We start from the raw sequence: 249,511 nt of genomic DNA on the forward strand, positions 1-249,511 counted from the left end.
TAGTTGAGGGCAGTCCTTGTTTAGAAAAATTTTAATCTCAGCCCCAAGCTCAAAAAGATTGCAAACTGATAATGATGGTAGGGCAAGTCAAAATATTCAGTGTCTATTTCTGATGAAAATTCCCAGAACTGACTATTTTTAAGGCTGTGAGAATGAACAAAGTTCATCACCATTGACATTACTGGTTCACGAATACATAACAGATTCAAATATTTTCCACAAAGTATCTGCCTGTGAATAATAAGATGAATAACTATAGGCTTTAAACACCTGAAACTTTCACAAGCTTTGTAAATTTGCCTATCTAAGCCTTTTTCTGCTCCACATATATTTTTATTACCATCGGTGGTAACATGTATTAGCAGATTCCATGTCAGGTTGTACTGAACTAATGTTTTCTCAGCTTCTTTTTAAATATTCTTGCCTCTAGTTGTCCCATGCAGACTATTCATAAAGTCTAATTCTTCAGTAATTGCAAACTCTACTTTGGCTTCCTGAATAAACAGCAACAACTGAGCAGTATTAGTAACATTTACTGATTTATCAAACCAAGGAAAATCACTTAGAATCATGTGACTTGTTTTTAGATTGATTACTGATATTTCTCCCAGTGTTTTCAAGTCTTTGAGCAACTGTTCTCACCGAAACACTAATTGTCTTTTTTTTTTCTTTAAGTAATCTCTACCTACATGCAATGTGGGGCTCAAACTCACAATCCTGAGATCAAGAGTCACTTTCTCCTCTGACTGAGCCAGCCAGGTGCCCCAATAAACACTAGTAGTCTTAAACACATTTTAGGTTTTGTGGGCCAAGAGGCAGAATTGTACATAGATTGTGAAGGTACTTGCTTTCTCTGTACTTATTTTTTAGTGATAAAAATAAAATTATTTGGGGGGGGGGACTACCATGTTTCCTTGCTTGACAAGGGTAAATCCCACCACAGTGGAATTCAGTTGTTAAATGAGTGGCCACTGCTACAGTTTGCTCATGTCATTTTTGTACAATCACCCATCAGCATGAAGGCCAGGGTATCCAAATGACTCGGTTTTCTTTTAATCCCACTAAGCCAACAATCACTTGCCATCACGCCAAAGCAGATAAATCACCAAAAACAGGCCAAGAAATGTTCATTGCCAGAGGGCTTCTTGTTGATTTAAGTGTGATATTTACATGGATTATAGTTCTCTAGCTTGGAGTCTATTTGCTATAGAAACCAACTTCATGAGCACGAGCTAGCAAATGTCTTCTAACACGACAATCACTTTTAATACAAACCCTTATTTGAACACACACCTTTAAACACATGGTTTTATTTTTTTTAAGATTTTATTTATTCATTTGAAACAAAAAGATACAGAGAGAGAGCATGAACAGGGGGAGAGGCAGAGGGAGAAGGAGAAGCAGACTCCCCACTGAGCTGGGAGCCCATCGCAGGCTGATCCCAGGACCTGGAGATCATGACCTAAGCTGAAGGTGGACGCTTAACCAGCTGAGCACACAGGGGCCCCTAAACACATGGCTTTCAACACCATTGTTTGCACACTCTGAAATGTATTTTTTTATCCCAACATTGTCATAAGCTAGGAAATAAAGAGGATTTCATTGTCACCGTGTGATTTTGCTAATGCTTAGTGGTAGTAGCTCCAAAGTTTATAAAAAAAACTTTGGAACTTCAGTCATGGACAGTCAGAAGACAGTCTTTCCCCCTCCACAGTGAAATAAGTCAGCATTTTTGGAAGCACTGTCCACATTGTTTGGGACCCCTCTACATTGCCACCGGATAAGGAGGGCTGAAACTTGTCTTTCAGCAGAAGGACTTTAGCTAGTAAGTATGAAAAGATTGCACTTCCTTTTCTCCTCTGTTAGCTGACACAGGACAGGAGGGCTGGGGGCTCTTTCTGATGCTCTGAAGATCCTTTCCGGGAAGCCCCTTCTGTGGGGATATCTTAGTGGATCATAAGGCTTGTCCAGTCTCCACACTTCATAAAGTTTTCCTTTATACGCCCATCTCATCAGCAGAGCTAGCCGGGAGGTTTAGGATTCTTACTCCGTACAGCTAGTGAGTGAGAAGTAAGGCCTCAAGCCAGGTCTTCGCGTGCCGTCTGGCCTTTCACGACAGCCACTTGATATAGGAAGGAGGTGGGGAAAGACACCTGAGTCTGGGCGGGGGCTGGGGATGAGGCACAATACGGACGCTGTCGACACACACCTCAGCTCCTGTGACATTTTGCGCAGGACCCGCCCGGACCGGGAATGACGCCCCCCTGCCCCCGTCAATTCCTAGTTATGCCATCATCCTCGTCACTGTGTAAGTACGGTGCATTCCCCGCCTCGGTGCACCGAGCTGCGTGAAGCCGGCTGCCAGCACTGCAGTTGCCCTTGGCGCCACCGCCGGGAGGCCGAGCAGCTGCGGCATGCGAGCCTCCCTCCGCTGCGAGTCCGGGGCTGCAGCCCCTCCGTTCTGCACACGACCCCGCGGGAGCCTGGGCGGCGCACCGAAGGCGCGTCTACGCGACCCGGGCCACCGGGGCCCCAGGGCGGCGCTCCCGCGGCGCGCTCGGCGGCGGGGTTGGGCTGGGAGGAGCTTGGGCGGGGCGGAGCCTGGACGGCGGGAGCCGCCGTGCGGGGCTGGCGCCCTCGGAGCGGCGCGCGGCGCGGTGGGGGTGTCCCGGGCGGGCCGCGCACAGATCCTGGGACCCTCGGACCCTCCGACGAGATGGTGCGTTCCTCGGGAGTGGGGAGCGGGGCCACTCCCCCAGGCGGCCCCGGCGAGGCACCCAGAGCCCCCACCCCGCCAGCGAAAAGGCGGGGGCAGTCAGGCCGCGCTGTCTCGTTAAGACCGTGTTCCAGCTAACACCGACGGTGAGTAACCTGGCCCCAGGTCCCGGGAGAAACCCCCGAGAGGGAAGGCGGATGAGAGTTCAGATCTCTGGGCGTGGAATTTGGGCAAGTTTTGAATGGCGGGAGCGGGAGGGGGGCACCCTGCTTTGAGCCACAGCCGCTAGGTACCTTGTAAATTTTAACAGGGCTCCTGGAGCAGGCGGTGAGACTAAGCAAGGCCAAATTTTAAAGGGAGGAGAGTCCCCCACCTGGCTTCAGCGTCCACACGGCATAGTCCTTCATAATCTCGGTAAGCCCGGTAACTTGTGGGGTGACTGCGAGAAGCTTCCGGCCTCGTGGTGGGTGGGGAGGCAGAGGATCCGACTACTACGGCTGTCAGGTGGCTTTGGGCCCTTGGTTCTTCGGGAACTCTCCTGGGCTGAGAGGTGGAGGCGTGCCTGCCTATGTGCCTGGCCCGTCGATGGGGCTTCCAGCCTTAGGACCTAAGAGAGCGTAGCGGGAAGCAGCGCGAGCAGGCTGGTGGCGCTGTGCCTCCCTGGCACCCACTGGGAGTTGCCCCACTGGCACGAGGGAGGAGAGACTGAGTGGTCTGATGACACAGGGTGAGCGGAATGAGGATTGTGAAGTCACAGGGGAAGTGGGATGCCATAGCTGGGGTTTGGGGCTGGCTGCCTGGCCAGAGGAAAGGTGTCCCCCAGGCAGATCAGTGCTTTCTGCCGCTGGAAGGGAGCCTCTGGGATCAGCAGGGCACACCTGGTGCCCATGGTGGACTGATGAGTCGGGTGAGGCCACCCTACCACAAGGGTCCCCCTCCCCCTCCTACACAGGAATGAAAACAGTGCTATGTCCATACTCTGGAAGCCTAAATACCACCCACACCATGTGGAAGGAAAGCAGAAAGACTGAGTGGCACATCCTGCTGACCCCCTTTCTCCCAAACCACCTCCTGGGCAGACCCTTGCTCTGTACAACCCCAGCTCTGTGAGCTTCCTGTTTCTCCTGAGTAGTTAACTTCCAGGATTTGGGGTTCCAGGGCTCTGGGGGATATGCACTGGAGAAAAAATGAATCCTGAAGATCACCACTGACTCCCACCCTCCTACTTCTCCAGATGCAGAGGCCTCCATGGCTGTGATAAGCCTTGTGTTCCTGGCAGTGATGTATGTTGTTCACCACCCCCTGATGGTCAGTGACCGCATGGACCTGGACACACTAGCCAGAAGTAGGCAGCTGGAGAAGCGGATGAGCGAGGAGATGCGCCAGTTGGAGATAGAGTTTGAAGAGAGAAAGCGAGCAGCTGAGCAGAAGCAGAAGGCAGAGAACTTCTGGAGAGGAGACACATCCAGTGATCAGTTAGTGCTAGGGAAGAAAGACATGGGCTGGCCGTTCCAGGCTGGTGGCCAGGAGGGGCCACTGAACTGGATGCTGGGAAACCTGTGGAATGCTGGCCTCTTTTGCCTTTTTCTCATCTTTGAGCTCCTGCGACAGAACATGCAGCATGAGCCGGCCTTTGATTCCAGCAGCGATGAGGAGGAGGAGGAAGTCCGTGTTGTGCCTGTCACCTCCTACAACTGGCTTACTGACTTCCCCTCGAGGGAGGCCCTGGAATCCTTTTACAAACACTCTGTCCAGAATGTCACCCGTGATCTGCCCTGCACCTGCGAGTTCGTGGAGAGCTTCGTGGACGACCTCATTGAGGCCTGTCGGGTGCTCAGCCGCCGGGAGGCTCACCCACAGCTGGAGGACTGCCTGGGCATTGGGGCTGCCTTTGAGAAATGGGGAACCCTCCACGAGACCCAGAAATTTGATATTCTGGTGCCCATTGTTCCCCCGCAGGGCACTATGTTTGTGCTGGAGATGAGGGATCCGGCCCTAGGCCGCCGCTGTGGCTGTGTGCTGGTGGAGTCGGAATGCGTGTGCAAGCGTGAGAAGCTTCTGGGGGACGTGCTGTGCCTGGTGCACCACCACAGGGATCACTCGGCCATCTTGAGCAAGTGTAGCAGCTCCATCAAGGTGGCTCTCTGCACCGGCTCCCACCTGGACGTGTGCAAGACGGTACAGTGGTTTCGGAACATGGTGGGCAATGCCTGGGCCCTTGTGGCCCACAAGTATGACTTTCAGCTCAGCCTCCCACCGTCTACCACCTCCTGCAAGCTCAGGCTGGACTACCGCTCAGGCCGCTTTCTCTCGATCCGCTTGGTCCTGGGGGTGCAACGGGAAGACACCTTGGTCTATCTGGTGAGTCAGGCTCCTGACCAGGAACAGCTCACCAGCGTGGACTGGCCCGAGTCCTTTGCAGCCTGTGAACACTTGTTCCTGAAGCTGGTAGGGCGTTTTGCTCCAGAGAACACCTGTCACCTCAAGTGCCTCCAGATCATCTTAAGTCTCCGGGACCTTCAGAGCTTACCCCAGGGAGCATCCCGTCCTGTCCTCACCTCTTACCACTTCAAAACAGCCCTCATGCACCTGTTGCTGCGGCTGCCTCTAACGGACTGGCAGCACAGCATGCTCTCCCAGCGGCTCCAGGACGTCCTTTGGTTCTTGGGCCGCGGCCTCCAGCAGAGGTCCCTCCACCATTTCCTCATTGGTAACACCTTCCTGCCCCTGACCATCCCGATCCCCAAGACATTTCGGAATGCTGAGCCCGTCAATCTCTTCCAACACCTGGTGCTAAACCCCACGGCGCACTCGCAGGCAGTGGAAGAATTCCACCACCTTCTGACCCAAGTGAAAACCCTACCCTGTGCCCCGTTGGCTGGGGCACATTAATGTAAAGGCCATTAAAAAGGGGGAGAAGGTATTTCTGATTCCTCAGGCTGCCGGACAGTTTACTTTTTCAGACACATCAGTGGTATGTGTGACCCTCACCTTGCCAGTGGGGGGGGGGGGGGCTGTGATAGATAAGACACTTTAAGGAGCACCTGAAGTGCTCATCAGGATGGGGTCCAACCTATAGGGCCTAATCTAGGGTGTGCCTTCTGAGGTTTTCTTCTCCTGACTTTTTGCATGACCCAAAGAGGGCCCAGGGAAACGGATGTTAGGGGGCGATCTCACAGCTAGAGTTGAGACCAGATGGGGGCTGTGAGGTATTTGTGTTCTGTATCAACACTGGAAGTGAAAGAGAACCAGAGAATACCTCCATTCCAGCTTATTCCTTTTTGTGAATGACTCTGAGCACATTCCTTGTAAACTGGTTTCCTTGTTGAATTGTTAGCTTAATTCACATCCAAGCTGATAGCACCAAGCATTTTATCCTAAATACTGTGAAGGTAACGTCTCGTACTTTAGGATCTAATTTTTCAGACCTTCTCTGTTTGAAGATATATCCAAGATGTTTATGTTCCATTTTCTCAATTTAGCCCTATTTTCCTATAGTATATGAAATAGAACATAATATAGCTCTTTTTATGCATCTGAAAGAAAACTCCAATACTACCCAAGCAGTTCATTAGCATTGATTCACAAATATGAAGTCAATGGTGATGTTTCATAATCGAGATAATGTATTTACTAAAATTAATGAAATAGTGTCTAACGAGCTTCTTGTGCCTGGAAGCAACGTTGCGGGGGGGGTGGTTTCTCAGATGAACAATTACCGTTTCTAAAGGGAGCCACTTGTTTGTCAAATGAAAAGAAGGTTTAGCCACCATGCGTGGCTGTGCTTTTTCTCAGTCTGTTATTGCCTTTGTATTCTTTTCAAAGATGACAAAGGGATTTTTTGAACTATGTTTGTGGTTTTGCAAAGTGGGGCCATCACAATCCAGGCCTGTTGCCAGGGTCAGACAGGAAGAGACTGTGGAGCAGTTCAGCTCTAAAAGAGTTGTGATTCTGGAGATAGGATTGGTGGATTTTTCCCTTCTTTCAAAATCCTGGGCATCCTGATGAGGAGGCTTAAGAAAAGTGACTATAGCTGTGGGTGTGGTTGTTTTGGAAAAACAATGCTGTTCCTGCCCTGCATGCCAGGAAGATCTGGGGACGAGAACCTGGCCCCACATTTAACTCAGTCGCAGGGGGGTTTAGATGGTGGCCTTGTGGGCTTTGGTTGTATCCACACCCTCCCCACAGCAAAAATAAATTACAAATTTATGTCCCAGGAGTTGATGCCAGTCAATATTTGAGACTCCAACTGCACAGTAATGGTTGTGTTCCCATGTTGTCTGCTGATACCTGCCAGGTACTGCTTTCAAGTTAAGATGCAGTGATGGTTGGTTCCATGCCAGTGGGATTTTGATGTTTTATAAACATCTATATTCTTTTTGTTTAGAAAATAATTTGCTGATGTTTTAGTTCCAAATCAATAAAGGACTCTATTTTGTGTGTCAGTTGGAATCGATGTAATAACACCCACAGAAGATCAGCATTCTCACGTGCCTATCCCCAGATGTTCCTGTTACCCTGACAGCTTCATCCAGTACATCCTGGTATTTCTTAATGCACCTTGAACCAGTCTGCCCGGAGGTTTCCCAGTGGCATGGCCAGGAGCCAGGAAAGAATAATTCAGAATGTCAAGGAACATCTAAGTTATTCATTCTCATGGTGCCCAAACCAAAATATTAGCCAATTTAAAAGATCTTAGTGGCTACAAAAAAAACCATGCATAACTGTAGAAGGCATAAATCTGTCAAGTAGAAAGGCAGTATTATGTTCTAGCACTCTGAGGTTTCTAGTCTAGTAAGAGGTAAGAAAACAGGAGTGGGCAGAAGACTACAAAGGGAATAGTCAGCGAAGCCTGGGTGCGGCCGAGGGTGTAAGAAAGAGTATAGAAAAAACAAGTAGTAATGGAAAGAACAGAGCTGTTGTGCTCTGGGAGTACTCTTACAATGAAAGGGGAAACTTCTCCAGATAATTTAGGAAGCTGAGCTTTATTCTAAAACAATTCCTGGCTGGCACCCAGGATATAACAGCAGTTATTGTAATGGGAATACTTCGCGTTCATCGAGCATTGCCAATGGTCCTAAATGCTTCACATCTGGTAACTCATTTAATCCTCACACCATAACTCCATGAAGTGGGTACTTTATCCCTTCCCTTTTTCCTATGAGGAAGCCGAGGCACAGAAACGGTACACCACTTCCTCCAAGGTCACATAGCTAGTAAAAGGCAGAGCCTGGAAGAAAGTACCTGTCCTCACAACCTTCCAGCATGGTCTTGGGAATATCAAGACATAGGGGTTAACATGCTTTGAAAAGCGAAAAGCACTATATTAATTTTAAGATAAAGGCGGTATGTCGTTTAGAAATTCTAGAAGACGGGTGCCTGGGTGGCTCAGTCGTTAAGCGTCTGCCTTTGGCCGAGGTTGTGATCCCAGGTCCTGGGATCGAGCCCTGCATTGGGCTCCCTGCTCGGCGGGAGCCTGCTTCTCCCTCTCTTCTCCCCCTGCTTGTGTTCCTTCTCTGGCTATCTCTCTCTGTCAAATAAATAAAATCTAAAAAAAGAAAAAAAAAGAAATTCTAGAAGACAGAAATTGTTGGTCTGTAGCCCAGTCTTTAGGTCAGGAATTTCGTATCACATACAAAAATTAAAGGCATTTGCTCAGAGGCCAAAATGAATGTAAAGCCATTTGAACTACATGCCTGTTGGCCCCCAGTGGCTCAATGGTTTATATCATGAACTACATTATGATAGAAGCCACCTGCAGGCTGGAAGATCTGGGAAAATTTGAATCCAGAAGTTTGTTCAGGTAGCCAACTGATAACAGTACTGCTCCTCACCTAAACTAAAGCTGTTTGCCATTCATTTTGGGGAAGTAGAATCTTGGTGAGGAGTGAAATGGGGAAAGGGAACGGCTCCGGCTTTTCTGGACGACAAGGAGTGGGGGAGTGGCTCGCTACTTTAGTTTTTGTACAGAGGAATTGAGTGCTGCATACCACTAATACCACTGATAAATCATTCAATTTTTTGGCACCCCCCACAGAACTAACCCCCCAAAAAACAAAGACAGCATTCAGAGCGCGTGGTGAATGAGCCGCCTGCAGGGGGTGGAGCTGGTTTTGTCCCAGCACAGGGAGCCCTAAGCAGTCAGCTCACGAGGAGCCGTTGTAACCACCAAACAGCCTCATGCCTCACCAGATGGGTCACCCAGCAGTCTTCCTCTGCAGGGACTTCCAAGCCAGTTCTTCAGGGGTTTCTGATTCAGTGCCACCTCCCACCCTCCCAACCCACACTGCTCCTCGTCGGTGCAGAGGATCACAACCACTCTCCTCAAATGCACTCAGCGCAGAGAAGGCAAGTGAGATAACAGGGACCCCAGTGTACACCGAGCCAATGGCCCCACAAGAGTTTAATCTGTTACCTAATTCCTCATAGAGCCCAGTGAAGGGGTATTATCGTGACTGTTTTATAAACGGAGAAGAAAAGGCGGCCCAGAGAGGTTCAGATGCCCAACCTGGGATTTAAACTTGTCTTCCGACTTCACTCATGCAATACATATTTAGTACTTGCTGTGTACGGGGCTAGCACTGGGCCCTGGGAAATCAATGGCGAGCAAAACACGGCTTCATCCTCATGCAGTTGACAATCTATGGAGGAGCTAGACGTGAAATAGTCATCCCAGTGGATGTAAAATTTCAACAGTGCCAAGTCCCACTAAAACCTCCAGTAAGGACACTTGAGTGTATCAGGGAAGGCCTCCCTGAGGAAGTGATGTGAGCTGAAACGTGACGGAAGCGAACTGGGCGAAGATGGGGATGAGGAGAGGATGTGCAGAGGCCTGTGGCGGGAGTGGGCAGGATGAGAGCGAGTCTGAAAGAAGGCCCAAGTGACCGGAGGGCAGGGAGCAAGGGAGGCAAGGTGCAAGATGAGGTCAGAGAGGCTGCAGGGCCCAGACCCTGCAGGGCCTCCCAGATCACTTTAGAAGTTCCCAGAGCAATGGAACTTTGGAATGGTTTGAGACTTTGGAAGGAACAAGTCAGATTGGTACTTATCAACTACCATACAAGGGCCCAATAAGAAGGGGGTCAGAGCAGGTGTGGGGCTGCAAGAAGGTAATATGGGTGAAAAAGAGATGCAGGGTTGAGATTCTTAGGAAGTGAAAAGAGCTCAACAATAGATTGTGTGTGGAGAATGAGGCATCCAGGATGGCTCCTGGGTGCTGATTTGGGTTCCTGGGTGGCTGGTAGAATTCACTGAGATGAAAAATGCTGTAAACCTGCTTTCTTTTCTCGATTCCACGCTGCCTTATGCTAAAGATTTGATGGTGGTCACTGGGAGAACAAGTTTGTGCAAAAGCAAATAGGCTTAAAAAAAATGGTTTTCAACAAAGGGTAGCACTTTTAGGTTGCCAAAATGACTGAGAGGCATTGATGGCATTTAGTGGACAAATGGTGTCCTACAAAGAGCCCCACATGTCAAGAATTGTTTCACCCTGAATGCCAATAGCACCCTTCAGGGGAAACACTGCATAAAATACCTGATGTGTGTTATAAGAAATGATAGGACGTTCTAGGGATATTTGGGGGAATTGCCCTGGCATTTCCTCCCACAATACAACTCTTGGTTGGGCAGGGGGCGCCTGGGTGGCTCAGTCGATTGAGCGTCTCCCTTCGGCATGGCGTATGATCCTGGGGTCCTGGGAATGAGGCTTGCCTTGGGCTCCTTGCTCAGCGGGGAGTCTGCTTCTTCCTCTCACTCTCCCTCTGTGCTCTCCCTTCCCTCTCTCTCAAATAATAAAATAAAATAAAATAAAATAAAATAAAATAAAAAACAATTCTTGGGATCAGATGAAGCAGAATGGAGAGGTGGCAAATTATGTCCATCTCATTTCTCACCCTAAGCTTTTCTTTGGTGTGGTGGGATATGTGGGGGTGAGGTGTGTGTGTGTGTGTCGGGGGGGGGGAGCAGATATCCAGGAAGCTCTTCACAAGAATCTGAATAAAAACGATGGCCTTTATTTAAAAATGTACATAAAACATTTTGCACCTGTCCTTCGCCTGCCTGGAATGTTCATTGTGCTGTTGGCTCCTTCTCACCTCCGTCCCACACCCCATCCCTCACTTTCTACCTCCACTTCTACCTCTGCCCTTACAGAACAGGTCGCTATGGGAAATTAACCTTGTTTCCTAGAAACCTGCCCTCCCTCCCATTAGAAAGTAAATTGCGTGAAAGCAGAGCCGACTCCCGTCCTGCTCCATGCGGAGTCCTTAGCGCCCAGTTCCACGTCTAACGCTCGAAAGGAGGCGGGGGTCAGTGGTCCATAGATCTCTACAGTCTACCCACAGGAGCAGAGCGGGAAGCCAGCGATTCCACACAGCACACACCAGCACAGCTCCGGACGTCCCTTTACAAACGGAGGACTGGGGCAGCTGCGCAGGCGCGCCTCTGGCCCCGCCCACGACTGACGTCACCGCGGCCGTTAAGGCGCTAAGGCTTCTCGGCGCGCAATTTAAAAACCAGCTCCGGAGAAGGAGGGCAAAATGGGACCTCCCTGCCCAGGTGAGGCTGGGTGGGTGGGTGGCGCCGCGGGAAGGCGTCGGCGTGAAGCGGTGCTCGGGGCGGGCAGGGTCGGCGGGCGGACCTGAGCGGGGGTACGGATATTTTCGGCCTAGTTGTTGGCCTTGCGCTCCGCTGGCCAAGGGGGAGGAAAGGCGCAGGGAGGAAGAGGCGGGAGGCGGGGAGGGGGTGGTGTGCCCCGCCAATCAGGACGCGGCTTGGGTCGGCGTCGGGAGTGCGCGTGGGGCGATCCCCCCTCTTCAGTCCCTTTCTCGTGGGCTCCTGCACCGTGCGGGATGTCTCTCCCTTGAAAGGTGGTTTTCCTGGGATGCATGTTAGTTCAGGGCCAAGAAAGCGTTGTGCTTACTGCAGAATGCTTAACACGCGTGCGCTTCTTTGTACAGTCATTCAACAAGCATTGAGCTCTCCCTTTGGGTCAAACCCACTGTCAGGTGCAGAGATACTGTAAAGAACAAAACAGACAAGATCCAGCCTTTTGGAGCTTGTATTTTATTTTTTTTAAGATTTTATTTATTTATTAGAGAGCATGAGCGGGAAGGAGAGGGAGAAGCAGGCTCCCCACTGAGCAAGGAGCCCGATGTGGGACTTGATCCGAGGACCCTGGGATCACGTCCTGAGCCGAAGACAGACGCTTAACCGACTGAGCCACCCAGGCATCACTTGGAGCTTGTATTCTAGTTGGAGAAACCGTAAACAAATGAAATAATTACAGATGAGGCTGAATGCCCTAATTGAGAACAGCAGAGTGAGGGGAGGGGCCCCTTCAGGTTGAGGATTCAAGGAAGATCTTAGAGCAGACTGGGGAACGTGTTCTAGGCAGAAGGAGCAAGTGCAAAAAAAGGGTAAGCAGGGGGCGCCTGGGTGGCTCAGTCGTTAAGACTGCCTTCGCCTCAGGTCATGGTCCCAGGGTCCTGGGATTGAGCCCCATATCCCTGCTCTCTGCTCGGCGGGAAGCCTGCTTCTCCGTCTCCCACTCCCCCTGCTTGTGTTTCCTCTCTCACTGTGTCTCTCTCTGTCAAATAAATAAAATCTTAAAAAAAGGGAGGGGCAAGCAGGAAAGAGCCTGGCTTGGGCTAGAACTAGGACATCATGACTGAACAGTGAGTGAGGCTGCTGAGGTAGGCAGGGCCTTGGTCTTGGTAAAAAGTTTGAAAATTTAGAGTTCTGTTTTGGACATGGTAAATGACTTAGGCAAGAGACAGGTGAAGGGGTCAGTAAACACTTGGATAAGAGTTTGACACTCAGAGAGTGATACGGGCCACTCAGGGAAGTGGTCCACAGACTCAAAATAAATTTGGACATCGTCATCATATAGATCATAAAACCATGGGAACAGGTGAGATCCCTAGGAAGAACCTGTAGAGAAGACACTCAGGACCAACATTTAGGAGCTAGACAGAGAAGGGAGAGCCTGAAAACTCTCTCAGAAGAGAGTGGTGTCATAGAAGCCAGGGGTGTTTCAAGAAGCACTTGAAGGGGTTGTCATCTGTTTCAGATGCTGCTGAATCTCAAGAGAGATGAGGCCTGAAAAGTAGCCAGTGGGTTTGGCAACATGGAGGTTGTAGGTGATTGTGTCAAGATAGTTTTCATAAAGTGGTGGGGATGATAGCCAGACCATAGGGGGTTGAAAAATGAATGGGAGAGAAGGAAGTAGATGTAGAAAGTGTCTTTGAGCTCAGTAACCATCTGAATGAGAGAAGTGAGAGAAAGAATATTCCAAGAATTGAAGCATGGCCTCTGATCCCCTCTTGAGTTTTCCTCTTAGACAAGTTCCTCCTTCAGTGCTTCCTGTTTCTGTTAAAGTCTCCTCTCAAGGTCCAGCTCCCCTCCTCTTGAAGTGCCTTCACCCAGATAGTAACAAGTCCTCTTGATTCAGTCTCTAAAAATGTCTCTTGCCTCCTTCCTTTCCATTCTTTCTTTTTCTTTTATTTTGACCTCAGCTGAGAGGTATGTTAGCCATACTCTTGAGCTTATGGGGAGCTATCAGGTGAACACGTGAAGTTCTTCCTTGTATTTTTTTTTTTATTTCCTTTTATCCCTATACACCACTTTTGTTCCCTACCCCTTACACGGGCAACCGTTTAGTGTTTATTGTGATCACTTTATTATTTTTTTAAGATTTTATTTATGAGAGAGATAGAGCATGGGGGGGAGGGGTACGGGGAGAGGGAGAGTGACAAGCAGACTCCCTGCTGAGTGCGGAGCCCAACTCCGGCTTGATCCCAGGACCCCCAAGATCATGACCTGAGCCACAGTCAGACACTTAACTAACTGAGCCATCCAGGTGCCCTTAGTTCCCTTTATTTTTAATGTGTTCCTATAAAATATGTGTTACATTGTGTTTTTTTTTTTCTTATCACCAATTCAGAACCAGCTGAGACACGCTTTCTTATTTCCATTTGGAGGAGAATGAGCAAATGCTTAGAGCATTTACTTGCTTAAAATTTCTCCAGCTACTGGGGTGCCTGGCTGGCTGCTCAGTCTGTAGAGCATGCGACTCTTGAACTCAGAATCATGAGTTCAAGCCCCACACTGGGTGTAGAGTTTACTGTAAAAAAAAAAAAAAAAAAAATTCTCCAGTTAGTAAGCGATGGACCTGGGGTTTGAAGCCAAGCCTTTTGATTCTTAAATCTGGAAATGTTCCCCCAAAGTCTCTCAGTTCCTTCATCTCTCTCCCAGTGATCTTATTTCTTGCCCTACCAAAATAGGCAATAGCCACTCATTACCATAGTCACACCCTAGACCTCGTCATTATCAGTAGCTATACCACTCTGTCATCTCAATTTTAAAAACCCCACTTCTCAGTACCACTCCTGTCTTTCCAACTCACTCCTTCTTGTTCCCTGACTCCAGTAACTCCATCTTTTGACCCAGCAGATGTATATTCTTTGCTTTTCCCTGGCCCTAATGTCTCTTGTGTCCTTGTTCCTTCCTTCCTTAGCTTACATTCCATGGTCCATTACTACAATCACTCCCTTTCATACACTCATAACCCCTTGCCCTCTTCTAGCCTGTTTATACTTGACAAAATCACAACCCTGATTAATTCCAATTCTGCCTACTCTGCCCTGGCCCCTGCTCACTCAGTGATCTCAAGAGAACCCTAAAGCTGCCCAGCAGTCATGCTTATTCCCTCATTCATCCACTCACCTTCTCCTAGATGACTATTCCATACCTTCCTTTCTCTCCCCAAATCTCCAGTACCTCCTTCCCCGGCCCTCACCCTTAGCTACTCAGTTTTTGGTTTTGATGGGCTTCTTATTTTACTAAGAAAAGCAGTCCGAAAGGAACATCCACAAGCGCACCATTGTATCTGCTCCCTGACCTGCATCTGTACCTCTGTTGTCTCGCTTCCTTCCTATTGCTGTGGGTGGGCTTTCAGTGATCTCAGGAAAGGCAGCCCCTTTTCCTGCTTGAGTGTATTGTTCAGCAACGTTTCCCCTTCTGTATGATCTCTGAATAATGCCCTCTCCTTGCCAGAGATGCCTGGTACCTGTGAATATGGTATTTAAGATGGTAAAAAGGACTTTATAGCTATGATTAAGTTAAGGACCTTGAGATGGGGAGACTATCTTGGATTATCTGGATGGGCCCAGTGCAATCACAGTGGCCCTCATAAGAGGGATGCAAGAGGTTCAGAGTCAGAGAAGGTGATGTAATGACAGAAACAAGAGGTTGAGGGGCGACTGGGTGGCTCAGTCCGTTAAGTGTCTGCCTTTGGCTCAGGTCATGATCCCGGGGATTGAGCCCCACATCGGGCTCCCTGCTCAGTGGGGAGTCTGCGTCTCCCTCTCCCTCTGCCCCTGTTCCTGCTGTCTGTCTCTCTCTCTCTCAAATAAATAAATAAAATCTTTAAAAAAAAGAAGCAGCAAGAGGTTGGAGTGATGGGAAGAAAGCAGGCAGCCTCTAGAAGCTGAAAAGGGCAGGGAAAGAGATTCTTTCCTAAAGCCTCCAAAAAGAACACAGCCCTGCTGACAGCTCGATTTTAAACTGACTCTAGGACTGCAAGAGAATACATTTGTATTGGTTTAAACCACTACATTTGTGGTAATTTGTTATAGCAGCAATAGGAAACTAATAAAATCTCTGCTTTATTTTTCTACCAAGCTGGGGTTTTTCCCATCTTAAAATTAATTCCTCAACCTCACTTCGCTTTCAACTGCTTCCCTCCCAATTTTGTCCTTCCTTTTCTGTAAGTCCTTGAAAACCTTTTCTCCATTTGCTGTCTCCAGTTTCTCTTCTTTCTGTTCGTTCTCTTCTCTGGAATCTATGCCCATTTGACTTTCTCCTGCCTCTGCTACTCTAGGAAAACTGTTGTTGTCAAGGTCACCAATAACCTCTAGGTTGTTAAATCCAATGATTGATTCTCAGTCCTTCCCTAATTTGACCTCATTGCACCCCTCATTAATTTGGCAAGGAAGCATCAGAAACCCATCCCCCGACAAAGAAACTTAAACTATAGAGGAATATTAGAGTTGGAAAAGATCTTGGTGGAAAACGTGCAGTGAACTTCCACCCTATGACAGCCCCCAAGCCCCACTTTAGACATAGGAAATATTCCGTGGCAGGTGTCCTGAGCAAGGGTTCTCTTCCCTCGCTGTCAGCCATAATCAATTGCTTTTCTTCAGAAATCCGTGGGCACCCCCACAGCGCCTCCTCACCTTCAGAACGGGTGTTCTCCATGTCCCTGCCCCGGAAGGCCCCTCTCAATACTCCTGGCACCCCCGTCCTTGAAGACTTTCCCCAGAATGATGACGAAAAGGAGCGGCTGCAGCGGCGGCGCTCGCGAGTCCTGGACCTGCAGTTCAGCGCAGACTCGCCTCACCTGCTGGCCTCCCCGTCCAGTAGGTGCGTGTGCCCTGGGCTGCCTCCGCGGGGTGGCCGCCCTAACGGGCGCCCAGCATCTCCACAATACCTCGTGGGTTCTGGGTCTGGATTTTGAAAAGTTAGAGTGGATCCTTGACAGAAGGTTTTGGTTTTGGTTTTCATTTAGGAATATTGACACTTCAGCCACGGTTCCTAAGTTTACAAACACACAGATTACAGAACATTACTCCACCTGTATCAAGCTGTCCACTGAAAATGTGAGTATCTGCTGATTATCAGTGAAGATTTTGCTACTTGATCACGAGGGAAGTCTAGCCTTCTTGATAATGTGGAGAACACGCAATTGATGGTAATTGTGTGCTTTTCCTCTCCAGCAACTCTTCTCAATGCTGATGTTTGTCAGTATGCTTTTACTGCGTTTTATGGGTCTTTGGTGCTCTTTCTGGCAGGTTGCCTGCCACCTGCAGTGTATCTGCAAAGGGAGTGTTGCTTAGGGGTTAATAATGTTAATAATGTGAGTTCTGGAGCGAGCCTGTGTTGGGATCCAGTCTCTGCCGTTCACAAGCTCTCTAGCCTTGGCAAGTCACCTGACCACTCTGCTGCAAGGTCCTCTTCCGTAAAATGGGAATGTGAATAGTCCCTGTCTTATAGAGTTGTTCTGAGGGTGACTGAGTCCCTTTGTGTGCAGTGCTTATAACAGGGTCTACACACGGTGAAAACTCAAGGAGTGTGCTGTCACTCTCTAGTTCTTGAGAATAAGGAGCTACGTGTATGGATTAGGCCGTGTCACCAAGTATTTATGGGAATTGATACATGTGGTGAGATGTGGGCCATTACTATGTAAAAACGTAGCTTCCTCTATTAGAGTAGCGTTATTTACATGAGCCTAGGCTGTCAATAACAAACCTTCCTGCACTTTTCTGTTTGCAGAAAATCACGACCAAGAATGCTTTTGGCTTGCACTTGATTGATTTCATGTCAGAGATTCTTAAACAGAAAGACACCGAACCGACCAACTTTAAAGTAAGAAGGCTGTTCACCTTCTCTTGCATCTGAATTTAATGATGGTTATTTCTAACATTGAGCACAGCACCATCACTGAATTCTGCAAATACATGAGAACCTTCCTTGTATGAGACATTTTATTAGCTTCTTTCCTTTCTTTCCTAAACTGATGAAATACGGAGAAGATAGCTTTCTGCTATATTTTGTTTATTCCATATCAGTTGTAGAGGAATCTTTGTCATTTTTTTCTTAAGAGCAAGTCAATATTTTATGAAGCTTGCTGTGTTTTGCCTGTTCAGCGTTTCCTCTTTATGCGTCCAGTGAGCAGAGCTCTGTTTGTTGGACTAGGTGGCTGCTGGCACTCTGGACGCCAGCACGAAGATCTATGCAGTGCGCGTGGATGCGGTCCATGCTGATGTCTACAGAGTCCTTGGGGGGCTGGGCAAAGACGCATCCTCTCCAGAAGAAGTAGAGAGCCATGATGCAGGTACATGGGTTGGGATCTGGATTCAAGGGGCTTTCTTAAGGGCATAGCAGGTAGTTATTTGGGTAGTATACTGGAATGAATGGAAGTCGTAAGAAATAGTCTCATTCGATTGAAGACATGAATGTTTTCAGAATAGTTTATGAGAAGATCCTTAGACCCTAGAATTGTTTTTCTTCGGAAAAGAGAAGGACCTTTTAGATCTTATTTAGGCAAGATTGAGTAAGCATCAAGTGGAGAATTTCTCGTTTGGGGGTGCTTTAGCAATTGACTTGTATTAGAAGCCAAATACTTCAGGTTTCTCCTGAAGCTGCAGATGAGATGTGCCTGTTACTTTGAGACAATGGCCCATTTCAGTTGTGATCGCTCTTTAGAGTTTTTGAGTTAATGTAAGTTCAGTTACATGCCCCAAAGCAGTCCTTGCAGTACTGAGTCTTATTTCTTCATTCAGATGGAAGGGCTACTGAAACAGGAACAACCCAAAAGGCTCAAAAGCCAAAGAAGAAACACTCCTACAAAACCATCGAGCAGAATGTAAACAACCTCAATGTCTCTGAAGCCGATCGGAAGTGTGAGGTGAGGAACTGTGTGCAGTGTGGTCTCTGACTAATTCAGAGCCTCAGTGGCTGAAACTTGGCAGGGCCACACCTGCCTTACTGGTATGTGCCTGCTTGGGCCTCATGGGAGTCAAATACATAAGTGGCATCTGCATTATCTTCCCTTAGCTTCACATTAAGACTCTAGGGTGTAAGTTCCTGCTTTTCCCACAATATTTCAGGATGATTGAGTAGAAAGAGATGGCACGTTACCGAGGACTCTGATCAATTAAACCATTAATTTTCTTTCCAGGAACATGCAGCAGAGATGATGAGAGCTAACATTTTTTGTGCATTTACTGGGCGCCCTGTGCTGCCCTAAGTCTGTGAGCCATGTGACCTCAATTAATCCTCACAACATCCTTGTTATATTTTCTGAGGAGGTTATCGAAGTACAAGGCTGTTAAGTAACTTGCCCCAAATGATGCAGCTTGTTAAGTAAGCTAGGATTTGAAGCTAAGTGGCCTGGCTCTAGAGTCCTTGCTCTAAACAGCTTTATGATCTGGCAAGTCCTAAGGAATTTCTACTTAAAGGAAGCCAGAGGCCTCATTTATCTTTAGCATAGTTAATTTAAAGCAACAGTGTTGGTATAAGCTTTTTAAGAATGTTGCTGTTACGGGGCACCTGGGTGGCTCAGTCGGTTAAGCGGCTGCCTTCAGCTCAGGTCATGATCCTGGGTTCCTGGGATTGAGCCCCACGTCCGGCTCCCTGCTCGGCGGAGAGCCTGCTTCTCCCTCTCCCTCTGCCTGCCACTCTGCCTCCTTGTGCTCTCTCTCCGTCTCTCTGTCAAATAAATAAATAAAATCTTAAAAAAAAAATGTTGCTGTTAAAAACAGTATCTCAGTGAATGTTCTTGTACATATTATCTTTGTGCTCTTCTGAGACTATATCCATAAGAACATTGAGTCATGGAATTTCCATTACCTTCAAAAACAGGTTGTACCAGCCTACTGTCCCACCAACAGTGGACTAGATTACTCCTTTCTCCTACCTCCACATTTGTAAATGGCAGTTAAGGTCAAGAGACTGGAATTGATCACCAAGGGAATGAGCGTATGTGGAAAAAGGACTGAGCCCTGGGATACCCCAATCTTAAGAGTTCAGAGAGCCAAAGAACAAACATCCAGTAGGTAGGAAAACCAAGAGAGTGTGGCACCCAAATGAGAAAGTGTCAGGGAGGAGAGAGTGATCAGCCATGCCAAAGTGGCAGCCTGGGGCCACTGGTCAGCTTGGAGAAGAGCCTATGGAGCTGAAACTCAGACCTTCAGGGAAGGGGTGCTGCTTGGCTGGCGCTAGTGTCCCTGAGTTTAGAGGGGCTCGTGCGCCCAGGACCCAGACCTCCGAGGAGGACATGCTGGTTGGTGCTGGTGTCTGTGAGGAGCATGTGATAAGGCTGGTTCTGTGAGTGTGAGAAAAAGTGCAATTTGAACTCAGTTAGTGCTACAGGTAGGGTAGGACCTGCTGCATCTGGGCTGAAGAAGCCCTGTTGGGTGACAGGAACAGGAAGGCTACAGAAAGAAGCAAGTCCCTTCTAGCCTTGCAGTCTCCCTCTAGTGCCCCCTATTGGTGGAGCCTACCAGAGAGCTGCTGGCAAAGCCCAGATGTGGTCCCAGAGCCAGCATCGCAGAGAGGCTGATAGGAAGGTAGGTTGGGGGCTGAGAGGCAATAGCTTAATAACTGGCAGAGAGGTAAAATGTCAGCATATCTACTTTCAAAAAGGTTTGGGGTGGGGAGGTGGAGAGGGAAAGCTAATATGCAGTGGGGAATCTAGGTAAAAGTTACACAGAGGTTCTTATTACTATTTCAGCACTTTTGTAAGCTTGAAATTTTTCATAATAATGGGGGCAATCACATGGCAAGAGAGGAATGAAGGCAGTATGGGCTGGTCTTTTGAAGAGTTTTGCTGTAAATTGGAACAGAGTAATGGGTGGCAAATGGAGGGGAACGTAAAGTCCAGAGGGTTTTCTTGTTTTTTGCTTTTTTAATGGGAGGATTACAGCATGTTTACTTGTTGATAGCAACAGTCTAGTGGAAAAGAGAGGAGAGTTGCTCGAGTGGCGTCCTTGAGCATGTGAGAAGGGAAGGGAAGGGGCAGCACCAGCAGAGCTTGGCTAAGGGACACCCATGGCTGGTGAGGGATGGGACGAGAGTGTGCACATGTGGGAGCTTCCACGTATTTCCTTCTGGTTGTGCCCCGCCTTGAAATAGGAAGCCAGAGCATCTACTGACTGAGTGTGGAGGAGGGAAGGTAAAGGTTTGAAGAGAAAAAAAAGTGGGAGGGTGGGTGAGCGAATGGACTGGGGAAGTATAGTTTGCTTGCCAGACAGCACTCAGGGTTGACCTGAGGGCCGTGGCAGATGGATTTAAAGTAAGGTCAGTCAGCGTAACTTTGTGTGTTTCTGCAGCCATGGTTAGTTAGCTGTGTTGGGTGTGAGCAGGAAGCGAGCAGAAAGTGGGATTGAACGCAGGATTGTGTTTTGCTGAGTCAGTGTACACAGCTAGAAAGGAGCACCGGAGTGAAGAGCACGTGCAAGGGAGTGGTTACCATCATTGCCTGTGGAACTTTGGCCAGGAAAAGAGGGGAGTGAGAGACAGCATAAAAGCCATATGAGCAGTGCGTTGTAGGGCATGGTGGGTCAAAGACTTCTTTGAGACAAGGTGTTGGCTGGAAAGATAGGAGGTGGTTGCCAGGGGCGCTTGGAGTTTGAGCATATGGAGAGGCTGTAGTCATGGTTCTGATTCAGTTCAGAGAACAGCCAAGGGATCTCTTGAAGTCCTGGGGTGGCATTCATGCTGGGATCTCTTGAAGTCCTGGGTTTTCAGGATGAAGCTCAAGACTATTGAAGGTGAGGATATCAAGGAACTGAGAGGCCAGAGTGTTGGGTGGATCGCTATATGGATAATGAAACCACTGAAAATTGGACAGCAATAAAGTTGGAGAATAATAGTGAGCCAAGAGCTAATATTAAAATCTTCCGAGAAGGGGGAAGACCTGGGGATTGGAAGGTGAGCGAAACACAGATGGGCAGAAGCTGGTGAGGTCTGACCTTACCGTGTTCAAAGCGGAGGGTTGTAGGACTTAGGAGGGAGACTAGTCTGGAAGTCGTGATGAGGAACAAGGAACTCCCCTCTCCCACATCTAGGCCAGTGGTCGGAGCGCTGTAGCGCTGGCCTGTGTGGAAGCCGTGTCCTCGGGCAGGCAGGGTTCCATTAGAGCAGTGCTCCTCAGCCTCTTGTCATTTTCTTCTCCCTTCAGGGCCTTTTTAGATCTTTTCTTCCTACCCCCTGCCCTTGAAACGAATGGTTGTGGAATAAGATTTTATCAGGTAGGGTTGAGGCTTGGAGAACCACAAGTCATTGTAATTTCTAAGATTTTTTTTCACCCTCCCCCCAAGAACCAGTTTTCACCTCCTTGAGAATGATATTGTCCCCAACTTAAAATGAATGAGTTAGGGGTGCCTGGGTGGCTCAGTCGGTTAAGTGTGTGCCTTCAGCTCAGGTCATGATCCCAGGGTCCTGGGATCGAGCCCTGCATTGGGCTTCTTGCTCAGTGGGGAGCCTGCTTTTCTCTCTGCCTGCCACTCCCCCTGCTTGTGTGCATGCTCTGTTTCTCTCTAACAAATAAATAAAAGCTTTAAAATGAACAAAAAATAAACTGAGTTAGAGCTTGTAGGTGGAGAGAAACTTCAAGAAAGAAGTGGGGAATATAGGGAATTTCTAGAGGGTCCTGGGGGGGGAAATATCCATTGTTAGGAGAGGGAGATGGGGGCCAAAGAGGTTTAGAGCCTGGGAAATGTAGAATTCTGGGGGGTCCTGGGTCTTTTATTTTTTATTTTTTAAAGATTTTATTTATTTATTTGACAGAGAGAGACACAGCAAGAGAAGGAACACAAGCAGGGGGGAATGGGAGAGGGAGAAGCAGGCTCCCTGAAGAGCAGGGAGCCCAATGCGGGGCTCCATCCCAGGACCCTGGGATCATGACCTGAGCCGAAGGCAGACGCTTAACGACTGACCCACCCAGGCGGCCCCTGGGTCTTTTATGTGTGACTAATAAATAAACTAAATAAAGGACAATGATGAGATTAGTCCTGGTGGCCTCGTGGCAGATGGTAGTTGGTAGAGATAGAGCACGCAGGGGGCTAGGAGTGAGGAGACTTGCCGGGTTCACTCTGAGTAATGGGGTAGTTCTGCTCTGGGCTTGCCTAATGGCTCCAGCCTGTGCTGGTGTGAGGACTGTGTGTGGATGGGCATGGAGGTGGGAACACTGAGGCCAAGGCTGGAGAGGGAGGGGGGAAACAAGGGTGGCAGGTACTTTGTGGGGAGGGAGTTGTATTTATCCGTATGTCAGCCTTGACCTTGGACAGTACCAGATTTGAAGGCAGCAGATGTAAATTTCAGATCCTGGTTCTGCTATCTTAGCTGTGTGGCCCCGGGAAAATGCTCTGAATTTCACTTTGTTAAACTGTAGAAACAGGTTAACACTAGTTCCATCCACATACGGGTTTTGTGGTGGTGTATCTATTCCTATTTATCTATGGCAATATGTTGTATACATCTGTACACATCTGAAGGGGAGCCATTTAATTCTCTCCCACCTTCCTTTCCCCTCCCCAATTCTCCATGTTTTTCCTCCTTCTTAGATAATCTGGGTATTAATTTCACTGTCATTCTTGCCTCTGCTTCTGGTTCTGAAGTGAAATGTCAGTTCAACAATATGGTTGGAAATTCTGTTTCCAGTCATCTTTTTTCCGACCAGATAGACCCAATTCTGGGGAGCCTGAGGAGGCTTGTACTAACTAGCCTTTCCCATTGTTCTAAAGAGAAAACGAGAGGGCAGGCAGCGCTGCTCCCTCTCATCCTGTGGCGGTCAGCCACAGTTATGCCAAATGAAACCACTAGTCTTGAAGAAACACTGAGTACCCCAATCCTAGAAAGCTTTTTTTTTTGCTCTGTAAGCTGCCATAAACTTGTAATAGCCCAAAGCCCAATTCGGAAGATAAACAAGAACAAAGGATTGTCAGAAACAAGAATTTGAAGTTTCAACTGTTTCTTGAACCTGTATTCTCTTGGAGATGGCATGGAGATGAGAAAGCAAATGTTCTGTGGGTGTGTCTAGACGAGTTGAGAATTCTTTTATTTGTGTATGAGCTGATCTGTTTTGGACACAGCTCTGTGTGTGCAAAATGTTTGCTGTCATAGGAGATTCCAAGCTGATTATTCTCCAGTTCTTTATACCACGAGAGCACAATGCAAGGAAGTTCAAGGCACATACTATAGGAAATCAGAGTGGGTGGAGGTCAGAGTTTATGAAAGAGGTGAAATTTGAACTGGGCCTTAAAGGCAAGGTAGGTATTTGTCAGATGGACCTTGCCAGGAAGGTGATTCTGGGCAGAGGCACAAGCAAAGGCCATGAAATAGGAAAGTTCTGGTTCTTTAAGGAGCTGGACAGTGTACAAGTTTGGCTAGAGGCCAGGATTTACTCACAAGGCTGAAACATGCAGTTTGTTGTGCACACACTCTCTCTCCGACAAATAAATAAAATCTTTAAAATAAAGAAAAATAATATAAAATGAATGAGTTAGAGCTGGTAGGTAGAGAGAACCTTCAAGAAAGAAGTGGGGAATATAGGGTCTCCTTTTAATGTTTCTCTTCTTGCTGTGGACCCTTGTTTCAAAAGGTTCACCTACCCAGGTGCCTGGCTGGCTCAGTGTGTAGAGCATGCAGTGCTTGATCTTGGGGTCATGAGCTCAAGCCCTGCGCTGGGTGTAGAGATTACTTAAAAAAAAAAAAAAAAAAAAAAAAAGACAAAAGGTTCATCTACCTAAACTATGCAGTCACCAATAGTTCATTTTCCCATCAAATAACTCAAAAATGTCAGTGAGATCTAATTTATATGAAAGAACCATTGTTTTCACATTGCATGATGTAATTCTAGACAAAAGCGAGGACAGTTACCTTAGTGTTTTCAGCTTTATTTTAGTGTTACAGTTTCTGTGTTGACTCTTTGAAATGCTGAGTTTTCACTAACTACCCACACAGGACCTCTCAGGGTGTGGGGCTTCAGGTGGGAAGCCAGTGCTGTGGTTGGCATTTGAGGAAGGGAATGGGAGTAACAACACTAGTATTTTTAGGATAGGAAATGGGAGCGACCAGAGACAAGGGTTAAATCAGGCGTGGGTTGTATTGGTGGCAACAGGGGTGAAGAAGGAAGGGGTAGATGGTAGAGATGTGCTGGGAGGGAGACCCACCAGGCTGTGTAACTGACTGCCTGAGGGTCAGGAGCCAGGGAGAACGTGGAGGTGACGTATGTGATACTCTGGGGCTGGAAGGATTCTGAGACGGGCTTATTGTGAAGGCGAGAAGAGAATCTCAGTTCTGGAGAGGTCAGGTTCAGAGCTAAGGGGGCCAGGAAAGAGCCAGAAGCCACATCTGTCTTCCTCCTTGAGGCCCCTTCTCTCCACAGTAGCTATGTCCTGAGAAATGAAGGAGACCTGTGAACCCAATACCTAATGTGTTTCCCATCCCAGGGCCGCTGGTAGAGTCAGGTGGCTTCTGACTCGTGCCTGTGTCTTGCTCTGTCCTTGTTCTAATGCACTGTGCCCCGGTCTGCTTTTGGGATTGCCGTCACCTGGCTGTGCCACTCCTGCTCCTCTTACAACCTGTCCCATCTTGTACCCATCCATCTAGTCCTGCTGACTCTGCCTGTCTTTCCCCTGAATCTCTTGGTTGTGTTCTCCAAATCTGTACAAATATTTCTGCCCAGAGTCATAATGGCATCTTGTGAACAGATCCATCACACAGGCTTTTTAAGTCCACAGAATTTGTGGTGATGGCATTCAACTGGGATAGCCATTGGAAAACAGTGACTTGTAGAAAGAGACCAGCAGAAGGGTACCGTCCATGTGGAATATAAACAGAATGACACAGTAGCAGCTCGTTCCCACTTACTGTGTACTTGAACGCTGTGCATTTATTCAGCTGACCACGCACAGGCTTCCTTTTCAATTGGTATCTGCTAGGATGGGATTTTATTGATCAGTTAGAAAGCCCTCCCCCTATTTCGATCACATGCAGAGATATTTCAGTTCAGCAGATAGAGCTGTGAATGAGCAGGGTCCAGTGAATGAGATTTTGTTTGCTTTGGCTGCATCCCGTAATTTGTCGGTTCTCTCTGTCTGTACGGTCAGGTCGATCCCATGTTTCAGAAGACAGCAGCCTCCTTTGACGAGTGCAGCACAGCAGGGGTGTTTCTCTCGACCCTCCACTGCCACGACTATAGAAGTGAGTTGCTCTTTCCTTCTGACGTGCAGACTCTGTCCACCGAAGAACCCCTGGAGCTGCCAGATTTAGGCTGGGTGGAAATGACAGATTTAAAAGGTGAGTACACATAATGCGCTTCACCAGAGCATTTCAGTCATCAGAGAAGTTTCCGTACAACCATGGGTTCCATAATACACCCATCGTGATGTTGCTTGTTTAAATTACCCAGAAGTTTCCTCTGGAATGCCACACTGGGTGTCCCCTTGGGAGAAACGGCCTTCTGTCCCTGTCAGTGGCATGGAGGCTAACAGCAGTAGCTAATGCTCGCCGCTGCTCTTGGTCCATATGTGCCACATCCCTCACGTGCCCCTGTTAGCAGCCAGCTCTCACAGTGACGTTTTAGGGCCCAGAGCCCGCTGGGAATGTCAGAGTCTGGACTTGGGCAAGGGGCTTTCATAGGCTTTTGTTGAGCCAGAGAGGCCTTGTTCTTATTTGTTAACCATTCCGGGGCATCCGGAGGAGGAGAGGGCATTGTGAGTTATTTTCAGACTCTACCTCGGTGGTCTGAGACTGGACCTGTCTTTTTTTTTTTTTTTTTTTTTAAGATTTTATTTATTTAGGGCGCCTGGGTGGCTCAGTTGGTTAAGCGACTGCCTTCGGCTCAGGTCATGATCCTGGAGTCCGGGGCGTCCCACATCGGGCTCCCTGCTCAGCAGGGAGTCTGCTTCTCCCTCTGACCCTCTTCCCTCTTGTGCTCTCTATCTCTCATTCTCTCTCTCTCAAATAAATAAATAAAATCTTTAAAAAAAAAGATTTTATTTATTTGTCAGAGAGAGAGAGCAAGTACAAGCAGGGGGAGCGGCAGGCAGAGGGGCAAGCAGATTTGCGGGACTCCATCCCAGGACCCTGAGATCATGACCTGAGGTGAAGGCAGCGCCTGACTGACTGAGCCCTCCAGGCGTCCCTGGACCTGTCCTTTTGTCAGCCCCTTTTACTGGCCTGGCAAGGGTTTTATTCCCCCTCCCATCCTACCCTCCACACCCCTCTGCGGGGATCGTCTGAGAATGTTGTGACCCCCGTGGGTGGCGGGAAGGCGAAGCTGCACTTGTGTGCGTCATTTTCCGTCATTTTCGTGTGTCGCATGAAATTGATCCTCTGCCTCCGGGACTACGCAGATGTTACAGGGCCTACTTTCCTCCTTTCCATTCTTGTCTAAATTCTTAGTACAAGTATTTGTGCTAACAGTCTCTTTTCGAAGTTTATGCTCTCAACTGGGACCTTAATTCTGTGAGGTAGCCAGTTTAGTTTAGGACTAAAATAAGTAACACTGCGTGATTGGTTGTGCAGTTAGTACACTTTAAGGGTTTTTGATTTCCCAACTCCAGCATAGGGCACGGAGTCCATTTCAGAGTCAAATGCCTGTGCATCAGGCTTCTGCCCTAATGTTTTACTAATTCTTGGAGTGCCAATGTGGAGCCTACCTCTAGAGTGGGTATGTTGTCTCCCCGGACAGAAGTCTATGATCTGGAGCTTGGCCACAAGCCAGCCTCTGCCACAGAACAGGGGATGACTGAGCCTCTCTATCGTGCTGCCCTGGTCACTCTGAGTGTGGGGTGGTTGCTCCCTCCGTACTCTTCTGCCCTCTCCTGTCTTCTCCAGCACCCATGCAGCAGTGTGTGGAGGACGGCCAGATCTGTCCCTCCCTGGCCGGGTTCCAGTTCACGAAATGGGACAGTGAGACACATAATGAGGTGAGTTCAACTTTTAGACTTCTGAGGGCTCGGCATTTGTCCAGCTGCTCGTGGTTTCAGTGACATGGCCCAAGACAAGTTCTGCCCAGTGAGAACCAAAACCGTGGCATCATTTTTATTTAGCCAGGAGTACGGAAAATATTTCCCTTGGCACTTCTGTAGGGACTAAAACCTGGGGCGTAGGAATGGAGGGTGAGGCAGCCCTGTCTTTCCTGGGTGCACATTTTTTTTTAATTGGCTATCCCCTTGAACATGGTTAATTCCAGGCCTTTGGTCTCAGGCTGCTGTCAGGCTCAAGGAATTTCCTGCTCTTCGGGGTTGAGTCCCTTGGCACAGAGTTTCCTGAGAATCTGTCATGTGTAAAGCTTTTCTCTGTATATTTTTAGCATGGCCCCCTTTAGCCTACTTACTACTATCACTTCCAGAATAAATGGTCTCCATGGAAAACTGTTTTCTCTAAACATGTAGTTAATGGATGCAGATTCCTGTTTCATGTTTTACGAAATGTGCCTAACGACAATACAGCTTCATCCTGTGCTGCACAATATAAACTTCCTCAGCGCTTTACTCTTGTGAGAACCTTGACTCTGGGGAGGGGGGAGGAGAAGCTGGAACCTGGGACTTAGGGCTGAGAAGGCACACCGAGGCAGGCTGTCACTCCAGCAGTGCCTGGGCTGGGATGGGTAGAACTAGAGAACCCTCTCTTTGTCCTCTCCAGTCTGTCTCTGCCCTGGTAGACAAGTTCAAGAAAAACGAGCAGGTGTTTGACATCAGCGCCGAGGTAGAGGAGAGTGACTGCGAGGACTTCCCTGATGGGCCCGTGGAGGACGACTTTGATGCGAACGATGAACCTGAGCACAGCGCCGCCGGGGATCACACCGAGTTCAGGAGCTGGAAGGAGCCCTGCCACGCTCAAAGCTGCCCGTAAGGTTCTCAGGGCCACCGAAGAGGTTCCCAGAGGAACTTTCTATTGGTTCTTAACAGATTTCCTGCTGGGAGAGTCTCATTTCATCTCCGAGATTGGCTAGCTTGGTGTGCTGGCCACGTTGTCCTTGCAGGCTGAGCCATTCCGACTCACGGTGAAATCATACTCACCTGTGAATGGTGGCTCAGCCACCTATTGGTGACATTGCAGGAGTTTATAAGGATAAAATTAAAATATGTAAAGTGCTGGAGAAAAATACCTGGAATATAGGAGCTACTTCGGTGGTGGCTGTTGTTACCACTTGCATTTTGGTAGCATGGAGCGTGCTTTTTCCACACGATGTGTAGTCTGGCTTTTGGCCACATCACTCCAGATCAGTTATAGACAGCAACAGGCTCATGTGTTGATTACAGAAACAAAGTGGCCCCTGCCTGAAAGGTCATGCAAAGAGGAGGGGCTGGGCAGTGTCGGGCTAACCAGATAGGCAGACCAGGGACAAGCAAAGCAGAGGAAACTAAATAAGCAGATAAAACCAAGCATGTTGGGCAGGAGGAAAGGTGGTAGAATGGGTCTTTAGCAATTTAAAATTTTTATTACTCTAGTAGACCTAGAAGAAAATCAGAACTTTGTTGGCCTTTATTATACATACTTAAGAGATTAGTACTATTTTAATTTTGAATACGATTTGGAAGCGGGATCCCATAATCCTGTGGCACCACGGGCCTCTAAAGGTGGTAAATAGGCTTGGGTGTAGGAGACGCCGTAAGACTGCGATGGACAGCCCCTCTGTTAACTCCTGTGCCTGTAACAATTTCGTATTCCTGGGATCGGGGATAGCCAAGCTGGTTTAGTATGGGGTAAAACCTTAGAAGTTGTCCAGGATAACTTGTCTGCTTGTGTGGGAAATGATTAGATTGATAATTCTACTCTCCTTCTACTTCTACTCTTCACACCTGAGTAGAAGTTGGCAGCTAAACATTTGGCACCTCTAGGCAAAGCTACCGTCAAGGCCCTTTGGCACCCTCCTTGCCTCTCCTGGTCGGTACCACTGATATACCTGCAGTTTTGTCCCTGTGCCCATTCTGTCTTCTACAGAGTGAGAAGTGGTAGGCAGGTTGGGAGGATGAGCTCTTTTAATGCATTTTCTTTTTTTTCTTTTTTAAATCTTATTTATTTATCTGACAGAGAGAGAGAGCGTGTACAAGCAGGGGGAGTGGCAGGCAGAGGGAGAAGCAGGCTCCCCACTGAGCAGGGAGCCCGATGTGGGACTCGATCCCAGGACCCTGGGATCATGACCTGAGCTGAAGGCAGACGCTGAACTGACTGAGCCACCCAGGTGCCCCTGGACTGAAAGGTCTTCAAGGGCTTCTCTAGGTCGAAGTGGGGTAGGGCAGTGCTGAATCATAAATGCCATTGTTCTGTAGGGTGCCCTATGTTATCGGTCCCTGGATGCCAACCCTTGGACCACTGTGTGCACCGTACGTTAACAAGGCCAGGCCTAACAGTGCTGTATGTCCCATGGCAGCTTGGGCGCATTGCTTCTTCCTGCAGCAGTGGCCCATGTGTGCTCTAGCCAGTCTCTGCAGGACAGGTGTTTGTTATGGTTAAAGACCTAGTCTGTGGTCCAGGCCCACACCACAGCCTGCTCCATGCATGCAGGAATGAGGCATTCTGCTATGTTCACGGAGCCAGCTGGGAGAAGACCTCTAACCTGCAGGTATTAATGTGGTGCTAACTGGTGCTACCTTGGAAGGGCCCTGTGGTTGGGGGGCAGGTAGAAGAAATAGTTCCCCCAGAGGGGATTAGAGAAGTTTGATGGAGGGGCAATTTGATGGAAAAATGAGGAGACTGGGAAGTAGGTTAGTTGTTGAGTTGGGGAGTTGGGACCAAGAGGGTGCCTGCCATGTAGCGTTGTGTATTGCAAGATAAAACAGCTGGAGTTCAAGCCTCAAGGGCCTTAGTGCCGCCCTGGCCCACAGATTCTCAGGGAATGGGAGCCAAGCTCTTTATAGCTTTGCCTATAAGTTCCCAATAAATTCACAGCCTGACTGCCAAAACAGAAGAGTATCTGTGAGAATTGAGCAGAGATTCCACTGAAGCCATCTTCTTTCTCCCTCTGGAGCTCACAGTGCAGTACAATTGTTACTTAGTAACATATGGGCATTCTACATACTAGAAATGTGAATTTTTTTCATATCTTCTAATTTTTAAAATTAGATTTTAGGGGCGCCTGGCCTGCTCAGTTGGTAGAGCATGTGACTTTTTTTTTTTTAAGATTTTATTTATTTCTTTGAGAGAGAGAGAAACAGCATGAGAGGGGAGAGGGTCAGAGGGAGAAGAAGGCTCCCCGCTGAGCCGGGAGCCCGATGTGGGACTCGATCCCAGGACTCCGGGATCATGACCTGAGCCGAAGGCAGTCGCTTAACCAACTGAGCCACCCAGGCGCCTGAGCATGTGACTCTTGATCTTGGGTTTGTAAGTTCGAGTCCCGCGTTGGGTGGAGGGATTACTTAAAAACCTTTAAAAAAATAATAAAATTGGGCGCCTGGGTGGCTCAGTTGGTTGAGCGACTGCCTTCGGCTCAGGTCATGATCCTGGAGTCCCGGGATTGAGTCCCGCACCAGGCTCCCTGTTCAGCAGGGAGTCTGCTTCTCCCTCTGACCCTCCCCCCTCTCATGTGCTCTCTATCTCATTCTCTCTCTCAAATAAATAAATAAATAAATCTTAAAAAAATAATAAATAAAAATAATAAAATTAAGTTTTAATTATACAATAAATAGACAAATACAGTTTCCTGGTTTTAAAATAAAGATTCTGTAGATAAAAGCAAAGTCCTCTTTTAAAGCTTTTTAACCTTATTCCACAAAGCTTGGTGTAAAGAGGATGTATATATATGGCTCAGTGTAGATGAAAAGCTGCTTGGTATCTGAGGTTTCCTTGTTACCTTTACCTTTAGAGGGCGGTATAGCAGCACTAATGTACTTTGTGATGCGTCAGGCCTTTAGGAGAAAGCTACCCGCACATACTAGGACGTTGCAGAAAGGTTGAAAAACCAAACCCAACTACCATGCTGGACTGGCCAGTTAGACTCTTCACACACAGCACAGAATAAAGCTAGGTGGCTTAACAGATTATAAGTGCCACCCCCAAATCAGTTAGGGGACAAATCAGAATAACATCTGTTCACTTTTAGTAGGCACTACAAGTGTTATTGGAGCCCTCACTTATGGAAGGGTGGTAAAGAAAGACTGAGAGATTATTGTCTTGTATGGCAGGAAGCCTTGTGTAAAGAAAGATCTTGAGGCTGATTCAGAAAATTGTGTCCTACTCCCAGCTCTGGCATTTTACCGACTGCAGTCGTACATAAAAACTTACTTCATCTCCAGGGCCCCTGGGTGGCTCAGTAGGTTCGAGTGTCTGCCTGCAGCTCAGGTCATGGTCCCGGAGTCCTGGGATTGAGCCCTGCCTGCGCCTCCCTCCTCAGCGGGGAGCCTGCTTCTCCCTCTGCTGCTACCCCCTCTCCTGTGCTCTCTCTTTCTCTCAAATAAATAAATAAAATTTAAAAACAAAACAAAACAACTTACTTTCTCTCTGCCACTCTTTCTTGTCTCTCAAATGAGTAAACTTGCATTTCATGAAGCACTTTAAAACCTTGTATAGCTATGATCATAATGTTATAGAATTAAGAGAAAAGCACTTTGATGAAGTAAAAACTAAGGAATTACTAAGATGAAATATTTATATTGAACTTACTCTTAGAAATGCTGCTCATCTGTGGAGAAGTGGGTAGGTAGAGTCCAATTTCGTCACATGCTGCTTTGCATGTAAATGGCATGATTGTGTTACGTATATTGACATGTACACAGTTGGACATGTAAAAACATTTCATGTGTGTTACAGGGAAGAAATGATTCCCCTTGGGGATGGAGACATTAGGACCATGTGCCCCCTTCTGTCCATGAAACCTGGAGAATATTCCTATTTTAGTCCTCGTACCATGTCGATGTGGGCTGGCCCGGATCACTGGCGCTTTAGACCCCGACTCAAACGTATGTACTTCTAAGTTTGAACGTATGTACTTCCACGCATGAACTTTAAGAGATAGTGTCGATGATCACCCAGTATCCACGTGACTTTGAACAGTGGCCATCTGTGGGAATGACCACAGGCTTATAAGGCAGAACTCTAGAACTCTGAAGGGCCATGCCAGCATTATGTGTTTTGCATTCTCTCTTTAAAAAGAAGGGATTAATTAGCATATTTTTAATTGTGTTTTGTTAGCAAGACCACAAATTATAAGTTAAGGATGAAACTAGGTGTATGGTTTGCTTTTCCTGATACTGTTACGCTCAGACAAAAATGCCGACATTTTTGCAGTTAAGATCTTGCAAAATGGGTACACAATATTATCCACAGAGGTGAACAGTGTTGACATTTGTCTTCATTTCTGCAGATGATGCTTCCTCCAAATCAGAGAACAAAAAGAAGAGTATAAAGAAAGATTTTGAATTAGACTTTGATGATGATATTGACTTTGATGTGTATTTTAAAAAAACAAAGGTTTGTGCTAGATTTATTAGCATTTATGCTTTCTTAAATTGTTCTTTTCACTCTTTTCAGATGTGATTTTTTTTAAAATTCATTACAAATTTAACTTTTAGAGTAAATGGATGGTTTCATTCTCCCTCAAACTCAAGAGGAATTGAGAAATAGTCCTAAACTCAGTGGCAGATAGAATCAGGTTTAGAATATGAATAATGTCTAGCAAAATCACTCTTTTACATAGAACTGGGAACTCTGACAGTAGACTAGTGCTGCCCAAATCCTTCCCGAGCTACTTAAAAAAATATATATGTTTTGACCATTCTTATTAAAGATGCCTATGGGCGCCCAGGTGGTTCAGTCGGTTAGGCATCTGACTCTTGATTTTGGCTCAGGTCATGATCTCAGGGTTGTGAGATTGAGCCCTGCATCAGGCTCTGTGCTCAGCCTGGATTCTTTCTCTCTTTCTCTCCCTTTGCCACCCTCCCACTCCCCCCTCACATGTGCTCTCTCGGTTTCTCTCTCTCTCAAAAAAAAAAAAAAAAAAAAAAAGCCTAAAAACTTGTTTTTAATTAATAGGCTTCTACTGTTCTGGCCAAGTCCACTTTGGAGAACCAGAATTGGAGAGCCACCACTCTTCCCACGGATTTCCTCTATGAGACTGATCATCTTGTCCAGCTGCATCTCAAACCAGGCACCAGGGTAAGACTGCTCCTTCGTTTCTCCAGGCTGCTGCTGTCGAACATGCTGGTAGCAAGGGAGGCATCAGATGGCTGGCAGTGTGACTGCCAGCCCGTGCCTTCGAGGAAAGGAGAGCACGTGGGGAGGCGCATGTGTTAGCCAGGGGCAGTTACCGGGGACATGTAGCCGGTGTAGCAAAGCTAAAGGGAAAGCTTATGGGATTGAGGCACGGTAAAGATTTGGAAATACTTTGGCTAGTGAGACTGCTGGGTGGCCGCTCAGGCTCCGTGCTGAAACGCTAGGGGGACAAACAGTCTTTCGTTGACGTTTTAACATGGTGATAGTTATTTCTTGATTCTCTCACTTTCTCATTGAAGTTGTGGATTCACTAGCCAGATGCTTTCCCCAGGCCACACGGCCTTCCTCATGATCAGGGTGTAGACACGAGCTCCACTGTGACTTGTGGAGTAACGTGAGTACCAAGCACTTGACCATGCAGTCCTCAGGGAGTTCCCTAATGCTGTGCCATCTTCCCGGGCTCCTACGAGGCTCCTCTGCTCCGATGAGCATCTAGACCACCAGGTGCTGGACCCCAGTCACGGTTCACTTCTGCCTGTGCCTCTTCTGGGGATGCTGGCAGCAAGCGGGTGTCACTGTTGCCAGGGTTACCAGGCAGTGGTTCCTGCTAAGTTCTGTTTTATCTGGACCTTCTGCTCATTTGCATTCCTGGGTGTTCTGGTCTTGTGGTGTCATAGACACAAACTTCAGTTTCCTCCTCCTTATGTTGCCTGTTTCTCTACGAGGACTTAATGATAATGTATACCATATTCACTATCTCCCATTGTTTTTATAAACCAACACTAATATATTTTTCTTTTTAATTAATACTGTTTACTTAACAGAAATACTCTTAAAAATGCAGAAAGAGTGCTTGCTTCGGCAGCACATATACTAAAAATGCAGAAAGAGGGGCGCCTGGATGGCTCATTTGGTTAAGGGTCTGCCGTCAGCTCAGGTCATGATCCCAGGGTCCTGGAATCGAGTCCCTCATCGGGCTCCTTGCTCAGCGGGAAGCCTGCTTCTCCTTCTGCCTTTGCCCCTCCCCCTGCTTGTGTTCTCTCTCTTTCTTTCTCTGACAAATAAAAATAAATAAATAAATAAATGAAATCTTTTTAAAAAATGCAGAAAGAGATGCAACGTTGCAGAAGTAGTAGAAACGATGGCTGCGGTCGGTGTTGGTTAGGTGCTAGCCCCTTCGTGTTCTAATGGGAAAACGGGGCCCTGCGGCAGAAGAGCAGGACAGTAGGACACTTCTACCAAACCTGCCCAGCCTGGAGCTGCTTTCTGTGGCCGCAAGCCACCACTCCCCCACCCCAGACCTTATAATGAGAATTTGAAAATTGTGGCCTTAGGTGGGAATTTGCATATTCATTAGGTCATTACGTTCCAGGGGTGGTTGGTTTTTTTTTGTTTTTTTGTTTTTTGTTTTTAGAGTTATCTCTTATAGAAGCAAGAACTTCTGCTTCTGATTGTCCATAGGGTCAAAGTCACCGTGTGTGGTAGGGCAGCCAGGCAGCAGGGGCTGGGGATCCCTGTCCTGCCAGCAGAGCTACACAGGGAAAATGACTATTAAACTCTGGAAACCCTGGAAATTAAATGCTGGGTTAATAAGCACTGTTTGGCCAGAGACCGTACAGATCAACCATCTAGTTTAATATTCTGATGGGGGATTCTTGTAGCAACCAGCTGATACATGAGGGGGTCGCGTCCCCTTCCTGAAACACTTCTTGTAGACTATGGACAATTTAGAGTATGCCTAAAGGAGAGTATCCTAAGTGGGGAGAGATTTAGAAATGGTGTCATATGAGGAACTGTGGAAGAAAGAGGACTTTTCTTAAGTCAATAAATACCTATTGTTGAATATTATTTTTGGACTTTTATTACAAAAACATTGTGAGGGCATTTTTTTTGGCTGCTTTTGGAGTATATCGTTGTGTTAAAATATTCAGTATGCCTCGTAAACTGTACATACCTTCAGCCTCACTTCCTTCACCCCAGAGACACACACCCCAGGTAAAAATCACTGGTAGAATGGCCAGCAAATATCTGAAGGAGTGTGGTCCCAGGCATTCCCAAAAGAGGAGGCAGACTTGTTCTGTGAGGCTCTGGAAGGCAGAACGAGGACCTGGGGGTGTAATGACAGGGAGAAGAGCTGGATGTTTCTCCCTTTAGCTATGTAGGGAGCAGTGATTGCCCCAGAAATGGGACACCAGCTGTCTGTGAATTAAAATCATGAGTGGGCTTTCTCTCAGAATTGTTTGAGCAGCAACAAGTTGACTTCTTTTCAGATAGCTATAGGCAGTTTTATTTTTAATGAACCCTTTTTCTTTTTTTTAATATAATTTTATTATTTTTTAATGAACCCTTTGTCAAATGAAGTTGTGTGCAGACCTAATTGCAAACCAGCTGCTCTGGTTTATTTGGGATGGATGGAGTCTCCAAGCCCTTCTACCCTGAGGCTTGCTCTAGAATGGAGCTGTGCATCTGAAGTTGTCAGGATTAGATGATTTCTCAAGGCCCTTAGAACTCTAAAATTCTATAATTCTAGGAGCTTGATCATAAGAACTAAGGTTATTATCCAACCTAGGTTAGAGCTGCTTTTCTAGAAATTGCTTTCTGCAGTTGTTCTTTCCTTCCTTCTAGTTACTTAAGATGGCCCAAGGCCAGAGAGCAGGAACTGAACATTATGAAGAAATTGGAGACTATGATTATAACAATCCTAACGACACCTCCAACTTTTGTCCTGGATTACAGGTAAAAGGAGAGAAGAGCTCTGTCCTTTTTCGTAAGTGGAAGAGCCTTTCCTGTTCCCCATCTGCTCTCTCTATATGGAGGAAGGCTGTAGGAAATTCTGAATCGGGGGTGGGGGGTGGGGGTTGCGGCTGCCTGCCCCGTCCCCCAGGCATCAGGAAATGGAGCAAAGCTGAGGAAACAGCCAAAACCTAGGCCTGCTTTACCTCGAGCCCTGTATGTGGAAAGCGAATGTTCATACTCCAACAAACCAATCAATGTCTTTAGCCTGTACAAAGCACTTATTTTGGCTATTTTGGGATTTCAGAGGAAAATACTCCTCTTGCTTTTAGGAGCTAATATTTTTGCCTAGGGAGACAGGACATGTAGACATGTGAAGATGGTGTGATCTGAAAGGGAAAAGCCGATGGGGTAGATTCAGGAGACCGGGCTTGTAGCTCTGATTTTGGTTCTTACGTTGTGAATTTGTACAAGCCACTCCCCATCTTTAGATCTTGGTTTAGACTAAATAATCTCACTATCCTTTTGGTGAGTATACTAATGAGATGGCAAATGTAAATAACAGGGGAAAAATACTAGGTCTCCTCTGTGTCCCTGTGGGGAGAGGGACAAGAACTGAAGAATAGTTTGTTCACCTTATCATCTTCCTTGGAGGAGAGTTGGGTTGTGAACTTTTAGTGAAAATCCAGACCTCTTGGAGAGTGCTTCTCACATTTTCAGGGGGTATAAGAATCACCCAGAGAGCCTGCTCAAAAACCAAAGTCCTGGGTCCCAGCCCAGAGATCTGACCATTCCTGCTAGGCTTGGTCCAAGAATGACTTTTTCACGGCTCCCAGGCATGGCTCCCACCCCCGCCGCCGGCTGGGGTCCCCTGGCACCTCTTGTGCTCACATTGGGTGAGGCATGTTGGTCAGATCTCTGGTGTTTTGGAAATGCTTCCCATAAAATGAAATCTTAAATTGGCTAGAAGCCAAAGGGGACACTGGCAGTTGTGATTATTCCTTCTAACTTGCTCTGGCGGTCTTAGTTAACAGATACCTTCTTCATAGAGTTTATGTATAACAGGAAGATCACTGGAGGCACCTAGGAGTCTATCCTAGGCTTGATTCATGTAATGAACTCTCGGGTACTCTGCTCTTAATGTGTAAATATGGAGTCTTTTTCAAGGATACTTCAAAGCCTCTCGGGCAGCTTCTGTCGAACTTGAAGAACTGTTTCCTTGCCCAGGCTGCTGACAGTGATTATGAAGAGTCGGATGACTTATTTGTGGGACCAGGTGGCACCTTTGACCTCACATCCTGCCATCCACCTAAGACAGTACAAGAGAATGGTGACGTGCCTGAAGTCCAAGGATTGGACATCACCACTTATGGGGAGTCAAATCTGGTAGCTGAGCCTCAGAAGGTAAAGGTGAAAGCCAAGGGACGCCTGGGTGGCTTAGTCGGTTAAGCGGCTGCCTTCGGCTCAGGTCATGATCCCAGGGCCCTGGGATTGAGTCCCACATCGGGCTCCTTGCTCAGCAGGGAATCTGCTTCTCCCTCTGCCTGCCACTCCCCCTGCTTGTACTCTCTCCCTCCCTCTCTCTCTCTCAAATCAATAAATAAAATCTAGAAAAAGAAAAGGTGAAAGCCAAGAATTATGTTAGATTGTTTGCCTGAGAACTATTTAATTTTCCTCCTGTATGAAAATCACATTGGTCTGGACTTGATTTTTTTTTTCTTTCTCGATTTTAACCTGTTGCTCTCCAAGTGGCTGACTTTTAAATAGGGCCATGTTGAGAATGAGCTGATGGCTAATTAAGTTTGTATGGAACTAGCCATCTCTTTAGAGATGGTGATAAACCATATGACTAGTGGTAAGGTATGTGTATGAAGGCTGCAGGCAGGGAAAATCAGTTTCTGTGCTGTTTCGGTGAGGCTAGCTATTTGGCTCTGGAAAATTTGGCCAGGGTCGCCTGGCTGGCTCAGTCCATGAAGCATGCGACTCTTGATGTCGGGGTTGTGTGTTCAAGCCCCATGTGGGGTTTAGAGATTACTTAAAAATAAAATATTAAAAAAAAAAGAAAGAAAGAAGGGGGGGAGGGAGGAAGGAAGGAAGGAAGGAAAGGAAGGGAAGGAAGGAAGGAAATAAATAAATCAATCTTGGCCAGATTCAGTTCATATGAAATGGTGATGCATTAAGCATCTGTCTGTCCGGCTTGGTGATTTCAAATATATTTGACCTATCTCTTTTACACTGGAATTCCAGGTTAGTCTTAATGTAGATTGCAGTTGATCAACAAGAATTTAGATTGAAATGAGGGACTCTATTTTGGTATATCCAAAGGAAGCTCTGTAACTCTGTTGATCAAACTAAACCAGATTCTTTATTTGAACTCCAGACTTTTGATTTTACAATGGGTTGGTGGTAAATGTTTCTTTATTTTGCTTTATTTTACTTTGTCACATATCTATTTCAGGTAAATAAAATTGAAATGCATTATGCCAAGACTGCCAAAAGGATGGACATGAAGAAGTTGAAGCAGAGCATGTGGAGTTTGCTGACAAAGTCCTCCAAGCAAGCAGACACAGAGGTAACATGCTCTGCTCACTCTCTAGGTGCCCAGCATGTGGGAGGGGAACGGCTCATGGTTAAGGCTCCAAGATCAATAGGGCAAATACAGGAAGCATTCATTCAGAAATACAAGGAAGATCTCACCCTTCTGAAAGCGAAATGAACCAAGTATATGAACAAAAGGTGATACAGATGGTAAACTAGTGCATGGGACATTATTCAGGCTTTCTGGTAATCACAAAATAGAAATCAAAGCATTTTATGCTGCTTTAAAATAGCCACTTTAGCAATTAATTAAACGGAGTTGAGGAAAAATTTGGAGTACACATTCACAGCTGGTGCAACTTAGGTTGATGAATGACTCTTTTGGAAAGCAAATTCTAACATCTCACATGCCGTAAAATGTCTAAGCCCTCTGATCTAATAGGGAAATGTCTTCTAAGTAGAAAAGTAGTAAAAAAGAAAATTATTTTGTTGTCAAATTGTCTCTTTCTCCTTCAGAACAAGGTGAAACGTTGACTAACTCTTTCCAACTAAATGGAACTCTCAGTTAACCAGAATCCTTCCATCCTCTCCTCTGGACCTCTTCTGCTCAGGCAGTGTTCTGAGCTTTCCAAACTCAACCTATTCTTTTAAACCTCCTCCTGCTGGCTGAGAAGTTAAAATCATGATTTGATTGAGGACCCTGAGTTGTATAGTCATGGATATCAGATAAAGCTTCAGTCATATTCATAAGGTTTTATCAACTAAAACTGAATAGTATACAAATGTAAGAGAAATGTGCTTTTTAAGAGGTAGGAAAAGGGTTCTACTTAAACTTTGAATTTAAATGACTTATAATACCTTGTTCTCCAGGGATTCTGGTTAATGAAGGATTTATTCTTTTTTTAAAAAAAGTCTTTTATCATGAAAATATTCATACAGGGCGCCTGGGTGGCTCAGTTGGTTAAACATCTAACTCTTAATTTGGGGTCAGGCCATGGTCTCAGGGTCCTGGGATCGAGCCCCGTGTCAGGCTCTACCCTCAGTGGGGAGTCTGTTTGAGGAGTCTCTCTCTCTCTGTCTCTCTCTGCCCCTCTTCCCACTCACGCATGCTCTCTCTCTCTCAAATAAATAAATCTTTTAAAAAAAAAGAAAGTATTCAAACATATTCCAAGTAGAGAGGGAATAGCATAGTGAACACCTACTTCCAGTAAGTACCACTGTTTTACCTCAACTGTCACGCATCCCATCCTGTCCCCCACCCCTCTCATCATGTACACGGTCTGGGTTATTTTATTGCAAATACCAAACACGATATCCTTTTTTTTTTTTTTGAGCATTGCCCTGAAACCATTTCTTTTTTTTTTTTCCCAGAGCAGATTTTTTATTGTTATGTTAATCACCATACATTACATCGTTAGTTCTTGATGTAGTGTTCCATGATTCATTGTTTGTGCATAACACCCAGCGCTCCACGCAGAACGTGCCCTCTTTAATACCCATCACCAGGCTAACCCATCCCCCCACCCCCCTCCCCTCTAGAACCCTCAGTTTGTTTTCCAGAGTCTCTCATGGTTCGTCTCCCCCTCCGATTTCGCCCCTTCATTCTTCCCCTCCTGCTATCTTCTTCTTTTCCTTTTTTCTTAACATATGTTGCATTATTAAACACGCCATCCTTTGATAACTGCTTGCCTGATAGGTGATGGATTCTGTGCTGTCCTTGGTTGTGTAGTCCAGTTGAAGCTATAAATGATCATGGCTTTTGTTATTTTGTATTTTTTTTTCTTCAGAGGAATCTAGAAGCCTCTTTGCAATTTTTCCTTTACTGGGATTATACTAGCCATTGACATCCACATTTACCATAACTTGGTAGTCAGTATCATGGTCCAGGGCTGAGGCACGGAGTTCAGTATCATGGTCCAAGGCTGAGGCATGGGTCCCCTTCAAGAGGTAACTTAGAAAATGTTTTGGTTTCATTCAGATGTAAACTTTTCAGAGATAGAACTTGGAAATTTATGTTGCTTTCTCAAAAGTGAACTGACTCTCAATGTCTGAATTGTCAATATCCTTCTGTTAGACAAACCACAGTGAAACTGGCAAAGAAGAGGACCCGGTGAAGGTGGCTGATGAGAAGATGCTCAGCGGGCTCACAAAGGACCTGCAGAAGAGGTACGTGCCAGTGAATGCAGGGGGCTCGCCACCCCTTCCTCTGAGCCCCGGCTGAGAGTGCTCTAGCCTGAGCTGCTAGTATGACAGACCCTTACACAGTCTGCTGTTCTAATATTTGGGGCAGTTTTTCTGTTTCTTCCTTGCATTGATAAATGAGTTCATATAGACCAATTTTTAAAAAGGCATTAAAAAAAAAGCATTTTGGGGCACCTGGGTGGCTCAGTTGGTTGGGCGACTGCCTTCGGCTTAGGTCATGATCCTGGAGTCCCGGGATCGAGTCCCTCATCGGGCTCCCTGCTCAGCGGGGAGTCTGCTTCTCCCTCTGACCCTCTTCCCTCTCGTGCTCCTATCTCTCATTCTCTCTCTCAAATAAATAAATAAAATCTTAAAAAAAAAAAAAGCATTTTTCTGCACCATTGGCTGGAATGGAACAAGTGATATTTTATTTCCAAATAAGAAACTGGAAAAACCTGCTTATAAAATGCACCTGAAATATTTCTTTGTTTCTCATTAGTTTGTTCACTGGACATGTGTATTCATAGTTGTTGAAAGAGCCTTTGTTCCTAGAACCACAGTGACCTAGCCAAATACTTGCCTCTTTGTTTTTCAGCCTGCCTCCTCTCATGGCTCAGAACCTCTCTATACCTCTGGCCTTTGCCTGTCTCCTACATTTAGCCAATGAAAAGGTAGGTAAATTTGGTAAGCATGGGAGTAATTCTTTATTCGTAGCAACCTGTTTGAGTTTTTTTATTAGATCTTTCATGGGCAACCTCATAGGACTTCTTAAATACAGTGACTTAAGCAGTACTTTCAACCCCAGAGGATAACCAGGCACTTAGAAGTATCTTAGAAAAAGGCCACTGAGGGGGGCCCCTGGGTGGCTTAGTCGTTAGGCATCTGCCTTCGGCTCAGGTCATGATCCCAGGGTCCTGGGATCGAACCCCGCATCGGGCTCCCTGCTCCGCGGAAAGCCTGCTTCTCCCTCTCCCACTCCCCCTGCTTGTGTTCCCTCTCTCGCTGTGTCTCTCTGTCAAATAAATAAAAAGAAAAAAATAATAATAATAAAAAAAGAAAAAGGTCATTGGGTATGATTAGCAATGAAAATAATGAGGAGGACCCAAATGGGAAATTTTAAGTGCTTTAAAAACTGATAGTGATCTGTCAGTTCCCAATTTCAAAACACAAAGCGTTTTGATATCATTGGGTGTCAAAGGCTTTAAAGGCCAAATCCTGCCAATGCTGAAGTCAAGACACATGGAAACGTGGTGGAGAACAGAGGGGACAGAGGAGGGCGAGAGGAAGACAGGTGCAGGCGGAGGGAGTCGTAAGACATGGAGGCAGTGGCCAGCCAAGCTGGACCACCAAGAGCTGTGAAGAAGGGCTTGGGACCAGAGTGCCTGTCACATCAGGAGGCAGGAGAAGTGCCAACCGTGACAGCGTCTCAGGCTCCACGGTGTGCCACGCCAGCAGCAGAGCTGAGCAGCTGTGGCAGTGATCAGTGCGACAGGCAGGGACCCATCTTGTCGAGAGTCTGCTGGTGCTACCCAGGAGGAAGCCCAGCGCAGCAGCCAGCCACAAGCCCGGACGTGGGGTGTCCTCTGTGTGCCCTAACGCAGAAGTTGGCACTGAAGTAGAGTGTCACTAGGCCTCACCGCTCTCGTGCACCACTGGTGTAGATTCTGACCTCCCCATGCCCGAGCTGAGAGGGGCCTCTTAGAGTGTGGCACCTGTCTGAACACCGAAGTGTGGTTTGAGAGGGTCGATCAGATTGTACTGAAATGCTAGCACAAACGGGGTGCTGTAGAAGTGCCCGGGATTTCCCATGTGCCCGTGTCTGACCTCTGGCCTCATGGTGAAAGTGATGCGGTGACGGTGTCCCAGGTCTGGCTTTGCTTGGACTGACTGCCAGGCCCAGAGGCGAGAGGGCCCCGTGTAGGATGGCCTGTGTAGCTGAGCTGTCGGCCTCTCCAAGCAGACCTGCCACTGCGAGGTCAGGGACCCCTTCTTCTAAGCTCGTGACCTCACTGAGGAAGAAGACAGTGTCCATTTGGCAGAAGCTAGTTTTGATTTTGGGTAGGGAAGCGACACGGAAGAGCCAGTGAGCCAGGACAAGTGCTGCACGTGTCTGGCTACGGGGCCGACCGCTGGGCCTGGGCATTCTCAGCTGAGGCATGAGCAGAACAGCCCAACTCCGCTCCTGTCAGGGAACCCTTGTGCATCAGAGCCACTCTGGGTGACTGTGACCCAGGAGCACTGAACTCACATGGATGCTGGGTGGAAGGCAGGAAGCACCAACGGCTGACTGGAGAGACCGTGTGTCCAGGTCAGAAGTCGTGAAGGCAAGGCTGGGGGCCATGCAGCCCCACCCGTGGTGGTGGGAGATGGTAGTGAGAACGCCTCCGTGTCATTCCTGACGCAGCCTAAATTACCTGATGTCAGAAGCAAACCAAATGAAGGAAGAATAACTAGGAGAAAAAAACGAATAAAAAGGTAATATTGTTATCATCCTGACAAGAAATCCACAAGTGGCTCTGAGGAGGATTCCCCATCGGAGGAGGAGGGCACACAAGCCATCCATCTCTCTGATATTCCGAAGTGTGACTGCCTGATGGCCTGGAATCTCACACCATCTTTATGGGTGTAGGTGCTGGTGAACTCTCCCACTGGGTGTGTTCTCCTAGCACACACAGGCTCCGAAAGCCTGGGTGTCTCTGAAGCTCAGAAACCCTTATCTTGAGTCCAGATTAAGAATGTTACTGACTTCACTCAATTGCACCAGTCTGAGAATCAGTGTTGCCCTGGGCTATGTGTCTCCACAGAAACCTGCCTCTCCCCGGTGAGAGAGCAGCTCTGTGGTCCTCACTGGTTCCCAAATAGACTGGGGCCAAGGAAACCTTGCTAAAAAGCATTAATGATTTTGTGGCCTCGCTGGGGTACATAATGTTCTGGCTCCAGCACAGCTCTGCTTCCCCCAACGGTGGGGCCGGGATTGTTCGTTTTGCCGTGATCAAGTGTGTCTTTAGGGGCCCAGAGTGCTCAGTGTTTGAAGGATGGGGAGATGCACCAGACCGGGAACCACTGGGCTCAGCACTGAGGCCATTACTGGGGCTTGGCTTTGGGCTATTTGAGAAAATTTGGCTGGTAACACTGGCCATGTCAATGACCATGATCATCAACAGGGATCTGTGGTAACTCAGAGCTTAGAGCCATCAAGAGAAATCTCATAATACTTAATACCAGAACATGAGTCTTTTTGTGGCCTTTTTCCCGGTCTTTCACTCCCATCTGGACTCTTCAGCGGCCACTTTGGTAATGAACTCCCCTGGGAAGTGCGGTGTGGTAGGGCTTGGGATGCAGTGATGGACGCAGGGTTGCATGGTACAACTGATTAGCCAGGCCGAACCCACTTGGAACCCAAGCTGCAGAAGTCACACTTGGGGGGCGGTGTGTGATTTCAGCTTTCCATCGTTAGCAGTACAGGAAGGTGCACCAGCAAGGGTAGGGCAGCTGCTGAGTGCTCGCGCCTTGTGCCTGCCTCCGGAGCCCAGTGAGGGGCGAGTGTGCTGGTGGCGAGCTTAGGCGAGCGAGTCTTCGGACAGTCGTTCATCCTGAGGGAAACAAGTGCCCAGATTGGTGGGGAATTCACGGGGTGGGAGTGGGGGTGTTAGGTGGAGAAGAGCTGCGAAGTAGGGAAAGGCCTGCGCAGGTGGGAGAGAAAGGGCGCTGTCATGGCCATCCCCAGGGCTGAGGTGATGGGCAGTGATGGGGAGGGCCTGGGGAAGGCCATGTGTGGACACGGTTAACAGGCATGTATTGTGTCTCCTGGTGGCCATCCACTTCTCTTAGCTCCTACCAGAGCATAGAGCTTCACTCTTGGGCCCTTTACAAAGAGAGGTTGTTTCCGGAACCAGGGCCAAGGAAGTCCTTGCTTTTTGCTTTTTTTCCCTGCAGTTGGCAAGGATTTGGAATTAGCTTTATCATGCAAATTATATTTGCTGTAACATAATTTTACTTACAGTCCTGGGGCAAAGCTCATATAAAGTCACTCCCCTTGATTAGAATCTGTGTTATGATTCTTGTATTTTCAGTATGCTAAAGTTCATGTGTTTGGTCTTCCTTCAGAATCTAAAGCTGGAAGGAATCGAGGACCTCTCCGACATTCTGGTGAGGCAAGGGGATTGAATTTGCCCGAGAAAAGTTGGCAGAAGGGGGCTCACCACTTCTTCAGTGACCAGGACGTCTCCGGTCTAGGTGCTGCCATGCGGCGGGCCTGTGGCAAGGCTGTAGCCCACTACCAAAGCACCAGCTGCTTTGTCTGTCGCTCTTTCCTTCTCGCCCTCACCATCTGGGCACCAGCACCCTGAAGCTTTGTCTGTGATTAAAGTTTTCTGCCCTCGGGTCACCACCTGGCAGGGAGGAGCTGGTGAGGATACTGTTCTCGATTAGGGAAACCTATATCCCTACTTTGTATCCATGTCTAGTTTTTGTCTCCTAAGTTGACCTTTGTTGTTTTCCACACTTTTGTGGAAAATAATTTCCCAGTAGGCACTGGTTGTCTTTAAACAGCTATCTAAGCCATGTACATAAAATACATCATATGTGCACTTACAAATGTATATATATTGGTATCCTTAAAATAAAATCATTCTGAATGATAACGCATGGCAAAATATTTGAGTACATTCTGGATAAGTTAGAGCTGGTCCTTTCCCTTAAGAGGGGATGCAGTCTTGTTAGCTAGACGATAGCCACGTGTCAGTAAAGGCAGGAAACACTTAAGGGCTGAGAGGATTTGTCTTGTAGCAGAGGAGAGGAGAGATGAACCACTGGCTGGAGGTCACATTTCCAGACTGGGTCCCTTGGACCAATGAATTCTGCTGGAGAATGATGTTAGTAAAAATTGCTAACCTTTGTTAAGTGACTCCTAAGTACCTTCTGTGGATTACTTCACCTAGCCTTCTTGGCATCACTGAGAGGAACATACTTTTATCACTCCCATTTTACAGAGAGAAATAGGTACTTCAAGGTAAAGGAACCTGCCTAAGGGCAGACAGCTGTCAGAGACCGACCTTGAACCAAGTAATGTGCTTCTAAAGTCTTCATTCTTAGCTACTGTGCTATATGCTGCTCAGATCATAGGCTGTGCTTGTAGATGTTGATCCAAGTAATTCTGTCCTTGGCAGGTCATGGGTCTCTCCCAGAGCACCCTGTCACCATTCATTAGGTAAATAGAGATCTTGGATCAGAGGCAGTGAAGTATATAATTGGAGATAACTCTTGATAATAAAGAACTTGCTTCTAAGCCAAAAACTGCACAAAACAAAACACATATCCCACAATGTGCTTCCCAAACTGTGCCCAAAATGTTACCTGCTCTGCTATATTGAGAGGGTAGACTTGTGAACGTGCTTTAATGGAAAAGGGGGTGATGCTGAGTGAGGATCCATACCTGTCCTGCTGGGGATGAAGCCTCCCACACCTTTCCCCGTGCCAGGTGAGTGCTGTTCCGCCTGCTCTGCTCTTACTCCTGGGAGTGCAACTAGCCAAGCCCGTGCCCTCTCTTGGTGCAGCACACAGCTCTCTCGTCCTGTTTCCCGGGGATGATTCTGTTCAGTAAAGCAAAGCAGAGTCTGTTTGCTCATGTGCTCATCAGGTAGACCAGATGCACTGTTCATATCTGACTAGAGAAGCAGAGTGCTCCTCTCTGGGTTCCACTGTCACCAAATTGCCTTGGATTCTTCCAACAGTCCTGAGTTCATCACATTTTATTCTTTTGGATAAAAACGATTTATAAAAGAAAAGGTTGTGGTTTCATTTGCATACCTTTGTAAGATTTCCACATGAGCATATCCTCAAATCAGGGATGAAAAGAAACACCTCTGTCAGATTAAATGGGACTGTATTGCATTTGTTTCTCTGTCATAGGATGTATAGAGCCTCGGTGGGTTGATATCTCTACATTGTTCATTCTGGATTAAGTTTCTCTTGTTTATGTTGTCCCTGCCCCATCTCTGCAATGATAATTCAGACTGTGTGGAGCTGCAGTGGGTGGTGGAGGTGGTTGAATTTCTAATGAAGATAAATTTCCTTTGTCCTTTGGGGATGGCTGACTGGAAAGTTCCCTTCTGGAGCTCTGCTAAACAAGATTTTTTTTTTTTTTTTTTTTAATTTCCCCAGGAAGGAAATAGAACAGTTTCCCAAATTTCCCTGCTTATCAGGAAGCTCTGGGAGCAAACTGTTCCAGATTTTCTGAATCCAAGCACAGAGTACTTTTTCATAACAGAAATCTTTTCCCTAACAATAGAGATTGTTTTCCCTGGATAAGGTTGAGTGGGATTCATTTACAACTGGGTTTTCCAAAGTGAAATCTGGTGACAGTTCCTTAGGAATTAAAAATACTGCAGAACCAGAGAACAGGGAGGCCATTCCCTGGAAGGAAGTGCTAAGGAATCAGAGCTGCCCTCCCTCTTCCTGCTGAAGGAGCGATCAGGACACAAAAATGTAATTGGAGGAGAGTGGGCACCTGAAGACCTAAAGGTGAAAAGTCCCCCTGTGCCAGGAAGAAATGTGGCCAGTGTGGGAAAAGAAATGAAGCCACTGGGGCTGAAATGCTCAGGTTCACCCGTAGATGTCCTTGGCAAAAACAGGAGCGAACTATTACTTTGTCAAAATGGAAGCCCCGTTCGGGACACCATCTCCTATTCTTACGGATAAACAAGAGCACTGAATTCAGGATATTGCCTTAAAAGTGTCCCTCTCTGTCTCCATCACCTCCTTTAAGATAAAGATGAGAGGAGCGCCTGGGTGGCTCCATCATTTAAGCGACCGCCTTTGGGTCATGATCGTGGAGTCCCGGGATCGAGTCCCACATCGAGTCCCACGTCGGGCTCCCTGCTCAGCAGGGAGTCTGCTTCTCCCTCTGACTCTTCCCGCCCCCCCCACGCTCTCTCAGATTCTCTCTCTCAATAAATAATTTTTTAAAAAAGATAAAGATGAGAGTTTCTGTAAAATAAAGGTGGGAGTTGTAACAGTGAGAGTCTAGTCAGGAGACGGAAACCTGTAACGTGAACCAAGAACTTAACAAAGAACTGTTGACTAGGTGTGTAGGGCATCTCAACTTATCAGGTAGCATCTACGGGAAGCAACCACCCCACGGCGGGAAAACAAAAGGAACCAAGAGCAAAACATCAAAAAGATTTCAAGAAGTCTCTGCAGTGCAGAAACTGCCCCCCAAGAGGAGGGGTGCTGCTCAGCTGGCGCTGGCGTCTGATGAAGGATGGGGTGTAGCTGGTTCTGCGCACGCGCATGCTGGAGGCTCTGCAAACTGCCGCTGTAGGAAGGAACTGCCCCCGCCCATACGAAGGAGAGCCGCTGGGGGTAGGGGGGCGCTCACAGGCTCGGGAAGCTGACAAGTGGGAGCAAGTGCTTTTTTCTCCAGCCCTGCAGTCTCCTTCACGTGCCTCCCCTTGGCATAACCTAACTGGAAGTGGCTGGCAGAGCAGAAATGTGGTTTGCAGGGTGGCCCAGAATAGAAGGTAGGTTTGGAGCTGAAGGATGATTACTTACTTCATAGCTGGCACAGGGGAGGTCTCATCACTAAGGATTCTAGAATCCTTCCTTACTATTTTTGTTTGAAATAATATTTATTTATATTTGTTCACCTATTTGCAGTAAGATGCTGGTAAATGTTCAACTGACTCTGAAGGTGAGGCCAGGGAGGCCTTGAGGAAGAGATTGTGGCCCATCTGCCTTGGAAGGGTCAAGACTGGCCAAAGGTGTTCTTGGCTGACAAAAGAGCAAAGGTGTGGAGTGGGGGAATGTACAAGCGTGGCGGGTACTATAGAGACTGAGGGTAAAACAGAAGAAATCTCCCCAAATTAGAGTGAAAATGCCAAGGGCCAGAAAAGAGTGGAGAGAAATGACAAGGGTTGCCAAGTAGGTCCCACATAGGACAATCAGGGGACCGAAAAAGAACAGAGAAAATGGAGAGGAGGAAATCATGCCGAAGAAGGAATAAAGCCTGTATCCTGTGGCTGGAGGACATGAGTTTTCAGACTGAGACTGAGTGTCCAGCACATGGATAAAAATGAACGGACACCAAGGTACTTTATCATAAAGTTTCAGAACACTCAGGACAGAGCATTCTACAAGTTTCAGGACAGAAACAGGTCACACAGGATCAGGAAGCAGGGTGTCAGCCTTCTCAGCATTGCACTAGAAGCAAGAAGATAAATGGTTTCCAAATCTAGACTTTTATACTTAGCCAAACTACTAAACTAGTGTGAGAGTAGAATAAAGACAGAGTTTGTGACATGCAGGGTTTTAAAAAATGACAACAGGGGCACCTGGGTGGCTCAGTCGGTTAAGCGTCTGCCTTCTGTTCAGGTCATGATCCCAGGGGTCCTGGGATCAAGCCCTGCATTGGGCTCCCCGCTCCGCAGGAGGCCTGCTTCTCCCTCTCCCTCTGCCTGCCGCTCTGCCTACTTGTGCTCTCTCTTATCTCTGTCAGATTAATAAATAAAATCTTAAAAAAAATAAACAATGACAACGAAAACCCCTCACATGTACCCTTTTCCAAGAAGCTGTATTTGTCCATACCACGACCCTGCTAGATGCCCAACTGCCCCGAACCTTGTGCTTCCAGGCCTCCTTTGTGGCCTCACCTGCCCAAGGCCTGCAGTAGCCCCAGAGACGCTCAGGGAAACTGAGGCCAGCCTCTGATGCAGGCATTCTGCTTTGACCTTCTTCTGCTGCCTCTATCTATTGGGACCATATTGCCCTCTCTTTGCATGGCAGGGTATTGTGTTGCTACTCATTTTTTCAAAACAGCAATATGTTGTTTCGAGATCATACATAAGTAGTAAGACTATGAAGAAAAGCAAGGGCCTGGCTAATAATAAAAAAAAAACTCAGGGAAGTGGTTATCTCTGGTGGGGAGGGGGGAGAAGAGCAATTGCAGAGGATCCTCAAGGGGCTTCTGAGCTACTGGTGTGATAGGCACGCTGCTGTGTGCTTTCTCTTCCTATTTCCTTGGCACATTGGTCTCTGGCAGGAATCAGCATTCCAAGCCTTCACTCAGCCTGCCCCAGCTGCTGGTATCTGCCCCTGAGAAGAGCTCACGTGTGGTGACCCTCCTCTCACCGGGCCCAGTCACAAGTGCATGACAAGTGCTGGGTCCATGCTCGTTGGCTTTTTAAAAAGTTGGTTGGATACACAGTTAAGAAGGCTACAGTGCCTCAGGGAAAAAATCACTGGGGCTTGGGATTTGGATTTTGTCCCAGCTGGCAGTCTGCGGCTTGGGGAGATTAACGGGCAGAGACTTGGAACTGTCAAGAGGAAAGAAAATCAGGGCCCAGAGAGGAAGGTGGGCAGGGGTGCGGTGAGATGCAGTGCAGACATGGCCTGTTTGCTCTTCCTCTCTTTTTCTTTGTTTCTTTATTTTAAAGTTTATTTAAGTAATCTCTATACCCAACATGGGGCTCCAACTCACACCCCCAAGATCAAGAGTTGCATGTTCTTCTGACTGAAGCAGCCAGGTGCCCCTGTTTTTTCTTTTAAAAGCTCTACTCTGCAATGGAAACTGGAGGGAATCGGATAGTAGGGAGGGGGAAGCCTAACAGAGGAGCTGCCCGGTACAAGGAGGAGACTCATCTTGTTACAACCGTCTGTCCTCCATCTGTGGCGGAAGCCAGTCCTTGAAACTGCAAGCCACCAGCTGCCTCGTTAGGAACGGATCCATCACAGAACCAGTATGAGCCGCACCTTGATGTGTGACTGGCTTTACAAGGAGTCTACCTTATATATAGTTAGGACATTATTTCATTTCTCAACAAGCCTATGGCAACTTGCACCCCAAAATGAGTTCTCAGGAGGCCCTGCAAATCAGTCACCCAGTGAGGTCACATACTTAGCCTAACACTGTGGCCCCAATACACAACATGCTGGCACAGCCACCCAACTTATAGCCGTACTACTGGATACGCCTAGTCCTGGCAAACTGTCATCTTCCATGTGAGGGCTGGAGTTTGGAGAAGAGCCAACAGCCATTCAGAACCAAGTTTTGGGTGGAAGGGCCATCAGCTAAGACCATTTATAATAAGAAAGCAAGGGTATGCCAAAGAATGAGACAGCTTTCCTGTGTTTGATCACAGACTGCCTCCAGACACGAAGTACTTCATAAACGCTTTTGAGAAATGCAGCTCTGTCGGACAGTCCTTTACCCTTACTATTTCCTGGTGGAGTTCTAGGTGCCCAGCACTCCTAAGGAGTGGGTAAGTCTATCTCAGTTCAACAGGGGATGCACCTGAGGCACTAAGAACTGACTTAAGAATACACAGCTAGGAAGGGGTGAAGCTGAGATTTGACCGCCAGCAGCCTGACACAAGAGTCCGTGCTTTTAACCACTACATCAAACTGCCTCCTGGTTAATACAAGGGCGTTGCCTCCTACGGCAAAGACCTGAAAGGGAGCAAAGCCTGTTTAGTGACGTACACCGGACGAATTAATTAGAAAATCAATCTTGTCACTACATGGTTAAATCTTAAACATTCATTTGCATAGAATGGTTTGTTTGCTGGTGCAGCCCTGGAACCTAGTGTGATGACTGGCACGGAGAGAATAAAATTTTGCTAAATGAAGAAGTAAAGGAATGGAGTAGTTCAAAAGTGTGCATGAGTGGGTGATCTGATGTTCTAGGCAAATGGAGAGGAAACTACCCTCTACCGAATCCCTTCTCCATGTAGGACATGGTGTTTACTGGGGTCATTCAATTTAGCCTCACTCGAACCCCAGAATGTGAATGTTCAATCCTAGATCAGGAGGCATTTCACCATCTGGTACGCAAGTTACCCGGGGCTTTTTGGTGCCCCAGCACTCCTCTTATCCAACCCCAAGAGTTCAGGCGACCTAAGGGCTTCCTGGACACACTAGAGACAATCACCAAGTCCCTTTGAATTTCGCTCACCTTTCTAACATTCCATTCCCCCTGCCTGTGTCACCCCTTTCAAGCACACCTCATTTCTTGCTCTGCCTCCTTCAATAGCCTCCCAGCTGTACTCCCTGCCTCTGCTACCCCCTACACCCCACTCTCTCACCTACACCTTACCTAGCACTATGGGAGTCACCTTTCTCCTGCCCAGCTCTGTGAGGAAGCCCCTATACAGAGGGTCTGGAATGAGACAGCCTAGCTTTGAGGTAGGTGAGGCCAGGCAAGTCAGTTATCTTCTCTGGGCCTCGATTTCTTCATTGCTAAAATGGTGGAAATATATTTAATAGGGCTTTATGGGGATTAAATGAGACCATGTATGCCAAAGTGGTACTTTGAAAATGCTTGCCATGTGATAAACAGTAAGTTTTTGCTTAATCTAGATGTTATTCCCTCTAATCAAACACCTGCTATAAAGCTGCAAAAAACAAACAGCCCTCCCCCAGAAATCTGTATGGCTTCCTATGGTCTCCTAGAATAAAGTAAAAACTCTTTACAATGGCATTATGTTTTCAAGAGATTCTAAATTTTATCTGTCCAAATTATATTGCATTGTTTCATATCTTACATTTGCCCTTCCCTCAACTGAATTGAGTTCCTAACAGTTCCTAGGACATGTTTTTGTCTTCCCACCTTCATACTTTGCTTCTTCTGTATTCCCTTGAAATCTCCCCCACTCCTTGCCGCTTCTGAAATCCTAGCCATCCTTTACGACTGTGAACTCTTGCTCATGCCCCTGGATCAAGTGACTTCTCTGATCTCCCTCAGCGCCCCCTTGTGGCGCTTACTGCACAGGTTTTTGTTTGTTTGTTTATTTTTGTTTTTTGGGGTTTTCTTTTTTGCTTTCTTTTGTTTTTGTTTTTTTAAGGAGCTAGAAGTTTACTGAATACCCTGCAATGGAGCAGCGGGCGGGACACAAAAGAGAGACTTTCTGACAGAGGCAGTGCTGGGGGGCTGTAATTAAGGGGGGAAGGTGAGGAGGTATGGGAACATACGGAATTTTCCTTTTTTGGTAACTTACAGATTTTTTAAAATTTATTTAATTTATTTTTTTAAAGATTTTATTTATTTATTTGACAGAGAGAGAGACAGACACAGAGAGGGAGAGACCGATAGAGCACAAGCAGGGGGAGCTGCAGGTAGAGGAAGAGGGAGAAGTGGGCTTTCTGCTTGCTCTCTGCTGAGCAGAGAGCCCTATGCCAGGCTTGATCCCAGGACCCCAGGATCATGACCCGAACCGAAGGCAGACGCGTAACTGACTGAGGCACCCAGGTGCGCCAGCTTTTTTTTTTTTTTTTTAATTTTAAGGGTTTATTTATTTGAGAGAGAGACAGAGAGAGTTGTGGGGGGTGCAGAGGGAGATGGAGAGAGATAATCTTGAGTAGACTCCCCGCTGCGCATGGAGTCTGATGTGGGGATCAACCTCACAACCTTGAGATCATGACCTGAGCCAAAACCAAGAGTTGGACGCTTAACTGACTGAGCCAGCCAGACACCCCCACACCCCCCACTTAGCTTTTTAATTGCAGTTACTGGTACATTTCATTTCTCCAAGACTATAACTTCTCGAAGGTTCTAACTGCATCTCGTTTTTCTCTGAGTTCCTAAAAGTGCTCACAAAGTTCAGTGCACATATAATATTTGAGAGGTTACTAAATGAAGTGACAGGTCTTGACGTACAGGAATGCAGGGCCCAGGAGGCTGGGTAACCCTGTGTCCAGGCCTGGCAGTAGGGAATATTGAATTCTCAATCTCTGGAGAGAGGCAGCACAATGGGCACACATAGACTGGAAGAAAATTAAAGCTGAATCCAATGTGGTAATGAACGCCCCCCACCAAGGGTCTGTACTTGTCAGGGTGCTTTGGGTCCTTCAGCTTCCTGGGGATAATCCTGTTAAAATTAACAACAACAACAACAACAACAAGGGGTGCCTGGGTGGCTCAGATGGTTGAGCATCTGCCTTCCGCTCGAGTTGTGGTCCCAGGGTCCTGGGATCAGGTCCCGCATCAGGTTCCCTGCTCTGCGAGGAGTCTGCTTCTCCTGCAGCTCCCCCTGCTTGTGCTCTCTCGCTCTCTCTGTAAAATAAGTAAATAAAATCTTAAAAAAAATAAGATGTATGATTCAGTGATTTTTAATTTGCATTCAGAGTTGTGCACCTATTCCCATAATCTAACTCTAAAACATTTCCATCACCCCAATGAGAAAACTTGTTCCCATGAGTAGTCACTCCCCATTCCTCCTCTGCTTCACGGATTTGCCCACAGCCCAGGCTTGACTGTGAACATGAATACTACTCCTCTAGAAACACAGAGCAGAATCCCTGAAATATTTTTCAGATTCTTTTGTGTCAGGTGGGTGAACCACAGGATGGCCACAAAATAAAAGTCAGTATTGAGGATTCAGATTAAATAACCTTCAGTGAGCCCCCACCTTGAGTCAGACAATTCACTGGTGCTTTTAAACACACTACCTCATTTAATCACAACACACATAGGGGGTAAGTTTTACTGCCTCATTTTAAGGATGACAAAATGATGCTCACCCAGAGAGACTAGGTAGCTAGCTACCTCAAAGTCACAAAGCCACTGAGGAGCAGAGCTGCTGCAAGGACTTTACCGTCCCTTGGAAGGCCCAGGTAGACAAAAACACTGTTAGGGCTGCAAACTACATGCCTACAGGGGCCAGGTATGAGAAAACGGGAGCAGTGGGAGGAGCATGTGTATCCTCTAAGAAGAGCAAGTTGCTGATCAGCACGAGGCAAGAAGGCCATGTAGGAATGAGGGTCTCATGTGGCCAGCATTCTGATTTCTCCATAGATGCTAAAAGTCCAGATTTTCCAAGAACTATCCCAATTTTTAAGTAAGGAGTCAATGGACAGCCAAACAAAATACCCCTGCAGGTCAAATTTGGCCCAGAGACTGCTATAGAGGATGAATTCCTTTGGCTTAATAGTATCTTCCCTTTCGTTCCTCTTTCAAAAGTGAACAGGCTCTAAGTGAGGTAACCGTTCAGCTCTGAGTTGCCATTCCATAGGTGAGAACTGGTTGGTTGATTGGGGTGGGAAGGCAGCGGTGTCTCCTGGCGCTGGGGCCTTTGCTGCTGAGGAAGAAATTAAGTCACTGCCTTCAGGGAGCTGTTCCTGCCAAGAGGGCAGCTGCCTGGGCTCTGCGAAGGAATGAGACAAGCATTTGGATGCAAATAGGAGGCCCCGGCCGGCCCAGAACAGGGTCTTGCTGACACGCGTGGGTTTTAGGTGGAAAAGGTAGGGGACAGAGTTTTCTTTTAATTGTTAAGTACAGAATTGAAACCCAAAGGATGATTATCGGTAATTCTCATACACACACTCTTAAATCGCTCGCTGGGTGCTTCCATTTCCCCAACTGGAAAAGGAGCTAGTTAGCACCCCTCGCCAGCACAGCTCACAGGACGGTGGCCAGAGTCAGAAAGAAACGGGCAGAAAAGCGCTTGGGTTAGGAGAGGGGGCTGAGCAGGCGGACGTTTCGCTACGATGTGAGGGGTCCTGGAAGCAATGCGACGATGGAAGCCTATCCACAGTGGGCCTGAAGTCGCAGGAGGTGGCCGGAACCCGAGTCGGGGATCACGGGATTCGCGGGGGGGGGGGGGGGGGGGGCCTCGGCCCCGCCCACCCCGCCCAGAAGGCGGTGGGTCCGCTCCGCACTTTCACCGGGACACGCCCCACTCACACTTCCGGCGTGTGACCCGGAAGCGGAAGGGGGCACGTTTCTTTCTCTCTCCTGTGCGTCAAACCTGCGTTGTTGCGGCCGGGCGGGAGCGGGCAGCAACGGCTTTTGGTAGCGTGTGGTAGGGGAGCGGAGCTCTGAGATCCCGGAGCAGCCGCGGCCATGGCGGATGTGACCGCCCGTAGCCTGCAGTACGAGTACAAGGCGGTACGTGTGGGCTCGCGGAAGGACCCAGGCTAGGGAACCCACTGGGGAGCGGGAGGCGGAGGGAGTTTTAGTCTGAAGGCCTGCAGGTGAACCACGAAAGCGGAGACGAAGGCAGATCCGGGCGAAGGTGGGGGTACACGACGACATGAATAAGCCCACTAGGGTCTAGGGCGGGCGGGATGGGCTAAGAGTTCTGCTAGGAGTGTTTGTTCCCTGTCCCCTCGGCGCCATACCCGCCCCCTTCTGTGTTACCCCCAGCGTGCCGACACTTTTCCCAGGTGTGGGTTATTGCGGGCAGTGTTAGGAGCAAGGATCGTTCAACTGATTTGATCGCTCTTTCCTCATGTGCAGTTGTGTGGCGCTCTTTCATTTTAAGGAAAATCTCTTATTCCGAATGTGCTTATCAGCACTTAGTTGCTGCATTTCTTACTATGATATCACTCCTGTGATACGGGAAGTGGCCCTAGTCGTGTCAGAGCTTGAGTAACATTGTGATCTTTTCAGAACTCCAATCTTGTGCTCCAAGCTGACCGCTCTCTCATTGACCGGACCCGCCGGGATGAACCCACGGGAGAGGTGCTGTCCCTGGTTGGGAAGTTGGAGGGCACCCGGATGGGAGATAAGGCTCAACGGACCAAACCACAGATGCAGGAGGAAAGAAGAGCTAAGTGAGTACCAAGGAGAAAATGATTTTTCTTGGGATCCAAAATCCACCGTTCCTTGAGTATTTGAGCAGTTTTTGCTGAAATGTTTGGTGCAAAATGAGACATCAGTGGCATTAAAACAACTTAATGAAGGTAAAAACAGAACATGAGATTTAAAAGGTTTTTTGGCCTCAGTATATGTACTGAAGTGAGAAATAAACTTTTATAAGGATTTTATTTATTTATTTATTTGGGAGACAGAGCAGGCGTAGGAGCAGAGGGAGAGGGACAGACTCCGTGCTGAGCGAGAGCCAACTCAGGGCTTGATCCCACGACTCTGAGATCATGACCTGAGCAAAAATCAAGAGTTTGACCTTTAACCAACTGAGCCACCCAGGCGCCCTGAGAAAACAACTTTTAGATCTTTTTCTAATGTATATATTTCTGGTCCATAGAGAGATCTTAATTTTCTCCACAGTATTTTCAAGACCCTCGCTATTCCCTGTGTCATTAACTCTTTTTCTTTCATTACAAACTTCCCACCCCTACTTCTTTCCTCTGCTGTTGCCCACTTCCTACTTATGTTGGTATAGACTAATATTCAAGCATCCATTGTATGAAAGGTTTTTGTTTTGTTGTTGTTGTTTTTCTTTTTGGAGGATATATTTCAAAACTTAAAGGATCATTGAAATTTACCTTATCTTTATATTTTTAAATCCCTGATATCTCTGTCTTTTTCTCCTCTCCCACGATGAAGTCTCAAAAATTGGTAGGCTCAGTTTTGATTAGTTATATTTGTTTTTTTTTTTTAATTTTATTTTTAAGTAATTTCTGCAACATGGGGCTTGAACCCACAACCCTAGGATCAAGAGTCTCATGCTCTTATCGACTGAGCCAGCCAGGCACCTCTTGATTAGATATATCTGAAATGAGTTAATACATCACTTGTCCTCCACTTTGCAGAGTATGGCTTCCTTTCCAGGTTTGTTATAATTTGTTGGTAATCAATGACAGTAGATTCTTTTGGGGCCTGTTTCTCTGGCTAGAAAAAGAAAATGTGTGTGAGCGGTGGCAAATCGAAATTTGATTATATAGTGTTGTCATGCCAAGTAAAAAGGGTTGTCCTTTTTCAAATGAATGAGGAGGCTGTCTCATTGCAACGTTTATTGCGTCTAGCGAGAGAATAACAAAGGATTCCCTTCCTGTTACTGTGTTCCCATAAAGATGGCCAAGTGGGAATCATTTGCTGAGGTACAGATTCATGTTTTTAAATAGTACGTGTGTCCGTGAAGCTGAGGAGAGGAGGGTAGGCTTGATTTAGTTTTGCCTTTTGGGGTGTAGGTTCTGCCTCTTAAACATCATGTGTTCATTAGGCGACGAAAGCGTGATGAGGACCGACACGACATTAACAAGATGAAGGGTTATACCCTGCTGTCCGAGGGCATCGATGAGATGGTGGGCATCATCTATAAGCCCAAGACTAAAGAGACCCGGGAGACCTATGAGGTGCTGCTCAGCTTCATCCAGGCTGCCCTTGGGGACCAGGTGAGGAAGCCAGAGGGTGAAGCTGCGTTTTTGGAGAGGGAAAGAGTCACAACTGGGAGGTACCAGCAGAACCTTGTCTGTGGATTTTCCTGTGTGGGCCATAGCAGTTTGTGGAAGTGGCTAGTATTTACTGAGCACTCACTTTATGTGGAATAATGTTTTATGTGCCTTCTCTCTGTCTGTCCTCACATTAGCTCTATGACTAGGTGCTGTTAATACTCATTTTCCATTTTACCGGTGACATATGTGGTGCAAAGAATAGTTAAGTAATTTTCCCACGTCACAGAGGTAGTATTTGGCAGGGCCACTCTATGAGCCTGGGTATTTTATATCTGGAATCCGTGCTTTTGACCATTATACATTTGTGATTAGATTAAGGGCCTTTATGAGTCTCAGAGGGTCTAGTAAGGATGAAGAATTACCAAAAGTTTGGTAAGCTAGAGGAGCACAGAGCAGTGTCTCTGTTGCCTGGAGAAATGGTCAGACTGTTGTGGAAGCTGGGTCCTATTTCCTGTGACCACCTACCTAATCTTTTTAAAAACAGGTGGATTTTCCTACAGTTGTGGCATTTTTTAAATTAATAGTAATGAAAATGGTCAGAAATGGTATTCAGGTTTTAAAGAGGTATGACTCTTCACATCCCATTTTTTTTTTTTTTAAGATTTTATTTATTTATTTAATTGACAGACATAGCGAGAGAGGGAACACAAGCAGGGGGAGTGGGAGAGGAAGAAGCAGGCTTCCTGCCGAGCAGGGAGCCCGATGCGGGGCTCGATCCCAGACCCTGGGACCATGACCTGAGCCGAAGGCAGTCGTTTAACCAACTGAGCCCCCCAGGTGCCCCTTCACATCCCATTCTTACATAAAGCTGGCAAGTGATGTTCTGTGTTTCGTTCTAAAAATTTTTCCCTTTTTTTTTGGCCACCAGCCACGTGATATCCTTTGTGGGGCAGCTGATGAAGTTCTCGCTGTCCTAAAGAATGAAAAGCTTCGGGACAAGGAAAGAAGAAAGGAGATTGACCTGCTGTTGGGTCAGACAGATGATACCAGATACCATGTGCTAGTGAACTTGGGCAAAAAGATCACAGACTATGGTGGAGACAAGGAAATCCAGAATATGGGTAACGGCTCTTTATGTCCATATCATATTAAGTGGTTGCTTTTGACCTCTAAACTTGATTTTCAAGCCTCAGTCATTAAAACCTCTGAATGTGTCCATGAGTTCCCGTAACCTGTTTGGTGTCTGAGGAGTTATGATCCATGAATCAGAGTCCCTGATAACAGCAGCTATTTCTTAGTCTTAAGACCTTTTGTATAGAACCTGGGGGAAAACTTGGGCAGAGCCTGTGTGGGGGTGGGTCGGGGGGTGCTCAGGTGGTTGAGCAGCCAGCGCAGGGCCATATCCAGGGTTGGCAGGTTGGAGAAGGCCTCAGCGGTGGCAGTATGGATGACTCTCTTATGTTAAGTGTCTTTGTCTGTGGGTTCTGAGACCATAGATGTATGCTGAGGATGGGCAAGTCAGGTAGTTGGGGAGGAATTAGCTCCATAGTGCCTCATTTCCCTAATTCCCTGTTGTCTTTTTCTAATCCCTTATTGTTGCAGATGACAACATTGATGAGACATACGGTGTGAATGTTCAGTTTGAGTCTGATGAGGAGGTGAGTGATAAAAGTAAACGGACCCAGTCTCTTGTTTTTTGAAATTGTTAAGGTGAGGGGACCACTTCTGGTATAAAGAAGCTCTCTAGCTTAAGCCAGATAAATTTTATGGTGTTGTATGGGTGTCAACTTTGGGCATAAATGTTATTTCGCTAAAAATTTGCTATGGTTATCTTTAGGGATTTATAAAGTAAGTTTACACTTGTAAATGTAAACGTATAATAATTTAAAACAAACCAAATAGATTAGTAAAAAGAAGGACAAAAAGTACAGTGTATACCTTCAATGAGCGGGTACACCACTATGTTTTATTCCATTTTAATCTTGTGAGAATTTTCCACTTTGCAGTACTGTGTCCTGCTGCCAGTTGCAAAAGCATGCATGTTGGCCCAAGAGCACGGCCATGTTATGTACATGGTTGTCTAAGTAACAGTTGCAGTAGCCCCTGAAATTTACCACCTAATCCGAATTCTTGAATATAACTAAACGGGAACAAATGGGACACTTGAAAAAATTTTCAGAGTTGCCTTAGAGTTCTCAGTGGGCGAGTGTGGCTCAGGTAAAGTGCCAGCCTCGAAATCTCATACACTAAGTAAGACAGGAAGTAGGGGTAGCACAAGAGTGTCAAAGGAAAGAGCCCCCAACTGGGAGCCACGAGATCTGAATTTTGGTCCTGTATCTTGGGCAGGCCATTTTGCTTGTTCCTCCATCTGCTGAATAAGATGCCTAAAGTAGATGACTGCTAAGCTGCTTCCTGCAGTGTAGTTAATAGGATTTTTTTTTTTTTTTAAGATTTATTTATTTTTTAGAGAGGGAGAGACAGCGCGAGTGGGAGGGCAGAGGGAGAGGTAGAGAGAATGTCAAGCAGACTCCATGCTGAGTGCAGAGCCCGACATGGGGCTTGATCCCAGGACCCTCAAGTTCATGACCAGAGCCAAAACCAGGAGTTGGATGGCTAGCTGACTGCACTACCCAGGCGCCCTGATGGGATTTTATTTGAGTTTCTTTTTACATAATCTCTACACCCAACGTGGGACTCGAATTCACAACCCTGAGATCAAGAGTTACATACTCTGCCGGCTGAGCCAGCCTTGTGCTCTTAAGTTTGTTGCTATTTAAAATCATAAAATCCTATTAACTGGGGATGCCTGGCTGGCTCAGTCGGTAGAGTATGTGACTCTTGATTTCAGAGTTGTAAGTTTGAGATCCACATTGGGTGCAGATTACTTAAAATCTTTTTTTTTTTCTTAAAGAGTATATTTATTTGAGAGAGAGAGACACAGCGAGAGAGGGAACACAAGCAGGGGAGTGGGAGAGGGAGAAGCAGGCTTCCCGAGGAGCAGGGAGCCCGATGTGGGGCTCAATCCCAGGGTCCTGGGACCATGACCTGAGCTGAAGGCAGACTTAACTGAGCCACCCAGGCATCCCTTAAAAATAAAATCTTAAAAAAAGTGGCAACAAAGTATAGAAGAGTGCTTTGCTTGTCGCATTCATTCATTTATCAAATGCTTACTAATTACCTGTTTGTAACATGATCCTGTGCTAAGTATTGAGTACTTACAGTGTGAGAGAGTGTGAATAAAGACAGCGGAGAGCAAGCCAAGTGGTCTCTACACCTCTGGATCACCGTGTGTTTTCCCAAGCATAGTTTCTGTATCATTCTTCCCTCCTGTTAACTGATAGCTCTGTTTTTTCATTTATTGATTGTGCATATACGAGAGAGACTGTGATCCAGTTGGTTGCCATTGTGGCAGCCTAAGGGAAGAAGCAGAAGAGAGAGTAGAAGCATCTAATGAATCCATGCCAAGTGGACTTAGAGTAATGAGATCATTCAATTACATGTACTCTGGAATAAGGCTGACCCTGGCTCCAGGAAGCTGTTGGTTTCTTCCTAGAGCCATTGTTCCAGCCATTGAGCTAATTTTAAAGGAATCAAGCAAGGGAGGGCGCCTGGGTGGGTCAGTTGGTTAAGCAACTGCCTTCAGCTCAGGTCATGATCCTGGAGTCCTGGGATCGAGTCCCGCATCAGGCTCCCTGCTCAGCAGGGAGTCTCCTTCTCCCTCTGACCCTCTTCCCTCTCGTGCTATCTCTCATTTCCTCTCTCTCTCAAATAAATAGATAAAAAAATCTTTAAAAAAAAAAAAAAAGAAAAGGAATCAAGGGAGAGGATCTGTGGTGATGTTAGGATCTCCTCCAAATCATGAATTGGGGTTGGACTGTTTCTTTAGGAAGGTGATGAAGATGTGTATGGGGAGGTTCGAGAAGAGGCATCTGATGATGACATGGAAGGGGACGAGGCTGTAGTGCGTTGCACCCTCTCGGCTAATGTAAGTACAGTTTGTTCTTGCCTGTTGCTGCAAGGCTAGGGGATTTCTGGGTGTAGCATTTGTTTCTCGTATGTAGGTCCTGTTATTTAACTTACCAAGCTGACCTTTTATAGGAGCCATAATAAACTTTCAACGTCTTGATTTTGTTAAGATTTCAGTCACTCATTCTCCTTCCCAAAGGCATGTGTTGATGAAATGTTAGTTTGGTGTGCTCCTGAATTCAGTATAAGAGGGTTTTTTTTTAAATTCTGGGAAGTCCTCAAAGGCTGGAAGGCTCTGGGTGGCAAGGAGAACTTTGTTGCAGGATGATGAGAAAGCAGTTGGGCCAGACGGAAACACGGCGTGAGCTAACTGCCCGGTTATTTCTGTAGCTTGTAGCCTCAGGGGAACTGATGAGTTCCAAGAAGAAGGATTTACACCCTCGGGATATTGATGCATTTTGGCTACAGAGGCAGCTCAGTCGCTTCTATGATGATGCCATTGTGTCACAGAAGAAGGCGGATGAAGTGTTGGAGATCTTGAAGGTACAGCCAGGGTGTCGTTTTGTTTTCATCGTATGTGTCTTAGCACATGGGACCGTAGAGGAAGCAGATGGCTGTGTCCTTGATCATGGCGTTACATTCTCTCTGCAGACAGCCAGTGATGATCGGGAATGTGAGAACCAGCTGGTCCTGCTCCTTGGTTTCAACACGTTCGATTTTATTAAAGTGTTGCGACAGCACAGGATGATGAGTGAGTATATGGTGGTCCCTTCTGGAGTGTATGCATGCATGTGTGCATGTGTGATGGAGACTCAGCTTCGGCGTCTGTTTTGGTTAACTTGCTTTCTATCCCAACCCCCTCCTTCTTACCTTCCCTTTCATCCTTTTGCTGTTGGCAGTTTTATACTGTACCTTACTGGCCAGTGCACAGAGTGAAGCGGAAAAGGAAAGGATCATGGGAAAGATGGAAGCTGATCCAGAACTCTCCAAGTTCCTCTACCAGCTCCACGAGACTGAAAAGGAAGATCTGATCCGGGTAAGGCCTGAGTTGTTTATCTGTCTGATTTCCGAGCTAGAGTGTTTGCTTTGGAGAAGAGACATCAATTAGAATATTGTAGCTTAGGGGTGCCTGGGTGGCTCAGTTGGTTGAGTGTCCGACTCTTGATTTCCGCTCAGGCCATGCTCCGCATGGTCGTGTGAGCTCGAGCCCTGCTTTGGGCTCTAAGCTGAGTGTGGAGCCTGCTTGGGATTCTCTCTCCCTCTGCCCCTCCCACTCATGTGCGCACTGTCTCTCTCCCTCTTAAAAAAAATTGTAGTGTAAAGCTGAATTCCTATTAGAAGAGGGGGTTGAGGGGCACCTGGGTGGCTCAGTTGGTTGGACATCTGCCTTTGGCTCGGGTCATGATCCCAGTGTCCTGGGATCGAGTCCTCAGTCGGGCTCTCCACTCAATGGGCAGTCTGCTTCTCCTTCTGCCCCTCCCCCTGCTTGTGTGCACTCTCTCTGTCTCTCTCTCTTGCTCTCTTTTTGTGAGCACCCTCTCTCTCAAATAAATAAGTAAAATCTTAAAAAAAAAGGGGTTGAAGTAGTAAAGTATTTCTCTGAATTCTTTGAGGTTTGTCACTGGTACAGATAGAATTAATGCATTCGCATTGGTGTGGTCAAGAGACTGCTGGCCTGCTGCTGTATTCACCAGCACCATGGGCCCTTCACGGTTGACACAGTAAATCATGGCATCTACTGAAAATGCAGGGATAGAGCACATGTTGGCTGAACACAGAACCCACACTTCTACCCTTAGGGTTAGCCTTGATGCTGAATTGTTAAATTTTGAAATTCCTGTGCTATGCATTGTCTTTTTTTTTTAAGAGGAAAGTATTTTTTGGAAGATTTTATTTATTCATGAGAATGCATGTGTGTGGGCATGAGTGGGGAGAGGGACAAGCAGACTCCCCACTGAGTGCAGAGCTCGATGTGGGGCTCGATCCCAGAACCCCTAGACCACAACCTGAGCTGAAGTCAGATGCTTAACCAACTGAGCCACCCAGACATACTTGCATTGTCCCTTTAAAGCTGTTTTCTTGCTTCCATCACTCTGGCGGTCCCCGTGGCAAAAAGGTCTGTCTTTGTGTTTTGGGACTTACTGGTCAGCATCTGTGAATCAAGCTTAGCTAAGCAGGGACTGAAAGGGACCAGAACCTACAATGGTGACGAATTGTTATTTTTTGTGCCTTTCCCCGTTATAGGAGGAAAGGTCCCGGAGAGAGCGAGTGCGTCAGTCCCGGATGGACACGGACTTGGAAACCATGGATCTGGACCAGGGTGGAGAGGTAAGTCTCAGGGTTATTTCCAAGGCGGTGCTGGCTGGGAAACTCATTTGTTCACCTTGCTCACTTTGGGTTTTTGTTTTTCATACTCCCAGGCACTGGCTCCACGGCAGGTTCTGGACTTGGAGGACCTGGTTTTTACCCAGGGGAGCCACTTTATGGCCAATAAACGTTGTCAGCTTCCTGATGGGTCCTTCCGTCGCCAGCGCAAGGGCTATGAAGAGGTGCATGTGCCTGCTCTGAAGCCCAAGCCCTTCGGTTCAGAGGAAGTGAGTGAATTGCTTTTCTCAGTTTTCTTCAGTTTCTTCAGTTTTTCCACCTCTCTTTCAGCTTGGATTTCATCCCATTGGCCAAAATGTGGCCTTGTCTCATCGATAGTTTATCCCTGACGTGGGAGCGGCTTCAGAGGTCCCCTGTTTTGATTGTGAGCCCTGGGACAGTAGTGAATCTCCTTCAGTGGAGAGTTACTGGCGGGGGGAGGACCGGAAGTACGGTCCTGGCCCTCCCACAGAAATGGCCTGCGCGAGGGTGCTGCCAGTGGGACGTGAATGGCATTTCTTTCTTCTAGCAACTGCTTCCAGTGGAGAAGCTGCCGAAGTATGCCCAGGCTGGATTTGAGGGCTTCAAAACCCTGAACCGGATCCAGAGTAAACTGTACCGTGCTGCTCTGGAGACAGATGAGAATCTGCTGCTGTGTGCCCCTACAGTAAGCACTGCCCTGACCGCTCTGCTCTTGTGCGCAGTGCTGGCTATTTTTGGTGGCAGGATTGTCCATCTTCACCCATGTTCCATCCTCCCCCCACCCCGAGTTCGTTCTTCTCTGATGGAAGAGATATTAAGTGGTCAGATACAATTCCCAGGACATGCTCTCGTGTCTGTTTTGGTGATAAGCCTGTGGAAGTGAGGGCAGGTGAACAGACCTCATCCTTGACCTCCATCTTAGGGTGCGGGAAAGACCAACGTGGCCCTGATGTGTATGCTCCGAGAGATCGGGAAACACATTAACATGGATGGCACTATCAACGTGGATGACTTCAAGATTATCTACATCGCTCCCATGAGATCTCTGGTACAGGAGATGGTGGGCAGTTTTGGAAAGGTAAGGGTGTAGAAAGGTATTGTGAATGGGCCTAGGGTGTTACTGCTCGTATTAGGCCATCCCTGGAATGCCTCCTGTGGTATTTTTCTTCTACTTCAAGGTGGAGCGTGACCCAAGTTCAGAGTGTTTCTGAAGCAAGACTATCCTGGATCGATCTTGGACTTTTGCACGGATTTAGCATCTAATTTTTTTTAACTCTCTCCATAGCAGTTATCATTTACGTTATTGAGGAACTTAAGAAACACTCGCGGGGAGCATGGTTGATAGTAGACCAGTGGTGGTTTTTTTTTTTTTTTTTAAGATTTTTTTATTTATTTGACACAGAGATGGCAAGAGCAGGAACACAAGCAAGGGGAGTGAGAGAGGGAGAAGCAGGCTTCCCGCCAAGCAGAGCAGGGAGTCCGATGTGGGGCTCGATCCCAGGACCCTGGGATCGTGACCTGATCCGAAGGCAGACGCTTAACGACTGAGCCACCCAGACGCCCTGACCTAGTAGTGTTTTATTCTAGGTCCTGTTATCTACAAGTTTCCATTTTCCCCTCTGGTCTGCAGACGCCCCACAGATCTTTGTCTGCTTCATTTGCCTAAGTGTAAACTTGATTTGTTTTACATATATGTGTTTGTAGGATCGATCTAATTCATTTGCTCTTTCCCTGTTGGGTTGATACCTCCTTCCAGTACCCTCTTCTCAGACTTCCCAAAGTGTGGTGGCAAGGCCGCCTTGCAGCATTTTTGTCTGATAATGCCTCTCCTCCACCTAGCGCCTGGCCACCTATGGCATCACTGTTGCAGAACTGACTGGTGACCACCAGCTGTGCAAGGAGGAGATCAGTGCCACTCAGATCATCGTCTGCACCCCCGAGAAGTGGGACATCATTACCCGTAAGGGTGGGGAGCGCACCTACACCCAGCTCGTCCGGCTCATCATTCTGGTGAGCAGGGAGTACTTGAGGACGTAGAGACCAGGCGTGGTTGAGGAGGGTTTGCTGGGATTTTTGTTTGTTTTTTTTAATATTTATTTATTTATTTGAGAGAGCAAGCAAGTGAGCCGGGGGGTGGGAGGCAGGGACAGAGTGGGAGAGAGAATCTCAAGCTGACCCGCCACGGGGTTGGATCTCATGACCCTGAGCTCATGACCTGAGCCAAAATCAAGAATCAGATGCTTAACCGACTGAGCTACTCAGGCGCCCTGGGTTTGCTGGGTTTTAACACTGACCATTTCTTCAGTGCTTTCCTCCAGTCTCTAGCCTGTATGATGACAGTTGTCAGCATTGCTGTTACCATTAAATGAGAATCTGCACCTAATTGAAGCATTTCCGAGGAGGCGCGTGGTGTTTGCCATGTTGTTATTCATGTCTTTTTTTGAATATAATGTCTTTTTTGAAATAAATGTAAATAGACATAACTAATTGTGTCTTCCCAGGATATTAAAGGGCTTTATAAATAAATAATCCATTCTCAGAGGGAATGAGTAAGGAGTTAGGATATTGTGTTCCATATGCAGAGAAGCACCCAGGCAAGGAGGACTTCGAGTCAGAGTGTAGTTTCTCTAAGTTGTCCGGGAGAGCAGGAAGGAGGCGTCGTGTGCTGATTTTCAGTATCCTCGAGCAGGGCTTGGCCAGCTGTGGCTACTGGTTTTGGAATACAGCCGTACCCGTTCATTTACTTATGGTTTACAGCTGCTTTTGTGCTGCAGCGACAGAATTAAGTACAATGGACTCTTGAACAACACAGGCTTGAACTGCATGGGTCCACTTATATGTTGATTTTTTAAAAATAAATACAGTACTGTGTGTTTTTTCCTTATAGTTTTTTTTTTAAAAAAAAACCAGTGTATATATTTAATATATTCATCACAAGGGCTCAACCAGAGACTTAATTTAAAAAACAAACAAAACAAAAATGACACCACAGCTTAAGATACAGAGTCCTAGACAGAAATGAAGAGAAAGACTATCTAAGGAGAAAATAAAAAGGCAACACAAGGAGAGAGCCTGGACAGTCGGGGATCTTGGCTGGAGACCTGCTTTGAGTAGGTTTCTTGCAGATACTTCTTCAAGGCTGTGGGATTATTCAGAGCTCGGCAGCATGCGTGTTCAAAGGACTATCAATGTTTGGTTCTCCTAGCAGGCTCTGGATGGGCAGCAGGATGGTCCTGACATCATACAGGGCAGGCCACTTGTCCTTCAGGATGTCCAGGCAGATGTTCCCCTGGGTGTCCACGTTGGGGTGGTAGCAGGGTGTGCGGAACTTCACCGTGGGCGCGTTGTAAGGGTAGCCACTGGGGAACTCCAGCGAGAGCTTACACCTCAGGTCTTCCTATACTGTGCCTGCTGCCCCATGGATGGTCCCCACCCATTTGAAAAGGTTTGTCGGATTCAGGGAAGGCAGAGATGCCTTTGTCACCAGCCATCATGAGGGTCATCAGCTCCTGCTGCAGCCTCTTGCCCGTGGGGCCCCGGGTGGCGGCGACACTGGTGGCAGCTGGGTCGCGGTTCTGGGAGGCCATCCCAGGCGGCGTGTGGAGGGAGACAGGAACTCGGAGAGCACGACTGCAACTCTCCTTATACTTCTAATAACCTTTTTTCAGCATATCTTATTGTAAGAATACAGTATATAAAACATGTATGAAATACATGTTAGTCAACTATTTATGTTGTTGTAAGGCTTCTGGTAAAGAGTAGGCTATTTGTAGTTAAGTTTTGGGGGAATCAAAGTTACAGGTAGATTCTCGACTGTGTGGGGCACCCCTAACCCCTGTGTTGTACAAGGGTCAGTTCTATTTGTAGCAGAGACTGTATGGCCCACAAGCCTAAAACACTGATTGTCTGGCCCTTTAAGTTTGCCAACCCCTGCTTTAGAGCCTTGCTAGTCAGATTCTTGTTATAAGTGCAGAGTCCCTGGCCCCATCCCGCACCTACTGAAATATAATTTTTTTTTAAAAGATTTTTATTTATTGAGAGTGAGCGTGAGCTGGGGGAGGGGCAGACAGGGAGAGAGAGAGAATCTCAAACAGACTCTGTGCTGAGCACGGAGCCCGATGCGGGGCTCGATCTTCTGACCCTGAGCTCATGACCTGAGCCGAAATCAAGAGTTGGGCGCTTAACTAAGCTACCCAGGTGCCCCATGATCTGCTTTTCAGTAAGATCCCCTGCTGCATGCTGTAATTCAAGTAGCACTGCCTTAGGCCATGTGAACTCATCCTTTGATTTATGATCTTTTGCAAGTACAAAGTAGTAAGGATGACTGCGCAGAGGTGAAGCCTTATTGGATATAAATACGGTCTGTTCAGAATCTCCATTTTCAGTAAAGAAATTTATCTTTGAGTGAAGTTATGAACTCGTTTACCTTAAGTATCAGATTTTCTTGCCATAAAGCATGTTTCACTAAACTAGCAACGTAGCTCAGTGGTCACAGCATGGTAATTTCTGGAGTATTTCCTAGTGCATGTTGTCTCACCCTTTGGGTTTCTCTTGCTTGGGATCCCTTTTCTTCCTTATTTGGCATATCCGGTATGTACTATAAGACGGGGCTATTCTCTGGAAAGAGGGCTACATTTTTCTGGTCCTAGAGGTAATTTGCGGCCCCCTTATTCCTTAGGATGAGATCCACCTTCTCCACGATGACAGAGGTCCTGTCTTAGAAGCTTTGGTGGCCAGGGCCATCCGAAACATTGAGATGACCCAGGAGGATGTCCGACTCATTGGTCTTAGTGCCACCCTCCCCAACTATGAAGATGTGGCTACCTTCCTGCGTGTCGATCCTGCCAAAGGCCTCTTCTACTTCGACAACAGGTATGAGAAAAAGTGGGAGAAGTTTAACCAGGGTCACCTTCCTGCTGCCCTTCCCCTTTTTGAAAGAGCTTTGTTGGATTGGGTATTAGAAGGGTCTTTGGGTTTTGATGTGCTGTGAATCCAGAAAGGAGTATCATTCCTGGGCAGTGAAAATGACTATTTCCTCAGTGTCCTATGCCAGAAGCCTCATTTGTCTAACTGTTGAACTTCTAGCTTCCGCCCAGTGCCTCTGGAACAGACTTATGTGGGTATCACGGAGAAAAAAGCTATCAAGCGTTTCCAGATCATGAATGAAATAGTCTATGAGAAAATCATGGAACATGCTGGAAAAAATCAGGTCTGTCTATGGTTTCCTGTTGAACTCTGTTGTTTTGAATTTTTGATTTATAATCAGGCAAGATTGACAGAAATAAAGAGAGAAGACACAACACAGATCACCAATATTAGAAATAAAATGGGATATTACTATAGAATCTATAGCCATTGAAAGGATAATAAAGGAATACTATGAACAACTTTACACGTAAATTTTGAGAACCTAGAAGAAATGGGCCAATTCCTCAAAAAGTACCAACTACCAAAAACTCAAGCCTAGATGGAATAGATAACCTGAATAGTCTCATAACCATTATAAGAAATTGAATTTGTAATTTAAAAACTCCCAAAAAAGAAATCCCCAGGTGCAGATAATCAGCCTGTCTCTCTGCATTATCAGGGATCCTTCCACAAAAGATTTGGGTGGCTGACACTAAAAATGTAACACAGTAAAAATAAAGATGAAAATTAAAAACTAGTGAAAGAGAGCATTTTACTAGAAAACATAATTTTTTAATTGAATACTGTTTAGTCAAGTACATCAAGATAAAAACTAAAAAAAGCAACAGGTAGTGTCCAAGATTTTTGTCTGATAAAAAGCATATGAATTTAAATGAAGAGACAAATCTTTTCTTGGCACTAAATACTTGGATGACTTTCCTACCAAATGGTACTAGTCTCCTTCTGAGACGTACTTCCTTAGTCCTTTTATAAAGTCTAGTGCCAATACAACATTTGAGCTGTTACTTTGCAGACACATTTCTCAGGTGGCTTAGAATCCTGTCATGTGCCTGAACACAAATTCGTAATTGAAATTCCTGAATTTGCATCCTTATTATATTTAACTGTGGTTTCAAAGATAGAGTGCTTAAGAGTTAGCTTAGTTTTCTGGCTACAGGACTCTGCCACTGTACTTTGTAGTTTCCTTTTTTTTAAAACATTTTATTTATTTATTTGAGAGAGGGAATGAGATAGAGCATGAGAAGGGGGGAGGGTCAGAGGGAGAACCAGACTCCCTGCTGAGCAGGGAGCCCGATGTAGGACTCGATCCTGGAACTCCAGGATCATGACCTGAGCCGAAGGGAGTCGCCCAACCAACTGAGCCACCCAGGCGCCCTGTACTTTGTAGTTCCATTCACGTAGGGTCTTGCCAGCTTGTGAGTCAGTATATGTTCCTGCCACTGCTCTTCTTCTACACCTCGGTTTCTCACCTCGTAATGGTGTAGCCTCTGCTTCCTGCTCCTGGTACCTCAGGGCCGTAGGAGGGACTGCGGTAGCTGTGTCTCTTGACTGTGGCCAACAGTGGTTTTTCTGTAGGTGCTGGTGTTCGTCCACTCCCGGAAGGAGACTGGGAAGACGGCCAGGGCCATCCGGGACATGTGCCTAGAGAAGGACACTCTGGGTCTGTTTCTGAGAGAGGGCTCAGCCTCCACAGAAGTCCTTCGGACAGAAGCTGAGCAGTGTAAGGTGAGGAGAGACAGTCCCAGTTCTCTATTCCTACCTGGTAACTGGCTCAATCCAGGGTTGTCCAGACTGCGTTGTGGGTGGTTATGTGGACTAGGTTAAGGGGCAGGGTCTCATTGAAGAGATCTACTTAGTTTCTGTAGAGTTCCCATGGCGAGGCTCACCTGCTCACCTGTTCTTTTTCTGTCCCACAGAACCTGGAGCTGAAGGATCTTCTGCCGTATGGCTTTGCTATTCATCATGCAGGCATGACCAGAGTTGACCGGACACTTGTAGAGGATCTTTTTGCTGATAAACACATTCAGGTGAGGGTGGGCAAAATGTAGGCTTCAGAAGACCTGAAACGTCAAATGCCATACGTTTGTGCCCAGTACTTTGTTTCTGGCTCGGAGGGTTTTGGTAGTACAGTAGATAGAACGTGCCCCCTCTCCCAGCTTTTTATGTACTGTGTGAGGGAAGGTGAGTGATTTAAGGAAATTGAGAAGTATGACGAAGCATTTTGGTGACTCCAGATACCGCAAAGCAGGGCCTTGTGAGGTTAGGACCTTGTTTGTTCTCTCTCAGAATAGGGTGTATTATTGTCTAGTAATCTTAAGTTGATTAATGTTCGTCTACGGTTTTGCCTGTTAAGTATCTCTAGAACTGTGAAATGTTAATTGTTGAATAGATGAGGAATCCAAGGATTCCTTCTTTATTCCAGTGTTACCTTGACAAGTGTGGGGCCCACTCAAGTCCTGCTAGAAGCTCTGAGATCGGTTTCCTAGAGGACTAGGCGATACTAATCCTCTGGTGGTAACATCTGATTTCCTTATTACCTTGCCTTGCTTCTGTAGGTCTTAGTTTCCACAGCAACGCTGGCTTGGGGTGTGAATCTCCCCGCACATACAGTCATCATCAAAGGAACCCAGGTGTACAGTCCAGAGAAGGGGCGCTGGACAGAACTAGGGGCACTGGACATTCTGCAGGTATAGAGCTTTTGAGGTTATTTTCAGTGGGGAAAAGTATCCTGTGTATGCAAGGGGGCCAAAAAGGTGGCAGATGGAAGGTGGGGTTCTGTAAAGAAGAAGCCTGGGAACAAATCCATAAGCTCTGTGACCACAGCCCTCTTGGTTTGCTCTCTCTTACCTAGATGCTCGGACGTGCTGGAAGACCCCAGTATGACACCAAGGGCGAAGGCATACTCATCACATCTCACGGGGAGCTGCAGTACTACCTGTCCCTCCTCAATCAACAACTTCCTATTGAGAGCCAGATGGTTTCGAAGTTGCCTGACATGCTTAATGCTGAAATCGTGCTGGGGAATGTGCAGAATGCCAAGGTAGGCAAGGGCTCTGCTTTTGGCGCTTCTTGCTTTCTCAGGAGAGGTCAAGGTACCAGGGTGGGATGGTCTCTGGGATGGTCTCTGGTGTGGTGCTGTGGGCCACTGGCATCCAGGGTCCTTCAACCCTGCGCCCCACATCTTCGATGTAAGTAGTTTCTTAGAAGCTTGTCAAGTCTGTGGCGGACGGTTCACCTTGTTACTGAGACTTCAGAAAGCACTCTCTGTCTCTTTAAAAATGAAATGTTAAAAATCTTCAGAAGACAACAAAATCCACATTCTTATAGTTGGGGATTAATTTCTAAGTGATCTATGGGAGCATTTCGTTTGGACATAAGTTCTCCATGCTAAGACCCACGAGCTATCTCTTGTAGGATGCGGTGAACTGGCTCGGCTATGCCTATTTGTATATCCGAATGCTCCGATCGCCAACCCTCTATGGCATCTCTCACGATGACCTCAAGGGGGATCCCCTGCTGGACCAGCGCCGACTGGATCTGGTTCATACTGCTGCCTTGATGCTGGATAAGAACAATCTGGTCAAGTATGACAAGAAGACAGGCAATTTCCAGGTGAGTGGGCTGAGGGATTGAGGCAAAGGTCTCAGTAAAAGTGGTAGCCCCAGGAGATAATTTTTCAAAATGCGTTCTTGATTTGGGTACTGCCCGTCTAATTGCCCTTTGCTTGGAACAGTAGAAAAACAGGTGCAATTGGACCACTGCTTTTGAATCTGGAAACTTTTCAAATGGCTTACCAGAGCCTGCCGGTACCTCTTTTCTGTCACTTTTGTCGAGGTGGCTAATTCAGCTGTCTTTTCTGTGTGGGTATCAGCTCACCATTGGCCAGGGTACTGCGCTCTCTTTCCTCATGTGCGTGGGCCAGGTGCTTGCGTTGCTGTGAGTTCGTCCAGTGGGCACCCGTTGTCCACAGTGAGAGTTTGGCCACTTGTTCTTTTTTTTTTTTTAAGATTTTATTTATTTATTTGAGAGAGAGAGAATGAGAGATAGAGAGCACGAGAGGGAAGAGAGTCAGAGGGAGAAGCAGACTCCCCGCTGAGCAGGGAGCCCGATGTGGGACTTGATCCCAGGACTCCAGGATCATGACCTGAGCCGAAGGCAGTCGCTTAACCAACTGAGCCACCCAGGCGCCCGAGGCCACTTGTTCTTAATCACCGTTGGATTGAGTGTTTCTTCTCTGTAGGTGACCGAGTTGGGCCGCATAGCCAGCCACTACTACATCACCAATGATACAGTACAGACCTACAACCAGCTGCTGAAGCCCACCCTGAGTGAGATTGAACTTTTCAGAGTCTTCTCCTTGTCCTCAGAGTTCAAGAACATCACTGTGAGGGAGGTGAGTCCCCATAGCATGTTGGGACAAGGGCTTGGTATTCCCTGCCGAGTTGCTGGATGGGTTCTCTCCTTGGTCCCCTGGCTTTTCCATGACATTTTCCCTTCTGGTGGCAGGAGGAGAAGCTGGAGCTGCAGAAGCTGCTAGAGCGGGTGCCCATCCCCGTGAAGGAGAGCATTGAGGAGCCCAGCGCGAAGGTGAGCACGCCCCCTGCTGGGGAGAAGGGGCGGTGGTTTTGTAATCTCCTAATTCGAGTTTGTGTTTGGTGACCTGCTCGGTTCTCCCAGTTTTTGCATCTTTCTCGTGTGTTCTTTTTATGTGGAGTAGTGATTATTTAATGCCTCTAAAGCAAGATCTTAGCTGGTATGGACTCCAGAATAGAAGTGTGATTCGCTTTCTTGGACTGGACTATTCAGTGATTGGCCACCTTCTGACCATCCTTGCTTTTTTCCAGATCAATGTGCTGCTCCAAGCCTTCATCTCGCAGCTGAAGTTGGAGGGCTTTGCGCTGATGGCGGACATGGTGTACGTCACTCAGGTGAGAGCTGAGTGATGCTGCCCGAAGAGACATTAACAGCTCATAGCCCTGTGCTGGTGTGTGTCTTGGAGAAAGGAGGCCTGACCCTAGTGAGGGGGAAAGAAGGCCAAGTTTTGCCCTAGTAGGCTCGTTGGTTGATGTGTGTCTGGTATAGCCACTCTGTTTCACTGACCTCGAGCATATGGAGAGGTAGGGCCGTGAGAGAGAGTGCTGGGGAGAGCCACGGACATGGTGTCTGCTTCCCTATGGAGAATGACTTCCCACTGTGGCTGCTGGGCTCAGATGTAAATCCAGAAATGGCAAAAGGCTCTTCGCTCTGCTTTGTTTTTACCTCTAAGGGCAAGTCACTAGCATCTTTACTCTTGCTAGACCCCTAAGTGCTAAGTGAGCCAAAGCTTTAAAATCATGCAGTGAGTATTAGGTTAAGATGTACAGTGAGCTCGAGCTGCACTTTTCTAACTATTTTGTGTTCAGCAAGCATCTACTATATAAAAGGGGAACAGTAATTACAGAGGGACTTTGTTTCTGAGCGGTGTGCCTAATTGCATCAGGCCTTCAGGTAATGAAGCCTTGTGTTGGGTGGCTTCATTAGGTCTGCGGATAGTGGGGACTTAACAGAGCGAATGCTTTCTCTTTCCCTAGTCGGCTGGCCGGTTGATGCGTGCCATCTTTGAAATTGTCTTGAACCGAGGTTGGGCGCAGCTTACAGACAAGACACTGAACCTCTGCAAGATGATTGACAAGCGCATGTAAGGGCCTGGGGCGCTGGAAGCTGGTCACCATGAGTTAAAGTCCCCAGGCTGAGGGCACCCTGGGGAAGCCTTGGGGTGCTCTTATCTCCAGCCCACTCATGAAATGGGACTTGCACTTTGGGTGGAGCCCCGGGGGTAGGGGGAAGGGGTGGGGAGTGATGGCTTTCAAGTGTCGTCGCTGGTGCAGTTTTGGATGCTTTCCATTAACGACTGTTTTGTGTGGTCACGGCTAACCTTTTGGAAGCCGCGGCGAGGGCAGTTTGTGACGCAAGGCACTGACAGTGATGTGTTTGTTCTGGCTAGGTGGCAGTCCATGTGTCCTCTGCGCCAGTTCCGGAAGCTCCCCGAGGAAGTAGTGAAGAAGATTGAGAAGAAGAACTTCCCCTTTGAGCGCCTGTATGACCTGAATCATAATGAGATAGGTATGTGGGAAACTCTCCTCTTTGTCCTGATTGCTCAGACATCTTTCTAAGCAGTTCCGAGGCCCGGTGCCCTCTTGGCCTGTGTCCGCTTCTCAGAGCCCACCGAAGTAACGAGGCCAGCTCTTGGTCTCGGGCCTTTGAAACCTCTGGGCTGCACTGTGCGTGAGGGGAGGAGTCTGCGCACTCGAGTGGAATGTGCCCCTCGCCCTCAGGGCCCGGTTTGCAGCCGTGCTTGGCAGGCTGGGCTGCAACCCAAGTACTCTCCTGTCCTCCTAGGGGAGCTTATCCGCATGCCGAAGATGGGGAAGACCATCCACAAGTACGTCCACCTCTTCCCCAAGTTGGAGTTGTCGGTGCACCTCCAGCCTATCACGCGCTCCACCCTGAAAGTGGAGCTGACCATCACGCCGGACTTCCAGTGGGATGAAAAGGTGAGGCCTTGCTCGGTGGAGGGCTTGCTTGCAGAGCGCTCCCTCCTGAGGAGAGCTGGATCGGAGCTGTGAGTCCACGCTGGCTCACGTTCTTTCACTTGTGCTTGTGTTGACAGGTTCACGGGTCATCAGAGGCATTCTGGATTCTGGTGGAGGATGTGGACAGTGAGGTGATACTCCACCATGAGTATTTTCTCCTCAAGGCCAAGTATGCCCAGGACGAGCACCTCATTACGTTCTTCGTGCCTGTCTTCGAACCACTGCCCCCTCAGTACTTCATCCGAGTGGTATCTGATCGCTGGCTCTGTGAGTGTGTTTCTATAGGCTTCCAGACGGGCAGGTCTCCCGGGGAATCATAAGAGTGTCTTGCCCTTTGTACTGGACTGGACTTTGGGGTCAAAGTGATACTATCTTCTGTTGCCTTGGGGTTTCCAGTGTGCATGGAGGGGCTCTGAGGGGCCATCAGGTAAAGGGAGGACTGCTCATGACCCCTCCCGTTTCTGTTCTGGCAGCTTGTGAGACCCAGCTGCCTGTCTCCTTCCGGCACCTGATCCTACCAGAGAAGTACCCACCTCCAACTGAGCTTCTGGACCTGCAGCCCTTGCCCGTGTCTGCCCTGAGAAACAGTGCTTTTGAGAGCCTTTACCAGGATAAGTTTCCTTTCTTCAACCCCATCCAGACCCAAGGTAGGCGTTTCCATCCCTAGGCAGTCATTTCCTTTGGGTGCCTTTTAAGGTCCCCTAGAGACAGATGTTTTCTGTGGCAAGAAGGACAGTAGGGTGCTCAGGGAGATGGAGCTCAGCAGAGCCGACTGTGGGAGCACCCCAGGACTTCTTCCCTTCTCAGGCCTTGGTTACTGTTCGATTTCCTTTGCTTTTCTTTTTCTAAAAGATTTTATTTATTTGACAGAGAAAGAAAGCATAAGCAGGGGAAGCAGCAGGCAGAGGGAGAGGGAGAAGCAGGCTCCCCACTGAACAGAGAGCCCGATGCGGGGCTTGAGCCCAGGACCCTGGGATCATGACCTGAGCTGAAGGCAGCCTCTTAACCGACTGAGCCACCCAGGCGCCCCTCCTTTGCTTTTCTGCACATGTCACTGGGGGGAGGGTCAGTAGAACAAGATCTTACCATGGTACATTGTTGTTTCTCAGGCTCAGGAGGCTGGATCCATGCCCCTGTTGCTCAAGTATTGAGCCAGCGTGTGCGGCATTGACGGAAGCTTTCTTCCTCTCATTGTTTTCAGTAACAGCCATGTTTACAGAGCGTGCCTGTTTTCTAAGTACCTTTGGCCGAGTACATCTGGGTGTTTCCTTTTTTGTGCCTCCCACCAACCCTGTGAGGGATTTACTGTTCATGGTACTACTATTAGTGTCCTGTTTTACAGATGAGGAAACTCGGCAGGGAGAGGCACCTCAGCTGAACCAGCTAATAAACAGAACTTGGACTTTAACCGGTCTTAATGTCAGGACTGAGGCTTTACGTTTTTTCTTTATTAGACCATTTCCAGGGACCAGAGGAGAGTGTGGGAGGGGCAGAGAAAGGTAGCCAGTTCCTTTTTGTTCTGCGTCCCGGTCCCTGAGAGGACCTGCAGAGAAGCACAGGATACTTGGCCTCCTTCCCTCTGCCATCCTGCAAATCTCTGTGCTACCTGAACTCTTGGTCCGGGCTCTTCCCCTGTTGCCTGTGTGTGAGAGGGAGAAAATGGGAGGAGAGGTGTAGTAGGCTGACTGCAGGTAGACCTTCGTGGTTGGCACTTGACAGCTGACTGGCTGAGTTTCTCCTGGTGGCCTCTGTTCTGAGAAGTGGTCTGAGTCTCTTCTCTCCTCGATGTCCCCCACCGCTGCTCTGCCGGCTTCCAGTGTTCAACACCGTCTACAACAGTGACGACAATGTGTTTGTGGGGGCCCCGACGGGCAGTGGGAAGACCATCTGTGCGGAGTTTGCCATCCTGCGGATGCTGCTGCAGAACTCAGAGGGGCGCTGTGTCTACATCACCCCCATGGAGGCTCTGGCGGAGCAGGTACGTGCTATGGTGTTATGTCATGTGTGAACTTGGCCAGAAGCTCTTTTCCTCTGAGCCCAGATTAGAATTCTCTAGGACCTTGAAATTTGCAGGGTCAGTGGCGGCAAGACTCAGTTTTCTTTAGTTGATGTCCTCAGTTTGTGTACTGAAGGAAGACACTACCATCCCTTAAAGGTTAATATGGGATTGTAAAGTAGTTGGAGATGTGCAGATCAACAAATCTCTCTGTCTTCTCAGGCTTGTCTCGTTAAAAGTGAAACGAGCCTGGCCTGATGTTTTTCTGCCCTTCCTGCATGCCAGGTGTACATGGACTGGTATGAGAAGTTCCAGGACAGGCTCAACAAGAAGGTGGTGCTCCTGACGGGGGAGACTAGCACAGACCTGAAACTTCTAGGCAAGGGCAATATCATCATCAGCACCCCTGAGAAGTGGGACATCCTTTCTCGGCGGTGGAAGCAGCGCAAGAATGTCCAGAACATCAACCTCTTCGTGGTGGATGAAGTTCACCTTATTGGGGGCGAGAATGGGGTATGGCTTGACTTTGAAGCACAGGAGAGGGGCTGTGGTTGGCTGAGTGGCCTTGGCATTGGGACTTAGTTTGGATCTGAGGCCAGAGACAAGGTGCTGCTTCTTCCAAGAGGGTTCTGCTTGTCACTTTATTCCAAAGGGACACTGTGAGACTGTTTTGGTAGTACTCTTGGTAAAGAGCGTTGCTTAGTGGAGATTGGCTGCCATGGAGGAGGCGGAACCAAAGATAGGAGAGCTCCTAATTAGAAGGAAGAGTTAGGTGGTCATTTCGAGGCGGTTGGGCCAGACGGAAAGGCTAACTCAGGGTGCAGGCTGGGAATGGGGTGCCTGGGCCTGGAGTGACATCCCCCCCACAATGTTCCAGCCTGTCTTAGAAGTGATCTGCTCCCGGATGCGCTACATCTCCTCCCAGATTGAGCGACCCATTCGCATTGTGGCACTTAGCTCCTCGCTCTCAAACGCTAAGGACGTGGCCCACTGGCTGGGGTGCAGTGCGACCTCTACTTTCAACTTCCACCCAAACGTGCGCCCCGTGCCCTTGGAGCTGCACATCCAGGTAGGGCCCGCTCTCCCCGCTCCTATGTGGCCTCGTGTCGGAGGACCAGCTCTCACTTCTGTCTCTTTGTTTCCTTCGGTCTCCAGGGCTTCAACATCAGCCACACACAAACCCGCCTGCTCTCCATGGCCAAGCCCGTGTACCACGCTATCACCAAACACTCTCCCAAGAAGCCGGTCATTGTTTTTGTTCCGTCCCGAAAGCAGACCCGCCTCACTGCCATCGACATTCTCACCACATGTGCGGCGGACATCCAGCGGCAGAGGTGGAGCCGGGTGGGGATGGGGTGGGAGGGGGGGAGTTGGGTCACTAAGGTGGGCTCACCATGAAGGGCATTCTGTTTATGAGGGTGGGGGTTAGCCCCATCGGGCTAGGGGCCGGCTGGCGGCACGGTTGGAAGGGCCTTGCCAGGGCTTGGAAGTGCTCTGAGCTGAATCCGTGTCCTTGCTGCCTAGGTTCTTGCACTGCACCGAGAAGGATCTGATCCCGTACTTGGAGAAGCTAAGTGACAGCACGCTCAAGGAAACACTGTTAAATGGGGTAGGCTACCTGCACGAGGGCCTCAGTCCCATGGAGCGACGCCTGGTGGAACAGCTCTTCAGCTCAGGTGAAAAGTCTTGTGGCCCAGAGGGAAGTTCTGTCTAAGAGTATCATAGGCGATGGGTACACAGCTTTAGGATGTGGGTGATGCTTCCTTCCAGCACTCTAATCGTCTTCAGAATACTTTCCTGATTATGTTTTCTCTTACCTTATTTAATCCTCTCAATAACCTTGTGATGTGAGTAGAATATCACATCTACTTGCTAGATGAGAAGACAGGCAGGCACGTAATGTATTACTTAAGAACCTGGTTTTCTAGACCAGGACCTTTGACCAGTAGACCTGGTTTTCCATCGATACCACACTCACCAAGGTTGTTAGACTTAGAGGTGTAGTAAATGCTAGAACTGAGTCTCATCTGGGTGGCCTGTGTGCTGCCGTCCCTTGTTGACCTGTGGCAGTGCACGGACACTGTTCGGTGGAGCTGCTTCTGCCACAGTCAGTTACTGGCGCTCTTTGATGCTCGAATCTATCCCTCACGGCTCAGTTTTGCTGCCGTGTACTGAGCCAGCCCAAGACTGAGGTGGCGTTAGCTCTTTCCGATCAGCAAGGCCAGTCTGTCAGGCAGACAGCTAAGCCTAGCTTTCCCTGGGCTTGGGATTCTGTTCCAGGATTACCCCACTTCCTATAGCATAGTGTCCTGAGCAGGGCATCAGCAGCATGGAGCCACCTCTTATGGTATCGTGTTAGTCCTTAGTCATTATGAGGGCTCTTTCCCAGCAGGCTTTGCTGTGAGTTCTGAAATGTAGCACGAGATAAGCCCCTCCTGCCCTCCTCCTGCACAGGAGACAAATCCTCCCAGGGAGCCCTGCACTCAGTCGTCTTCTCCTCTCTGCCGCTCAGGGGCCATCCAGGTGGTGGTAGCTTCTCGGAGTCTCTGCTGGGGCATGAATGTGGCTGCTCACCTGGTGATCATCATGGACACCCAGTACTACAATGGCAAGATTCATGCGTGAGTCTCACTGTGCTCTGCGTTAATGGGAACCTTCCTCCTAAAATGAATGTAACATCTGCAGATCCAGAAATGAAGGAAACGTGTTAAGGGAGATGAACAGCCAGCTGAGATTCCCCCATAGCCAGGTGTCTGAGAGTTTTTAGTCTTAGGACCTACACTCACTTTTGCTTCTGTGATTAGTCTGTCATATTTCAGCAAGTTGGAGAACCAGGAAAAGGTTTGGTTTTCTCAGAAAAAGCCTGACTGATTTCTTTTTTTTTTTAAGAATTTATTTATCTTTTTGAGAGAGAGAGCATGAGCAGGGGGAGCTGCAGGCAGAGGGAGAAGTAGGATCCCTGCGGAGCAGGGAGCCCGATGCGGGGCTCGATCCCGGGACCCTGGGATCATGACCCGAGCCGAAGGCAGACGCTTAACGACTGAGCCACCCAGGCGCCCCTTGAATGATTTAATTCTTACTAATATTTTTTTCTCAAAATGTAGATTTTTTTTTTCTCCCTGAAATGAGTGTTACTTATGGCCTATCTTTAATGTCTGAAATTCCTTTTAGGTTTAGATTTAAGTCAGGTGACTTGCTAACTCATGAAATACGCAGTTGTTTGGGAAGCTTGACTTACATATTTGATCCTTTATTAGGGAGTTACTCGCTTTTGGCATTCGCTGGGTTTGTAGCTTTGGTTCAGGGACCCTGAGCAGCAAAGTCCCAACTCTTACACTTGAAAACTACAGTGATCTAGAGATAAACAAGTGACATTAGTACCTGAGCACAAGTAGTCCTAACCACAGGGGTTAGCTGTAATTTGCCACTGTCTCCCATGTTCGCATTTTATTCTTAGACATCGAGGGAGTCCGCGCCTCCTGACTGTGGTCTCTGTATCGATGCACCTTTGTCACCTTTCCTCTCTTCTGTCCCCAGGTATGTGGATTACCCCATCTACGATGTGCTTCAGATGGTGGGGCATGCCAACCGCCCTTTGCAGGATGATGAGGGCCGCTGTGTTATCATGTGCCAGGGCTCCAAAAAGGTCAGTCCTGGCCTCGGGCACCCTCTTGAGATCCTGGGCCTCGGAGTAGAGTCTTTAATAGTTGTCTTTCCTTGTTTACATTCTTTTTATCAATTTCTGTTTATTTTCCACATTGCTTTTGTAATAAGCCTCACATGGAATTTTGTAGCCCTCTGTTTTTGCTGCTACTGTTGACTCCATGTGTTGAGGTCCTTACCTTCTGGCTGGTTCTTCAGGTACTGTTAGGCCTGCGTGACCTTCTATATCCCTGTTCCCATTGTAAGAATAACCAGGGATGCCGATGGGAACAGGCATACACACCCAACATTCCACTTACACAGACACCCAGCATTCCAGGTGCAGACCCAGTTCACCTTGTCGGTACAGTGATTTCTTCCACTGTTTTATTAGCTGTGTCTTTTGCGCAAGGGCCATTCCCTGTTGACTTGCCCTTGGCCCTCCTTTGTGACCATGTTGTCATTGATTCTTTGTTACTATCTCTCCTTTTCCAATCCGTAGGATTTCTTCAAAAAGTTCTTATATGAGCCATTGCCAGTAGAGTCCCATCTGGACCACTGTATGCACGACCACTTCAATGCTGAGATTGTCACCAAGACCATAGAGAACAAGCAGGACGCTGTGGACTACCTGACCTGGACCTTTCTGTACCGCCGCATGACCCAGAACCCCAATTACTACAATCTACAGGGTCAGTGGACTCGGGTGCACAGTGTCCTTTTGTGGTTCTCCTAGCCCTTGCCGGCCATCTCCTAGTGACTCCTTGCTTCTCTCACCTTCGCAGGCATCTCCCATCGTCACCTGTCTGACCACTTGTCTGAGCTCGTGGAGCAGACCCTGAGTGACTTGGAGCAGTCCAAGTGCATTAGCATTGAGGACGAGATGGATGTGGCACCCCTGAACCTGGGCATGATCGCTGCTTACTATTACATCAACTACACCACCATTGGTGAGGGGCCGGCAGGGAATGCTGTCTAGGGAGCCCAAGCTAAAGAAGTCTCTTGCAGGGGCCTGAAGCCCACTGGGATGAGCGAGCCCAGGCCTTCCAGTGCCCTGTGTGTGGGTCAGAGGGATGGATCGTAGGGTAGTGCAGGGGTAGGGTAGCCTAGGCAGTTAACTCTCCTCCCTCCTTCTTTTCTGACTCCTCCCCTTCCTCCTCCTCTTTGGCTGTCAGAGCTCTTCAGCATGTCCCTGAATGCCAAGACCAAGGTGCGAGGGCTTATTGAGATCATCTCCAATGCGGCGGAGTATGAGAACATTCCCATCCGGCACCATGAAGATAACCTCCTGCGGCAGGTGAGGACATCTTGGGCTCAGGACAACCTCTTTGGAGTTGAAAGTTGGCCTGTGTGCCCAGAGCACATAGTGTCCTTGTCACCACAGGAAGACCCCAGCACATCACCCACACATCTCTGTTTTGAAGGGTTGTGAACGTGGGGCAGGTGGTCCTTTGGGCCCCAGAGCTGTTTTCGGGCAGGGCCACATGTTCGTCACCAGCTGTTTTTCTTTCCCCTCCAGTTGGCTCAGAAGGTCCCCCACAAGCTGAATAACCCGAAGTTCAATGACCCGCACGTCAAGACCAACCTGCTTCTGCAGGCTCACCTGTCCCGCATGCAGCTGAGCGCTGAGCTGCAGTCGGATACGGAGGAAATCCTCAGCAAGGTAGGTGTGGGTGCCCGTATGGGGGTGGAGTGGAGGGGCCAGGGGTGGCCTATGAAGTAGCAGTTCCAAGCCTGCCTTCTCTTGCACTCCTACCCCTGTTCAGGCAATCCGGCTCATCCAGGCCTGTGTGGATGTCCTTTCCAGCAACGGGTGGCTTAGCCCTGCCCTGGCAGCGATGGAGCTGGCCCAGATGGTCACCCAAGCCATGTGGTCCAAGGACTCCTACCTGAAACAGTTGCCACACTTCACCTCAGAGCATATTAAACGGTGCACAGATAAGGTGAGCTGGGCCTGGACCTGGACGGTTGGGTGGCTGAGCCAAGTGTCCTGGGAGGTGGGGGCAGTTGAAGGGGCTGTTGGAGGTGAGTCACGGTAGGGGGTAGTTGGAGTTTCTCTGAGTGTCTCTGAGGGCGTTGCATACTGAGATACTAGAGAGCCTGATGGTTGCACAGTTGCAGGCTGTGTTCTTTCTGAAGCCATGTCTTTAGATGATCTGATAGCAGAGGAAGTAAAACTAGCAGCTGTTTGGAGCCAGGTTTCATTTGCTGTTAGTATGAGTTCTCCTTCCCTGACCTCCGAATTCCCCCTGCAGGGAGTGGAGAGCGTTTTTGACATCATGGAGATGGAAGATGAAGAACGAAATGCGCTGCTTCAGCTGTCTGACAGCCAGATTGCAGACGTGGCCCGCTTCTGCAACCGCTACCCGAACATCGAGCTTTCTTACGAGGTGGTGGATAAGGACGGCATCCGCAGGTGAGCCCGGGCCAGCCAGGTGCCCTGCCCCGGGGTCCCTGCTGGGCCCGGCATGACGGCGCACTCCGGCCCCCCTGCCACGGTGCTGACGCGCTGCCCTGCTCTTCTCCCCCACAGTGGCGGGCCGGTGGTGGTGCTGGTGCAGCTGGAGCGTGAGGAGGAAGTCACAGGCCCCGTGATCGCGCCTCTCTTTCCGCAGGTGGGTCCGGTAGCAGGACAGCAATAAAAACCAGATAGGAAGCTTCCTGAAATTTCCTCCTGAAAGACAGTCTGATATAACTAAGATTTTAAAACTGTCAAAGGTTATCTCAAATGAACTCCCATTTTTAAGTAGCAGTATGAGGTTTCTTCTGGAGGCCTCATCCGTTGGCTAGTGTTCAGAGTTCAAGGGTACATTGTCACTGGGGGAGGGAAATTTAGGGTAATGACAAGACACAAGGCCAAGAATTAATATTGGAGCCATGGGTGGTTTTGTTGTTGTTGTTTTTGCTTGAAAATTCCAGTGACTGGTCATTGTGACAATACAGTATTGTCAATCTCTAGGATTGTTAAGATGAATTTTCTTTAAATGGCTCCAGGTTAGTTGGGCTTTTCTAGTTGGTATTTCTCTTCCTTTCTCACTGCCATTTAACTCTTTGTCCGGTTACTTGGTTCTTTACCACCAGAAAGAAAATCTGATCCCTTATGTTAGAGAATAATTGAAGACTGAAAGCAGAAACCAGATGCACTGTAATGTTTCATTTTACAAACTAGTGGTTTAACAGGCTCTGGGGAAAGAGTGCTTTAAACTGGAATACTTGGACTTTCTGACAGGGGTGGTCTGCTTTGGATCCTGTCCACTGGCAGGCTCATGTCCAGGTCAGCATGTGTTGCTTATCTGGCATGGGTGCTTTTTATTTAAAAGGGTTTCTGAGGAACTCAGCTGCCAGGCCCCAAAGACTAGATCTCTAATAGTGGAATCTTGGCTTCATGGGCATGCACTGAATGTCAGGAGAAGGTATTTTGGAATAAATAAGGAAATGAGTCAGAACCAACAATGAGTTCATTACTTAAAAACGTTCATTTGAGATACCTTTTGATAGTTTCAAAATCTTAGTTATACCAAATTGTCTTTTAGGAGGAAGTTGTATTTTATTTTATTTCTTTTTTTTTTTTAAGATTTTATGTATTTATTTGACAGAGAGACACAGTGAGAGAGGGAACACAAGCAGGGGGAGTGGGAGAGGGAGAAGCAGGCTTCCCACGGAGCAAGGAGCCCGATGCGGGGCTTGATCCCAGGACCCTGGGATCATGACCTGAGCCTAAGGCAGACGCTTAATGACTAAGCCACCTGGGCACCCCTTTATTTTGTTTTCTAAAAGATGTATTTTTTAAAAAGATTTTATTTATTTTGAGAGAGCGTGAACATGAGCGATGGGGAAGCGCAAAGGGAGAGGGAGAAGCAAACTCCCCGCTGAGCAGGGTGTCCAGTGCGGGACTTGATCCCAGGACCCCAGGATCATGACCCGAGCTGAAGGCAGACACTTAACCGACTCAGCCACCCAGGTGCCCTTATTTATGTATTTTAGAGAGAACACGTATGCTGGCAGGGGAGGGGCAGAGGGAGAGAGAATCTCAGGTAGACTCCCTGCTGAGTGAGGAGCCCAACGGACATGAGTCTCGATCCCAGGACCCTGAGATCATGACCTGAGCTGCAATTAAGAGTTGGCCACTTAACTGAGCAGCCCAGGCACCTCCAGGAGGAAATTTTAGAAAGCTTTCTCTCTGGTTTTTGTTTCCTACTTTTATAACCATTCTCACGGTCTCATGGCCATCACTTTCTACATGCTGAAATTCTTGGCTTTTGGTCACTGCAGAAACGTGAAGAGGGCTGGTGGGTGGTGATCGGCGATGCCAAGTCCAATAGCCTCATCTCCATCAAGAGGCTGACCCTGCAGCAGAAGGCCAAGGTGAGTGAACACTGGCCCCAGGACTTGTTCTGAGATGGGGTCAGGGTGAGAATTCTTCCTCTTATGTCCATGCTCACCCTGACTTCTGCCTGCTTTCTCTAGGTGAAGCTTGACTTTGTGGCCCCAGCCACTGGTGCCCACAATTACACCCTGTATTTCATGAGTGATGCTTACATGGGATGTGACCAGGAATACAAATTCAGTGTGGACGTGAAGGAAGCAGAGACAGACAGTGACTCAGACTGAGTCCAGAGGCACTTACTCTTACAAACAGGAGAGAAGAATTGCACCTGAATCAGGAACATGTACAGTTACATGGGGACCAGGTCTGTTGGTGTGAGATCTGGCCAGTCAGTGCAGGTGCTGTCCTAGCCCCCTTCTACTACTAGGCCCTCTTACTGCCTTGCTGTCTAGACTTTGGATCCAGTGTCTGCAGGTGTCCTGTAAGCTGTCAAGCATAAACTATGTACAGCATTTTTAGGCATGTTCTGTGTAGTTCCTTTTGTCAAACAGTCTCATAAAATAACTTGGAAAAACCATTTGTCTTTGTAGTGTTTCCAAATTAGTTTCTTTTCTCTAACTAAGGCCCTTGGCCAAAAACATTTGGTTTTTTAGCCACTAAACTTGCTTATAATGAATACTTACGATGCATACTTCTAGAGAACAAGGCTGCTCTTTAGTTGGGCTGTCTCCTGCAGCCTTTCCAGTCAGTGTAGAGGAGGGAACAAGGTTAGATAGCTGTCAGATAGGAGCGCCTGGGTGGCTCAGTTGTTAAGCGTCTGCCTTCGGCTCAGGTCATGATCCCGGGTCCTGGGATCGAGCCCCACATCGGGCTCCCTGCTTGGCGGGGAGCCTGCTTCTCCCTCTCCCACTCCCCCTTGCTTGTGTTCCCTTTCTCGGGGTGTCTCTGTCAAATAAATAAATAAAATCTTTAAAAAACAAAAAAAGATAGCTGTCAGATTTATGCCCTTGTCTCCACCTCTCTTGTTACCCAGATATCAGCACTGTTAAACTAACACTGAGCTCGAGTCTCTCAGGATCTGCAGGGTTCCCTCCCATAAGGAGGCAGTACCGGAAAGGGGATTAAAATGCATGAGCTGGGTGTGGCCCAGTCTTGGTAAACCAGTTCTTTGCTCAGTGGCAGCAGTATCGTAGCCCGTGAGGTTTATCCAAGGAGCGATTATTGCTGATTGAAAACTCTTCCCAGTTCTGTGATCTAGATTTACAAAATTTCCTCTTCAAATTCTTGCCTTCTGTTATGTAGGAATAAATGTGCATAAAATTGGGAGATGATTTTCAAGCATTTCTCTAGGTCAGCAGTTTTCAAGTAATGGGATCTTAGGACCCCTTTTACACGACAAAAAATTAAGAACCCCAAAGATATTTTATCATCTTGGTTATATCTATTGATGTTTACTATCCTAAGGAGTAAAAGCAATGCATTTAAAAATTTTTTTAAAAGATTTTATTTAGGGACGCCTGGGTGGCTCAGTCGGTTAAGCGTCTACCTTCGGCTCAGGTCATGATCCTAGGGTCCTGGGATCGAGTCCCGCGTCGGGCTCCCTGCTCGGCGGGGAGCCTGCTTTTTCCTCTGCCTCTCTCTCTGTCTCTCATGAATAAATAAATAAAGTCTTTAAAAATAAATAAATAAATAATAAAAGATTTTATTTAGTTGAGAGAGCACAAGCAGGGGGAGCAGAAGAGGGAGAAGCAGGCTTCCCCACGGGCAGGGAGCCCAACTCGGGGCTTGATCCCAGGACCCTGGGACCATGACCTGAGCCAAAGGCAGATGCCCAACCGAGCTACCCAGGTGCCCCCAGAAAAGGGTTTTTAAAGCCTTTTCGGGTGATTAGCTATTTGATATTACACTGAGACTCCACAAGTGATAGTTTTTTTAAAGGCAATGCGGAATCTGAAACCCCATCAAATAAGCTTCAGTTAAAACTGCTGGTCTGGTGCCTGGGTGGTGCAGTCACTTAGGCATCTGACTTGGTTTCAGCTCAGGTCATGATCAGGGTCATGAGATAGAGCTCCACATTGGGCTCTGCTTGAGATTCTCTCCCTCTGTCCCTTCCGCTCATGCTCTCTAAAATCTTAAAAAACCCACTGGTCTTACACTTTTTACAACTTTATTTGAAAAAGAGAGCACAAGCAGGGGGAGTGGCAGGCAGAGGGAGAAGCAGGCTCACGGCTGAACAGGGAGCCCGATGTGGGGCTCGATCCCAGAACCCTGGGATCATGACCCGAGCAGAAGGCAGATGTTTAACCTACTGAGTCACCCAGGTACCCTCCCCCCCCCTTTAAAGATTTTTATTTGGTCTTACCCTTTTAATAAATTTCTTAACCGTGAATGAAAGATTTTATATCATGCATCAGTCATTTGGAAAATGTTGGTTCACTGATTTAGGCCTGTCTTCCAAATCTGTTGATACCACCAATCTCATCAGAAAAGTCTAAGCAAAGGGAAGATGTCAAGCTCATGGTGGCAATAAAAGTTTTCGAAAATTCTAATTTTTGCTTGAGAGCTTTATTTTTTCATTGGCAACACTACGAGTTTCCCTTGAAGTGAAAGACTCACTCCGTCCATCTCCCAGAAAACGTCTGCCAGATAAGCTGAGTCTAAGTAACGTAATTTGCTAGTGTTTTCAAGACGGGGCCACGACAGTTCAACTTGCATGACGGCTTCTCATCCAGTCTTGGTTGTGCGGGGGGCGGAAGGGCTTTCTCCTGCTTCCCACTGTCTGCATGTTAGCTCTTCTCAGAGGTCAGGATTTAACAGCTTGTAATTGGTTCTATCCAGGACATTTCTAAGCGAGGTGAGAGCAAGGCAGTGGAGACTGACCAGTAGTATGGGGTACCACTGCTTTGACTCCTGCCACAGCTGACCACGCAGGTCCCCTCAGAGGCCCTTGGGACCACACTCTGAGAGCCACTGCGCTAGGCACCGCCTCAGCTGTCTTTTCAAAATCTAAGGTGGTGATTTGTGTGGTATAAAAAATCAGGTGAAGGCTGTAGCTTTGGGGATGGTCCTCAAGTCAAAACCCATTTGGAAGTGACTTCCAGAAGACAATTTGAATGAGATCAAAGTGATAGCTTAAGGAGTGATTCTCTACCTTTTTTCATTATCATGCCCCTAGTGAGCCTTATTAGATGTCTTTTTGCTATCTGCCCATACTATGAAAATTTAATACTGGCGGTTCATTAGAGAGCCACAAATTATGGTCTCAAGATTTTTTTGCCCCCTACCCAAGAACTGATTTTCAGCCCCACTGAGAATGTATGGCCTATAGCCAGTAATAACTCCCTCTTAGGCTTCACACCCTTCCCCATTTATTTTTCAGCATTTCCAGTTGCCACCACAGCATGATGGCACAGAAGATACACAAGTTTCTAAGTTTCACAGTGTTTCACTGTGCAGAAGCATGTCTTACTTTAAGCCAGTCTACATTAAAAAATTTCCTTCAATACTGACTGAATGTCTTAAATGTAAGAATTTACCCAGAGATCAGGAAGGCAGGACCTACTTCTGAAAAGGACTCACCATGGAATTCTTTTAAGTTGTGAATGTCCTTATGAAATAGGACTTGGGACTCAGATGACCTATTTCTAGAAAGCTTCCTATTTCTGAAAAGCCTAAGATGTACCCCTTCTACACAGAGATATGGTGACTATAAATACTATATTCACCCCTCAAAATTGAACACTGTGCTCGCAAGCAAGCAAAATCTGTGGCATAACCACAACGCACTGATGTTCTGTAGCTCTTTACCAAGGGCCCCATGTCAGAGGAGGGGAAGAGTGAGTGGTTCTGTGGCTCTGCACTTCTACCCAAGTCTGAATGGAAGAGAGCCAAGTTAGACAAAGGTCAAGGATGCTCCTTCCAGGTTCCCTTGGGGCTGGGAAAGTCTTAGGACGTTTTCTGGGAAACCATGATTCTGTCCAAAGTCAAGGTGGCTCAGATGCCTTCTGGTCGCTGATACTTCCAGAAGGCCACCTCCCCGTCATCACTGCAGGAGGCCAGAAGCCCCTGCTCCTTAGGGTTCCAGGCCACACAGTTGACATCCTGGGAATGGGCCTGAGGCAAGTGGGCTGTCAGAGAGAAGGTGGGCTGCTGTGGATCTGAGCTGGGATCCTCCTCAAACACACGGATGGCATCATCCCCACAAGCTGTAGCCAGGGCCCCTGTCAGCTGACACCTGGGAGGAACATGTGCATCAGTGAGTATGCAGGCGGCTCCTCCCTCCCCAACCTGGCAAATTAGGCAAAAGAGATCAGTTCTACAGTCCTTGGGCAGCTCTTCCCAAACTGCAGGCCTCAGCTCAAAGTCTATCATTGACAAGCTTCCCTAACACACAGCCACAAACATCACCCCCTAATTCTTCAAGGGCTGCCATCTAGGTTAGGTTTCCCCAGGCAACCCAAAAACCTCCAAGATTCTGAACTGCACTTTTCTCACTTAGCATAAGCAGCTTCCCTTATTGCAAGTCATTCTCAACTATTTCTTTAAACAGTAATAGGCCGCTGAATTTTACCATACTTCCCCTAAGGCCACTTTTGTCATTCCCAAACGTTTGCTAATATAAGTAAAGCTTAGATGCACATCAACTATTTTCGTTGTTTAGGATTATTTCCTACGGACAGGTTCCTAGGACTGCCCTCTGATCACTCTCCTATATGAATGGTATGGCTTTTCCAGACTCCATAAGGGTAGAGTCAATATTACCAAACCATAAAAACTGCACCCATGAATCCAATTTCAATATTTCTGGATGTATGAGGCTGTGTGACCCCCCCCCTCCCTCCCCAACACAAGGCTGGTGCTGCCCTCACAGCCTGTGATCTTAAAGTAGGTACAGGCCTGGGTCTGTAAGTCTGTTTCCTGCTCCTGTGAACCTCAGGCCAGCTGGCCCTAGGCCAGCACGGTAGACAGTCTGCCTGATCGGAAGAAATGAGGGTGGCTTCCTCTCTATGTCCATGTACTCCCAAAGGTGGTAGAGAGAATCACGGGGTTTTGTCTTCTCTAAAATCTCTCCAAATGGGTGGGTGTGGGGATGGAGGTCTTACCAAGCAACGTCGTAAATGGTCCTGGAGTGGAAGCCTGACAAAGTGCAGATACATTTCCAGCTGGGGTCAGAGCCGCTGCATGCCACCCCTGCACAACAGACTTCTCTTGAGCCTCAGACATGTCTGTGTCCTGGGCACCTCAGGGGAGGAGCTCCTCAACTGCCCTCCCTCACCCCCACCTTCAATCATGAGGCCTCATTTTGTTCCTCTGTCCCCATCCATAGTGATCTGCCTTACATACTGTGGCTACACAGGGATTTTTACAACAGAATTGAGAAGGAAAGGTCCTGTTCTTTAAAAACTTTTTGCTGCAGACTATGTCTGACTAGTCAGCTTGCCTTTTAAGGCCACCAACCAACCCAACCAGCCACCCGACCCACCTTATTACTCCCCAAATCCTTTACATCCTATGCGCCATCTAAAGGAATCATGGTTCCTGGCATAAATCTAGGCTTTTGCACCTTCAGTGCCTTTGCTCATGCTGTTCTCTTTTCACCCAGAAGTCTCTTCTGTTAAATTCTTCTTGTGTTAAAACCCTATACACACTTTCAAGTTCGGATGAAATGGCTCTTCTTCCACACAGCCTTCCCTGATTCTCCAGCACTCGCTGGGGAGCCCTCTCATGGCACATCTCCCTTTCTACTCCAATCTGCTGTGATTCATCTATGTGTCTTAGACCCTTAGTAGACTGCAAACCTCATGAGAGGAGTCTCCTTTAGCTGATTGGCCCCTCACCTTGCTCGTTGTCCGGTGGATACTGTCGCCAGATACGCACGGTTCGGTCATCACTGCAAGATGCCAAGCGCTGGCCACTGGGGTCAAAGGCTAAGCTCCACACAGTGGATTCATGGCCTTCGAGGGTGGCACAGCACACCCAGTCATCCTCCTCCTCCCGGTAGAGCTTCACTGTGTCATCATAGCTTGCAGAGGCTAACAGCTGGGGGGGAGGGGGGCGAAACACAGCCCTTGTCTGTGTGGCTCAGGATGTGCCAATAGTTCCAATACCTCTCCCAGCTAGGACAGTCCCAGCGATCTGTCTCTATAAAGGGATTAATAATGTCTTTTGGTGGGCGCCTGGGTGGCTCAGTTGGTTAAGCGACTGCCTTCGGCTCAGGTCATGATCCTGGAGTCCCAGGATCGAGTCCCGCATCAGGCTCCCTGCTCAGCAGGGGGTCTGCTTCTCCCTCTGACCCTCCCCCGTCTCATGCTCTATCTCATTCTCTCTCAAATAAATAAAATCTTAAAAAAAAAAATAATGTCTTTTGGTCACAGATAGAGATCCCCATAAAAGTCAGGCTGAGGCTGAAGAGCAGAGGAAGACTGGGTACAACCCTCCACACCAAAATTCCTTCCCACCAAGAAATTTCACCTCACTCTTACCTCCTGGCTTGGGTGCCAAACCACATGCTTGACATCCTGTGTATGAGAGTTGAGGACACTGACACATTCATACTCATCTTCTTCATCAACTGTGGGAAGGAAAAAGAAAGGAGCCCACGAGCTATGTCAGGGACACAGAGGGGGATGTCTGTTCTCCGGCTCCCCACTGCATCTGGAAGGATCCAGACTCACCTTCCCAGACCCACACACTCTTATCTCGGCTGCAGGTGGCAAGGAGGTTGCCAGAAGGGGCCCAGGCCACTGACTTGACCTCATTTTCATGGCCCTCCAGAGTAGTTACACACTGTGAAAAGGGAAGAGGAACAAGAATTAAGCAACTAAGATCCCTGGTGTTCTTTTCATAGGTACAGCTGACCTAGCCCAGGTTGGCTCAAGTTCTTGAACCAGCCCTGGGGAGCAAAAAGGCAACAATCCTGCTCCCATCCAGCCTGGTTACCTCAAAGTCATCCTGGTTCTTTTTCCAAATGCAAGTGGTAGCATCGAAACTGGCAGAGGCCAGGTAATTGCCACAGGGAGACCAGGCCACCTTCCGCACAGTGCGCTGGTGGCCTTCAGAAAGGACAGATTTGCAGATCCAGCTGTCACCTAAAAGCAAAGGACAGACCAAGCTCTGGAGCTGGGTGCACAAGGTGCAGAAGCACTATCAATGCCGTTGGATAATGGGGATTAGTACCGGAGCCAAGCTGGAGCCAAGCTGGGCTTAATCGGTGTATTTATCAACATGCTTTCGGAAAGCTCTACTTCCTCTAAAGACATCCTTCTAAAACAAATCTGAGGAGTCACCTTCCTGATTTAAAACTGTCAATGGCTCCCAAATGCCCTCAGGATAAAATTTAAACTTCACATTGGGTCGCAAATTACTCTGCAGGCTACATTCCTACCACCCTTCTCTCCTTTTCCGGTCTCCTCCAGCCTATTGACGTTTTTGCTTCCAATACTTGCCGAATCCTTCGCCCAAAAAGTCGTTCCCAGAGTGGATAACGTCTAACTTGAAGGTGGCTTCTCCCTCCTTCCCCCTGGCCTGTAACCTCATTCCCGGGCGGCTTGCCCCAAAGGCTGCGCACTCCCTTGAGCCCGGCACCCACGCTACGCGCACGCTGAACCCTTGGCAGCAGGGGTCGTGCAGCGCGGCTGGGCCTGACCTTCCGTGCCCCAGATGCGGACTCTACGGTCACCACCGCACGACGCCAGCAGGGTTCCCGCGGGGTTCCAGGCCAAGAACCAGCAACGGGAGTCAGGGTGTGCCGGGACGCGACCCAGCAGCACCAGCGAGTCCTTCATGGCGGCCCAGAGCAGGGTGTGGAGGAGGTGGACAGAGGCGGCAGCGCCGACCGCGAGTCCACTGTGCAAACCCCGACGAAGCCCACTCTGGCCTCCGAAGGCCGTCGGATCCCGCCGCTTCCGCCCGAGGGCCCGGGTCGCCCTGGGAACTGAAGTGCCCGCGGCTGAGGCCGTGCTGCCCTCTGGGAGTTGTAGTCAGTTTACCCTCTCTGGCAGCAAGCACTGTGGGGCGGCCTCGGACTACCAGTCCCGTGAGGCCCTGCGCAGGGAGCCGGCGGCGCGCCCAGGCTGTGACGCGCGAGGGGGACGGGGCGGGGTGCCGGAGGAGGCGGAGGCAGAGGTGGAGGAAGCCGGAAGTGGATAGGGCCCGGGTCGGTCCGGGCGTTGCGGGTTTAGGGCCTGGGATCGCTCTGCCCCAGGCAGCTGCGGAGCCCGTGACGGAACGGAGCGGCGCCATACCGGCCCTGAGGCCTGCTGACCGGTGAGGAACAGGGGTCGGTGTGGGGGAGGGTCCTTTCTAGTTACAGATCGCACCCCAGAACACTGTTCCCAGTCCCGAATTCCCGATCCCCGCGGCCCAGTCTGGTCCTGGACCCCTCCGCACTCTCTCGCAGAGACTCTGGAGCCGGGTGTCTCTCGCATCGGTAGCCGATACTGGCGCTCCCACTCCGGTCTGCCCAGATCCTGGCCGGCTCGCAGCCCTCTCTGGGTCCCTGTTCCGCACCTCCGCAGAGCCATTCCAGGGACCCCCGTCCCCGCCCCCTCCCCCCCCCCGACTCCCTGCAGCCCTCCTGTCTGTGCTTGGCCCCAGGTCCCACCCCCTATTCTCCGGTGTGGGCCCTGACAGCGCTGTGTCGGCCTTCCCTTCTGTGAACCCAGCGCCTTGCTCTCCTCCCCGGGACAGGCAGGCTCAGCGCGCCCTGCGGAGGTCCGCGGCGACCAGCAGCGACCTCGGAGCGACGGCGGGCGGCCCCGGGCATGTACGCCCCCGGAGGCGCAGGGCTGCCCGGCGGGCGCCGGCGGAGGAGCCCGGGAGGCAGCGCTCTGCCCAAGCAGCCAGAGCGTAGCCTGGCCTCGGCTCTGCCGGGTGCCCTGTCCATCACGGCGCTGTGCACTGCCCTCGCGGAGCCTGCCTGGCTGCACATCCACGGTGGCACCTGTTCCCGCCAGGAGTTGGGGGTCTCCGACGTGCTGGGCTACGTGCACCCGGACCTGCTGAAAGGTGAGGGCGCTGCGCGCCGGCCCTCCTCTTTCTGAGCGATAGAGTCTTCTTGGCTGAGAGCGGAATGTGGTGCGGGCTGGAGCAGAGATAGCCAGGGGCAGGCCCTTGGCTTGAAGGAAACAACCCCATTCCTGCCTGGTGTTCATGCCCACCAGGTGGCTCTGTTTGGGGTCTGGCCTCTCATTAATTCTGATGTTATTCAGCCAAGGCACCTACTTCTCACGCCATGCTAATCTGGACTGCTGCTATTTTCGGATTCTGCCGGAGGAAGGGCGCTGTATATGGAGAACAGATAAGGGTGCTGCTAGGCATCACAATTAGCTGCCCCCTTCCAAGGAACCCATGGGATATAGGAAGGTTTCTTTAGGGCAGCCTGTTGAAGGGAGGAATAGGAAATTTTCATGTGGCTAGATTTTATATTTTGGAGTTCTGCTATAATTGGGTTTTTGCTAGAGAAAAAGGGAGTCTATGGCATTTTCGATAACCAGAAGCCAGTTTCATTGCCATTCAGTAAAACAATTGGAATTGGACTCTTGGAACCTTTACAAGTGGTCTTGACTGTGGTAAGGTTGCTTTGTTCGTCATCCTGCTTCCTAGCCAGGCAGGCAGAGCAAAGGAGAAAGGGACTGTTCTCTTTACTGGGCAGAGGGGGCCAGTATGGAGGTGGGAGTGGGAGTGCGGGGCTGTTCCAGGGAGCCCCATAGGTCATCCTGCCCAGCCCTGTCTCCAGTAATGAGAGGAAAGGCTGTGTGGTGTGAGGGCAGGACTGCACGTGCCTGGCTTCTACCCCCAGAATGGTCAGAGGACCCCAAGGAGCCTTTAGTAACAGCACAGTTTGTCACCCCCAAGGTCTTTTGAGACATTTATGAAGGTCTTTATATTTTCTCCCTGGACCACCTCTGGGCTGTGATGCATTTCAGATGTTTACTGCCGAATGTATCAGAAGCGTTAGGTATCTTCACATTGCCTCTTTAAGGATTCAGGCACTGGGATTTGGGGAAAAGGTCAAAGTCCCTTCTGTGCTTTGGATTATATACCACTTCTGCATGCCTGGTCTGAAAAACCCTAAGCTTGTAGCCTAATGTTGTCTTTCTCTAAGAGTTCTCTTGTTTTGCATCTCTCTTTGAGTTTTTAAGGCTCTAGGATAGTTTTGTAGAGAACAGGATGGGAGTGTCTAGTTTATTTCCAGATTTCACCATGATGATGGCCTTTGCTGGTTTGGCTCATTAAGATCCAAGTTATACACGCGATGATGGAGGCCTTGTGACATGCAGCTTTTGTCTGCCTGTGGCTGGTGGCAGAAAGGCCATCAAGCTTGTGTGGAGTCTGGATGGTTTTCCCTCAGCACGTTGCCTTGTTTGGAGCATAGCTGCTGCCTTTCCACCACCCCATCCGGGTCTTTGCCCTGGATCCCCTGCTGTTACAGTGTTTCAAGAATGTGGTATCACCTACAAACTGGGAGAGAGTTTATGGTGCTTCTCCCTTTCAAATCATTCCTGGGGAGGCTCACAAAATTCGTGTGTTGGAGGGACAGGCACTCTGATCCCATGTTCTTATTTCGGAGGTCCAGGAAGCTGTGGCTCAGAGAAGCAAAGTGATCTCTCCGGGGCCACAGAGCTGGGGGCATAGCTGAGGCTACTCACATCTGTTGACTCCAATGTAAAATGATGCTGTCTCATATGCTTTTAACCTTTGCTTTACTTCAGTGTCATAGAGAATGATTTCATGAGTATTCCACTTTGGAGTGCATCCTTGTCAAAGGCATTTGAAAAATAAAAATAAATTCTTCATGCAGGTTCTCCTTTGTTTATGTCTATATTTGCCCTTTTTAAGAACTTTTTTAAGCCAGATTTTGTTTTTTATAAAGCATGTTGCCTTAATCTTTACATTACATTTACTTATGTGTTTAGGGATCTTAACCCATGGATAGGTTTTTTTGTGTGTGTTTTTTTTTAAAGATTTTATTTATTTGAAGGGGGGAGGGGTAGAGGGAGAGGGACAAGCAGACTTCGCACTGACACGGTGCTCGGGCCCCACGGCCTGAGGTCATGACCTGATCCAAAGCCAAGAGTCAGACGCTCAACTGACTAAGCCACCCAGGCGCCCCAGTTCATGGGTAGTGTCAACCTGCTTTTCTGTGGCCATCTTCTTGGCTATGGCAAGCTGGGAACACACTGGTGTCCATTAATAAGAGAGGTGACAGACTATCACAAAACTATCACAAACTGTCACAGAAGAAGGCAAGGAATTAGGAGGTCTCCGATCGCTTCTCTTCTTCCTTTACTCTGTACCTGTTGGGTTTTTGCTACCCAGTGGGCCTTTAGACACAGGCTGTTCTGTGTGACTCTGTTGATCCTTAGGGCCTCACCCACGTCCTAACATGGAAGCCTGGGATATTCTCTATCTCGGGAGGGAGCAGAGCTTCGGGGGACAGATCTGATGGCAATAGATGCTACCAGAGGGAAAACAGACCTTATGAAGTCTCTGCAGGTGAAGGGGGTGGGCAGGGCTGGCAGGCCTTGGAGCAGTGCCTTCCATTGTGGGCCAGGCATTGAGTGCCAGGCATTGAGTGCCAGGCATTGTGCTAATAAGCACACTCCATGTCTGGCTTTAGTTTCTCCTGAATATCTTTACTTGGTAGGTGCTGTCCCCACCTCTGCTTCACAAAGGTCACAGGCTCAGGGAGGTCAGGTACCACGGGCTTGGAGGCACAGCTGGTGTGCGGGGTGGGGACCCCACTCTTACCATCGCACCTTAGCGCACTCTAGGTTTCTTTTTCCTTCTGTCAGAGCTGTCCAAGGCTTAGTATTTCCCCATCCTAGTGGAGTTTTTCTCACAAGCCCAGCCAAAGCTGTGCTTCTTAGCCCTCATTGCCTCAATATTCTGGCTCAAGTTGGTGAGCCTCAGGCAAAGCCGCTCACCCTCCTGCTGTCATATGCTGAGCCCCAGGAGGCTTTAGCAAATTCTGGCTCACAAGATTTGGTCCTGAATTCTTCTGCTCTCCAGGGGGTGCCTGCTTCTCACACAGCTCCTCACCCCAGGCCCAGGTCCAGAGATATGCTCGGACTGCTAGTGGCCCCAAGCAAGGGGGGGGGGGCAGATAATCGTTCCTTCTGAGCCCCAGTCCCTCTCTGTCAAGTGTGGCCAGCAAAGGGAAGCATCTTTGGAGAATGAGGAAGTTTGGGTTTTGAAGTCAATGAATCACAGTTGACAACAAGCCACTGGAAATGCAAGGCCCTTTCAGAAAGAGCCAGTGTGCCTGCTGGGTGGTGACTACTGCCGCTGACGCTTCAAACGCCTGCCCTGCCCGGCTGGGCCTGTCCCCAGAGGCAGCTCTCCTAGGGGCTGGTATCTGGGCTGATACCCAGCCAGGCACTAGAGGGCCCTGTTGGAGTCCTGTGTCAGAAACCTGTCTGGAAGGCAAAAAGTCACAGTGGGCTAGGCAGGTGGGATGGATGAGCGCTGAAAAGGATTTGGGCCATGGGGAAGGGTCTCTAACTCACAGGGACTCCAGTGAGGAGCAAAGGGAGGGAAGATGAGACAGAAGAGGGGAACTGCCCAGAAGCCACTTTACTCTTCCTGCCTGCAGCCTGTTTGGGTCAGCGGGGGGTGAGAGCAGTGGGCCAGTAGACAGGAAGAGCCAGCCAGGGCCTTCAAAACAAATCCAGCCCAGTGACTCACCAGTGACCTTGGGCAAAGTCAGTTCCTTGGGATCCTATTACACAGCAGCTGCCGTCTTCCCTGGTGACTGGAGGGGACAGTCAGCAATAATTACCAAAATAAACAGCACAACTGGAGAATAGGATGTGTGCTCTGTCTTACCAGAGTGTAGTACACTGCACTACTTGTCTGCACTTAAAATTAGGACCGTGCCCTGTGTGCCATTTCTTTCCACAAATAAAATAATACATACATAACAGTTGGGGATTTTGTTTCCCTTTAGCAGCCCTCGAGGTGGGGGATATTCGTTGTTCTCCCTGTGATACTGATGTCTGGCAGGGGGAAGAGAGAAATAGACATTGAGATCCTGACCCTAGGAGAGTCAGAGCTGGGTTCTGAGCGTGTCTGGGATAACTCTGCCTGGCTTCTCTGTGTGCTCTGAGACCCTCTGATGAGAGGCTGCCTGGGATGTGAGGCAGACCCCTGGGGTATCTACAAGCATCACTCCAAGGGAAGTTTATATTTGGCTTCCTCACCAAGCCTGAGGGTTCACTCACAGCTTTGGAGTGGAGAAAGGCAGTCATGTTGAAACAAAACCCATTTGAATTTTGGGTCAAAAGCTCCATCTCTGTACCACATCATCACTCTGGTGGGGCACACTCTTAGTCTGGCTTTAATGGGCTCTTTCCCTGGCCCACACTGGCTGATGTGTGCAGACGAAGTACCGGCGGCAGGAGGACAGGCACACCAGGGATGATGCAGCTGTGGTCCAGCTGTACCAGCCCCGTGCCAAGGGAGTGGGCTAGTGGCAGGCAGTATGGGCTCATTCCTGGCGTGGTGTGAGTTGACTATCAGCACACCCCCCTGTGTACGGGGAGCAGGTGTTAACAGCTTTCATTTGCTGGATGAGAGAGCAGGGCAGTTAAGTGACTTGCTCAAGGTAACATAGTTTGTGGTCCGTCTAGGATTTGTTGCCAAGTCCGGTGCCTTTCTGGTGTCCCCACTGCTTCTAAGAGCCAGATTCTGATGGCTGCAGAAGCCTAGACCATGCCACACAGGTTTTGCCCAGTAATTCCCAGTGTAAGTACTTTTCATGGCTTAATGATCCAAACCTTTCTTGCCTAGAAGAGGTTTCATGCTTCCAGCCCCTTAGTGAGCTCAGCAGCTGCTGGCTCTGAGGATGACTCTGACAGCATTCATATTAACTTTTGACCCTTCATTCAAATACAGCTCTTTAGGATTTGATTGATTATATCCATCAGGGAAAAATGAAACAGCGAACTCTGGTGCTTGGTGATTCCGAGCATCATGATGCAAGGGAGCCTGATGCGGGTTTGGCGTCTTAACTCTGCTTTGTGACCTGGCGGAGGTCACTTAACCTCCTGGACCCTCTGAGTCCTCATCTGAGCTGTGTGATGAATCCCCCAGAGTGGAGTGAGACTTAACTAAAATAACATTTTTTTTTTTTTAAGTAGGCTCCACGCGCAGTGTGGGGCTTGAACTCACGACCCTGAAATCAAGAATCACACACTGTACTGACTAAGCCAGCCAGGCGCCCCAACTGAAATAACATTTGACCTATCTGTGTGCACAGGCTATTCCTGGAGGGGTACACCAGAAAGGACCAACAATATTTGTCTCCTGGGAGGGGCAGTTGGACATTTGGAAAGGGAGGAATGTCCTCCCTGAAGCTTTTTATCATGTGCAAGTTTTCCTTATTGAAATAAGTGTATTATGAAACATAAGACACAGGAGTATATATAATTAATGTACATTTTTAAGGATGGTAATGAACATCCTGTACTCCCTCTGCAGCTGAAGAAAGTGTCTGAAGCCCTACTGTATTACTTTTGTCCATTAAAACTAATTGTTGGGGTGCCTGGGAGGTGCAGTGGGTTTACCTCCTATTCTTGGTTTTGGTTCAGGTTGTGATCTCAGGGTTCTGAGATTGGCCCCACATCGGGCTCCACGCTCAGTACAGAGTCTGCTTGGGACTCTCTCCCTCTGCCCCTCCCCCCGATGCACGCGCACTCTCTCTCTCATAAATAAATAAATCTTTGGGGGGAAAAAGGTAATTGTTAAAATTTAGTTGATTTTTAAGAACCACAATTAAAGCACCAGAGTAGCTGGCCACATTAAGTAACACTGCTGGAATCAGAACACAACCTGCTGCAACGCAGAGTGATGTAAGCCCTTACACCGCTCCCAAGTTATTCTTGGATGCGCTACAACACTCGTCCTGCCCCGTCCCTGCTACATGCCATGTGGAGCCCAAGATGAACTATCTCAGAGACCTTTAACAATATACAGATAAAGGCACAAAACCATGTCTGCCTCCAGGGGCTTTTCTTTCAGTGAGGCACGTGGGTTTCTAGACTCCTTCAGGCCAGCTGTCTTAGGCTCTGCAGGGCTGAGTTAAGTGAAGGCTGGCCCTGGTTGCTGGCAGAGCTAACGCGCAGGCGAGCCTCTTGGCCACGGACGATTTCCCAGGCTGGATGACTGGGCCCAAAACAGATGGTTAGCTGACAAGAGAGTGACAGATAGTTCTGGGGCAGCTTCATGGATGACCTGCAGCCAGATCAAGGCATATGAGTCCTGTGTGGGCTCAGCCAACATCTGCCTGGTGAATTATGAGCCTGAGGCAGGGAATGCATGCCGTCACAAAGCCCCAGAGTCTCTTGATACCTGGTCTGGTTCTTCAGTATGGGAGGCCAGACTCTGTCCAAGACCCAGTGATGTCAGTGTCCATTGGTTTGAGTCTGCTTTGTGGGGTTCAGGTCCTGTCTCTAGGTCCTTGGACTTTTCTTCAACAGTCTACTTTCTTCTAGGTCCAGGATCAGTGTTTCTTGGAACGTAGGGCTTGGCCCACCTGCATGGGAATTACCATGGACTGCTTGCTAAAATCTAGATTCCTAGGCCCTGCTTCAGGCCAAGAGCTCAGAATCTGCAGGGCCTGGAAACATGCTCTCAGCCAGCACCCCTGTGATTTTCATGCCCACTAGAGTGATGACCATGATCCCAGAGCCTCTCAACCTGAGATCAGGACTCAGGAAAGGAGCCTATAGTCTAAGTATTGCCAGCCCTTTCCAAATTTTCCTAAATCAGTTGACAACCCATGGCCTAAATGAAAGAAGAACTTGCCCACGGCTGGACTAGAGAAGAGTGGAAGTTAAGTCCCATTTCTCATTATCAAAGCTTAAAATGGTTTCTTTTTGGATCAGCCTTTATCCTGTGTGTTTCTGGGAGCGCTGGTAGTTTACATAGATATAAAACGGGACCGATAGTATTGTCTAGGTGAATTTTCTTTTAAAAAAGAAGAAGGTGGGGATACCTGGGTGGCTCAGTTGTTGGGCATCTGCCTTCAGCTTGGGTCATGATCCTGGGGTCCTGGGATCGAGCCCCGCATCAGGCTCCCTGCTCAGCGGGAGGCCTGCTTCTCCCTCTCCCGCTCCCCCGGCTTGTGTTCCCTCTCTCGCTGTGTCTCTCTCTGTCAAATCAATAAAATCTTTAAAAAAAAGAAGAAGGCGTTAAAAGTCTTAGAAGTTCGCTCTATGTGTCTGGAGGACGGTTATCATCCTGGGACCTCCCTTCTTCTTGACTCTGGGGATACTGAATGTTGGGTCACCTGTTTGAACATCTTCCTTTTTCTTGGTTCACTCCCTCATTGTGGTAGAGCATGCACCCCTCAGTGGCTTCACCCTCACTTTAGAAGGTATTGGGGGCTGTCAGTTTCTGGTCTGTCAGGCTTTTGTGGTGTAATCTAGTCACTTAGCTTTTCCCACTTTTGGCTTATACTTGGACTTATCTAGTCCATTGAGTCCGTTCTAAGTAGGTCCAACTCCTTTTAATTTCTAATTTCCAGAATTTTATTTTGACCCTTTTTTCTTTGTGTGGGTTTATGCCTTAATTTCTTTTTCCTTTTGTTTTAGTAGGGTGCAGGGAAGGAGAGCAGAAATAAATGTGAAAGTCTAGTCTACCATCTTTCAGAATTTATTCAGCACTTTTAATTATGTGTTCCTCTAAACTGCTTCAACTTCTTTCTGAACAAGGGACTGAATGAGTGACTGGATAGATAATCAGCATTAATCAGCCTCTGTGGCTATCTCAGATCAGAAGTCCATGGGCTTTTTCTGCCAGCCTAAAGCACGCTTTAGCAGAGTGGGCTAATATGCCAGGCTAATGGTCAGGGTCTTTACATATGGTTAGCAGAGGGTGGAGAGTATAAGGAAGTGGAGCCCTGCACTTAGGGTGATTTTGTTGGAAAGGGAAGAAGGACTCAAAGCACATGGGAACCTGTCTGCGGTTTGTCTCCTCTGCAGGCCAGCTGGGAGCAGGAGCTGAAACTGCGCCCCCCAGTACTCTCCTGGTTCCCCAGGACTGTGGTGGAGGGGGACCAGCTCTTCCCGGCGGGCCCGGCGGGAGGACTTCCTGCACCAGGGTGTCACTTGGGGCCCTGAAGATTTGGTTCTCCCCCTACAGATTTCTGCATGAATCCCCAGACAGTACTGCTCCTGCGGGTCATTGCTGCCTTCTGCTTCCTGGGCATCCTGTGTAGTCTCTCTGCGTTCCTCCTAGATGTCTTTGGGCCTAAGCATCCAGCTCTGAAGATCACCCGTCGCTATGCCTTTGCCCACATCCTTACCGGTAAGTGTGGGCCTGCTCGCCTTGGGGAAGGAACTGCCACAGGGCGGAGGCATCCTGTCTGTAGTTGCAGGTGGGGATGAAGGGGCTTCTGTGAGCGGACACCATTCCAGATGCTCATTTCAGCTCTAGCCTTTCACAAAGCAATGGACTGTGATAGCAGCTTGCTTCTTTCATTTGCACGTATGCCTGCCAGGACCACAAACCCACTCAACCCAGCTGTAGAGGGGGAATATTGTTAGTATTCCACAAGAAATCTCAGTGCTCTCTAGGAACTGCAGCTGAAGCTCAGCTGGGCTTATGGGGCCCAGAACGAGCAGGGAAGGAACCACGGTGTCTCACTGTGCCTCCCCCTGGAATACATGGTCTCATTGGATTCTCTCCTTCCTGCTTGTCTGCACACCACCTTTCTCTGCTTAGATGCAGCTTCTCCTCTCACTCATGACTGGGCTGGTGTGTTGATTTGACTTGTGGTGGTGCCAACTCCAGCCCCCAAACTGCATGACCTGGTCTGTCCCTTTCAAGCACCCAGGGACTTCTAGCAGCTTGGCATCCCAATTCCAAATTCTTGAGACAGACAGACTCTGGCCCAAAAGGAGTCAGGCATCTGGCCCTAGCCCCTGCGCCTGCCCGAGAATCCCATGGAGAAGAGAGCTCCCCATCACAATGTCTGGGACCAGGCAGGTTCTCTGAGAATGGGGTTTGGGGAGAGAGGCTCAGTTGGTTCTTTAAGCATCCTGACTGCAAGGTGCCTACTAACTCCCCTTCTCTGCTCTCTCTCTGTCCCCCAGTCCTGCAGTGTGCCACCGTCATCGGCTTTTCCTACTGGGCTTCTGAACTCATCCTGGCCCAGCAGCAGCAACATAAGAAGTACCATGGTTCCCAGGTCTATGTCACCTTCGCTGTTAGTTTCTACCTGGTGGCAGGAGCTGGTGGAGCCTCAATCCTGGCCACAGCAGCCAACCTCCTGCGCCACTACCCCACGGAGGAGGAGGAGCAGGCCCTGGAGCTGCTCTCCGAGATGGAGGAGAACGAGCCCTACCCAGCGGAGTATGAGGTCATCAACCAATTCCAGCCGCCCCCGGCCTACACACCCTAATGGCAGCCCAGGGCTTTCTTCTGCAGCAGCCCCTCCCCACTCTGCAGCGCCTCTCACACCCAGAGGAGCTCCTCTCCCCAGCAGGCCTCACTGGTAGGATCCTGACCATTTCACCAAACCTTCCCAGGAGAGACTCTGCCTTTAGGGTTGTTCATGTATCCCTGCTCTCGAAACCTGGGATTCACTGATTTTATATAATGCACTGTTTCCCCCTCTTGTCACCTTCCTGTCCCTTTGCGGTCACTAGTCATTACCAACCAGGGATGGCCATACAAATTTTCTCCCTTCATGGACCATAGCTTTGAGACTGGGACTTTCCCTGGGGAGCTGCTGACGATGGGCATTCCCAGGTAGAAGTGTCAGCAGGTCCAAAGGGAAAGGGGACTGGACCCTGTAGGCTCACTTCATAACAGTCAGTGTTGTCCCACTGCTCTAGCCCTGGACTGATCCCCACCCCCCCATTCCTACTTGGAGTGCCGCAGCTCCGGGCCGCCCGCTCCATGGAATTCTCTGCACTTTAGTCTTTGGACTTCCCATCATGTGTGTTCTGGTTTTACGGGAAGAAGGAATTGCTGTCGGGAAGCAGAGCGGTGCTCTCCCCGCCCTGCCCTTGCTTGGGTGGCTGGAGCCCAGGCAGGGAGAGTAGCAGCTGGTATGGGCCTGAGGCGCCCTGGTGCCCATAAAGGATCAGATGGAGGCGGGGAGCAAGTCTCCCTAGCCCCTTCACCTCTTAAAATGTGAGTGGTTTTAAAAGGAAAAAGCAAAACCAACCAACAGCAACAATACTCTTTTTAAACTAGTGACAAGACTGTTGTCATTTTTTCAGACATGTAGCCCATTCCTTTTGGCTCAGCAGTGTTTTGGGCCACAGCTCCCCCCACCCCAGGCAGCTCCTCCCCAAATCTCTCCCAGCAGAATGCAGCCTCTTCCCTTGCTCCCTCCCCAACAGGGACCCGGCTCCCTGGGCCCTTCCTGTGGAACCCAGAGCCCTGTCGGTTGGCCCCGAGGGGCCGAGGACGGTGGCCTGGCTGGCTGGCCAGCGTGGTGCTCCTCAGGACGGTGGCACTGAGATGTAACCTGGCCTCCGTGCAGGAACAGGAACCACAGCAGGGCAGGAAACCCGCCACTCTCCACACAGGAACTGCAACCAGTGGGGTCCCATTGTGTGAGATGTCAGAACCACCCTGTCAGACCAGCAGACCTGGCTGTGTCCCTCAGGCTCAGTGTGTCCCCTAGACTGTGACTTGGGGCAACATCTTGCTGCATGCCCCTCTTCTCTCCTCCAGTGTACTCTGGTCTTGCAGTGCGCTACTGGCTCTTCCTCGCCCAGCCATCACTCTGACCACCCCATTTGCCACACATGGCTCTGGGTCTGGCTGAATACTCAGCCCTGAGATCTGGGGCACAAAGTGGGAGAAACTTGAGAGACCTTCAGTGTGGATCCAGATGGCCAAGCTTCTTTGGAATCAGCGTCCAATGCTGAGCTGAAAAGCAGATTGGATCCCAGTTTCCTTTCACAGGCCAAAATAGGCAGAGCAAGATTGGAGAATGGGTACCACTGTTGAATTGTGGCTAGAAGGGGACTGTGTTGTCCCTCGTCCTTCTTCAGCTAGTCTGCCTGGGGATGTCTGGACAGATGCCTGTGTGGGAGGTGAAGACCATGTCTGTGCATGAGTGAGCGGCTGCCTGGAGTTCACTGTGATGCCAAAGTGTGTCCCAGGGTGACTCTCACACTCTTCCAGACTCTTCTCTTAGGCAAGAAAGACTGCAGTATGATACCTGAGCACAAAGCCAAGGAGCTAAATTAAGTCTTATGTCTGAGTTTGCCTTTGGCAGATCTCCAGGCTGTGGCCAGCTCTCTCTGACCGTGGGTATCTAAGCAGACAGACCAAGAGAGCGGGCACCAAACACGCATGCCAAAGTGACCAGTCATCTCATGAGGACCCAGACGTTCCACGTGATTCAGAACCCACTTTTTATTAGCTCCCCATACCTCTGGCCTTTCTCTTTTTCCCTGCCATCCTGACACTGATAGTTTGTCATATAAACTCCCCTGGTTGTTTTTTTTTTTCTAGAAAAAAAAAAAGCAAAACAAAACAAAAAAACAAATTACAAATAAGAATGTAAATGCCAATGGCTCCCTGTCATTTTTCTGTCACAATCTCCCTGATTTGGTTTGTTCCCTTCCTCTTAGAGAAGCAGGAGAAATTGATAAAGTGTGTAATTTAAAAAAAAAGGGGAGGGACTTGCATGTGGTTACTCCATGCAAGGCATTTTCATCTCTAAGACCCTCCTAATCCCGACAACTTCTATACTACTTCCAGGAGCAGTAGATGCCTCCAGCCCAAGTCCCTGACTTCAAACCCTGAGCTCCTCTCTGGAGCTCCTAGTTAGCTGCGGAAGAGAAAGCTGCTCCTGAACTCCAGCCATTGTGTGGGAAGAAACAGACTTCTTCAGAGCTAGGACTTGCAGAAGGAGCTGCATTTTCTTTTGAAACCACAGGGAATGATTACTTACAGGGAGAGGCATGTGAGTGGAGACAGTTCCAGGAATGTAACTTGTGGAAGAGCTCTTTAGTGTCCGTGCCTCTCATGGTTACCCACTTTCCCTTCCTTTAGCCGACACACTGGGCCCTGAGTGGATATCACGGTAGAAGAGTTTCAGGCTCCCTTTGAGGAGCAGCCCATTCAGGGGCTCTTTTTTTATTCTTTTGGAAGAGTATACATCTTTCTTGAGAGCTAGGAATGTGTTCTCTCTCATTTCATTTCAGTCATTTACAAATGGCGCCTTGTGTTGTATACAAGGCACCGCTAGGCCCCATGAGAAGAAACATGATGACCAGCGGCCCTGTCTCCAAGGATTTTATATTCTTAGTTCAGGAGATGGACTTGTTCACAAAAAGGCAGTGAAGTAAGTGGTCTAATGGACAGTTGGGGAAAGTGCTGTACCAAGAGGGGAGGCTGGTTGTGACCTGAGCGATTACGAAAGGCTTTGTGGAGGAGGAAGCTTAAGCCAGGCTTGCAGTGAGGGTTTGGAGGTAGGGTGTGGGGAACTCCCACTGAGGGAAGAGCAAGAGCAGAAGCACAACTGGAGGCCAGGCTGTGGTGAGAGAAGTGGTTAGCTGAGAGGGGCTCATGTAAGGCACCATAAGCAGTGGGGAATCCTGGACGGGTTTTGAGGAGAAAGGAGGGACCCAGGTGACAGCGTGGAGGAAGCTCAGCCTCGTACTGAGTGGAAGAGTCTGAGGGTATGGGAAACGGGAAGTGGTGTGGGGCCTGGGAGCTGGCAGAAGGGGAAGAAGGGAGCAGTCTCGGCCCCAGGGCCTGGCGTCTCACGGCATGGGAGGCAGAGCCGGCAGGGTGGGCCTAGAGGGGCTCACAGATGAGAAGATGCAGGATGTGAAGGGCAGCAAGGAGAGAACCTTGGGGAACCGAGGAAGAGGTGGTTGCATCTTGGGGAAGAGCAGTTTTCTTAAAATAAAAATAACTAGAGAATCTTTAGCTGACATCTCACCCACAGATGTCCACTCCATCAGCCACTAAATTCACAGGTCTCAAGATTCTGTGGGGAGACAAAGGAACGAATACACTTTTTGGCCCTTGGTTTCAAATAGCTTAACATCTCCCCTGCATTTTTTGTGGGAGTGGCATTTTATTTTATTTTTTTTAAGATTTTATTTATTCGAGAGAGCGTGCGAGCGAGCACAAGCAGGGGGAGCTGCAGAGGGAGAAGCAGGCTCCTCTCAGAGCAGGGACCCCGATGCGGGGCTCGATCCCAGGATCACGACCTGAGCTGAAGGCAGACGCTTACTGACTGAGCCACCCAGGGGCCCCGGGAGTGGCATTTTTAATGGGGGTTGGGAGGTGCATGGAGGGGAGAAAATTTCTCCTCTTTGAATGGGGTGCCCAAAGTGAAAGCACTGTCAGGGACACACTTTGAGAAGATATCAGTTCCTCACTTTGGGGAAAATGTGGTCTAAAGAGTTTGGTAACGAAAAACTTTAAAAAAGGGCGCCTGGGTGGCTCAGTCGTTGGGCGTCTGCCTTTGGCTCGGGTCGTGGTCCGAGGGTCCTGGGATCGAGCCCCGCATCGGGCTCCTTGCTCGGCGGGAGGCCTGCTTCTCCCTCTCCCACTCCCCCTGCTTGTGTTCCCTCTCTCGCTGTCAAATAAATAAATAAAATCTTAAAAAAAACCTAAACAACTTTAAAAGAGACATCTGCGATTCCATCTTATTTAAGGGTTGGTATGGCTCTGAGAATGGGGCTGAAGGCACAGGGCCTGTAGGCAGCCGTGTTTGAAAGCTTCCTGTTCTTTTTGTCTCCGTAGCAAAAATGGCAGCTAGCCCTGTAAAGGATCTTCCCTTCATGGTGACGTCTGACTAGACACTGTAGCTCAGTCCTCCACCTTGGTTTTACCTTCCTCTTGGGGTTCTCTCACCTAGATTTCTAGTGCCACCACTATTGCCAGGAAGTTTCCTCTGGAATAACCTTGGGGTGGTTAGGTGGGCTTTGTTTTAAAAAGGGGAAGCCTGTCCCTCTTCATTCTTTCCCACCTGTTTGCTTCTTTGTGCTCTAGTAGAGTGGTGAGAGAAATTTATATGTCCACTTGAACACATACACTATTATGTTGACAGGCTTTATGTCTTGTTTTTCACATTGTAAGTTCATTAGGACCAGGGGGTCTTGTTTCCTTATGCAGTGTTCACTCACCAAATACAGTGAACACAATGTGCTTTGTGAAGGATGCAAATTTATTAACAGCATACAGTCCTTGCCCTCAGGGGCCTTCCAGTCCAGCTGTCAGTAAAGAGGAAATCTCTAAGGCAGAGAGGCGCTTGATGCCCCTTGAGACTGTAATGGTCCAGGAAGGCTTCATGAAGGGGGAGAGACTTAGTATGGGCCTTGAAGAATGGGTAGGCTTTCATGAGAGAATAATGTAATCAGTGGTGTGAAAGCAGGAAAGAAAGGGACAGGCTTTGGGGGACAATGAGTGTTTTGAGCATTGGTGATAATCCACCGGAGGGGAGTGATAAGGTGGATGGACCCAACCCATGAGGTCCTGGAATGCAAAGGTATTGTCAGAATACTTAAAGCTGTAGGATACAGAACTCAACACAGAACTATCTTAATAGAATTTATTGTTTCCCATAAGTGAAAAGGTGACCTGACTGGATCCAGGCGTTCAAATGATGACGTCCCAACACTATTTCTCTCTCCCTCTCTCTGTTCTGCTCATGGACTCAGGCAGTCTCTCCCCAAAGGGGGTGAAGATGGCCAACAGCAGCCCTAGGCTCACACTAATCTCTTGTTTAAGGACTGGGATGAATCTCTTTTATCCAGGGGATTTTGATCTGGTTCTGGAAGAGCTGACCTGAGGTGTCTTTAGCCTGGTGGTTTCATATACAGCTCTATCCTTGATGACAAAAACAGATGCTTTCATGGATTGTTTCTAAGTTGTGAATTAAGGGAAACTGCCTGTTAGGAAAAGATTGCACATACGGATGAGTAAGTGGATGAATATTGTCAGTGCTTTCCGTTCTGAATAATAGATGAACAGAGCTTTGGGTTACATACCATTTTGAAGGGAAGAGAAGGCAATTACTGCCGCCTCTTGGCTTGACAGTTGGGAGTCCAGGGTTTGCATCAGACTCAGACAAGTTACTTTCCAAGTACTTGGGGAAAAGGGACCAAGGCATGGCATCAGAGCCTAATTAACTTATAGTAGGCCCATTTAATTCTCTGGGGAATGCCTAACCTCAGGTGTAATGCCTGAGAAATGATTTTTACCTATGCTGCTAAGTCAATAAATTGGTGCTTCCTACTTCTGCCAGATCCCCAAACCGGGAGAGATGATGTCCAGTGCAGGACCTGGGGCCTGCATGAGGAACCTGCCATGAGGAAGGGCAGATCAGAGGGCAAGGTTATCTGCGAAGGGATACCAGAGAAAATCATCTGGAGGGGAGTATGCAGTGTCCATAGCACTTTCCAGGCAGAGAGAGCCCATGACCTGACTTCCAGTACCAGTTCTCTGGACAGATATACTCTACTAAGCGTGATGACAGAGGCTCTTTCAGGTTGGGTCCCCTGGGCAGCAGACTGAGAGATGAAGATTAGCATGTGGTATTGGAGGTGCTCTCAGGTTCAACACGTATGGAGGAAGGGAAAGAAGTAGTCTTGGTTAGAGGGAGAAGTTCTGAAGCTGGGATGGCCTTTCGAGTTGTCCTGATTTGGGGTGAGGGAATCAGGCCTTTATATGCTAGCTTCAGCCAGTCACTGGATGCGTGCTGTCCCGAGAGGAAGGTGTTACCTTGGGTGAGGAAGTCTATCACCTGAGGGCAATTCCTGAAGAGGGTTGATAACTGAGGGCTGTTCGCCAACAATACTCAAAGTAGCAAGGGGCAAGAAGCCCTTCAGTCCTGAAGGTGGACTGGGATGGCATATCATGGTGTCCAATATTCCTTACGCCTACTACTCAGATCCACTTCTTTGTATAAGTTTTGGGAGTAGCTTGATTTTTCCGGGGGAAGCTGATGGTTAATGGGATGAGCCACATTTCCCACCACTACAGCTGGTCTTGAGCCCCCAACTGTTACCCTCCTCCTCTACCATTCATTTTAGGTGCTTCTCACCCTCAGGAAGCACCCCTGCTGAGCGCCTGGTCACCATGTCCTTTTCAGGCCTTGGCTGCTGCACTTCTCTATTTACTAGCAAAATTGAGCAAGGGTATAACAAAGAGACAGCCAGCTGGACTGTGTGGGTACCCAAAACATCTTCCTCTTTGCTCCTACTGTGTAACTGCAGCCTTGGCTCTTCCTGATAATCAGGGTCAATTACTGCTGCCAGGATGGTGACTCCTGCTTCTTGCCTGCTGGTCCCTTGGCATGAAGAGCTCAAAGTGCCTCGTGGCACTTGTAAATTAAAGTGCAGTGGGATTTTTGCTATAGCCCCTGATGAAAAGACTTCCACTTCGGGAACCAGGACTTCAAAACCCTCAAAGCTCAGACTTGCAGTGACAGAAATTCCCAATAGGATCACTGGGCTTAATGGTAAGTGAAGCCACTCCTACTTCCACCCCTTGCTCCCTGGACCTATCTATTCTTATTGGGACATAGCGCCATATTGACTATTGACAGAATGTACACTGTGTTGTGGAAGGTGGTATCCCATCCTTAGTTGGTACCATCTCTGTGCTGGAACCTCAGCTATGCCTTCACAGGCCATTCCTTCTCTCTGTTCTTGCTGGTATCAGGATGGTACAGACTGTGGTAAGGCCAGTGGATCCCATGGTCATGTGCCACTGTCCAGCCTCCAAGGCTGTGCAGTGGATCCTTTGGTTTAATGCATTTTTATGTGGGATCCTATGTCAATGGGTCAGACACTCAGTCAACACTGAAGATATTGGTGCTGGCTGAAGCCCCACAGACAGAAGAGGCAAACCACACCCAGAATGTAGTAATTCCAGTCAACATAAATTGATGCCATCTCCAGGGTGGAAAGTATCCAATGTTGTCAAGCACCTGGTTGCTCTCCTTGAGGAATACTGCCATTTGGGGGGTTCAGCATTGGATTCACTGCTGCAAGGCTAGGCATTCAGCAGTGGCATCAGCCTTTGTGAGTGGGAGCCCATGCTCTTGGGCCCATGTATTACTCCCATCCCTGCTACCATGGCTACTCCATTCACATGCCCATTGTGCTGGTACTAAGATGGCTGATAGCATCTGACATCAACTGGTGAGTCATTCTTTCTACTTGGTTGTTTAGTGCCTCTTTCATGGTAGATACTCTTGGGTGGGCATCTGCGTACTTCATGCCCACTCACAAAGTCCATCTAAATACATACCTCTCTCCCAGACCTTCTCATCCTTCATCTTTCTAATCTTTCTCCTGCCAGGTCCCCAGTCAACCAGCCAGGCCAACTGCCAGTCCATATATATTCTAACTATGGTTACGTTTCTTTCCACACCAAGTGAATGGCCAAGTGTACCACTGAGAGAATTTATTCATTGGGAGAATTTCCCTGGCCACTGTCCTTCAAGATCACCTCAGGGTAGGGCTACAGTACAGCCACAGTTCATTTTCTGCTTGTACCCACATACCATTCTGACCTACCTGCAAATCAAGTTTTGCTTTTTTTCCTCCTTTGTCACTTCCTATGCAGTCATACATACGGGCTGATGGAGAGGCTTTGGTCCAAAATGGTAGATGATATGGATGTCTAGGCCACCTGCTGGTATAGCTTACTTGTGCCTCTGATCCTGTTCATACCCAATTCTGGATGTACTACTTCCGTCTTACTAATGAACTATTGCTGGGCCTACTCAACGTTTGGTGGGTCTGAAAGGCAGAAGCTAACTTACATAAGACACACTCATGATGAAGAATTTTGGGTCAACTTAAAAATATACAAAGGGAATAAAGTTTTTCAACTTGTTCTGGAGATACACAAGCAAAAACAGTTTGTTGATAATAGATTGGAAGGGAGGTCAGGCTACAGAATACTGTTAGGGCCTAAACAAAAAAGCGGAAGAGAGAATGGTGTAGAACAAACTGATTTATAAAATTCTAAAGAGGAAGAATTGATAAGTGGGCACAGAAATGGAGACAGCAAGCTTATTTATGCCATTTTCTTAAACAAAATCATAGCTGTGGGAAGAAAGAGAAAGGTGGTATCTGGAAAGAGGAGGAGTTAAAAGTCTCTTTTTTTTTCCCAAAGCTTTTTTGAAGATGGACTTGTGTTTATGTACTGAAGGAAAAGAGGCAGTAGAGATGGAGAAAAATGGCCAGATTAGAGTGGCTCAGCTGGAGTTCCTGAGAATACATTTTGATAAACAAAACAAAAACAGGAAAAAAAAAAAACCCAAACCCCCAAACCAGCAGAAGAGCTAAGCTTTTAATCAACGGAAGGAAGACAGTAGGAAAGTTCAACCTCTTTCCCCATACCTCCTCACACCATTGAGAAAAGCCTGACTCAACAAAGCTTCAAATACTATTTTCTGTTATATACCCCTTCTCCTTGCTTGCTTTCAAGGGAAAATAAATATCAATAGGAATCCCCAGAGTAAAATCAGACAGTCTGGACAGGATAGATCTAAATTTCAGCTTCCAGTAAAGCTTAATTTTTTTCTCTTTTGGAGAAACACTTTTTATTAAGAACATCTACAACTGCTCAAATAGCTACAGTAAGAGTAAAATTTCTAAATGCATTATCTTGGAATGAGCACAATTCCTTTTTTATCAAGATGTCCTTTTACAATATTTTTTTCTTGTCCCTAAGGTATTAATATAACTAAAAAAATTAAGGAAACAATTTAGTGTAAGGTTCTCCTACTGGACATCGAACAGTTTCATTTTTGGGTTACAGAAAAATAATTTAATGTCCTTCGAGGTCATTTAGCCAGGGTGCTCATGGGTGGTGCGAAGTAGGTTTCAGGAGACCTGTTTACCTTCTCACGCTGTCACCTTTGAGTCAAGGGAGTCCGACAGCTACTAGCCGAAAAGGGGCATCTGCCCTAAGTAACTCCATTCTGCTGCCCTTTTACCAAGAGGCTTACGCATTTCCAGCCTACGACAGGCCACCTGCCCACGTAACTCTCTGGAAAGTGTCCTGAGCTCTAAGGATGCCACAACGGCCCACTCTAGCGACGTGGGGTTCGCGGAGAGATGAGTGCTAAGACTCCGATCCTCGGAGACTGTCTCGGTACCTTGCAGGAGAGCCACCTGGAGAGATCGAAGAAGGTGTTGATGGCAGCTACTTCTAGGTCTCAGCAGGGTGTCCATTCACCAAGGGCGTCTACACCGTCCCGCCCCCACCCTCCCCCCCAACCTGGCCACCCCCAGCACCCCGCAGAGGAAATGCCGAGACCCCATCCCACCCTACACTCAAATTACTAAAAGAGGCGACGCTCCCCCGTCTCTCAGACCAATAGAGCACCGCCTAGGAACCTAACCGGCACTCGGTCGCGCCCCTCCGCGGGGCGGGGCCGGGTGGCGGGAATATGGCGGGTCTGCGGGTCAATCTCAGGCGCCCTTGACTAGCTCTCTGGTGCGCCACCTACCTTGCTAGCCAGGGGCCCGGCACGCTGCGCGAAGGGGCTGGAAGGAGCGGTGACGAGTGCTTGGCAGCGCCAATCAGCACCGAGGAGCCCGGGCCGCGCCCAATCAGGACCCGGGCGGCCGCGAAGAGGGTAGGTTGTAGGCGAGCAGCGCATGTGGCGGACGCGGAAAGCTTGGGACCTCACCTGCTGCCGCGACTGAGCCGCCCACCTCGCTGCTTCCCAGGCGCTCTACACCACGATCCCTGGTGCCGGCTTGAGGACGCCAAGGAGGCAGGGGGCCAACGGGGCTGACCGGCGTCGGTCCGTCGGGTTCGCGGGCCGAGCCTACGAACGCCTCTTGGCAGAGGTTGCGGGGCCACCCCCGCTGCTGTGCCATGACCGACTCTCTCCGCAAAGGGGACTCTTCCTCAGCGGTTGCTGCAGAGAGAGATGAAAAGCCTCTTAGATCGTGAGACGAGTTCGGGGTCGGCCAGTTAGGGGCACTTGGCATCAGGCCGCCGCGCCTTCCCGGGCTCGTTCCTTTTGCCCTGTGAGGGAGGGAGGCCTAGTTCGCCTCCGGGCGCGCGGCGGGGCGGGGGGGGGTGGCAAGGCGGGGGTCTGGGCGGAGCGCGCGCAGACGGCATGTTCCTGCGGAGGCCGCCGGCCCTGGCCTCCTGGCTGGCGGGCGCGGCGGCGGCGGCGGGGCGCGGGGGGGCGCAGGGCGGGGGCCTGCTCGCCCTGCTGGCCAATCAGTGCCGCTTCGTGACGGGCCTGCGTGTGCGGCGCGCGCAGCAGATCGCGCAGCTGTACGGCCGCCTCTACTCGGAGAGCTCGCGCCGCGTCCTCCTCGGACGCCTTTGGCGCCGGCTGCGAGGCCGCCCTGGCCATGCCTCTGCCTTGATGGCGGCGCTCGCTGGCGTGTTCGTGTGGGATGAGGAGAGGATCCAGGAGGAGGAGCTGCAGAGGTGAGCCGTGCGGCGATGTCGTTTGTGTTCGCTGGGGTGGGGGCCGGTCAGGTTGGGAGGTTGGCACGTCGAACCCTGGGGCCTGCCTTTTGGCTCAGTGTCTCCCGTTTACCCGGTGGTACTTGAAGTGGCGTTGCAGTAACTTGATCCTGTTTTAGCAAATCACGTTTTTATTGCTTCTCTGTGTTAATTTCACTTGTCGGGCTAGAAATAACGAAGTATAGGTTAGCGTAGGAGGGAAGACTTTGAATAGGGAGCGTGACACTGAAGAAATAACGTTGTAAAAAATAAATTAGATATTGAAGGTAACCCATTGTTCACGTAATCTCTAACTCATCCAGAAAGGTGCAAACTCAAAATAGGTTTTAAATTTGACCTAAGGGTATGGTTACGCAATTACGAAATTACTTCATTCCTAGTGGGATTTCGTGAGAAATGCCGGGAGAGCTCCTTTGTTACCGTGACTCTTGTGGCTGGAAGGGATTTTTGTCTTCCTCAGATAAACCGGGGCCTCAGACATTTTAACTTGGCAAAAATTAGGTCAGATTTTTGCTGCTTTAGCTAGAACTTAGGAAATACTGTTTCATTAGCCTCTGAAATCACGCTGTCATCATCATCAAAACTTGTGTGAAAAAATGCAGTACCACTGATTGAATTTGTTAATCTGTGGTTTTAAATCTGAGCCCTTACAGTTTTCAAGTAATCTCATGATTTAGCTCTGATTTGATTTAGCTCACTTTACAGTGTCTCTCTTTCCTTTTAACCGATATTCCTAAACTGCTCTCCCCTCCTCCTAAATTTGTGTTTCCTAATAAAACTTTACAAAAATAGGTGGTTGGTCCTAGACTGGTTTTCTGATTCTTGCATTAGTAGATATTATTAGTATATAAATAAATAGAAAATTTACTAGTCACTAAATGTCCACCATGAGGATATAAATTTAAAATTATAACAATCTTATTCACAAAAATGTTAATATAATAAAGCATGATAGGGAGTTTGCCTAATTTCTGTTAGTATTTTGCAACTTGTCCATTGGTCTAATGAAACAGGCTTAGGTGTGAGAATATTTATGGGAGGAAAACTTTTAAATTAAATTATCAATTAACTTTGAATTTTCATTTTGTTTTTGATGATGAAATAGCCTTGTTCCACCGTAGTCAAGTTTGAGAGAAAAATTCCCAGGAAGTGGAGAAAGACCAGAAAAGGGCTCTACCTGGTGCAAAAGAGAGGGAAGATGGTTTTGGGTGGGAATGGAATAGTGTTGGGGGCCTAGGTGGTAGATGACATTCTTTGGCTTACTTCATGTGTTTTTATGGACAGTATATCCTGGAGCCTCCATTTAGTAGGTCTGCCATTAGCAGGAGCTAGAAAAAAAAACCGAGATAAAAAATGAATGTGGTAAACATTTGAGGCAGTAGTTACTACCCACTGTGGCAGAAACAGACCAGTTGATCACCAGGCCCCATGTTCATTCTATTTCCCTCTCTTACCTTTTTTGGCTGTCTCTGAAACTTAGGGGCAGTTCAAACATTTTTTATTCAAATCCAACTCCTGAAAAGGTATTGCTCTGTTAACCCACTTGGGAATATCATAAACACAGATTAAGGTCAGGCCCAACACATAAGGTGCCTTTTTGATCCTCCAGAGTTATTTAGCAAAGGCTTTCATTTACACTTCATTTTCCAGGTCAAGCCTGAATTCAGTCATATACTTAAGATTGGATGGTGTCCATTTTGCGGATTTTAAAAAAATGCTTGTTACCTTCTAGGGCGACAAATATGCTATTAACTGTATCTTGATTGTAAAGTGGTTCTGTGGGTTTCTCATGTTTCTAATATTTTGTCTTTTATTGAATAAAATATTTTGGATTCAGGTTAATTTTCTTTGCTTAAGTATTCAGTTTAGTTTAAAGGAGCCATTGGTGGGGCTCCTGGGTAGCTCAGTCGTTAAGCGTCTGCCTTTGGCTCAGGTCATGATCGAGCCCCCCCATATCAGGCTCCCTGCTCAGCCAGGAGCCTTCTTCTCCCTCTCCCACTACTCCTCCTTGTGTTCCCTCTCTCGCTGTCTTTCTCTCTGTGTCAAATAAATAAATAAAATCTTTAAGAAAAAAAAAAGCCATTGCTGAGGTTGTCATAGCTAGTTTAGAATATCTTTTTTTTTTTTTAAGATTTTTATTTATTTGAGAGCGAGCGAGCACGGGCAGGGGGAGGGGCAGAGTGAGAAGCAGGCTTCCTGCTGAGCAGGGAGCCCAACGCGGGGCTTGATCCCAAGACCCCAGGACCACGACCTGAGCCAAAGGCGGACACTCAACCGACTAAGCCACCCAGGGGCCCCTAGTTTAGAACATCTTAGATTTTGTTCTAGTGAAAGGATTTTGGGTGGCTTCCATAATGGAGCACAATTGAATGTGCCTCAGGACAAGTGCATTTTTTTTTTCCATTGTATAATAGAAGAAGAGCATGATTGTACCATGGCCACTAAATCACAGCATTTGGTTTTTCTGTGCTGTTTCTGTACCGTCTTGTCCTGGTACTCTCTTTGAATGTGTGCTTTAATGTGGTATGTGTTTTTTCTTGAGTACTATTCAGAATGAAAAGGAATAATCACTTTCAATTCTCTTGTGCTTAAGAACATCTTCACAAATAGAATCTCATTTATCTAGCAACAGCAAGAAAATTTGATAAAAGAAGTAATTTGTACAAAGTGACTTTGATTGATGGGGGCCAGGTGTAGAAATTGGGTCTTTTAATGGTTGGTCTAGGATTCTTACCCAATTGGTTTCACTTAAGTCAAATAGAGTAACTTTCAGTCACTATTTTTGGTACAGAATCACTCGTCCTGTGAGCCCACGGCAGATCTTACGGAAAAATACAATAGTAATTTTTTATTGTTTTGGAACATTAAAAAAAAATTACAGGAGGGGCGCCTGGGTGGCTCAGTGGGTTAAGCGTCTGCCTTCGGCCCAGGTCATGATCCCACGGTCCTGGAATTGAGTCCCACATGGGGCTCCTTGCTCAGAGGGGAGTCTGCTTCTCCCTCTGTCTTCCACTCCCCCTGCTTGTGCACGCTCGTATGTGTGTTCTCTCTCTGACAAATAAATGAATAAAATCTTTTTTTATTTTTTATTTTTTAAAGATTTTATTTACTAATTTGACAGAGAGACACAGTGAAGAGGGAACACAAGCAGGGGGAGAGGGAGAAGCAGGCTTCCCGCCGAGCAGGGAGCCCGATGCGGGGTTTGATCCCAGGACCCTGGGATCATGACCTGAGCCGAAGGCAGGTGCCCCAATAAATAAAATCTTAAAAAAAAAAAAGTTACAGGAACAAAAAGAGGAAGGAAGTTAAGAAATATGAAAGGCTAGGGGAAAATGTTCCATTAACCCCTCCTCTTTTTAAAAAAGTTACAGTCCATTGCTCCAGAAATTTGAGTAAATAAGTGCCAGTAAATTTCATAAAGAAAACTGTTTCCCATTTTTGTCTCTTCATGGCATTCAGAACAATTTTAACTTTTCAGTATGTTATTAAATGATCAACAAAAAATCCTTTTTCTTTTTTGCCACTGTCACTTAAAGATTTTTTTACTGACATATCCTTCGATCATCAGAACTACATAAAACCTGACGTGAATTTTTTATATTGTCTTCATTATTTTACCATTAACTAGTTGGCCCACAATTGCAGTGAACTAGCTGATGTCTTGTATTTTTTTTTTAAAAGATTTTATTTATTTATTTGATACACAGAGAGCGAGAGCGCACACAAGCAGGGGGAGCAGCAGAGGGAGAGGGAGAAGCAGGCTCACCAAGCAGGGACCCCGATACGGGGCTCGACCCCAGGACCCTGGGACCATGACCTGAGCCGAAGGCAGACGCTTAACGACTGAGCCACCCAGGCACCCTGATGTCTTGTATTTCTTATGTCTCATGACAGTTAAGTATTGAAAGTCCCTAACTTTGACAGTAATTTGGAATTTAGGGAAGGGATTATGTGAAATGAGGCAGTTGTCTTGCTGAAATTACCAGTTACAGGGATGGCTTCATTTGAATCATTTTGGACCTTTATATCAAACTCTCTATACTGATGTCAGGACCTCTTTCCTACATGAGCCAAAACTGGTTATACTTATTACTCTGTTTTAATAGTTTTATGCCTTCGGCTTCCATATCTTTAAGTCCAGCCTTTCTCACATATTGAGATGACTAGTTTTGGAGAAAGGGAAGCATTGGGTGTCTTTTCTTGATCCTCTTACTAATCCGCTGTTACTATTTGGGAATAATCTCTTTTGTCCTTTCTTATTATTTAAGTCTCAGATAACAAGGTTTAGACACCCACCCTGTCCAAACAGGATTTGGCACAGCAGGCTAAAGAGATGTACGGTGAGAAGTTTTCCTTCTTCCACATACATGCCCACTTTGGGCACCTGTGTGCTAATTATGTCTGTTATGTCAGCGTTTAGAAGTTGAGACCCTTCAAAGGTTGTTGAATCTGGGGACAAGAATCATTTGTATTTCATGATGCAGTCTTGGGCCAGCATTTAGACTGTGTTATTTCAAGAATGAATGTCATTCTTCACAGAACATTTTTCTCCCCCTCTGGGGACTTAGTCTCATAATTTTAATCAAGGCCACCTAGTGACGTTTAATTATATAGGAGAGGTTGATTAAGCAGTGGGTCTGAAGCTCTGTACCACCTCAGAAGGCCATTAAAAATATTGCATATAGTCATATAGTTTAATTTTCTTAAAATCTTATTACTATGTAATTTTATGAGTCCCTGATGTAATTTTATTTATTTTTTAAATATTTTATTTATTTATTTGACAGAGACAAAGCGAGCGAGGGAACACAAGCAGGGGGACTGGGAGAGGGAGAAGCAGACTTCCTGCTGAGCAGGGAGCCTGATGTGGGGCCAGATCCCAGGACCCTGGGATCATGACCTGAGCTGAAGGCAGGCACTTAACGACTGAGCCACCCAGGCGCCCCTCTGATGTAGTTTTAATAAGGCATTTCTCCCCTTCTTCATTATGTGATAAGAATGACATTCAAGGGTGGTCCTTAATTTTTATTGAAGAATGACTTACTAGTCCGGAAAAGTGTCATAAATTGGTGCCATGTGATGCCTGAATTGTTCTCTAAGCAAGTCTAGCTGTGGTTTTGCTTTTGCTTTCTCATGAAAGATCCTATTGTGTATTATGAAGTTCCTTCCCTATTTCTATATGTGTTTGCAGTGGTAGCAGTGAATCCTGTTTTGCAATTTTTAATTCAAATTAAATTTTTTAAAAAATGGTTAAACTTTTTTCATCAGAACATCAGTATAAATTGTATTGGCTAGGGTTCTTCATTGCAAATGAAGCTGATACTGGTTCACTTAAGCCGAAAGGCGTTAATCAAAGGGATTAATTAAAGGTGTTAGGTCACCCCAGGGCATTGACAAAAAGGCCAGAATACAGGTTGGCCAAGAGAACAGCCAAGACCTGCTATAGGGATAATCTCCTCAGGGCAGTGTTGCTGGTTTTGTTTTCCCTAGATTGGTTGCACTGCTGGACACTCAACTCCTTCAAAATCACTGAGAATAATCTCCAAAAGATCCTGTGCCTTGTATTATTTCCTCAAGATTCATACCCTCTACCAGAAGAGTCTAATTAACCTCACTTAAATTAGGTGCTGTGCTCTAACTGCTAGGGCTTGAGAGGGGCCTGTATCCCACCTATTTTGGGATTCTCCCGAATATGACAAGATTTTGGGCAGTCAAAATGTCCCCTGTATAAATATTTTCATCAAAGTCCACAAAGTTTAAAATTCAGAGAAATGGAATTTTAGAGCTAATAAAAACCTTCAAGAAATAATGTCCTAACTTTATAGGTGGAAAAAGTGAGGGCTTTACAGGTAGAATGACTTGCATAAGATGACACAGCCAGGGGGCGCCTGGGTGGCTCAGTCGCTAAGCGTCTGCCTTCGGCTCAGGTCATGATCCCAGGGTCCTGCGATTGAGCCCCACGTTGGGCTCCCTGCTCCGTGGGAAGCCTGCTTCTCCCTCTCCCGCTCCCCCCGCTTGTGTTCCCTCTCTTGCTGTCTCTCTCTCTCCCTCTCTCTCTCTGTCAAATAGATAGATAGATGATAGATAGATAGGTAGATAGATAGATAGATAGGATCACACAGCCAATTGGCAGAGCCAGGACTGGAACACAGATCTTTATAGTCACCATTACTTTGTGTTGCTCTAAACTTTTAATCTTGGGTTACCAGTATGACTTTGAATTTTTGGCTTTTAAAGTAATGTGTTAATGTAATCTTTCAATAAGGACTTGAATTATTGGGGCCTACTTTCATATTTACTCAATTTATTCAGTAAACATTTGAGTGCCTGATGTTTACCAGGTACTTGCTAGGAGCTGGAAATACAGATATGAAAGAGACTGATTCTGGGACATTAGGGAATTCATAGTTTAGTAAAGGAGGTAGATACAAAGATGGATTAATTATAATGTGATGTGTGTCTGTACAGAATAAAAGTAAATGTATATGGTCAACTCTGCCTGGAAGTTAACCTTGAACCTTATGTATTTTTGAAGGTTGAAGAGGAGTGGGCATTTCAGACACAGTATATTAGTAGTTAGTGTCTTCTTCAGTCTTGAATAGCAGGAGTTGTATGTGATAGCCAGCAATCTTTGTTTCCTAACTGCTATTTAAAGGTTAAGGGGAAAATACAAGCCATGTTTTTTTTGTTTTTAAGATTTTATTTATTTGAAAGAGGGAACGAGAGCACTCGTGTGTGTGAGGGGGTGGGCAGAGGGAGAGAGAATCTTTAGGCTCCATGTGGGTAAGGTTAAGATTCTCTCTCCCTCTCCCTCTGCCCACCCCCTCGTGCCCTCTCTCTCTTTGTTTTTTTAAAGATTTTATTTATTTATTTGACACAGAGAGAGACAGCGAGAGAGGAAACACAACAAGCAGGGGAAGTGGGAAAGGGAGAAGCAGGCTTCCCACCGAGCAGGGAGCCGGATGTGGGGCTCGATCCCAGGACCCTGGGATCATGACCTGAGCCGAAGGCAGTCGCTTAACCAACTGAGCCACCCAGGCGCCCCTCGTGCCCTCTCTTTAGAAAAAAAAAACAACTTAATGTTTCAGATATTTAAAAAGACTTTAACATGAATGTTACAAATGCACTTACATATTTTTTAAAGAGTTTATTTATTGATTTTAAAAGGAGAGAGAGCGCACATGCAGCAGAGGGGGAGGGAGAGGCTGGGACAAAGACGCCCAAGCAGACTCCCTGCTCAGTGCAGAGCCCTATGCAAGGCTCCATCTCAGGATGCTGAGATAATGATCTCAGTCAAACCAAGAGTTGGTTGCTTAACTGACTGAGCCACCCAAGCACCCCCAAATAGTTATATTTAAGAAATAAAATATAGGTAAAGCCTCCTCTCTACCTTTGCCCAGTTGAAATCTCCTCTGTCCCCCAGATTATCTATCCCAGTTAGTTGTATTGAATTCCTTTGTCTTTATATGTATACGTCCCTAAAAGGTATAAAACAACACAAAAATATATGGAATGTTTAATAATAATAAATATCTTGAATGTTTTAAAGCTTTAGGCAGTTCTGAACAAAATACTAACAAGTGGAATCCAGTAATATATAAAAAGGAATAGGAACAGTGGGATTTATTTTAGGAGAGCAAGGTTAGTTCATATAAAAATCGGTTTAATACTATACCTTAATAGAAAAGAGGACAAAAACCACACGGTCATCAGTATATGCAGAAAAGCATTTGACAGTCCAACCTCCTTTCATGATAAAAGAAAATAAAAAGCATTCAACAACTGGGAATAGAACGAAACTTCCTCAATTTGATAAAGGGCATCTACAAAAAACACAGCTAACATAGTTTAGTGATGAAAACCTAAAAGCTTTTCCCCTGAGATCAGGAATAAGACAAAGATGTCTGCTCTCACCACTTCTATTCAACATTGTACTCCATGTTTTTGCTAAAAACTGCAAAAGATCATTGCAAGAAATTTTAAAACACATAAATGGAAGATCTGTGTTCATGATTGGAAGACAATATTGTAAAGATAGCAATACTAGTCAAACTGATCTGTAAATTCAACACAGTCCCTGTCAGAATCTTAGCACACTATTTTGTGCCAATTGACAAGCTGATCCTGATACTTAGATGGAGATGAAAAAGACCCAGAATGGTCAAATCAGTCTTGAAAAAGGACAAAGTTGGAGGACTCACTCTTCCTGATATGAAAACTTAATAGCAAGCTATAGTAGTTCAGATGATACGGTACTGGCATAAGGATAGATCTATAAATTGTTGGAATAAAATTGAGAGTTTAGAAATAAACCCTTAAAACTTATGGCCAATTGATTTTCAATAAAAGTGCCAAGACAATTCAATGGGGAAACAATAGTCTTCAAATGGCACTGGGACAACTGGAGATGCACATGCAAAATAATGAGTTTAGACCCTCTACCTCACACCATACACAAAAATTAATTCAAAATGGATCAAAGTGTAAACTAATACTAAAACTCTTTTTTCTAATACTAAAATTCTTAGAAGAAAATAACAGATGTCAGTCCTTATGACTTTGGATTAGGAAGCGATGGGTTTCTTAGCTGTAACACAGAAACATAAGCAATCAAAAAGGTAGATGAATTGGACTTCATCAAAATTAAAGACTTGTTCATCAAGGGTCGCTATCAAAGTGAAAAGACAACCCACAGAATGGGAGAAAATATTTATAAATCATATCTGGTAAGGGACTATTATTCAGAGTATATAAAAACACTTTACGATTCAACAATAAAAAGACAACCCAATTTAAGAATAGGCAAAGATTTCAATAGCTATTTCTCCAAAGAAGATACACAGATGGCCAATAAGCACTTGAAAATATGCTCAGCATCATTAGTCACTGGGGAAATAAATCAAAGACCACAATGAGATATACTTCTCACACCCACTAGAATTGCTAGAATCAGATAGTTATTGTCTAATAACAAGTGTTGGCAAGGATGTGAAGCATTTGGAACCCTAATATATTGTTACGACTATAAAATGGGGCAGCTGCTTTGGAAAATAATTTGGCACTTCCTCAAAAGGTTAAACATAGAGTTGCTATGACCCAGCAAATCACTCTTGGGAACCTACTCAAGAGAAATGAAAACCTGTGTCTACATGAAAACTTCTATGCAAATGTTTATAGCGTTATTATTCATAATAGCCAAAAAGTAGAAACAACCTAAGTGCCCATCACCTGATGAATGGATAAACAAAATGTGATATATCCATTCAGTGAAATATTCAGCCAAAAAAAGAGGGAACAAAGTATACCATGAATCAACCTTGAAAATATGCTGAGTGAAAAAAGCCAGATACTAGAGACTATATATTGTATGATTCTCTTTATATGAATTGTCCAAAATAGGCAACTTCATAGAGACAGAAAATAGATTAGTGGTTGTCAGAGGTTATGGGGAGGCAGGACTAGGGAGTGACTGCTGATGGGTATAGGTTTTTGCGGGGGGATGGTGAAAATGTTCTGGAATTAGTGGTGATGGTTACACAACCTTGTGAGTATACTAAAAAACATTGACTTGTAAACTATAAAAGGATGATTCTTATGGAATGTGAATTACATTTTTAAAAGAGGGAAAATATGTAATTGTTTAAGTTTTATAATCAACCCTTGAGGTGTAGGTCTTGTTATTATCCTCATTTTAAAGATTAAGAATAGAGACTAAGGGGCGCCTGGGTGGCTCAGACGGTTAAGTGTCTGCCTTCGGCTCAGGTCATGATCTCGGGGTCCTGGGATCAAGTCCTGCATCGGGCTTCCTGCTCAGCGGGGAGCCTGCTTCTCCCTCTGCCTCTACTGGCTGCTTCCTCTGCTTGTGCTCTCTCTCTGTCAAAAATAAATTAAAAAAAAAAAGAATAGAGACTAAGTAGTGTTTTAGGTTAATGAATGTTGGACTGGGATTCAAACTCAGGAACTTGAGTTTTCACTACACTTTATACTGTTTTAAACCCACACCACTCTTTTTTTTTTTTTTTTAAGATTTTATTTCTTTATTTGAGAGAGAGCTCACACACACAAGCAGGGGGAGTGGCAGAGGGAGAGGGAGAAGCAGGCTCCCCATTGAACAGGGAGCCCGATGCAGGGCTTTATCCCAGAACCCTGAGATCATGACCTGAGCCAAAGGCAGACGCTTAATTAACTGAGCCACACAGGCACCCCAACTCACACCATTCTTACACAAGTCATTGTGTGGACAAGGATTGACTACAACCAGCTGCACCATTCCTTTTATTTTTCTTTTCGCAGATCCATTGATGAAATGAAACGGTTGGAGGAAATGTCACATATGTTTCAGTGCTCTGGAGTTGAATGCCACCCTCCAGAACCAAAATCACAGAGAGAAGGAAATGAAGATTCAGGGGGCAAAGAACAGCCATGGGAAATGGTGATGGATAAGAAACACTTTAAGCTCTGGCGGCGCCCTATTACAGGCACCCACCTTTACCGGTACAGAGGTGAGCCCAGCTTGGCTGCCTTGCAGGTGTTTTCTGTGATTGCCCAGATTTGCAGGACTTTTGTTCTTCATACTCTCTAAACTGTTCTGGTTGTTGCTCAGAAAATTTGCCATGGTTTCCTGTTTTTTGTTTTTCTTCTCCCAGATGACAAGCATCTCAGTGTCTTCATTACTATACTTTGCTGTAGGTTGTCTTTGTCTTACTTTGCTGCCCCAGTATGATGTCTAGTTTCTGAATCTGCCTTTAAGATCTGTCAGTACTCTATAATTGAAATGCAGTTAAGCGATAGGAATAAGGTGAGTGATGAGGGTGTGGCAGACATCTCTTGTTCTTTCTTGTCATTCTAGTTTTTGGAACCTACACAGATGTGACACCTCGGCAGTTCTTCAATGTTCAGGTGAGTACATTTTTCTTCTCGGATTTGGAGCTTCTAAGCCTAGAAATCCACTCAACTACTGTCCACATGAATAATTTCTTTGACTCAGAAGACATGGTTTCAGTACATCCATCTATCTCTGTACCCTTCATCTCATGTCAGATAACATCTGGGTAAACATTGGGCTTACCATTCTTTGTCCAGTGGGGATGAGACCAATTCTGTCCTCTCACAGGGCTGTTGGGAAGATTAAATAGAGGAATGTATTTGAGTGCTTTTAGTATATTTTATAAGGTTTTATAGTTATTTTCTTCTAAATAATTTTAAGGGCAGGTTACATATGTGGCCCTTTATTCCAAAATCCTTCAGTGTGTATTTCCTAAAGTTAGACATATTCTCTTAACCATGGTGTCATTATCAAAGTCTATAAATTTAACATGGATGCAGCTCTCAGTAATCTTCTGCTTGTATTCTGGTTTTTATCTGTTGACCCAATGATGTCCTTTGTAGCATTTTCCTCTTCAGTACAGATCCAGTCAGGATTTAGGAATCTGGAACATTTCCATAGTGAAGGTATTTATTTAGTAAAGATGAAGAGTATCTCTTCGAAGACTGCTTTCTTCCTTGGGAAACGTATGAAAAGGGGAGATGGGATCACCCAGAGTTCTATAAAAAAAATTATTTTCCTTCCTGGATATTTCACTGTTCTGTCAGGCTTTCTGGAACTAATTGATAATTGTAACACCCACTAGTAATACGCAGATGCACACTTCCCCCCAAGCACTGAATTTTACCAATTTATTTGGTTGGTTTCGATGTATATGATATGTCTTATTCTGAAATTCCCTACTTACCAGTCATGCTAGAAATTAAAAAATATGTTATTTGCATTTCTTTGTGTGAGGTGTCTGCTCATACTTGGGTATTTTTGTCTGTTTGAAACTTTAAAAAATTGTTTTGTCCTTACACATTTATATCATACCTATTGCATTTTCCTGAGACATGTCTATTACAGTATTTTTTTTCCTACGTTTTCCTTTGCTTTGTCTTATTTTAAGATTTTATTTATTTATTTGACAGAGAGAGACAGCGAGAGAGGGAACACAAGCAGGGGGAGTGGGAGAGGGAGAAGCAGGCCTCCTGCTGAGCAGGGAGTCTGATGAGGGGCACGATCCCAGGACCCTGGGACCATGACTTGAGCTGAAGGCAGACATTTAATGACTGAGCAACCCAGGTGCCCCCTTTTTTTTTTTTTTTTTAATATTAACTTTCAAGGTAATGCTATTGGTCTATAAGAAAGGATTTTAAAAGACTTATCTCTAGTAAACACAGCCCTGTCTTTCACATTTTGCCACTTTTAGCTCAGGTTACTGTTTCAGAATAAGGTCCTTGGGTCAGAGGTCCAAGCATCTGGAGAAACCTTCTGCAACTTTGTTTTGGATTACCTGGGTCTTCATATCTTTTCTCTTTCTGCAGCTGGATACAGAATATAGAAAAAAGTGGGATGCCCTGGTAATCAAGCTGGAAGTGATTGAGAGGGATGTGGTTAGTGGTTCTGAGGTTCTTCACTGGGTAACCCATTTTCCTGTGAGTATTTTTACTACTGTTTTTACTTTGATCACACCCATGTGGGGCATCACACTAATTCTGCCTATCCTCTTCTTTAGTATCCGATGTACTCCCGGGATTATGTTTATGTTCGACGGTATAGCGTGGATCAGGAAAACAATGTGATGGTGTTGGTGTCACGGTATGTGTGGTTACCTGTGGCTCCTGCTGAGTTACTTTAACTGTGTCCTTCATATATGTGTGGTGGGAGTTTGCATGTTCTCAGCGCCGTTATGAGTGATGCTAGGACCCCATCCATCCCAGCTAGAACATGAGTGGGCTGTGACTGGTGACCACAGTCTAGGAATATTGAAGGGATCTGTGTACGCTTTTCATTAAAGCATTTCTTTAGTTCTTAGTGTTGATAATTAAAAAAAGAAGTGCTCTTTTCTTCAACACGAAGCCTAATGAGCCAGGAATCACCAAGGAAACTCACTTTGTTTTTAGAACTTAGTCTGTATTAACTCATTTTAGTGACTCTTCTGTTTTATTTTAAAAATTAGAGCCAGCTTTTTAGATTTTCCTCTTAACTGTAGCTCTCATGCTGTTTTCTTATTTGTAGACATTACTAAGAGTTTCCTTAACTTTTCTCCTTACCAGTGCTGTGGAGCACCCTAGTGTTCCAGAGTCTCCAGAATTTGTAAGGGTCAGATCGTATGAATCCCAGATGGTTATCCGTCCCCACAAGTCATTTGATGAGGTGAGTTTTACATCGTCCAAGAGAGGATGTGTAGTGGCTTTGGGGTTTTCTCAAGGAATGCCTTTTGTGTGACCTGAGAAGGGCAGTGGTTCTCAAACTTGGCATGCATCAGAGTCTGCTGGAGCTTGTTAACATACAGTGCTTAGGTATGACCCAAGGCTGATGCTCCTGGTTTGGGAACCACTGCTCTAGGGTGATATACCTGGAAGATCCCCCAGGACAGAGTACTAACGACCCACTGACTCCCATTCATGGGAGAGACAGGAGAAAACTGGCCTGTGGTTAGCAGCATTCTTTAGGAACTGAAGGGAGCACCTTTTCCATCAAAATTTCACTACAGTGGGCAGAACACTTAAAACTTTTCTGGACTTTTGTTTCCTTATCTGTAAAATGAGAGGGTTAGACTAATCCTGTCAGTCTTCTTTAAAATTCTGTTGACCTTTCTTTGAGAAGAATATTTTTCTTCAACTTAGGGAGTGTTTTATTTATTTTTTTTAGCCAAATTGCTATTGAGTTTACATATTGATTCCACTGGTTGCTGTTTTTAGTTGTATTTCACTTTATAACTAAAGGCTTTGTTTTCTCCCCATTACTTTTGTTTTCATGGTGTATGAATTGTGTACTTTAGTATGGTTTTGTTTTCAACAAGTTGTTCTATTTATACTGCCTGAAGTGGGACTTTAAATGTGATAGAAATGGTGGTTCATTTCAGTCAGTGTGGTGTTTGACTCTCAACTGGGAGATCTGTGTGTTTACTTGTATAGTATTTTTAGAGCAGTGTTTTTCAAACCTCAAATTGCTCCCCATTAGTGGAAGACAAAACTATTTTAGCGCTTTATGACCAGCTTAAAAAAAGAGAATACATAGGATAGAAATCATCCGAGTGTAAGCATATTTCATGAGACTTTTGTTTAGTTAGATAAATATGTATGAATGTGTGTGTAGGAGGCTGAGAGAGAGAACTGGTTGCAGTGTAAAAAGTATTATTTACAGTGTGTCATAGTTAAAAATGTTTGAAAGTCCTTACTTTAGAAGATCGAAAAGAAGCAAGGTTACTGTCCATGGCTAGTCCCCTTTAGGAAGTGGAGCCTAGGTCCGGCTGGAGATAGTGTGGGAGGCAGACTTAGGCCTCACTTTTTTCCTTTATATTGCTTTTGAAATTTGGACCTTGTCCATTTATTTCCAATTGAAAAAACTGAATTGAGTTCCAGCATTGCTACCTTTAGAAATTGTGACCATGAAGCAGCTGAAGCATCGTTTCGCACCTAGCAGAGTGTGTTGCATCTAAGTAGGGATAAAATAAATAATTTTTCAGCTGAGGTGGGGGAACAGTAAGAGTTACCTATAAAATTCTTTTGGTATATTTGTGGCAAGCTCTTACGAAAAAGGTAAGATTTGAGTTGGTTCTTATGAAAAGGCAGACTGGATGGATAGAGGACAACAGGAAGTGTAGGGGACATGATATACCTAAGATCAAGACAGGAATGAGCCGTGAATATGTTCAGAGACTCACCACTTAGAAAGGACGGTTGAGATTAGCGAGGAGTGACTAATTACATTGACCATGTACAGAGAGTATTTGAAAACCAGGCAGCAGCATTTGGACTGCCAGATGGGATCCTTGAGCCAAGGTATGGTGTTTTTTTAACTTTTTATTAGGGAAAATTTGAAATATATATGAAAGATAAAGAAGTAGAATAGTATAATGAACCTTCTGTGTCCATCCCCAGCTCCAACAGTCATCAGTTCATGGCCGTACTTGTTTTATCTGTATCCTTTCTTGTTCCTTTTCCTGCTGTCCTGATTATTTTGAAGCAGTTTCTAGCTTCGCTATAGAAGAAGTTTTCTGTAGATACCTAAGTGTTTATCTTGAAGAGATTTTTGAAAACATAACCTCAGTGTCCTAATAATCCCTAATACCAAATAAGCTAGTTAGTGTTTGAATTTTCCCAATTGTCCATGAAATTTTTTTGAAGTTGGTTTATTAGAGTCTGGATCCAAATATGACCCAGACACTAAAATTTGTTCATACTATCTCTTGAGTCTTTTGAAGTCAGTAAGTTTTCCCTCTTTTTTTTTTTTTTTTTTTTGCCATTGTATTTGTTGAAGAAGCAGGGTTCTTTGTCCTTGATGATTGTGTGTGTCCCCATAGTATCCATAGTGTTATTTAACATGTTCTGTCCCCTGCTGTATTTCCTGGGTATTGGTAGTTATTGATGAAACCTAAGGCTTAAACAGATTCAGGTTGGTTGGTTGTTTTGGGCAAGATCACTTTATTGGAAAGCAGGTGATGTTTGATTGTCTCTTTCTTTGTGAATTTAGAAATTATTATTGATCAGATCCATTATTTCATTAGTGTTATAACAAAATGCTGATTCTGTAATTCATTTATTTCCACTTATTAAAGTACATTAAGGAAAAATTTTCTCACCGTTTGTTTTCCTTTAGTTTACTTAGGAAAGGGAAGTAAGAGAAATGGTTGATTTTTTTTTTTCTTTTATTTATGAGTTTGAAAATAATGAATTGGTTCTTTCAACCAGTGATCCTCCAAAGGTTAAGTTTTGTTTTTGTTTTGAAGAAGTAGCATTAGTCTTTGCTGTAGAAGAACCAGTAGAAGACTTCTATAGGTATATCAGTTTTTAACATGTTTGGTTAGTTCTAATCCATTACAGTTATTTTTTTTTTAAGATTATATTTATTTATTTAATTGACAGAGAGTGAGAGAGGGAACACAAGCAGGGGGAGTGGGAGAGGGAGGAGCAGGGAGCCCGATGTGGGGGGCTTGATCCCAGTTCCCTGGGATCATGACCTGAGCTGAAGGCAGTCGCTTAAGCAACTGAGCCACCCAGGCGCCCCATTACAGTTACACTTACTGAGACTCAAATTGCCCCAGTATTGGCCATTAGGAGCCTCCTTTTAACTGGCTTGTTCTTTTGACTTGACCTCAGGGGCTCTCTTGTTTCTGGTGTTAAAAGATATCCTAGGTTCATCCTAGGATACATGTAGTATGGTTTTAGCTGTAAACCTGGAAATTAGCATTTCTTTAGGGAGCCCTGGTTCCTTTTTAGAGGATGTCATTTAAATTAAACCAGGATTTGGTGGAGCATGTGACTCTTGATCTTGGGGTTGTAAGTTCAAGCGCCATGTTGGGTGTAGAGATTACTTAAAAATAAAATCTTTAGGGCGCCTAGGTGGCTCAGTCGGTTAAGCAACTGTCTTCGGCTCAGGTCATGATCCTGGAGTCCTGGGATCGAGTCCCACATCGGGCTCCCTGCTCAGTGGGGAGTCTCCTTCTCCCTCTGACCCTCTTCCCTCTTGTGCTCTCTATCTCTCATTCTCTCTCTCTCTCAAATAAATGAATAAAAAATCTTTAAAAAAAAAATCTTTAGGGGTGCCTGGGTGGCTCAGTTGGTTAAGTGTCTGACTCTTGATTTCGGCTCAGGTCGTGATCTCAGGGTCGTGAGATTTATCCTGGCGTCAGGCTCTGTGCTCAGCAGGGAGTCTACTTGAGATTCTCTCTCTCAGATAAGTAAATTTTAAAAAATAAAATAAAAAATCAAATCTTTAAAAATAAATACCAGAATTTGGCTTCTAGGAGTCCTCATAGCTACTGGCTTGCTCATTGTGTTTAGGCCTGAAGCTAGAACTAAGTAATAAATGTTGTTTATTTGTTTTAAGGATAAATCCTAAGTGCATGCTAATATTTTTAATTCATATTTCAGACTGGAGAGTTTTTAATTTGTATTTTATATCTTACATCTATCATCTTTTCCTGTGCTGGAAAATTCAACTCATCACCTGAGCATAACTACTCATCAGCTTTAACCTGAAATACACACACAACAGCCTCAGAATAATACCACCAAGATCACCAGTGATGGCGATTTAAAATTTGTATTTTTTTTTTATCCTTAGGATGTGTATGCAGTATACAAAATACTGTGTATTTTTTTTTTTTTTAAGATTTTTATTTATTTGACAGAGAAAGACACAGCGAGAGAGGGAACACAAGCAGGGGGAGTGGGAGAGGGAGAAGCAGGCTCTCTGCTGAGCAGGGAGGCTGATGTGGGGCTCGATCCCAGGACCCTGGGATAATGACTTGAGCCGAAGGCAGATGCTTAACGACTGAGCCACACAGCCCCCACCAAAATACTGAGTTTTAAAGTTACTTGAAATAGGTGCTGTCTTTGTGCTTTTTCCTGCTGATTCAGTTCATAGTTAGGTTCCTTGTTTTCCATTTTACTTTTGATTTTTGGATACTGCTTTTTAAATTTAATTTTGTTTTATTAAATTATGAAAAAAAACTTATGCTTCCAAAGTCAAATCTATAAAATAAGAACGATTCAGAGTGATTTTGCTTATATCCTTGTTCCTTCCTTCTTCCAATGGGTAATAATCATTTTTTGGTTTTATTTATTTATTATTTACCTACCTACCTACAGATTTTATTTATTTATTTGACAGAGAGAGAGGGAACACAAGCAGGGGGAGTGGGAGAGGGAGAAGCAGGCTTCCCGCAGAGCAGGGAGTCTAACGGGGGGCTTGATCCCAGTCCCCCCTGCTGTGTTCCCTCGCTCGCTGTCTCTCTGTCAAATAAATAAAAGCTTTAAAAAAAAAATAAAATACAAGCAGTGGTGGATGAGAACCCAGATCTCTTGACTTCCCAATCCAAGTGTTTTATGGGAAGAATAAAATCTTCCATATGTATTAACTCATTTACAGCCAGGCTTTGTGGTGGATAGTGTTAATGTTTCCACTGTACAGGTTTTACCTCTCCTTTCTTTTTTTTTTTCTTACGATTTTATTTATTTATTTGTCAGCACAAGCAGGGGGGCACGGCAGGCAGAGGGAGAAGCACGCTCGCCTCTGAGCAAGGAACCCAGCGCAGGACTCAGTCCCAGGACCCTGGGATCATCACCTGACCTGAAGGCAGATGCTTAACCAACTGAGCCACCTAGGCGCCCCTCTCCTTTCTCTTTACTTCCATAGTATTGATTCTGTATTGATTCTGTATCTCTGTTATGGCATCTATTCTGTCGATGCCATAAGCTCCTGAGGGCAGGGACTAGCACATTTTTGTTTGCTCTAAGTACCTAGCATACAGTGCCACACATGAGGCGGACATTTAAATACATGTTGAGTAAATGAATAAGAGATTAAACAATTCATTCAGGGGAAAAAGAAGATGGACTTTGGAGTAAAAGCATGGGAATTTAAAGTTGTAGTTCTGCCACGTGGAGTTGTGCCCAGTCTGCTTTAAAAAGTGCAGACATAAAAGTGGTTATCTCTTATCCCTTTCTGTGGAGCATAATTAGTTCAGATCTCTTGCGGGATCAAGACACCTGGAAATCTCTAATTCCTTGACCTTCACTGTAATAGGCAATGAGAGGGGTGAGCCAAAAAGAGTGGGTGCATAGGCCCTGTGGTCAGAATTTTGGGTTTATCTTGGCTGTCATTGAGTATGTAGGTGACCTTGGGCAAAGTTATTCTTTGTGCTGTTTCCTCCTTTGTAAAATGAGGTAACAGTACCTATGTTAGAGGATTGTCCCAAGTTGGAAGCAGTTCACTGTTAAGTGCTCTATAAATATTTGCTGTTATTAGTCATAGTAGTAGTAGGGTTTATACCGTTTTGGTAAAGATTAAGACCTTTAAACATTTGAGGGTATGTGTTGGAGTTTTCAGGAACATCCTACATTTGAAAATTCGCTGGAAGGACTCGTAGGACTCAGTATATAGTTGTACTCTTGAGATGTGTTCTCGTCATGTAGTAAGGATACACAGCTGCATCATAAGGGAAGAGGCAGGCAGAGTCTGTAGGAATCCATGTGTAGGCTTCCTCCTGCTCTCCTGTGAGAGGTCACACAGAGCACATTCTCCTTCCAGCAGCAAAAATGGAGCAACAAAGGGGCGCCTGGGTGACTCAGTCGTTAAGCGTCTGCCTTCAGCTCAGGTTACGATCCCAGGATCCTGGGATCGAGCCCCGCATTGGGCCCCCTGCTCAGTGGGAGGCCTGCTTCCCCCTCTCCCACTCCCCCTGCTTGTGTTCCCTCTCTCGCTGTGTCTCTCTCTGTCAAATAAATAAAATCTTTAAAAAATAAGAGCAACGTGTCTGCGATGTTTCTGCCCAGAGAAACCCATTAGAGGCTCAGCACCCAAGATTTTTATAGAGGGCTGGTCACGTAGGGATTCTCTACATAACATATACCAAAATCCCGGATGGCGCCAGAAAGAAAGCAGGTATTCAGCATAAACTGTAATGTTTGCATGAATAGAGAAGACACAGGGAGCCATTCTTACCAGTACACTGTTGACTGGGAATACTCTGGGAGCCAAGTTCCCCGATACCCCCTGAGGGTCAACCTTGCAGGCTGGCCTTTCTGTGGATAGCGACCTATGCGGTCTTCAGTATTAACTCTTTTTTTGCACAGGGTAAAAAAATGGCACTGCTGCCCCAGAATCAGATCATGATTATTCTGTGATACTGGATATGGAAGCTATGGTGGGTAATTCAAGTATCATTATTTTTGCTGTTTTTCTTTTCCAGAATGGCTTTGACTACTTGTTGACATACAGTGACAATCCCCAGACTGTGTTTCCTCGCTACTGCGTTAGCTGGATGGTTTCCAGTGGTGAGTGGGTACTTGTATACAGGCCCTGGAGCCTGGGTTGAGCATTTTGTTTTTCTCTAGCTCTAAATGGCAAGCAAGAGGATTAGTGCTTGTCTAATGGGAGCACTTCTGGGGAAATTAAACATCCTTCCAAATCCATTCTTGAATATTACAATGATATTGAAGCCTCTAGCTGGGCTTTGGAGGGATGAAAATTGTGGAATCCCAGAAAGCAGCATGTGCCCAGAAGGGAGTTTTGAGAACATTTGCTTAATTCCTTAAATATGGACTGTGTACATTAATGCACTTAATCATTTTTTCTTTTTAGATCCTGTTGGAGGCCATAAAATCTAGTGTAGAAAATGTGGTCGTTATAGGATAGTATTCTGGAAAAGGGGGCCACCATGTGTCTTGACAAAGGCTACACATCAAAGCTGTAACTGCACCTTTTCGTTCCAATTCCTTGCTTTAAAAAGCGTTCTTATGTGATTTTCTTTCTTCTGCTTCTCTGTAGGCAGCTTCTGATACCTCAGAGGGAGAATGGAGAGATTAGGTGTTCCTGTTTGATATTTGTCTAAATAAAATTGGCAGATATTTAGGCTATGCTACTGATAAGTGATATTTTAATCACCTAAAAGCCTTTGGGGATTTATTGGCTTGATTGGCACCCCTTTTCTGAGGATCTCAAAGGTCATGGATTGTTTTCATTTCCCATACATTTTGGGAGGCAACTATCACCTAGGTTGTCAATCAGGCTGTGATCTCTAGAAGAAGGAATTGGCTCCCTACCATGAAAGAAATAGGCCGTCTAATTTTGAGCCTACTGTTGGTTTGTATTTCAGCCTACCCAAATTTCCCCCTCTCCCACCAGGCATGCCAGATTTCCTGGAGAAGCTGCACATGGCCACTCTTAAAGCCAAGAACATGGAGATCAAAGTAAAGGACTATATCTCGTCTAAGCCTCTGGAAACCGGTAGTGAAGCCAAGGCTACCACCCCATCTTCCGAGCGGAAGAATGAGGGTAGTTGTGGCCCTGCCCGGATCGAGTACGCTTGAAGGGCTTTGGGATAAGAAGGGACAGGCTGCTTCTTAGCCCTGTCTCAGTCCCTTATCTGCTACAGAACAGGGACATGTATTTGAAGGCATCTGCTGTAACCACCAGGGCAAGATAACTCAGTAACTGGTGTCCAGTTTCATTCAGAGCCCTTATTGCTCTTTATCAAAACAGAAGGAGGCATCCATGGGGGCGTTGTCATATTCTCAGGCCAAGCATCTTGAAATTCAGTATTTCACCGAGCTAATCTGGAACAAACCTCACCTCAGGCCAGAAGGGGACAACTTTTTTTTGCTTCCTCTGAGTGGTTTCCTCTGCCAACGTTCCAGGTTCCACCATCGGTTCTGCAGCACTTGGGATTTCCTTCAGTTCTGAAGGTCCAACTGGAAAGTGCAGTTGGCTGGTTGAGTCTTCAGTGAGGGGTCACGGGGAGTGCTCTTGGTAACAGTTCTGGTGTTGAATGGGCGTGAGCTGTTGTTGGGCAGTGTAAGTGCCTTGTCCTCACCCTGCTTCTATCTTGGGGACGTCCGGTTTGTACCAGGAAATTTCTCTCTGCCTCTCAGTACCCACCCTATTGACTCGCCCTACCCAAAACAGTTTCCTTTGCATTGGTCAGTTCTTCTGTATTCATGGACTATATTAATTTGGATCATCGCCTCCTTCCTTAGAGCTCATTCACCAAGAACACTGGGAAATGAGTATTTCAGATGGTAGTTTTCTGTGTCATCAATGTTTTGATAGGGTTAATGGCAATTCTCAAAACATCACACTTTAGGTTTTTTTTTTTTTTTAACCTTTGTGTCAAGTAGGAATTGGGAAATGGAATAGGATTTCTCCGTGGTCCCACTGTACAGAAAACACCATTTTGATTCAGGCATTATTTTTCACACTTCAGGTTTGACTGGATGCTGAGGACTTGTCCATCTTGGAAGGCTAAAGGCAGAGCAGTGGGGATTGGGCCACTCCCTTGGAGCTCTCAGAGCTGTAGACAAGCCGTGTAAACAAATAGATGTAATCTTCCCCCAAATACTAATATAATGGGGATGTGGTTTATCTGATCCTCTTGTTCCTCTGAAAATTTTTTCTCCCTCTCTTCAGAGTTAAAATGAAAGCAAACTACACTGTTTGGATTAAGTCACAATCAGATGGTATCAGTTTGGCCTGGCTGATTTTGCTTTGGTCATGTTGCAATCTGACAGGAGAATAGGGATCAAGTTTTCAATACTCCCTCCTCTTTTTTCCCTAGAATTTAAATGGCTGGATTTTTCCCTACTTGCTACCCTTTTGTGTTGAAAGGGGGATCTAAACCTCAGACTGACTTAAAGCCCTTGACATTTTTGTTGCCTGTTAAGTTTTGTGCCAAGGAAATAACTGCATCCGTCTTTTCATGTCTTGCCTTCTCTGAGTGGTTGGCAGAACGGAAAGATATGTCGACCAGTCCCAGCTTCTTTTTCATGATCATTTCTCTCTTCTCATCCCCAGGACTTGACAGAAGCCAGGGAAAGTTTCCCCTGAACTTAGCACCTGTGATTGGTGGGGCATGGATGGGTGTGGGCAGAGTGTGTGAGTGCACAGGTGTTAATGAAGTGTGTGTTGCTCATGTTCTGATTTTTGGCAACTTGACTCTGTACTTGGGGTCAGTCACTTATGTCATTGTAATGATTTCACTTCTAACTGTGACATTTTTATCAAATGTGTGAATAAATATATAAAGATTGGTACAAAAGAGTGTTTGTGTTTGGACATGTGGTGGTGGGAAATCTTGTATATTGGACTAATTGTTTATTCCTGATCAGAAAGTTGAAAAGAGTGTTTCTACTCAGGGTTGGCTCGTGGAAGTAGCAGGGTGTGGTCTTCCTTGGTAGGGCTGACACACAACTAACCACTTTGCCTTGACCATGAGCCCTTTCCAGATGATCGGTTTAGCAACTGAAACCAAACCCATCTATTTCCATTTCCTTGTCTTGATATCCTTTGCTTTTAAAGAAGGATCAACTTGAGGAAATAGTGTTTGAGCTTTGCTGACAGTGAAACTTGGAAGGGAGCAAGGAAAGGAGAGGATTTGAGCAAGCCAGATCTAGGCTAGGAGGCCGACCAGGGCTCTGGCTGGAGAGGGAGGGTGGTGAGCTCACTCCACTTGACTTGGTGGGAAGTAGGGTCACACGGGCAGTTTTGCTAGAGTGTCAATTTGTTGCAAGGCAATTGATACATTAGAACTACTTTATAGAGCATAACCTGAATTTTGAGTTATGTGATTCTGCCTGTGGGAAACAGGTGAACACAAATGGACACCTGAACTATTAAAACTCTTTTCTCCAAATTGTTCTAAGATAACCACTGGAAAGCTGTCTTCTACTTGTAGGTTACTTGTTAGACGTTGTAATGCTTATGGGTGCACATGTGTCTGTATAACCTGAAATTTGGAAAGTTGGTTCTGGCCTCCGTCCTGCTACAGAGGCCCATGCACGTGGCTTCCCTGATGTGGTTCTCTAGGCTCTGTATTAACACTTCCACTGAGAAACATCTGAGTTCTGAAAGCAACATTTCCATTGTTGGACAGCTGTGTCTTTCAGGAAGTTCTTTACATGGAGACTAAATGTGCCACCTCATCGTCTACCAGTGGGTCAAGCGGGTCAAGCCCTGTCTTTGGAGCGACACAAGAAAAATGTTCCATGGGATAGTACTTCACATTCTTGAAGACAGTGCTCATGTGACCCTAACCTTTTCCCAGGCTTTATGTCACCAGCAGCTTCAAAAGTCCTCCCAACTCTGTTTTGAAAAATTAAAAGTAATAAAACCTTGTATACCCTTTCCCTACCACTGCTGGTTGTTAACTTGCTATGGTGTGTGCTTTGTCTTTATATATACACTTTGCTGTGGACTGAACTGTGTCTCCCTGATGCCCAATGTGATAGTGTTGGAGATGGGGCCTTTGGGTGATGAGATTTAGATGAGGTGGTGAGGGTGGAACCCTCCATGATGGGATTAATCCCTTTATAAGAAGACACACCAGAGGTTTGCTTGTTCTCCCTCTCCACCCTTGTGAGGACACAAGGAAGCTGTTGGCAAGCCAGGAGAGTGTTCTCACCAGGAACAGAATTGGGCAGCATCTTGATCTTAGCCTTTTAAGCCTCCCAAACCGTAAGAAATAAAGTTGTGTTGTTTAAACTACCCAGTCTATGGTATTTTGTTATGGTAGCCTGAGTAGTTTTCATGACTTTTTGAAATTAAGTTGCAGGGGCGCCTGGGTGGCTCAGTTGGTTAAGCGACTGCCTTCGGCTCAGGTCATGATCCTGGAGTCCCGGGATCGGGTCCCACATCGGGCTCCCTGCTTAGCGGGGAGTCTGCTTCTCCCTCTGACCCTCTTCCCTCTCATGCTATCTCTCATTCTCTCTCTCTCAAATAAATAAAATCTTAAAAAAAAATAAGTTGCAAACCACAATATTTCACCTCTAAACAGGAGTATGCTTTTTTACAATAATGATGTTCTTGTAACTATACTAACTAGTGGCACATAAGTAACATAAGTATCTAATATTCTTTGTTTTTTTTTTTTTTTAAGATTTTATTTATTTATTTGAGGCAGAATGAGAGAGAGAGAGAGCACATGAGAGGGGGGAGGGTCAAAGGGAGAAGCAGACTCCCTGCCGAGCAGGGAGCCCGATGCGGGACTCGATCCCAGGACTCCAGGATCATGACCTGAGCCGAAGGCAGTCGCTTAACCAACTGAGCCACCCAGGCGCCCTAATATTCTTTGTTTTTAATGTATTATTGTTTAGAGAGTATGAGTGGGAGGGGCAGAGGGAGAGAGTTTTAAGCAGACTCCACACAACGTGGAGCCCAATGTGGGGCTTCATCTCACATTCCTGAGATCATGACCTGAACTGAAACCAGAGTTGGATGCTTAATGGACTGTGCCACCCAGGGGTCCATTGATACCTAATTCAGTCCCTATTAAAATTTACCCAGTTGCCCCCCAAATGACTTGCAGCACCCCCCACCCCAAATCCAGGATCCAATTAAGTATGCTGTGTTGTGTTAGTAGCTAAGTCAACAGTCGTTTGTAATGTAGCTTCCTGGGTGCCTTCAGATAGTACGGTGTAGTGCAGTGTTTCTCAAACTTTGTACCTGGGAGCTTTGAAAATTCCTGTGCTGTGTTCTCACCCCAGACCAATTACATCAGTATTGCTGAGGGTGTAAGTATTGAATGTTAATGCAATCAAAAGATTTAAAAAAAATAGGCCACAGTCTCTCGATCTGCACACTTTGAATACAGGCTAAGATGTCATTAATTTGTCACCAGTCTTGTCACACTGTGGGCTTGGGCTTGGGCTCAGCTAATAATAGCCACCATTACTGAGCACTTGTGATGCTGGACACCGTGCCTCATGCTTTTGTGCAGAATCTCATCTAATCCTACCACAGCCCTGTGAGTATGTAGCTATCCTTGTTTCATAAGCAAGGAAATGACATCAGAGGTTAAGGAATTCTCTTGCTCAAGGACACACGGGAAGTGACAGCAGAAAGCAGACCTAGCTTTGAGCTCTCCAAAGACCCCTCTAGCAGCATGTCTTCACACTTAGGTTAGTTCCTCATAAATACTGTCAGGCTAGATTCCTTCCCAGGGTGGTTGACTTATTTTGGAACCTGGATCATAAGCTTTTTTCTTACCCATTGTTAAATTTTACATGGTTTAAGCTTCCTCCTTACCCACTAGTTCCACCATCCAATTGCTAATTGGTGGTGCTGTTACTTAAGAGTATCAGAAGCATAAACTTTCTTTCCTGGAAACTTGAGGATATATACCACTGCCATGACATATGGGTTAATATAAAGGGATAGGGTGGTATTCTTGTGGACATCTTGTAGCATTTTCTAAAAATGTTTAGTTAAAAAGTAACCAGTTTCTGTACTCAGCATGGTAGAACAGGAGTCGAAATTCCTTTCAGAATGTAAATATTCCTCATGAAATCTGAGAACTCTGATTTCTAATAAACTTGAAAGTAAAAAATTACAGCATGTGGATGGAAGTGATTTTTTTTCCCCTTAAAATTTTAAGTAATTGCAATGTGGGGCTTGATCCTAGGACCCTGAGATCATGACCTGAACTGAAATTAAAGAGTCAGCTGCTTAACCGACTGAGCCACCCAGGTGCCCCTGAAAGTGATCTTAATGTAAAATGTATTTGTTCCTACAAACCTCAGTGGGTACTTGATAGAGCATCATTCCAAAAGAACCCCCAGGCCACACAGTGTCACAGTTGCTTTTTAATAACCTCATGGTTGATTGTGGTCCACAAATGCACTTAAAATTTTTTTCAGGTAACTTCGAAATGATCTAACTAGCATCTACTTTTAAAGAGCCTAACCATATCTAAAAATGGTAGGGTGGCTGCTTAAAAGTACTAATATTGATGTTTCTATGGTTTATGCATTTTCTCGTATCTTAAGACTCTGCTGTGTGTGAGTTAGGATGACATTCAGCTTTGAGGAACAGAAACCCACAATCTGAAACAAAATGAATGTTCTCTTGTGAACATAGCCACTCCAGGGCTGGTATCATAGCTTTGCAGTCTCTCCAGACCCAGGCTCTTGCTGTCTTGTCCCACCTTCAACATATGGGGGTCATGCGATTGCTCCATCTGAATCTCTGACAGACCCGAGCATTGTGTTCTATTTCTGTCAATGTTTTTCCTAAAATGTGCCCAGGACCGGACCTGATTCTGTTCCCTGGCAGATGAACACTGTGAGGACAGACTGTGTCTGCTCATTGCCTGCTGAGTCCCCAGTGCCTCGGTGGGGCCTGCTCCAGTTCCAGCCATTGTGTGTGTGTTTTCCCAGTGGGAAGGAGAGCAGGGGAAAAGAGAATGTCCCTTCCCTTGAGGACACTTCCCAGAATGCCACACCGTTTCTGCATATAGACCAGTGGCCAGAATTTCATCAAAAGACCATACCAAGCTACTGAGAAATAGTCTATACATGGAGCAAGCATGTGCCCAGTTAAAATTCAGAGGTAATTTTGCTGAATCAAAGAAGGAGAGAATGGAAAGGTGGGGGACAATTGGCAGGCTGCCAAATTATAGCTAAAACAGACTTCAAAGACCCTGGATTATGGGACGCATGGGTGGTTCAGTCAGTTAAGCGTCTGCCTTCGGCTCAGGTCTTGATCCCAGGGTCCTGGGTTGGAGTCCCACATCGGGCTTCCTGCTCAGCTTTCCCTGCAGGGGGTTCTCTGCCCTGCTTCTCTGCCTGCCACTCCTCCTGCTTGCTCTCTGACAGAATAAGTAAATAATCAACCAGTCTTCAAAGACTGAATTCTGTTAAGGCAAAAATGCCAGTAAATAAAATCTTCAAAGACTGGATTCAGTTAAGGCAAAAATGCCAGTAGATATTCTGGTTTGCTAGGGCTGTCATAACCACAAATTGAGTGGCTTGAACAACAGAAGTGTACTGTCTCACAGTTTTGAAGGCTGGAAGTACAGGATCAAGGTGTCAGCAGGGTTGGTCCCTTCTGAGGGCCGTGAGGAAGAATCCGTTCCAGGCTTCTCTCCCAGCTTCTTGTGCTTGGTGGCGATCTGTGGCATTCTGTGGCTTGCAGATACACCCCAATCTCTGCCTTCATGTCCACATGGTGTTAATACACCCCAGTCTCTGCCTTCATGTCCACATGGTGTTATCCCTGTGTGCGCATGTCTATGTCCAAATTTCCCCTTTTTGTAAGGATACCAGTCACATTGGATTAGAGGCTCACTCAGTTCAAGTATAACCTCGTCTGTTTTTTTTTAATTATTTTTAAGTAATTTCTATACCCAACATGGGGCGCAAACTCAACCCCGAGCCAGCCAGGTGCCCCCTTTTAACTTTTTAAAAATATATCCTACCCCCAACGTGGGGCTTGAACGCACGACCCTGAGATGGAGAGTCACATGCTCTACCAACTGAGCCCGCCAGGTGTCCCTAGTATTGACCTGATCTTAACCTAATTAATCACATCTACAATGACAGTGTTTTGCAATATAAGGTCACATTCTGTGGTCTGGGGGCTAGGACTTCAACATACGAATTTTGAGGGGACACAATTCAATCTATAACAAGGGTAAATCACAGAGAACTCAATTTAAGAATCACTTTTCAAAAAAAAAAAAGCCCCGAATGGAATCTGGAAAGGCTTCAAAGCCTGGCCATGGTCACCCGTCCTGTAGCTTTCCTGTGGCAGCAGCAGGGGGCAGGGCTGCACCACCTGCTAGGGGCCTCTCCTCAGTTTGCCCTTAGCTGCTGTTTTACACCTAATACCCGACAGTTCATTGTGGGTCTATTTGGGCACCACTATCCCTCCCTCAAAGCTTTGATGGGCATCAAGGCCTATGAATAAATGAGAGAGGAAGTGGGTCAGATGACCACAACCCGTGTGGGTGTATATAGTAATTTGGTGGGAAGGGGAGGCTGAACGCAGGTGGGAGAGCCACAGGCTCCCCGCCTGATGCCCAGGGGTTTGTGCATGGGGGAGAGAGGGAGCCGGTGATAAAGAGACGGCAGTTTTGATTTGCTGTCCCCTACCTGACGGCCTTTCTGCTCCCGGTGGTCAGTCCAGCTCCCAGTGGAAGGAGGTAGGTCAGCACCTCCAGGGCCGGCCAGGGCTGGTGGGCTAAGCTGAGGACCCAGCCCTTTTGGTATAATTCCTGCATTTCCTCTTATAACGATTTTATTTTATTTTAAAGTTTTTATTTTAATTCCAGTTAGTTAACATGCAGTGTCATACTGGTTTCATCCTGTTATAATTCTTTGCTGTATTTCTATGCCTGGGAAGGAAGGCATGATACTCAGCAAGGGATTATTGAAGACCCACTATGTGCCTGATGACTTTCAAAAGATTTATGAAGCAGCTGGGGAGTCGACACTGAAGTAGACGGAATTAAATGGTCCAGCATGGAGGACCAAAGGAGTGGTCAGTTCGGTGTGGGGTGGGGGCAGGCCAGGCCGGGGTGAAGTGGGACTCCGCTCACGAGACCTGGGAACAGTCTGGAACCTATGTGTTGTGCTGATTCATCACTGAGAACATTCTTGACACTCTTCCAGATTTTTGCCCTCATATTCTTTTGTTTCCCAAAGTAATAATTATGTGATTAAAAAGGGAAAGCATTTATTTTATACATAAAACTATAAAAAATTATTTGTAATCCTTACATGCCAGAAAATCAATGTAGTTTTTCTATACTTATATCTGCATGTAACTTTTTTTTTGAAGTTTTCTCTAAGCATTTGTGCACATAGTCTGAAAAGTCACATCGTTCTTACTAAGCTTGTTATGAAACCCTCTACCGTACCATTCCCCCTCCTCCCAGGACAGCCAGGATCATCTCTCACAGGGATGATATTGTCCTTTTTTTCCAGGTCTCTAAATAATGTGCTATTATCACCACATACAGACTTTTAATTTTAGGCATTATATGAAAATTCCTCCCTCCCTCCTCCCTGCTCCACCCTTCCCATTTCCTCATCTCCCAAAGAAGTTATATCAAATTTTACAGCATTACCTAGCATTTTTGTTGTTCTGAGCATGAAAATGATATTCACAGGCGACAAGACACTACAACCACTTCTTTCTTGCACACCTCATTATTTTTGCCTAGAGGGAAAATGCTCATCTGCTTGATTTGTTGTGTTCTTTTCTTTTCTTAAGGTTTTATTTATTTATTTGACAGAGTGAGTGAGAGAGAGCATGAAGGGGGGGTGTGGGGCGAGGGGCAGAGGCAGAGGGAGAAGCAGATGCCCTGCGGAGCAGGGAGCCCGATGTGGGGCTCCATCTCAGGACCCTGGGATCATGACCTGAGCCGAAGGCAGACACTTAAGGACTGAGCCACCCAGGCGCCCCAGTTTGTTGTGTTCTTATCACAAATTCAGCCCCACCCTCTGTGCCAACTGTGAGCTCTTGATACTCAGCCAGAGTAGGTATTAACAGCTTCTCCTCCCAGGAGAGGGCTGAGCAGGAGGTGCAGCCCTAGGTGCCTACCTGGAGCTGGAAGATCTCCCTTTCCTTCCCCTTCTGCCTAGGATTCCTTCCATGTTCAGCCCCGTTCTCTGCATCCCATTCTTCCTTGGTCTTAATTTATTTTCCTCCTCGATTGTCAAAGGAGAACGGGTACACAAGAGGTAAAATTTTTCAGATCCTCACATGCGGGATAAATCAGCCGAGTACAGTAAGACCAGCTGGCAGTAGTTTTCCTTCAGAATTTCAGCCAAGTCTGAAGATGTTTTCATTCCTGATCTTTTAGCTGCGACGTGTAGCCTCCCGGCCTCTCCAAGCCCCCAAGCGTGTGAGATCTCTTCGTTCCTGGTATTATGTCTGACTTGTTTTTATCTAGTGTGCTATCAGTGGGCCCTCAATTGTAAATTCACGTCTTTCAATTCTGGAGAATTTTCTTGAATTATTTAATTTTCCTTCTCTCTTTTGGCCCTTTGCTATTCAAATGGCTGATCACCTAAATGTCCTCTCATTTTCTTATATTTTTTCTCCTGTTGTTTTTTTTTTTAAGATTTTATTTATTCATTTGACAGAGAGAGCACAAGCAGGGAGAGTGGGAGAGGGAGAGGCTCCCCCGTGAACAAGGAACCTGATGCAGGGCTCGATCCCAGGACGCTGGGACCATGACCTGAGCTGAAGGCAGACACTTATCCGACTGAGCCACCCAGGCACCCCTTTTTTCTCCTGTTATTCAACCATTTGTCTTCTTGCTCTTTTTTCTGAAAGTTTCCAACATCTTTATCTTCCAACCCTGATATGAGTTAATTTTTGCTTTCTTTTACTACCCAAGAGATCTGTTTTTGGAATGTTTACTTTTTGTAGTAACTGTCCTTTTATGGGTGCAGCATCTTTCCCCTCTAAGGATGTTAGTGATTTTTATTAATATTTTCTTCTTCCTACATACTTTGTTTTGTCTAAGTTGATTTTTCCTATTAGATCCCTCTCCTGCATGATAGAGGCATCCCTTGAATGGCTAAAAGCCACTGGTTGTTGGTTCATATTGAGAAACTCAGACTGGGACACTTGGGTGGCTCAGTCAGTTAAGCTTGGTTATCTCAGCTCAGATCTTGATCTCAGAGTAGTGAGTTCAAGCCCCGCATTGCGCTCCACACTGGGCTACTTTAAATAAATAAATAAATTGATTGATTGATTAAAAGAAACTTGTACTGGGGACTGTGAGCATGTGAGTGTTGGTAGCTGACTATTAACTTTATCTTAGGCCTGGCTGGGTTTCATACAGACCTTAGCTGGTTCTCATTCCAGCTCCTCTCTTTGCCCCACTCGGTGTCCCACTTATTCTGAGCCTTTTGGGGCTTCTGCTGTGTAAACAGGTTTGGCTCTTGTCCCTACTACTGACTAGGAATCCATTTTTTTTTGTTTGTTTGTTTCCCCTAAGCCATTTACCGTTTTGTGCATCTGCTTTCCAGTTCCCAAAACATTTTTCCTGTTGTTCCTCTTTCTCCTTGACTGTGTGGGGTTTGCCTTAAATTTTGCTTCCTTTAATTGTTGAAGTGGGGTTTCAGGAGGGAGCTAAAGTTAATGTGTGTTCTCAATCTGACATCTGCCTGGGTCTGTTTTTGCTTGTTTCTTCATGTAGTTTAGTCCCCCAACCTTATTGAAGTGTAATCAAAGTACAATTAACTCCCTATATTTATTTTTTTAGATTTTATTTATTTGACAGACACAGCAAGAGAGGGAACACAAGCAGGGGGGAGTGGGAGAGGGAGAAGCAGGCCTCCTGCCAAGCAGGGAGCTCGATGTGGGGCTCAATCCCAGGACCCTGGGATCATGATCTGAGCCGAAGGCAGACGCTTAACAACTGAGCCACCCAGGCACCCAACTCCCTATATTTAAAATGCACAATCTAATCAATTTTGACATGTCTATACACCTGTGACATCATCATCACAATTAAGATAATGAATATTTTATCATCATTTCATCATCTACAAAATTTCTTTGTGCCCCTTTGTAATTCTCCCTTAGCCCTGTCCCCAGGCAACATTAATCAGCTTTCTGTCTCCATCAAATAGCTAACATATTCAAGGATTTTATATGAATGGAATCATACAGTATGTACTATTTTTTCCTATGGCTTCTTTCAGTGTAATGATCCTTGATTTGTCCATGTTGCATTTATCAATAGTTCATTCCTTTATATTGCTAAATATCATTCCACGGAATGGATATACCACAGTCTGTTAATTCATTCACCTGTTGAGAGACATTTGGATTGTTTCCAGTTTTTGGCTACTACAAATAGAGCTGCCATAAATATTTATGTACAAGTCTTTGTGTGACTATGTTTTTGAGGTTTTGTTTTGTTTTTTTAAGTAAATACCTAGGAGTGGAATGGCTGAGTCATATGTGTATGGTAGGTGTATGTTTAAATATTTGTAAGTAACTGCCAAACTGTTTTCCAAAGTTGTGACATTTTACATTCTCACCAGCAGTGTATGAGAGTTTTGGTTGCTCCATCTTATTGCCAAAACTTGTTATGGCCAGTCTTCTCATTATACTTTTTAAAAATGGAGATATAATAGATATACAATATCCTATTCATTATGGGTGTACATCAGAGTGATTTGACGATTTTTGTACATTATAGAATGATCCCCACAATAAGTCTAGTGACTATATAAAGTTATTGCAATATTTTTGACTATATTCCCTATGCTCTACATTATATCCCCCTGACTTATTTATTTTATAACTGAAAGTTTGTAACTCTTAATCCCCTTCACCTATTTTGCCTGCCCCCCAGTACTCCCCAAGTACCTCCCCCCCACCAGTACCTCCCCAACTCTGGTACCACTAGTTTGTCTCCTGTATCTATGAGTCTGTTCCTGTTTTGTTTTATTTGTTCATTTGTTTTGTTTTTTAGATTCTACTTATAAGCGAAATCATTCAATATTTGTCTTTCTTTGTCTGACTTACTTCACTTAGCATAATACCCTCTAGGTCCATCCATGTTGCCACTCATTTTATTTTAATTTGCATTTCCCTAATGACTAATGATGTTTAGCATTTTTATGTGCTTATTGGCATTCATAAATCTTCTATGAAGTGTCATTTGAAATCTTTTGTTCATTTTTATTGGGTTGTTTGTGTCCTTATTACCCTGTAAGAGTTTTTACAGTGTATGAATCTTATTTTTTTCTTATCTTTTAAAATATTGAGTTATAATTCACATAATAAAATTCACCCTATCAAAGAGTACAATTCAGTGGTTTTTAGCATATTCACAAAGTCGTGCAACCATCACCACTATCTAATTCCAAGCATCTTCATTGCCTACCCCCTCCACAAATCCCCAGACCCATTAGCAATCACTGCCCCATCCCTCCTCCTAGTCCCTGGCTGCTGCTAATCTACTTTCTGTCTCGATGGAAAATTTGATGTAAATGGAATCATACAATATGTGGTCTTTGTGACTGGCTCCTTTCACTTAGCAGAATGTTTTCAAGGTTCATCCATGCTGTAACATGTATCAGTAATTTATTCCTTTTCAGGATTGTATGGTATTCTACTGTAGGAATATACTGCATTCTGTTTATCCATTTATCATTCGCTGAACATTTGAGTTTTTCCCACTTTTTAGCCATTATGAATAATTCCATTATGAACATTCATGTTTAAGTTTTTGTATGGACATTTGAACAATTCTCTTGGTTATATACCTAGGACTGGAATTGATGGGTCATACGTTAACTCTGCTTAGCTTTTTGAGTTACGGCCAAACTGTTTTCCAAGGCAGCTGCACCATTTTACTTTCACACTAACAACATATGAGGGTTCCAATTTCTGCACGTTCTCAACACTTGTTATCGTTTTTTCATTCTAGCCATCCCAGTGGGTGTGCAGTGGTATCTCACTGTGGTTTTCATTTGCACTTCCCCAGTGAATAATGATGGTGGGCATCTTTTCATGTGCTTATTGACCATTTGTAGATCTTCTTCAGAGGAATGTCTACTCAATACTTTTGCTCATTTAAAAATTGGATTATTTATCATTTTATTGTTGAGATGTGTATTTGTATATTTTAGATACAAGTCCTTTGTCTGATACATGTGTTGGGAATATTTTCTCCCTGTCTGTGGCTTGCCTTTTTTTAATGGTATCTTTCAAAGAGCACAAGTTTATAATTCCGATAAAGTCCAACTAATTAATTTTTTTCTTTTATGTTTTGTGCTTTTATGTTCTAGGAAACCTTTGCCTAACTCAAAGATAAAAAGATTTTCTCCTATGTTTCTTTCTAGACACTTTATGGTTTTAGGTGTTACATTTAGGTTCGTGATCTGTGGAAGTTAATTTTTATATATGGTGTGAGGTAACATTCACGTTTGATATTGAGGATATTTCCAGTTTTTCCTTGATCTATATTATTGTATATATGTCACCACTGCAGATTATTATTTTGTATTTCATATGAGGCAGAATGGGAGTGTCATTCCCCTTCTTCCCTACTTTTTTTTAAGATTTTATTTATTTATTTGACACAGAGAGAGAGACACAGCGAGAGCAGGAACACAAGCAGGGGGAGTGGGAGAGGGAGAAGCAGGCTTCCTGCTGAGCAGGGAGCCCGATGTGGGGCTCGGTCCCAGGACCCTGGGACCGTGACCTGAGCCGAAGGCAGACGCTTAACGACTGAGCCACCCGGGCGCCCCTTCCCTACTTTTTTTTTCCTCCTCACCCTGTCTTACCCTATCCCACACCTCTTACAGGGAAGGTTTTTCTGGTTTTTGTCTTTTGTGCTTTTCTTTCCTTAAGAGTGAAGATACAGAGAGATTTTGCCAATGGAGTATATTTTTTGACTAAGTATCACCACATTTCTTTCCCTGTATCCTTGCCAACACTCGGTATTCTCTAATTTTTATTTTTTATTTTGCTAATTTGGATGATGTAAAGGGATATCTCATAGTTTTATTTTTGAGTTCTTTAACTGATAGAGAGTTTAAGTATTTCTTTCTTTCTTTCTTTCTTTCTTTCTTTCTTTCTTTCTTTCTTTCTTTCTCTTTCTTTCTTCTTTCTTTCTTTTTTCTTTCTTTCTTTCTTTCTTTCTTCTTTCTTTCTTTTATTCTTTCTTTCTTTCTTTCTTTCTTTCTTTCTTTCTTTCTTTCTTTCTTTCTTTCTTTCTTTCTTTCTTTCTTTCTTTCTTTCTTCTTGAGAGAGAGAGCACACACGAGTGGTGGGGAGGGGCAGAGGGAGAGAGATAATTTTAAGCAGGCTCCATGCCCAGCGTGGAGCCCGATGTGGGGCTCGATCTCACAACCCTGAGATCATGACCTGAGCCGAAATCAAGAGTCGGACCCTTAACTGACTGGACTACCCAGGCGCCCCTGAGTATTTCTTTATATACTTGTTAACCTTTCAGATTTCCCTTATATGAGTTGCCTATTATGGCTATATCCATTTCTCTTTTGATATTTATAATTCCCTGATTTTACTTCTCGATTTGCAAAAATATGCTGAATTAGGATTTTTAATATTTATGAAACAAAATATAATATGTATGCAATAACTGTTGTCAATTTTAGGCATTGCAAACATTTGCTCCCAATTTATCACTCATGTAGTTAACTCTCTCTATGATGTTGTTTATTGAGCTGAGATCTCTAATTTTTATGTGGTCAAATTCATCAATTTTTCAACTATGATCTGTGCTTTTAAAATCTTTATTCCCTCAAGGCAAAAAAGATGCCCTCCTACATGCTTACATCTTAGCTTTATAGTTTAACCTTTTATATTTAGATATTTACTCCATTAGGTAGGAGTTGTGAGGTAGGAATCCAACCTTGCTTTGTCTGTCCTGGTTTACCAGTTTCATGTTCTTTCTTTCTTTCTTTCTTTCTTTTTTTTAAGATTCATTTATTTATTTATTTTGGGGAGGAGGGGTAGAGGGAGAGAAAATCTCAAACAGACTCCCTGCACTGAGCACGGAGCTGGTGCGGGGCTTGATATCGTGCCTGAACTGAGATCGGGAGTTGGATGCTTAACTGACTGAGCCACCCAGGCACCCCTCCAGTTTCATGTTCTAAGCACAGCTAGCATGCAGCTAGGCAGCCAAAGAGCAAGAGAGGAGCATGAAGGATCAGGGGACCCCTGCGTGTGAGGGGCAGAGAAGGACCTATTACGGTGGTTTTCTCCAGCAGCATTTAGCTAACAAGGCTGAGAGCTGGATTGAGACAATATTAGGTTTTTTTTCAAGTGTCAGTTTTCGAAGGTCAAAGAAGGAAGGGAGTTCAGGACTTGGCAGGGAGCAGGAGGAGTAGACACGATAAGCCAGGAAGTGCTGTGGACAGAAGCGTCTTTGGTTCCTGTGGGTAGGTGCTGGAGACACAGGGACATGCTTAGGTTATAATAAATGACAAAACAACCAGGAAGCCAAGTGTGTGGGCAGTAGCAGTGCCCGGATGTGCTAGGAGGGGTCTCCTCCACCCCTCCACCCTTGGAGTTAGCACAGACCGGGGCAGACTGGTGGCGGCTGTCAGAGTTAGGGCCAGTGGAAGCCCTCCATGTGGGAAAGGTTGGGCTGTCCTGAAGGTGCTGGCCCTCAGGCCAGATAGAGAGAACCCCTCACTGTCCAGGATCCACAGGAGTGGGGTCAACAGCTGCACATGACTAACTGAAGGCTGAGGAGAAGCTCAGGACCCAGATGGTGGTGGGGGACAAGAAGCAGAGGGATTTCATAGACCTAACTGTGAGGGGGAAGCTGGGGGACAGAGGAGCGGGGCCACAGAGAGTGAGTTTGTCCCAGTGAAACAAATGTGGGGCTTTCCAGCTGAGGCCGACTGGCTGCGCCGGGCAGGATAGCTGGGTTATGGCGCACAACTGTCCTGCCATGCCTACCATTTAACACGTTAACAAAGGGTCGGGGCTTGCTCATAGACCTCCCTCATGTCGTCGCACTGCCTGGAGAACGGGAGGTCCTCCCCATCAAAAAGGCAGAGGAGGAGAGCAAGACTGGAAAAATCCCAATGGGCTTTCTAGGGCCCCAGCCCGGAATTGACATTTCATTGGCTGGAATGGGGTGCAAGGCCTGCCCTACTGTGGGAGGGCTGGGGAGGGCAGGGCTCTGGGCATCTGGCAGGGGAGGTCTGGAGACCCGCCACCACCAGTCACGTCCACCACAGGATGTGTACCCTGTCAGGACTGGCCTCTTCCTGGGCCTGCCTGGCTTCCAGGCCCATCCCTGGACTTGCCCTGGACGGGCAGATGTTGATGAGAGGGGAGACTACAGTGACCCTGGGAGGGCTGGGGGGACCAGCTGGTGAGGGGGAGGAGAGGAGGGGCGGCGTCTCTCCGTGTTGCCTGAGGAGGGGCAGTGCACCCTGCCTGGGGCCCCCTACCAGGTCTGGTGGGGATAACAGCCTTGCTTTCAGTAATGGAATTTCCCTACCTGCCCTTTCTCAACAAGTGCTTTCAGAGCAAAGGGCACACAACGAGGGAGGGAGTGACTCCAAAAATGAACCAAGGTGGGTTATGGCCAGTGCTTCGCTGTCTTCTCCCTTCTTTCCTGCTTGTTCTCAGTTTCCTATAGTGTGGACCGCTTTCTGGGACAACTCAGGAAAGTAGCAACTGTTGTGTGATAAGTGAGTGCAGGGTGCGTGTGGTGGACGAGGCTCCTGGCCTGGGGGAGATAGGACTCAAGGGCGCAGATAGTGGGTATCCTTGTTGCTAGCTTTCACCAATGAGGCCAACCCCCTTGGATTTCCTTTTGGTAACCAAGGAAAGTGAGGCTCAGGTCACTTCAGGGCCTTGCCCAAGGTCACATAGCGTGTTGGTGGGAGAACCAGGCTTGGAGCCCAGTCTCCTGGCCTTGACCTGACCCTGACCCTTATTCCTTCCCCCTTTACCTTGGTCCTGTTCTAAGCTGAGCCTGCCCCGTGAGACATTTGACACATTAAGACTGTTCCTTCAGGAGGGCAAAATCAAGTGCAAATTCCTTCAAGCCCCTAGGAGTTGAAAACAAGAGGCCTTTGCTCCTAGAACACCCAGAAAAGGCCTCATGAAAACCCAGCAGGCGGGGGTGGGGGCCCAAGACTTGGGGCCCAGGGTGTCAGAGGGGTGGAAACAGGATGTGAGCAGAGAGGGGCCGTGAGAAGCAACGTGGCTCCCGGCAAAGGAGGCCACCTGGTACAGTGTGTTCTGAGGCACGGAAAAAGACCCTGGGCTGCGTGGGAGTTGTCACATCCTGCTCCCCGACAGGCCTCCCCCACCCTGCCTGGCTCCCAGCCAGGGCAGAATCCGACCCCTGGGTGAGACGGCAGGTGAGAGGACAGGAATGTTGCCTTTTGGAGAGATGGGGATTAAATCTCCCCAGCCACCCCAGGGAGGCCTCCTACCCAAGGGCGAAACCAAACATGAAGGAAGCACAGGGCAGATAGCTCACTTGTCCATCCAGTGAACACTGGAGCAGCACTTGCTCGGGCCAGGCCTGAGCTACAACTGGGCAAAGTGAAGCTGCCAAGACCCGTTCCCTGACTTCAGGGAGGCCCAAGTATTGGGAGGGTCTCCTGATGGGGCCCATGAAGGGCAGAGGTGAGCCTGGGCTCTGGGAGGCCCTGGGAGAGGCCCTTGGTTCAGCCTGAGGATCTGGGAAGGCTTCCTGGAGGAAGTGAGGCCTAAGGGAACTCTTGAAGGAGGGGCCGGTGAGGGGTAGGTAAAAGGCATCCCAGACAGGGTCAGCCAGCACAGGGTGCTGGGGGACACCTGGCCTGAGGTGTGTGCATCAGTGCCACTGGGGGGGCTCTTTTTGCTCCTGGCCAGAGCCCACCCCCTTGGCCTGCTCAGGGCTTGCAGTCTCCCCTCTGGCCTGACCCCTCACTGGCACTGACACTGACTGGCATTCTCTTCCCTTCTCAGCAGCCCCCCTCCCCTACCCCACATCCCTGCAGCAGACCTCAGGCCCCTTCCCCTCACAGTCCAATTGTGGAAGGCTTTTAGACGCCCGCTTCCCAGCCTGGCCCAACTGCAGTGTTGCCCCTTGCACCTCTCGCCATGCCACCAGCCCCCTCTGGGTGGTTCAGAGCTTTTCCTTGGTTTGTAACCAGGCTTTTTCTCCTAGAGTGTTTTCATACATATTTATGTTTACGTGGAATATAGAGCTTTCTCTTTTTTATAAAAATAGTATCATACTGTAGGACCTTATTTGTAAGTCCTCTTTTTCTGCTTGGTCTGCATCAGTGTGTGCAGATTTACCTCACTATTCTCTTAACGGATGCTTGGTAGAACTGTAAAAATTGTGTATTCCATTTTCCCCCCAATACAGACAATGCTGCATTGGAAATCTTTGTACAATTCTCTTTCCAGAGTGATACCCAGAAGAGGGGTTGTGGGGTCACAGGGCATGTGCTTTCAACATCTGGATAGGTCTTGCCAAATTGCACCCCTCCTCCCCAAAGGAAACCAACGTACACTCCCACCAAAAGGGCCCGAGGTAACCTGCTCTTGGTACTGAATGTTTGCCAACCCAATGAGCAAAGAACACCATCACATTGTTCCCGTGGGCAGAGCCTGAGGGCGGCATGTTTACTGGACACCTGCATCTCTTGACCTGAGAATTCTATGTTGCTGTTCTTTGTCCCTTTTTCTCTTGCGTTCTTTGGCTTTTTCTTATTCAGTGCTGGAGGGCCTCACATCTTTGCTTTCCTTTGCCGCACTCCCTGTCCTCCCTGTTTATTGTTTTCTGTGACTGCCATCCGCCATATGACATGTTTCTTTCTCTTGCCTCTCCCTCCCCTCCCCGTGAGAATGGAAGAAGCCGGAGGGCAGAGATTTTGTTATTTAATGCGTCCTGCACCCAGGCCAGTGGCCTGGCACAGAGAAGGCACTGCCAAATTAATTGTCCTATGAACGAATAATGAGTGAAAAATAACCCTTTATCTGTTATTTGTTTTTCAAATATTGTCTCCATGTTTGTCACTTGCCTCTTACCTTTGTTTATGGTGAGTCTGATCAGACAGAAAAAATTAATTTATATGAGTTCAAATCTATCAGTTCTTTAACTGAGGCTTTTGTGGTCTGCATTTTGCTTATGGCTTTTTAACCCCGAAGCTATAAACATATTCTGGTGTGTATTTGCCCTAATATTTGCATATTTTGGTCTTATCTTAAGTGATATATTCCACACGGTATGTATTTTTGTGCATATGAGATGTGGATCAAAAATTTTGAAAAAGTGGAGAGCCAGCTGTATTATTGTGGTATGGGAAGGGTCCAGTCTTTGCACTGTTGGTTGGAGATACCATCATCACTAGTGGGCTTTTGGACCTTCTAATCGGTTCCATTACTCCATCTGCCTATTTGTGTGACAGAACCACACTTTAAAAATCACTAGACTTTTATAGTTTATTTTTATATCAAGTGGGACAAGTCCTCCTCCCTCTTTGTTCTTAATTTTCAAAAATTTCTTTACTATTTTTGTACATTTTCTCTTTCACATGAATATGAAAATCAGCTTGTCAGATCCCATTAAAGCATCTCATGATTTTGGTTGGGTCATAATGCATTTATAGATCAAGTCAGGTTGGAGTCCACATCTTAATGTGGAATAATCTTGTTATGGGGCATGACATAGTTCTCTGTATATTTAGCTCTATCATGTCCTTCAACCAAATTTTACAGCTGTCTTTTTTTAAAAATATATATATATTTATATATTTTTAAAGATTTCCTTTATTTATTTGACAGAGAGAGAGAGAAACGGCAGGGAGAGGGAGAAGCAGTTTCCTGCTGAACAGAGAGCCCGACATGGGGCTCGATCCCAGGACCCGGGGATCATGACCCGAGCCGAAGGCAGATGCTTAACGACTGAGCCACCAGGCGCCCCTTTATAGCTGTTTTCATATAGGTCTTATACATTCCTCTTAGGCTTGTTTCTTGGTATCTTACAGTTTTTGTTAATGTTTTGAATGGCAAAATTCTATTACAGTTTTCCATTGGTTTTTTGTTTTGTTTGGTGTGTAGGGAAGCAACAATTGTTGTATGATGATCTTGTCTCTGGTTACCTTGCTGATTTCCCTTTATAGTACACATATTCGTCAGACGATTCTCTTGGATTCTTCTGACCGGTAGTTATATTTTCTACAAATAACAATGGTTTATGTTCTCCTGCATCTCTTTCTTGTCCTATTAAAAGGCCAGGAACCCCCAAACTCAGCCCAGCAGCTGTTCTAGTGGGCTAGCTTGTCTTGTTCTACCTTCTAGGAGAATGATCCTGTAGGCTTCACGATTAAGTATGATGTTTGCTGGACTTAAGAAGGCTTCTATTTTTCTATTTCTAGTATTCTAAGAATTCTGCTTTTTTATTATCTTGAATGAGTGTTAAATGGTTTCAGTTTTCTGGGGCGCCTGGGTGGCGTAGTCAGTTAAGCGTCGACTCTTAGTTTTGGCTCAGGTCATGATCTCAGGGTCGTGAGATCTAGCCCCGGGTTGGGTCAGGCTTTACACACAGTGGGGAGTCTGCTTGAGATTCTCTCTCTCCCTCACCCTCTGCCCCTCTCCCCCCAACTCTCTCTCAAATAAATAAATAAATCTTTAAAAAAAAAAAAACTTGTATCAGTTATTTGACAAGCTTGCTTGGTGTGGTAGAGCCTGGGATTTTAGCTGGGCCCATGGCTGCTGAGGATACTGGAAACCTTCCTTGCAGTTAGGGGTGGCCCAGATCTGACCGCTGGGTCACGAGCCTGTTGTTCCATAATTCTTTACATTATTTACGCACACACAGCCCTTCATAGTTTCCAAAATGCCTTCCCAGAAGGCGGCTCGTTCAATTCCCACAACCGCCAGACAGGCAAGTGAGGTGTAGCTGCTCTGGCCCCTTCCCCAGGAGGCAGCTGAGGCTGACTCAGCGGCCACAGCACCGGCAGGGGGCTGCCCGGCCTGGCTCACTGGGAAGGGGAAGGAGGCGCCTCAGTGCTGGTATGCAAGCAGTTCCTGTTTCCCTTATTTGACGGGGGCTATGGTGTCTCCTCCCCACTGAGACCTGTCACCTGCCTAGAACCAGTCTGGGGCAGCTGCCCTGGTCCCCTGCAGGGTGGGGGCTTTGGGGGAACAGGCCGGCTTCACCTCCAAGCTTCCAGGCTGCTGGCGACTGCCTTGCCCCATGTCCCCCAGACCCATGTGGCCACCCCACCACTCCAGGTGCTCCAGCACCCATTCCTTCCATGGCCAGGATGCGGTAAACCTCTCCTCCGGCGCTGAGGCTCTGGACGGGGAAGTGGGAGACCACTGAGGCCAAGCCCAGCAGCTCCTCTGTGACCTGCCCCTGACCCTTCCCCACAGAAACCAGCGCTGTCAGCTGTCCAGAGCCTCATTGCTCAGCTTGGCTCTGGTAGGGGGCTTCTTGGGCGTACCCTGAGGGGACTGTGGTTGGCCCAGGGGCAGAAGAGCTCCGGAAAGGGGTAGAAGGAAGGGAGTGCTGCTCTAGGCTGCTTAAACAGGACCTGTCCTCCACTCCACCAGCCCCCTGCTCCAGCCTTGGCCTCTTTGGACCTGTTTCCTCATCTATACATTAGGGCTGATGAAAATCCCTGGGACGAGGTCTGGGTGAGGCAAAGCAGGGAAAGCAAGGCAAGAGGCACAGAGTGCTTTTCACCCACCTCCTGGATTCCAGTCCTATGCCTAGTGCTGAGAGACAGAGAGACAGCGTGCAACTTCACAGCGAAAGGAAGGGTGAGCATCCTCGCTCCACCTGAGCACACAAGGGAAAATCTCTGAACCTCAGTTTTTTCATCTGTAAAGTGGGGAGAAGTAATTCTCATCTCTTTATTTTTTAAAGATTCATTTGAGAGAGAGCAGGTGCACACAAGCAGGGGAGGGGCAGAGGGGGAGGGAGAATCTCAGGCAGATGCCCTGCTGAGCGTGGAGCCCACAGTGGGTGGGGGGAGGGCTCCGTCTCATGACCCTGAGATCGTGACCTGAGTCAAAACCAGGAGTCTGGACACTTAACTGATTGAGCTACTCAGGTGCCCCCCTATCGCTTCAAGTGACATAAAACTAATGAGAAATGTGAAAAAGTGTGGCCAACACATGGTAGGTCCACAATAAGTGTGAGTTTGAAAACATTGCCAAGTGGTTCTTGCTTTCACCCAGCACGAGGCAATTCTCAGATGCCTGGGGCTACTGGAACAGAGCTGAGGAAGCCCTGAGGGGGTCCTGGGGTCTCCAGTGGGGCAGCAGAAGGCAGGCCCTGGGCTTCTTTCAGGGCTGGTTTGGCCTCCAGGACCTGGAGAAGGTTGACAGTGTCTGGGTAGCCCTGTGGCCAGGCCCATGAGCCATAGACATTCTGGGCTAGAGTCTGAGGCCTGGGCCTGGTGTGTGAAGGGTGCAGGGAAGTAATATTCTGATGTGTGGGGAAGCCACCAAAAATCTTGTTCTACCTGGTGAGCATCCTGTGCTGGAAGGAGCTGTCTAGGTCATGTTTGCCATCCCCCTGCCTGAGCAGGGGCTTCAGTCCCCAGATAGAAAGATGTCCCCAGGCTCTGGGGCAACTTCCCTATGGAGGGCAGGAGGAGTTCTGTATTCTGAACTTGGCTGACCTCAGAGTGCTGCTTCCTCTCACTCCTTCAAGGACAAGTGCCTCAGGCTGGAGATGGACCTGACCCTGACACCAGGGAGAGGCAGCTGGGCTCCTCCTGGGGGGTGGGGGGGAAGAGGGGGGCAGGCCACCCCTCCCCCACAGGGAGTGTCCCTAGAGTGGCAGCTGAGCTGGGGTGGTGTGGGGCCGCAGGGCAGGGCAGGCTCCCAGAGACACTGGGCCCAATGGGAAATCTGCAGGAGGCTGCACTAGAGCCCAGGCAGTTTTCCTGGAGAAGGTTTCTCTGGCCATCCAGAGGCAGGGAAGAGTGGGGCAGGGTTTGGAAGCGCAGGATGCAGGGTGGATGGGGGGCATGGTGAGCCCTCAAGGCCAGGCCCAGGAGTGGGGACGGGGCCATCTCCACATGCGGTCTCTGAACTGTGAGAGGTGGGGTCCACACTCAGGCCAGGCGTGTCATGAGGGGCCCCCACCCTTCCTGTGCGAGAGAGGAGGCTGGCGGCCTAGGGGGAGGGCCTGCCCAGGGCCACACAGGGTTTCTGCCAGGGTAGTTAATAAAAAGGGCTGAGGGTGGGAGTAGCTGGAAGGTCGGGGGGGGGGGGTTGCTGGGGGAGGAGAAGAAAGTGGGAGCAGCTGAGGGAAGAGGAGGGAGAAGGGAGAAGGCAGAGGGGCCAGTGGCCTCTCAAATGTGTGTGGCACGAGATGCCTCCCTGGGCACTGCTCTGCTGCCCTTCTGTAGGGCCTCTGGGGTCCGGGCAAGGGCAGCACAACCTCTGGCCCTCCTGTGTCCTTGGGGGCCCTTCCTCACCCTCAGCACCAGACCAGCAGTGGGGAGGCTCTAGCCACCTGGATTTCTAGCCTAATGACTTGTCTTGGGGGCTGTCTCCTGGGGCCCATGGCCTGGGTCCAGCCTCCTGCTCTTTCTCACTCAGGCCCACTGCTGGGTGATCTTGCAGACTCAGCCAGCCAGCCCCACGATGGCAGGAACAGCGGGCATCTGGGTCTACCTGGCAGCTACCTGCAGGTAGCAGGGCCTAGGTGACTACTGGTGACCTGCCTGGCCTAGCCTCCAGGGACCTTTCCTGTGTCAGACTAAATCTGAGGCCTACCCCTGCCCCTGGGGAAACTGAGGCAGGAACTCCTTGTCCAGTCCCTGCTCTGCATGAGTCAGGCTGGGGACAGGGCCAGAAGCTACCCCTTGGAAAGAAGAAAGACAGACAGCAAGGTTAGCCTTTCTTGGTTGGGATGCTCAAAAAGGACCCACCAGGAATAAGGCCAGGCCTGGCCCCCTGGACAATTCATCTGTATAGCCCTCTCTCTGAAGCAGGGGTTCCTGACTTGGGGTGGTGGGTGGGCTCTATGGAATTGTGTCAGTGGGGATGCCAGTGAAGCCCAGCTCATAGTGAATTGTCCCTGGGGCACCCAGGACAGTGCCTGACACCCAGGGGAGCCCATGCCACTGCATTTGCAAAGTTGAAGACTAATACGGGCCATCTTGTTTAGCCTTGAGATCTTCTAGGGTGATCTCCTCTCCACAGAACAGCACTGATGATGGAGCTCAGACCTTACAAGGAGTGTGTGTGTGTGTGTGTGTGTGTGTGTGTGTGTGTGTGTGTGTGTATGAGAGGCTACACAGGACTGAGGCCAGGGCCCGAGAAATGACCATGCGTGGAACCCCCAGTTTCTTTCTGGGGCAGCACAGACAGGGTGGGTTGGCTGTGCAGGGAAGGGGACTGCCCCCCTCCCCTGAGCTGTCTGAGTGAGAAGTGGACCAGGGGGGACTTGTATCTAGGCTGCACAGCATTCCAAGTTAAACAGGTGGGGTGCTGGCGGGTGGAGGCCTGTCTCGGGGCTGGTGGTAAGGGATGAAGATGTGTGGGCTGCACAGGGGCAGCTGGGGCACGTGTGAGGCAGGGCTGGGCTCTGGGGCCTTGGGGGCAGGACTGCTCACACAGGGGTCTCTGTGGGCTGTAGTAGGGCTAGGGAGGCCACATCCTGGGGGTGTGCTCGTGTCTGTGCATGATGGGAAGGTGCTTGGCTTTGATCGTGTGTGATGGTCTGTGACACCATGTGTACATGGACAGGTAGTGAGCATATGACTCTGTATGCACACGTGTGTGTGTGTGTGTGTGTGTGTGTGTGTGCATGTGCACATGGCCCTCTCTGGATGTCCAGGGGCGACTCCATGAACAGTGCCGGATTCAGCTTTTCTTCAACGGCAGCATAGTCTGATCTGTGGCCCTGATCCACCTAATCCTCTCGGGTGTCCCTCCCACCCCCAGCCATCTGCTTTGCTCCAGCCAGCCCCAGGCCCAGGGCACTTCTGGGTGCCCTGTCTCCCCCAGCCCCCAGCTCCTCTCTGGCTGTAGCATAGGCAGCCTCCCTTCTCTGCCCTTTCCCTCGCACCTGCTGCACCTGCCGAGTAAGGAAGCGGCCCTCTTCCCAACTGTGAAACCGAGTCCTGGGAGGTGGTGAGCACACGCAACGGCTGGTGTCTCTTGGCTGGCTTCTGGGTCTCCTGGCTGGGGGAGCAGGTGCCCAGTCAGAGCTCTGGGTCGGGAAGGAGGAGAGGGAGGCTTGGCCCCATCTTTCCCTTAGCCAGCCATCCACCCCTCCTGCAAGGCTCTGTCCACTGTCCCTGCTGGTTCTCCCCACACCTGATCTGGACCCCTTCTCTGTCTTCACCGCAGGGCCAACCAGGTCCCCGAGCCGCTGTAGCAGCTCCCGACGGCTCCCCACTCAGGTTACACGGACTCTTCCGCTCCCCTGCTGGCGTGTTTACTCTCTGGAGCCATTCTCTGCTCTGGGGACCCTGGGGACACCTCTTCTGCTCTGGAGCCGGGAGAAGGTCAGGGTGAGGGGCCTAGCAGGCCCCATCCTGACATTGGCTCTGTTCAACATTGTGGATTTTCAACTTTCTATGTAATCAGCTTCCTGTCTGAGGGCTAGCTGGGGGCACAGAGGCAAGTTGACATCTGCAGAGATGCATGGGGTGCCCGCTGTGAGCTGGGCACTGTGCTTCCCAGCGCCCTGTGCATCCTGCATCCTCAAGGGGTTTATAGCTGAGCCAGGAGATAGCACTGAGGCCCTAAAAAGAGCCAGGTCCTTTTGGATGGTGGCCTGTGTGGCCAGAGCCTGGCCGAGAGAAGGGCTCTGGGCAAGGGTGGGAGGCAGATAGGAAGAGCCTGGGTGGGTGCAGATCTGGACTCTGAGGGCAGGACAGAGGGACACAAGATCGTGAATTCCAACTCCAGCTCTACCATCTACCGACTGTGACGGTTCGGGTAAATTAGCCTCTTGTTGCCTTGGTTCCCCCACTTGTATTTGGGGTACCAGTCATTCCTGTGTCTTCGGGCTGTCTGAGGTTTCAATGTGATAATTCCCGTAAAGGTTTCAGGACAGAGCCAGGCCCATGGCAAGCACTCAAGCAGTGTTAGTGTTTGTAGCTGTCTCTGTGAGGAAAGATGAGACAGGTGTGTGCTGGTGGGAGGGTGGCCACGGGACACATGTGGGCCCTGCAGACCTGCCTGAGACAGGGTAACCTAGTGGTGAAAACCCGGGTGCCAATCCCAGGTTCTCCATTCATTGGCTGTGCAGCCCTGCTTCCGTCCCCTCCCCGCTCCGGGCCTGGGTCTCCCTGTCGGCAGAGAAGGGTAACGATGCCGTCCCCCAGCCCTGCAGCCTGGGTGCGGTGCTGCTTAGAAGGCACACAGCCCAGTGCCCGTGACCGCGATTGTTTAATGAGGGCACAGAGAGGTGAAATCACTTGTCCAAGGCCCCGTGCGGCGAGGACTCAGCCCTGCTGTGTTTGAGCCAAGGCAACGTGGCTCCAGAGTCCCCAGGGCTCCCTGGTCCCATGGCTGCCATTGCCCTGCTCATGCTGGTATTACTGGTCTTCAGGGGAGAGGACCGGCCTGGTCCTTGGTGGTGGGAAAGGTGCGGGGGTGACAGGTGGGAAGGAGCAGTCTCTGGCTCCTCTGGGCCTCCAAGCCCCCTGGCCACTGCTCTCACTGCAGCCCGCTCTGGCTGTGGGGCAGCCCCGGGAAGTCCTTTTGTCACAGAGCCACGCACCCGGGGGCCTCAGTGTGGTCCCATTTCTGGGAATCCCTCACCTCTTGCCTAACCGTTCCCACTCGTGACGGAGCTCTCCCTTAGCAACTTCTTCCCTTCTCGGGGACTTCACTCTGAGCCGGGGGCACATCCGGCCGACAGGGTGGGAATGGGACCATTTCACTGCTGCGCCAGCCGGGGGCTGGGGGCCCAGGGTGCCTGCCGAGGGAAGAGTGCAGGGAGAAGGTGTCCCCTGGCCCCAAGCCCGGGCGCATCCGGGGGTGCAGCCAGACCCAGGTCCCTTTGATGGACATGCCAGTGGAGCCTGGCTCTCCACCAGAGGAGCTGGCTCTGGCCTTGGCAATGGGACTGCTCTCCCAGATGCTCTTCCTCAGGGCTGTGGCCTCCTCTCCCCTCCATGCCTCATGTCCTCTCCCGATGGGAGACTATGGCGGGAAGGAGAGCCAGACCCTATAGAACGGCAGAGAAGCTGGAAGGGGCTGTCTGGTCCTCTCCTGGGTGACAAGTCCTGCCTCTCCTGTCATGTCGCCTACCTGTGTCACACTCTTTAACATCTTTGGGTCCCATCTGTGCCATTCAACTATATCATTACTCTAGGTGGATAACTAGTCTCACTTGCCATGAAGACAAAAACAAATATTATTGAAACAATGAGGTCAGCTCCCTGAGGGCAATGCTTTGTGATTTATTGCTGTATTCCCAGCACCCAGAAAAGTACCTGGCACATCACAGGTACTCAAAATATATTTTTTTGAGTGAGGGGCCAGTAAATGAACAAATGAGGAAAGGAAAGAGTGATGTGGATATGGATGCTTGGGGAAGGCGCTAATAAAAAAGCCACACCAGGGCACCTGGGTGGCTCAGTTGGTTAAGCGTTCTTGGTTTCGGCTCAGGTCAGGATCTCAAGAGTGTGAGATCGAGCCCCGCGTCAGGCTCCACACCCAGTGCGGAGTCTGCTTGTCCCTCTCCCACTCTGTTCCTCTCCCCATTCTTTCTCAAATAAATAAAATCTTAAAAACAAAAAAAAAGCCTTGCCAGCTCCAAGCGGAGACTTTCTTCTTGACATACTCATTGTGTGGAGGAGCGCTTCCCCAGCTCCTGCCCCCAGGTACATGTGACAGTGTGACCCACGTGTGTCTCCCCTTCTGCCATGGGAGGACCCTCTTCTGAGTCGGCCTTTCTGAGAGCTGGACGCCCAAGGTGAATGTCCACTCTGCCCCATCCTCCCCACCGTGCTGGACAGGGCCATCTTCGAAGAGCGTGGAGTCTCTGTCCCCGCCTGGCAGGAGCCTGTGGGGGTGGCCGCCATGCCTCCTAGGCAGAGGCCTGGCACAGGAAACCTGACGTCATCCTGACTCACTGCTCAGATGAGGCTGGGGGTGGCCACAGTTCGTCACTCTCACCTTCGTCCCTACCTGGCACAAGGATGCTGGCCACACCATTCATTTCTTCCTTGCCCCCTGGGCTTGGGGTGTAGGTTTGGGAGGAGGAGGAAGGCCCACATCAGTATAGAGCTTGGCGCTTCATGATTGTGGAAGAGAAACCACTTTGCGTGGGGGCTGGGGAGCTGCGCTAGTGGGGGCGGGGGAAGCCAGGAATCCCAAAGGCAGGAGGTGAATGACACTTCACTGTCAAAACAGGTGGTTACAAATAGTACAGCACCCTTTATTCCAGTTTGGTATTTTCACTAAAAAAAGAAAAAATAACTGAAGCTGGGCCCCAAACTGACTCAGTGTCTGCTCTGTAACAGCCAGGCCAGGAACACAAAATAACCCAAAGCCTCCGTGTCTGGCACCCCCCTGCTGCCATCTCTGACAGTCTAGTGATGAGGAGCGGGGTCATCCCTCCAGATCCTTCAGCCTGTGGGACATCCAGTCTAACTGAGACCCCTCCTCACACTGTCTCCACCTGTGTGCCCAGAGCCCTGCCTCGTCTCTGCAGCGGGAATGGTGTCCCTTCAGGAGGTGGCAAAGGAGGGAAGACATCCGGCGCCGTGACTCACCAGAGGTCTGGGGATCTTTAATCAGAGCAGGAGTGGGGGTGGGACGTGGGTTTGCCTTCTCCCTCTCTTGTTACCCTGGCCTTGGGCTTACACACAGTTATTGGGGGATGGGGGCTACCCCAGTTCGGGAAGAGGGGAAGGAGGCAAAAAGGAAGCCCCGCTTTCATGGCTAAGTCAGGCCTCCTTAAGTCTGTGTTCCAGAGCCGCAAAAGGGACAGCCCCGAAGGAGGTGGCGTTGAGGGGGTGACATACCTGCAGCCACCTCAGGCCGAGCGCTGGGCAGGGCCCCTGGGACTGCCACTAGAGCAAAGCTTTCACAGTGCACTCCCACTCCCGCGTGGGACTTCCAAGCAGGGTGCCGGCCGCTTTCCCCAAGGAGGAAGAGAGTCTAAGCCCAGCGTGGGAGTCCAGGGTCTGCAGCCCCTACCATTGAGCTGGTTTTCACTCCCGAGCCAGGATCTCAGCTGGCCAGTTCTCTCTTCTCCTCCCCGAGGAGCTGGGAGGCTATGGCTCCTAGCAGGGCAGGTGACGCCAGCCCCACGGGTTAGCAAGACTGGACCTGACTATTCCTTTGCATGCTCTGTAATTTGCCCCTGGAATCAGCCATTAAGTCATTTGCCAGGCTGATGCCAAGGATAAGGGCCGCATATCAGCCTCTGGGATCTGTGGCCCAGACTCCCCGGCTCTGTTGTGGGCTTTGCCACATCAGCTTCCCGACTGGCCTGTAGGGAGGGACAGGACACTGCAGGTGCCCAGACAGTGGTGTGGCCTCAGCCTTGGAACCAGTGTGGGTGAACAGCTGGTCTATTATGAACTCCCATCTTACAGATAGGGACACTGAGGCACGAGAGAGTGACTTGGCCCCAGGAATCTTTGGAGTCCTTTTGCCCCCCCCCCCGGGGCCCCCTCTTCCTCACAAGCACACATGAGCTACAAACTGTCTCAAACCCTGTCCAGCTGCATTCAGATCCTGCTCCAACATACACAGGCACATCGACACACCTTTTGGAGGAGTTTAGAGTTTATAAACCAAGTGGGGGGTTTGGGGGGTCAACATGGGTCCTATCTGCAGCCCTCCAAGACACTAGGGACATAGGGGGCTGCAAGGGAGCTGGAAGGATCTTACAGAGGGCACTGAGTAGTGATGCAGGGCAATGGGAGCCTAGGGGCTTGGGTTCTGAAATCCTACGCAGCTAGCGGTGGGGATGAGGGCAGCTCCAGGATGCTCTTCCATCCGCCTGAACATCGCTGCTTTGGAGTTCAGCTGTCAGTATCTCTTGCCCCCAACGCAGGGGCCCCGCTCCTCCCCACCAGGCACACCTGGGCCTCACCACATCCGGTCCCTGGGCTGGCAGTTGGGGTGGGGGTGGACAGAAGGGATGGAGATGACCCAGCTTCCCATTCTCAGTGCTCATTGCCTTGCTCAGGTGCCAGTCCGAGGTCCCTGCTGGCCAGGGGGCCTGCTACGGCCCAGGGAGGGCTGAGAAGGGACATGGTAAAGGGGTGGAAGAGCCAGATTCTGGTAGTTCTTCTCCTTCTTCCCCTTCGTGAGGCTCCTTGAAATTCCCACAAGGCCCCAGGGAGAGCCCAGCAACGTCAGCAGAGTTCCCCTTCCAAGCTGGCCTGTGACTTGGGGAAGTGCTTCACCCTGGGCCTCTGGGGTTTCCCTGGGCCCCAGGGGAAACCTTGCCCCACTCTTAACTGGAAACTTATCATCAGCCCCCTGCCTTTCCCCTGGAAGGCCCAGGGGGTCCTTCTCATGCCAATGTCCAGGGTCTTGGGCCCAGAGGATAATGGTCTGGACTACCTTGGCCACTAACCTACTTCAAGACTCAGAGTGCTGGTCTCAGCCATGAAATGCGGGAGGGGAGGGGAGGAGAGGAGAAATTCAAGTTCCTCCTGGGCAAGGTTTCTAAGTAGAAAAAGAACATCTCAGCATGGCTCCCCATTCCCCGGTGTAGAAATCATGGCCATGTCAATTTTTGTTTGTAACAAATTCCTAGAGGGAAAATCCTGGAACAGAAAGGGAGAAGGGAGAGGAAGCGTGGCAAGGGGCACCACTGGCCCCGAAGTCTCTGGGCATGGGCATGTGCATCCGAGACACCAGTTCCTAAGGACTGAGCGGCGTGGAGCAGGTCAAAGGGTGGGAACGTTCTTCCGGGCCAGGGCGCAAAGATGGGGGGTGGTGGCACCGGGGCCCCAATGACCCTGGCAAACCCTTTCCCTCAAGAGCTAGTCTCCGCTTCCTCCCCCGGCGCACCCTCCCCCCTCAGTCCACCCCGTTCCGGGGCCGGCCCAGCTCGCGCCCCTGAAGGCCGCGGGGGCGGGCGCCGGCGCCTTCCTGCGCTGCCCTTGTATGGTGACCCGGGAGGCCGGCCCCCGGGTACTTAAGCCGCGGCGCCGCCCAAGGCGCCCAGAACACTCGTTTTGGGCAGCGCGGCCGCCGCGAGAGCCGGGAGCGCGCGGTGGAGGGCGGGGCGGGGGACGAAGAAGCGCAGTGAGAGGGGCCACAGGAGCCTGGGCCGGAGCTATGGGGCTGGAGGCGGCGCGCGAGCTGGACTGCGCGGCGCTGGGCGCGCTGCTGCGGGAGCCGCGGGAGGCCGAGCGCACACTGCTGCTCGACTGCCGCCCCTTCCTGGCCTTCTGCCGGCGCCACGTGCGCCACGCGCGGCCGGTGCCCTGGAACGCGCTGCTGCGGCGCCGCGCGCGCGGCCCGCCCGCGGCCGCCCTCGCCTGCCTGCTGCCCGACCGCGCGCTCCGGGCGCGCCTGGCCCGCGGGGAGCTGGCCCGGGCCGTGGTGCTGGACGAGGGCAGCGCCTCGGTGGCCGAGCTCCCCCCCCGACGGCCCGGCACACGCGCTGCTCGCCGCGCTGCTGCCCGAAACCCGCGCGGGGCCCACGGCCGTGTGCTTCCTGCGAGGTGAGCGCCGCCCGCGCCGGTCCCCCCACCACCCCGCCGACCCCTGGCGTTCCCCGCCCACACACACCCTCTTCCGTCCCCGCCGGGCCTCTCCCCACTAACCGCCCCTCGCCCTCCCTGCAGGCGGCTTCGATGGCTTCCAGGCCTGCTGTCCCGATCTGTGCTCCGAGTCCCCCGCCCCGGCCATGTCGTCTGCTGGGGGCGAGAACAGCCGCTCTGACCCCAGGGCTCCCTTCTACGACCAGGTGAGCTGAGATCCGAGCTCCTTTCACTGTTCGCGCCCCCCCCCCCCCCAGTGCCCCGCATTTGCCGGATAGGCACCTCTGGGGAAAGGGGCTGCCACTTGTGGATTCGAGGAGTCTCTCCATGTTCGCACTCACGTGTGTGTGTGTGTGTGTGTGTGTGTGTGTGTGTGTGTGTGTGTGTGTGTGTGTGTCCCCGCAGCAAATGGGAGCACATCTTTGTGTGTCTGGTGCGGGCTGCTCATGAGGGCTCTGTCAATGTGTGCCTGCAGCGTATTTGGGGCTTTGACGGGGAGGTGTGTATTTGTGAGCGAGTATCTCTGTGTGTCCCCTTGTGTCCTCCTATTCCTGAGCGTGATCCTGGTCAGGACAGGCTGAGGGCCCCTCTTGCTGGGGCCAGCTGGCCCTGTCTGCCCCCAGGGGTGCCCAGGCCCTCCCGTGGTGCTGACAAAACCCCCTCCTCATTCCGCCGTCCCCCCCCCCCCCCCATGCAGGGCGGCCCTGTGGAGATCTTGCCCTACCTGTTCCTGGGCAGCTGCAGCCACTCCTCCGACCTGCGGGGGCTGCGGGCTTGTGGCATCACGGCGGTCCTCAACGTCTCCCGCTGCCCCAACCACTTTGAGAGCCTTTTCCGCTACAAGAGCATCCCGGTGGAGGACAACCAGATGGTGGAGATCAGTGCCTGGTTCCAGGAGGCCATAAGCTTCATTGGTAAGAGGGGGGCCTCAGCCCAGGGAGCCGAAGGGACATCTAGGTGAGGGGCCTGGGGCGCCTATCACCTCCCCTGCCTCCCTTCGTGCCTGACCCCCCCCCCCTTCCCCATCTCCCTTGCAGACTCGGTGAAGAACAGTGGAGGCCGGGTACTGGTTCACTGCCAGGCAGGCATCTCGCGCTCTGCAACCATCTGCCTGGCTTACCTGATACAGAGCCGCCGCGTGAGGCTGGACGAGGCCTTCGACTTTGTTAAGCAACGCCGGGGAGTCATCTCCCCCAACTTCAGTTTCATGGGGCAGCTGCTACAGTTTGAGACTCAGGTGCTGTGTCACTGAGGCAGGGCCCCACCAGGCTGCCCCCTCCCCCCAGGCAGGGGGCACTGATTCTCTCCAGGTCAGGGAAAGCTGCCCCTTCTCCGAAGTTTGAAAAGCCCCCAGGTGGTGGTGCTGGGAGGGCAGGAATTCTGGACTTTCTCACCTGGTGCTCTTCTGCTAGGTTTGAGGGCTGGCCCTCTTCTGGGGACCAGCATGGAGGGCATGTCTGCTCCCCCTCCCCCCTCTGTCTTCTGGCGGAAACTAACTGGACCTCTACACCCATGGATTCCCACGGGTCCTACCACCATGTTGAAGCCCTTGGCAGCCTGAGCGCTCCAAGGAACAAGCTGTGACAACCGGGAGCCCCGTCTGGGGGGTGGTCCACTACAGGCCCGGAGCCTGCGCCTTGTGCTCCTGGGGAGCTGGGCGGCAGGGAAGCGCCGCGTCTGTTGCGTGCGGGCCTCTTGCTCGCGTGCGTGCACGTGCATATGTGTGTGAGCATGTCACGCCCGTATCGGTGCTGGAAAGTTTTTTGGGTTCAGCTGACATTTAACACTCCCTCCCCCACTTCCTCCCAGCCCTGTGGGCGGGGGTTGGAAACTTAGCACTTTATATTTATACGGAACATTGAGGATGTGTCAATAAAATATTGTTTTGTTTAAAAAGCAACGCCTCAAGGGTCTGGTCTCAAGTCAGTGCCTGGGAAAATGCTCAAAAGCCATTTCCTCATCAGACCTCCCCTTTCCTTGGGCGGCAGTGCCTGAGGTGTGGAAGGAAGAAGGTGCTGGTGTGAGCTCCCCCAGGTCGCCCTGTGTTGGTGTCCTAGCCCAGGCAGCGTTCTGTCTCCAGAGCTGAAAGAGGTGGTTTCTGGGCGGCTGTCTCCAAACCTTATTCCTATTACTGGCTTTGGGCCCCGTAGGGAGAAGCCTATGTCCATGGCTCAGACCCCACTTCCTTTTTGGAACATGGATGGATATGTACATGTGTGCACCTAGGTACGTGGCTGTTCGCGCGGGTGTGGGTGTGTGGTGTTCTCAGCTTGCACACACCTGCATGTCACGCGTGCCTGAAGGTATCTGTGTGTGCCCGTGTTTGTGGCTCTTCCAGTGGCCGTGCGTGCATGTGCTAGGCCAGGCCTCCTTTTCCCCACAGTAGGGCAACACAGCCTCTCCCCTCTCCTCTCACATCCCCAGGCAGGGCCTCCAGGCCTCGAACGCCCGTTTGTGCTCCCGCTCATGGCAGCCTCTGTTCCAGAGTTCCTTCTTGTCCCCAGAAGCCATGTGGCCTCGTGTCTGGTGCAGAGAACACGTCACCACGGATGGGCTTAGTTGCTCTTTACACCCACCCATCTAGCATGTCTTGATTGAATATTGGTTACTTGCCTGGCACGGGACTCTGCTGTCCGGGGAGGTGTGAGTCACGGGCCCAGCTGCAGCCAGAAGTGGAGGGGTGCATGTGGAGGCTGCTGGAAACAGGCGCTGTGATTTGCCTGGGAGCAGGGCTGCGGAGGCCCTTGAGGTCAGCTCTTGGACCGCTACCCCCGCCCCCCCCCCCCCCCCCCCCCGCCGTTTCATTCAGCCTCTGCTCCTGGCCACTCGGAGCGCCGCCTGGCTAACTCTTCGTCCTTCCAAACTCAGCTCAAGGGTTCCCCCTGCAGAATGCTTGCTCTTCCTGGTGTCTGGCAGCGTATGCCTGAGGGGTGGAGTTTGATGGCTAGGAGGCCAGTTTTGCTCCCTGCGTTTCAGTTCCCTCGTCTGTAAAATGGGGTTTTGTCACTAGGCCCTGCCACTTAGCATGGTATGGAGAATGGCACAAGTCAATCCATTTAAGAGGCTTAGCCCAGCACCTAGACGTAGTAGGTGCTCAGGAAATGCTAGCTACTGATGGCCTGTGAGGAGAAGGTTCTCAGGTGTGTAGCTGTGCATCTCAACCAATGCTCATGAGGGCAGGGCCTGTGGTCTGCTCTGCTGTCAGTGCCAGGAATCTGGCACACCAACAGGCCTGGTGAAGGACAAGCAGCCTGCCACCCGTGCCTTGTTCCCTCTGCTGTCTGGGGCTGGGTGAGGTGCTCCCTGGTCGGAACTGAGCAGAGCTGGGCTTGCGATCAAGGCTTTCTTAGGCTCTGAGTGGGCTTCCGTTTGGACCTGCCAACAACACTTAGCTTGGGGTAGGAGTGGAGGGCAGCTGGGGCTCTGAGTCATGCGGGCTTTTCCTATCTCACAAACAGCAGGACTGGTGGCTGAGGCCCCTGCCCACCCCACCCTCAGCCCTACCCCATCCCTTCCACCCACCCTCCCTGTCCAACTTCCCCTACCTGTGTTTTTAAGTTTGTTTCTTTTTTTTTGAGAGACAGAGAGTGTGTGCAAGTGGGGGGAGGGGCAGAAGGAGAGAGAGAATCTCAAGCAGAGTCCACGTGCAGCCCCACGCCAGGCTCACCCTCACCACCCCGAGATCATAACCTGAGCTGAGATAGAGTCTGTTGCTTAACCAACTGAGCCACTCAGGTGCCCCTTTCTGTCTCTCTCCTTCCTTCTTATTTCTTTAAAAATTTTAAATTGTGGGGCGCCTGGGTGACTCAGTTGGTTGAGGAGCCCGCTCTTGATTTTGACTCAAGTCATGATCTCAGGGTCCCGGGATGAGCCCTGAGTTGGGCTCCGCGCTCAGCAGGGGATCTGCTTGAGGTTTCTCTCTCTGCGCCCCTCCCCACCCCCACCCCTATTCACGCTGCCTCTCTCTAAAATAAATAAATCTTTTAAATAAATTTAAATCATGGTTAAAAATATACAGCAAGTCCCTCCTTATCCGAGGTTTTGCTTTCTGTGGTTTTAGTTGCCCGTGGTCAGCTGCTGTCTGGAAGCAGACGATCTTCCTTCTGACATATCGCCGGAAGGTCAATAGTAGCCTAACGCTCTGTCGCGGTGCCGTATTCAAGCACCCCGCTTCATCTCATCACGTAGGCATTTTTATCTCACATCCTCACAAGAAGGGCAAGTTCAGCGCAATAAGGTATTTTGAGAGAGAGAGAGAGAGACCCTCTTCACATAACTTTAATTACGGCATTTGTTAGTTGTTAATCTCTTACTGTGCCTAATTTGTAGATTAAATGTTCTCATAGATATGTATGTATAGGAAAAAATAGGGTTTGGTATGAACCACAGTTTCAGGCATCCACTGGGGGTCCTGGGATGTATTCCCTGTGGATAAAGGGGGACTACTGTATAACATAAAATTTACCATCTTTACTATTTTTTTTTTTAAGTAGGCTCCACACCCAGCATGCAGCCCAACACAGGGCTTGAACTCACGACCCTGAGATCAAGACCTGAGCTAAGACCATGAGTCGGACACTGAACTGACTGAGCCACCCAGGTGCCCTATCATCTTTACTATTTTTAAGTGTACAGTAATGCTAAGCATATTCAAGATCTCCAGAACTTTTCCATCTCGCAGAACTGCAACTCTGTGCCTATTAAACAACACCTCCCTATTCCCCCTTTCCCCCAGGCCCTGGCAACCACCATTCTACTTCCTGTCTCTGAATCTGACTATGTACCTCCTATAAGTGGAATCATACAGTATTTGCCCTGTTGCGAAGGACTTATTTTGCTTCGCATAATGTCCTCAAGTCAAACTGCATTTCTTTTTTTTTTTTTAAGATTTTATTTATTTATTTGACAGAGAGAGACAAAGCGAGAGAGGGAACACAAACAGGGGGAGTGGCAGAGGGAGCAGCAGGCTTCCCACGGAGCAGGGAGCCGGATGTGGGGCTCGATCCCAGGACCCTGGGATCATGACCTGAGCCGAAGGCAGATGCTGAATGACCGAGCCACCCAGGCGCCCCTCAAACTGCATTTCTTGACTAAGAATCTGTTTCTCTATCCAAGCGGGGTGATTATTAGGATGATTTTACACAGCTCTCATCAGATGTGGCCAGTTCATGCATGTTTACATACACTAATACCCGGCCTGGGCGGCAGGGGCATCTGTCTGTTCTCCCCGTGGTTCTGACTGGTATCTTTTGAGAAATGTTGGATTCCAGGCATGGCAGGATGCTGAGAAGCACGTGTGGACCGTGGCTGGTGACCTTGCCTCAGCTCTGTCACTTCCCTTCACTGGGCATTGGTGGGGGAGGTCCCCAAATCCTTCACCTCCAGGATTTAAATCCAGGTGGGCCCCCTCGTGACCAAGCTCTGAAAATGGGCCTCTCGAGATGCCCAGGAGCATAGAAGAGGAGGAATATGGGTAAGGAGCTTTAGTTTCTGGATCTGTGAAATGGGAATAAATGCCGATTTTGCAAGGCTGTTGTGGGGATGACAGGGGTAGTGTCCATGCAAAGGTCTAGGTATCCAGAAGCTCCCCCATCGACACGGCAGGCTTCTCTGGGGTGCTGGTTACGCCGGGCGTTCAGTGTGTAAATTTTTCCGGATCCCTGCACTTGTGATTGTCCACTTTCTTCTATGTATACTAAAGTAAACACTTATAAAAATTAGTGACACTTTCCTTCTTCCACAGATAGGCTGGGGGTGCCTCAGGGTCTCTGGCAGCTTTTCCCAGGTGTGAGCGCAGGGCGGGGCGTGGCAGGAAAGGGGTCTCCCTCTGTTGGAGAATGAAGTCCCCTGCCCCCTCACCTTAGCACCCTTCTGTGATGTTTCCCTGCCCCCTGGTGGTGAGAGGGGACCTCAGAAGAGGCACACTCCCCAGTGGTACTCTCCCTCCCTGCAGGGTGCTTTGTGCCTGGCCTCTCACCTTTTCCCCCACTTCAGCCAGGCTGAGAAGGATTTGACCTGGGTCCTGAAGGCTCCGGCCTGGGCTGGGGGGGCGAGGGTGGGGAGCACAGGTGGGAGGGGGCAGGGCTGCCGGTGGCGTTGATGGAGGCGGGGCTGCAGGTGGGGTTGGTTGGGGTGGGGCTGCAGGTGGGGGCTGGAGAAGTTGCTATTTAAGGGCTGGGTGGGGGCGGGGATTGGCGTTAGGTCCGCTATTAGGCGGGCTTGTCCTTGCTGGTGTTTGGGCTCCTGCTTGTTGTGGGGCCAGTGGGGTCCCCCTACAGACCACGTGAACATGGGAGGCCTCTGGCCGTGGGTGCTTGGTCTACTCTCTTTGCCAGGTAAGTGGGCTGCCTCGCCCTTCTCTTCTCGAGTTTTGGGTCCAGCCACAGAGTGTGGGTAGAGGCGAGAAGGAGTTCTCCTGGCATGCCAGGCTTGCCCAGTCTGAGTCCATTTTCCAGAGGTCTGGGCTGGGAAGGGAGGCACGGGGCAGGGTCCAGGCTAGCCCGCACTGCCTTCGGTGTGGGTGTCTGAGGTCTGTCCCCGCCTCCCTTCTGCTCCCTCCCCTACCCCATACCCACAGATACTCAGAGCCCAGTGTTGGCCCCCTCAAAGGAGCACCTTCCTCAAGGCTGTCTAGCTCTTGTCACCAGCTGGGACTGAGGGGGGGCCAGGAGGTCTTCCGGGACTACTTTCTGGAGGCCTGCTTTCCCTGAAGGGCCTGGCTCTGGCTGGCTGACCCCCTCCACCCCCCACTCCCATGTGCTATTGTCCTCTCTCACCAATGAGGGCGCTTCGGGCATCATGGGTATGCACCTGTCCGGGCCAGGTTTGATCCTAGGAGCGCCCTCAGCCTGCAGCTCCCAAGAAGCCTGTGGAACCAGCTTCTCAGACGGCCTCAACCCTGAAGAGACCCAGACATCCTGGGACAAGGACATCCCTGCGATTAACCAAGGTGAGGGCGTGGTGTCGTCTTGTGGGGTAGAGGGGCTCTGAAAGTGGTCCATGTGCTGTGGTGAAGACCATGCGGAACACGCAGCCAAGCAGAACAAGCTGGAAATGTGCCAGCTCACTGGGCTCTGGATGAGCAGCAGTTCCTAGTTCTATGGGTAACTTTTTAAGAAGTCTCTATTTCTGTATCTTCTCTACTGGATTGTAAGAGAAAAACATAGGTTTTTAAAAAATGGCCTGATAAAAGTACAGGTCTTTGGGGTGCTCCACCTGGTGTTGAGCGAAGTCATTAGTGGGGGTTTGAGATGGCAGCCACCTGGGGCAGGATGGTGTACAGGTGTGAGGGCGTGTGCTGGGGGGCAAAGCCAAAGCTGCACGAGGCCTCACGCCTCCCTGTCTGGGGATCTCCGCTGAAGAAAGAACATAGAGATAGCCCGGGGTGAAGCTGCTGTGGAGGGGGGGGGAAGCCTGGATTTTGGAGGTTGGAGCTGAAGTGTTGGGGGAACGGGGTGACTTTGCCTGAGGGGATGAGAACCTCCCAGTGACCGCGTGGTCTTCCTCCTCTTTCCTGTGAGCCCCAGCACGGCTGAGCGGGAGCAGGGTAGTGTGCCACCTTTCGGTGACTGTGACTGGTCCGGAGGGAGCTAGAACCTAGAATCTGAGGCTTCTCCGGGATTGATTTTTTTCAGCTGCCATGAGGATACTTAGCCAGGGCTGCTAGAGGTCCAATGGCTGTCTGAGATGCCCCTTACTGAGAAGGACATGCCATCCCCAGCTGCCGGGAATGTTGGCTGCTAAGGCCTCACAGCTGAAGGCCCTTGGCCAGGGATGCCTGGGAAGCTACTCCCTCCCCTGCCCAGGGCAGCCCACAGTGACTCATAGGGGCCAGGGGGCAGCCCCCCTGCCTCAGTGTGGGACAAGTGTGTGGTGCCGTTTGGGGTCCAGAGCTCCTGTGGGATCAGGTTGAGGCTGCACTGCAGCAGAACCTGGGTCTTCCCCAGAGCCCCCTCAAGAAATCACTTGCAGGTGCCTCCCCAGCTCAGGCTCTGCATCCAGGGAACCCAACCAAATGTGCCTCAGGGCCAGACCCTCTTCCAGGACTCTTCATAGGGCTGACCTCTTAGTAAGGAGGCTGGGGAGAAGGGCTGCCTGCTGTGGCAGAAACCGAGGCTGGAGAGAGAAGCAGAGACAGGCTGATGTGGGGAGGGAGAGAGCCAGGCTCACAGGAGCCAGACACCTTCCTTCCTTCTATGGTGGTGTGAGCTGGAATTGGTCACTTGTCACTGCGAGGGCCCTGACTATCACACAGATGGGTAGGAATTAGATGGGGGGGATGAGGAAGGACAGGAGAGCACAGGGCATGTTGGAGTATGGCCTGGGTATGGAGTATGGCTTCCCAGGCATCCCTGGCCAAGGGCCTTCAGCTGTGAGGCCTTAGCCAACATTCCTGGCAGCTGGGGATGGCGTGTCCTTCCCAGTAAAGGGCATCTCAGATAGCTGTTGGGCCTCCAGCAGCCCTGCCTAAGTATCCTCTATGGCAGCTGAAAAGAAATCAATCCTAGGGAAGCCTCAGATTGGTTCTAGCTCCCTCCGGACCAGTCACAGTCACCAAAACGTGGCACACTGCCCTGCTCCCACTCAGCCGTGCTGAGGCTCACAGGAAAGAGTGTGGCCTGGGTTGGAGAGGGAGATGATATAGGGGACAGCTGAAGAAATGGCTGCTCCTGATTAGCAGAGAGGGAGGAGTTGGGCCTGGATTTGCGTGGGCTGGGGGAGCCATGGACTGTTTTCTAACAAGGGAGAGATGTGATTGGGCTGAGATCCATCATGCATGTGTGTAGACTAGAGACTCAGAGGGACTGTGTGACTTGCCTGAGGTCACACAGCCTCAGGGCCCAGGGAAGCTCCCCCTTCAGGGTCAGGAAGGCCAGACTCTGGGGTGGCTGCTGGGCCTGTCCCTAGAGTCTGGACTCTGGGTGGAGGGAGGGCACGGGCTCACCCACATCCCTCCCTTCTTCCCAGGGCTCATCCCAGAGGAAACCCCGGAGAGCAGCTTCCTCCTGGAGGGGGATATCCTTCGGCCAGTGAGTGTGAGCATGTACACACATGGGTGTAAACAACTTCCCAGATAGCGTTAGAGGCCTTTGAGCCCAGCCTCCGGTGTCATGGGGATGTGACACGTGAGGGATCCAAAATCTGTTGCTCGTAGCCTGATAAATACCCTTTCTGGCTAAAGTCACAGTGAATGATCTAGTAGGAATCAGCCAGACTGAATGGGAGGGAGGGTAACATCTGCAGTGGTAACAGCATTCAGCCTGGGAGGGCTTCCTGAAGGAGGGGGTTTGAGCCTTCAAGGTCCGGCTTGGTGCTCTGCCCAGGGGAGGTGCTCAGAAAGTACTGGAATGGAGGAAGAGATGAGCACAGACTGGCAGAGGCGCTGGTGGGTCTGTAGGGAGGTGGTGGTGGGGCACCCCGGGGGTGGTAGCCATGGTCTGGGACCCCATCCTGGTAGGAGGGGTGGAGTCAGGGAGAAGGCTGGGTGGGAACTGGGGTGACTTGCCAGGGAGATGAGGATGCTCGGTGTTCAGGAGAACAAGGCTATCTTCTTAGGGACTGGGTGGTAGAGGTGTCCTCCCGAACAGGACAGTGACCTGGTGAGAGCAGGACGGTTTTGCTGGTTGGAGGCTGCCCACTGTTGGCTCAACATGAGGCTGGGCTGCAGAGCCAAAGGCTGGGGCTGGTGGGTGGGGCGAGGCCCCTGTTCCTGGTCACCCGGTGAGGACAGCGGGGGGAAGCACGAATCCAGTAAAACCTGTGGTAGCCAGTGGGGCAGGACCGGCCGGGTGCCATGGAGCCTATGCCTCGCAGGGTTTTGGTTGGCACAAGAGTGGAAAAAGGAGTTGCTAAGGCCAGGGAAGTTGCCTTAACATCAGCCTGAGAAGGACGCTGCCTCATCTTTCCCTGGACGTTCAGGGACGCTCAGCTGACTGCTGGGTTTCAGGAAGGACGGGGCTGTGGCTGGAGCTCAGCCTTTCTCAACTGGGCCACCCTGGGGAGCTGGCACTCCTAGTCAGCCTCCCCAGGAACAAGTGCCGGGTTTTGTTCTGCTTGACGGGATAGGTTACCGTTCTGTAGGACAAAGGGTCGTGTTGTATGTTGTAACTCACCTAGAGGCCCCCGGCTGTCCCACCCCTCTGTCCTCACCCTCCTATGCCTGCGTCCTGCTTCTCCCGTCTTTCGGGTTCTTGGGGCCTGAGACACGGCACCTCTGGGGGCAAGAAGCTTGGCTGACCTGTGTCCCCCACGGTCCCAGAACTGCCCTCTCTCTTCAGAGTCCCTTCCGGCTGTTCTCGGCGAGCAGCAACAGGTGGCCTAAGAACGGGGGGTTTGTGGAGGTCCCCTTCCTGCTCTCCAGCAAGTACGGTGAGTGAGCGTGTGCGCTCCATCCTGGGAGCTGTGGGCCTCCCTGTGGCCTCAGCCTCTTACACCCTGTGTAGCCTGGGCTCTGCTGGGGTTCTTCCCTCTGCCTCTACTCGCCGTCACCACCAAAGAACCCTTCCCCGAGAAGTCTTTATTCCTGAGGACCTCGGGAGCTGGGAGGGCTAAAAGCCCAGCAGAGCGGATAGGGGTACATAGAAGGACTATCTGCTCCATTTCAAGGCCGACTGGCCCAGAGGACAGGGACCTGCCCGAGGTTGCATAGCCAGGGCCTGTCTGGGGCCCAGCTTCCCCCCCGCCCCGTGACACTTAGGCTGCCCTTTCTTGACCTTTCCATTTTGGAAGAGTGCTTGGAAGCTCTGTTCCCACCCTGCATGCAGACTTGCGAGGGGTCACAAGGGCTCTGGGGTCTCCGCTGGAGGTTCAGCCACAGTGTCGCCTCCCCCAGATAAACGCAGCCGCGAGGTCCTCCTGAAGGCATTTGCCGAATTTGAGCGCCTCACGTGCATCAGGTTTGTCGCCTACCAGGGCCAGAGAGACTTCATTTCCATCATTCCCATGTCTGGGTACGTGCTTCTGGGGGTGTTCGTGTGTCCATGGGGAGGGGGGGGTTCCTCTGCGTTCTTCGGAGTTCAGCTAGGACTTACCCAAGCCCTCGTCTAAAACCTGTCTCTAGGCCTGGCTTCCCAGGTCCAAAGCCACCCTGCCCACTGAGTGGTTTGCTGGGTGGGAGCTGGACCTACAGATACTCAGGGTGGAAGGGGAGAAGGAGGGGAAGGAGGTGCTTGACCCTCACAAAACCCTGCTCCGCGGAGACTTCATGGTCTGGGGAACAGGTACGGTGTCTGTGGGGCCCACCTGGCCTCCGATCCAGGTTCCACAGTGTAGGAACCGCCTGACACCGGGCGAGAGCCTCTGAAGTGGGGATGCTGGAGGTACACACTTCCTAGCTTGTTGGGTACCGAGGATCATGTGTGAAAGCGTTGACTCGGGGACCCCTGCATGGGGACGTTCACTCCACGAGCTGCTTCCATTATAGGTGCTCCTCTCCATCCCTCCGTCCTCCTTGTACCCCAGGCTGGGAATGGGAATTCGGTATACCCATCTCACAGATGGCCAGGCAGTGAATGGCCTTGGGAACAGCAAGCCTGGGACTAGAATCTAGGATGGGGACTACCTGTTGGTGCTCATTCATCCCAGGACTTGGGAGAGGAAGGGGAAGGGGGCCTGGGTCTGCTCTGGATCTCTGGACTGGTACCTACCCAGTGCTCTCTCCTGGCCCGCAGATGTTTCTCCAGTGTGGGACGCAGTGGAGGGATGCAGGTGGTGTCCCTGGCACCTCCCTGTCTCCGGAAAGGCCCAGGCATTGTCCTACATGAGCTCATGCATGTGCTGGGGTTCTGGCATGAGCACTCACGGGCTGATCGGGACCGCTATATTCGTATCCACTGGAACGAGGTCCTCCCAGGTAAGCCAAGTCTCGCACAGCATGGGCCAGGCCTGGGGGGGCCTGGCGTGAGAGGCCAATGGCCAGGACCTGAGTTGCCTGCCACTTAGAAGAGCTTGTCCATCTTCCCCACCATCTGCCTGTCTACCATGGGGAAGGTGGGGCTCCTGGTTCTCTTTGAGACCGGGAGGTGGTCCGGATACTACCGCTCTGGGCTCCCAGCCTTCCATCTGCTCGCCCATAGTCCTGCCCGAGCTAGGGCATCACTATTTGCTTTGTGTCTCCTTTTTCTTTTTTTTTCTCATGAACACAGCCAAGTACCTGAGGATGGAGTTGGTGGTATCCTTTGACCCTTGTTCATGGTGTCCTTCCTGTGCCACACACTGCTGGGTGGGGTTGGGGTAGGGGGCTGTGTTCCAGCTGCATGGGTGGAGCCGAGACTGAAGCCCTGGAAGTAGTGGGCTGTGTGTGCCAAGTGTCTGATGCAGGAGGCTGAGGAAAGCCCTGCAGGGGCTCAGTCCTTGTGAGCTGGGTACCAACGGGCATGTGGGACAGAGGAAGCCCGGGGGAGACCATGTCCCAAAAGGTGGCAGTGGCAGAGCCAAGCCTGGTTTGGGGAGTGAGGCACTGTGTTGCATGCTGGTGAGCAGGAGCTGTGTGCTGGGCGTAGGGCTGAGTGCTGGGCATCTGATCTCGGGAATGGTGGGATCCCCCGCTTGTGGCGGGCAGAGGGGACACAGCTTGAGTCAGGAGGTGAGGAGAGGCCACTGCTTCATGAGGGATGGAAGTGGGGCAGATACATGATCGGGAATTTGGGGGAATGTGGGGGTAAGGGGAGGGGTTGGAAGGCTTCCTGTAAGAGAGCTTCTGGTGGGAGCACCTCCACTGCTGTTGTGGGGTGAGCCAGGTAATGTTGGGTACTCATGAGAGTACCTCCCCCAGGTAATGTTGGGGGAGGGTACTCAAGAGACCAGCATGCACGGAGCCCCGGAGAAAGGGTGCCATGGGGGGGGGGCTTAGGTAGCACCTTATAATGAGACAAGGGATGGAGTTTGAGATCTGAGATTAGCCTAAGGAAGGGGGTGATGATAGTGACTATACCCTGAAAATAGAGACTTTAATCCTTCCAAGTGCTCATGGAATACTTGGGAAAACTTACCGTATGATAGAAAAACTTCAAATTTGAAAGAGTTAAATGTTTTGATTGTGATATAAAATAAAAATAATCCAAAACTTCTACTTAGAAATTAAAGTTTAAAAAACAACGATAATCCTTTCTTTTAGCTCCAGGGTTAAAGAATTGCAGGAATTCTTAGAAAAACAAAAACCAAAACCCAACACACTAGAACTGATGGTTCTCAGCTAAAGCAATGCTCAGGGAAAATGTGTAGACTTAAATACTTCTATCAATAAAAATAGAAAATTAAGCATTTCAATCCAAATTAGGAAAAAGTAAAGGAAAGCAGGAGGGAATTAAGTTAAAGACAGGAATTAATGAATTAGAAAACCAGCACTCAAACTCAAGTGGTTTTCTTAAGCAATTTTTCCCACTAAGAATGAAGAAAAATAAGAATATATTTGTATTATGTATAGAGCAAACTGCTAAGATAAACAAACTAATGACAGTAATGAACTGGGGATGGGGAGGCAGGACATCAGAAGGGGGATGGAGTGGGAGACTTATTACACGTCTCACATTTTTTGACTTTTGAACCAGATGAATATATTCTGTTCAAAACTGTTTAATATCTTAAGGGTTTTTAAAAGGAAGGATGAAGAACTCTGTAGAGGCAGGTATGGCAGTGACGGGGAAAAGTGGGTGCTCTGACCAGTGGGAAAATGCTGGACTCAAACCTGGGGGTGGGTGCGCCAGCCCAAGGCAGAAAGAACAAGGTGGCTTGCTGCTGGGGAGTGGAGTTCAACAGCAGGTGATGGGCTAGTGGGTCTCTAAAGCTAGGTTGAAGGGTAGGCACTCCATCTCTTGGGTAAGGGGTGTTGAAGACACGGAGTGGTATGCGACTCCATGGAAAGTGTAGGTTCTACAAAGATAGATGCATCCAGGTGAGCTTGAGCAGGGCGAGAAGTGGAGGGCACTCTTTAGGAAGTCATGAGGTCCCTGTGCTTCCACATCAGCTAGTGCAGGTCTGGACCCCTCCTGGGGAGGGAAGGAGTAGGCAGGGAAGGCACCAAGGAGGTGGGGACCAGGGACTGGTACTGCGTAGGGGGCACATCTGGCTATAGTTTTGGATCCTTCAGCTCACACAGGTTACAAGTTGCTGGAAGGCCCCTATCACCCGACCCCTCACTCTCCCCCCCCCACCCTCTTTCCCATTACCAAGTTTTGTGGTTGTTCCCCCCCACCCCAACACCCCCAGGCTTTGAAATCAACTTCATCAAATCTCGGAGCAGCAACATGCTGATGCCCTATGACTACACATCAGTGATGCACTACGGGAGGTGAGGACCCCTTTTCCTTTCCTTTCTCCCTTCTTCATTGCCCCTCCAGCCCCCACTGTGATCTGGACTCAGGTCCCCACCTGCTGGGTTTCAGGTTTGCCTTCAGCCGCCGTGGGCTGCCCACCATCACACCGATCTGGGCTCCCAATGTTCACATTGGCCAGCGATGGAACCTGAGCACCTCGGACATCACACGGGTCCTCAGGCTCTATGACTGCAGCCCAAGTGGCCAAGGCCCCCGTGGGGGAGGTGAGTGACAAGGGGCAGAGTGATCTGAGGAATCTGGAGCAGGTTCCTATGTTGAGGGTGGTGTCCATGAGGGTGAAGGTAGGACTGAGGTTGCAGAGGTGAGCAGGGTGAAATCATCAGGGGTTTACCACATGAGATGTAGAAAAAGCATTTGAAAATTCTCACTTACGATTAAAAACTGTTAGTAAACAGGAAGAGAGGTCACTCTCTTAACCTTAACATGGGTATCTACCAAAAACCCAGAGCAAAAATCATGTTTAATGTAAAAGCACTAAAATTGGGACCAAAACATGTTTTTCCACTATTGTCTCATCTGTTCAATGCTGTAGTGAAGATCTCAGCCATTGCAGTACAGCAAGAGAAATAATGAAAACTCTGAGGATTGGGAAGGAGGCAAAAACTGTCACTACTCATAGATGATTATCTACACTGAAAGCAACAAAACCTATTAAATTATTGGAAGCAATTAGAATTTTATCTTATTCTTTAAAGATTTATTTTGGGGAGGAGGGGCAGAAGAAGGGGAGAGAATCTCAGGGGGACTTCCCCCTGAGCCTCATGTGGGGCTCAATACCATGACGCTGAGATCATGACCTGAGCCGAAACCAAGAATGGGATGCTCGATTGACTGAGCCACCTAGGTGCCGCAGCAATAAGAATTTTAAAAGAGGTATAGAAATTTCTGTATTGATTATATCAATAGTTGGAAAACATAATTTAAAAAAAAAACCATAATAGCAATAATAAGGTCCCAAGGAATCAGTCTGACAGAAGTTCTATAAAAAGTTCTATGGAAAATTAACCTTTATTAAAATCATTAAAGATTCTTAAATACATAGAGACATGTATCCTGTTCATTAATAGGAAGACGATGTAAAAATGTCAATTCTGATCTATAGATGCCATCAATTCCCACTAAAAATCCCAAGAAACTTTTTGGCAATCTTGGCAAGGTGATTCTAAAACTTAAATAGAAATACAGGGGTTGGGGCACCTGGGTGGCTCAGTTGGTTAAGCATCTGCCTTCGGCTCAGGTCATGATCCCCGAGTCTTGGGATCGAGTCCCACATTGGGTTCCTTGCTCAGCAGGGAGCCTGCTTCTCCCTCTGCCTGCTGCTTCCCCTGCTTGTGCTCACTCTCTCTCTCTCTGACAAGTAAATAAAATCTTTAAAAAAATTATTAAAAAGAAACAAAACACAAAAGGCAAACAATAGCCAAGATACTCTTGAAGAAAAATGGTGGGACTTGCCCTAGCAGATATCAAGATATATAGTTTAAAAATATATTTATAGAAATGTATAGAAATGTATACCATACAAAATACATTACATGAAATGTATGTATATAAAATGTCTATAAATGCATAGAACTAGTGCAAGGATAGACCATTGCCCACTGAAACAGAATGGAGAGTCCATAAATGATTCTACTCAGAAGTGGAGCCTTGATAAAGGGGCATTGCTGATCATTAGGGAAAGAATAGACTAGTCATTAAATGGCTCTAAGATGACTAGTTATCTATTAAAAAAAATTCCCATCTCATGCGCAAATACATCTCAGATATATACAAGACTTACATATAAATAGAAAAAGCTTTAGGAAAAAGTGAAATGACCTTCATGACCTTGGGATAAGGACTTCTTTAATAAGACACAAAGCAAACCATAAAACTGGAAAGATTCACAAATCCAGCTACATTAATAACTTATGTAATTATTATAACTACTAATCAAAAGACGAAGTGAAAATACAAATTACAAATCAGAAAACTTTTGTAACACATAACTAATTGTACCTAAAATACATAATATATATTATATAGTTAATGTATATAATATACATAATAAGAAAAAGCTGGAAGTACAAAGTAGATAAAACAGGCAAGAGACCTAACAAGCATCTCACAGGAGAAACCAAATGAGAAGTAAACACAAGACATTCAACCTCCTTCACTTGTATGTGAGTGCCCCTAACCCCAGCTCTAGATGACTGCCGATCTACATTCGGTCTCTCTAGGTTTGCCAGTTCTGGAAATTTCATGTAAATGGAATCCTACAATACGTGATCTTTGGTGACTGGCTTCTTTTACTTAGCATAATGTTTTCAGGGCTCATCCATATTGTATCATGTATGAGTCCTTCGTTCTTTTATTGTCAAATGACACTCCATTGTATGGATATACAACATTTTGTCATCAGTTGAAAGATATTTGGGTTATTTCTACTTTTTGGCTATTATGATTAATGCTACTATGGATGTCTGTATATAAGATTTTACGCGAATGCGTGTCTTTTCCTTTGGATATATACTTAGGAATAGATTCCTGGGTCCTATGGTAACTCCAGATTTAAATGCTATGTTTTCCAAATTAGCTGCATCATTTTTCACTCCCACTAGCAGTTGTATGAGGGTTCAAATTTCTCCATGTCCTTGCCAACACTTGCTATTATCTACTCTTCAGATTATATCCATCCTAAGTGGGTATGAAGTGGTGTCTCACTGTCGTTTTGATTTGCATTTCCCTAATGATCTCTTTATATGCTTACTGGTCATCTGTATATCCTCTTTGAGAAATGTGTTTAAATCTTTTGCCGGTTTTTCATTTGGGTTGTCTTTCTATTGCTGAGTTGTAAGAGTTCTTTGTGTATTCTAGATACATGTCCCTTATCATACTCGTCATTTGGAAGTATTTTCTCACATTCTATAGGTTGATGGTGTCCTTTGAATACAAACATTTTTAATTTCGATGGGGGTCTAACTTCTCCATCCTTTAACTGTGCTTTTGGTGTCCTCTCTAAGTAGCCTTTGCCTAATCCAAGGTCATGAAGATTTAATCCTAAGCCTTTTGCATGTGACTATCCATTTCTAGCACCATTTCTTAGGCTATTCTTTCCCATACATAATATCAAATATTACATGCTTTTTTTTTTAAGTTAAAAAGATGATGTGGCAAGAGCTTTGTGGGTATTCTAGAGGTTGGACTACTATGAGGAATGGAACTGGGAGGCGGCTGGAAAGGGCTGTGGGTCAAGAGGAGGTTAATCATGATGGTAGACATTCAAGCACATTCGGGAGCTGAAATGACCCAATGGAGAAGGAAAAAAGGGTGGATTTAGAGGGCAGAGGGGATAATATCTAGAACATTTGGGTAGGTGCTGCCCTTGGTGGATAGGTCTCTGAGAATGTCTGAGATTCCTTGGACCTAATAAGGAAGACAGGAGCAGACCTAACTTTGCATGTGGATCATGATGTGCAGATGCATGGGCTTCTGAGGGCTTTGGTCACAAAGCATGACATGAGGTCACTAGACTAGAGGTTGGGGAGAAGGGGATGAATGTGCAGGGAAAGGTGCGACGCTGCTGACTAGGTGGCAGAAGAACCCGCTGGAGACACTCCATAGGGCTGTGGGTGGTGCTGGGGCAGCTGGTGGCCAGGTGGAGGCGCAGCGTAGGTTGGCAACTCGGTTCTCCAGGACTGGGATTTTGTGGGCGGATGTGACAGAGGGGAAGGTGCTTGAGGAATACTTGCAGTGAGGGCTGTAGAGCCCAAGTCGGGTGCGGAGAGTGGTCTGGAAGTGGGGAGGTGGTAGAGCAGGAAGACCTTGGGGTCCATGTGCTCGGTGGAGCTGAAGAATTGTGATATTTAAACAAGTGAGCTTCAAAGTACAGGAGTGGGCAGCCAGGAACGGAGACTTCTGCAGTGGTGGTTTCTGGTACTGCCCAGGTCTGGGGGAGCGAGCTGTGAGGTCAATGCGACCAGGAGGGAGAAGAGTCGCTGGCTGAAGCAGATCAGCCCTGATATGGTCAGTGTCTGTTGATGGAAGATTGGGCTTATTGTGAAGTGTTCGGTGCATGGGCAGGTGTGGCGGGTGAGAGGCAGCACAAGGGGGTGGAGGGGCCTGGCTGGATATAACTTGGGCTTAAGATGTGTTTTATAAAACTCTGGGGCCATGGTCCGGGAGTGGCCGTGAAGAGCGAGGAGGCCCGTCCTGCTGAGTGCATGTGCCTGACCGTGATGGAGGTGGTTACAAGTGCAGGAGAAATTCTGCAGGAGACCTCAAATGTGGGGTGAGAGGCAGGGGGTCGCTCAGTACAGAGGGCCCCAGGAGGTGACTGGACAGTGGGGGCTGCCGTGCTATCAGCCCTCGGCTATCCGGTGAGTTGACCGTCCGCAGCTTGGGCTCGGGGTGGAAGGTCATGGAAGATCCCTGTGGCCTGACCTGCTGGTGGTGACTAATGAGACCGGGAGGGGAGGGGAGGGGAGGGGAAGGGATGGTTCTGTGGTCCTTGTTTTTCAGTGGGAGCTGAGAATTTGGGTCTTGAAGGTGTTGAGCAGTGGCTGAGCAGGGGTGTGGCAGGCTGTCTTCAACGAGCTGTGGCTAAGACTGAAAATGGCCCCGGCACTCTACGGCGGGGCAGTGCATCTTCCCTCTGGGATTCTGGGATGTAACCTCTTATCTTTCCTACTTCAGGGTTCCAGCCCCACAGCGATGGTAGGAGCCCTACTCCTGCCTCTAGACCATACCTGCAGCGGCTTCTGAAGGTGTTGTTGGCAGAATCTGGGAGCCCCGACACCGGTGCCCCCAAGGCTGGAGCCCTGCATGTTGCTGCAGGGCCCGGAGAGAGCCCACGTAGCTGGGAGCGCCCTGCGCCAAGGAAGTTCGCTATGCGGGCATCTGCAGGGCTGCTTCAGACCCCAGCTTCCTCCCTGAACTCCAGGCCTGGAGCAGGTGTTCCTGGTATTGCTCTAGATACGTCCTGGCTGGCCCGTGTGCCCTCTGTACCCCCAACCGCGGCTCCAGAAGCAGAAGACCAGCTAGTGCCTATCCAGGATGCTTTGGGGACCCCAGATCTGCCAGGAACACATGTACCTGAAAGTCCTTTCAGGGGGATGCCAGGAGGTCGAGCCTGTGGCTTCTGTCCCCAAGGGGGAAGGGCATCCTCAGTCTCGAAGAGCTGGGTTGTGTAACCCCTGGCCTTCCCGGCCAGTACCTGCTCTTCCAGCCCCAAGATGGCTCCCCTGTCTGAGGCCTAGGACTCTCCCTCTGCCCCTTCCTTCCCCATATGTTCTCCTGAGGGTTCCTCGGGACAAAGGGGACTCCTAGGTCCGTCGGGGGCGGGGGTGGGTGGGTAGGCAGGCCTAGAGGCTGCTGGGAAGGGGAGACGATACTCTCCAGGGCTCTGGAACCCCAGGGGTCTGGAGAGGTGGGGCAGAGGCAGGTTCCAGCCCTGAAGGCCCCTGGGCATCCTCCCCTGGGTGAGTCCCAGCCCCCCCAGCATGCTCAGGCACTGCCACCTCTCTCAGGCCAGGACTTGGGGATCCTGTGGCTGGGACCCTGGGGCCGGCCTCCCATCCCTGGTGTTTGGTGTTAGGAATATTACCCTGCAGCTGCGGCCTCCAGCTCGGCTCCCCAGGGGGCTTTCAGCTTGCTCCCCTGCAGTGCAGGGGTGGGGGCTTCAGCACCAGGAATGCTATCCCAGGGATGTTGAGGAAGGGTTGGAGGCCTCCAGCACTGCACAGCGGGGAAACAGCAAGAACAGGAGGCCCTGACCACACGACTCCAAGCTCTTCTCCACCTTGCTTTGCTATTCCCAGGAGCCTTCCCCTCTCTCTCTCCCCATCAGCCAGGGACTTGATCAGCGGAGGTCCTGGAAGATGGGAAGGGGCTGGGGAGGTGGGGAGGGGGTGGTCAACCTGCTTTTCTTCCTTCACCAAAGCCCTAGCCTTACCTCCTGGCTTGCTGTGTGAAGGCTTATAGGCCAGGAGCCCCCCCCCCCTCCCCCCCCCAGTCCTGGAGAGGCACTATTCTGGTGGCCTGTTGGAAGCCCTGCTTGGAGTAGGAGGGAAGTAGGAGCCTGGGTCCGGGCCCCGTGGGGCCAAGCACCTCAGACGTTCTGGGGGACGGCACAAATAAAATTGGGTATTTGCTCCAGGAACCAGGTACTGGGCTATGCATGAGTGCGTTTAACCCTGCCGACTGATGCGGGAGGGGCCCTGGGGGGCTCACACCCTCTTCCCTGGGGCAGAGAGGGACTTGGCAGCAGAGGGGCATGGCTGAGGGAGCAGCCCCGCAGGGCTGAGGCTTGCCGTGTTTCAGGGCTGGGGAGAGCTTGGCCTTTGCCTGCCTCCTGGACCCAGTCAGGGGACATGAGGGCATGCTCCTGGGAGGCCGGAGCTTCTGCCCTGGGTCCATCTTGCATCTGGGATTTTCTCAGACTGAGCAGGGGCCTAGTCTCAGGCATTAGCATCAGGGAAGGATCATGGGTTGGGGAACATGGTCCCTCTGTTTGCCCCCAGACAGGAGAGGACGATTGGCTGAGCGAGCTTAGAGTGAGGGAGGAGAGCCTCGGCCCCATTTCTACGGGGTGGGTGGGGGGAAGCAGGCGGCGTTCCTCTGGGAGGTAAGATCATGAGCGTACATAGTACCCCCATTTATCAGAGGAAAGAGTGTGATCGCCTTACCACCTATGGGTCTCTCTAAGTAGTGGAACCAGGCCTCTGGTGCTGGGTTGGGGTTTCTTAGTGGTCACACGAAGTCAGAGCGGGGGGAGTGCTTTCTGCCCTGTGAGGCCCTCCCAGCTCTCAGAGGCTGCCTGTCATTAGCCTCCGTTAGAATGTGGCTTTTAGATTCTCCAGAATTTGGGTTCTGCAGGTGGGGCTGGCCGAGCCTGGGGGCTCAAGGGGAAGAGTGCTTTCCCCCTCTTCTTTGGGGGTGACCAGGGCCGAGGCCGTCCTTGTCCTTACCCCGTGAGGACAGGGTCACTACAGACCCTGTTTCCCAGGCTTATTCCACAAGCCCCACCCTGTCCCCGTGGTCCAGCCTCGGCTCAGCCCCTGAAGCCTTGGCATGGGCTGTGTGCTGTGGATGGGGCACTGGCTGTTAAGCAGCTGGTGGCTAGCCACCCATCCCAGGGTCCGTGGCCTATTCCCTAATCCCCAACTATATAACTATGTGGCCTCACTCATCAATTTATTCGCTCATTCAACAGAATCTGTTGAATTAGGTGCCAGGCTGGCTTGGCTATAGGAACTGGGAATAACAAGGTGAGCAAGGCAGGGTTCCCATTCTCATGGAGTTTATTTGGGGGTAGACAAAGGATGGACAGTAAATAGGTAAAAGAAGTCATCAGGGATTTAGAAATGATGGGGGAGGAGGACATTCTTTTTAGGATGCTGGCATTTCCATTGGGACCCAAATGATAGAGACTGCTCTGTGAAAAATCCAAGGAAATAGGCAGTGCAAAGGCCCTGAGGCAGGAGGGAGTTAAGGTGTGAGTGGAGGGATGAAGTGAGGTGGGGCAGTGGGGAGGTTGGCAGGGCAGGGGTTGAGAGGGATGGTTTTATTCCAAGAGCAACAGGGAGCAGCTGCTGGAGGATTCTAAGGAGGGGGGAGTGATAAGATCTAAGCTTTTAGAAATCATCCTGGATGCTCCGTGGAGAGTAGACCGGCAGCAGGGAGGCCAGGTGGAAGGCACTACAGTTGTGCAAGCCCGAGCGATGGGGCTGTGGAAGGGGCAGAGTGGATGCTTTAGGAGCATGCTTCGGCAGTTGAGGCAACTGCACTTGCTATTGGCTGCAGGGGCTTCCCATACAGCACGGAGACCTCAGGGGAGGTAAGGGAGTGTGTGGGCTGAATGAGCCTGGGGTTCAGGGCGGGAGACGGACTTCGGGGAGTCCTCAGCATCTGGTTGGGAGCTAGGGGGCTGGATGAAGTTACAAAGAGTTTGGGTTCCGAAGAAAAGGGACCCCAGGACTGAACGGGGGTGCTGCGACATTAGGGCAGCGCTATTAGTGTTTTGTGCCTCATAATTGTTTGTTGCGGGGCTGTCCTGTACTTTGTAAGATGTTTAGCAGCATCCTTGGCCTCTACCCACTAGACGGCAGTAGCAACCCCCTCCCTCCCGTTGTGACGGTCAAGAATGTCTCCAGGTGCCAATTGCCAAATGTCCCTGGGGGAGAAGGGGCAAAAAAAAAAAAAAAAAAAAAAAAACGTTCAGTGAGACTTGGTGATTGGGAGTTCGGGGGAGAAAAGGAGGCCGAGAAGAAGGGTGACCTCGAACCTGCAGTGTTCTCAGGGGAGGGGGCAGTCTGTGGTCTAAAGTGTTGCTGAGAAATTAGGAGGACACGCTTGGTGGCATGGAGTCACGAATGACCCACCAGGAATAGATTCAGTGGAGGTCGGGGTACAGATACCCAACGGAGGGTTAAGGAGAGAGTGTGAAGGGTTAGAGACGGTGCAGTGATAGTTGGAGACAGTTGCAGGTGGCACAGGAGGCCTGGGGGCGGGGCTGGCCCTGGATCCGGGGAGGATTGCAGCAGCAGGGTCCGTAGGACAGGAGAGGGCTTGGGATACATGCAGAGGGCTTGCCCTCCCAGCAGAGCTGGAGCTCAGGTGAGTGAGTTCGGGGTGAGTTCCTGCCTGAGGGCTTTCATCTTCTAAGTTAGAGGCAAAGTCATGGCTTGGAGTGGAGGAGGGTGTGTGGGTGAGGAGGATGAGCGGGACACCGATTCTGAAGGGGGGGAAAGGTGAGCACACGAGGCAAGTCTGGGCATTTGTGGTTATGGCTTTAAAGCGAGGACAGTCGATGCAGGGAGCGTTTTGCTCCGGAAGGAGCAGCTGTTCTGCCAAAAGCTGGGTGGATGATTTAGGTCCGCCCAGGATCGGGGTTTTGTCAGGTGAGGTGGGATGGAGGAGGGTGGGGCGGCGGACTTGCATATGGAAGGCATGACTCAAGGGTGTGGGGAGGCTGGGGCCTACAGGGTGGTGTGAGGATAGGGTCCCAGGGATTTGAAAGGCTGGGGCTTCTGGGGAGAGCTGGGGTGTGAAGCCCAGTTGGGCCTCATCCCCGTGGAGCCCTGGCATGGGAGAATCTGGCGCCACTCTTGGCTCTCAGGTCTGGACAAGTGGCTCCAGGGCTTTCAACTAAGGGGCATATCTCGTGCTGTGATCTCACAGCCAGGGATGGGACCACTGTCCCTGTGTCTTTGGAAAAGATGGTACTAGGTCACCTCCCCCCACCCCTTTCCAAGGGCATCCTTTGGGGACACCTTCATTTTAGGACACTACCTGAGAGAGGCTCATGTATGTCATCCACTGATGCCAGGCTGCCCCCCCCATCATTCAGCAATCTTGGCCAATATTGGGGACGGAAAAGGGATGTGTGCTCAAGGGGCGGGGGGTGGGGGGAGTGATGCAGCAAACCCATCTGCCGGCATCTCAGTACATCTCCGAGTGCGAACGTGGTACTATGTACATGGCATCAAAGAACGTGGAAAGCAGGGTACCTCTTTCTCCCTGGAGGGGCGGTGGGTGAGAGGTGAACGGACCTTGGAGGGGGGGGGCCCACCAAGCACCTGGGAAGGACTGGAGATATGGGAGCTCAGGGCATGTCCAGGGATCAACAGGTAGCCTGGTGGGGCCAGGACGGTGGGCCAGTGCCCATCACGGGCTTCCTCTCCTGCCGCAGGTGGCTGGGGAGGCCCTAAGGCACCTCCTGCTGCTGGTGGGTCCGGGTCTGGGTCTGGGATTGAATTCTGCCAGCCTGGTGGAATGCAGGGACAGTGGAAGGTCAGCTCTAGTCTGGGGAAGGCTGATGCTATGGCCCGAGGCTCGGATTTATGCAGGGCTGGCTGGAGTGGGCAGCACTGAAGGGTGTATGTGGGGGTGGGGGACAGAGAGCTGAAGAGAGGAGTGGAAATCTACTTACGTGATGGCTTCTGCTGCCCCAAGGGCCAGCTGCACATCTGGGAGGCCGGGCTGGTAGGTGGCAGCAGGGGGCACAGACCCTCAGGTTGTGGCTGAGCCTCACAGGTGCCTGGAGGCTCTCCTGGCTGCCCCCATCTGGGCTTGGGCCTGGTAGGGCATGACACTTGGTAGATCCAGAGCTGGCTGCCCCTTCGGGGAAGGCCCAAGTGGAGGGAAGGGGCAGGGGGGAGAGAGCGAGCAGCCCTGGCCGCAGCTCCTTCGGGGTCCTGGTGCCTTTCAAGGAAAACTCGGGCCAGGAAACAAAGGGCTGATGCTGATTGCAGTGTCTGGGGAGATAGCCCCTGGCCCCCCAGTGTGAGTATGGTTGGAGAAGGTGAAAGAGTGGTCCCTCAGTCCTTCCTCAGGGAAGGGGCTATTGAGACGTCTCCATCTCTGGCAACCACAGGCCCAGGCTCAGCCCAGCCAGAGGGTGGGGGATGCATCCATAAAACCTGTCTCTGGAGGGGCTGTCCTGTCCCACCATCAGGCTGTGGCACTCAGACTTCACAAAGGCACTAAGGATGGCAGGAGGCAGGGACAGCCCTGGATTGAGGAACCCTTCCACCCCTGCTGTGTGAGCCTGGGTAGGGGTAAGTCACTGTGGGCACTGAGAGGTCATTCCCTGGTCCCATGAAGATGGAGCAGGCAGGAAGGTCCAGTATGCACACTGTCTCAAGGCCGGGCCTTTTGGAGGAGCCCTACTTTCAGGGGTGGCTTGATGCTTATTTATACAGAGGATGTCATGCAGAGCCACGGGCTATAAATACAAGGCCTGGCTCTAGGCTGGGGTTATAATATCAGGGGCTCCAGGAGTGGCGAAAAAATGTGCTCTTGAGGCTGCCCAGGCGGACACTGGTGGCAGTGGCCACAGGGAGAGTGAGTAGGGCTGAGGGTGTCTGAGGGGGAGCCTATCACTGTTGGAGTCTGGCATGGGGATGGGATGGGGTGGGGTGGGGTGATTAATCTGAAATTTCTTACCCAGCTCCTTCTACAGCCTCTCCAAGAGGGGTGTGCAGCATGCATGTGGGGGGGGGGATTCAGCAGGAATGCCGTGTGTGTGTGTGTGTGTGAGAGAGAGAGAGAGAGAGAGAGAGAGAGGCAGACAGACAGACAACATAGTCAAAGGGATGCTCCTTCCTGCCTAGTTGCCCCCGGAGACCTACTTTTTCTCTGAGCTGTGTTAAAAAGCTGAGATTGGAGTCCAAGCCAGTTTTCCTCTTACCTCTTTGCCCTTAGTGGAGGAAACCGAGGCATCTGCGGGGGAAACAGGACAGCTGAAGTCCTAAATCTTTGCGCTTGCCCCACCAGCCTTGGGAACCGCAGAGCGCTGCGAGGACGCGGGTCTCCCGGCTGGCCGCGGACTACCGACGCGGGCGGCAGCAGGGGGCGCTCGCAACCTGGCCACCGCGCCTCCCAGGGCTCGGCAGGCCCGACGGAGTCCGGTCGGGGCAAGAAAGCACCTGGGGCAAGGGCTCCGGGCAGTCTCCCCGCTCCCCCCTACTCCTTCCACTCGGCTTCCTCTTCGAGCGCCGGGTAGGAGGTGTGGGTCATTACGCTGCGGTGCTGCAACACACCCACCCACCCTCTCCTTGGGGCTCATACACGGAGGCAAGAGAGATCAGCCGGAGCCCACCGTCCTAGACCCCGGTGCTCGGGCTGGGTCTGCAGGAGAGAGGTCTCCCATCGGTCCCAGCTCCCCGCGCGCACCAACCCTTCTGCGTCTGCAAACGTCCTTCCCGGAGTCCCGAAGACCCCAGACACCGGTCTCTGCCCTCCCGTGGCGCGGAGGCCGGGAGGAAAAGGGGTAGGGGCGCCAGGGCGGAGGCCCCGGGCTGCGGGGAGGCTGCGGCCGGCGAGTCCTCCCGCCAGGCGCACCTTCCATCCGTCCTCTGTCAGCCCGCCCGCCCGCCCGCCCCACCTCCCTCCGCTCCTCCTGCTCCCGCCTCCAGTCTCCTCCCTCCTCCAGCGCGCTCGCTCTCCTCCCATTCCCCTGCGGCGGCCGGCTGCCTGCAGGCGCGGCTCCCGGCTAGAGCCAGCGAGCGGAGCGGGCGCCTCGGCCTCTGCGCCGCCTCCCACAACCGGTGGCGCGCCCCCCGCCCGGCCCGCCGAGCCCCGCGCCCCAGCGTGCGTCCAGCAGCCTCGGAGCGGGAGGGCGCAACTTTCCCCCGGTCCCGGGCGGGGCGGCGACGGCAGCGGGACAACTTGGAAAACTTCTCCGGGGAGGACGGCAGGGGCGCCGGGGTCAGGTGGAAGAGGATGTAGGAGGGCAGTGGCTGGCCCCAGGCACCCCTCGATCTCCTAGGCCCCGTTCGGCCTGGCCATGGGGCTCCAGCGCCTTCTGCGCCGCCAGGGGGTCGATCCTCCCGTCTAGCCTAGCAGGGTGGGACGGTGCTGTCGCCGGCTGAGCAGGCGCTGGGAGAGCAGCGACCCCTCTGGCCGCGTCCCACTCCGCCATGGACCACCAGGAGCCCTACTCGGTGCAGGCCACCGCGGCCATCGCGGCGGTCATCACGTTCCTCATCCTCTTCACCATCTTCGGCAACGCGCTGGTCATCTTGGCCGTGCTGACGAGCCGCTCGCTGCGCGCCCCGCAGAACCTGTTCCTGGTGTCGCTGGCCGCTGCCGACATCTTGGTGGCCACGCTCATCATCCCTTTCTCGCTGGCCAACGAGCTGCTGGGCTACTGGTACTTCCGGCGCACGTGGTGCGAGGTGTACTTGGCGCTCGACGTGCTCTTCTGTACCTCGTCCATCGTGCACCTGTGCGCCATCAGCCTGGACCGCTACTGGGCTGTGAGTCGCGCGCTCGAGTACAACTCCAAGCGCACCCCGCGCCGCATCAAGTGCATCATCCTCACCGTGTGGCTCATCGCAGCCGTCATCTCCCTGCCGCCGCTCATCTACAAGGGCGACCAGGGGCCCCAGCCCCGCGGGCGCCCCCAGTGCAAACTCAACCAAGAGGCCTGGTACATCCTGGCCTCTAGCATCGGGTCCTTCTTTGCACCCTGCCTCATCATGATCCTTGTCTACCTGCGCATCTACCTGATCGCCAAACGCAGCCACCGCAGAGGTCCCAGGGCCAACGCGGGCCCTGGCGCGGGTGAGTCTAAGCAGCCCCGCTCAGTCCCTACGGGAACGTCAACCAAACTGCCAACCTTGGCCTCTCCGGCTGCTTCTGAGGAGGCCAACGGACACTCTAAGCCTACGGGGGAGAAGGAGGGGGGGGATACCCCTGAAGATCCTGGGACCCCTGCCTTGCCACCCAGCTGGTCAGCCCTTCCCAACTCAGGCCAGAGTCAGAAGGAAGGTGTGTGTGGGGCATCTCCAGAGGAGGAAGCTGAAGAGGAGGAGGAGGAAGAGTGTGAGCCTCAGGCCTTACCAGCGCCTCCTGCGGCAGCCTGCAGCCCACCCGTGCAGCAGCCACAGGGTTCCCGGGTGCTGGCAACCCTACGGGGCCAGGTGCTCCTGGGCAGGGGTGTGGGCACCGCGAGTGGGCAGTGGTGGCGGCGGCGGGCGCAGCTGACTCGGGAGAAGCGGTTCACCTTCGTGCTGGCCGTGGTCATTGGCGTTTTTGTGCTCTGCTGGTTCCCCTTCTTCTTCAGCTACAGCCTGGGAGCCATCTGCCCACAGCACTGCAAGGTGCCCCACGGCCTCTTTCAGTTCTTCTTCTGGATTGGCTACTGTAACAGCTCGCTGAACCCCGTCATCTATACCATCTTCAACCAGGACTTTCGCCGTGCCTTCCGAAGGATCCTTTGCCGCCAGTGGACCCAGACGGCATGGTGAGCCACCTGCCCGCCGCCCATGTGGGCTTGGTGCCAGGTGGCACCAGGGCCACCCCGATTCCTGCCCTGCTTTCTGTGGCCACCTCCCTGGGGCTTTCTGGTTCCTGCCCGGGGCCTGCAGGCCTCCCCTTGGGAGCCCCCCTGGAGAGGTAGGGGCAGGGGTGCTGTTCACTGGGGGTCCATTTGAAGCCTCCAAAGCCAGCCAGGATAGAGCCCTTCCCTCCCAGGACCCCAGACCCCGGCAAGCCAATGGGTGGGCTTTCCTTCAGGACTCTGTGTTCCCTGGCTGGTCACTTGTTTGTGGTGGTTTGTTTCTCATCTTCCCCGGGTTAAGAGCAGGAAGCCAGCCTTCCATTTTTCCCCAGAGCACCTGCCACTGAGGAGGAGGCAGAACTGAGGGACCCACGCTGGATGCCCGGGGTCCCCATCTGGCGCTGGGTGGGGGGCTTATGGTCTGACGCTGCTTCTGGGGCCTTCTCCCCTTTCTACCTACTTTTTGGGGGATCTGTAGCTCCTTTAAAAGCCAGAACGTTTTCTGGAATCATTTTTCTCACCCGGCACCCCTCTGGGAGGTGCGTGTGTGCCAGTGGACGCCTCGCCTTGGTGGGGTGGTCTGGAGGCCTGGCCTCTGCCTGACGGGAGATCCCTGATCACTAGCATTCACCCCCTGCAAAAACCCCGGGCACTTGCTGCTGGGAGATGAGAGGCTTTGCAGAAAGCTTTGAGCTCCGTGGGGGAACACACTAGAGAACCAGAAAATGTGATTGTTTGGTGATATAAAAATCCCCTTTCTCTGTGTTTACCACCACCTGTCTTCCTGTAGACTTTTGTTCTGTGCCTGGGGTGTGTGAATTCTTACCCCAAACTGGACGTGGGGAATGGTAGAGAGAACCACTCTTTCAGTCAAAGGATTTCTTCGAGAACGTGTTCTTGCGCCTGCAAGGGTTTAGTTATTATGCTGCATGACAACTTCTTGACATTTCACCCACAACACCAATGGGGTTTTCAGGGGCTTGGGCCCCCCAGTGGGGGAAAAGTCTTTTGTCATCGAGCAGGTTAATTGTTTTCCCAAGATGGCTAAAAATACCCACACCATGGGAGCAGTCTGGGATGAGAGCCTGGGGTGGGTGACAGAAACCCCAGGTAGGGTGCTGCAGCCAGAACAGGTGAGTGAGGGCCCTGTGGACTCCTGCAGGAGCCTCCCACCAGAGCGCCCAGGCAGGTCTCCAAGTCCCCAGTGGGTCCCTGTGATGTATAAGCGACCCTACCCAAGATGGGGTGGGGGTCGGCTGGCCATCTCTGCCCCAGCCACATTGCTCCATCCCACTGATGGGGCTCCAGGGGCCTCTCCCTCCTGGTCGTCTCCCCATCCCCAGGACCTGGCACCCAAAACACTTGGGAGCATTTGAAGGACGTTTCCCATTCTTCTCCAAGGAGCACCAGTCAGTGAGCAGCTAGCGTGGGACTGGGGCTGAGCAGCCCAGGCACTGCCGGCACTCTGATGGGCCTGGCCAGATCTGGAGAGGTGCTGAGAGAGTTTTCTGGGGGTGGAGAGAATGGAGGGGACCAAAGAGAGTCCCGCCTGGGGAGAGGGGCTGTCTAGCTCCTTCCTCATTCTCAGGGTGAGGCAAGGGCACAGCCTTGGGGCGAGGCTGTGGAGGCTGGGCCTGGGGGAGTGGCTGACTTGTGACATCTGCTGACTGGTCTTGTGTGTGTCCCATGGGACTCCTGCTATTGTGGTTGCCTGTGGGCCCCTTGTTGTGATATGCAGGTGTTTTTGTTGTTGTTTTTTTTTAAAGTCTGAGCTATTTTATCAATAAAAGATATTTTGTAATAAACGAGCTGTGTCCTTGTTGCCCAAAGGCTGCCAGGAGTAATTATTTCTCAGCTACTCGGATAGTATCTCTAAGCATGGGCTCCCTCCCGGGGCCGGTTGCCCTTTCCTGCCCTAGGCATGGCTGCCCAGTACCTACCCACCTGCACACCTGGTTTGTCCACTCAGCATCCCTTATCATTGCAAGCCAATGGGAAGAGAATGGCCAGAGAAGCCTGAGATTGGCCGCCTGGCAAGGAAAGAGAAGGAGGGCTTCCCAGAGGAGGGGGCCTTGGGGCTGTGTCTTGGGGGAAGAGCCGGAGTATACCAAGAAGCAAGATAAGAAAGGTGTTTCAGGCAGGGGACAGCATGGGCAAAGGGTGCGTTTGGTGGATTTGTGACAGTTGGAGAGTCAGCCTTGTGGTCAGGTGCAGCAGCTGAGGGCCAGAGGAGGTCGTTGGACAGCACCCCCAGGGGGGCAGGAGGACGGTAACTCTGCAGAGTGTTTTCAGCGGCTGCCTTCGGGGAGGGCAGGAGAGTGGACCAGAATGCTCTGCTTTGGGCTCTCCCACACTGAGATTCAGTCCCGAACACCAGAGTTGGAAGACCTGTGGATGTCACTCCTATCAATCTCATTTCCCAGATGAGGCCTCCAAGGCATCCGGTCCCGCCTCAGTGAGGGTAGCCTCTGGGGCCTGAGCCAGTGTGGCCTGGTTCGGAGGGCAGGGGAGGCTCCAGGGAGGGGTGAGGCCTGGGAGGGAAGGGCAGAGGGAGGAGCGGTGAGGTCCCAGGGTCGGGTGGTGGGAGGCCATCTACCATATCCAGGATTCACATTTCCCCGGGCCGGGCTGCGGGTTCCGCCATGGGCAACCGATGGAGACTCCTGGGACATGCGGCTTCACGGAGGACTTGATGAGAGAGCCACACCCTGCCCTGAGGAGCTCCCAGCAATTTCTACCAGCCTGGCTTTCCAATGCCAAGGTTCTGAGGCCTGATGAGGGTAGATTAAAGTAGCTCATTTGTTCCTGTTTACTGAACCGATCACTTTTCTGGCACTTTGTCTAATTACTTTGTTTAATCCTCATGCCCACTGTGTAAAAGAAGTATCAGCCCATTTTATCCAGGGAAAACTGAGGCTCAGAAAGGTGTACTGACTTGCCAGAGGTGCCCCAGGCCCACACTCTTTCTACAGGACGGGACGCACTGTGTTGCCCGAGGGTCTGTGACGGGCGGGCCCACGGGTCTGGGGAAAGGGCTCCCTGCCCAGCCTCTAGAGACAGTGACAGAGTTACTGCGGCTGAGTACCAATAGTGAATACGTTATCTTACTTAATCCTCACAATCTTGCTAGGTGTAGCCATTTTGCCAAAGCGGAAACTGAGGCTCAAGGTCACCCAGCTGGGTCCCTGAATCGCAAAGCTTCAAAATTCAGGTGTAGAGGAATCGTGCTTCTGTCTCTCACTTCAGCTCTCGTTCGGGGGTGCTGGCCGGTGGGGGACCCTGAAACTGCGCCTGGCTGGGCTCAGTAGGCGGCGGTGCGGTGACAGACCAATCATGTCTGTCACTGCCACAGAATATGTAAGTGATGGTCTGGGCTCCACAGGTTTTCCATTCCTGACAGCTCAGTCCAAACCCCAAAGTTTATTAAAGAAGTGACTGAAGCCCAGAGAGAATTGACTTGCCTTGGGCCCCCCCTCAGCCAGGCAGTGGCAGAGCTGGTCTAGAAGGCAGGTTGTCCGTCACCATGCCCACCATCCCACACCTTCATACCGAAGGGATTTTTTCCACACTTAAGGAAAAACAGGTCCACATTCAGGAAACATCTGGGACAGCCTGCTGTGTGCGAGGGCCTGTGCCTGGCTTGTCCCCATTTTGCTACTTTGTTCAGTTCTCAGATGAAGAGCCTGAGGAGCAGAGCCCTGGGGGGCCTGTCCATGGTCACACAGCTCATAGGTGGTGCAGCTGGAGCTGGACCCCGGGACCCCTGGCTCCCAGGCTGTCTTCTCCTCTCACACCCCATTCCTGCTGTTCTGTGTGAGTAGCACCTACTCTGGATTTCACCCTGAGCCCATGTGAGGGTTAGTGGGTCCAAGAGGTGGGCTCAGAGCAGCAGAGAGGGGGGTGGGGGGATTGCACGCCTCCTCCCAGGAGTAATCCCCCAACACCTTGGGGGTGAGGGTGGGGGACGGGAGGCGGCATGGATTCTTGGCAGTTCACCAGCTGCATGGGAGCTGTCGTGGCAGGGCACTTCTACCTTCTGGAGACCCGTCTAGCTTCTTCTGTCTTAGGACATCCCTGACAAAGGGAGGGACCAGTAAAGAAGACAGTTAAAGAAGAGGTGGGATGGATGGCTTAGGAAGACGTCTCCCCTCCCGTTTCACTCGCGGCGTAAGAATCTGGGTCCTTTGAGCACAGGGGTTACCCTTGAAAGGGAGTACAGTCCTACCTCCTGCCTCAGACCAGCTGCTTAGAAATTCGGGGCTGCTGGGAGTTCCTCTGGGGGCATTGCTGCGGGGAGCCCCCCCCGGCCCACCTGCTCAAAAGATACCTGTGCCAGGAGGGCTGGCTGACCTGCTGCCAAGACTCCAGGTGGAGGGTGCTTGTGAGTTCATCAGGCCCCTGCGTCTCCCCCTCCTCGTCTCTGTGTTTGGGAGGTGGTGCTGAGAACCGGATGGGAGACCATGCAAATGGGGTTGCGGCTGGCTGGGCCTAGGAAGGCATCTGCCCAGGTGGAGCTGGTCCTGGGCGACCTTTGGCTTCCCTGGTGCTGGCCAGGAGTGGTTGCTGGGAATGGCCAGGCTGGTGTGGGACTCGGTGCGAGTGGAAACCACAGTGGGGACGTGGCGGGGAGGCCGGGGGTCATGCTTTGCTTCTGCCGTCTTTTGTCCAGCTGCCCCTGAGCAGGGCTGGGTCCTTCTTGGGGCCTCAGTGTCCCTGCCTGCCCACGAGGCGTTGACCCCGTGGTCTCTAGGGTTCCCTAGCTTGCGGCTCCATCTCTGCCGTAGCCCCGGCTTTCTGGAAGGTCCAGATTCGGAGGGTCCTGGAATTAATCCATTGTTGTTAGGGTCAGGCTTTTGGGCAGGCTTAGGGCTGTGTTTTCTTCACCTTTGTGCCTTAGTACAGAGGCAGGCTGGGTCTGGGGTGACCGATCAGTTTGGGGCCCTCTGAGATGGGCGGTGGCAGAGGAATAATGACAGTTGTGAGTCATCAGGACTAGTGCCTGACATGCATCATCTGAGATTAGAGCGATGACTATTCCCATTTTATAGGAGAGGAAACTGAGGCCGAGGGAGATTGAGCGTCTTGCCTGAGGTCATCCAGAGCCAGGATACCAACCCACCCAGTTTAATCTCAACTGTGTCACTATCTGGCCTCAGCATCTGCCTCCTCAACAATGGGGGAGCAGGCCTGGGGCCCTCCCAGCCCAGCAAAGCCCCTGCCCTGTGCTAGCTGGAGGGCCACCCCTACAGAGACCCCACGGCTTCGGGGTGGGGGGTTATCTCCTGGCCTGCTGGTACCTCCGTTAGAGCTGGAGCTGGGCAGGGGTGGGAAGCTCTGTTCACTGTTAGCAGGGGAGGCGGGAGCACTCAGCTAAAATTAGATTCTGGGATTTTTCGTGCTCCTGCATCTGTCTGTCCTTCCGTCCGGCGTGGGGAAGGCTGCTGTCAGCACGCCAGAGCTGGAAGGAGCCTGGATGTCAGCTTGCACCCTCCCCAGGGCTCGCTGGCTCTGATCTTCTCACACCCTCCCTTGGCCTTTGGCCAAAGGCTCCTGCCCTTGGCTTGGCCTTGTGGCCATCTATTGATTAGCAGTGATTTCAAAGGAAGAGCGCCCCCCCTCTTAATACCCATCCTCTCCCCCTGGGATTCTACCCCTCTTCCCCGCTCTCGTCCCCTCTTCCGTTCCTCTCCTCCCCTCCCCTGGCCCTTCCCACCTCTGGGTCCTTCGAGGCTGGGTCCCCCTTCCCTGAGTGTCCCCTCTGCCTCCTGCCTCCCCCCTTGGGGATAGTCCTGGCTCTTCATGGGGCCTGCAGGCTCCATGGACAATTGTGGTTGCAAGGGGACCAGAACCTACGAGAGGCTAAAAAAGAGCTTCCCTTCCTGGCAAGTTGGGGCTCTCTCTGGCCCGGCTGCAGCCCTCTGGGGTCCCCGGTGCTCCAGCAGGCGGGGAGGTGCTGGGCCCCAGCCCCAGGGTGGGCGAGGGTCCTGACCTTCGATTTCCCTGGGTGGGGGGGTGCAGATCCCTTCTGGGGCTGGGGGTGGGCCCTCCAATCTTGGAGCAGCCAAGGCTCAGATGGGATGCCACTGCCTCTGCTCCCATGGGGGCCTGGGCTGCTTCAGGAGGGAAGAGGGCTGGGCCATGGGGTGTGGAGCCCAGGTGTCCCCGTGTCCCCGTTCCCACCCGAGGCTGGCTGCAGCTGGGACAGAGGGAGCGTGGGAGGCTGCCTGAGCCTGCTGCTGGGGTCCCTGGACACTGAAGTGGGGGGAGTGAGGGTTAAACCCAGCCCTCCCTCCCGGTGTGGGAGGGGTTGTGCGGGGGGGGGGGGGGGAAGCCCCAGGCAGCAGGCTCCACGTGGTCCCTGGGCGCTCTCGGTCTGTCCCCCGGCGCCACTGTGACACGCTGTCCCGGCTACAAATCTGGGCAGGCTATGGCCTCTCCACCCTATGCTGGCCTGGCAGCTGGAGTTAGGGTGGGTGCAGGACTGGTGACTGTTTCAAGGATTTCCTCGGCTCTTGCAGAAGCATTGACCAGGGGCCAGAGGCTCGGGTCATGGTCCCAGTAGGGCCATCAGATTGCTCAGTGACCTTGGGCAAATCCCTTTACCTCTCTGGGCTTCAAATTCCTCATTGTCAGATGAAGGAGTTGGACTGGAGCTTGTTCCAATGATGTCCTGGGTTCTGCCCCAAAGAACCACTGGGCAGGGGCAGAGGGAGGAGGGGGGCCCAGTCAGTGGCCTCCTGTCCCCAACCTACCCCTGCTTTTTTCTACCTCCACATTTTCCGGAAGCAGCTCCCCCCTTCCCGCCCGCCAGGCTCCCTCCTCTGCGAGAGCCTGTGGCCTCCATCCCCTTGCTATTGCAGGCTCACGTAACGTACCCTCAGCCACCTCCCTGTCCTGCTCTGGACGCCTGCATCCCCGGGGAAATCTTGGGGGCGTGAACTTCAGAAGGGCCACCTTGGAAGGCATCCCTCTGTGGCAGGTCAGGAGCTGGTGGGAGGGGGGGAGTGGACATGTGCGTCTGGGGTGGCAGACGGCAGCCCTTGGTCCGTGTTGGGTCTAAAGTAAGGCAGGGAAGGGGAAGGAATGTGGGTGAGGTCCCCTGGACCAAGCAGGAAAGGGCTCCTGGGGAAACCATGCTCCCAGAGGCTCCTGGACTAGAATGACACAGAGAGAAGCGGCCCCTGAAAGGAACCCCACTTTTGCCCCAGCTGTGGTGCTGGCGCCTCTCGCCTTCCCAGATGACGGAGGACAAGGGCAGAGACTCGGCTGCCCTGTTGGTACCTTTGCTCCCCTCACAGCCCGGCTCAGAGCAGCTACCAGGAAACATTGTTCATTGAGTGAGTTTTCCCAGCAAACTGGGGCAGCTTTGGCCTTAGTCACCTAAGGCCGGGGACCCTGCACTCTGGGAGTGTGTCTCCGATTTGGGGTTTAATTGTTCTGTTTTGTTTTGTTTTCCATCGTTTCCTAGAGAAATTCTGTTGGAAGATTCCATCCTGGTCTTGGCGGAGCTAGGGGCGGGAAAACTGTCCCACAGAGCTAGGGAAGCACCAGGACATCCTAGGAGGTGGTGGCAGGGACCTGTCCAGGAGTGTGGAAGAATCCACAGGGCTGGACAGAGAGGGGACAGGTAGAGAGTGTGCATGGTTGGGCCATCCCAGTGGCAGCATGAAAAGGGTACTGACTTTGCAGTCAAACCTGGCTTCGTTATCAATGGGCTGCTGTGTGGTCTCAGGCAGACCATGAAACCTCTCTGTGCCTCAGTTTCCCCCATTTGAAATGGGGTGATAACTACATTGAGATTGGAGAGGGGTGCTGAGGGGTAGAGGTGCTGGAAAATGTCCTGGTAGAGTGAGGGGGGCAGAGTTGGTCCCCGTGAGTGGGCAGAGCCTGTATGATTACTCCTCTCAAAGCCCAGGTCCTCTCCAAGGTCAGCTAGCAGAACCCCTTGTCCCCCGGTGTCCCCTGAGTCACTGCTCAGCGGCCTCATGGAAGGAGGGTAGGCTCTGTGGCCAGGAAGATGGCCCCATCTGGTGCAGGGAGTCTGTTCTTCCCACCTTCCCTCACCCCTTTCTTCCAGGGACTCCAAAGCCTCTCCCTCCAAGAGCTTCTGTCAGGCTCTCTCCAGCGTGTAGCTGGGAAGAGAAGGTTTTCGGGCCGATGTGTCAAACGTCCCACGTGCGCGCCTACCCCTTTACTGCTGTGCTCATGACGGACATCAGGACGGGATCCCTGGACTCTGTGAGCTGAGACAAGGCTGCAGGCAGTGCTGGGCAGGCCTCCTCAAACAGTGGCAGCTGCTGTGCAAGATGAAAGCTATTTGTCCCCCGGGGCTAGGGAGAATCCTGACCTTGGCCTTGGCGGGCGTGGGGGCAAGGGCTGCCCAGCCTGATGGCAGGGGAGCCACTGGGGGTGGTAAGGAGGGCTGTCTCTGGAGACCCCTAGGCTGTAGCAGGGGTTCCCAGGGGACAGGTGTCAGTGCCCAGGAGAACCCCAGAGAGTCTGAGAAGGTTGCAAGTGGAAACGCAGCTGCCAGCAGAGGGAACGGGGTTAGGCAGCATGGCGGATTGGATGAGAGTGGGGGCTCCTTGGGCCAGCACACCTTGATCGGAGCCGGAGCTGGGCAGGAAGAGGGGAAATGGGGTGCAGGGGCACTAGCAGGTCTGCTTCTCTTGAGAGTGTGTAAAGCAAGGCAAGGATGTTCAAGAACCACCCAGCCCACACAGTTGAACGGCCTGTTATGCTGCTTGTGAGTCTGATCACCCGGTCGGAGCAAACATTGTTGCTCCCTGTGTTCTAGGAGTGGACTCTGAGCCCGATTTCCCTCCACCTGCAGAGCAGGAGGCCACCCCGTAGCCCCCATCCCTCAGGGTGCATCAGAACCCGCTGAGCCTCCCCCGACCCCTCCCTGACCTAACACGCCCCTTTCCTGCTGTAAGTTTTCTCAGCACTTATGACCAGCTAGCATGCTGGATATTCCACTCACCTGTCTGCTCCCTGTCTTCATTCCCTACTAGAATGTAAGCTCCGTGCGGGGTGCGATCATTAATGGTCCGGTCCACTGTGTGTCCCAGGCATGACCGTGCCCGACACATAGTCAAAATGGCTAGCTGCCCGGACACCAATCTCCAGGGCTGTTAAAATATCCCTGGAAATGTGGCGAGGGGCAGAAAACCATATTTATAAGAGCTCCTTCCAGGGAGGGAGGAAGTGTGGACAAGAAAGAGGGTGGGAAGTTAGAGCCTCAAGAGATGGTCTTGAGCAGTAACAGGTGTTGGTTGCTGTTTGGGTGGGGCCGCGTGGGCTGTGAGTCCCCCCCAGCATAGCTTTGGTTTGGCCGGGCAGCATGTGAAAGTCTGGGGTCCAGGCGGATTGCTGGGGACTGTGGAGGCGGGTAGAGATTGCCCCCCCTACCATGATGCCCTCCACACCCCACTCTCTGCCCCATGCCCATCTTGACTGTGGTCATGGGATGGACAGCCGGTCCATGATAAGCAGAGGGGAGAACCCTGTGTCTGAGAGAGAGAGACAACACCTAGGGGCGAGGTGGGGGGCCTGTTGGGGGATCCAGGGGGGCAAGGAAGGGCCCCCAGCACCAAGGTTACAGAGCACTGGGAATGGAGGGCAGCGGCAGAACACTTAATACTCCCGGAGGGAAGGCAGGGTGGGGGCCGGGGGAGGGCAGGAAGCAGGAGGGAGCCCTGTGGGAGGGCTGCCTCTGCAGAGGACTGGTGGCTGGTGTCTCAGGCAGGAGGGGAGTGGGAGGGGGAGCAAGGGGGGGGGCCATACTGTCCCCACTATGGCTTGGGTGTGGGTTTGCTCAAGATCTGAGGTGCCTTCTCGCCCTGGGCTGCCCCCCCAGGGGCAGGGGACAGGGTGGGATGAGGCCCAGAGCCAGCAGCCCTGCTCCGGAGGCAATGGACTAAAAATAAGTTGGGATGTCAGGGTCTCCTGGCTCCAGGAAGTGGGGAAGAATGCTGAGTGTCAGGAGGAGGAGGCAAAGGGGAAGGGACAGTCACAGCTGAAGGCGGCCAACAAACTTGTTTGTTTATTTTCTTCTCTCTGGCCTGAAGTCTCTCAGGCTGCTGCTCCCTGGGCTTGGGTGAGGGGCACTGGTCTCCACGGACCTGCGGGCCTCCCCAGACTCCTGGCTACATGCCGAGGACCCCATTTCCCGTGCACTCCTTTGAGACTCTTTGTCAGTGGCGGGCAGGAGGTGGGAACTCTGCGGGTAAAGGCAAAAGGGACCAGGTCATAAAGACCCTGTTGGGAGGAAGAGAATGAATCCTGTGCATCAAATATCATTTCTACCCTTCTATTCTGCACATGCAGAAAACGGGCCCAGGTAGTTTAGGGACTTGTCCCAGTCACAGAACTGGCTTCGCCTGGAGCCACCCCAGAGCCCAGGGCAGCCTGCGGGGGTCTTCTGCAGGGGGCATCAGCCCGGGTATGGCACAATCGCCCACATGGCCCTTGGAAGAAGGGGCAGCGTGAGGGCATATGGTGGGGAAAAGCCCACCCTGCAGGTGTGCTAACAGGCCTGTAGGTATGGGGTGGGGGAGGTGCGAGGGCAGGCTGACACAAACTACCCCACGATCGTCAGGGTTTACACGACACCCACCTTAGCCCACCTGCCAGGCTTCCAGACACCTTGGGGGCACGGCTTGTTGGCGATACGCCTTCCCCTCTACCCTGCACTCCAGAGGTGGGGAGTGGCTTTTTGGATGCCAGGATAAACATGGTGCGCCCTGTCCCCTCTGCCCCTGCCTCTGGGACAAAGGCCCGTGGGGACCTCATCTCTCATCCAGGCTGCAGAGCGCATCGGGGTGACACGGACACAGCCCCTCTTGTCCCGGTCCCGGGCATCCTGACCTCTGGCCTGGGTGGGCCTCAGCAGGCGCGGGTTGCTCTCTGTCTGCCCCGGCCTCCGTGCCTACCCCTGGCACCAGCTCTGCTAGACTTGGTCCGGATCCAGCCTGTGACCAGGGCAGCCTGCTTTCCTTCCACCCTCCTTCCTGTCCTCACACAGAACAGCCCTTGTTGGGGTGAACCCTGACCACCCAGAGGTCCCGATCCACTCCGCTGTCCTTGAGCCTCAGTGCAGGGCTACCCTTGCTCTGCCGAATGCCTGTCGACGTTTATCTGCACCCCTGTGCAGTCACAGTTGGCCTGGGCAGTGTGAGAGGGCAGTGAGGTCCTCAGGAGGGGCTGGGCTCGGGCCCTGTGCCACCTGCAGCTACAGGGACAGGCCTGCATCCAGGGACCAGGGGAAGGGTCCATGGGTGACAAGCAGCTTGCAGGAGGGACCCCCATGCAGGGCTGTCCGTCTGCTTTATTTCCTCTTCTTGATGCCTCCTCCTCTTTGTTTTATCAAGTCCGTTGATAAATTCTCTAGAAGGGCTCAAAATCCTCCGTCCTGCTTCACCAACTGCAGCTCCATGCCATTAGTGACACCCCCCCCCACACACACACACTCACAGGCACGTGCATGTGCATCCTTCTTACCCCCCAACAGCTCTACTCCCCAGTGGCAGGCAGCCCAGATTCTCTGGAAGCCCCCAGCCCCTTGGCCCTCTCCCCTCCCAGCTGGGTCATGCTCCCGCCCTGGCTAGCCTTTCCAGTTTCTGGGGGTTGTTGTAGGGAGGCCCTGATCTGGGTCTCATCCTTGAGGAAGTCCCCCTCAGGAGGGGCCTGGGGGTATTAAGAGGGCCCCTGCTGTCACCCTGACGCCAGCCAGGCAGAGTTCTGGGCCTGCGGCATGGAGCCCTGAAGGCATGTGAAAGGCCAGAGCCTCATCCTCCCAGAGCCGGATTGCTAACAAACATGCCCTCCTGCCGAGGCCAAGCATGCACTTCCGGCTGCCTTGCATGGCCTGGCTAGGCCTAGGGCACTCCCTCCCCTGACCTGGGTGAGCTCTGGGAGCTGGGGTGTCCCACCCCCACCTCGGCCTGGTAGCCCTGAGGTAGACATCTGTCTGGGGGCTCTGTGGATGTGAGGCCAATGGCCTGGAGGACAGAAACAGCAAGTGCAGCTGTGGACTTCACGGGCTTCCTGGTGGGGGCGGCCCTGGGCTGCAGGGAGCTTCATGGGAGCCTCGGCCTGTGAGCTTCCCCAAGCGCTCAGACTCAGGACCCCTGACCATCAGAATCCAGGCCCTGCAGTCACCCTGCAAGCTCCTGCAGTCCCCAAATCCTGGGGTACCCCGTGATTCGCTGGGCCACCCTGCCACCAGCTCTATCAGGCCTGAAACAGCCCCAGCACAGACAGCTGCTCATAAACAGGGCAAGCGGGCTCCTTGGGCAAGTCACTTCTCCCTGAGCCTGTTTTCTCAGCTATAAAATAGAAAGAATGATCTCCAGATGACATGGGACGTCTGCAGAGAGCCAGAGGCATTGAACATTTTCCGTAACACGCCCCCTCCCCTTCTTCTCGCCCACAAATGCTGTCTCGGGCCCTTTCCAGCAGGTGCGGGTGGTGAGGTGCTCAGGAATAGCCTGTTTCTAGGCCAGCCCAGGATCAGCCTGGGCCCCGGGAACCTTCTGGGGAGCGGCTGTGCAGAGAAGCAACGCTGGGTTCGGATGCTGGCTTATTTGCTATGTGACTTCAGAGAAGTTTCTCAACTTCTGAGTCTTGTATTGTCATCTGTAATATGAGGTCCCTGCTGTACCGCACTCCGAGGGTCGTGGAGAAAGTTGAGTGGAAATGTTTGTCACAGAGACTGTACCTGTGTTTGCTGGCAGGCCTGGGTAACCTAGGGACGTGGGTGTAGCTCAGAAGGTCGGCCCCGGGGCAGACTTTTGGACTGGCAAGGTCTTGGCTAGGTGAAGCCTGAGGTAAGGGTCTGGGATGGGGCCGCGGCAGAGGGGGCCCTGGGGCTGCCTCCACGACCCCCCCTCCTCTCTGGGCTGCAGCACCAGCGAGGACTGCGGGCCATCTCTTCTCTCTGTTATTCATCAGTAATCACCCTAAATGCTACATCTGTTGTCATGACAACATATTACCCGTCCTTAGGTAAAAGCCCCGTTTGCAGGGGAGTCAGGCTGTCTCCAGCTCCTTGAGCTCCATCACTGTCCCTGAAGGCCCCCCCCCCCGCCTTGGGGTTCCCCAGCTGGTCCCCTCTCTCCCTCCCTCCCATTTTGTCCTTTTAGAGAGGTCACTCCTGTTTTCTAAATTTCCAGAATTTTTCTATTACTTTTGTTTTTGGCCTCACTTTGTGACTACAGGCCTCCCTCCTCCCTCATTTCCTCTCGGCTCTCCTTCCTTCTCCCCTTCTCTTTCCTTTTCCTGAATCCTGGCCTCTTTCTTGGTTTCCCTCTGTCTCCTTCGCTCTGCCTGTCTCTTGTCTCTCTCCCTCCCTCTCCCCCCTACCGTTGAGTGCAGTGGGATAGCATGAAGGTGGGTGGGGACAGGGGCCTGCTGTCTGGGCTGGGTCTGATCTGCGGGGCCTCGGGAAGCCTCTGGGGCTGTGCGGTCCAGGCAGAGGTGAGCCCAGGTCAGGCATGCCCCAAGAACCTCCACCCTCTGAGGTGTGTGGCTAGGACAGCCTCCAACTGCTTCTGAACAAGGGTGGGCCAAAGGAGCTGTCCTTACTCCTCCCCTGCCTCCCCCAACCCCTGCCTTTGTCCCTCTCTGGGGCTCCAGCTCAAACGCTGGCTGACTGGGGACTTGCACACTTACGGAGTGCCCACTGCATGCTCAGCACTTCATAAGGGCATCAGTGTAAGGAGCCTTGCAACAGCCCCAGGAGGTAAGAGGTATTATTCCATTGTCCAAGGCAGGAAATGAAAGATCAGAGGAGTCAAGCAAGTTGCTCAAGGCCGCACAGCTGGTCGGAAAAGGAGGCTGGATTTGAAATTCCCTTCCACAGCAATGCCCTTAACCGTGGCGCCGTAAGAATACCATTGAAGGAGTGCTCGCTGTGGGTCGGGCACTGTGCATTTAGTAAGAGCTGGAACTCACGTAGCCCACACAGCAACCCTCCAAGCTGGGGCCTTGGGCGTCTGTTTTACCAGTGAGGGAGTCAGGCCATGGAGAGGGGAGGTAACTTGTGCAAGGTCACTCTGTGATCAGAGCTCTGGCAGGATTTGAACCCAGGTCTTTCTGTTTCCAGGGGGCCTGGGCTCTGAACCCTGAGTGCTGTTGCCACCCTCTTCCTCTCCCGCAGGGCAGAGGCCACAGGAGACAGGCACAGGACATGGGCTTCCCATGCATACAAGTCCCTCCTTCTCCTCCCTGATCCTCTGCAAAGTTCCCTCTGGGCCCAGCCAGGGATGTTTTTGGGAATCCAAGGAGGAAGCCACATGGGTTGGCAGCATCCTCTTCTTTGCTGGGTTCCATGCAAGAGAGGGAGAGTTCCGGGTCACCAGGAGAGGCCCCCGAATCCTACAGCTTCTCGCGGGCCTCCGAGGCAACCAGAGCACCCCACGAGCACCCCCGGGGCTGTCGCCACTAGACCCAGCACCCCAGGATCTTGGGCGGGAGTAGGAAGACTGATGTGGCCGGGGAGCCTGAACAGAGTCAGGCCTGTGGGGCGCCAGCCTCTGGGCATGCTCTCCTGGCCTGGGCACGGCCCTTCTTGCCCTGTTGCTCCAGTCCCCAGAGAGCAGCTTGGGCCTTGGAACATGCTGTCCCAGAGTGCGGCTATCAGGATGATGGAAAGGCAGGTTATTTTTAACAGCCGAGACTCACTCCCAGATAGAGCCTCTTCCTCGCTGGGGGAAGAGACCTCGAGGGAGGGTGGGGACCCAAACTCCGGATGCTCCCGTCTTATCCCTGCCCTCCCTTTTCTTTCCCCCCACTTCTGGGCCTGAGAGTCTGGCTGTCGACAGTGAGAGAGGGCCTGGCAGGGGTGGGCGCCTCAGAAGTGGGTCCCTCCTCTAGAAGCCTCAGGTCTGGGAGCTAGTCAGAGCGCACATGCCACACAAAGCCTGCCCCATCCAGCCGCCAGCAGTCCCAGGCCCCCTTCTCTTCCTGTGCCTCTGAGGGAACTAGCTCATTCTCAAGATCCCCCGGCCTTTCTCAGCTTGAGCTGGAACCACTGTATGATGGAGTGTGGGCCCCACTGGGTCCCAAACTTCTTCAGACATCTCAGGGCTCGCTCCTACCAGTCCTGACACCCAGTTTATTGGGTCCTACAAGGAGCCAGGTGTGTGTTGAGCACCTGGCCTGTGTTCCTTCCTCCCTTTGAGCCATTTACCCAGCTGAGGATGGGTGGAAATGCCTTACCCACTCCCATCTGGATGCTGAACGTTTCAGTTCTTAGGATGACCCTCTCCTGCCCTTCTGTGTCCCCCCTTAGGACTTTCAAAGGACACCCCATTACTTCTCACAGAGCAGGAATGAGAGCGGCCTGTTGCCTGGAGTGAGTACCAGGCTGGGAGGCCATGACTTGGTTTCTCCCCTGTTCTGCTGCCACCTGTGTGGGATGAGTCCCTCCTCCTCTCTGGCCCTGAGTCTCGTCACCTAGTCCAGGGCAGGGTGGGAGAAAACGCTCCTCAAGACCCTTCTTGCCTGAGGCCCCGATTGAGTCCACTCTGTGGTTCAGGACTGACCAGCCAGGTCAAGGAGATGCTTGCTGGGCAGATGTACCCGTTACAACATGCCCCCCACTGCCACCTCAGCCCCCTGCCAGCCCCTCTCCACTCTGCACTCAGAAGGGCCCCTAAGAACGATTACTCCGGTCAGAAAAGTGCACAGCCCCCCATGGGCACAGCTCAAGGACCATTTATGTATATGTATACACCACCCAGATCAAGGTGCAGAGCAGGGACGCCTGGGTGGCTCAGTCGGTTAAGCGTCTGACTCGATTTCAGCTCAGGTCATGATCTCGGGGTCCTGGGGTCAAGCCCCACGTCGGGCTCTGCGGCTCAGTGTGGGGTCTACTGGAGGATTCTCTCCCTTTCCCTCTGCCCCTCCCTACTGCTTGTGTGCTCACGTGCTCTCTCTCTTAAATAAATAAATACATCTTTAAGAAAAAATGGTCCAGAGCATTTCCTTTACCCTGGAAAGTCTCTTGTCTCCCTTCCCAGTCAACATCCCCCAGGAGAGGACATCATTCTGATTTCCATCACCATAGATTAATCTTGCCTCCTCTAGAACTTTCATATACATGTAATCAAAACACATCTATTCTTTTGTGTCTGGCTTCTTTTGATCAATATCACTCTGGGAGAGATGTCCAGGCTGTCTCAGTATTGGTCCAATACCACAATTTACTTATTCATTCCCTGTCGATGGACATGTGGATGGTTTCCAGTTTCTGGCAACTCTGAATAAAGCTGATAGGAATGTTCATGGATGTGTCTTTCAGTGAACACAGGCACTCATTTCTTTTGGGTAAATATCTAAAAGTAGAATTACTGAGTCATGAGATAGGCAAAGATTTAGCTTTAGTGGAGATTGCAGTCAGTTCTTCCAAATGACTCTACCAAGTCCACTTCCATCAGCCGTGGAAGAGAGTTCCTGTGGCCGCAGCTCCTCACCAGCACTCTATAACAGGCTGTTGAGTGTCTGGTGGCATCTCCTTGTGGTTTTAAGTCGCATTTTCCTATTGGTTACAGATGTTGAGCACCTTTTCATGCACTTACTGGCCATTCAGATATCTTCTTTTATAAAGAGCATGTTCAAGTCTTTTGCTCATTTAAAAAGTTGGGTTGTTTATCTTTTTCTTACTGATTTATAGGAGTTCTTTATGTACTCTGAATATAAGTATTTTGCCAGAAAATGTGCTTCTTGTTGAGGTGAAATTCACATAACATAAAATTAACCATTCAAGAGTGTACAATTTAGTGGCATTTAATACATTCGCAACGTTGTGTGACCACCACCTCTCTCTCGTTCTAAGACATCTTCATCTCTCTAAAAGGAAAAATCACTCCCATTAAGCAGTTATTCCCCATTTCCCTCTTTTGCCACCCCTGGCAACCATGAATCTACTTTCTGTTTCCATGGAGTTACCTATTCTGGATATTTCATATAAATGGAATCCTACAGGGGCACCTGGCTGGCTCAGTCGGTAGAGCATGAGACTCTTGATCTTGGAGTTGTGTGTTCGAGCCCCGTGTTGGGTGTGGAGATTCCTTAAAAATAAAATCTTAAAAAAATAAACGGAATCGCACAATATGTGACCCTTTGCAGCCCGCGTCTTTCACTTAGCATGGTTTTTTCCAGGTTCATCTACATCGTAGCTGGTATCAGAACTCCATTCCTTTCTATGGCTGATTGCTATCCCATTGAATAGATACACCACATTTTTTTAATCCGTTCAGCAGGTGATGGGCATTTGGGTTGTTTCCACTTTTAGACAGCTGTGAATAGTACTCTTATTTTAAAAAAAATTAAATTCAGTTAATTAACATACAGTGTATTATTAGTTTCAGAGGTAGAGCTCAGCGATTCCTCAGTTGTGTATAACCCCCAGTGCTCATTACATCACGTGCCCTCCTTCATGCCCATCACCCAGTGAATAGTAGTCTTATGAACACTTGTGTACCTGTTTTCAATTCTTCTGGGTATATACCTGGGAGTGGAATTGCTGGGTTGTATGGTAATTCTATGTTTATATTTTTGAGGAACTGCCAGGATGTTTCCTAATGCAGCTGTTCCATTCTACATTCCTACCAGCAGAGTGTGAGAGTTCCAATTACTCCACATCAACAAAACTTTTTACTCTTCACTTAAAAAATTCTGACCATTCTCACAGGTGTGAAGTGGTATCTCATCATGGTTTTGATTTGCATTTCCCTGATGGCTAGTGACATTGAACATCCCTACACGTGCTTGTTGGCCATTTATGGATCTTCTTTGGAGGAATGTCTATTCAGACTTTTTGCCCGTCTTTTAGGTGGACTATTTATTTTTTTATTATTGATTTGTAAGAGTTCTTTATATATTCTGGAAACTAGATTCTTTTCAAATCTGTAAGTATTTGATTTATAAATACCATCTCCTATTCTGTAGGTTTTCTTTTCACTTTCTCGATGATGTCCTTTGATGTACAAAAACTTTTTTGTTGTTGTCTTTGTTTTTTAAAGATTTTATTTATTTATTTGAGAGAGAGAGAGAGAGAGCATGAGCAGGGGGGAGGGGCAGAGGAAGAGGGAGAAACCCCCTGACATGGGGTTCGATCCCAGGACCCTGAGATCATGACCTGAGCCGAAGGCAGACACTTAACCAACTGAGCCACCTGGCACCCCTGATGTACAGAAGTTTTTAAAAATTTTTGAAGAAGCTTAATTTATCTGTGTTTCCCTTTTGTTGCTTGTGATTTTGGTGTCATGTCTAAGAAATCATTGCCAAATCCCAGGTCACGAATATTTTCTCCTGTTTTCTTCCAAGAGTTTTATAGGTTTAGCCTTACATTTACATATTTTGAGTTAATTTTTGTGTATGCTGTGAGGTAGGGGACCTCCTTCATGCTTTGGCAGATAGATAATTCTGTTGTCCCCAGGACCATTTGTCAAAAAGATTATTCTTTTCTCATGGAACAATCTTGGAACCCTTGTTGCAAATCAATTAACTATAAATATGAGTTTGTTTCTGGACTCTTGCTTCTATCCCATTAGTCTATGTGTCTGTCCTAATGCCAGTACGACACTGTCTGGATTGTAAAAAGTATTTTTGTTCCTTGAAGAAGACAGGCTTTTCTTCTTTGCACTTGCTATTCTCTTTGCCTAGAAGGTTCTTCCCTTCAGTTTTACAAGCTTCCTTTTTGTCATTAAGATCTTCCGGAAATGTTTCCTTAGAGAAGCTTCCCTCTTGCTATATTGCTAGATATATTGCTATATATATTCCTTCATGCTATATTTTATTTTCTTTATAGTACTTATTGCGTTTGAATTTGTAAACTACACGAGAACAGAGTCTTCTGTCCTAGTTACTAGACATGAGTTGCCTGCAATAGGCACTTAAAATATGATTGAATGGACAGTTTGCTCTTCCCTAGCCTGGAATGCCCTTCACCAGCTCTGCAGTGATTCCAATACTCCTTGGTTTTTAACATCTCATCCAAGTGCCACTGGTAACCTTCCCAGTCTGTCTTTGTGGACAGCTCTGTTGGTGTCCCTCCTATGTCATGGAGAAGGTTAAAAAAGCCAGCTTTCTGCATTAAAGCGAAGTTTCCTGAGGGTAGGGCCCCACCTCCATCCCCACCCACACCCCAGAGCTCACATAGAGGGCCCTTGCCATGGACAGGGTCTGGTCTTGACCCTGGTCTGGGTGTGGAGGACTGGGATGAAGGCAAGTTTGGGTGAGGGACTTACCCAAGCTTGGTGACCATTGGGTAGAAGGATTTAAGCCAAGAGAAAAAGTCAAAGATGATTTCATAGCTTTTAGCCTCAGTGTCCGGGATGATCATCATTCTCAGGTTGGAAATGTGTAAGTTACATGAGGGACCTGGTGTGGAGACCAATAATGAGTCCAGCTTTCCGCAAGTTGACTTGGAGGCCATGGCAAAGTGGATAGACAGAGTGCCCAGAGGCGGCCAGGATCCCGGGCAATCAGAGTGGGAGGAGACAGGGTCAGCTCTTGACCGTGAGCCCAGGTGTGGTCTGCGCTGTAGCCATGGGATCCTCACAACCGTGCGAGTTAGGCTATGTTGGCCCATTTACACTCCAGGAAGCTGAAGTTCAGAGAGGTGAAGCGACTTGCCCAGGGGCACAGGGCTTTTAAATTAGGGGTTCAGAATGACACCCAGGTCTCTGACTCCACAGCCTGCCTGCTCAGCAAGGCTAGTGCTACGGGGTTAGTTCTGCCAGAGAACTGCCCCGGGCCTCTGTTCCCGAGAGTCGCCAGCCGAAGGCAGAGAGACGAGGCGGGTCAAGGCTCAGATATGGAGGAGGGTGTGAGGCCATAACTTCGGCCCCTGTAACTGTCTGTGAAGGAGCTTGGACAAGGGGAATTTTCATTTAGGTGCTGGCTTGGAGATGAGACCTCGTTACACCAAGCGGCTGAGGTGAGGAGAGATCCTAAGACAGCCCTGGGCCTCCCGTTGGCCTTTTTAGCGTCTTTCATGCCCTCTTCTTAAGCCCCTCTCGGGCCCCCTTCCACTCTCCACAGGCAGAGAGCACTCAGCCCGCCTGCAGGTGAGCCTCTCGCTTAGCTTGACCTGCTTCCCGGAGGAGATCCCCTCTGGCTGCTTCTGCCAGTAGGAGGCAGACCTCTGGCTTGCCCCCAGTGGACCCCCCGCGGTCCTGGGCCAGCAGGGAGGTGTGGGGATGGAGGTAATAACATCCTGGGCTCCATGGGGACCCACCCACCGCATGCAGCTCCCTTAGACAGAGGCTGCTTTCCCTGAAGTTACTCCTGCCTTCCCTTTGCTCCTGTCCACTGGGATGGAGCCCTAAGGCCACCCATCAGCCGATTTCACCCTCCCAGACCTGAGGGGCAGGCTGTGTCCACAGACATTGCACCCCGCAAAGAGCCTGAGCTCTCCTCCCCAGGATGGGATGAGGGGTGGCTGGAGCGGGAGAGCAGAGAGAGAGGACAGAGGGCTGAGGACGGGGCAGGGCCAGGAGGGGAAGAGATAGCATTTCTGGCTCTAGCCACTCTTGCTGTGTGACCTCAGGCAAACTCCCTGCCCTCTCTGGGCAGCAGTCCATCATCTGTGGATGAGGGAAGCACGGTGCTCACAAGCTTACTCATGGTGGGGTGAGGTAATGCAAGTGGAGCCTGAGAATAGGTCTGCCCATGGCCAGCACGGGGGAAACCGGGTGGTTGTGATGGCAACCACCGGGGTTAGCTGGGAGGCTGTGATGGGGAGTGAGGACAAGGGAGGGGGAGAGCCAGCAGCTATGGTCAGGGGCAAGGGGCTGGGAGAAATCCTGCAGGAGCCCCTCCCAGCACTCTCTGAGAAGCCTGGGAGGGGCTGTGGAGAGGAGAGGGTCCAGAGAGGACAAAGAAAGGAGAGGTATTGTCACCAGGCTGCGTAGGGACAGAAAGTGGTATGAGGAGGTTTATAGAGGCTGGCATGTACCTAGACACCAGCTGGCCCATCCACATCAGGAAACACCTGTCCTTCTCCTTGGGCAATGAAGAGCCAAGATCCAGGGCCAGATGCCTTACGTGCCCCACCAATGCTTCCCCCCTGGGGAGGGACACCCCCAGCCTCCCCAGTGGCCCCACCTTACCCACCCCCTTGTGTCTTGCTGCAAGGCCCTGTCCTAATGCGGCTGCTGGGAGATGGTTTCCCTGCAGGGCACACATGATCTAGGTTAATGGCTCCTCCTTGGGCTGAGTGACGTCCCGGCGCCTGCCAGCTCCCAGACACAATAGAATTACAGCCCCATGTCCACCCTCCCAGAGCAAGGGCAGCCTTCCCTTAGCTGTCCTTCGGGGTGGGGCTGTGGTGTCCTGCCTGGGGCCCTTGCAGAGATCCTGTGGCTGAGGCTTCCGTGATGGGCTGGGACAGAGGAGGATGAACACAGGAGCAGGGGTCCAGAGCCTCAACTCTGGGTCATGGGGGACACTGGGCCGTTCACATGACCCCCTGGTCTGGTTTCCTTACCAGCCCCCCTCCCTGGCAGCCTTATCTCTTTTAGAACCCAGACTTACCCATGGCACTTCCCTGCTTGAAGGCTGTCAGTGGCTCCCCATTGCCTAAGGAGAAAGTCCAGACACCCCGGCATGCGCTGGAGACTTTCACATTTGGCCTGCAGTCCTCTGGGGGGCTATTTCTTCCCCACCCTTGCATTTGAGCCATCCCAGCTGCTTGCTTTGTGGCCAAGGTGCCTAGTTCCCCCAGAGTGTGTGGGAGGCGTAGCCTATGGTTAAAGACACAGGTTCAGGGTCAATTGCTCAGGAATGAGTCATCCAGTATCCCTGACATCCCTGTGTTCCCCTTCTTCCTAAGCACCTAGTAGACCACACTTCCTGGTCCCCTTGACCTCGGGATGAATCGGGCCATTGGAGGGGGAGGGCAGAAGAGACGCATGCCGCTTCCACTTGGCCAATACAACTCTCCCATGGGCAATCCTCCACTCAATTTCCTCTCTGCAGCAACCTCCAAGGCCACGGGCTAGCCACGGTGGTACCAGAGGACAATGGAGCCTGGGTCCCTGAGTCACGGCTGGGAGGAGGGGTGCCTGACTCACACAGGACTGTGATGTGAGCAAGAAACCAGTGTGCACTAAGCCACGGAGATCTGGGGGGCCATTGCTAATGGCGGTTCACCCCGACTTGGTAAAATCTTAGGAGTAACCGTGGGCAAGTCGGTAACGTAACACTCAGTTTTACCATCTGTGAAATGAAACAGGAATGCCTACCTGGCAGAATTAGGCAGGCACTTAGTGAAACTGAAGCTATCTGATGTCATCCCTAAGCCTTCCCACGTATTGCCTGGCCTTCTCTCGGCAGCCTCCTCCGCTCTGGGCCCGGCTGCCCCCGGAGGCCCTTCCGAGCCCCCAGCACTCCAGCTGCCGCACCTGGGTCCGGCAGCCAGCCCGATGGCGCATTCTGCCGGCCTCCTCCCTCACTGTGCCATTCTGCGTCATCTGTCTGTCTGTCTTTCTCCAGACTGGGCCTGCCAACAGCCCGTGCAGAGCCTGGCACAACGCAGGACTCACAGTTGCCTCTTTTGTTTGTAAGACGAGGCTTGTCCTGCCTGCCTCCCAGGATAGGGCTGAATCTGGAGGGTTGGAGGCCCTGCATGTGAAACTGCTTTGCAAAACGGAACAGCCTGCGTGAGACTCTTAAGAGTCGGTTCCTTGACCCAGGGCAGCCCCTGTCTCCTGCCCTGGCCTCGGCCCCACTCCCAGGAGCCTCAGCCACTGAGGTTTTTCTCTCTGCCTTGGCTCTCTCTGTCCCCGAGGCTTGAGGACAGCAGTGGCCCCACCCAGACCTCAGGTGAGACCTGTAACCTGGACCGGAGTCCCACCCTCTTCCCCAGCCCCGCCATGCCCCAGACCCCGACAGCCACTGGCCAGGGGTGGCTGAGGACAGCCAAGTTTGCCCAACAGAGGCCACCAGACAGTAAGGGGCTCTCAGGACAGAGCCTGGACGGAAGCCAGCTGCTCCGCCGTCTTCCCTCACTCCCTCATCTCCTGTCGCTCTCCTCCCAGGGGTCGGGTCAGGAGTGTGGGATTTCCCCTTGGCTCAGGTAAGGCCCTGTGGCCAGCTCCTTTGTCCCTGTGACATGGAGGGTGGGGGTGGGGCTCCCGAAGGCTTGCAGGGAGCTACCCATAGCAGGCATGGGGGAGGGGGGTGGGAGCTCACAGAGGTGAGGAAAGCCCGTACCCACTGGGCCCCAGGGCTCTGGTGCGGTTGTGACCTGGGCCTGTGGAAGGAGCGCTGTGCTGAGTTCACTGGGCCAGACCCTGGCTCGCCCCTCTGCCACTGCCCCGGCTGCCAGGCAAGTCTGGGAAGGGGAGCCCCCACCTCGGGCAGTGGGTGCACAGGCTGGACCATGAGGCGACACCTCCCTCCCACATTTCCTCCTCACTCCTCCACTGATGCTTCGGATGTAGGTAGTGCCAGCGTGGAGGAGCAAGACGTGGCATGAGCCACCAAAGTCTTTGTCCAGGAGACCTTTCCAGTTTGGTACGGGACAATGCTTCTCCCCAGATGGAGCCCCCGTTTCTCCTGGGGGGGCTAATCCAGCTGGGTAAGGATGCTGTGCAGGTGTGCGGGCAGGACTCTCCTACAGGAGCTCCCCATGGTTCCCGGAGGCCGCCCCCTCGGGGAGCTCGGCCCATGGGGCGGACCCTGACTTTGAGGCAGCCTGGGGAGAGGCCATGGCCTCCTGGCTTCCTTGTCGCCGAGGCCGCCTGCCCCAGGAGGCAACAGCAGCCTGCAGGTCACCTGTGCCACACAGACCACACAGTGAGGGACTGATTTCCACTTTGTAGGTCACACGAACACCGTCGTGGTGACATTGGTGGGCTTCCTGGTCAAAGCGGGAGATGTGCTCAGTCCATGGCTTCTCCCTAGCACATCAGCACCGTCTGTGCCTGCTGCTGTCTTGGTAATGCTTATGTGGTCTCGGTCCCTGTCCCCACTCAGCCCTGTCCCCACTTGGCTCCAAATGTCCCAGCAGCAGCGTTTCCCATGTTTGCTGGGGTTTTCAGGGCCCGTTTTAAGGCACAACTGCAGTTTATGTAACTGTTCTATTGTTATTGGAAGCTTAGGTGGCTTCCGGTTTTTCAGCATTACAGAAAATGCTGCATGGAACATTTTTTGAGCATAGTGCTTTCTCCTGCCTGAGGATGGCTCTCTGGGCGAGATTTCCAGAACTGGGGCTGCTGGCTCAAAGGGCTCCCATGTTTTGAGTCATGACACTTCAGGGGTGGAAAGGCGCTCAGAAATGACCTGGTCCCTTCCATCCTGGAGATGAGGAGACAAGCTCCGGACAGGGGAGATGGCCTGGTTAAGGTGACCAGCAGGGCTGGGGTGCTCCTGGAGGGCTGGACCCAGAAACTGCTGCCCCTTCCGCTCCTGGGAAAGAGAACTGAGCCGCCGCAGATGCCCCTCCATGGGGAGTTTTTTAAAAAGTCTCTATTGAGATAGAATCCATACACAGTTCTATGTCTTTCTTGAGAGAGAATAGATAATATGCCACATAATTCATCCATTTAAAATACACACATCAGTGGCTTTTAGTATATTCAAGAGCAGTGCGACCATCACCACAATCAATATTAGAACATTTTCATCACCCCCCAAAGACAGCCTGTCCCCTTTCTCTCTCAACCTTCTGTTCCCCTTCCTGCCCCCAGCCCCTGGCAACCACTAGTCCACTTTCTGCCTCTATGGATTTGCCTATTCTGGGTATTTCATGTAAATGGAATCACACAATCTGTGGCCTTTTGTGTCTGGCTCCTTTCACTTAGCCTAAGGCTTTCAAGGTTCCTCTCCTAGCGTGTACCAGTTCTCCATTCCTATTTATGACCAAATAATACTTTATTGTATAAATACACCACAATTTATCAGCCCATCAGCTGATAAACATTTGGATTGTTTCAACTTTTTGGCAGCCTGGCTGGAGCCTGCCTGGCCCTGGGGAGAGGCCTTGAAGGAACCCCTGGCTGGGCTTCCCCTCCCCAAGTGCCCGCCCTCTTCGGGCTCCCTTCAGTTAGCTCCGCCTCCAATGAACCTTTCCCTGGCAGCCGGCAGGGAAGTGCTCTGAAGCTGCCCCTCCCCCCCAGCTCCATTTCCTTGGTGTGTGGGTGGAGGGCAGGGAGCAGAAGTACCTCCAGGGAAGGTACAAGACAAGGCTGGGACTCACCTGGGGGACCTGAGGCCAGGGCTCTGGGGGCAGCAGCCCCATGACATGCAGAATCCCACATGAGGCACGGATTAATGTGTCCATCCACTGACTCATTCATTCACTTATTCACTTATTCTTTCATTCCCTGGATGAACATGCCCCGAGTACTGGGCCCTGGGTGGGAACGAGACCCTAGAGGAGCCATGGTCTGGTGGGGACACAGGGCAGCAGAAACCCTGGTGACTTTGGGTGATGCTGCTGGAACCTAGGTTGGCTCAGGGCCACAGACCAGAGAAAAGGGAGACCGAACCACAGGAGAGAAAGAAGATATTGGAATCTCCTTGGATATCTATAGAGTTGCAATGAACAATCGGACAATGAAATTAAGAAACAATTCCATTTACAATAGCCTCAAAGAACAAAATACTTAGGAATAAACGTAACAAAAGAAGTGAAAAACTTATACTCTGGAAATCATAGAACACTGTTAAAAGAAAGTAAAGCAGATCTAAATAAATGAAAATAAATGTCCATGGATCAGAAGATTTGATACTGTTAATATGGCGATAGTCTCCAAATTGACCTACAGATTCAGTGTAATCTCTATCAAAATCCAGTTGGCCTCTCCAAAAAATTGAAAAGTTGATCCTGCTGTTGTTCACATGGAAAGGTAAGGAACCCAGAACAGCCAACAAAGCACTGAAAAAGAACAAAGTTAGAGAATTTCTGATTTCAAAACTTACTACAAAGTTGCCTTAACTAAGATTGGGATGGGGGGCGCCTGGCTGGCTTAGTTGGTGGAGTGTGTGACTCTTGATCTCAGGGTTGTGAGTTTGATCCCCATATTGAGCGTGGAGCCTATTAAAAATAAATAAATAAAAATAAGATCTTAAAAAAAGACTGTGTGGTACTGACACAATTGACTATTGACCATCCCCTCGGAGTGCGAGGCTGAGCCAGGCAGAATTCTTGGGCCACCTCTGGCTGAGTGCAGGAGGCAGCTGTCCCCAGTGGAGGGGCGGGAGTCTTGGCCCCTAGAAGCGAGCCAAGGGATGTGGATGCTCAGAAATGCGTGGACGGGAGCAGCTCTGCTGTCCCTGGCCTCTGGCTGGCCAGCCCCGAGCCAGGCCTGCACTTTGCCTCTCTAGCATCCACCACGCTGGAGGTCAATCCCATCAGTGGAATAGAACTTAGAATCTAGAAATAAACCCTTGCATTTACATCCAATTGGTTTTTGACAACGGTACCAAGATAATCCAATGGGGGAAAGAATCATTTTTTTCAACAAATGGTGTTGGGACACTGGATATGTAAAGAATGAGTTTTGATCCCTGTGTCATAGCATATACAAAAATTAATTCAAAATGGATCAAAGTTTTATTTATTTTTTATTTTTTTAAAGATTTTATTTATTTACCTGAGAGAGAGAATGGGAGATAGAGAGCATGAGAGGGAAGAGGGTCAGAGGGAGAAGCAGACTCCCTGCTGAGCAGGGAGCCCGATGTGGGACTCGATCCCAGGACTCCAGGATCATGACCTGAGCCGAAGGCAGTCGCTTAACCAACTGAGCCACCCAGGCGCCCCTGGATCAAAGTTTTAAATGTAAGAACTTATATTACAAAACTCTTACAAGAAAACAGACATAATCTCATGATGTTGGATTGGGCAATGGTTTCTTAGGTATGATACCAAGAGCAGAAGCAGCCAAAGAAAAAAATGGGTAAATTGGACTTCTTCAAAATTAAAAAAAAAAACAAAAACAAAAGTGCTTCAAAGGACACCATCGGGAAAGCAGATGCCCCCTGCACACTCGCTACAGGGTGAGTGGGAAACCTGATTAGAGACCGATTTACAGGTCATCAGCTCGACATAGAGCCTGGCTCAAACACAGCACAGGTGACCACAGCAGAGGGCTGTTTCTCCCCTCCCCAGTCCTCAGCAGGGCACTCTGTGATGTGGGAAGTGACATCCTCAATAATGTCCACACCTGCCAGGGAGCATCATTCAGGTGCCAGGAGCATCTGCCCACTGTTGGGATCAAGATAAGATGGCCAAGAACCCCAAACCCCACGCTCTGTGGGGGGCCTGAAGCCCTCTAGGAGGTCTGTTACCACCAGGCAGAGCTCATGGACCCCTCTTCTTCCCACTTTGGCTCCCACACTGGTGTCTGGTCGTCGGGCCCCTAAGAAGCCCCCTCACATGAAGCATCGTGGGAACAGTGGATGCCTCTGACCAGCTGTCATTCTGAAGAGGGCTCTCACCACATCCTGCAAAGAAAATAATTTTACGATAACATTTGGACAACGCTAACTTTGCCCATGGGGGCACTTGGCCTCCCCCCATAGTGGCTCCTTCTCTCCTCCTCCCCCATTCCCCACCTTGTCCTTGGAGACCCCACTACAGCCTCTTTTCGGCAAACCGAAGCTTGCCTTCTTTTCAACATCAGCTCCTGCCTTGTCAGGGAGCAAAGACTTTCCCAGACAGGCACGTCCTCTCTCTCATCGCGCCAGCTGGTGGAGCGGGGACAGGTGCGGCGGCTCGGGAGCCATCTGACAGCGCCTGGGGTTTGAAGTACGCGTGGCGGTGACCAGCCCAGTGCTGGCTGCTCCTCACAGGCAGCCCCCACTCAGGTCTCTAGGAGCCTTCACGAGGACGTTTCTCGTAGTGTTACTCAGGGCCGGGAAGCGTGGGATTAAATCAGTGGTCCAACATTGGGAGAACAGGTAGGTGTGAGCCACACAGCCATCAGGAGCCACAAACAAGGCCCCATGCCATCACTGGGAGATCCTAAAAATACGGTGCTGCGTGAAAAGCCACGTGACAGACAGAGGCCATACCGCGAAAGCGCTTCTCAACTGAGAACAGAGGCGTACAGAAATCATACTAGATAGTTCTAAGGATACCTGGGTATGGAAGGACATCCATGGGAGGGTGGGGGGAGCAGGGGGGACGAAGGGAACACTGGAATAAGTCTGCACGTGGCACCTCACAGGGCCTGAGCAGAGGTCTGTGCCCCGACTCGGGCGCTTGGGGAGAAGAGGCAGGCGTGGGGAAGGGCACCATGGCTGGAGGGAGAGGGTGAGATGCTGCAGGGGGTGTGAGGCAGTTGCAGGGAGCTTGCATGGGGAGACCCAGGCAAGGCAGCAGCCCCGAGGGTCAGCATTTGACCGTGCAGGCCTGGGGCAGGGCAGGGCTGGGAGGGCTTGGAAGACGTGGCCTTCTGCGTGCCTCTCTGCTGAGGCCGGAGTGCGAGGCTGAGCCAGGCAGAATTCTTGGACCACCTCTGGCTGAGCGCAGGAGGCAGCTGTCTCCAGTGGAGGGGCAGGAGTCTTGGCCCCTGGAAGCGAGCCAAGGGATGTGGATGCTCAGAAATGTGTGGACGGGAGCAGCTCTGCTGTCCCTGGCCTCTGGCTGGCCAGCCCCGAGCCAGGCCTGTGCTTTGCCTCTCTACCATCCACCACGCTGGAGGTCAATGGCTCTGCACTGGGCTTGGGCGGGACGGACCCCCCCAGGGCAGAAGGCATGGGGAGTCGCTGTGAATACCTTGGCCACTTGACCTCATTTGCCTCCTGATTCAAGTGACCTTGCACAGTGTGTGCCCAAGTTCACTGATCATTGACTCCAGTATGTGGAGGCTCTGCCAGGGCTGGGGAAAGGGGAGGGCATGCTTCTTACTTGCCCAGAAGCAGTCCAAAAGCTGGCCCACGAGTGGGGTGGGAGGGAGGCAGCCGTGGTGCCCTGGGCTCTGAGAGACTGGAGACGTGGGTCTCCATCTCTGCCTGTCCCTTACCAGTGGCGTGACCTTGGGCAAGCTGCTTCCCTCCTCTCTAGGGAAGTTGTGAGGTCAGGTACGCTCTTAGAGGTGGAGAAACTTTGTAAACTGAGAAGTGCTGCCCTAACGGGAGGTGAGGTGAGGAGCTGGCCTTGCAGCCCAATTTAGTGACCAGGGCTGGGCATGCAGAGTGGTCCCATGGGCAGGCAGGTGTCTGGGCTGCAGGCTGGGCCCTTCTCTTTTGCATCCCCTCCCAAACTAGCACGTGGGCTGGGGCGTGTGTGAGCCCAAGACTGGATCCCTGCCCTGTCCAGGACACAGGGTTGGAGCCCGCAGAGATTCCGATTGGAAAGTACTATCCCCGTGAAAAGGGTTATCGCAATGGCAAGATGGGTCTGATACTTCTGAGAAGCAAATCAACAGTGAGAGAACAGCCAATCTCTCTACAGACAGCAGGCCCACCGTGGGAGGGTGGCTCACCGGAACTGCCCACTCAGTGGTAAGGCCCTGAGTAGGCTGTGGGAGCCACACCAGACAGCTGGCCCACTCTCAGAGACCTGGAGATGCATGCCAGGCCCAGCTGCTTGAGCTACTCACAAGTGCACTTGTTCAGTGCCCCCTCCCCTGCAGCTAGATCCCTTGCCAAGATCATAGGTGCTCACTGGTGCGTCTGCCCAAGGCTGGAGGTCCGTACCTCATGGTCCTCTCCCAGGAAGCATGTGTGTTTGGAACCCTGGTTATGTAGCAGCCCAGCCGGCAGCTCTGTGAGAGGCAGGTGACAGCAAGAGAGAGTAGAGTGTCCCTCCCAGGTGCACCCACCCAAGGGTACTCCGGTGGGGTTGGGAGGCACACTCTGGTCTGACCTCACCCTTCCGATGCAGAGGTTCCATGCACAGCATCGTCACACGGCCATCCAAGCTCTGCCTACATCCTTCTGAGGACAAGGGACTCACTGTGTTGTGGGCAACCAGGCCGAGTATTTTCAGGTGGATAGAGACGATGGAATGCAACAGTATCTTCAAGTGCTGGGTGCTGTGTGGGGCCCATGGAGGTGCCCAAGTGATTTGTGCCATCCTTGCTCCCAATTGCTGGGTGGTCCTCGTTAGAAAGGGCTTCCTATGGTGACCCAAAGCCAGTCACTCCCAGCCACTGGAAATGTCCTCGGGCTACCCTCTGGAGCCATGCAGAGCAAGTCTCGTCCTGTGTCTTTTGAAGTGTCTGAAGAAAACCACCATGTCGTCCCTCAGCCTTCTCTCCCATAGTCCCCTCAACTTTCCCAGACCTCACACCATCTTAATGGAGTTCTCGGAGTACAGCAAGTCACTGTTGGCCACAGTCACTGTACCTCTCCCGGCAGGAGGATGGGGCATCCACGTCCATCTGAACCGAGGTGGAGTCATGTTACTTGTTTAGGCCAATGATATGTGGGCAGAAGTATCCGATGTCTCTTTCAGGCCAAAGATGTAAGAGATAGCTTGTGGTTTGCCATGTCTCTTTTCCCTGTCACCAGACAGAGAGAATTTTCCAGATGAAGGCTACTTTGTCAGCTTGGGTTCCAGAGCAAAGATGACATGGATCAGAGCCACCATGGACGTGGAACATGAGAGAAGAGCCTTTGAGATTCGGGGAACTTTTGTTACTGCAGGAAAATGCAGCCTATCCTGATTGATACATACTCATTTGTTAATGTCTCTCCCAAGTAGGATCTCCAGGGTCAAGGGGCTGTGATCAGTGTGGATGAGCAGGGATAATGGAACCATCTATTAATTCAGCATCTCTTAACAGGAGCAGCACTGTGCTCATAATAAACTTATGAACTGAACATTTTTTGTGAATGTGAACAGCTGGTAAACCTCATTCCCTGCTCAAGCAAAGAAGCACCTACCCTTGCAGAGACCACTGTCCTTCATTGGCATTCAATTTCACCCTACTGATTCTTGGCCATCTCCCTATCCTCTTGGGTTGATTTTTGGAACATCTTATTATGAAATTTTCAAACATGCAAAAAAGACTCACCACCTAGATGCTACAACTTATATTTTAATATCCTTACTTTATCACATATTTATCTATGCATCGTTCTACCCATCTGTCAACCCATCTTGTCTTTTGATAACTTTCAAAGTAAGTTGCAGACATCAGTGCTCTTCTCCTGCTCCCACCAAACATTTCAGCATGCATACATTGACTTGAGATCAATATTTATTTACATTTTTGGGGGAATACACAACAAAATGCACAAGTCACAGATTTTGACCAATGCAAACACCTGTGTAGCCCAAACTGCTATGAAGATAGAGAACATTACCATCTCCCCAGAAAGCTTTCAAGCCCTTTCTCTTGCAATGTCCATTTCAGCCCTCTAGAGGCAAGTCTGTCTTGATGGGTTTTGCCTACTCTAGAAACTCATATAAATGGAATCTTACAGTGTCAGACTTTTTAAAATCAGCATAATATTTTTGAGATTCACTGAGATTGCTGCATGTATCTGTAGCTTGTTCATTTTTGTTGCTGAGTAGTGTTCTGTTGTGTGATTATACCACATTGTGTTTATCTGTTGTCCCATTGAGGGACAGTTGGGCCATTCCCAGTTGTTGGCTATTATGAATAAACCTGCTAAGAATGTTTGTGTATGAGCCTTTGTGTGGACATATGTCTTCGTTTCTCTTGGGTAAATATTTAATATTGTAATTGCTGGCTCATATGTAGATGTATATTTAATTTTATAAGAAACTGACAGATCTTTTTCCAAAGTGGCTGTATTCTCTTCCCTCGCACCAGCAGTGTCTGAGAGTACACCCACTGCTCCACATTCTTGGGTTAATTTTGAATCTGGATCCCATCATTCAATGATCTCACCAACCTTTCTAGCCAGTGTGATACTCGGGGTTGGTTCATAGGTATTACTGTGTATATTGTAAATATACAATTTACTGCCAAGCTTTTGGGGCAGGATGGAGCCCCATGGCTGAGTATTAGAGGCCCACTCTGTGAATAATTAATTGTACCATCATCTGTGTAAATGAACCACTGAGCTATAACCTGTACGCATCACCTCCACAGTATCATGAGACGGTCTGTCAAATCAAGAAATGCTATGTTTCCTCCGAATGCCAGTCAAATATCAAAGAGGGGAAGGGGCTTGTGTTGGCATGACCAGCTGAGGAACCCTGCATGTTGGTGACCATTGCTTCCTTCCAGAAGAGCCTGCAGATGCCATCTTCTAGGTCTTGTAAATAAAGCCATTGAATAATTTGAGAATCTTGCTGGGGATAAAATTCAAGCTTATCTGTATGCAGGTTTTTCAATCTCTTCTTTGAAATGGGTACAAAATTTTCCCATCACTTCTCTGCTGGCACTGATTTTTCAAAGGTCACTGATGGTGAGTGCTTGACTGTGTCTGCAGGTTTCTGTAGTTCCTTGGACCTGGGAAGGGGAGAGAAAGGAGGGAGGCAGACAATGGGCATTACTGAACACCTGTTTGTGCACTGGATGTGCATCCAAACGAGCCATCTCATCTCAGGTGTCATCATCATCCTCGTTTCAGATGAGGTAACTGGGACCCACAGAAACTAAATAATTGCCCAAGGTCACAGGGCTGATAAGTGGCAGGGCTGGTAAATTTGAACAAGATTGTGTGACTCCAAAGCTTTCTCCTACAGACTCTAAAGAGCACTTTGGTGGCCTTGAGCATTTGTTGTGAACCTCAAACCTGCATTTTTTGGGAGAGAGGCCATTCCAGTGGAGAAGCAGGAAGCTTTCCTACCACTGAGGAGCAGCGCTTGGGCCAGCGCAGACCAGACTGAGGTCAGTGGAGGACAAAGGGCTTGGAAGTGAGCACTCTCTTCATGACTGGTGCATTGCTGCCTGAGCCCTGGCTTGTCTTCACTAGGGGCCAGGTAGGTGGAAGGCAAATGCCCAAGCTCAGTTAATAAGTGGGGCAACCAGGATCCAAATCCAGGCCTCTCTATTCCAAAGCACCTATTGAACTCATTCCCCTTGTACCTTCTGCCCGTGATGTAAGTTTGTTAGGGTCACGGCAGGCCCAGGGTCTGATATTGGGACGCTGCTGCAAGTCCCATTGTGAGCACAACTGGCTTGCCCAAAAGATCCATCCCAGGATGTTCCAGGGAAAGGGTGGGGATAATGACCTGGTCCTGGGAGATGAGATCGTTCATTGGCTTTCAAGGTTGTCAGTCACCACCACCCTGCAAATCCGGGTGGATCTCGAGGCATCTTTTATATCTAAATTTGTGAGGGGGAGGTAGGATTTAGGATGATGGCAGGCCTGGACCATGACAAGAATTAATTTTGGGAATGTGACCTTGCACATCCAGAAAGACAGGTCCCCAAGTGCCCAGAGGACAAGTGGCCCTTGGAGGCAGCATGGCCAGGGGACTGGGACAGGGAGAAAGAATGTTTGTAGCGTTTGGCCAGATTTCCTTTTTTTTTTTTTTTTTACAGATTTTATTTGTTTATTTGAGAGCGAGCGAGCATAAGCCGGGGGAAGCAGCAGGGAGAGGGAGAAGCAGGCTCCCCACTGAGCAGGGAGCCCGACCCGGGGCTCGATCCCAGGCAGATGCTTAACCAATTGAGTCACCCAGGTGCCCCCAGATTGCCTATTAAGATGAAGGATTGTGGTATTACTGCCCCAAGCCTGGCCTACAGCAGACACTAAACAAGACACTTAAGGTCGAAAGTGTACATGTCATAAACAGAGCCATTTTCTGTGGGCTGTTACATTTCTTGGAAGGAAAGGTATAGCAAATGGGGACCCAGTCACCAGAGAGAGTTCCCAGGGCCAACAACGATGCCTGTGTGGAATTAGCTGGGAGCTGAACTACTGGGCTTAGAGGGTTTAACTCAAGTGGCTGGGGATGAAAAGGCAGGGCTGCTTAGAGTCTTGATGGAACCAGAGGACAAGTTATATGTGTGTCTCAGAGGGTGGGTTGGGCAAAGGTACAAAGGGCATGTAGGTAGAGCCTGCCCTTAGGGCTTCAGGGGTGGGGTGTCCTATAGGCTTCTTCGGTTTGGAGGGCACCCGAGCCTTGCTGGGACTGCTTAAGCCTTCCCTCCAATCTGAGAGAGAAGGAGTGGACGCAGGGCCAGGGAGACCTGAACCCCAGGGTCCAGCTCTGTGTGGTGCTTGATGGCCCACCTGGAGCTGGGAAGACAAGGAGCCTGACCACTTGAGAAGGAGCCCCATGGCAGAGCGGTGTGGGGAAGGGGCCCCTGGGCCGGGGGGCTGGGCTTCCAGTCCGGATTTCATTATGTCTTCTGAGCATTTACAGATCCTTCTAGTCCTCTGTGACCTCGCCTGTGAAACAGGGACGATGATGCCCATGCCTGACCTGACCAATTCACAGAGCTGATGGGAGGCTGAAAAGAGATAATAAGAACACTCTGGTAGGATATGGAAGGTGGTGACAGACCATTGTTCCTGCCATAGCAACAAGGATCAGTGAACTCAAAGGTAGATTGAAATAAATTATCCAAACTGAAGAGCACAGCAGACAAAAATTTTTAAATGTTTCCTTTAAAGCCCTAGGAAAGCTGTGGAGATACACACACACACACACACACACACACACACACACACACACACACACACACAGTCTAAGTGAACTAAATTAGAGGGCAAAGCCTTTCAAGAGGGAAGAGATTGGCAGTTGCTTTCATTCTGCCTGAGTGGGGGTGGTTGCCTAAACTGGGTAGTGGAGGAGCAGGCCTGACAGGCGGAGGGACTTAGCTGGGAAAGGAGAAAGTGTCCAAACTTTCAACAACCAGGTGAACTTGTCCGGTATATTAGAGTCTAGAGGAGCCCCTTGGGCACCTGGGCGGCTTAGTCAGGTAAGCCTCCAATTTTGATTTTGGCTCAGGTCATGATCTCACAGTCATCTCAGTTAGCCTCTGCTCTTAGCATGGGGTCTGGTTTGAGATTCTCTCTCTCCCTCTGCCCCTCCCCCTGTTCATGCTCTCTCTCTCTCTCTCCCTCAAAATAAATAAATAAAATCTTTAAAAAAATAAAATAAAATTATCTAGAGGAGCCCCAAATATAGAGCTATCCTCTACTGGCTGGCCTGCCAATTCTCCATGGAGCTTTGGCTGAATAAGCATCAGCCGGGAGTAGGGCTGGAAAGCAGACAGATGATAGATAGATGGATGATAGATAAGTAGATAGATAGAAACACGGATTGATAGAAAGAGAGAGGGAGAGAGGTGAGAGAGGTATCTCACAGTGCTTAGATCCAAAGCCCTGCTGGAGGGGGAGGGGAACTGAACTCACCCTTGAAATATTAAAACCTCAAGGAACTGAAACTAACCCAGCTGCAATCTTGCTCAGTTCTTTTTTTTTTTTTAAGATTTTATTTATTTATTTGAGAGAGAGAGAATGAGAGACAGAGAGCACGAGAGGGAAGAGGGTCAGAGGGAGAAGCAGACTCCCTGCTGAGCAGGAAGCCCGATGTGGGACTCGATCCCAGGACTCCAGGATCATGACCTGAGCCGAAGGCAGTCGCTTAACCAACTGAGCCACCCAGGCGCCCTCTTGCTCAGTTCTTGATAAGACCAATGAGATAACCCCTCAGGCTAGCAATCTGACAGAGGAAAGATAGAGTGGATAAAAAAATAAGATGTGACCATATGTCTATAAGAAACCCACTTTAAATATAAAGACACACATAGATCAAAAGTAAATGGAGAAAGATAAACCATGTGAACAACTAATCAAAAGAGAGCAGGAATGGCTATATTAATTTCAGACAACGCCAATTTTAGACCAAGGGAAGTTATCAAGAATGAAGAGGAGCATTACATGATGATAAAGAAGTCAATTCTCCAAGAAATCACAACAATCCCTAATGCGTACATATGCTCTAACAACGGAGTATCAAAATACATCAGGCAAAAACTGATAGAATTGTAAGGTGGAACAGATGAATCCACTCATTACAGTTGGAGGCTCAAAAGCTCTCCATCAGAAATGGACAGAATTGGGGCCCTTGGATGGCTCAGTCAGTTAAACATCTGACTCTTGATTTCAGCTCAGGTCATGATCTCAGGGTTTTGAGTTCAAGCCCCACATTGGGCTCTGCACTGGGCATGGAGCCTGCTTAGGATTCTCTCCTCTCTCTCTCTCTCTCTCTCTCTCTCTCTCCTTCTACCCCTCCCCCCCAACTTCTAAAAAAAAAGAAAAAAGAAAGAAATGGACAGAATCATCAGGCAGAAAATCTATAGACTAACTCATTCAACATCAGAATACATATTCTCAAACTCACATGGAATAGTCACCAAAACAGATCACAACCTGGGCCAGAAAATGCACTTAAACAAATATAAAAGAAGAGAAATCATACAATATTTGCTCAGATAAAAAGCAAAGTAAACTAGCAATCAATAACAGAAAAAATAGCTGGAAAATCATAAACTACTGGCATATCAAACAACACACTTCTAAATAATATGTGGGTTACTGAAGAAATCTCAAGAGAAATTTTAAAATATTCTGAACTAAATGAAAGTAAAAATACAACATATTGAAATTTGTGGGATGCAACAACAGCAATGCTTAGAGGAAATTTTATAGCATTGAATGCATATCTTAGAAAAGAAGAAAGGTCTAAAATCAATCATCGGGGCACCTGGGTGGCTCAGTCGTTAAGCGTCTGCCTTTGGCTCAGGTCATGACCCTAGGGTCCTGGGATCGAGCCCTGCATCAGGCTCCCTGCTTAGTGGGAAGCCTGCTTCTCCCTCTCCTACTCCCCCTGCTTGTGTTCCCTCTCTCGCTGTGTCTCTCTCTCTGTCAAATAAATAAATAAAATCTTAAAAAAAAAATAAAATCAATCATCTAAGCTTCTACCTTAAGACACTAAAAAAAGATTAAATTAAATCCAAAGTGAGCAGAAGAAAAGCAATAGTAAAAATTAGAGTAGAATCAATCAAACTGAAAACAGGAAATCAAGAGAAAATCAATGAAAACAAAATCTGGTTCTTTGAAAGGATCAATAAAACTGATAAAACTTTAGTCAGTCAAACTAAGAAAAAGAGGGGACACAAATTACTAATATCAGAAATGAAAGAGGGGACATCACTACAGATCCTTTATTAAAAGGATAATAAAGGAATATTATGAACTATATGCCCACAAACTTGATAATCTAGACAAAATGGACCAATTCCTTGAAAGATACAACTCACACAAGGAGAAATAGACAATCTGAATAGGCCTATATCTATTAAAGACATAGATTCAATAATCAATAACCTTCCAAAACAGAAAGCACCAGGCCCAGATGGGTTCACTGGTGAATTCTACACAGCATTTAAGGAAGAAATTATACCATTTTTCTACAATCTCTTGCAGAGGATAGAAGCGGAGAGACTACTTCCTGACTCATTTTATGAGGCCCTAATCACCCTAATACCAAAATCAAACAAAGACATTACAAGAAAAGAAAACTATAGACCAATACCTTTCATGAACATAGATGCAAATAAAAGTTTGGAGAATTCTTTGCTAGGAGACCTACACTACAAGAAATACTAAAGGAAGTTCTTTGGGCCAAGGGAAAGAATCCCAGATGGAATCCCAGACTACCAGAAAGAAATGGAGACACCAGAAATTGTAAACATGTGGATGAATATAACAGATTGATTTCCACCCCCAGTTTTTAAAAAAGACTTTTGACTGTTTAAAGCAAAAATCATAAGAATGCAGAAGTAAGATATACAGTAACACTAGCACAAAGGACTGAGAGGGGTAAATAAACTATATTGTTGCAAGACTCCTGTGAGTGATGCCTGCAGGATGTACGCATTTGCAGACTCATCTAGCTGTACGCTTAAAGATTTGTACACTTCAATGTATGTTAATTACACTGTACTTCAATAAAGTATTATTAACATAAAAAGAGAAATATGCAGAGGTCTGTAAGCTGTGGAGGACTCACAAGTAGAGCGGATGTTTATGTTTGTCACTGGGGAGTCAGGTCCTGCTCCTTGGAGGAGGCTGTTACAAGCTGAAGGTGGAGCAGAGCTGAGAGGGTCAGTCAGCTTCCTGGGGTGCTTCCAGGCAGGAATTTCCCTGCATGATTGACTCCTGCTGGAGCCCATCTTCCTGTCTTCATGGGAACTGCAACAGGGCTTGGCCTTTGAGATGAAGGGCCCTGGAAGCTTGGCCTTCCTGTCCTGGGACTTGGGCTGGGGGGTGGGGGGGAGGTGGGGAGCTGGAAAACTGCTCACCCCCTTTCCAGGACCCTCTCCCTGTGGTGGGGAAAACTAGAATGTCAGCCTGGAAGGGACTTCTGATTCAGTCAATTCGTTGCCGCTGTTTTGCAGAGAGGACTTGGGGCTTAGAGAGAATAAATTTGAGAAATTGGACTTGAAAGCAGACCTCCTCTTTGTACTAGAAGAGCTGCCTGGGGCCCATTTAACCTTGTCTTCCCTGAACAAAGCTAGAGAATCTACAGTTATCCCTTCCTCTGCCCCTTTTTAAAAGATCCTCATCCCACCAATGCCCTTGCTTTGTTAGCTCTGGGGAAAACAGCTGATAAAACTAATTGATACTAAGGAGTGAGTGGCTGATACCCATTTAAAGCCTTCCTAAACGGGCATGCAGATTAACCACCTCCAAGAAACTGTCCTAATGATGTGGTCCCATCCAATATGGCAGACTGAGGAGAAATATTTGGGGCCAGGGGCAGGCAAAGGAGGTGAGAAAAAAGTTGCCAGGCTGCAGGCAGCATGGTGTACGAGAGAAGGCAAGGCTTTGTCCCTGCTCCAACTCACTGGCTCCTCTTGGGCACATTAGATGACCTGTAAACTGAAGGCTGGACACGAGAATAGCTCAGAAGTCCTTCATCGCTGACATCCTAGCCCTTTTCACTTACCTCCTTCTAGTGTGTTCACTTTACAAGAGTGGTTTTGCTACCATCTTTGGCTCTTATGACCAGTCTAGAAGGAGATTAGAGCCCCAGGTGTGTGTGGGGGGGGGTGGGGGGGAGGTCATCCATTTTCCAGGTGAGGAAATGGGGCGGAGAAGGAAGGCCAGTCAGTGGGATGAACTCTGAGTTCCCCCCTTCGCCCAGGCTGCCTCCTGCAAGGGGCTGGAGGAATCTTCTTTGCATGCCAGAACCCTGGCTACTTCCCTGGCCTGCCCAGGGCAGTAGTGCTCTGTCTGGATGGGGTCCCAGAGGGAAGTAGGGGACCCCTGGCCAGAGGGCTGTTCCTTCTCAGCTTCTCCCCAACATCAGGCCTCAGAGCCATCTCCAATATCTTCACCGATTCCCAAATGCCCCTCACCTTCTGCACCTCTGTGCCTTTGCCCAGGTGTTCCCTCCACCCTGGCTGTCCTTTCCTCCTTCTCTGCCTGCCACACCACTTCTAGCACAGAAGTGTCTCCCCGTGGCTCCCCATGGTGTGAGCAGGCCCTGGGGAGGAGTACGGGAAGCGGCGTATATACGGAGGCAAGTGCTCAGTTAATGACAGTTCTCATCCTTACTGTTTATACTCCCATTACCCCCTGGCTGACCCCGGCCGGGCCACTGAGCATCCTGTTTTCTCACTGTAAAGGGGAGTGAGGGTCCCAGCACCGCCCACCGCGCCAGGCCATGGTGAGGGTTAGAGGTGCTTGGGTGGGGATGGTCTCGGGGTCAGAAGTAGTGAGGAGGACCTGGTGGGCCCCATGGCAACTTCCCACACTCACCCTAGGGCCGGGAGGTGGCCGGCCTTGTGCTCCCTCGGCTGCTATTCTGCTGAGCTCTGTGTTGACAAGGCCAACAGGGAGCCTGGGGACCCTGGCGCCCCTCCCCAGAGCCTCCGCCGTGCCCCTGCCCCTTTCCCAGTGAGAAGCCCAAGCTGGTGAGCTCCTTTCTTGCTTCCAGGATTTAAAATTGTTTATTTCTAAAATAAAGAGAGCAAAGCCTCTGAAATGGCAGTAGTTATGTGGTAATAAAAGGAGGCCTAATGGGCTCTGGTTGAGAGGGAGAGAGAGGGAGTGAGACGCCACACTGCCAGTCACCAGTGGCAAACGTCAGAGAATCATGGGTGCCACTCCCTAAGGGACCAGGAGGAGGGCATAGGATGGTGGGGGACAGCCTAGAAGGCGTGCCTTCCTGGCCCCTCCCTCCTGGGCTGCATTCTCCTCCCAGGAATGGGCTTCCAGGCAAAAAGGCTTGGGAGCAGACCCCTGAGGCCACCGGATCCTTGTCTGGCCTCCCACTGTGGTCTCGGGGTGGGGGTGGGGAGCCCATGGCTTTGTTTGTGGGACTTGCTGTCGGATCAGAGAAGCCATGACCCCGTGCCAGGACGGGGACCTCAGAGACCATTCGCACCAGGCGTGGCGGGTCCCTGGCCACGTGTAAGCCATCCTGTGCCCATCACACACCTGTTCCTGCTGAACCTGCAGGCAGCCGCAGGATTTCTCCTTACTCGGGGCACCCCAGACTGCCATGCCTGGCGGGCAGACACCCGAGGAGCCGTGGCCAGACCCGGGATGCCCCCGAGCCCCTGTGTGATGGGCTCCATTTCCTCAGCTCTCCTGTCCACAGGGGAAAGCAGTGACTCAGTCCACGGCTGAGTTACTAAACATCATCCTCCAGAGCCCTGCTTCCTCTTGCTCAGGCCAGGAGGTTGCGCTGAGCCCCTCCTGCCTCCAAAAGTCCACGGAAGTCCGCGTCAGCGTGGTCAGGAGCTCCCACCTTGTTTGGATGGAACATCTCTTCCAAAAATTCCCTGAGAAAAGGTGCAGACGAGGAAGGTATGTCTGAAAATGGCTTCAGTGCCCCTGTGACACTTACTGTTGGCCGGAGTGTTCATCCAAGTTCTTGCAGCAGATGGCCGGCTCCAGGGAGGATCTGACCCCCAGCTGCTTGACCCTTTTGGCCCCCAGCTGCTGGGGCAGCTCCCCCTGACCCTGTGCACATGTCCCTGTCTCAACCCCCACTGTAACATCCTGTCACCAAGAAACCCCCAGCAATCATTACAAACAAACACGGCAAATAGGCAAAGAAAACACTAACACACAGCAACTTTAATTATCAGCAAATCACATGGAGATCACATTCCAGGAATGTATTTTAACAAGAGGCATCTCCTAGGGAGAAATGGAAAATACTAAGGAAAAAAAAAAAAGCCCACCCCTTGCCTCTGCCAAACTCCTCTCCAGCAGGTACCTCCTGTTTGAGAAGATCTACATCTCAGGAATATTAAATTTTTTATTATTTTTTCTACCCCCCCCTCCTTTTTTTTTTTGGCAGAGAGGGTGTTTATTTTATTTTTTGAACCAGGAGCAGCAGCAGTAGAGGGAGAAACGGGGGAACAGGCAAGCTGGCTTGGGGCCTCCTTCTGCCTCGGCTGGGATGCGGAGGGACAGGGTTGCAGGACTCCTGGTGTTAGGAGTGGACCGGTGAAGTGCAGGGGGCGGGCAAAATGGTGCCCTGCCTGGGAGTCTGGCTGGGGGTTTCTAGGTGCCGAGCAAACACCATCAGCAGGCTCACACTGTGGGGGAGGGGCCATCGGCTGGAAAGGCACAGGGAAGGAGAGGTGACTCCCTGCTCATCCATGGGGAGGCACGAAGGGACTCCCACCCCTACCTCCTGTGGAGAAACTCGAGGTTGGTGGCGGGCCTGAGGCCACCAGCAGCCAGCCCAGGACCCTGTGAGTGCCCATCGTGGATGCTCACCAGGAGCGCTGAGGGCACCTGCCCACTGAGAACCCAGAGCTCCTCTTCTGGCTCCCCGAACCACGGGGAGGGGCCCACCCCAGGGACAGGGTTAGTCATAGTGCAAGAGTTGGTGGGGGGGACATCCCAGCAGCCCACCTTTGCAGAGTCCCTCTGGGTGCGCAAGGAGAAACTTCTGAGAGCATGTGTGAGAACACCCAGTAGCAGGACCACATGCAGAACAGGACACCATAAAATATATGAGAATATATTTTATATGAGATATATATTTTATATGAGAATATAGTTCTCATATATTTTATGAGAAAACAACGAATATCTTACTCCTGTAGATGAATTTTAGAAGATTCAGAAGAAGACCCCCAAAATTGTTAATAATGATTATTGGGGAGAAGAAGATGGTTCATCTTAGACGTCTGGTCTTTGCTTCAATTGTTTACCATGAACGAGTATATATTTTTGCACGGAGTATTTTTATGAAAAAAATAATACTAGCTGAAGTTATCTCCGGGGACAGAAACTTGTTTGGGGGGTCAGGAAGTAGTTAAAAGACACATTAGCATTGTCTAGAATATTCAAGTGTGTGTGTGTGTGTGTGTGTGTGTGTGTGTGTGTGTTCTCTTACAAAGAGATGTTCTTGAGCAACTTAAAAAAAATCTTAAGAGCCCAGTAAGTAAATAAAAAAGAAAATCCCTGGCTGAAGCTTCTGAACCCCCTTCCCCCATACCTCCTCCACTGTCACCCCACCTGGGAGTCTCAGGTCTCAGGAAGGCAAATCTCTGCCTGCAGCTGAAGGAAGGCCTGCAGAGTCCTCACTGGCTGGACTCAGGCAGGAGCCAGGCCCAGAGAAGCTGTGTGCTATGGCTAGGGCAGCTCAGCACTCAAGATCCCAGCTCCATGGGCCTCTGGTGTGGCTCAGAGGCCACAGCACTTACCAATCCTGCAGTTAGCTTCAGAAGAGCAGGCCTGGACCCAGGATCCTGGCCCTCATCCCCCAAAATGGGTGGTACTCTTGACATTGATCCCTGCCCCCTCCCCACATGGGCAAAGCACCATTCCAGGCTCCAAAGCCCTCCGAGCCACTCTTATTGAGTTCCCAGAGGGGCTCTGGCAGACCCTGAGCCCACTAGCTGGAGGATCCACACCTTTGCCTGCTGTGAGGCTTGACCCAGCATGGACTGGGGGAGGGGGTGTACTTGGGGGAGGAGGTCCCGGGGCCCCTTTCCAGCACCAAGCTCCCTTCCCCCTCCCCACCCTCGCTGCTCTTCAGTGGTTGGCAGGCGGCATTGTTCAGCACCTGACTGTTCCCTCTGCCCCCCCAGCTCCTGCCTCCCTCAGTCCTGTCACGTCAGTTTGGACAGCTGTCATGCCAGCTCTGAAACACATCCAGTTTCCCCAGCTCAGTTCTGGAAAGAGCCCTAGACAGGAGCCAGGAAACCCAGACTGGAGTCCTCACTCTGCTTCCACCAGTCCGGTGACCTTGGCATCCTTTGCCCTGGGGAGTGAGAGACCTACCACCTTCCTGCCCAGCTGGGTGAGTACCTGAGGAGAGTACTGCTGGAGGAGGCAGACGAAGTAGGGTCTTCATTTATTCAACATTCAGCATTTACTAAGCACCTGTAGCATACCAGGTGCAGTGCTAGGGGAGACCCAGATAAAGGAGGAGGGGTCTCTAACATTGAGGAGCTCAGAGTGCAGTGGAGTGGCCCGCTGACAAGGGGACAGAGAATTATGTGGAAATTCTACAGTGAAGGCATTTGAAGTAGCAAAACAGGGCCTTGGGTTCTGCCTGGGGGAGCTCAGAAGTTGGCAGAAGGGGGAGAATTTGTTTTGGGCTTTGAGGGATGGCTAAGAGTTCATCAATTAGAAGAGACCAGAGGGGGCCTGTAGACAGCAGGCCAAACAAAGAGGAAGCAAATCATGTTTCACCTAGAGATGCTTTATAAGGGTTATGGTGAAAGATGATGCTGAAAAGGCAGGTGGGCAATTGGCCTTTGTATTAGAGTACTTTTGGCTGCAAGTAGAAGAGTTGCCCAAATAAAATGTGTAAACGCACATGATGTCTTATTATGTCACATAACAAATAGAGGCAGGGCATTGCCAAGGGCTGGCTAATTTAGCAGCTCAATGATGTAGTTAAGGACCATTTTTCCCACGTTGGGTTTGTTTCCTCATGGTCACAACGTGGCTGCCACAGCGCTAGTCAACATGTCCTCACATATCCAAAGACAGCAAATGGGCAGTTTCCCCAGAAGACTCAGCAGACTTCCCCCCAGGTCCCTTCATCTAGAATCGGGGCTTGTCTCTAAAGGGGGGCTGAAAAAGCAAGTGCCCGGCATTTTCTTTCTAATGGAAGGCTGAATGGGCCAGTAAGGAAGAAGGGTAGAAGTAGAGGACCTGGGAATGGCCCTTATGAGGCAATCAGCAGTGTCTTCCAGGCTTATGAGTGAGGGCAGCCACATGAAGCAGTGTGGCCAGGGTGATGGTGGTGTAGTCTGAGTGCTGGGAAGCACACACGCACACACACGCACACACACGCACACACACACACACACGCACACACAGAGCAGTCCTCACATTATCCCCTAGAGGGAGGAAGGAATGGTCATTGACACGGGATCACCCAGAAGAGCAATGATCCAAGTTGTTCAACGCTTGCCTGAAGCCTGGTGGTCTCTGTGGGGAGTGTGCAGATGGCCGTGGAAAGGGCAGGGGCCTCGGAGCCCAGGACAGGCTCAGGACACGTGGTGGGGCAGGGGCCCCATGCCAAACTCTTCCCCATGAGTGCCTGAAATCTCCCCATGAGAGCTCCGTTCCTTTGGATTAAGCATCACCCTCCTCTCTTTTACAATGTGAACACCCATAGCAAGGCAAAGACAGTAGGCCACAGCGGGAAGAGGTTGACAGAATCATCCTTAGTCCAGAAAGGGCCAAGGGCCCAGGGCCCAGGGCATCTGGTTGGGGAGGAGGCTCTAAGAAGGAGGCGGCCACCCAAGACGATCTCTGCTGATGTCCCCGGATGTTCCCAGCACTTCCTCTTAGAGGCCTCACTGGGCCACTGAGGAAGACACAGCTGGCCTCTGTCATGGCTGTGGCCCTGAGGCCCAGGCTGGGGATGGGTCAGTCAGAGGAGCGGGGGCGGGGGCCCCCAGAGGCAGAGCCTTCCCTGAGTGCCTGTGGGAGGGGACCTGCCCCCTGATAGCCCGGGCACTACCGTTAGGCCCTCTTCCCAGAGCGGGCAGCCCTGGCCCCTGAGGGAAGGGAGGCAGGGCTTCTGCATGTGCAGTCTGGGCCGTGAGAGGTCCATGGCTGGGCTGGAGGCTCTCCTGACCTCCGAGACCTCCTCCCTCACAAAGCAGAGCCGTTAGGTCAGCTCCAGGCTCACCACGGGCAGATGTGAGAGAGGAATAAGCTTCTCTCTTGTTCACACACTGTTACTCCCAGCAGAAATGAATCCCAGTGGACATGAGCCCCTCGCTTATTTTAAGTCCTGCCAGGTGGCCAAGTGGCTTCTGGGAAGGAGCTCCTTCACCAGCCATGCCCTCCCCAACTGTCCCTGAGCCACCAGCCCCTTCCCTTCCACTTGGTTCCCTGACACACTTCATGTCTCCACTGTCCTGTGAGCTCCCCCATCCCCCCTCAGCCTCCCTCCCACACAAGCACGATCATCATCCCTGCCTCCCTAGCCCGCTCCTCCTGTGTGCATGAGCACCTTCACGAGGCTGACTGGAGGTGGGGGTGGGTAGGTGGCCAGGCCCCAAGTGCACCAGCCCTCACCCCGCCTCTCACCTCCCAGCCTGCCCCCCCAGGGCCCTCCCTTCTGTCAGGTGGGGAGACTGAGTTGGAGGGGCAGGGTTGGGGGGAGGCGTTCCGTTCCCAAGAGCCTCACACAGAGCGTGAGCTTTCAGAAGGTGTGATGCGCCGTGGTGCCGGGGCAGGTTCCGTACCCCTTGGTTCAAGGTCCACCCCTCATCAGCTGGCTAGGGGCCTGCACTCCCAACACTGGAGGTGCATTCCTCCAGGCCATGGCACCGTGTCTCCAAGAGAGCCCCTCTGAGATGAAGAAGTTCCAGTAGGGGCTGCCAGGGTTGATCTTCAACTCTCGGCCGAGAGGTCGTTTCCGGGCTGTGCTGGCCAGCAGCCCCCTGCTGGGGACAAAGCTGGGTGGTGGGGATTGGCAGTGCTGGCCTTCAGTGCTGGCTGCCTTCCATCCTGCTCTGTGGCCACTTTTCTGGACCTCAGCTCCCTTTTACAGAACGTGGGCAGATGTTCTTTGAGCTTCCTCCTGGCTGCAACATCAGAACGAACACCTATTTCTGTTTGCAGCTGTGGGACTTTGGTCAAATTGCTTGCCCTTCCTGAGCCTCAGTTTGATGCTATGTGAATGAAGCGGACAGTGAGAACCCCCGAAGATCAGATTTTTTGATGGAAGAATCGTAACTGCACTGACCCCCTAGCCCTTTTACACAAGGTGCTTGTGCCCAAAATATCTCACTGGACCCTCCCAGCAACCCTGTGAGGTAGTGTGACTTTCACCTCCGGCTTACTGTTGCAGAAACAAAGGCCCAGCTAGAGGGTCACAGCTGGGGAGATGGGCCTGGCCGTTAGGCCCCCATTACCAGACGGAAGGCCGGATCCCCAGGGCGCAGCACTAGGGAATGGTGACTCAGAATGCCCGCCTCCTCACCTATCTCTCCTGGGTTGCGCATCTCGGGGCAGGCAGAGGAGAGGCAGCCCCCCTCCCCCAAGTGCGGGCTCGAGGGGGCAGGGAGACGCTGCTGACAGCTGTGCAGATAATCGTCACTTCTCCGTCGCTGCTAATAGCATGTTTAGCTTGCCGACTCCTCTGTTTGCCTGGTGCCTCCCGCGGCTGGGAGCTGGGAGTCTCTTAGCCTCTGCTTGGGGCAGGATAGCTAGGGCAGAGAGGGACTACCTGTTCCCCCGCCCTGACCGCAGCCCGTGGTCCACTTGGACCCTGGACTTGGCGGGATGCCCCGTGCAATTCCCCCCAGGAAGTTCCCTCAGGGCTCCGGGGAAATGGAAAGCGCCTCCTGTTCTTGGAGACTTGGCTGCTCCATCCCTCCAAGCTCTGGTGCTCTGTGCATCTCTTGCCCCCACACAGCACCTAGTGAGGGAGGGTTCTGGGTCTGCATGGCTTCCTCGTGTTCGGAGTGGGCCTCACAGAGTGGGCAGGACTCAGGCCAGCCCACCTCTACATTATACTTCCCCTCCTCCTTCCTACCCCTTTACATCCACAGGCCACCAGGGGACCCACCTTAGATACAGATCTGGCCATGCTAGTGCAGGATGGACCCCCAGCCCCCAAGGAACCATCAATCCTGAGCTCCCACTTGCCAGGTTAGTAGAAAACCTAGCTCACACTCTGGGGGGCTGCTTCTCCCCCTGGCTTGTCCACAGACCCCGAACGTTCATGAGCTTCCCAAAAGTGCCCTGCCAGATTTCCCTCCTGCGGGGAGAAGGCCCTTCAGGCTGGCTGAGCCTACTGCCCTTGGCCTGGGACTTTATTGCCACATGGTGGCCCTGGCTTCCTCATTCCTGGGCCTAGCACCTGCCTGATGAAGGGCTTCTCCCTTGGGAGTCCGCAGCCCTCTGCTGGGCCACATTCTGGTGACCCACTTGCCCAGACAGGAAGGACCCCCCCCCCAGTGGGCAGAGAGGGCAGCTGGGTCAGGGGAGCTGGGGGGAGTCACTCTGTCCTTCTCCAGTCTTAGGGAGGCACTGACCTGAGGATGTTATGATTCCTTGTTTACTAAGGCTCACTTTTGGAATGCTCCCTCCAGGAAGGCAGGGGCTTGGTCCCATCCATGGTGGTCTCTCTAACACTTAGAGCAGTAATACATGGTCCAGAGATGGTACTCAGTCACCATTTGTGGACTGAATAAATGGGTACACATTTTGGTTCTCTTTTCCCTTAACATTATTTCACAAAGACTTTTCCAAGTTTGCCATTTTGCTTGGCTGCCTAATAAATATTCTGCCTTATTGACACATCACCCATCCACTCCACCACTCGCAGACCATTTTGGCTGACTGCAGTTTTGTCCTATTATAAATAATGTTGCTATAAACAGCTGTGTACATATAGCTATTTTTCCCCTTGCAATTCCTCCTCTTTGGGAGGAATTCCAAACAGTGGGATTACTGGGTCAAGGAGCGTGGCATATTTATGGCCCTGGTTATGGTGGGACTGGCTAATTCTCAGCCCCCAGGCTGGCCCCAAGGTTTGTTGCTGAGCGCCAGCCACAAAAGCCCCTTCCCTTTGGGGCCAGAAGAGGTGCTCTCTCTGGCTCCCGATGGGCTGCGGGGCCAGGCGCAGGGGCAAGGGAGCTCACGTGGGGTTTGTGGAGGGGTCAGAAGGAGGTAGCTGTGGGAACAGCAGAGGCGGGGCGTGTGCCCTCGTTCCCAGAGCAAGCGGAGGCCGCTTCCTCTCCCGGACCGCCTTCCTTCTCTGGGACCAGCTCTCCCCTATCCTGGAGAACCCACCCTGGGCTCTGAGAGGGGAGCAGTACCCACCTGAGGGCTGCAAGAAGAAGGGGTGGGCTCTGGTGCCTCAGTGATTTCTGGCTTTCCTCCTCAAGGCCCTTTGGTAGGGGGCCACGTCTGGGGAGGGACAGGAGGTGAGGAAGCAGATTTTGAGCAAACGTCTGCGTTGTTGTAGAAAAAGGGTCTCCAATCTACAGTATCCCCCAAAATGCTCTGTCCGTGTCCCCTTCCCTTGGCCCCGCACATCCTCACTCCCTGAGCCCCCTTAATCCATCATCAGTCCCCAAGACCTAGCGTCCTAGATGGTAGAGGGGGAAGGATCCACAGCAGCCCCTTCTGGATCTAGAACCTGCCTCCTACTGGAGGGCAGGGTGGCCAGGATGTGCCCCCTCCAGGCATACCTGTCCAGTTGTGGAGAAACTCACTCGCAGTTCAGGAATCAGCCTGGTCCCTGGATGCCTGCACTTCCAGGGGACCTCTGAGGCTTGACCCCACTGACGGAGCCGGGCCCCGGGGGAAGAGGGGCTGCTGAACCCACAGGAGCTGGCTGAACCCACATCAGCAGCGCTGGGCAGCAGAGGCCTGCGTGACTTCAGTGCTGGGAAGGAGGGGCTGGGGCTCCCGGCGTCCCTTGGCTCTCCCTGAAACTCTTTCCCGGGCCCTCTGGCTTCCAGGCCTCCAGTGGCAAGAAGTTCTGGGAAACAGTGCAGAAAGAGCATGGGACTTCTCATCCTGTCACCAACTGGCTGTGTGACCCACACTCCCTGCCCTCTCAGCCCACAGCCGTAACACGAGGGGCACTGACACTCAGTCCTGCCTTGTGGAGCTCCTGCAGTGGCTTGGGTTAAGGCCTCAGCAGGGTGGCTGACCTGACGCAGAGCTCCCTTCGACACTGGACCCAGGAGGGGTGGGAGTCTGGAAGGAGCCTGGTCCCCACGTCCTAAGGACAGCCCTTGGCCCCATGCGAGGAGCGCCTCTGCACTAAGGGTGTCAGCCCTCTTTCCTCAGCCTCCCCTCCCCTTCCGGTGCCGCACTGTGCTTCACAGAGATGGGGAGCTTTTAGCTGGCTGACGAGGGAAACAATGGCTTTGGGAGTGTGTGGGTGCACACGGGGGGGCCTGTGTGGGTTGTGTGATTTTTCCCGGACAGGCAGGCGTGAGATGGAGAAGAAATTACTCTGTCTAAAATCTCAGAGACGAGCTCTTCTCCAGACGAGCTGGCAGAGTGACTGTCTCATGGCTGGGTGTGGAGCTGATAGGGTGGGCCATTCCCAGGGGCAGGTGTGAGGCAGGACAGGGCCAGGCCCTAGTGAGGATCCCAGGAAGGCCATGACAACAAAGATAACCGTTTATGTTTGCCCAAGCGTCGTCCCCTACAAAGAGCCGTGACATCCACAATAGCGGCCAGTCCTCATAAGAATCTACAGGGACCGTCAGGTGGCCAGACATTGTTCATGAACCCGGTTGACAGATGAAGAAACGGAGTGGGGCTCCAAGGCATTAGCTGACTTGCCCAGGTCACAGAGCCAGTTAGTGAGACAGCCAGGGCTTGAACCCAGGCGTCTGAAGCCTGAAGTCCACCTCTGCCTGGCACCCCACCCTAAATGACCCCATGGAGGCGAGGGAATGCCAGAGCAAGGGGCAACAGCTACAGTTTATGTTCTGGGTCCTCAGGTAGAATCTGCCAAAGGTGCCCTCCCATCCCCCACTCCAACCCGGCCTCAACCCGCAGAAGTAGGTCTTCCATGTTGGAGGGGGAAAAGGTTGGGTTGGGGAGAAGGCTGTCCTCCTGGGACCCCAAGTCCCAGAGTGTGGGGGGTGGAGGCCCTGGCAACCCTGGGACTCACAGGCAGGCTCCGGGAATCTGTTGGGACTTCTAACTCTCTGCCAGGATGATTTTTTTTTTTTCACCACAGAAAAGGAGCCCGCTAACAATGGCTAGAAACTGAATCCTCCCCAAGAATCTCGCCTCCTTTGCTGGCAACATTTTCTCAGCAGAGTGGGCATTCCTGTAGTGAGGGGGCAGGTGTAAGGAGAGTGGGCAAGTCGTCACTCTGGTAGTCCGTGGGGCTGTCCCTTTTATCACAGGCCCGTTGTGGGCATTGGCTTCCCCATCCACTGCAATTCAGACCTCAGCCACCTGACTTGTCTGACCAAGAAAATGTCCCTGGAAGTGATGTGTGTGTGACTTCCAGGCAGAAGCTTTAAGAGCCCATGTTAGTCCACCTCGTCTCTTTCCTTGTCTCTGAGGTCCTGGATGCATCCGTTGAGATGAAGCCTCCATCATCCCAGGCCACTTAGTGACTTTCCCCACGGCGAATGTGTTGCGTGTGTAAGAAATAAAGTTTACTGCTTTAAGCCCATTGAGATTTGGGGACAGTTACAACATACCCCAGCCTATCCTGACTGGTACAGTCACCAGGCTGGCCAATAAGAACCTTGCCTAGGGCTTTGAATTAGGATCTAGGCCTTTCTAATGGGCTAGACCCATAATATGTAAACCTGACTGCTTTGTTTTCCTCCATGGGAACATGGAAACAGAGAAATCATTCTTTTTTTTTTTTTTTTTTTAAGATTTTACTTATTTTTTGAGAGAGAGAGAGCGGGAACACAAGCAGGGGGAGTGGGAGAGGGAGAAGCGGGCTCCCTGCTCAGGGAGCCCGATGCGGGGCTCGATCCCAGGACCCTGGGATCATAACCTGAGCCCAGGGCAGACGCTTAATGACTGAGCCACCCAGGCGCCCCAGAGAAATCATTCTTTAAAGAGAAAGAAGAAAGTGGGAACGGTAAGGAGAAATGGAGAGATATCTCCAGCATTCTATTTCTTTCTTTTCTTTCTTTCTCTTTCTTTTTCTTTCTTTCTTTCTTTCTTTCTTTCTTTCTTTCTTTCTTTCTTTCTTTCTTTCTTTCTTTCTTTCCTTCCTTCCTTTCTTTCTTCCTTCCTTCCTTCCTTCCTTCCTTCCTTCCTTCCTTACTTTATTTCTTTCTTTCTTTCTTTCTTTCTTTCTTTCTTTCTTTCTAAGATTGTATTTATTTATTTGTCAGAGAGAGAGCACAAGCAGGGGGAGTGGCAGGCAGAGGGAGAAGCAGGCTCCCCACACAGGACTTGATCCCAGGAACCTGGGATTATGACCTGAGCCGAAGGCAGACGCTTAACCTACTAAGCCACCCAGGCATCCCATGAGCATTCTATTTTTGCCAAAGATCTGGATGCATAAAAATCCCCATGTCCTTCTATGAAACTCTTCCCCTTTTTATTATACAAGCTTGGGTTGGTTTAGGTTGCTTTCAACCAAGGGTCCTACTATAGAGTGCAAGGGGATTTGGGACAAGTCTCCATTTTACTGATGAGGCTCAGGGTGGTCAAGTGGCTTGTCCAAGGTCCTACAGCCATTTAGGACAAATGTTCACACACTCCCTTTCTTGGTGAAATAATTCAAATAGTAAAGATAAAAATGTTGGTCTTCCCTTCTCCCAATGCCACCCTCCAAAAATAACTTTGTCAATTTGGTGGGCATTTTACCAGAACTTTAAAAAATGTTACAAACATATATGTATAACACACTCAGAGTTTTATTAGAAAAATGGGATTATATTATCCCCATTTTTCTGAACTATGCTTTTTTCACTCTTCAAATTGTTGACATTTGCAAATTCTATCTGGGCCAGGCCAATCTGGTGATGTGCCAGAAAGAGAAGGGGTGAATGAGGCCGGGGGCCAGGCTCACAGGGCTGAGGTCAGAGAACTCTCCAGGCAAGGGGTGTGGGGGTTAGAGGGAGACTCAGCCAGAGTGGGAAACTTCCAGGCGCCCGCACAGCCAACAGCCCTCCCAGGCAGCCAGCTCCTGGCTCCTGGCTGGCTCTGAGGAGTCTGGTGTTTCATTTATGTTAAAATCTGCTCCCCCTGCATAGTCCTCCCCGCAGGCGCAGTACCTCTCCATTCATTCCTGGGGCAAACTGCTTTAGCTGCCTCCCTGCCCCTCCACAGTAGACCCAGCAGGAGTGGGTGTGACTCCCTGAGTCTCATACTGGGGCCTCAGCAGCCCCTAGGACCCTCCCTGCAAAAAGAGGTAACAAATGCCATTATGGGCCAGGAAGAAATCCAAAGCTCAAAGACCTAGAACCAAGGGCCCCAGGGCATGCAGAATGGAGAGAAAATCAACACCGCTGAAGGCAGGCAGGCAATTAAAGGAGGGGGCTGAATTTTCAATTAACAGGCTCCTCTGCTCGCAGCAGATAATGAACAGATTAGCAAAGCTGGTGGTGCTGCGGCCAGCCAGGATTGGGCCAGGCATCAGGGTTGGGGAGAACCGGGGCTCCAGATTCCATAGGAATGAAAGGAATCTTCCAGGTCAGGAACCTGCGGGCAGCTGAGAGTCACTGGACTGAGCAGGCTGGATGGCAGGGGTGAGGCTCAGAGCGTGGGGGCAGGGTGGGGGGGGGGCAGTAGGATCATCACACTGTCTCTCCCAGCCTGGCCTGCAAGGGCCCTGGGTTTGCAGAGTCCTCTCTGTCTGGGGAGGGGCTAAGGAGGGGACTTAGGAGACTACTGGGGAGTCATGGTGTGGATGCCCCTTGCACTTGCACATTGCCATACAGCTCACATCGAGCTTTCAAAGTCATCTGGGGGCAAAGCTGCATAATGTGGACAGGAGAGCAAGGCCTGTGACATTAGACACTACCTGACAAAATCTTGCTCTCGTTTCCTGACCAGGTGTGGTTCGTCGGACTTCCCCGCTGCTCTCCCAGACTTCCCAGCTCCTTTCTCCTTAGGCAGGACCACACCAAAGCATAGAGGGGCCATTGTGCAAGCCCCCAGCTGTGTCTTCCCCTGCCAGGGAGTTTGAGAAGGCCACTGTTCCAGAGAGCAGAGCCTCGATCCGCCTGAATCCGTGAGTGACCTGTGTGGGGCAGATGCCCCTGCCAGCCCCCTGGAGACATATAGCAGGAGCCAGAAGTGAACAGTTGCCTTCAGTTATGAGATTTCAGAGCTGTTTGTTACAGCAGCAAACCAAACCAGTCCTAATTCTTACACGGGGTGGCCCTTACCTCCCTGAGGCTCTGTTTCCTTATCCATAAAGTGGGTAAGAATGATACTCACCTTAAATGATTATTGGAGGGTAAGTGAGATGGCATATAAGTTAGCTGAAGGGTACTCTCTGCTCCTAGGTCCCATACTCCCTGTTTAAAAAAAAAAAAAAAAAAAAAAGGCAATGTTGCTACAGGCCAAGGTCAAAGACCAGGGACATTTCTTTGGCCACAACTAGTGGTTGGAACTTTTAAGTGCTGAGCAAAGAGTTTAAAGGTTGAGGGGGGGGATAGGCAATGTCCATGGGATGCTGGAGGCCTGGCCGGCACCCCCCTGGGAAGGGGGAAAGCCAGGCCAGCTCCTTCCCTTTCTGGCTTCTCCAGTTCTCATCTGTCTGCAATGTGTGGAGAGGGGCTGAGGGCTGCTACCACCATCCCTGCCTAGGGGTGGGCTGGCTGGGCCAGTAGGTAAGAGCTTCTCCCAGAGCTGCTGGCCCCAGCAGGCTTCCCATGGTTCTTTCAGGCCCCAGGCCTGTCAGCGGCACATGGGTCCCTGAAGCCCTCCCTCGCAACCCCCGCCCCCCACCCCTGTCCTGCAGCAGCCCAGCTGCATGTCCTCTCCTG

The 249,511-nt window shown here is 49.8% G+C and overlaps 9 protein-coding genes, 1 long non-coding RNA gene, 1 other non-coding gene and 1 pseudogene across 18 annotated transcripts; 9 read left to right on the plus strand and 3 right to left on the minus strand.

Moving 5' to 3' along the window:
• The first annotated feature begins 1,369 nt into the window (after nucleotides 1–1,369).
• Nucleotides 1,370–10,399, plus strand: ITPRIPL1 (ITPRIP like 1). Of its 5 annotated transcripts, none has more exons than XM_027622641.2 (3): nucleotides 1,370–2,862; nucleotides 3,027–3,130; nucleotides 3,669–10,398. In XM_027622641.2, the coding sequence occupies exon 3, from the start codon at nucleotides 3,965–3,967 to the stop codon at nucleotides 5,606–5,608; it is 1,644 nt and encodes a 547-aa protein (XP_027478442.1). In that variant the 5' UTR covers nucleotides 1,370–2,862; nucleotides 3,027–3,130; nucleotides 3,669–3,964; the 3' UTR covers nucleotides 5,609–10,398. The 5 variants fall into 5 exon arrangements, with proteins under 5 accessions (XP_027478442.1, XP_027478441.1, XP_027478443.1 ...); XM_027622640.2 differs by having other exon boundaries at nucleotides 3,951–10,398; XM_027622643.2 differs by having other exon boundaries at nucleotides 2,290–2,308; nucleotides 3,951–10,398.
• Nucleotides 10,400–10,548: 149 nt separating this feature from the next.
• On the plus strand, nucleotides 10,549–45,529 carry NCAPH (non-SMC condensin I complex subunit H). The gene is made up of 18 exons (XM_027624010.2): nucleotides 10,549–11,269; nucleotides 15,916–16,135; nucleotides 16,281–16,371; nucleotides 17,045–17,137; nucleotides 17,468–17,606; nucleotides 18,055–18,179; nucleotides 25,387–25,576; nucleotides 27,119–27,210; nucleotides 27,929–28,134; nucleotides 32,036–32,184; nucleotides 32,589–32,695; nucleotides 33,257–33,379; nucleotides 36,062–36,172; nucleotides 37,397–37,573; nucleotides 38,628–38,741; nucleotides 40,782–40,873; nucleotides 41,484–41,559; nucleotides 44,996–45,529. Exons 1-18 carry the CDS (start codon nucleotides 11,251–11,253, stop codon nucleotides 45,053–45,055), a joined length of 2,184 nt encoding a protein of 727 aa, XP_027479811.1. The 5' UTR covers nucleotides 10,549–11,250; the 3' UTR covers nucleotides 45,056–45,529.
• Nucleotides 45,530–55,593: 10,064 nt separating this feature from the next.
• On the plus strand, nucleotides 55,594–87,314 carry SNRNP200 (small nuclear ribonucleoprotein U5 subunit 200). Its single transcript, XM_027621082.1, has 45 exons — nucleotides 55,594–55,766; nucleotides 56,271–56,434; nucleotides 57,784–57,955; nucleotides 58,884–59,076; nucleotides 59,558–59,613; nucleotides 61,842–61,940; nucleotides 62,312–62,464; nucleotides 62,573–62,672; nucleotides 62,821–62,957; nucleotides 64,166–64,249; nucleotides 64,342–64,515; nucleotides 64,815–64,952; nucleotides 65,190–65,345; nucleotides 66,107–66,277; nucleotides 68,946–69,139; nucleotides 69,353–69,476; nucleotides 70,772–70,921; nucleotides 71,113–71,223; nucleotides 71,752–71,883; nucleotides 72,048–72,236; nucleotides 72,611–72,808; nucleotides 73,437–73,589; nucleotides 73,703–73,783; nucleotides 74,041–74,124; nucleotides 74,767–74,873; nucleotides 75,180–75,298; nucleotides 75,575–75,729; nucleotides 75,846–76,035; nucleotides 76,242–76,415; nucleotides 77,586–77,746; nucleotides 78,050–78,277; nucleotides 78,642–78,833; nucleotides 78,920–79,098; nucleotides 79,289–79,440; nucleotides 80,277–80,385; nucleotides 81,302–81,410; nucleotides 81,909–82,098; nucleotides 82,192–82,356; nucleotides 82,582–82,703; nucleotides 82,926–83,069; nucleotides 83,173–83,349; nucleotides 83,662–83,822; nucleotides 83,940–84,021; nucleotides 85,679–85,771; nucleotides 85,874–87,314. Exons 1-45 carry the CDS (start codon nucleotides 55,722–55,724, stop codon nucleotides 86,015–86,017), a joined length of 6,411 nt encoding a protein of 2,136 aa, XP_027476883.1. The 5' UTR covers nucleotides 55,594–55,721; the 3' UTR covers nucleotides 86,018–87,314.
• On the minus strand, nucleotides 67,303–67,854 carry LOC113937417 (annotated as a pseudogene).
• LOC113938872 lies at nucleotides 86,898–87,035 on the plus strand. Its single transcript, XR_003525049.1, has one exon. It is a non-coding gene; the product is annotated as a U4 spliceosomal RNA (small nuclear RNA).
• A 164-nt stretch (nucleotides 87,315–87,478) lies between the features above and the next one.
• CIAO1 (cytosolic iron-sulfur assembly component 1) lies at nucleotides 87,479–93,658 on the minus strand. The gene is made up of 7 exons (XM_027621083.2): nucleotides 93,379–93,658; nucleotides 92,673–92,821; nucleotides 92,408–92,519; nucleotides 92,216–92,304; nucleotides 91,571–91,772; nucleotides 90,836–90,923; nucleotides 87,479–89,967 (listed from the first exon to the last, which is right to left on the minus strand). The coding sequence occupies exons 1-7, from the start codon at nucleotides 93,515–93,517 to the stop codon at nucleotides 89,727–89,729; spliced, it is 1,020 nt and encodes a 339-aa protein (XP_027476884.1). The 5' UTR covers nucleotides 93,518–93,658; the 3' UTR covers nucleotides 87,479–89,726.
• Nucleotides 93,659–93,841: 183 nt separating this feature from the next.
• TMEM127 (transmembrane protein 127) lies at nucleotides 93,842–106,273 on the plus strand. 3 transcript variants are annotated; one of them, XM_027623057.2, is made up of 4 exons: nucleotides 93,842–93,998; nucleotides 94,422–94,739; nucleotides 102,879–103,043; nucleotides 103,832–106,273. In XM_027623057.2, the coding sequence occupies exons 2-4, from the start codon at nucleotides 94,496–94,498 to the stop codon at nucleotides 104,137–104,139; spliced, it is 717 nt and encodes a 238-aa protein (XP_027478858.1). In that variant the 5' UTR covers nucleotides 93,842–93,998; nucleotides 94,422–94,495; the 3' UTR covers nucleotides 104,140–106,273. The 3 variants fall into 3 exon arrangements, with proteins under 3 accessions (XP_027478858.1, XP_027478860.1, XP_027478859.1); XM_027623059.2 differs by having other exon boundaries at nucleotides 93,853–94,161; XM_027623058.2 differs by having other exon boundaries at nucleotides 93,853–93,998; nucleotides 94,397–94,739.
• A 6,976-nt stretch (nucleotides 106,274–113,249) lies between these two features.
• LOC113937017 lies at nucleotides 113,250–114,329 on the minus strand. Its single transcript, XR_003524461.1, has 2 exons — nucleotides 114,193–114,329; nucleotides 113,250–113,854 (listed from the first exon to the last, which is right to left on the minus strand). It is a non-coding gene; the product is annotated as an uncharacterized LOC113937017 (long non-coding RNA).
• On the plus strand, nucleotides 114,319–139,194 carry STARD7 (StAR related lipid transfer domain containing 7). Its single transcript, XM_027620637.2, has 8 exons — nucleotides 114,319–115,136; nucleotides 125,469–125,677; nucleotides 126,025–126,074; nucleotides 127,530–127,640; nucleotides 127,721–127,803; nucleotides 128,262–128,361; nucleotides 134,906–134,990; nucleotides 135,841–139,194. Exons 1-8 carry the CDS (start codon nucleotides 114,814–114,816, stop codon nucleotides 136,023–136,025), a joined length of 1,146 nt encoding a protein of 381 aa, XP_027476438.2. The 5' UTR covers nucleotides 114,319–114,813; the 3' UTR covers nucleotides 136,026–139,194.
• Nucleotides 139,195–167,059: 27,865 nt separating this feature from the next.
• Nucleotides 167,060–169,521, plus strand: DUSP2 (dual specificity phosphatase 2). Its single transcript, XM_027622399.2, is given in 5 exon segments — nucleotides 167,060–167,487; nucleotides 167,489–167,573; nucleotides 167,697–167,818; nucleotides 168,310–168,526; nucleotides 168,650–169,521. Coding segments are annotated over 5 exon segments (942 nt in total). The 5' UTR covers nucleotides 167,060–167,184; the 3' UTR covers nucleotides 168,865–169,521.
• A 4,271-nt stretch (nucleotides 169,522–173,792) lies between these two features.
• On the plus strand, nucleotides 173,793–192,810 carry ASTL (astacin like metalloendopeptidase). Of its 2 annotated transcripts, none has more exons than XM_027622730.2 (8): nucleotides 173,793–174,561; nucleotides 176,580–176,647; nucleotides 177,890–177,980; nucleotides 178,444–178,561; nucleotides 179,282–179,463; nucleotides 181,818–181,899; nucleotides 181,994–182,148; nucleotides 186,620–192,810. In XM_027622730.2, the coding sequence occupies exons 1-8, from the start codon at nucleotides 174,411–174,413 to the stop codon at nucleotides 187,114–187,116; spliced, it is 1,344 nt and encodes a 447-aa protein (XP_027478531.1). In that variant the 5' UTR covers nucleotides 173,793–174,410; the 3' UTR covers nucleotides 187,117–192,810. The 2 variants fall into 2 exon arrangements, with proteins under 2 accessions (XP_027478531.1, XP_027478532.1); XM_027622731.2 differs by having other exon boundaries at nucleotides 176,580–176,641.
• A 1,089-nt stretch (nucleotides 192,811–193,899) lies between these two features.
• On the plus strand, nucleotides 193,900–197,513 carry ADRA2B (adrenoceptor alpha 2B). The gene has a single exon (XM_027622732.2). It carries the CDS (start codon nucleotides 194,347–194,349, stop codon nucleotides 195,676–195,678), a length of 1,332 nt encoding a protein of 443 aa, XP_027478533.1. The 5' UTR covers nucleotides 193,900–194,346; the 3' UTR covers nucleotides 195,679–197,513.
• The last annotated feature ends 51,998 nt before the right edge of the window (nucleotides 197,514–249,511 follow it).

This window comes from Zalophus californianus, chromosome 8 (genome assembly GCF_009762305.2).
Source record: "Zalophus californianus isolate mZalCal1 chromosome 8, mZalCal1.pri.v2, whole genome shotgun sequence".
Classification (NCBI taxonomy): Eukaryota; Metazoa; Chordata; class Mammalia; order Carnivora; family Otariidae; genus Zalophus; species Zalophus californianus.

Excerpts from the sequence above, each read along its gene's own strand:
- ASTL (XM_027622730.2), top strand. The coding sequence starts at position 174,411 with ATGGGTATGCACCTGTCCGGGCCAGGTTTGATCCTAGGAGCGCCCTCA. Across the intron at positions 178,562-179,281 it reads TCCATCATTCCCATGTCTGG|ATGTTTCTCCAGTGTGGGAC; the intron begins GTACGTGCTTCT and ends CCTGGCCCGCAG. Across the intron at positions 182,149-186,619 it reads CCAAGGCCCCCGTGGGGGAG|GGTTCCAGCCCCACAGCGAT; the intron begins GTGAGTGACAAG and ends TTCCTACTTCAG.
- ADRA2B (XM_027622732.2), top strand. The coding sequence starts at position 194,347 with ATGGACCACCAGGAGCCCTACTCGGTGCAGGCCACCGCGGCCATCGCG.
- STARD7 (XM_027620637.2), top strand. The coding sequence starts at position 114,814 with ATGTTCCTGCGGAGGCCGCCGGCCCTGGCCTCCTGGCTGGCGGGCGCG. Across the intron at positions 115,137-125,468 it reads CAGGAGGAGGAGCTGCAGAG|ATCCATTGATGAAATGAAAC; the intron begins GTGAGCCGTGCG and ends TTCTTTTCGCAG. Across the intron at positions 128,362-134,905 it reads CCCACAAGTCATTTGATGAG|AATGGCTTTGACTACTTGTT; the intron begins GTGAGTTTTACA and ends TTTCTTTTCCAG.
- ITPRIPL1 (XM_027622639.2), top strand. The coding sequence starts at position 3,434 with ATGACACAGGGTGAGCGGAATGAGGATTGTGAAGTCACAGGGGAAGTG. Across the intron at positions 3,624-3,950 it reads ATGGTGGACTGATGAGTCGG|ATGCAGAGGCCTCCATGGCT; the intron begins GTGAGGCCACCC and ends CTACTTCTCCAG.
- SNRNP200 (XM_027621082.1), top strand. The coding sequence starts at position 55,722 with ATGGCGGATGTGACCGCCCGTAGCCTGCAGTACGAGTACAAGGCG. Across the intron at positions 62,465-62,572 it reads AAGTGTTGGAGATCTTGAAG|ACAGCCAGTGATGATCGGGA; the intron begins GTACAGCCAGGG and ends TTCTCTCTGCAG. Across the intron at positions 62,673-62,820 it reads GCGACAGCACAGGATGATGA|TTTTATACTGTACCTTACTG; the intron begins GTGAGTATATGG and ends TGCTGTTGGCAG.
- TMEM127 (XM_027623057.2), top strand. The coding sequence starts at position 94,496 with ATGTACGCCCCCGGAGGCGCAGGGCTGCCCGGCGGGCGCCGGCGGAGG. Across the intron at positions 94,740-102,878 it reads GCACCCGGACCTGCTGAAAG|ATTTCTGCATGAATCCCCAG; the intron begins GTGAGGGCGCTG and ends CTCCCCCTACAG. Across the intron at positions 103,044-103,831 it reads CTTTGCCCACATCCTTACCG|TCCTGCAGTGTGCCACCGTC; the intron begins GTAAGTGTGGGC and ends TCTGTCCCCCAG.
- NCAPH (XM_027624010.2), top strand. Across the intron at positions 17,138-17,467 it reads CCGAACCGACCAACTTTAAA|GTGGCTGCTGGCACTCTGGA; the intron begins GTAAGAAGGCTG and ends TTGTTGGACTAG. Across the intron at positions 36,173-37,396 it reads ACTTTTGTCCTGGATTACAG|GCTGCTGACAGTGATTATGA; the intron begins GTAAAAGGAGAG and ends TTCCTTGCCCAG.
- CIAO1 (XM_027621083.2), bottom strand. The coding sequence starts at position 93,517 with ATGAAGGACTCGCTGGTGCTGCTGGGTCGCGTCCCGGCACACCCTGAC. Across the intron at positions 92,822-93,378 it reads CCGCATCTGGGGCACGGAAG|GTGACAGCTGGATCTGCAAA; the intron begins GTCAGGCCCAGC and ends CTTTGCTTTTAG. Across the intron at positions 92,305-92,407 it reads GAGTGTGTGGGTCTGGGAAG|TTGATGAAGAAGATGAGTAT; the intron begins GTGAGTCTGGAT and ends TCCTTCCCACAG.